The 288,358-nt window shown below is 45.0% G+C and overlaps 2 protein-coding genes across 5 annotated transcripts; one reads left to right on the top strand and one right to left on the bottom strand.

The window, feature by feature from the left end:
• Positions 1 to 65,719: 65,719 nt before the first annotated feature.
• Positions 65,720 to 171,034, top strand: Lrig1 (leucine rich repeats and immunoglobulin like domains 1). The gene is given in 21 exon segments (XM_028855353.2): positions 65,720 to 66,148; positions 105,556 to 105,627; positions 114,837 to 114,911; positions 140,859 to 140,996; positions 143,006 to 143,149; positions 144,664 to 144,807; positions 146,156 to 146,265; positions 146,268 to 146,298; positions 148,593 to 148,736; positions 151,030 to 151,110; positions 154,287 to 154,358; positions 155,177 to 155,248; positions 158,023 to 158,186; positions 164,037 to 164,357; positions 165,731 to 166,012; positions 166,514 to 166,933; positions 167,430 to 167,555; positions 168,131 to 168,277; positions 169,167 to 169,274; positions 169,277 to 169,447; positions 169,537 to 171,034. Coding segments are annotated over 21 exon segments (3,288 nt in total). The 5' UTR covers positions 65,720 to 65,927; the 3' UTR covers positions 169,782 to 171,034.
• Positions 171,035 to 171,653: 619 nt separating this feature from the next.
• Positions 171,654 to 287,382, bottom strand: Slc25a26 (solute carrier family 25 member 26). 4 transcript variants are annotated; one of them, XM_028855359.2, is made up of 10 exons: positions 287,246 to 287,382; positions 273,808 to 273,964; positions 270,294 to 270,403; positions 246,989 to 247,093; positions 245,514 to 245,561; positions 203,386 to 203,430; positions 184,962 to 185,031; positions 178,597 to 178,661; positions 177,751 to 177,824; positions 171,654 to 172,094 (listed from the first exon to the last, which is right to left on the bottom strand). In XM_028855359.2, exons 1-10 carry the CDS (start codon positions 287,276 to 287,278, stop codon positions 171,977 to 171,979), a joined length of 825 nt encoding a protein of 274 aa, XP_028711192.1. In that variant the 5' UTR covers positions 287,279 to 287,382; the 3' UTR covers positions 171,654 to 171,976. The 4 variants fall into 4 exon arrangements, with proteins under 4 accessions (XP_028711192.1, XP_028711199.1, XP_037059831.1 ...); XM_028855366.2 differs by lacking the exon at positions 203,386 to 203,430; XM_037203936.1 differs by lacking the exon at positions 273,808 to 273,964 and having other exon boundaries at positions 287,246 to 287,264.
• Positions 287,383 to 288,358: the final 976 nt, after the last annotated feature.

The following is a 288,358-nucleotide window of genomic DNA, read 5'->3' as shown; positions in this document are numbered from 1 at the left end:
ACGCACAGTGGCGGTTCACTAAGATTCCCCCGGGACCCATGCTAGGGAGTAGCTGTCAAAGCTACAGAAGCTAATGGAGAAATTGTAGTTTTACCAGCAAGAGCTTTCGGGAAAGCCTGAGTTTCATAAACACAGTTCTTTCAGCATCCTGTATCTTGTATCAGGATCCTCAAGATCCAGAAACACTCAGAATATGAAATAACAACCTCCATTTTGAGGGTCATCAGAGGCCAGGCACTATGGAAGTCCTTTGTGCATGTTGCTCTTTGAACACGTACAGTAGTTCTATGGAGTGATCTCTTACACAAGTCAGAACAAGTAAAGCTCGTTCCTCTGTCCATTTGATAAAGTTATTGAGCACTTGTATCTCAGGATCCCTGAACATAGTGATTAAGAATGGAAAGGGTGGACTGAAGAGATGCCCAGCAGTTAAGAGCACCTGGATTCAGCCCCCAGCACCTATATAGCTGTTCACAACTATCTGAAACTCCAGTTCCTGGGGATCCAATGCTCTCTTCTGACCTCCACAAGCATCAGGCGTGTGTGTGCTGCACATACATACATATATGCAGCCAAAATACTCACCCACATAAAAATGAAATCAATAAATCTTGGATGGAAGGAAGGAAGGGAGAAAGGGAGGGAGGGAGGGAGGAGAGAGGAGAGCGAGGGAGCGAGGGATGGAGCAAGGAGGGAGGGAGGGAGGACAGACAAGATGGCAAGATGGCTCAGTGTGTTAGCAGTCACTGCTCAAGCCTGATGACCTGAGCTAAAGACTGGAACCAGTGGTGAAGGGAGAGAATTGACTCTTGAAGAAAGTTGTCCTCTGATCTCCATATGTACCTCATGGCACACCTCCATATGCACTCAATGGCACACCTCCATATTCACTCCATGGCACACGGAGGCCCACACAGTATATAAAGACACACACACACACACACACACACACACACACACACAGAGAGAGAGAGAGAGAGAGAGAGAGAGAGAGAGAGAGAGAGAGAGAGCAAATAAAATTTTAGAAAAGGGTGAAGGAGTTGCAGAGTGATACAAAGCCAGTCTGAGAGGTGGTATCTGTATGATTATAGCTGAGTGACATTCTGATAAAGGGAAAGCTATGAAGACAGGAAACATATAAGTGAGTGTCAAGTGTTTGGGTCAGGGAAGGTGATATGAATAGTTGGACCAAAAGGATTTTTAGGATAGTGAAATGATTCTTCATAAAGCTGTAATGATGGGTCCATCACACTAGGCATTTGTCAGCACCACAAAATGCCCACCAAGATGGTTATTAACATTGTACTAATCAGTTGCAACAAATGTCCCATGTTAATGCAAAATCTTTTTTGTTTTGTTTTTATGTTTAAAGATTTTATTTTTTTTTTTTAGCCAGGCAGTGGTGGTGCATGCTTTTAATCTCAACACTCAGGAGGCAGAGGCAGAGGGATCTCTGTGAGTTTGAGGCCAGCCTGGTCTACAGAGCAAGTTCCAGGGTAGGCTCCAAAAGCTACACAGAGAAACTGTGTCTCAAGAAACAATATATATATATATATATATTATATATATATAATATAATATATATAGTATTAATATATATTAATAATATAATAAATAAATATAATATATATAATATATATATAAATTTATGAGGGTAGAATATGTGCAGGTGCCCTCAGAGGTCAAAGGCAGTGGATGCCACTACAGCTGGAGTTATAGGTGGTCATGAGCCACCCAGCATAGATGCTGGGAACCCAACTCAGGTCATCCAGAAGAGCAAATATGTGCTCTCAACCACTAAGCATAACTCTAGCCCCTGAAGATCTTTATATAGTGAGTTTTTCTTGCTCAAAATGTGTGAAACCAGGAGCATTTCAAACTTCAGAGTTTTTCAGTTTTTGGAATATTTGCATATACATAATGCGATGTCCTGAGGATAGATATCAAGTCTAAACATGAACTTCCTTTCTGTTTCATACACCTTTTATGCATAGCCTGAAGGTCATTTTTAGCACACCTGAGTTTTGACTGTAACCCACTGCATGAGGTCAGATGTGGAATTTTCCACCTGTTGTATCCTGTCAGAACTCAGAAAGTTTCAGACTTCGGAGCATCTGGGATTTGAATTTTCAGACTCAAAAGGTTTGCTCAGCCTTCAGCAGGCTAACTAGAGAGATGGGAACTGGAAAGGTTCTCTACTTTCTACCCAGTTTCCTGCAAACCTAAAGCTGATCCAAATGTGAAGTCCCTCCATTAAAAAAGGGAAGGAGGAAGACCACAACCCCCACCATGTGGAGGGTTTGCAGAGTTTAAGACAGAGTAGAACCAAGAAACCATGTTGGGAAGATAGTTCAGCGATGAAGAGCACTTGCTGCTCTTCTAGAGGACCTGAGTTCAGTTCCCAGAACCCACATCAGACAGCTCACAACTACCTGTGACTTCAATTCCAGAAGATTCAACACCTTCTTCTGGTCTCCACAGGCATATGGCACTTTAGCACAACACACACACACACACACACACACACACACACACACACACACACATGCACACACTAAAATAAACATGGAACCAAATCCCTGACAAGCTAGCGTCACTAAGGAAACAAGGCCACTGACTCTGTCTGCTGATGGAGCGCATAGGTTGACCTCTGAGGAAGTGACATGGCACCAAAGACCTAGAGGAACAGTCCCACGAGATCTGTGTGTGAAGATCCTGGGAAAGATTGAGAGATGCGGTAAAAAGCCACAGAGCTGTCAAAGGGTGGAGTTGGCTGGGCCTCATGATCCCAGCGCCTCGATTCCAAATGGCCACTCTCTTCGATATTGAACCTCACTCTTTTTGACAGTCTGCCTATCCCCTTCCCTGTGGTGTGGTGGATAATGTAAACATTACTTAAAATGGGAATGAATTCTTTCATGTCCCTGGCAAGGAGTAACCACTCCACACTTCAATCAGCAGGGAAAATTCCAGAGTTTTATTTCTCCAACTATCTTTACAATTGAGGGAGAGAGGGAGGCTGTTTTGTCATTTGGGAAAAAAAAAAAAAAAAAAAGTCACCTATTCATTTCTCAAAAACATTTCTTACTCACGTGTGTTCTGAAGCACACCTCTGCACCGGGAGAGTTTCTGTGGTCTTAAATACTCATGATGCACAGCTAACCATGCTCTCTACATTGTGCTAATGCTAGCCGTAGCTTCAAGCCTTTGTGTGGGGGACAACACATGATATCACAGATGTAAGCACAGAAGCGCATCCCAGGCAGGAAACAGCCGTTCCATGTCGGTGTTTTCTAGATCTGCTCAAAGAATTTGCACATTCCTGAATCAAAACTTGAGGTACTCCTTTTCCTGAAGGAAAAAAAAAAAAAAAAAGCTCAATGTGTGTTGTCCATATGAAAAAGCATTTCAGAACTAAAAACACGACATGTAAAGAAGAGAGAGGTGAGTGTGTTCTTTTCAATGGAAAAAACAGCTGCTTGGGGCAGATAGAAACCAGATGGGAAAGAATCCGAAGAGTGGAGCTGAAACACATTCTGGAAAAAGACATCAGAGGCACAATGTGCTCGCAAGGCAGAGGAGCGGTTCCTCCCTGACTCTCTTCCATGGTGCTGGACCCTGTTTCCTTGTCCAGGAACGTGGAAGGGAAACCGACGTGAATGCACCAAGTGATCCAAGGAACCGGTCCCAGAAACAAATCAGTCACACCCCACAGGGCTAGGTGTCTTCATTAGAGCTGCTCAGAGCTTGGCTTGCTCTCTGAGGAGATGGCGAGAAGCCCCAGAAGTAGGGTATGTCTGTGTGTTCTCATTCCACGCCCTGAATGGAGAAATAAACCAGACAGAGATTCAGGCCTTTTAAGCCTGTGTTTAGAGGCTCTCCCTTGTCACAAGCCAATTGTCTCCTGACAGACTTCTCCGTGGCCTGCGTGGAGGTTCACTGAGGCCTTGCCCGCGGCCCAGGGGCCATCTTGCTGGGCAGAAGTGAGGCAGGCGGGCTGTTTCCTGTGGGCTGTTCCCTCCGTGCTGTGTTGTGGCTTTTTCACACTAGTGGAGCATATTATTTGAGTTGCCACATGCTGACCACAGGCTTCCGGCCGCACCACATGCTGACCTCAAACGGAGACTCCCTCACGTTCGGGCTTCCCCACTGAGGCTTGCTGTGGCCGTGAGGAGGCTGCAGCCTAGGCAGCTGGCACAATGTCTGTCCACACAAAGCTGGAGACAAGCCTGCCTCTCCATGTTGAGGGAGTTTCAGTGTGCTCAGACTACAATCCAGATCATCTCTTCATGTGGCCAGGATAATTACTCAGTGGATTATGTGCTTAGCATTATCTCAGCGGCTAATGATGTGTTAATACATCAGGTCAGGAGAATAGTCAGCAAAGACGTTGGCTAGCCCCTCGCTGTGCTAGGAAAGCACGGGGCTGCTGTCTCAAGCCTTCAGGCTCTTGACCTGCGTACCCGGGGCCTCCCTGTACCGCAGAGTTACCTTGCTCTTGGCACAGCCCTCCTCAGAGAGTATCCTGGCTTCAAGTTGCCCAGGGTTCTTATTGGCAAGTAGAGCCAGGCTAAGTAGCTTGGAAGCAAGGTCTGGGATTAGACATTTCTGTTGGACTCCCAGGGGAGGCAGGCCTATTGTTAAGTGTTATAGATGGGGATGGGGACTATAAAGTGTCACACAGCTGGCAGGTGTGGTGGCACATTCTTGTAATCATAGAGAAGCTAAAACAGGAGGATTACAAGTTAGAGTCCATCTTGGGCTACATAACAAGATACTGTCTCAAAAACAAGGTAATAGATGACCTCAAAGACAAACAAAAAAATAAAACAAACAACAACAACGAAGGAATAACAGCTTGTTTTCATAAAACTGGTGATCCTAAGCCAATCACTAAACAGCTCCGAGCCTCACTTTCCACATTTATAAAACAGTGACCATAGTAATCTCTCTCTAGGAGAAGAAAATCAAACGGGATAGTTTAGATTAAAAATGGTACTGAGAACAGCATCTTTACAGTTTAAATATGTAAGAGAATTTCAACTTGAACTTGCTTAAACAGAAAAAATAAAAATAAGGATACTTACTGGCTTCCACAAACTGCAAAGGCTCAAAGTGCATCTGGCTTCAGGCATAGCTGGATCCAGTTACTCAGATTATTTATTCCAGATGTTTACTCTTGCGTTCCCTCTCTCAATCTCTCCATCTCTCTTGCTCAGTCTGCTTCTCTCCTCTCCTCTCCTCCATGCCTTCCTTTTGTCCTTCATTCTGATTTTGGGTTCCGCTCTTCTCTGTGCTCCCTTCAGGCTGCCACACTTTCCCGCCTGCCGTGAGAAAGGTAGCCTCTTGCTCTTCCAGGTAAAATTGTCTACACAGAGAAAGGGAGACTTCCGTGCATCCGATTTGGGAGGGACTCCGATCAGATCTTCCTGGGCACAGAACCCACCCTTGCGTGTATAACACTAATTATTTACAAATATGGGCGTATTTGTATATGCTGTGATTGGTCAGGCTTGGTCACATGCCCTCTCTTGTCCATGGAGGTAATTTGGGAGACTTTGGGCTCTTTGATTTTGTTTTTTGTTTGGTTTGGTTTTGTTTTGTTTTGAGATAAGGTCTCACTGTGTAGCCTGGCTGTCCTGGAACTCACTATGTAGACCAGGCTGGCCTCAGATTCACAGAGATTCACTTATATCTGCTTCCTGAGTGCTGGGATTAAAGGAGTGAGCCACCATGCCACACTGGGTCTTCAGTTTTTCTCTTCATCCCCCTAGGCGTCATTCCCTTTCATTCAGTTGTTACTTTAGAGGAAGAGAAGGTAAACTGGTCTCTAAACTGTGTGATCTGGGAGCCAAAGCTCTGCATTCTACAGTAAGACTTGCCTCTACTTGGTCTTGAGACTGGCCTAGTGAGTTTTATCCCTTTGTGGTTTAGTTTTACCATCTGTAAGAGCACTGCCTTAGTATCTCAAAGGTTCCTTCCAGCTAAAAGCTCCTGTGCTTTTGTCCTTACTCATCACCATTCAGGGGGACAACAGTCCTCCATATCCACAGGTGATACATTCCAAGACCCCCAGTAGATGCTTGAACCCATGAATAGTACCAGACCCTGTATATGCTATGTTTTGTATGGATGCGGTAATGTTTAATGTATAGTAAGAGACTAACAATAATACTAACAAAATAGGGCAAGCTATTAATATAATTATATTAAGTCTATCTAAAATATGTGTTATTAATATAATTAGTTATATGTGTCACATATATAATTAATATAATAATAAATAAATATTAATATAATGATGGCACCCCAGCACTTGAGAGGCTGGTGCAGGAGAATTGCCAGTGAGTTCCAGGCTAGCCTGAGCTACATGGTAAAACCCTGTCTCAAAACATCAAAAACAAAATAAAGTAAAACAATTACAACAACAAACTGTAATGAAAGTTACTTAATGCTTATCAAATGTTTATTTCTGGAGTGTTTCATTTAATATTTTTGGAGCACAGCTGTTGAGGATAGACTATGGAAAGTCTTAGACCAAGGCTAAGAGGAAGAGTAGCTAGCCACATTCACCTTTCAGCAGAGGCATCCTGGGGTGGCAATTACTTGATGCAATGCATAAACTGCCCTCCTATTCTGACAAAAATGTCATAAAGGAATTTGGAACGAGAAAGTGGGATTCCCTCTCCACCCCCAGCATGAGGTCACACCTAAGCCAGGCACTCTGGGTGGGCCCTTCAAGTGCATGTGGTGCCGCGGTGTTAACAGCAGGGCAGGAATACCACCTGGCTTTCCTCTAAGCACACACTGGCTTTCCCCATCCTCTCCTCCCAACATCTGTGCCATTTATTTGACTGGTCCTTCTTCGGTCTCTTACCCAGGAGTCGAATTGACTCCAACCACCAATGCGTCTCTAACTGCCAAGTCTCCACCCAAATTACCCTGCCTGGCTTTCCATCCCTCCAGAGTCCTGAACACTGCTACACGGCAGCCATTCCAGTCAGTGAGCTACACAGAGAAGCGCTCCCCTCCTAAACATGGAGTGTGCCCTTCAAGAGCCTCATCTTAACACAAAAACTAGCACCAATGTTTTGTGTTAAACTAGCAAAAAAAAAAAATCCCGCAGGCCTGAGACAGGCGAAGTAGAAGCTAGGCTAAGAGTCAGGGTTTGTCAGTTCATTCAGATAGGCAGTGGTTGCTTATTTTATTCGTGTGTGTGTGTGTGTGTGTGTGCGTGTGTGTGTGTGTGTGTGTGTGTGTGTGTGTGTGTGTGTGCATGCATGTTCATGTGTGTGGTATCCCCTGGCAGATGCCACACACCTTGTTTTTTTGTTTTTTGTTTTTTGTTTTTGTTTTTTTTTTTTGAGAAAGAATCTCACTTCCCTAGCCTGGCCTGCAGCTTGCCAATTCAACTAAGCTAGCTGGCCAGTGAGCCACAGGGCTTGTCCTGTCTCTGACCCTTGCCATCTCCCCACCCATGGTGGGGGCACAGCTGGTTTTTGTAATGGTTTCTGAGGATCGAACTCAGGAACCATCACTTTACTGACAGAATCATCTCCCCAGCCCCATTTCGTTTTTTTGTTGGTGGTAGAGTTTTTTGTTTGTTTTGGTTTGGGTTTTTTGTTTGTTTGTTTGTTTGCTTTTCAAGACAGAGTTTCTCTGTTTTGTCCTTGCTGTCCTGGATCTCACTTTGTAGGCCAGGTTGGCCTCGAACTCAAAGATACTCCTGCCTCTGCCTCCTGAGTGCTGGGATTAAAGGCGTGTGCTGCTGCTGCTGCCGCCGCCGCCGCCGCCGCCGCCGCCGCCGCCACCACCGCCACCACCCGGCCCCTATTTAATTTTGTATACTCTATTTTATTAAATCAGTCACCTCAGGTCGCTGTACATTTTTAAGGACATCTGTTAAATGATTGAAATTAAATTTAAAGAAGGCAAAATAAATAATTGAAGGCCCTAGGCTAATATTTATTATAAATACAAAAACTCACCCTAGGGGCTAGAGAGATGGCTCCGTGGTTAAGAGCACTTGCTGCTTTCTCGGAGGACTTTGGTTCATCCAGCCCCCACATGAGATGGCTCACAGCTGCCTGCAAGTCCAGTTCTAGGGGGTCTGATACCCTCGTTTGACCTCTGAGGGCATAGCACCCACACGGTACACACACACTCAGGCACAAATACATGTAAAATGAACAAAAGCAAGGAAAGAAGTTCACCCTGAACTTCTCCATGGCCACGGCAAATGTGGAACACAGCAGGTCTATCACTATTAAATACAGTTGACGGGAAAGCCACTGGACCCGAGATGAATCAGCAGAGAGGTTGGTGAGGGATCTTAGAACAGGATAAAGGAGGCAAGTTCCCAGGGCTGCTTGGTGTGTTGATGAAAGTCTTCGAGGGAAGGTGATCAACCTCACAGGGTTGAGCTCTGCCTGGTTTCCTCCTGTTCCACTCAATCTACAGAGCTCAGAGTCGAGTCCAGAGTCACCAGTTCTCGCGGGAGCCAAAGCTCTTCTCTTACGTTGCCTATTTGGATTTGAACAGTGAAGATCTGGGTTTTCGATTAGTCCTACAATTTTACACCTAAATGTTCTCAACACTACTCTTCTCCACAATGACCCCTGACCTCAAGTTGGCCACCAACACCTCTCCTTGGGCCTAGCTGGTCTCTGTTTTCACAGTTCTGCCCAGAGAATACGATCGTTCACAGTTCGAGTCTCATAGTGTGGGAATAGGCCTTTCTCTTACCAAGGAGGAAAGGGGTCCAGCCTGGCCTCCAGACCCTTTGGTGATCTGTCCTTCTGTCTCTCCCCCTCCAGTCCTCCTCTTCCACCCTCCTCCACATGGAGCACTTTTGAGCTCTCCCAAATGTCCCATCTTTTTCTGTCTGTTCCCTGTCGCCTTTCAGATCTTAGCTTAGACTATCTTCCCAAATGCTTCCTCAGCTTCTCACACCTGCACTTCCTCTACTTTGCCTGTTCGCTTCTTGGACCACGTAAGAATTGCCTGTGTCCTCAGCTACTCACTCCACTGATCTCTAAGCTCCACAGTTTAGGAACTCAGCCTGTTCTGCTGTCCCTGTGACTCACTGGTCAGCCACGTGATCCTGGAAAAATCTCTTCATTCTGATGTGCCTCAGTTTCCTCATAAAATAGTGCCTACTTTTTAAATATACAGGCAGCTTTTGTCTTTGGCTTCAACCAATTACAGATGGAAGCTAGGAAAAGGGTCTATCTATAATGCATATATACAGACTTTTCCTTACCATTACTCCCTAAACAATACAGGATTAATAGCTGCTTATATAGAATCGATGTTACTTTTTGGTGTAGCATCGATTTAAAGTATACAGGGATGGGAAAGGATGTGATTCAGTAACAGAGTGCCTAGTGCCACAGAAAAAAAAGAAAACAAGCCATGTTGGCACACATCTGTAAGTAATCCCAGCACTAACAAGGCTGAAGCAGGGGGCTCCAGACCAACTAGAGACCCTGTCTCAAAAAATAATATGGAAAGCAGTATAAGAAAGACACCAGACATGCATCTCAGTCTCCACACACACATGCATACACAAGTGCACATACACTAACACTCACATGCTCGCATGTGCACACACACACAAACAGAAATGTGCACACAACACATACATACACACAAAGTTCTTAGGAACACGAGTCGGTACAAGCAATAACAACATCATGAAAAGCATCCTGGTATTAGGATAGGAGTTTCTCGTCTTGGTCACTGTTTTATACTAATTCCTGCTCTGCTTGAATTCTGATTCAGAAAAAGTGGTCCATCAGCATTTGTTGGGTGAGTGGATGGATACTGAATTATCCAAATGCACTGCACACACCATGCTGTTTGGCCTTTCTTAGGTCTGGGTAGACCGAGAGGACCCATTGTGTGAACACCTCCCAGTCTCCTTGTTCTGGTGTGTTTTCTATTGACTGTGTGAGGAGAAGGATTCCATTTTACGAAGAAAGAGGTGGGTAGGAGGGGAGCCTGCTTCCAAAGGCCTGTTTGTTCTCATTATTAATTTTCCTCCACTCTTCCAAGTGGAATTTGAATGATTTTGAATGTGCACTCATCTGGAACGACACCCTCATTCTCTCCTTTCATGCCTGGCTGCAATTAAAGTCAAAAGCAAAATTTAAAAATACAACTTTATTATAGAGTGAAAGAACTGTTGATTCAGGGACTGGCCTGAAACCTCGTAACAGTTCCAAAAAAAGAAGAAGGGGGAAAAAAGGAGGAAGAAGAGGGGGAAAGACTATCAAGCTGCCAGATCTGGTCCCATCAGGGACTGGAGATTCTAGAATCAATAACTTGCTAACTTTGCTAGTTTCTAATGCAATTATAAGGACTGGAAAAGTGCCCAAATGCTCCGAAAGGAATGAGGAGTCCCCTAAAACACTCCCACCTCTTTTTCTAAAGAAATCAGTTGGGCTTGGGTGATGAAGGCAAAAATAACTGAACAGGGTGAGGCTGGGCAGTTCCCGATGTCCATCAGAGAGCTGTGGAATTTCAGAGCTGGAAGGAGGCATAGAGGTCACCGTGAGGCCATCTTCTAGACAGGTGACAGACCCAGAGAGGGAAGGAGCTTGGAATTCACAGAGTCGGGATGGATCTGAAGGGATCTCCAACTTGACTGGTTCATTGGTGCAAGAAATGTTTCCTGAGCCTTTAGTCGGCCCGGGCACTGTGCTGAGCATGAGAAATTGATTAGCAAACCAAACAGACATGCTGTTTGCCCATGTACAACTTCCGTGCTACTGGGAAGCCAGATCTGGGAGTAAGTCAACCAACAAACAAGTATATAATAAGGGGCCAGAAGGGAGCAGATGGGAGTGGTAAAGGACTATTTACATGGGGCCGTCAGAAGGAGACTCCGAGAAGGTGATATTCTCAGCTGAGATGCGGGAGAAGATAGCCAGAGACCGACTGGGGCGGACTTGGCAAGTACAGGAAAAAAAAAAAAAAGGTAGAGAATGTGGTTGAGCACAGCATGTGGCAGGACCCGCAGATCCCTACGATGGAATGTGATAGCATTTATCCTCCTCCAAACGAGGGTGCTAATAGCCTAGGGCAGAACTAAGAGGGACCAGAACCCCAACTATCACCTTTCCACTCAGACCTACCCGACTCATCTGTGAACATGGTTTCTCCTTCACAAGGGAGTGAGGGATCTGACAGACTTTGAGAGGCAGATTCAGTGGCCAGCGTCTTAACCAGGAGAATGCCATAGCAAGAAGAACATGGCCACGGGGAGGAAGGACAGAAGAAAACATTCCAGAAGCAGAGAAAAACAGTTATAAGTAGAGGCGGCATCAGATAGATACTTTGGGGGAGAGTCCAGGCTTGGCCTTCGTTGAGCTGGGAAAGCTGCCTGGCTGATCTGAGCTGCTGCATTTTTCTCCTCTGTAAAATGGGAGCCTCTTAGTAGAGTTGAGAATAATGGATGAGAACATGTTCTTAGCCCCCGAAGGGCTCTCCCCTAGACACATGGGATACCATTCACTCTCAGAATAGACCGAGAAGGCAACCTCCCTCCCTCCCTCTCTCTCCCCAGCAAGGCCTGGTTCCTCAGTCCCACACCATAACGTCACCTTCAGTGGTGATTCACCAGAGAGCTACCTGAATGAAAAAAAATCGACATTCTGAGGTCCATGAACCTTTGGTATAAGCTTCCCAAGGCTTTCTATCTACTTTCTCCCACCACCCTTCAAATCCACCAGAAGACAGACAGCATCACCAGAATCAATGAGATGAACAGCACCATCTTTGTTCAAATGTCTGCTTTTCTTTAGATATCTTAAGTAAATCAACGCACGCCAGAAACAAGAGCATAAACACAGCCACATAATAAGTATCAGTCTATATACCATTGAGGGATTGGATTGGCCACACTGGAGGACCCAATGGCTACCTAGCTTGCAACTTTAGCTGCAGGAAATCCTAGTAATAAGACATTCTAGAAGTCACAAAATCAGGGTGTCCTTCTGTTTCGCTCCACACCTTCTCCCCACTCCTTCGAAAAAGTCCTTGGTTCCATTGTCCATTGTTCACAAGGTCGTGGTAAGCATTACAATCATAATATTTTGTTGTTGGTTCTCAGACAGGGTCTCATAGATCCCAGGCTGGCCTCAAACTTGCTAGGTAGCTGGGATTATTTTGAACTCTGGTCCTTCTGCCTCTACCTCCCCAGTGTATACTGGGTCTTTCTTTGGATTGCCAGTTCCTGAATAATGACACAGAGATATTTTATTAATTATGAAATCTTGGCCTTAGAGTAGGCTTGTTCCCAACTAGCTCTTAAAACTTAAATTAAGTATTAATCTACTTCCTGCCACATGGCTCTCTCTTTACCTCTCCTCAGTACTGCATCCAACATCCTCTGTGTCCTCCTAGTGAATCTCCTGTGCCTCAGGTTCTCTCCCAGAGTTCCTATCTCTACCTAGAAGTCCCGCCTATCCTCTCCTGCCTAGCTATTGGCCAGTCAGCTCTTTATTAAGCCAGTCAGAGGGTGCCTTAGACAGGTGAGAAAGGACAGAGACACGTCTTCACAGTATACAAAAAGGTCATCCCAACCCAGTGCTGAAATTATAGACATGCACCACCACTCTCTGTTTATGTGGTGCTGGGGATGAAACCCAGGACCTCATGCCTGCCAGGCAAGCCCTCTGGCAACTAAGCCACATGCCAAGCTGACAACTGTAACACTGTAGAGTAACACTCTGTAGAGTACTTCTTATGGTCTAGGACCACTTTGTCCTCCCCTGCAGCCACTAGCCACGTGTGGCCACTGAATGTTGCAGTGTGGCTAATCAAAATAAATGTGTGTTGTCAGAATAAAATATACACTGGATTTCAATGATACAATACAGAATGTGTATAGCATTTCAATCATTTTCTTATGCTGAAATATTGCTTTGCTTATGTTTGAGTCAGTAAAATATATTAAGATCAGTTCTACCTGTTGGTTGAAGGGTGACTACAGTCAAAACTTAACTGTATAAAGTTCTCAAAGAACTATTTTTTTAAAATTAATTCTACCTATTTTTAGCTTTTACAATGTGCCTATTAGAAATTTTGGCGTTTTTAAGCAGAATTTCCACCGTATTCCTAGCTGTCAGTATTTCCCTGGTTAAGGGAAAAGCATACCTTGTGTTTCTTTGCCCTCACAGCCACCTCAAGTAGGAACTATCACCCTGTTACCGCACTTGTACGTGTGATATATGCCCACATGTGTGTGCAGGGGCCCACATGAGTGAGGCTGAGGGAGAGTGTTTGTTGCCCTGCTCTACCTGCCCTATCCCCTTGAGACAGAGTCACTAAACCCAGAGCTAGGCTAGTAGCCAGCAAGCCCCAACAGTCCTCTGTCTCCATCCTCCCCAAGTGCTCATGCCCAGCTTTTTTCATGGCTGCTAGGTTGCGTGCACGTGCACACAAACAGACTTCCTCATGGATGTCTTCTTCCATTTCTCTCTACACCTTTTTTGAGGCAGGACCTTTTCTCTAAACCTGGAACTCACCGATTCAGAGAGGCTGGCTCACCAGCAGGCTCTGGAGATCCACCTGTCTCCATCTCATCATCCCAGCACTCGGGTTCCAGCCGTGCACTGCCACACTAGAGTGCTTTCTAAGTGCTGAGGATTTGAACTCACATCCTCATGCTTGTCCAGCAAGCACTGCACTCACCTTATTCCCCTGCCCCTCCTGCAGGATTTGTCTGTTCTTTCTCTCTTTCTCTCTTTCTCTCTTTCTCTCTCTCTCTCTCTCTCTCTCTCTCTCTCTCTCTCTCTCTCTGTTTTTTGTTTTTTTTTTGTGGTTTTTGTTTTGAGACACAGTTTCTCTGTTTAACAGCCATGGCTGTCCTGGAATTCACTTTGTAGACTAGGCTGGCCTCGAACTCACAGAGCCCCACCTGTTTCTGCCTCCAGAGTGCTGGGATTAAAAGTGTGTGTCACCACATCTGGCCTGTGTTTTTCAAACTATAGGTTATGACCCATTCATTAGTGAGATGTGAAACCTATTTGGTGAGCCATAACGAAAAAATCTTTTTTAAGACATGGTCTCAGCTGGGTGGTGATGGCATATGCCTTTAATCGCAGCACTCTAGAGGCAGAGGCAGGTGAATCTCTGTGAATTCAAGGCCAGCCTGGTCTACAGAATAAGTTCGAAGACAGCCAAGGCTACACAGAGAAACCCTGTCTTGAAAAAATAAAAAATAAAAATAAAGAGAGAGACAGAGACAGAGATGCCCTGGCTTTGAACTTGTAATGTAGCCAAAGATGACTTTGAATGACTCCTGATCTGCCTGTCTAAAAATATGTTTAAATGAAACAGGAGGGCATGAAAGAAAAGAGAATTTTTTAAAAACCAGAGTATATAACACGGCTAATGTTTCTCAACACTGTGAACTTGGCCACAATAAAATTTGTATTTCTGCTCAAGCTCAGTCCATAAATCTACGTAAACCCCATGTTAGTAGCTTAGACTTAGAGCGTGGGTCCTGCAGTTGGTGCTGCTTCTGAAGCCAGGCCTGTTCTTGCCATCCATGGGTGATCTTCTCCTGTGAACATTACCATAGTACCCCTGGGGGTGCTGCAAACTTTAAGCAAGTGTGTTCATGAAAGACTGTACATAGCACAGTGACGGCCATCGTGAGCCGCCAAACTCACTAGTGCTTTTCTCTTTGGAATAATGCATTGTTAGAACTTTGCTCCAAACCCCCATGCATCCTCCCTGTCTACTGAAGTCTTCATATCAAGGCCTCCCTCACTCTGAGCCTAAAGCACCTCCACAGCTTTGTTGCTATCTTGGAAACAGTATTTGTCTTTCCTTCCCCTACTGTATCAGGCCTTGTCCCAAAATGATTCTATTTCAGCATTCTACTAACATCCCAGAATACTTCTACACAAACCTACATGATATATGTCAGTGTCTTGATGTGACCTCTTGATGAATCAGGAGATGCAATGAGATCAAAGAAGGGTTGGCCAGTGGAATGATTTTTATGTGATGCCAGGGCTTAATCCAGGGCTCTGAGCAAGCATTCTGTCAATTGAGCTACATGTCTCTAGCTGAAAGAACTTGCATTTAAAATTAATTTTATTTATGTACGTGCGTCTGTCTGTGTGAATGTATGCACATGTGCATGTGTGTACATCTGTGTAGAAGGCCAGATAAGGGGGTGAATCTCTGGGAGCTTGAGAGTTATAGTTGTTTACAGGTCACCTGGCTTATTACATGGGTATTGGGTACTCAAGTGCTCTTGGCCACTGAGCTCTCTCTCCAGCCTCTGAAATCACATTGTAAACAAGATCTTGGGTGGTGTTCATGCTTCTGGTCAGAAGACCTCATGGGGAAATCCCCTGGAGGAATGCTTAAGAACAGGAACTTAGTTGATTGCACCCAGGCTAAACTCCATGTAATTCTATATAGTACTGCCCGCCCAGATGGTTCCTCCTCTGCTCAGAGTTCAAATCTCACATTTTAATGCTAATGTATAATTCATTTGGATGATATTCTATTTATTCTTTTGAGACCTCTTCACATATACACAACTGGCCAAAAACTGGTACCCTACTGAGACCCACAATTACAGCCCTAAGTCAATACTGCCATGGCTCTTCACTACCAGAAGGGCGCTGTTGAAGACTAGTCCGGCACCACAGCTTGGGGTAGAGCAGTAGAGGATAGACCCCTAGGTTATCTTTACCAGCCTAGGCTCTAGATGAATTTCATTGAGCATCATTTGGGCTTTACTGTCTCAGCCATGCCCACCCCACCCCACCGTCCACTCCCGTTGACGTTCAAACTTTAATTTGCAGTAACACAAATCCACTGCTCCAGGATGGCAGGTGCCTGGGGAGTTCAGATATCTACACCCTGGGCCTAAACCAACTCACTCGTGTGAGTTAAATCATTTCGTCAGGACCCGTATGTATCCTTCGGTGACTTTATTGAGGAACTCTGGTTGCGCGCTGTCTTGCCCTTAGTGGAACCTTAATTTAAAAAAACAAAACAAAACAAAACGCAGATTTCTAAAACTCAGAAGCTTGTAGGTGGGGCCGATGGGGGCAATTTTCGCAGCAGGTTCACCTCTTCCCAGGGATCAGATCTACATAATAAAGGGCAAAGAAGCTTTTAGTAAACCCCTCAAAAGAACAAAAAGATGTCCTTTTCTCTCCCTTCCAAGACAATGGAGCCTATTTACCCCTTCATTTGCATGGTAAAGAAGGCTGTTTCAGGACCTTTTGCTGACCTGGTACTCCAGAGGGGCTACTTGAGTTGAATTTTTGCTTTGTCCACTCTAAACTGGTCTTCCCTTGGAGGTTCAGCCTGCTCCTAAGAACCTAACAGTGAGTCATAAAAATAAGTTAGTGGATTGTAGCCATACTTTTAAAACTGGGAGGGGCTGGAGGCGTGGCACATTGGTGGAGCTCTTGACTAGCAAAAGCAATACCCTGGGCTGCATTGCAAGCACCAAAAAAATTTAAAAAAATTTAAAAAAAGGATAGAAAGTAGAAGGGACAAGCATTTGCACATATTAAAGAACTGATCTACGTATGGCCTAGGGATATAATTCAGTCAGTAGAGTGCATGAGGCTGTAGGTTTGATCCCTGAGATAACATAATCAACTGGGGCGGTGGAGGCAGGAAGATCAAAACTTCAAGATCATCCTCTGCTTTATGTCATAAAAGCCAGCCTAAAATACAGGCATACTTGACATTTTTGTAGATAAGTAAAACAAAAGTTTTAAGAATCATTTTATTGACTTATTTGTTTGTTTTTGAGACAAATAAATAAAATGATTCTTAAAACTTTTGTTTCACTAACCTACAAAAAAGTCAAGTATGCCTCTACTAGATTCACGGTGTTGGGGGTCAAACCTAGGGGCTTTGTGTGCATTAGGCAGGCATTCTAGTGTGGGGTTAATCCCCAGCATCTGGAAACCAATTTTAAATTATGATCTAGAATAAGCATACCTGACACATGATTGTCTACCCTCTTTAGACACGGAACTTCCCGAGGGTAGACTTGTCTTTCCTCTACTGTACCTCCACCACTGTGCACAGAGCAATGGGCACTGCCAACATTTGCCAAGTGTACTCCCTGCCCTTTTACACTTGGCCTTTGACACCTTAGGATGACACCTGCCAGAATGGCTATAAACTTTTCTTCAACCTTGCATCTGATCCCATGTGCCAACTTTTATGGTTCATCTGTTTTGCCTGGAAGAACTTAAGCCTCTTGAAGAAATAGAAAAAAAAAAAAAAAAAAAAAAAAAAAAAAAAAAAAAAAAAAAAAAAAAAAAAAAAACTTGAAGATAGAAACTACGTCTTATCCCTCTTGGTGTCTTGGTTTGCCTTTCAGGCATGGAAATAGGAAACTTGGGACCTCAAGAATCACACTGAACCACTGAACTGCATGCCCAGCCCATTCTCAGACAAAGCCTGGCTGTAAGGGTGGCACTTCCTCCATCCTAGCTAACAGCTGGAAAGGGGCCTTTGCAAGAGGTTAGTCCTGACTCTAATAATATCTCAACCTGATCCAGAAAAGTATTGAAGGGCAGGACACATTGAAAAAGCAAGATGTTCAAAGCTGGTAAGACTTCTAATTTTCACTAAGAGAAAAAAAAAGATCAGTGTATACAGAGAGATTCAGTTACATGGGGCTGGAGAGATGGGGCAGTGGTTAAAAGCACTGATGGTTTTTCCAGAGGACCTAGGGTCAGTTTCCAGCACCCACATGGTAGCTAACAAAGTTCTGTAAGTCCAGTTCCAGAGGATCCAATGCCCTCTTAGGTACCAGGCATGCATGTGGAACACAGACATGCATGCAGGCAAAGCACCCATACATATAAAATAAAAATAAATACATTTGAAAAAAAGATTCAACTACAGGAATGTTTACTATGGCATTTATTTATGAAAGAAAAAACATAGAAACAGCTGGAAAGTCAACAATCTTACCTTGGTTGGATGTATTTTGGGATATCTACAAGCTCAAAGATGCTTAATCACATAGAAAGAGACACACAACGAAAATGGAGGTGATGGGCAGAACCTTACAAAGTGCTATATATGTTAAAATTTTAGAACATGTGCCTATGCAGTGATGGCTTCTTTGAACCCAGAGCCTGATGTATCGAAAGTAAATGTGCTGCCACTGAGTCTCTCTCTCTCTCTCTCTCTCTCTCTCTCTCTCTCTCTCTCTCTCTCTCACACACACACACACACACACACACACACACACACACACACACTTTCTAAAACTGAATGTATTTGCCAGTGCAAAGGCATCCCAGGGTGGAGAAGTTGTTTCAAGTAGGTAGACCACAGGAAGGAAGGAAGAAGAAAAAAGAAGGAAGTAGATAGTGAACGAAAAAATGAACTAAAGGAGGAGAATATGATTACTCCTAGAGTGTGGAGAAGATTCATTTTGTAGATATAAGGGAGAAAGCAGGCAGAGGGAAGAGTCCAGGGTGAACACGGCCAGCAGACTAAACCAGACCATGGGAGGAGAAAGGGGGAGAGAAAGCAAGAAAGTTGCTGCTGACCAAGAGAAGCAGCCTGGGCCCAGCGACCAAGAAAGGCCCAGTGTAGCCAAAATGGCTGAGGTATATAGGGATCAGTCTGGGAGAAGGCCAGCCCCCAGAGGGAGAGGTTTAGGGAGTGGGGGTAAAAGTTCTGGGAGGAGTCACAGGTACAAGTGAGACTTGTCCTTGGTGTCTTTGAGACCTAACAGATAGAACAAAAGAAGGAAGTGAACAGACCAAAAGAAGGAAGCAGGTAGACCAAAGAAAGGAAGTGGGTAGACCAAAGGAAGGAAGTGGGTAGACCAAAGGAAGGAAGTGGGTAGAGCAAAGGAAGGAAGTGGGCAGACCAAAGGAAGGAAGTGTGCAGACCAAAAGAAGGAAGTGGGTAGAGCAAAGGAAGGAAGTGGGCAGACCAAAGGAAGGAAGTGGGTAGAACAAAGGAAGTGGGTAGAACAAAGGAAAGTGTGTAGAACAAAGAAAGGAAGTGGTAGACCAAAGGAAGGAAGTGTGTAGAGCAAAGGAAGGAAGTGGGTAGACCAAAGGAAGGAAGTGGGTAGACCAAAGGAAGGAAGTGGGTAGACCAAAGGAAGGAAGTGGGTAGACCAAAGGAAGGAAGTGGGTAGACCAAAGGAAGGAAGTGGGCAGAACAAAAGAAGGTAGTAGAGAGAGAACTTACATTGAGAATATTCCAAAAACGAATGCCAGAAAATCCTAAGCCAGCGAGTCACAAATTTGACCTGGAACCTTCCAATGGTTGGCACCAGAAGGAAACCAGGTTAAGCTGTGTGACTCACTCTGTCAGGGCAAACGAGGCTCTCCCAGATCCCTCGAATCATTTCCCTTGGAGCCCTCTGAGATGGCAACGATATCCACAGCTGCATCAGCTGGTTTCCTAGAGCCAGCCTGAGCTGGAGCAGTCTCTAAATTACACACCTCCTTCCCAGCCTTATTCTAAGCACAGCTGTAGGCAACCCATTTAATTATTCACTAAGTACCTGCATTTACTAGTGGTGAATTAATTGCTTTATCCCCAGGAATTGGAGACTATTAATAGCTGAAGGGAGCAATTACAGTCTTTCACTGTTCCTTGTGTCCCGCTTCCACTCCCAAACTGCCTACAGCTTCTACGGCTCCTTCTCCCCAGCCTCGTCCAGCTCTCAGGGACTTACCCACCCTTCCTGGATCCTCCACTGGTGCAGATTCAGAAAGTAGCTGACTTGACGGTTTCCATGCTACCTTCTATGTAAAGCCCCAAAGTGCCCAATGAAGTCACATTAACAGGTTTGTTGTTTGTGCGTTTGTGTGTTTCTTTTTTCATTTCAGCCAGAATAGACACATGGAAAGAGGGAGATAAAGGGCAAAAGGGATTTGACCCCCAATAGAGCTCTCCTGGCTGGAATTCCATGCTATTCAACTCTGGCTGACTACTTATGAGATCTATGCTGTATGCTGGAGTGTGAACGGAAAGGTCATGACGGGAGGGAGTGTCCCGACGGAAGACCCAGCTAGCTAAGATCATTTCAGCCCCAGAGGTCATAGCAGGTTAGGGGTGCATCCAGAGACCCTTTGTGAGCTCAGTGGTCAGGCATAGCCTTCTGGAGGAGATGATAGCTGAAATGGGCCATGAAACACAAACACTGAGTGAAAATTAGTAAACTGCATTGTGGTGATATTTTATTTGTGCTCTAATAAATAAAACTTGCCTGGAGATCAGAGGGAAAAGCCAGCCATTATATTAAACAGAAGTTAGGCAATGGTAACACACACCTTTAAACCTATCACTTGGCAGGCAGGGATCTGTCTGGATCTCTGTGAGTTCAAGGTCACACTGGGGAACAGAGCCAGACATGGTGACACATGCTTTTAATCCCAGTATCAACCATAGAGGTCTGGAGGTCTGTACAGACAGACAGGAAGTGACAGAGCTGGGCAGGAAGAGGAAGTGATATAGCTGGGCTGAGAGAGCAAATGAAAGAACAGAACAGAAAGGCATATAGGCATGGGTATACAGGAATAGGTAGGTCCCTTTGGAAGCTGTGGAGTTGGTGAGATGAGGTTAGCTGTGGCTTTCCCTAATTCCCTGATCTCGTGGATTGTCACCCCTATATCTGGCTTTGTGTTTTTTATTTAATAAGACCGTTTAGAAATTCGTCTACAATGCATGATGCACATGTGTGAACATGTCTTAATAATGCCCAACATTTTATACAATGATGATGTCATAATAACTTGTGTATGTATGCAGTATATGCATGGAGTGTTTGCATGCATCTGTGTACAGGTGTGCCTATGTGTGTATGCTGGAGAAGACCAAAGGCCTCTGTGAATTCAATGACCCTTCTGCTCTACACATCAGGTTCGAGACCAGCCAGGGTTTCATACTGAGATCCTGTCTCAGTTTGAAAGAGAGAAAAATTTTGGACTCTTTAAGCCTGACTTTGTATACGTGGATACCAAGACCAGGTAGATATGTAAACTAATGTAATGGTTCAGGGATACTGGAGAATGGTGAAGGCTGTAGCAAATCAAGTGTACTGAATCACAGCTCATACGGCCAGATATTTGTGTTGATCGTGAGAAGCCAAGATCTAGATCCCTACATACCATTTTCTTTCTTTTAAATACTGGTGACTAGTTCAAACTTAAAACACACACAGGAATGCCGGGCGGTGGTGGCGCACGCCTTTAATCCCAGCACTCGGGAGGTAGAGCCAGGTGGATCTCTGTGAGTTCGAGGCCAGCCTGGGCTACCAAGTGAGTTCCAGGAAAGGCACAAAGCTACACAGAGAAACCCTGTCTCGAAAAACCAAAAAAAAAAAAAAAAAACACACACAGGAAAGAAAAGAAAAAAAATGTGAGATTGAGTCTGGTATCTTACGCCTATGACCCAGTGTTAGGAAGGCTGGGCCAGCCTTAGCGCCACAATGGAATCTTGCTTCAGTGAAGCAAAAGAGAAGCATGAGGAGGAAAAATAGTTCAAGCAACACATTTAAATAAACGAAACTTTGACGATCTGTGAAGGAGGGAGGTCCCACACTACACTGGAAAGCCTCATTTAACCTGAGAGGCAGGTGTGGTCTATAGGCTGCCAGGCTAAGGTCTCTGCCTTACAAAGCAGGGATCCTTTGACAGCACTGAGGTCAAGGAGCAGCTTGTGGACTTGCCTTTTCATTGATCTTAAGTGTATAATTATAAGAATTGGTTCTAAAGAGTTCTCTCTTATGACTTCTTGGTTTCACTATTAATATGCATTATCAATATTAATATGCATGTGTCTGGACCCAGCAACCATCTGCAGGGACAAATACCAGGAAATGAATGGCTGGTGGAGAGCATGGGACTCTGTTGCTCTGCAAGGGCCTACTGTGTGCCAAACTGCAGGGAATGGCTGGTGGAAAGCACTGTGGCTCTGCAAGGGCCTACTGTGTGCCAGATCGCAGAAGCAGCCTTAGCCGCCACCTGGGCAGATGCTGGTAGAATCGATGAGCATTTACTAAATGGATGAAGTACTCACGACTTGGTGAACAAAAGCAAAACCTCCAGGTTTGCTCACAAGTGACCTATCTTGGCCATGTGGGACCTGGGTGATGTTCAGAGTTTCCTGTAAGTTGTTGATGATGGAAGTTCCTGCAGTGTAACTCAGTGAGCCCCAAATTCAAATGGAGGATGCCGGGAAGAAAAAACTGCGTAAGAGCCCCAGTGGCTCAGTGGTATGGCACACGAAGAGTACAGAGTGTGCAAGGTCTGGGTTTGAGCCTCGATTCCCTGCCCTCCCTGCACCCCACCACACCCCTGAAAAAGAACTGCCCTGAAGGGCACTCTGAAATGATTACTATTGCTTGTTAAACCTACCTGAAGAACAATAGTCCTGAGGATATAGAGAACACACAGACACACACACACACACACAGAGAGAGAGAGAGAGACAGAGACAGAGACAGAGACAGAGACAGAGAGAATTTGAAAACCTGATACTCAAAAAGGAGGCCTCCCAAACCATGCTGACCCACACCTCTTTAAGAGCTTCAGAACCCATTCTCTTGGCTTTCCTTGTGCCAACGAACAATCCTGAGGTCAAGGACTCCTTCCACAGTCCACTCCCTCACTTTCCTGAGCACCATTGAATACTGGGAGCTAACCGTTGACACACTGCCCCAGTCTGAGTCAGCCTTTCCCGTGCTAGGGGAGGCCAGAGGATAACCTCCGCTGTCCCTCCTCCCGTGCTGTCCACCTCATTGTTTGAGATGAGGTCTCTAAGTGGCATAGACTTCACCAAGTGGGCCTGACTCACTGACCAGTGAGTCCAGGGATCTACTTGTCTCCATTTCTCCTGCACTGGAATTAGGGGCAAGTACTACCACGCCTGGCTATTTTAACACGGTTTCTGGGGATAGGACTCAAATCCATGTGCTTATGATGAACAGTCTTGCCCTGCTGGAAGGGCAGTCTTCCCAAACCTCTCCCCCAAGTTTCTTTTTCTTATACCATTATTTTGTTAGGGAAGGGGTCAGCTCTCCCATCTTCTGGACTTTTCCTGGTTGCCTAGAACTGTCTATCCTGCTCCTTGCTCCCTACACTGGCTCCAGGAACTTAAGGTTCACTTTTTTGATAATAATATGTCGCAGTTGCATTCAACATTTTGTTTATTCCATTGGTAATTATCTAATATGTTAGTTGTACCAAGAAAGACTCGGATTTTTAAATGATTGCTTAGATTATCTGACTTAATCCTTAAGTAAATGAAAAAGTTCTGTTCTAAGAAATCTTTTTTGTTGTTGTTTTTCAAAACAGGATTCCACCATGTAACAGCCCTGGCTGTCCTGGAACTTGCTCTATAAACCAGGTTGGCCTTGAACTCAACAGAGATCTGCCCGCCTCTGCCTCTTGAGTGCTGGGATTAAAGGTGTGTGCCACCACCCCTGGCTAGAATTCATTCTTTTTTTTGCATTAGAAAAAACAAAAGTGCTGAGTGGTACCTACTTTGTCCAAGTTTACATTGCTACTGAGTGATGTGCCCTGGGGACTTTAGATTCCCTAGCAATGGAGGGCTACAGTCTCTCTCTGTAAATCTCCAAGCATCAGCATCCCAGGGCCTCTCCTTTCCCCAGCCTGGAAGCCACTTCCACGCTTGAAGAGGCCACCTGCTCCCAGCTCCTAGCTTCCACACAGAGTTCAGCCCTTCACTTATCTGCAGTAGTAGGGAAAGCCTGTTTTTTGTTGTTTTTTTTTTCTGAACTGTCAAACAGAATGTGTGCATGTGTACACACGTACTTGTTCCCAAATCAGTGCTGTGTCAAAGGAAAAACCTCCCGTCACACAGCGTGCACCTTCTCAGCTGAGGTCAAGCAAAGTCAAGGGGCTGGGCCTTCCTGTTTCAGCTCTCACACTGTAAACAAGTATATTTTCCACGGTCTATTTAGCCCACATTTTTCTCATTTTTACTCTTTTCTTCCATGATTTCGCTGCTGAAAATGGCCCCAACCACAATGCCATTGTCTTGTCTTGTGTTCTTTTGCCTCAGACAGGTTTCATTCAGACAAGGGCTGTGAAGTCATTGGGAATGAATCAGCATATGCAGTGAGTAAGGAGTCTTTAAACAGAAACAAGGCTATGTGTTGTGCGGATCTGTTAGCAATAGTTATGACCTAGACTTGAAAACCTAACCCATCTTTTCCCTAGGATCAGAGATTTGATGTCTGCCAATTCATTTAAATTACAGTTACATGACTATAACTACATCAAATATACCCATGTGTACACAGTCAGACATATGTATGCCTACTGCATGCCCATAGGTCCATGGAGTCAATTAATTAATTATAGATAGAAAATATTTGCAGAAAATTTAGTCTGCACTGAACATGTACAGACTTTTTCTTCCTTGTCACCAGTCCTGAAGTAATGCAGTATAACAGCCATTTAAATAAAATTTTCAGTGTATGAGGTAGTGTAAGCCATCTACAGATGCTCTTGACCATATGAGAGAATGTGCATCAGGAGTACACAAACCCAGCAATTTATGTAAGGGACTTGAATATACACAGGTTTTGGTGTTAGTAGAGATTCCTGGAATCAGCCCCTAGTGGAAAATGGGACACACACACACACACATACACACACATACACACACACTTATACTCTCACATAGTCAGGCGCACACACATTCATACACACATACATGCACACACAGAGACACACACTCACATACATTCACTCACACAAACACATACACATGCTCACACTCACACACACATTTACACACATATGTGCACACACAGAGACACACACACAAATTCACATGCATGCGCACACACCTTAAGATTGTCCTTTTTTTTAATTCTCTGAGATTAATTAGCTCATTTTCAAATTAAATATTTTAAACCAGATCTCTATAAAAAATTTCACTGAGAAAATTGCACCAAGAACATGACGGTGGCATTCAGTGTCCATGTATCAGATTTTGTTTTCTTTATTCCAATCAATTCAGTCTGAGTTCCTCCCCTGACGCACATGGGGTGCCATGGACTCTCCTTGTTGAGCTGGCTTGAGGCATAGGAGCAGATCTGTTCCCACTTTAAAGTTATTTGGAGCTGAAATATTTATAACTTTGTTCTGCTGACTCATTATGAAGTATCTGAGCAGAAGAAAATTAATTTCTGAAGTTGTTATGCACACTAGGTTTGGAGAAGATTAACCAATCTTCCCTTATTATACGTGTTTTTCATTCTGTAGCCCTAATATAAGTAATTTTTATTCTGGGGTTTCCTCTTAATAATGAAAACTAGATTTCCATTTAAAAACTCTGAATATTCTCTTGCCCTTGCAACTAAGGCATAGCATATTTTTTTCTAGAAAGCAATTAAGAAGCATTCCCTTGTACCAGTTAATGGCTCAGGGAACACAAGAGATTGCTGAGCAAGCCTGATGACCCCTGAGTGCAATCCCTAGAACCCACAGTGGAAGGAGAGATCCGACCCTAAGACTGGTTCTTTGATCTCCACAGGCATGCCATGGCACGGACACATTGACTCTCCCAAACACAATCATAATACTGACTAGAATTAAACTTCAAGAAATCTAAGGAGCATCTCCCTTTCCAAGAGACACTGTGCTGGCTTAGCAATCAGTGTTTCTGTAAGGAAGAGCGTCTAAATGCCGCCCTCACTCCAGTGTCTCCACATCCACAGCTATTTCTCACGTTGCTTTTGCTTTTTTGTTTTCTTGCTAAACATGTTTACAAACTGTAGAAGACTTTGATGAGAAGTCTGATCTGAAAGCAGATTTAGAAAGCTGGTGAGGTCACATCCTGTGCCCTTACATCATCTAAGAGCATCCTGAATTCCACCTTATGTTGGATTATGAGAGATTGGAAAAAAATTAAGATTTTCTTTTTAATTTTGTGTATGTGTGTGATTCTGTGTGAGTTACAGGAAGTTGTGAGCTGCCTAATATGGGTGCTAGGAACGAAACTCGAGTCCTCCGGAAGTGTATTAAACATTCTTAGCCATGGAGCCATCTCTCCAGCCCCAGATGTTCTTAAATTTTAAACATGTAAGACTAAAAGACCTTGGCCTCTCCACCTGATGATGTTTACAAAAGGTTCTCAAAAATTAGTTTTTAAGGGTGAGGATTCACACTCTCCGTGGATTCAGAACTCAACCACTTCTTTCTCGGCTGTGAATTTTGTTTCAGACATTGAACCTGTGTGACTCTCTCATTATAAACCAAGTCCTGGCATCTAATTCCTGGCATTCATTAGTGTCCTGCAGTCTTTCAAGGTTTCCAGAGCATGCTACAACACTGACCACATGCTTGATACGTGTCAGCTGCTATTATTAAATAGCACAGAAAAGCCCATTATTAGGCTTCTCACATCAGAAGCCTAATGTGTAAATGCTGGCCTATCTGTAATCCCAGTCATTTGAGGGATTGGGCAGGATTGGGAGTTCAAGGTCAGCCTGATGTACATAGTAAGAAGCCTGCCCCCATCTCAAAACAAACTTTGTATGGGCTGAGGATATGGCTCAGTGGGTAAAACTTCTTTCTGTGCAAGTGTGAGCATTTGAATTTGAACCCACAGCACCCACTTGGAGATGGATGCTATACTGAATGTCTATAATCCCATTGCTCATAAAACAAGACTGGAAATGACACAGGAGGATCCCCCAGAAGTGCACAGGCCAGCTAGTCTGGCATTTGCAGTGGTGAACACAGAAACCCGGTCTTAAGCAAGGTGGAAGGTAGGACCAACATCTAGTGTTATCCTCTGACCGATATATACATACTGTAGCACATGCCTGCCTGTGCTCACACACACACACACACACACACACACACACAAATATTAAAAAAATAAAAACTGTAATGGTCACATTTGTAACCAGATAATTATCCTTAATTAGGGATAAGACAGCCAATTATATTTTGACCAATATATTGCATTTGATCATGTACTTTCAAAAGTCAAGACATGTCATTGAGGAACAAATGCAAGAATTTTCCATTTGAAGTCCTAATTTACCAATGTCCCTGGACAAATATAGATTTGTCTTTTTTAAAGAGGAAGGTAGGATAGGCAGGAGAGAGATAGAGGGAGGGAGAGAGAGAGAGGGAGAGGGAGAGGGAGGGAGGGAGAAGGGAATATCCCAAAAGAAAGGCAATTCATTGTTAATTGTCTAAATAAAAAGTTGGTTACCTTAACTCTCTATCATCTTCCTGTGGCCACGAAAACTGATGACTAGACACAATCAAGACCTGGTCTCTAGAAGCTGATTCTCCTCAGCTTGCCCCACAAACACAGTCTTGGTTGTGAGAAGAGATAAAAGCCCCTCCCCGTGTCCCCACTTGGGCTTCCTGGAAGAGCATTTGTTTGAGCAACACCCAAGCATCATGGGAATGGCTGCCAAGCCCACAGCTGTCCACTCCATTAAGCAGGGATGCCTTCGGACAGCAGCGTGCGGAGCTCCAACGGCTCACAGTCCCAGAGCGTAGTATAGGATTCTCTATGGGAGAGAAGGCACGGCAGCAGGGACTGGAGGCAGATGGTCACCCTGTATCCACAGTCAGGAAACAGGAAGATGGATGCTGGAGCTCCACTCCCTTTCTTCCCTGCATTCAGTCTCAGGCTCATGAGAAACACTAACAACAGTTCTGGTGCTTACTTAGCATTGCTCAATTCATCATCGCTTGTAAATGATACATCCGAACATAGTAGGCATCTATTTGCTGAATCGTTTTAATATCTGGGTCTTACCTGAACACCTGGGCGTTCTTCAAAGGTGAAGCTGACAGCTGAGTAGTCATTTCTGTGATCTACTGTTAACTAAACTAATTGAGAAGACTCCCCTTACCCACTCTTAGCCAATTCCACCGTTCCTCAGAATCATTGCAAGGTGGCACTGGGCAAAGTGGCAATGCACAGGACAGCAGTGACATCATGCCTGAAGAGCCACTGTGGGCGTGATACTGAGGGCACAAGAACCAATTCCATGATAAAAAGTTGCCTCCGTCATTCCAGTATTGATTGCCTCCCATGGTTCTGTGTGAATCCAGAGGGCTGGCCTTGCCTTCTGCATGCTGCCATTTCACACTAGTTCTTATGTCAAATAAGCACAAAGGATGATAGGATAGTGTTCTCAATTGCCACCTGGATGGAATGGCCTTCTCCACAGGCGGCTGTGGGCCTCCTTGCCTCTAAAAATCTGGCTCGTCTAAATATATGCTTAATAGTAAAGCTTTAATTTGACAGATAATAGTTGTGTGTTCGGAGAGAGCATGTTCGGAGGAGGGAAGTGGAGAAAGCAGATGAATAGAATAAACAAACAAATGATTTAATGTGTGTGGGTGTGTGTGTGGGGGTGTATGTGTGGGTGTGTGCATATCATGACCCATTACTTGGTAGGATACTCTAAATTTTTAATAATAAGAAATAATTATGTGTATGGTTCAGGGTGATGTTTTGGTACATTGACATACTGTGTAATGATGAAGTTTGGAGCTCCATCATCTCAAACATTTATCATTTCTTTGTGGCTAAAAACACACACACTTCCCTGTCCTGACTGTTTGAATTCCATGACACAACACAGTTGACCGTCATCACCTTACTGTGCATAGACGAACAGAACTTGTTCCAGAATATAAAGGCACCAGTTACAAATGAGAAGAGAAATGAATAGACCAACATCAAAGAAAAGGATGCCGGTTGAGTAGGTTGACGGAGTGAAAAAAAAAAACAACCACAGAACTGGAACAAATATTCACCATCTGATGAGGAGTTAACCACTATAAGGTAGAAGAGATTCAGATAACATGGTAGGTGATGGTGATAATGGTGGTGGTGATGATGATGGTGATAATGGTGGTGATGGTGGTAATGATATTGGTGGTGGTGATGGTGATGATGATGGTGGTAGTGATGATAATAAAAATGTAACATGAGACATTTTGGATTTAACTCAATTTTGGTGGTCAAGGATCCACAGGACCTCAGGCAGGCTCCGTAACCTCACGTAACCTCATCTTTTCAATGGACTCTCCTTTTATGGTTTCTGATTCTTTTTGGTTCTCTCCAAATCCTGCTCACCTCTTTACTAGCAAAACAAGTGTGCCAGCATGTTTCAGGTTTTGATGCAACTGGGTTGCACTGAACTCTGCTGGACTTCTGCCAAATTTTATGCTCCTTTTTCATAAATACCTGAGTAATATTTCAACCCAAGAAGGCAGAGCAAAAGAAACCAGAGCCCTGAGGAGCGAGCCAAGAACACACATGAGTTGTATATTCAGAATGGCGCTCCCATTGTCCTGGAGCATAAATCTTCAGCTCTGCAGATCTGCTCCGCTTTGTAGGCTCCAAGCACTGTAGTTTGACAAACACCCGGACAGGCCAGGTCTCTCACCAGGCAGAAGCATCCCATGAACATTGTCTGTCTCGTGTAAATGTTCAAGAGCTTGGCACCAACGTGTTTATTTTCGCCATTCCTGGAAGGAACTCTTCTCTTTGTCAGCTCCCCTCTCTGTGACAGGAGACAGGCTTCGGATTTGTCCAGATCTTGAAAATGGTGCAGTCAAGAGCTATGACCTTGGAGCTACCCCTTTCAACCACGCTGTCTCCCTTTCCAGCGTGTCTCTGAGGAACTGATGTAAGTGGTCTCAGAGAACCTGCAGGATCACCCCAGAGAATGCCTTTTCCACAGAAAGTTCCTTTTCTAAACTTTATTATTTCATCTTTGGGGGAGCAGAGTCTCCAGTATCTCAGGCTATCATCAAATTCACCATGTAGCCAAAAATGAGCTGGAACATTGACCCTTCTGCTCTACCTTCCTAGAGCTCTAAGTACAGTTTCCACAGCATGGGGAATTGAACCTAGGACTTCCTACTCATTAGGCAAGCACTCTACCAACTGAGCCACATCTCCAGGCCCTAAATTTTAGATTTTTGCAGGTGAAAAATAAGTTGAGCAATGTGAATGAGTTCTGTCATATTAGATGTTGAAAGAATCAATAGATTGATTGAGCATCTTCATGGGCCAGACGTGGTACTGGTTGCAAGTAAGACACCAAAGATCCCTACATGGAGCATTAGTCTCAGTGCTGTTCTTCCTGGAGCTTATTAAGAAAGAATTCATGGCCTTCGCTCTTATGTTCAGTTTATTTATAGATTCCTGGATGCAGAAGCACAAAATCGAAGTCTGGGCAGGCTGAAGAAATTAGCCAAGCTTGGCAGTGCTGCTTCTGAGGCTTGCAGTGGGGTCCTTCCCTAGTCCCGCCTCCGCCACGGGCCTTCCCTTCTTTCCCCTCCGTGAGTAGCCCCAGCTCCTTTGTATCCCTCTTAGGCTCTCCTACCCCTGGAGGCCTGCATTCAGTTGCTATTTGATATAGGTGAGCACAGACTCTCCTGTGGATACAGCACATTAGTCACCAGATAAACGTTTAATTGTATTTTTACCAGATTTCCTAAGCTGGCGTGTTATCAGAGCTGTCTCGCTCTGCTGCCCCAAGTGCCACTGTTTGGAGGTACTCAGAATGCCTCTTAATCTTTTCTACTTTTGACTTCGAAAAGGACATGACTACATACAAAAAAAAAAAAAAAAAAAGCTGCCTAAGGAGAGAGATGATGACTGAGTGAGCCTAGAAAGCTTGCAGAAGCCTCCTGGCAGAAATGGGTGTGCCATTCAATGTCCCCGGACAACCTCTGTGTCAAGCCTGAGGACCTGACTGGCATCCACATGCCCTGTGGCTCCACAGTAGGTCCCAGAAACGAGTACTTCCCCCCCTTTTTTTTTCCCATACTAATGTATAGAAAAGCAAGAAAGAGTCCCATTCGCTGATTTTTGCAGGTTGTAACAACGACAGAATCCAAACCTTCCCGGTTTTCCCTAGCTCTCAGCTTCTCTGACTTAACAATCCACCCTTGCTGCTTGTCCATGCTGCTGGGGACCTGCGCTTGAGGACTTTTCTGTTTCACTGTTGTATTGTGGTGGTTTTCCTGTGGCCATACTGCAGTTTTAAATCTATCCTAGCCCGGATAATAGACATTTGGGTAGGTTCATTTGCACCAACTATGACTAGTGTTACTGGGAACAGTCTAGAACACGTCGTTTTGTCCTGTTTGGGTTTCGGTTTTGCTTCACTTTTTCTTTTGAGACAGGTTCTTCCTATGTAGCTCAGGTTAGCCCAGGCTGGCCTTAACCTCGCTATGAACAGACCACCATGCCCAACTTTAAGTAACTCTTTCTTGCTCATTTCTTTTAGTGCAGATTGTTGTAAACAACCTGTTGTGTTTTTCCTTTTAACCTCTGTTGATAATAGGGAGAGTTGTGTTTCTCATTTTCTTTCTGAGGAAATTGCACAGTTTCCAGAGAACTGCAGGTTGTGTTCCTCACACTGAACCCTTTGACCGGCAGGTGATGGAAGTTCCTGTGCTGTGGTGTATTTGATAACCCGTCCCACCCAGTTTCTGGGTTTGTCTTAGTTTGGGTGGGTGTGTGAGTAGATGTTGGCAGATCTGTGTGGGGACCTGAAAGCAAACGCTGTTGTATGTTGGAGAGAGTCCAGTCAAGTCCTCATGCTTCCCAGCTTCGCAAAAAAGAAAAAGAAAAAAAAAAAGGCTTCTGCTAGGGGTTGTGCGTGTGTGTGTGTGTGTGTGTGTGTGTGTGTGTGTGTGTGTGTGTGTGTGTTGAATCCCTGGTCATGTGATCTTCTAGCTTTCCTTCCTTTGGTTTCCTACAGGTGAGCCTAAGAAATAGCAAATACAAATCTAACTCAGCTAAGTACCTGTTGATTGCTCCACCATGCACTGGACTTTGTTTCTGAACCTAACTGGAACGTACTGAGCAACAACTTCTGTTGGAATTGTGCTGAGTCCCGGAAACCAAGTGGTGAGCAGGCCAAAGTGTTGACATCCTCAAGGAAAATCTATTTTAGGGCCCCTACCCAAAGGCAACTTAAAATAAATATATAGGAAGCTGGACAGATGGTTTAGCAAGTGGCAGTCTTATGGTTCTTCCAGAGAACCCGATTTAGTTCCTAGTACCTACACTGGGTGGCTCAAACCGCTGGTGACTCCAGATGATCCAATACCCTCCCCTAGGAACCTGTGTGTATGAAAACACAAACACACACACACACACACACACACACACACACACAATACATAAAGGAAATATTTTTTAAAATGTGTGTGTGATTCTAGATTGTAATATGTACCAAATAGAAGAGTAAAGCTGAAGGCCAAGATGATCGTTCAATGGTATAGCATTTGCCTAGTATGTGCAAGGCCCTGGGTTCGATCCCCAGCATATCTATTAGATGAGATGCTCAGGAAAGTGACATTGGAACAGCACTTGGAAAGGGTGAAGAGCAGCCATGAAAGAAGGGGACTAACATTCCAGGCTTTGAACATCCCAAACCAGGGGCACAGTTCTAGCACCAAGGCCCTCAGACCAGGGCAGGCTGCTACCAGAAATGAACTTGAATCATGTTCCTCTCTGCCGCTCCTGAAGAGTTAAAGCTCTGGGCAGATGTAGGGAGAAGCCACTCCTGGCACACAGACTCCCCTCGGGCATTCAGAAGGAGGAAGAGGCGGATCTGTCTCCCGTCTCTGGCTCTATAGGAGAGAAGAAACACGTGCTTTGGTGGTTCCTATATTACACAGGAAGTGAGTGAACTTCTGATTCGATCACAGGGTGCATATGGTGCTCACCACTGGCTTCATCACATGCCCTTCCACACTTTTATATTAAAAAGTCAAAAAAGGTAGAGCCGTGGAGATGGCTCATCAGTTAAGAGCCATGGCTGCTCGTACAAAGGACCCAGATTCTGTTCCCAGCAGTCACATGGGGCACACAACCAACCATGTGTAACTCCAGTTCTAGGAGATCTAACACCCTCTTCTGAGCCTCAAGAGCACCAGGCATGCACACGTGGTGCACATGTATACATGCAGGCAAAACATTCATGTACATAAAATAAAATAAGTCTTTAAATGAAATTTTTAAAAATGTATAAAATTTGAAGTTAAAAAAAAAAAAGGTTCCCATTAACATTTTGCAACTAAGTCACACAGCACCAGAAATGCATTCAATCAGAAGATACCCACTCATTGTGTCCCCAGTTCTACATCCAGCTTACAGTCCCGGATTCCTACACAGTGACCATGGATTCATTTGGATCCCACCTCAATACAATGGAACCCTTGAGCTCAACTATAAAGTCACTTCCATAATACACCCTTTATAAAAATAAAGCAGGGGCTGGAGAGATGGCACTGGCTGCTCGTCCAGAGGTCCTGAGTTCAATTCCCAGCAACCACATGGTGGCTCACAACCATCTGTAATGAGATCTAGTGCCCCCTTCTGGCCTTCAGGAATACATGCAGACAGAACACTGTATTCATAATAAATAAATAAATCTTTAAAAAATTCTTTAAATAAGTAAGTAAATAAAAATTAAGTGGAGGAGAATGGAGAGGAAAATTAACAAATCCAAATGTGTACAAATATACATATATATGGTTAAAAATGTAAAGGAAACAGAAAATACTGAAATAATTTAGTTAGGTCTAGTCTAAGATGTTAAAAATTAACTATTAAATTTAAAATACCAAATAGAAATTAAAATGAACAGCTATCAAAATTATAAATCAAACTTAATTGAATAAAGCTGAGTTTTAAATTTAATTATCTACAGTTTGAGGCATGAACTGTTCCATGCAATAAATAAAAGATTAACAGAAGTTGCAACAACAAAAAGAGATCTATTTCACTTAAAAAAATTTTTTTATATAAAATTTGTTTAAGTCAAAAGAAACAGCATCAGAAATATACAGTGTATACAATTTACAAAATAGCATTTTAACATGCAGTTGGGACAAGGAAACAAAATCGTTTGTTTTTGAACTGTTTTGAAGAAGAACCACTTCTCATTCCCACAGGCAACGTGGAGTTCCAGTTTTCCTACATTCTTGCTAACATTTGCTATTGTCAGTCTTTGGTCTTTTTTTTTTTTTAACTACAGCCACCCATTGTCTGTGAAATGGTACCCCATGTGGTTTGAACTCACATTTCTCTTTCACCTAGTAATGATGGCGTGGTTCTCTGTGCTTATAGCCTGTCAGTGTAACTTCCTTGGTGAAGTGTCTATTTGCAAATTTTTGTCCTTATATAAACTATAATTGTAGAGTTGGAAGGATATCAGGGGTTTTTTGTTTGTTCAGTTTTTGTTTATCTGTTTGTTTTTTGAGGCAGGGTTTCTCTGTGTAGCCCTTGGTGTCCTGGAACTCACTTTGTAGACCGAGCTAGCCTCAAACTCAGAGATCCACCTGCCTCTGCCTCCCAGGTGCCACCACACCCAGCTAGATAACAGTTCTTTATGAGGTAGTTTGCCAAGAGTTTCTTCAGGTGGCTAACCATTTTTGCCTAACAGTGTCATCCATGTGTGTTGGGCGGGCTTGTTTTGTTGAGGGTGGCACTCCTTTGTTTTGGAGTACTGGGGATAAAAACCCAGGGCCCCAGCATTCTAGGCAAACTCTACCACTCACCTCTGTCCTCAGCCTTGATTGACACTGTTGCATAAAGTGGCAACTTTCTGCTTGCAAGTTACAAGTTTTTTCCTCTAATGGATGGTGCTTTGGGTGTCCTAACGGTATTTTCCTTTTCATTCAAGGAAGGCAATGACATTTTGACTTGGAAATATGTAGTAGATACAGTTTTATTATCCACCAATGTTGAGTGAACTTCATAGAGGGGCAATGCTCTCCTCCTCATATTTCTTCCGTGCCAGGTAGAAAATGAATCACCAGAACATTTTACTGTCCATGAAGGTCACCCTCCACAGAGTGCCTGCACCTCCCGTCTGACTTCCCGGGGTGAATTTGTGCTGTTGGCTTGGTCCTAAAGCGCAAGGAAAATACTCCATTTTAAACACAAAGCCACACACACTCTACGTGTTCCTCCTCACCGAGCCACAAGTAAGACATCAGAAATATGAGGCAGTAGAGATTGAGGGAATGAAAAAATGAAGTAAAAAGGGAAAGGAAGGACATGACTGCTCCTAGGTGTGGTGGAGGAGAAAGTTTATTATAGAGATGTGGGAGAACATAGCCAGAGTCAGAGACATCTGGGAGAGCCAAGAGCAGACAGGACCAGACTGAGCTGGGCCATGTGGGGGAGGGGCGAGAAGAGGGGAACCAGGTGCAGTAGCCAGGAGGCCAAAGGTACAAAAGGGGCAGGTAGCCAAAATGTCTGGGTTATATAGGGAAGAGCCTCTGGGGGATGGGCAGCCCAGCCCCTGGCCTGGAGAGTTCAGGGTAAAGAGTGGGGGTGAGAGGCGGGGGTGAGGTTTGCCAGCCATACCCCTTAAAAAGTAGAGGCTGAGGGCTGCTGGTAGAACTTGGAGGCGAGGTCCACTTTGATATGTTAAATAGGCACCTCAGTCATCCAGGGTTTGAAACTTAACATGGAGTATTTGTTATCCGAAATGCTTAGGACCAGAAGTGTTTCAAATTTCAGATAATTTAAAACTTTTTAGTACTTCCATAATGAGATATCTCAGAGGTGGGACCCAAGTCCAAACAAATCTAAGTTCATTTATGTTTCACATGAGCCTTATTCAAATGGCTCCAAGGTAATACGATATAATATTTTCAGTGTGCCTGCACGTTGAACTAACATGAAGTCAGGTATGGAATTTTCCACATGTGGAATCATGTTGGCGCTTAACAAGTTTTAGACGTTGGTGCACTAGAAGTTTGGATTGGAGATGCTTGATCTATGTCTGTTGGAGTTCCAAGTTTGCCACTCACTAGCAAGGAGACCTTAGGCAAGTATTTCGTATGGCTAACTCTTGAGTGGAGTAAGTCAAAGGCCAGCCTGGACAACTGAGTGAGACCTTGTCTCTAAACTAAAATTTGTAATGCTTGCTGTACAAGCATGAGTTTGATCCCCAGAACCTATGTAAAAAGCCAGGCACAGGGCACTCCTGCAATCCCAAAACTGGGGAAGGGGAGGCAGGAGGATCGGGGGACTTGCTGATGAGCCAGTCTAGCTAAAACCAGCCAGCTTCCAGTTCAGGGAAGCAGTCCGCCTCAGGAAGGAAGGAAGAGAGCTGGGAAGAGCTGCACATAGGAAGCCTTCCATTAAGGCCAATTGCATTGTCACGGCCATTATCACTGCTGTCATTAATATTTAACGAGGACCTTCAGGGAAGTGTCAGTGTTCAGAAAGTCCTCTTGAACCTAAGGACTTGCTGCTCAAGAATGTGGCCATCTGGGAGCTTGCTAGAATGCAGACCCACACTGAACTGGATTCTGCATTTTGTAAGGGTGCCATGGGGAGCTTGCGTGTAACAGTGTGAAAGACACTAGAATCTTCTCGAATCAGGTGCAGGAGCTATCATCCTGGCCTGTCACTTTACCTCCTTAAAGTCCATCCCCATTTGACTTGTCACGAGCCTTGTCTTTATTCTACAGGGACGGCAATGAAGCCAGCCCTGGCTGTGGCTCATGGCGTTCTGTGCTCAGGGAGAAGAGGACAGAGAGCCTCTGTCACTAGGGAGACTACTGTGTCCTTTCAAGAGAAAGGAACTGATAACAAACAATTAAGGACAAGGACCAGATAGGGTCAGTGCCTAAAAGTAGGAGGGTTACTCTCTCCTCCCCAGGGGTCCAGCACAAGCTGACAAAATTCACTCCAAAGATCCAAAGTGCCATTAAACCTTCAAATCTTTGAAGTGTACACCTGTTTAAACTGCTTAAGTCCGAACCCTGGCCCCTCAGACAGTTATCTGTGGATGGAGGCTCGTCCCAAAGTCACAGGCTTTTTTTAAACCATTGCTCCCAGGATAAAATAAAGCATGGGAAAGATTGGGTCTCACTCTCGTGTGGAGCTCATCTGTTTCTAAATCCTTGGAGGCGATGGCTTCCAAATGGAAGACAAAGAGCCCCTTCTCTACTTTTTTTTTTTTCTTTAATTTAGAAGCCCCAGGAAAAAGTGTGGGGAAAGTCATACCAGAAATCGCACATCCAGGATCTTGTTTGGCTGCAGCAGAAACCAGGATTTTACCAGGACCTTTCCAGAGCCGGAGTGGCAGACAGAGGGTGGTTGAAGTTAAATGGTAAGATCCTCCCGCAGCAGAGGAAGGTCTCCCACAGTGTTTATTTTCCACTTCCCCTTGGGGCCAGCAAGATGGCTGAATTCAATCCCAGAACCCACAGGTAGAAGGAGAGAGCCGACTCCCAGCGAGTTATGTTCTGACCTCCACAAGTGCATGCTTGTGAAAACATAACCACACACACACACACACACACACACACACACACACACACACACACACAAAACCAACCCATGAATCTTGCAAAGGAAACATGAGTTAAGAGGAGAGAAAGAGTAGAGAGCACAGGTTTTAAACGTTGAGATGGAGGTCTGGGGATGTGACTCAGATGGTGGAGGGTTTGCCTAGTCATAGGAAGCCCTGGTTTCGAACCCCTGCACCATATTAACTGGGTATGGTAGTGCACACCTACACCTGGGAGATGAAGACCGGACCAGATAATCAGCAGTGCATGGTCTACCTCTGGTACATAGTTCAAAGCCAGCCTAGGCTACATAAGACCCTGCCTCAAGAGACAGAGAGAGGGAGCTCAAGTTGTATTTGCCACCGTGTGTCTATATGTCACATGTTCACGCCCAGTGCCCACAGAGAACAGAAAATGGCAGCAGATCCTCTGGAATTCGGGTCACAGGTGCTTGTGAATCACCTCATAGATACTTGGAACCAAACTTGGTCCTTTGCAAGATCAGGAAGTGTTCTTAACCACTAGCCATTATCTCCAGCCCGAGTTCAGTCATTTTTAATCTATTTACAATGCTGAGGAACCATCAACACTATCTGATCCTGTGCCACCACTCACCATCCCCCCACCCCAATCCAAGTGCCCATTACAGACAGACACTCCCCATTCCTCTCATCCCCAGCAACTAACTGTCTTTCTGTGGCAGGACAATTTTATCTCTTTGTTTTTTTAAATGAAGAGCCAGACTGCAGTTGAGGAAGTCGTTCTTAGGAACTAGTAAACAAGATGCCCAAGGGTGGCAGGACCCAAACAAAGATGTGCTCAGCAACCTGCTCCCACTCAGTGAGGCCATCAGGTCAGAATTACCACCAAAAGCCAAAAGCGGGAGACTGGAGAGATGGCTCAGGGGCTAAGAGCACTGACTGCTCTACCAGAGGACCCAGGTTCAAGTCCCAGCACCCACACGGTGGCTCACAATGATCCTTAACTTCAGTTTTAGGGGATCCGATGCCCTCTTCTGACTTCTGTGGGCATCAGGCATGCGTATATGATACACATGCATATATGCAAGCAAGACACCCATATATAATATAAATAAATAAAACTTTAAAAAATATAATAATAATAATAATAATAATAATAATAATAATAATTAAAGCCAGGAGTGCCTCGTGCCTGTCAGCATTTGAGAGACAGGGACAGGAGGGTTGCTGTGAGTTGGAGAGATTATCCTATACCCCTACAATCTGTATTTTGAGGCCAGTCTGGGCTACGCAGGAAGACCACCCCCACCCCAAATAAGGTTGAATAATTTGAGTTCTTTCTTGCATTCTGCTTCCCACTGGTCTTTATGCAGGTCTGACAGCTAGCCCTGAGGTGATCAGGATGCAGGCTAACATCCCAGGCTGATAAGAGTCCAACACAAGAGGATACATATTAAAGCTTTGCTCCAAGGCAGTTGTTGGGCATTTGTGTGAATTACTTAATCCTGAGAGGGAAATCCCTCCCTGGACCTAAGAGACATCCAGATGTCATTGTGTCATAAAAATTTAGAAAATAAAGAAATACCGTTACTAGTCACCGGTCAGCCAGGGTCATCTGCTGGGAGGGATCCACACCTAGGAAACCAGAGCACCGCCCAACCCAAATGCTGCCTGCTCTGCTCCCCTCTCACTCTCATGTTCTCTCCTTTGTCTTCTCAAGACAGGATTTCACTCTATAGCTCCAGGCTTGCCTGAAACTAAGTAGTGCAGGCTAGCCTCAAACTGACACCATTTCTCTGCCTCAGCCTCCAACCATTGCCAGACGGCCCTCTCATAGTCAGTGCGGAACTTAGGTCTTGCACCCTGGAACCTGTGAACACTTCTCTACTGTGACATTGCCCCTGTATCACAGCATGTTGTCCCCGCCCCCCACCCCACCCCCCACACGCAACACTGTGGTATCTCCCTTCCTAGAAGCCCGTTTGCTCTGTGTTAGGATGCACGAGTCCAATTGAAATGCCTTGAAAATATTGAAATGTTCAGATTTAGACCTCTTCCTGGCACAGGTGTTCAACCGGAAACAACTTCAGGGTCATTAACTAGACATAGTTCCAGCGGGCTTGCTCTATCGATCAGCTTCCCTGCTACTTTGCATCTTGGTTTAGTTCTTTTTTCTCTTTCGTATACAATAGGAAGTTTGTTAACAATCATTACAGCATCCCTGGCCTTGTCTCCCTCCACAAAGATTGAATGTGTCATTTTTCTTTCTCTCTCTCTCTCTCTTTGTGTGTGTGTTGGTATGCACATGGGTGTGAGTGCATGTGGAGGCCAGAAGTCACCCTAGGGTGTTCCTCAGGAACTATCCACCATGGGGGCTTTGTTGCTGTTTTGAGACAGGGTCTCTAACTGGAACCTGGGATTCTCTAGACTGGCTGGAGTGAAAACCCCAAGGATCCTCCTGTTTCCACCTCCCCAGCACTGGAATTACACACACACACACACACACACACACACACACACACACACACACACACACTTTTTACATGGGTCCTGGGGATTGAGTTCCGGTCCTCTTGCTTGCAAGGAAAGCACTTTGTTTGTGATCTGAGCCATCTTGCCAGCCTCAAGTGTGTCATTTCTTAATTAGATAATTAGGGAGAGAGGGCTCATGGTACACTGTCGTCCTACTAATGGCTTATTCAGTTTAGCTTTGGGGGTGGCAAGCTTTCCTTAAAGGCTAAGCAAGTGGGGACTTTCCCCCTTATGTTCTTTCTACTTCTCAACTGTAATTTGTCCTCAGTGACTTTAGACCACTTCAGCTCCTAGAGCTGTCCAATTCCAGCCCCGGGAAGCACCTACCAACATCTAGGCCAATCCTTCCAGCTGCCGCACCAACCGGGGACCACTCACGGGTAGGCACTGCCAGGCACTTCCTGACACGCACGCATTCCTTATCGTCTTTCTGCATCTTCTTTGTGAAATAGCATATTCACAGAATTTCCAGAGAATTGCAATCTCGGTACTTAAGCTCACCAAGTTCGGTATTGCCATTCCCACAAAAATATCAATTATTTTCTGAGATTATTTCTTTTCAAAAATGTATTTTTATTACTGTATTTTATGTGCATGTTTTTTTTTTTTTTCTCTATGGATGTCTGTGCACCACATGTGTGCCTGGTGCCTGTGGAGACCAGAACTGAAGTTACAGGTGGTTGTGAACCACCATGTGATGCTGGGAATCAAACCCGGGTCCTCTGGAAGAGCAGTTGGTACTCTTTACCCCTGAGTCATCTCTCTAGCCCGCGCCCCCCCCCCTCCCCGAAAGATGTTTTCTTAATGAGAAGATGTCATCTTTTGAGAAGTCCAGATTTTTTCCAAACTTAGATTATATATATTATAGATATAGATTATATCAGTGTCCAAATGATAGCAACATTCTCTATAAAACATGTCATGGTGGAAAAAAAGTAAAGTGTGTAATGTCCTGGAGGTGAGTGTTCTTACTTACCACCTCCTCACTTAATAGGCAAGAAGCAAGCTCGGAGAGGTTCAATAACTTAGTCAAAGGCGCCTGGCTGGCTGGAGGACTTACCTGGACCTAAAGGCCTGTGTTTCCACGTAAAATGTCATAGAATCTAGCTCCAAAGACAGTGACGCTCATGAAGGGATGTCAAGTGTTGGTATTAATGCTGTTCCCTGGTGCTTCCTGAAGCCATAGACTGGCCGGAGTCTGTGCTGGCTTCATACTGGTGTAACATATGTCTCCAGATTTAACAACACAAATGTTAGAATCCTGGAGTGGAGAGGTCTAACCTGGGCTCTCTGGCCTAATACTCCTAGCCAATTAGTGTAATCACGATAATTGCCCACAGACATGCCCAGAGACCCGTCTCGTAGGTGATTCTAGGTTCTGTCAAGTTGGCAGTCAACACTCACACACCCACTGCCATCTCCTTTCTTTTCTTCTCCCTTCCCGTTAGTCCCTTTGGCTGTCTAGAACTTCATATCTACTTTCATGTTTTATACATGTGTTATTGATGTCCCTATATAAAATCTAGGAACTAAATGTGAAAGAAATATATGATATTTGTATTTCTGAGGCTGACTTCATTAACTTACCACAATTATGTCCAGTTGTAGCCATTTTTTCCTGCAAATAACAGAACTTGGCAGAAAACATTCCATTAAGTAGATACACCACACTTTCCATGTCTGTTGGGGCCATTGTTAGATGCCTACATTGGTTCCATAACTCAGCTATGGTGAACAGTGCTGGGATTCACACTGATGAACAAGTATCTCTGTGGTGTGTTGACTTGGAGTTCAGTGGCTTAATAACCAGGAGTTGAAATAGCTGGGTCACATAGTAGATTCATTTTCAGTGTTTTGAGGAACCTCCAAACTGACTTCCATCGTGGCTAGAATAACATTCCTACAAGCAGTGTATGGGAGTTCCCTTTTGTCCATATTCTCATCAGCATCTGTTGTTATTTATTTTCTCAATGACTGGCATCATCATTTCTCAATGATTGCTGGGGCGAGATGAAACCTTCATGCAGTTTGCATTTCTCTGATGGCTGGTGAAGTTAACCAATCGTTTTCTTTTGCAGAAATAAATGAATCAATCTCCTTCACTTGCATCAGACACTTTCTCTGCTCTGTGCTTTTGGCCTCATTATTTTCTCTGCCTAGTATTTCCTTTTCTGTTCATCTCTGATTTTATAACTCCTGATGATTTACAGATTCAGTTCAAATGTCACTATTGCCTCACATCCTTCTCCAGTTCTTCCCCTACCCATAAGCTGGAAACAATTTTTCTTCTGACTTCTCAGGGCCCTGCCTATTCCTTTCATGCTGAGCACATTCTTGCTGCTTATTGCTACATAGCGAGTGACTCTGAACTTAGTAGTTTAGTAAGATATCTCCGATTTGGTTCGGAGCACAGCAAGGAGGGCTTGATTTGTCCCGGGACCTCTGGAGCCTCAGCTGGGTTATCCTCTGTTTCTCTTACTCCCACTGGGCAGCCCATCCCACACATCTGGCTGTTGCTTTCTGAGAGCATGGTGGCCTCAGGATGGAGATTTTTTTTTTTTTTTTTTTTTTTTTTTTACCATGGTAGGTGAGGACTCCAGAAGGCAATCCCTTAAAAGGCAAGCATTGGCCAGGCAGAGCATCATATGAGCCTGACTCCATTGCCCCCAGTAGGCACATACCAGAGTGAAGGGAAGGAGAAGTAGAGCCCTACCTTCTATAGAGTTAAAGAATTCAAGGCCCTGGGGGTGCTGCAGTCAGCGAAGTACTTGCCGGCAAGCAGGAGGACCTGCATTTGCTCCTGAGTGTCTACGTTAAAAAGCCAGACATGAGATCTACTTCGAGCTTTTTGAGGATTCCCCACACTGATTTCCACAGTGGCTGTACCAGCTTGTGATCCCACCACCAGTGAAAAGAGGCCCCCCTCTGCCCACATCCTCTACTGCATTATCTGATCATTGTTTTGTGGATCTTTGCCGTTCTGACCAAGGCCAAGACGGAATCTCAGAGTTGTTTTGATTTCCCTTTTCCCAATTGCTAGGGACAACAAACATTTTTTTCAATGAACATTTTTTATTTCTTCCTTTGAAATCTCTTTCTCCAGATCCCAAGTCCATTTTTTGAATGGGTCATTTCTTGACTCTTATTTTTTTGAGTTCTTTATATATTCTGGATGTTAATCCTCTGTCAGATGTATAACTTTCATGCTTAGGTCTTTGATCTATTTAGAGTTAGTTTTTGTCCGAGGTGATAGGGAGAGGTCTAATTTCATTCTTCTGCACGTGGACGTCCAGTTTCCCCAGCACCATTTGCTGAAGATGCTGTCTTTTCCCCAGCTTATGATTTTGGCATCTTTGTCAAATATTAAATGGCTGAAGTCACATGTACTCATGTTTGGGTCTTTTATTTTCTTCCATTGGTTTACATGTCTGTTTCTGTGCCAGTACCATATTGTTTTTACTACTACCACATGACCCAGCCATACCACTTCTTGGCATACACCACATGACCCAGCCATACCACTTCTTGGCATACAGCACAGATAACTTGATTGGCCATGTGCATTGTTGCTCTATTCACAATAGCTAGGAAATGGAAACAACCTAAATGCCCTTCAACTGATGAACAGACATTGAAAATGTGGTACATGTACACGATGGAATCCTATTCCTCTGGAAAGAAAAAACGAAATCATGAACTTTGTGGGTAAATAGATGAAACTAGAAAAGATCATTTTGAGTGAGGTAAACCAAACCCAGAAAGACAAACGTCACACGTTCTTTGTCATCGAAGGTTCCTAGGTCTGAATCTTCAGATGTGAGTCCAAAAAAGATGAAGTTACCTGGAGTAACTTCAGAAATCAGGAAAGTAAGAAGGGCCTGTGACGTGAAGGCTGTAGAGAGTGAAATGGCAGGAAACAAGTGGTCCGAAGGGGGAAATGAGAAAAACAGGGGATCCTCAAGAGAGGAGGAGAGAAGTAACCGAAGAGGGGGAAGAATAGTAAAATAACAATAAGGAGGTCTTAAAGTCACAAGGAATCATACTACTAGCTAGCGACTTAGAAATGCTTGTAATACATATTCATCTTTGTATACAGAAACATACATAGTTCTAATGAAAATTTCCCATCTGTCCTAATACTGCTCCCCACAAAGAACCATAGACTATCTAACAACACCCCACCCGATACCAGGTATGAGAAGCCCTCTTGGAGTTGGCCAGTGTTGTCCAAGAGACTCCTAAAGCCTTGTAGGTTATTGCTGCTGACCTTTGTTGTACCCCGGAAGTAGAAGGTAAGTTCCTTTTGCTGAAGAGACCACGTACTTCAGGACCCAGAAGACCCAGGCTGGACCTGACCTGAGCACTCCTCCCTGAGGACTAGTTTTTATGAAACCGGAAGGCACTGTGCAAGCTTCCAAAGGAGGGAAGCAAACAGTGGTCCTGTTCAGCTTTGATGCCTATGAGCTAAACAACAACGACACGATGTTACGATAACCCTGAGGGTGAAAATGGCGGCACATGTACTTTGGTGATAACCAACAGCTCTCTAATTAGACTTAAAGCCTGCTCAAGAACGGGGAAATTGAGGCTGCTGCTGGAAACCTAGCCAGCTACCCAGGGCTAGTGAAGTCGTGGATCTTGGAGGAGAACCTATAACCACGTTACTAAGCCAGCATAATCCCTAATTATGCTCTAAACATTTATCCCTGGACTCCCAGATAAATGTAGTTCTCAGCCGTCATCAAGGAAACTTCTCTTTGCGACATATGGAGATCATTATAGAAAACCACAACTGATCTAAACGCACAGTTGTGGATCCCAGTCCCAACCTATACAACACAACCCATGGACCTAAGGTTTAGGGATCATATTGGAAAAGAGGGCAGAAGGAAGAGCCAGAGGAACAGGGCATTTCCTGTGAGATTGTGTCTCCTAGAAACGTCAGAGTTTACATCCACAAAGTCTCGTCGACGTGGCTGTGGAAGGCCATGAGCAAGGATGGCATCAATAGATATGCTAGTGCGAAAGGGGAAGTGCATGAACCTCAACACTCCGCAAAGAATTACAGGTAACCCAGGAGTGCTGAGGGCGGGAGAAATAGTCTTGCCCAGCGAAGAGCACACCAGTTAGTTATCCAATGCTAAATGGTCAATCCCGGAAAACATACACATACAGGTAGCATTATAAAGACTGAGAAGTTTGCATTTATAAGACACACACAGCAACAACAACAATTTAAGAAAAAGAGTGGGGAGGGGACGTATAAAAAGGGTTGGAGAGAAGAAAGGGAAGGGGGAAATGATGTAATTACAACCTCAAAAAATAAAATAATAATAATAATAATAATAATAATAATAATAATAATAATAATAAAGCCAGATGCTGTGGTATGCATTTGGAATCTCACTTCTGGGGAGGTAGAGACAGGAGGATCCTGGTGTATGCTGGTCAGCCAGCCTAGCAGAATCAGGGACTCCCGGTACAGTGTGAGATTAAAAATCTTGTCTCAAAACATAAGGTAGAAAATGATAGGACTAAGTAAGAAACTGATGCTGCTCTCCAGTCTCCATGTGCATGTGTGCATATGTGCACGGGTACCCACACAAAAAGACAGATATGCCTAAGAATTCAAGGGCATCTTTAAACATCGACAGTAGATGCTTAGGTGCATACCTGATTATTTCCCGAAGGCTGTGAGTTCTAAGGATTCTCCTTCAGAAGTAGAATATCTCCTATGGGTCAGTGTTGTAGAATATTTGGGACCGTGGCTAGGCTAGCAGATGTGGGTCATGTGCGGTGAAGGGGCAGGATATTGGAGGTGATATCCTGGTTCTGGCCCAAGTTCTCTGCTTCCTGATCCAACAAGATGGGGACGGTCCCATAAGGGCTACCACCATGCTTCCCCACAATGAAGGCTCTACACTGTGAGCCAAAATAAGCTACATCTTCCTTGAGTTACTTTTGTTGTAACTGTAAGAGCATGACAGAAGTAACTACCATACGGGGTTTTGTTCACTTAGCAGTCTCCAAAGGGCTGGATAGCAAGCTTTGCTCCAAACAGGCACACCATAATTGTTGTGCTGATAAGCAAATGTGCTGAGGTGATCTTGCCGAAAGCAATCAGGCCTCATTTTATATTCTAAATAGTGGGGGGGGGATAAAAACATGAGGGGGCTAGAATCTTTTTTTGGGAGCCACCATGTGGGTGCTGGGAATCAAACCCAACCCTCTACAGGAAAAATGAGTGTTCTTAACCACTGAGCCATCTCTCAAGCCCCAGTATCTTTTTTAAGGCCACAGGGTAGATTTTGAAGTTCTATGTATTTAAAATAGAGGATCATGGTCTTTAGAGGCTAGACTGTGAACCTGACTTTATAGTACTTATGATGCAAATTTCTGGTAATCAGCTTGGAGATGTGTTGAACCAATGTTTCTGATTGGATAAGCGCCTCTGTCTGTCCGATTCCAGCAACAGCGGGTGGCGTGCTGCACAAAACCTGTTCACGCCACTCTTCAATACAGCATAACAACATGTTGAATTCATCAAAATCCAAGTCTGCAATCCCGGAAATCCAGAGCCTGCCACTAAATTGGTTTTAGTCAGTTCTGCTCTGAAGTTTGCAGCACCAGCCATGAGCTAGGAAGAACTTCTGTCGAGCACATCGTTTTAAATCTGTAGCACGCACTTGGCAGCACCTCCACTGCGTCCACAGAAAAACACTACCTTTTCTTTTTTTTCTTAAGACAAGCATTGAACAGGTTTTACAGAAATTTCAAAAGTACCGAAAAGCATCGCCAAGTCTGTGAGAAGTCACACCCTGATGAGAGAGGATCACCAAGCTGTTTTAATTTTTTTTATATGTCAGCGGAATTAAAGCCCTGATTGCAATGCTGGGGATTGAACCCGGGGCTTCGGGCACGCTCGGCAAGCCCTCTGCCAACTTAGCCACATCCCTAGCCCTGAGGTGAAAAACGTTGTGTGACACACAAAACAGACACAAAATATAACCTTGCAGTGTCTATAAACACAGCCATGACCGCTAGTTTATACACGGTCCATGATTGCTTTTCTCACACGGTGACCACAGCACAGAACTTGTAGTACCTGCCCTTCCAGATACAGAGAAAGGTTACCCAGGCACGGTGGTGTATGCCTGTAATACCAGCAATGACAAATAACAATTTTAATTAAAAAAGGAAGGAGGAAGATCTAGAGTTGGAGGCTAGCCTGCGTTACGCAGAAAGACCATCTCTTAAAAATGGAGGAAAAGGCTAGCAAAGGGGGCCAGCAGTTAAAAGTCACTTGGTGCCAAGCATGACAAACCCAAGTTCGATCCCGAGGACTCACACAGCAGGAGGAGAGAATTCGCACTCGTTGTCCTCCGACCTCCACACAGATGTGTGCCATGAAGGGTGTGTCCTGGCGAGAGTGCCTGCACACACATACACAGACACACACAATAGACAAAATGTAGATATCGTTCTAAAAGATTTGAAGGAGGAAAGCGGGCCCTGAAAAGGAGAGGAATATGTACTAAGTTCTCACATGGGGAGCAGAAGACAGCAGAGAAGCTAGACAGAACTAGAAACTAGCAGAGCAGGACACTCTTGGTTTGATTTTTTTCGGTGTTTGTTTGTTTGAGACAGGGTCTCACTCTGTAGCCCAGGCTGTACTAGAACTCCATATGTAGCCCAGGTTGGCCTCAGACCTACAGTGATTCTCATGCTCCAGCCTCTTGGGTGCTGTGATTCCAGATGTGAGACACCACTCTAGGCAGTATAAATTACATTCTGTTACCCAATGACATGGTGTCACAGGTTATGGTAATAAGCTTTCGTCTGTCTCTGTTGCAGCTGACAGAGTGCCCCGTCCCTAGCCAGAGTGGCTTGGAGAACCACGAATCCGCCCGTTTCCCTGTCGCTTAGGGCAGTGACTTAATAACTCGAACAAGTGATCAAAATCTCAGGCTCTACTTCTGACTGGCTGTGTGGCCTTTGGCAGGTTTCTTCACCTCTCTGGAACACATCTTGCTTCTTTGTGAAGCGGAATGACTACACCATCACTCCATCGTGTCTGCGTTGATATACGAAACGACACACTTTAGAAAGCCATGGTTTGTTGACACCGCTGTTGTGATAACCTCACTGGGCGCGCCAGTGTGGATGCCTGGCCCTGCCTTCAGAAATCCAGGTTCAGTACATGTGGGTGGAGCTCAGGAATCTGCCAGGAGGTGTGTGAACCACAGGTTGAGAAATAATGCCCCAGGAAGACAGGTGTGGGGCCATCTGGCCTGGCAATATGACCCGGCCCAAGGCACCGATGATCGGTAAACGTGTAGCATTCAGTGGGCGGATAGTCTGGAGGTGGGAATGTTTTCCTCTGCAAGCAAGCCCGAGCCTGAGGTTCAGCAAAGCCAGGGAGGTAAAGATAGGTTTGAGACCCACCCACCCCTCTGTGCATTCAGTACCAAACACTCTCCTGTTGGAGGCAGGGGACTGACTGTTCAGATTAATGCATACACTAAATACTGCCTTCCTTAATTCTCTGTGGACCTGCAAAGCTGTGGGTTGGTGGGTTGGTGTCCTGTGAGGACAGTCAGGGAGCCCCAGTACTGCACACCCCTTATCCTTCTCCCATAGTCAGAACTACCTGGTCTGGAAGGCCCATGAGCCAGGCAGGCCTGGCCCCCAAGGGACAAGAAGGAGCTGTGCCAGCTGTGGTGAACCAGACAACACTGGCTGTACTCACTGGGCTGGTGGCTCCCCTCCAGCCTGTTGTTGTTGTAGAAGGAATGCAGACTGAGAGTGGCTAGATAGTCCTGTTTTCCCAAAGAAGCCAGATCCCCAGATTTTTGTGTAGTATATTCCCATTAATGAAGGTTGGCAAGTAAGCCGATTTTTTAAAAACCCCATGCAGGCCAAACAAAACACATCTGCTGGCCGGATCCAGCCTGTGGGTGGGCCTCCAGTTTGCAAACTCTGGTCTAGACTGAACAATTCCAGCCTGAGGAGCTGCATGGAAGCCCCGCACCCTACCTGGTGGAGGGACGGGATTTAACCTAGGGCAGTCCTACTAACCCTCCACACACACTGAACTCATCCATGGACAATATGTCCAGGCTCCGTATCCAGGATCCTGACTAGTCCCTATGGACATCCCTAGGTCCCAGAAGTCAGAGCTCCGCTCCCCTGTGTTTGGTGGCTGGAGGGTCCCCTAGTTTGAAAGCAGTGCCCCAGACTGGAAAAACGTGTCTTTTTCTGTTTTCCCTTATCCATGGAAGAGCGCCACACAGTTTGCAAATGTGGGTGTCTAGTTTCCATCAGCTGCCTGTCATAGGCAGGTGTGTGTGTGTGTCTGTGTCTGTGTGTGTGTGTGTGTGTGTGTGTGTGTGTGTGTGTGTCTGTGTGTCTGTGTGTACATGTGTATCTAGAGGCCCGATGTCAGTCTCAGGAGTGATTCCTCAGGTGCTACTGACCTTGTGTTTCAAGGCAGGATCTTTTCACTGGGACTTGGGACTTGCTGACTAGGATAGGATGGCTAGCCAATGAGCCCCGGAGATCTGCCTATCTCCACCTCCCCAGCATTGGACTCACGAGCACATGCTACCACACATAGGCTTTTTTTTTGTTGTTGTTGTTTTTTTAATATAGATCCTGTGGCTGATGCTCAGGTCCTCCTGCTGGCACCTTACAGAGTGAAGTATCGCCCTATAACCCCAGTTGTCACTAAATTCTTAACAGCCTAATTTAGCATCATTGGATTGAGGTCACAGCCACGGGTCATAGTTTTAGTAAGGGAGGGAAGAAGCAAGGAAAGGTCCTCTGTGCCTTTGACCCCTCCACACAGAAGCAGCATCTCCGGCAGGACAAATGCCTGAGGCGACAGCCAGCAGCCCGCTGGGACAGGTCTGCAGCTCAGAGCTGCAGATATGAGGCAAACCACCCCAGTCTCAAACCCCCTGGAGGAAAAAGGTCCTTGGATTTGGACAGGGAGGTTGATGCATGGCTGATGAGTTATTTTTAAATTTTTGATATTATAAACACATGCTGAAGTAGAAAGAGGGACAGATACGCAGAGGCAGAGAGGGGAGAGAGAGGAAAAGAGTTCAGCTGGTACAGAGCCAGCGTGCACAGAGCCCTGGCTTCAAACCCCAGTACCACATTAACCAGGCTTGGTGACACACACCTGTCATCTCAGCCCTTTGGAGTTGGAGGAAGGAAGATCAGAAGTTCAAGATCATACTCCACTACGTTGGGAGTTCAAGGCTAACGAAACACTGTTTCGAGAAGCCAAGCATGGAAGAAGCTGTTTTTTTATTGGTTTTCTGTCTTTTGAGGCAGTTCTTCCTATTCTGAGTCCCTCCCTGTGAGCAGCTGGGGGTCTGCATGGGAGCTAGGGTCACTCAACTCGACCTCACACTCTGTGCTGAGTTTTTCCAGCGAGTTCCCAAGGTGTCAGGGTGGTTTCATACAATGGTCTCCCTCACAAGCTTTAATTGGCCCTTAACACACAGGAAGACACCAGGGAGGTTTTTATGGTGTGAGCAGGGCTTTTGAACCAGGAACCAGATTCCTTGTCTCCCCGCACCCCCAGCCTGCACACCCTCTTTCCTTTTGAAGTCAACGGGAGCCCTGTTCAGGGTGTCTAGCAGGAACCAAGGATCTGGTCTAAGTGAATTGTTAGGAAAATGTATGAAAGCACTTCAAGGGAGATTAAGTTACGTGAGAAAACACACTGGGGCCAGAAGCAACTGTAGTCAGAGCCACCTGAGGGGGGTCCCCAGGTCTGAGAAGAGAAGTAAACGTCTCCGAAAAATTTAGTGAATGTCTTTCGTGCCTGGGAAGAAATAAGGCTCCATTGTCCTTGATGTGTTTAAAATATGAATTGCCAATTAACAATACGATTGGCAAATTGCTCTACAATTAAAAACATAGAAATGTTGTTAGAGGCAATTAGAATAATTGTCACATGTTAATTATGGGTTGATGGATTTTGCATGCTGCCAGCAATTACCCTTTGAGCCTGAGATTTTTCTGAACAGAATCCAACCCCATAAAGACATTGATATAATATGACCTGTCTTCCTTGCTGGCATGTGTACTGTCTTTTTAGTGTCTTTAAAGGTATATAATTATTTTTAATTAGGCTTCCCGAAGAAAATTTCTGGATATACATTTTGCTAGGTCATCCTTAGAAAAGCTTGGATCCAATCCGAAAGCGGGAGGGAATAGAAGACATCACAGTGGAGAGCCAAGCAAACTTCAGTTTTGATATTTACTGGCTTGCTACAGTGGCTAACACACATAGCCTTTGGTAGCCTCCAAGTGAAATAAGGAAAATATATACTTGACAGGCTTGTTAGATAATGTTGATGCATCCGTCTCTCCCCAGTTACTGTGCATGATGAAGTAATTGACATTTGAACTTACGTGTGCTGTCTACTAGCCCTTCCGTGCTCTCTCTCAACTCTTGGAGAGTATTGTTCTTAGGTTTCTCCGCTTCCTTTCATATATTCTGATTTTGCCCATTCTAGAACCTTCTAATCTCAAATTCGGGGTCCTCCTGCACAGAGTCACGGAGTCAGCTATCTTCACATGGCTACTCTGCTTGCAGACAGGAGCCTAAATTCAAATCCTGCTTATTCTTGGTTCATGTCTTATCTTCTTTACTGGGACTCCAGCAAAGCCTTTTCCTGCAGTATTATCTGTGGCTCAGCTGATTTTCCCCTGCTGTCCTCATTTGGCCTGCAGCTGATCTTTGTAGATAGAAGGGTACCAGAATGTAGTTACAGGCAGTCATTTACATATGATTTGTAGCTGTATTTGAGCTGCAAGGACATAAGCAAGTAGGTTGTGGAGTATTACTTTAATTATGTAAAGATATGTTACGTTTGTTTATGTTGCAGAATATTACTTTACATAAAGGTGTGTTGCTTTTGTTTATGCTGCATTTGTTTAATTGTGTAAAGATGTGTTGCTGTCTCACCTTGCCTGCCTAAGGCCCCTGATTGGTCTAATATAAAGCTGAACAGCCAATAGCTAGGCAGGAGAGCGGTAGGTGGGGCTGGCGGGCAGAGAAAGTAAGTAGGAAAAAGAATCTAGGCTCGAGAAAGAAGAGAGAAGAAAATGAGGGAGGAAGTGAGGGAGGTGGGGGGTAGCCAGCCAGACACAGAGTAGGACATACAGAGTGAAACAAAAGGTAAGAAGCCCTAAGGCAAAAGGTAGATGAAGAGAAACAGGTTCGGTTAAGTTATGAGAGCTAGTGGGACAAGCATACGCTAATGGCCCAGCATTCATAACTAATATCGAGTCTCCGTGTCTTTATTTGGGAGCAGATTGGTGGCCCCAAAGAAAGCCTGCCATACAAGTATTTTCTGTGGAGACACTCTGGCCCACCAAGTTGAAAATATTTACTGCCTGTTCTTTCCCAGAGAAAGTTTGTCTGCCCCTGGTATTGATGCCTGTTTTAACAAGTACCTGCTAATCTTAATTCCAGAGAAAGCTAATACATTTCATGGCCAATCTTTCCTCTCACGCCTTTTATATTAGGGCCAGGGGCTGAGGGGTGTCTTTATTTCTTTTTAAAATAAGGAACTTAGGGGTTGGGGATTTAGCACAATGATAGAGCGCTTGCCTAGCAAGCGCAAGGCCCTGGGTTTGGTCCTAAGATGGGGGGGGGGGGGATTTAAAATAAGGAACTGGAATTACAGGCAGCGTGTGCCTCTTGAGGTGGGTGCTGGGAACTGGTCCTGGGTCCTGTCTGCTAGCCATCACCCTAGCACCACTTCCTAATAGTGCTCCCCTCATGATACTCAATCTCTTTCCTCCATATCGCGTTTTAAATCTTCCTCCTTTATTATTATCATTAGGAGACAGTATTACAGTATCATGGAGCCCAGGCTGGCTTAAACTCACTATGTAACTGAGGATGGCCTCGAGACCCAGATACTTCTGCCTGCATATTGCAAACACCGTGCTACCACACCCAGTTTATGTGGTGTTGGGAATCAAACCTAGGACTTCATGCATGGTAGACAAGCACTCTGCCAAGTGAGCCTCCCTACTACCCCTGTGTGAGGTAGAAAAGCATTCTAGCCACTGAGCCCCACCCCTACCCCAGCCTTCTTCCCATCTTCTTTGTGTAGTGTGTGTGTGTGTGTGTGTGTGTGTGTGTGTGTGTGTGTGTGTAGAAAGACAGAGAAAGAGAGAGAGAGAGAGAGAGAGAGAGAGAGAGAGAGAGAGAGAGAGAGAGAAATAACTTGTAACAATTACTGACCGCGCCATCTTCTTGGCACCCTTTCTTCTTAATTCTCCAATGTTTCTTTTCTTCCTTCCTTTCTTTTTTGTTTTTCTTCACTAGAGGCTCATCAAACTTACAAATGAAAATTATTGCTAAACTGGGTGTGGTGGCTCATGCTTGTAAGGCCAGCGCTCAGGAAGCTGAAGCAGGAGGATCATCAAGAATTTGAGTCAGCTCTGAGCTACCTACATAGTGAGTTCTAGGTCATCAAAGTAAGACCTTGCCTCAGAGAGGGGCTGAGGGGGTAGAGAAACAAGTTTTCACCGGGATGTCCAAAATCATGTCCCACAATTGATTTAAGTCCCATCTAGTTTCTAGAACCTTTATGTTCTCCTGCTGAGGATATTGGGGCTGCACCATGGGGTGAGAACCATGCTAGGGCCCCTGGGATGCATTTGAATTGACTGGATGATGGCAGAAGGGTTCTCCTCTTGGCAGAGACCCCAGCCTGGTCACAAATATGTCGCTGGACACAGAATGACCCCTTTGAATTGACTGGATGATGGCAGAAGGATTCTCCTCTTGGCAGAAACCCCAGCCTGGTCACACATATGTTGCTGGACACAGAATGACCCCTTCATTCTCACAGCACCCCAAGGACTCTACTAGGGGAAACATGGGTATATGAAGAGGGTAAATCCTGAGTAAGTGCTAGTCCTCCATGTATGAGCTGCGACCTTGGCTGGATACCTGTCCCTCCCAAGTTTTAGGTTTTTATTCTTAAGATGAAGTTGCACAGATGAACTGATATTAGAGAATCAGGAACCATAGCTGCAAACTGAAATGTCCTCAAGGTGGGACATGACATATAAATTAAGTAGCAGATGCCCATCTCCTACAGGTAGTCAAATCCAAGTTTTTAAAAATAAGCACAACAGGTTAAGTTAACTCCATTTGAAGTTTAAGCGTGGCCCATCTCTCTTCCTGGGTGGGGTCTGAAACGTAGTCAACTGTTACAGCCAGTCCTTCAGTCAGTCTGCTATGCTTAACGCTTCTGTTTCCTTCCCACACGTCTGTCCTGAGTCTCCTATGCTAGGTGCTGTGTGGGACACACTGGGTCTGAGTGACAGTCCCTGCTTCCATCTCCATCCCCACTGTTAAAGTTTGGGACAAGCAGACTGACTGATTCTAGAAATAATTGCAAACTGTGAGTGGTGTTATGAGGACAAGGGGATGAGATTTTGTAAAAACTAGGGAAGTGGCTGGGCATCACCGGGATAACGGCGATGTATATAGGAACGGAGACTGGGACAGACAGTAGTCTGGGTCCTGGCTGCACGATCTTGAGTGAGTTACTAATGTTCCTGTACTTTAGAGCTCTGCTCTGCAAAATGAAAATACTAGGTCCCTCTGCACCAGCACACAGCATCTCACTCAGGTTAGCCATGTGCCAAGCAAAGGCTTCTAGGTAAGAATTGGGAAACTTGAGCTTTAATAATGATTACCAACTTGTCACAAGTTTTCTAGAAAGTTTTCTGCTTTCCGCATTTTGAGTATCATCCCCTCAAAAGTTCACGCATTAAAAATGTAAGCCCCCTAGTTCATGTGTTCATCTATTGTGGATTAGGAGGTTGGGGTGGTTATTAGTGTTAGATGAGGTCACAGAGTAAGGGGGGGTCGAAGTGTCATTAATAACTTTAAAATATTTAATTTAATTTCTGTGTGCGATGTGTTTGTGTTAGCATGGGTCCACACATACCGCATGTATGTAGAGGTCAGAAAACAGGTTTCTGGGGTTAGTTATTTCTTTCCACTGTGGATCCTGGAGACAGAACTCAGTGTCCAGGGTCTCTTTTACTCACTAAGCCATCTGGCTGGATCATTATAAGATGAGAAGAATCTGATCTGTATTCCTGTGTGATACCTGTGTGACACCACATTGTGATGCAGCAAAAAGGCCACGACCCAGGTGCTGAGCAGACATTAGCACCATACTCTTGGATTCCCAGTCTCTGTAACTGTGGGCCACATAAACCTTCTTTCACTCTAAGTTATCCGGTATCAAGTATTTCGCTATAGCAATACTGTTAGTACTGGGGAGTTTCATGACACAGGCAACTGCATGGTTCTGGGCAAACCTGGGTGGTTTGGCATCCTCATTCTACTGGAAGCTACTATCGATTGTGTGACTTGGATGAATTTAGACTAAATAGGTGGTTCTCTAACTTGATTGTGCCTGAAACACCTACTGTTAAAACAGAATGCTGGCTCCACCTCCAGGGACAGGGGTAGGGCCCGACTCACTCTGCTAGATAATCACAAGGTCATTAGCCATCTAGAAGTCTGCGAGTCTATGGCCAGCTTCCTGTGATCTGCTTAGAGTCTAGCTGGAGAAAATGAGGTTCCCATATAGAAAAACATGTATCGGATGATAAACAATGTTTATTAAATACCTGCTGCCTTTCAAGGCTGAACCAGGGAATTGTGTCTAGAAATTCTCTGATGGCAGGGCTTGGTGAACTCAGCTTTGGACCCTGCCTGGTCTGGTGCTCCCACACTGTGTACAGGAGAGCTCTTAACACAGGAGCCAGAAGAGAGTGGAGTATAGTAACTGCCCAAGGGAGCAGAGGGTCGCTGCTTATGAGGATACGTTGGAGAATCTATCTTTTTCTCTTGTGTCTTTGAGACAGAGTCTCATTTAGATCAGGGTGACCTCAAACCAGCTATGTTGCGGAGGACGACCTTGAACTTCTGATCCTTCTGCCCCCACCTCCCAGTGCTGATTTTAACATCAATGTACCTGGTTTACAGGGTGCTCAAACCCAGGGCTTTGTGCATGCTAAAAGCACTCTACCAACTGAGTTATAGCTCCAGCCCCAAATCCACCTTCTGAGAATAAACTACTGTTTTATGTTTCTTTCAACCTCAAGACCGGAGGAGAGGAGCAATTCTGTGGCCTGCTGAAGAGCCAGCCCATATATTACCCAAGAAGCTGCGTTAGACAGTGTCAGCCAGTTTGCGTGTGGCACTCAATCAAAGATGGTGACAAACATGTCAGGGAGGTCAGTGATAACACTGATCCTTTGATGTTCCTAATGACAGGTGTATTTGATAAGACTTTCTTTCTTACAGTCCACTCATGTTTTATGGCCTGTCTACTTAGGCACACTTGCAGTCTCGGCTAGCTACAGCTATTTAACAAATCACTCCAGACTTGGTGTCTGGGAGCGAGGTCTGTTTTTACTGGTCATGATTCTCCAGTTCCAGGGGCTCTGATGCCTTCTTCTGACCTCTGTGGTCACTAGGGACGTACATACCTACATGCAGGGAAAACATTCTTTCACATAAAGGAGACAGTGATCAGGTATTGATCGGACACCAGCACCATGCTCACAAATACATCTAAAAAAAAAAACACATTTTATTTTAAGCATTGAGGCTTTCCTGTCAGATCTCATTATAGTTTTGACTGTTGGCTGTGCCTCTCCATTCCCTATACTCGGCCTCTCTTTCCTTATGGTCTCTATTCTTCTGGGACAGCCTGGGACTCTTCACATGGCAGCCGGAGTAGGAAATGGGCACAAGGCGCAGCTGCCAGGTTTAGAACTGGTTAGAGAGTGACTTCTATCATAATATATTGGTTAGAGTAAGTCACCATGTCAATCATTATCCAAGGAGGGAGGAAAAATCCATCTCGATGGGAAGAGCTGCTGCTGGCTACCTTCACTGACTACCTGTTTCTCTGATTCTTACCCCTCAACGTACTTCTAATACAAAAGCATGATTATTTTTATTGGGTGATAGTGAGGGTTTCTGGGTGACAAGAAAAAAGTTTTCTTTGATTTCCAGCATCGATATCCAAGGAAGTGTCGGAATTCCCTTGGGGAAACAAGGAAATGTAAATGATTATCTAAGGAATGTGGCTCCTGGGCTAGAATGGCAGTGAACAGCACAGAATGTGTGTCTGTCTGTACATCTGTTTGCTTATTTTGCATATGCATATGTGGTCCACGCAGGCGTGTGTTCGTGGATGTGTGCTTGTGCTAACCTGCGCCGGTGCCTGCAGAGATCAGAGACTGATGTCTCCCTCAATTGCTTTTCTGCCTTCTTTAAAATTTATTTATTTGTTTGTTTGTTCATTCGTTCGTTCGTTCGTTCATTCATTCATTCATTCATTTATTTATTTAGTGTGTGTATGTGTGTTTGCTCATGCCATGGCCCACGTGTGGTGAGGACAAATTGTGGGACTTGGTTCTCTCCTTCTACCACTCGAGTCCCAAGTTCAAACTCAGGTTGTCGGCTTAGGCGCAAGCACCTCTACTCCCTAACCCATCTCAACAGCCACTGCCCCCATCTTATTGTTTTGAGAAAGAGTTTCTTTCTTTCTTAAAATTATATTTAATTATGTGTGTGCCTGAGTATATGTATGTGCACCACATGCATGCAGGAGTCCTTGGAGGTCAGAAAAGGTGTCAGACCCCCTGGAACTAGAGGTACAGATGGTTGTGAACCACTGTATAGATACTGGGACTCAAAGCCAGGTCCTCTACATGAGCACAGCCCTCTCTCCAGCTCTGAGAAAGGTTTCTTGATGTTCACCTAGACTTGTTGGCCAATGAGCTCCTTCTTGTCTCCACTCTGCCCTCAGCATTGGGATTCCAGCTGCACCTTGCCATGCCTGGATTTTTATATGGATGCCGGAGATCTGAACTTAGTTCCTCCTGCTCACATCGCAAGCACTTTGCCCATTGAACTGGCTCCCGGCCCCTCTGTCTATACGTGCAAGATAAATTTGAAGTGTGTAATAAACCCAACTGTCCTTTTGGAAACAAATATAACAGGTCATAAAATTCACAAATGCTTCTTATAAATCTGCATGCGGCTCAAAGAGAAAGAGTTAAACGTGGCACAAGAGAAATTAGTTGTTTTTTGGTTGTTTTTTGTTTTGTTTTGTTTTTTGGTGGTGGTGGTGGTGGTGGTGGTGGTGCTGGTGGTGTGTGTGTGTGTGTGTGTTTGTGTGTTTTTCAGAATCTCATGTGCAGCAGATGTTTTGAATACTCCAGTTTAGGGGCAATAATAGAAACCACATGCTTGCCTTTATTTTTGAAATTGTTTTAGTAAGGGCTTGTGAAAATATGGAAAATGTAAACATGCACCAGCATATACAAATATATAACGTGCAAAGAAGCCAGCCTATCATATAGCAATGAGCGGGCCACGGTGGCATGAGGGATGGGTGTGGTAAACTCAAATGACCTGGTGCATGTCCATCTTTAAATGTGCAAACGAATCGTGACCTAGTTAAAGGCAGATTCTGAGGCTGGGGGTGTTGCTGGGTAGAACATTTGCCTAACAGGCCTAAGGCCCTGGGTTGGATCTCTAGCATCACATAAAACCAGCATGGTGGCCCCCAGCTTGTGAGCCTAGCACTTGGGAGGTGGAGGCAGGAGGAAGAGGAGTTCAAGGCCACCTTCAACTATGTAGCAAGTTCGAGGGCAGTCTGTTCTAAAAAAGGACAGGTTCTGAACTAGTGGGTAGGGGAAGGGGCTGAGGTCACACGTTGAGAGGCTTTATGGACGCTGATGCTGCCCAGGTTTAAACAGTAGTAACTATGTATAAAATGTGGAAAGGAAGGGATTGACAAGTATCTTCCCTTAATGGCTTCAGTGAGCAAATATCCCATGTGTGCCTGGAACTGAGCTAGACATGGAATACCACGAACAGATTAAACTTAGTCTTGGGACTTAGTGAGCCTCCAGGTTGGAAGGAAAGGTTAAAAGAAAAGAGAATGGAAACAGAATGATATGAGGAGATGAAGAATTGCCTAGGATTAGCTATGAGCACAGTTTTGGATTCACTGTTTAAGTATGTGGGTTGAGTGAGTTCAGAGTCTCTGTAATTTCATCCAGAAAGAAATGGTGACCATTGCAGTTCCAACCTTATAGTTTGAAAAAACAATTTTTAATGCTAAGATCAAAACAGTGCCTTTTTGTGTATGCTAGGCAAGTTCTCTGTTACGGAGCTATGTCCCAGCTCTTACGCTGTGGAAGTCCCATGAGACTTAGGGGGAATCCAGCCATAATGTGAAATAATGCTTAGCAGATAGTTAGTACTCACTGATTAACCATTATTACCATACGAGTGTGGGCAACTGAGGGAAATGTCCATGTGTTTTCTTGAAAACAAAATAGCTTATTAATCATAGATAAAATTCTGGAAATCTATTAGTAAGTATAAAAAAAAGAAAATAATTATGGCCATTCTTATGATACTGTCAAGAAAGAGGTATCTTGATATATTTGACGAGATATTTACTGAATATAAATCATAGATTACAAAAGAATTTTAAGATTTTATTGATTCCTGACTTTGTGTGACCACAGCTTTCACATCTATAAAGTGGGAATAGTTACAACTATAATATTCAAAATATTTGCTACCCAGGCATGGTGACATGTCTGTAATCCGAGCATGTGGGAAGCAGAGGGAGAAATGCTACTTAAGTTTAAGAGTTCAAGACCAGTCTGGGCAACATAGTAAGACTCTGTCTCAAATCAAAACAACAACCTCTACTCCCAGCCCAAACTTTAGGAGGCACAACTATCATAAAGCATCTAGTGTCCACAGAACTGGCTTGCAATCCTGATCCTGTCACATATTAGCCCATGTGGCCATGCCCATTTCCCTTGAATCTTCCCCCAATGGAGAAAAATATATAAAGCACTCAGCAATGTCACAGACACAAAACAAATGCCCAGTAAAGGACAACTGTGGCTGCAATATGAAATTGTTTTAAACACACATAGACACACACACACACATACATGCAACAACACACACAGACACACACACACACACACACAACACACACACACACACACACACACACACACACACACACGGTGTATTACTTCATGAGGATGGTTATTCTACTCTGTGATAAATGTGCTGTTTCCGGTATACATTCAACTGTTTCTTTGGAGTTGCTGGCAGTCCTAATTTGTTTCTTGTTCCTCTGCACCCCTAATCTTTCATGTGCCTCTCCAACTAGCCTCTGGTGACGTCATCAGCCCATCACTGGCGGTAAGGGACTGCCTCTTCTGGTGAGCTGTAGGATTTCGAGATGGTCAGAGCTTTTGGTAACTTTTTAAAAATCCTTTCAGTCAGTGAGTTAAAATTGCAGACTCACAGGTAACAACGGACAAGTGTCCCCAGGATGTGGCTTATGTCAGGGAGTGGACCCCACAGTTGTTAGTCGATATTAACAGTTCTCAGAGGAGGGCAGGGACCCGTGCAGGTCACAGCTGAGTCACAGGCATCACACACTCTGGTTGTGGAGGCAGAGCAGCTGCAGTTTGACACTAGCCAGACATTGCACAAGAAACACTTCTTCTCACCTCTCTCAGAGGAAAATGCTGGACCTGGAGGCCGGGAGACATCAAACTGCTCTTCCATCCCATCCGCAGCCTCGTTAGCTCCCTCGCTGGCTTTCTCCCATCCATCTCCTTGACAAGATTATTGGAAAGAAGGAGTTAATGAGCACACAGTTGTGTTTTCCTTGGGAGAGAAGTACAAGTCGGGCTCAGAGCAGGCTGTCATCACTCTTGAGTCCTTAAGGGCTTTACAGGTAATTATTAACTCTTTGTGGCATTCCCGGAAAAGAGAAGTTTGGGGTTGAAAGAACCCCTTAAGATTTTCCATCCGTAGTAAAATCATGGACTTTAGTTGTTTCAGAGTTTAAACTTAGTTAACTTGTAGAAAAGAAGCCTTAGACATATGTGGCCCTAAACTGCCTCTAACACATCTGTGTCCTTTATGAGAATGGTATGCTGTGTGAGAATGTGTGTATTGGTGAACTCTCATGCACACTAAGGGTAGGTCAGAGGAGGACTTGGGTGCCCTACTCTACCACTGTCTGCCTTATGCCCTTGAAGCTGGGTCCCTTACTGAATTTGGAGCTAGGCAGACAGATGGCAGGTCCCAGCCATCCTCTTGTCCGGCTCTGCCTCCCATGGCTCTGGGGCTACAGGCACACAGCCAACTTTTCTGTGGGTGCTGGGGACTTGAACTCTGATCCTCATGCTTCATAGCCAGTGCTCTTACCCATTGAGCCATCTCCCCAGTTCAAAATGGGTCATTTCTAACTCTCACAAGCACAGAAGGAATTATTCTTTGTTGTCATTTGAGAATACTGAAGCTTAAAAAAGAAAAGAAATAACTGTAAAAAGGTTTCTAGTAACAACAAGGCTGACTGGAACCGAGGTCTTCTGAATTCTGTCCAGGGAACTTTTTTTTTTTTTAACTGCAAAACTGGTGACCTGTGCCCACTAGGCAAGGGCTGTACCACTGAGATATACTTCTGAGACTCCAGTGCTTTTTAGTGGACCAGATATAATGTAAATTCTCTTTTAATATCAAGAAGGCATAATTCTGACTCCTTGAAGCTGGATTTTCAATGCCTGTGATCAACCTGCTTTCCTGATTTTTTTTAAAGGGGTATGCATGGTGGGGGATGGGAGTATGCTCATAGCATATCACATGCATGGAGGTCAAAGGACAAACTTGTGGAGTTGATTCTCCCCTTCCACCTTTATGTGGACTCTGGGGTTGGAACTTAAGCCCTCAGACTTGTGCCTCAAGGGCCTTTGCCCACTGAGCCATCTTGCTGCCCCCTTTCTTCTTATGGTGTTGTGTGCTTCTCAGTGCAGTTTGGCAACTGAGGTTTCCTAGCTGCGGGTTTAGCATAATGTACTGCCCAGACTTCTGGATGCAAGAAACCTGGAATGATTCTTAGGGGTGTTGATTCCTTGCTGGTTTGGGGCATCAGTTCCTGCTTGATTAAAACTAACTGGAAAATCTAGAATACTAGGATAAATGGTTCAAGCACTAAGGAGGTAGAGGCAGGAGGATCAGGAGTTCAAAGTCATCCTCAGTCACCTATCAAGTTCCAGGTTAGCCTGGACTACACGAGAGCATTTTTTTGTTTTTTTGTTTTTTTTTTTTTTTAAATTAAAGCAGTAGATTAAAATGGGGATCCAGAATACACTGCTCTGTGCTGAAAGGACCATGTTCTTCTAGTAGGTAGCTTTCCTTCAAAGTCTTCCTTGATGTTATCTTCCTGGTTTTAGGTTGTGGCCACAGATGATTCTTTTCTAAGCTGGATCTCTGCTCTCCAGCTCACATTCTTGCTGCAATCACATGCAGGTTGCTAGTATGTGGGCAGACTTCCATACATGGTGTGAGGAGCAGACATGACTTCATGCTTTGCTGTAGACAAGAAGAACTGCCAAGGCTCAGGCGCCCCGTCCCCCCAAGACTTTCTCTGTTTGGAATCCTCTTCTCTGGTGGTGTGGTAACCAGACCACAGGGGATGCTGTAGCTCTGTGGGCAAATTACCTTGCAGATAACCAAATCCTGTTCTCTAGGACTCTGGAGGTCCCAAACACATCTCATAGCTCCACCTGCAAGCATTTGAAAACACTCAATTGGTACCAACCTAAAGGTAATTTTTAGCCTGTTTCAAGAACTGTGATCAGCTGTATTTATTATGCCGCTTGATGCTGAGATGGGTGGGACAACCTGACAAATTTCTTTAAGGAAACGCTCACAAGCATTCTGAATGAAATTACTCTTTTGTTGAAAAACTGGGGGAGGGAGGCAACTGGAGAGGTGGCTCAATGGTTAGGATCACTTGTTGCTCTTGCAAAGGACTGGGTTTGGTTCCTAAAACCACAACTGTCTGTAATTCCCAATGCCAGAGGATCTGATGCCTCTTCTGACCTCTGTGGGCATGCATGTGCTGCACAGGTATATATGCAGACCACACACACACACACACACACACATTAAAAAATAAATTAAAACTTTTAAATCAAATTTTAAATTGGATTTGTGTGTGTGTGTGTATGTGTGTGTGTGTGTGTGTGTGTGTGCGCGTGCGCGCACACACACGCGTGTGCAGGCCAGAGGATAACCTGCAAAACTCATTTCTCTCCTTCTGACCTGTGGGTCCCAGAGGTCAAATTACTCTCTTGTTCTACCAATCTTACTGGCCTAAATTCCTCTTTTGTCCCCACACTTGGGATGCTGAGGCAGGAGGATTGTTGCAAGTTTGGTGCTGACCTGAACCACATAGTGAGATGTTTCAAAGGAAAGAAAAAGTGTGTGTATGTGTGTGTGTGTGTGGGGGGGGTGGTGGTGCTGGAGAGACGGCTCAGTAGTTAAGTATGCCATACTTCCCCCGCAGAGAATTCAGTTTCCAGCATCCATGTCAGGTGGCTCACAGCTACCTGTATCAGGCTACAGTGGCCTTTGGCCTCCTTGGGCACCCTGCACTCATATGCACATACCCACACAATTAAAAATAAAATAAAAACAAATCTTTAAAATGTGCTCTTTTGTGTTCATTGGTCTTGAAATACTTGAATACCAAGATAGAGGACTCCTTCAATTTGGGGGTCTTTTATATTCCATCCCCCAGCTCATTTTCATTATTATTTCTACCCAAAGGCATGAAAACAAAGAGACCTGTTTCTCCTTATGTAGCTGGAAGGTGTGTGACTTTGTGCACTGCACGTGTAGTCTGTATGTTGCTGCTCACGCATGCACGTGCTCGTGCACACACACCAGTTAAAGCAGTGAGTAGGATGTGTCAGGCACAGTGCTTTCCTGGTAATATTTCTGAGGTCTCAGTTTGGCTTAATTTACACACATTTGAGCACTGCTTCAATATCGCTTGAGAGCTATACAAAAAAAAATTAGAGAGAAATTGGACAGCATTTATCTGATAGTATAAGCAATCAGAAGAAAGGGATGATCAAAGTAAGGATAAAAAGAACAACGGCAAACAAAGTTGGGTGTGGTGTCCACACCGGTCATGACAGTATCCAGGAGGCTGAAACAGGGGGATCACAACTTTGGAGGGAGCGGGCTATATGATGAGACTCAAATAACCGAAAAAGAAGAAAGAAAAAGAGGAAGGCAGGAAGGCAGCTAGGCCAACAATCACTTGACTACTAAATTCAGGTCCAGTTAAAAGACTTGAGGGATAGTCACATTTAGCATCAAAGGATGCTCTTGAATGTGTTGAATGTGGGATAGGAAAAAAAAAGTGTTTTGGTTTTGTTTTCCCGACGAACAGCTCTTCTACTCTATTTTTATAAAATGTAAGTTAGATTTAACGTGCTGGAACAAATGTTTTCCAGCCGACTCTTACGGCTTAGCTGTCTGTTGTGCAGTATGTTAGAAACTTGCATGCTCTTGGGGAGCGATGTATGGGAGACACCAGCAAGTCAAAGCGCCCGGAGTGGCAGGTATGTCTTACAGTGCTAATCTTATCCTTTTTTTCCCCCCCACTGTTTGTGCGCGCCCGCACTGCTTCACAAGGCAGCTACCAACCCGTTCTGAACCGTATAAGCCAAACTTACAGGTTTTGTTTTTTCTTTTTACTGTCTATAAAGAGAATGCCATGGATAGTTTCTTGAAAAATGACTTTTAAAAACTCCGATTTTCAAAAATAAAACACAAGACCACAGCAAACCCTTTATCTAAGTCCGGAGCATTTCCCCAAACTATCCAACTAACTAGGGGCGGGGAAGAGGGCGTGCCTTGGAGATTAAATTTCTGCAGTACACATTCATTTCGGTAGTCAAGGACACATTTCTGAATTTAAGATATCAAGAAGAACGAGTTCGGAGCAGAAATGAGCTCCAGCATGTGCGAAGAAGAAGGGGCCCCACCTCTGAGGAAATAGCTGAGAAACTCGTGAAAGTTTTTTTTTTTTTCCTCCCTCCTGGAAGGCATCTGAAAAAAGGGTGTGCATTTGCCGTAAACCCACCGTGTTGTTTGTAGTCTGGGGGGGGATCGGAACAAACCTAGGGTCCAGATTAGCTTCCAAACCCGTGCGTTACGGTCCCAACTTTTCTCTCCTCCCCTAGGCTCAAGGACCGAACCTTAGGTCACTTCTAGATTCCGGTGCTGGGTAGCCACCGTCATGCAGGGCTCCTTTAAGAGAAGGAAGCACACCCCTCCCTTTCCCCGCCCAGTCCCCGCCCTTCACACCTTGGGTGGGAAAAGCGAGCGGAGGCGGGACCTCGGGGACCTTGCGCTCCTACGGCCTAGGAAACCGAGCGGGGCTCCGGTAGCCAATGAGCAACGGGCGGGGCGGGGCGTAACTCTGGAGCCCAGCAGCCAACGTGGGCCGCTCTCCGCCCGCCCGCCCGCGGGCCCCAGCGGAGGGGTGTGTGAGGGCGAGCAGCCGGGGCGGGGCCTGGGGCCGCGGGGCCGGACCGCGGCGCGGCTAGCCGCTGATTGTTCACCGCGCCGAGGCACGGGTGCGCTCCGGACGCTTCGGGACCGTGAGGCGCGTGGGGTCCACGGCTCGCAAGCCCAGAGCCCTCCGTTAAGATGCTCGCCCGCGCCCCGCGCAGAGGCCGAGCCTAAGCGTCCCTCAGTCGCAGGCGGCGGCGGCGGCGGCTCCCGACGTGCGCCCGGGCTCGGAAGGCGACGCGCAGCAGCGCGGTTCGTAGGACGAGCCGCGGCCGGCCGAGCGCTCTCCGCGGGACTCCGTGGAGTTCGCCGCGCGCAAGGGCTCGGCCCGGATGGGCGCGGGGGTGGCGTTCCCCGCAGGGCGCTGCGAAGCGGCCCGGGCAGAGCGTGCCGGCTGAGCGCCGCGGCCGCGGAGCCGACTGGGACCGGGCGTCCATGCTCGGGTGCGGAGCCTAGCGCCGAGCGCAACCCGCGCCCGCCCGCCCGTCTGCCCGCCCGCCGCCGCTCGCTCGCTCGCTCGCCGCACCTCGCAGCGCTCGCGCCCCGGCTTCGCGGCGCGCTCCAGACAAGATGGCGCGGCCGGGTCCGGGAGTGCTCGGGGCCCCGCGCCTCGCGCCTCGCCTTCTGCTCTGGCTGCTGCTGCTACTGCAAAGGCCGGAGTCGGCGGGCGCCCAGGCCGGCTCGCGGGAGCCCTGCGCGGCCGCCTGCACTTGCGCCGGGGACTCGCTGGACTGCAGTGGGCGCGGGTTGGCGACGCTGCCCCGGGACTTGCCCTCCTGGACGCGGAGCCTGTGAGTATCACCTTCGCTGCTCGCCCGGGCGCTGTCACTGGGACGGGGCTGCGGGTGTGCACGGCCGGGGAGGGTGCGGAGTGCACTCGATGGGGCCGGGAGACTTGTGGGTGGCCTAGTGGAGGTCGCGCGTGGGGGCCCGGGACGGAGGACTGTGTCCCTGCGGTCTGAAGGTGAGCGCGAGTATCTCAGGGGGATCTGGAGGAGAAGCCTGTCTTGCAGTGCGTGTTCTCGTGCGGGTTCAGGACACGAGGGTAGGGGTGACTGAGTGTGTGTGCTTCCTGGAGTCTGCAGGCCAGCGAGTGTGGGGTGTGGAGGCGAGCCGCCGGTTTCTGCCTTGAAGGGGAGTGAGTGTGCCGAGGTGCGTGTGTGGGGGTGTCTGTGAGTGAAGAATGGAGGTGAGCGGATTTGTGTGCATGCGGGACGGAGGATGGCAGTGTTGGAGTCTGTGTCGGGATCGGTGGGTGTATGTTTCTTTTTTCCTCTCCACTAGCCCAGCTCTTGGGTGGTGTCTGAGTTCCCTCAACTTACCCTCCAGTTGGTAATGAATGAAGGTGACTCTTATCTCCAGTGTTCATTCTATTTACATTATTTATTAGTGTGTGTTGCTGTCTCCTGCTCACCAGAGATCATGGTGGCTTGACTTGGCATTGGCCAGGGCAAAAGGAATCCTGCCCTGGAGAACCCAGGAGTTGAAGATCTTTGAGAGTTCTTGGAGATCTCTCTGAGTAGGGCTGTTCGCCCTTTTCCGCCTGGCTGACATGGACAGGAACTGTGTTCCAGATCCCTTCCTGTCTGTTCCCTGGGGCCCCCTTGGGCTTGATGATCCCCAGCGGTGGGTCCCACCCTCGAGTTTCTCCTCCATAAATGGCACAAGTTAGTTGTGGAATAGTGCTGCTTCAGGAGAGGTTGCTGGGGCCTGGCTGGTCCTCTCAGCTTGCTTCACCCCGCAGAGGAGCCTTTCTGTGCTGTTGGGATTGGGGCCTATCAGGGGTTAGTGGGAGATTTCTTACAGGGGGTTTGGCAGAAACAAAAAGACATTAGGTTTCTGTAAACATAGTGCAATAGAGTAGCTTTGTTAGACTTCTAAAAACTTAGACCTCGGTTATCAGTAATTAGCATCTCTAGAACTATTAGTACCTTCCAGAAAAGGCCTAGCATGAGTAGTCTGCTTCTCACTTGAGCAGTTGAATGTCTTTCCTAGGACATAGAAGAGGTACAGCAGTAACTTCAGTCGTGACATTTGTTGTTTTTAAAAAGAGAAAATCGACGACACAGGTTTTAACCCAGCCCTACGGACCTGAGCGTTAGACTGCCGTGAAGGGGAGAAGTTAGCCCCTTTTTAACAAGAAGACCCCGTGTTTTCTCAAAGTGAGGCGCAGGTCTTCACCTCGATCACTTGAGCAACCAGCTGTGTGAGTCCTGAAGCTAGGCTGAGACCCTTTAGCTGTCATTGCTCCCGTTAGGCTTTTTCTCCAGGATTTGCTTCCTCTCCGGAATTGACTGGTGAAAATGCATGGTCTTAGAGTGGAGCTGAACACGGTGGCGCTGTCAGTTCCTGGGAGATGAACACACTGTTGCTCTACGCTAGGATTTCATTTTTTAACAGTTGAGGCCGTCTGGGGATGTCGTGGTTTTTCTTTGCATACTTAAGGTAGTTTTCTTTTCTTTCTTTAAATTAAATAATAGAACCTTGTGGGTAGAATGAGTATAACTTCTTAAGTGTTCACCTGTTGGAAGAGTGACCTGCAAAGCCATGTGTCTGTCGGAAGCATAGTGAGGAAGGCTCTCAGTTTCCAAGCCACAACTTCCTGGAGAGGACAGAGTGTTCTTATTTGCACTTTCCTAGGTCACAAGACCCACCTTGCCTTGCCCTGTTTTGGAGCAGAACTTACTAGTCATTTTTAGGCTTTCGGTTGCCTCCAAGTGACAATTCACACAGCGTAAATACCTTTAAAATTGCAGTCTCTTTTACTCACACAATAAATACCAGACTAGGTATTTTGAGCCTCGGGAGATTTGACTCTACTGAGGATGGCTTTAGTGGATTAGGTTGAAGAATCCAGCAGTGTGGTTTCTGGGTTAGTATGTGGTGATACAGTGCACACACACACACACACACACACACACACACACAAGGGTGTCTTTTGAAAAATACTTATTAGGAGTTTTTTTTTAATTTCTGCTTAAAAATGAAATCAAGTATGAATTATCTTCAGATTTCTCAAAATACCGCCCTCCCACCCCGACATTGAGGGTTGACCCTAAGGTCTGGAGCATGATAGGCAGGCATGCTCTCTCCAACTGTATCTCTAATACCAGCACTTTGATTTTAAACCATTGCTTTTATTCTGGGATCTCCATAAAGATATTTGTATTTCTGGGCCATGATCTGGTAAGACAGAAGTGGAGAAAGTCTCCATCTATAACATAATAAAGTATCTTGTATTTTCACTGACTTTACACCTTCTAAGGCCATTGTGTCTAGCAGTTGCTTGGAGCTAGCCTACACGCCTGTGAAGTAGGTGACTGCTCAGTGTCAGGCTGTGGGTTTGAGATAGCAAGGGACCTGTGGCTTTAACAGGACTCCTCCTGCTCTTGCAAACAGTACATCTACTTCTGGAGTTGCTCTTAGGCCAAGCACAGGGAAACGAAAACTTTTTCATAGTAAATAGTGAGTGAGTACAGGTCGGTGTTTATGGAGGGAAGTAGATTCCTTTCCAGGGCCGAGGATGACTTGGGAGTACTGGAGCATAACTGAGACTCCTAGCTCATGGCATAGGTGACATTGGCATGCTCCAATCAGAACATTCATACATAGCACCAGACCCTGCCAAGCCTTACTGCAACTCCCAGAACCTTAGAAGAGGCTGACTTCTCAGAACTTACGTGTTTGCTTTCCTTGAAACTATTTTTGAGAGCATGATTTCAGAAACTGTTGAAGAGGTATTAAAGAGGATTTACTTTAGAATCTTTCTTACCTGTCTAAATTTGAGCAGAGAGTTCAGTTACCACATACTGTTGGCTTTAACGTCCTGAGAGGTAACTGAAGGCCTATTGGGAATGGAGGGGGTAGGCTGGCAGGCCTTAGGAGGGCAGTCCTTGGATTCTTGTTCTGTGGAGGGAAGTTAACAGGGATTCAAAGCAAGGACATTTAGGAAAGGACACCAGATGTGGTCGTCTTGAGTGCCAGTAGTAAGAGTTTATTGATTTGCTTCTCTCGTATTATGAGTTTGCAGTAAGTATTAAGTTGGGTGGCTCAAATCTAGCTTTGCTGGTTTGAGCACATAAGTGGCGGTTATGATTACATTAGACAATATACATACAATCTGTGCTGTCACTGTATAGCTGGGAAGCAAGGAGAACCTCTGCCTTTCAGAGAGCCTCTCTGTAGCTGTGCTTCAAGGGCCAAATGTGCAAGGTGTTGTGAATTAAAATTCTGTCAATTGCTTCCCATGTTATTTATGCAAATTAGATGACCACATCCTTTTAGGATCCAAACTGGGGTGTGTGTATGTAGATATGTATGTTTGAATGAAGTGCCCAGATGGCCTATAATCCCTCCTTACCGTTTCTTTTCTTTTCTTTCTTTTTTCTTTCTTTTTTTTTGTCTAATATCACTTTAAGAGCTTGGCAAACCTTGAACTTGTTTCGATTTGGGGTTGGAGGTTGCTTGGAATAGAGGTGGATTTATTTATTTTGTGGTGCTATGGATCCGAACTCACTGCCTGGGGCATGCCAACAGCAGTACTTTCCCACCCAGGAGCTCTCCCATCCGGCCCTATGGATCTGGAGGGTACTTGCACCTTTCAAAGTCTTCTCTGTTGTGAGCTCGAGTGGAAAAACATCTGTAAGGCTGGAACCGAACCCAGGACTCGGCATACTCTAAGCGAGCATGCTACCAACTGAGCCCCATCCTCATCACATTGTCCCCCACTCAAGGCACTATTTTAAGAATCAGTGTGCTCATCTCTTTCTATAATTACATATGGTTACTAGATTTCACAAACTTTGGACTTCTGAGTGTATTATAGGCAGTACTTCTTGGCAACATCTTGAGAAGGCTTGGGGACAGTGAAGTATGCTGTGATAAGAGCTTCTTTCTGTCCGATGTCCCTGAGTTCCTGCTCTCCAGCCTCCTCCCTCTTCGGTTAATTACGTCACCTGGGTTCCCTGGGCTGCTTCTCTGACTGGTTGGGTCGCCCTCTGGCTGACCTTTCTCACTGTCAGGCTCCATGCTCACAATGAAAGAGTCTCTTCCCTTCTCTGCAGAAGTAAATGTCTCTGGTGCAGAGCCTTTTCAGCATACTCCCAGGGTGGATAGAAGTGTCCCAGAGCCCGCTAGGGGCTAGTGTGACTTAACACACCTCGCTCTGGAATATGCACCTGCTGTTGCCCGGAAGAGAGTCCGTGAGATGGGAGAGCCAGCTGCTGGCTGTTCAGAGTAGCCTGTGGCTGTTTTAAAAGTGAGTGGGAAATGGAGAGGAGAGGCTCAGGGAATTGAAAGTGGCCGTAAGCAGTAAGAATGGCGGTGGTGGTCGACTCTGCTCTTGTCTGCGTCCTCCTCTTTTCCCTCATTTGTTTTTAAAAGGGATTCTTCTTTACCCCATAGGTTAGAAGACTGAGTTTTGTGGGTAAGCCTAATTTTCAACCTCATTTTTGAATGAGACTGGTGACATTTGCTCACTGGGGACTGTTCCCCCCTCCTTAGCAATTGCAGTTTGAAACCCTGGGGGTCTTTTAGAAGTGAACAGGAAAGCCGGGCGGTGGTGGCGCACGCCTTTAATCCCAGCACTCGGGAGACAGAGCCAGGCGGATCTCTGTGAGTTCGAGGCCAGCCTGGGCTACCAAGTGAGTCCCAGGAAAGGCACAAAGCTACACAGAGAAACCTGTCTCGAAAAACCAAAAAAAAAAAAAAAAAAAAAAAAAAAAAAAAAAAAAAAAAAAAAAAAAAAAAGAAGAAGTGAACAGGACTTGGGGCTGTGTTAATATTCAGAGTTGTTTACAGTGGATGCTCTTTCAAAGGCTGAATGCTTTGTCTTGAGACAGGAGGGAGAAAGGGGGGGGAGGGAAAAGTCCCAGGCAGAGGAGTGGAAATACGGAAAATAAATGTCCAGTGTTGTCTGGCCTGTGGGAGGTTTAGGGACCATTAGTAATATGTTTTTACAGTTTAGGGGGTATTGAACCAATGGGGTTCACTAGGGATGGACCCCATTACTTCCGTTCTTTCTCTGTGCTAGTAACTAGCTGGTTATCTTCTGCTGTTGTGTCTAGTAAAATCGCAGATTTGGTTTTATGGACCTTGAAGACCAGAGGTTAAACTTTGTACAGTGGAAATTGCATTCATTTATTGATTTGGCCCCGATAGTTCTGTGTAGCGGCAGAGATTAGGAGAGTAGTAGTTCAGTCTGACCAGTTAATTGGTCACATACATAACTGGTGCTAACATGGCCGCTGTTACATGGCAAAATGACTAGGTCATCACAGAACGCAATGAAGATTTCAGTTTTTCATCAAACTGCAGACTGCCGATTTGTGCCCAGGCGCCCTTGGGTGGGCGTCCTTTTCCTTACCCCAGAGCCTCATGCGTCTGTGCTGCCATGTTTTGTGTAATTTAGTGCTTCATTGGGGGGGGGTTAAAAAGATTGATTTTCATTATTTTTAATTATGTGTGTGCCTGAGGGTCTTTGTGGGGGTGTATATCCTTGAATGCAGGTGCCCTTAGGTGCCCGAGGTTTTGGATTCTCCTAGAGCTGGAGTTATAGATAGTTGCGAGCTGCCTGACCTGGGTGCTAGGAACTGAACGCAGGTCTTCCGACAGAGTAGAAAGTGTCCTTAAGTGATCGATCAGCTTTCTCTGGCCTTTATCATCTGTTTTTTTGTTTTTTTGTTTTTGGTTTGTTTGTTGTTTGTTTGTTTGAGACAGGGTTTCTTTGTGTAGTTCTGGCTGTCCTGGAGCTCTCTCTGTAGACCTAGACCAGGCTGGCTTCGAACTCACAGAGATCCACCTGCCTCTGACTCCGCCTCCAAGTGCTGGGATTAAAGGTGTGCGTCACCACTGCCCGTCTGTCATCATCTGTTTTTTGACCCAGGCACGTTATGCATAGACATTTAAAACAGAGTTACACAATCTGCTAATAAAGGTTGTTCGAAATTTTCAGCAGTGGTTTCTTCCTTTCCCTGGGTCTTACACTCTTTTGTTTTCCTGCCTTGAGTTCTTTGATTCCTCTCTAAATGGGCATTGGAGACTTGTACCCTGGTTTCTGGTGTGTGATGGGTGGGAATGATGTGGATGGAACTTCCTTTACTTTTACTCTGCTGTCTGTGTTGGTGCCATTCACCTTGCAGGGGTAGGGGCACCCAGAGCCACCCTCTTCAGTCTGAAGTAGTGATGGAAAGATAGAAAGTTATTTTTAGGGTCCATTTCTGGTATCTCCCCTCCCCAGCCCCTGGCCTGTTTCTAACCAAGGGGATCATAGTATCCTGTCTTGTAGCTGCTGTGAGGACAGTTAAACTGTGCATGTGTGCCATTTGCTTCCTCTGTGTGCTCCATCAATTCAAGGTTGAGGTGGCAGTGTGTCCGTTCTCATGACCAATTCCCTCCAAGTTCCATTTCCCAGTGACAGAGGATTTCCTGGGGAAAGTTTACCTTTCTGATATGAAGGGATCTTTTGGTGTGGGAGTATGGCGTGACTCACAAGCTGAGCATCATTCTCCAGCAACAGTTTTGGTAGTACATGAAAACAGCAACAGGTAGACTCCCTGTGTGCCTTGGGAATCTCAGATGAATGGGCAGGAAGCTGTACACAGTTGCAGTAAATTATACAATTAGCAAAAATTGTTGGGGTAGTTTAAAATCTATTCCAGTTGTATAAATACTGCCTGTTTAGCATTATTCTTTAGGGAGGGTGGGTGGGGAAAAAAGCAAGAAAGTGAGAAGTCCTTAAACCAATCGTTTTATCCCCTTGTTTCTCAAGGTTTCCTTGAAATTGAGCCCTACCCAAATGCAGGTAGCTCAGTAGCTTGGAAGAATGCAGGTGCGCTCTTCCAAATGAGATTAGGTTACAGTCTTTAGGGCCCGCTGAGCCTCCTTACATCCCCACCTCCTTTTGGAAAGACTTGAAGGAGAGGAGGTGGGAGGGGAGATAGTTATTGGCTGAAGGCAGATAACAAGTTGCATTTGTTTGGGTCTGTTTACTATGGTACGGTAACTTGCAGGGGGCGCCGACAGCGAACACAGGGCCATCTGAGGAACCTGGCAAGGATGCACCTTGAAAAGCCGTTTGCTATTGCTTCTGGTGCACCTGTCCGTGAGTCTTTCCCCCTTGTGAATGGCCATGATTCACAGCCTTGCCCACATGAACGGCTGCAATTGTTTGCACCCTTATTACTATTTAATCTAACCTAACCGGTAAGGCCCATTGTGCTAACAGCCAATCCGTTCATCTCCGTGAGGCTGGAGTCATCGATGCTTCCTTGTGAACCAGGATGCCGGTTCCAATCACCGCTCCTTGAGTTTGTTTTGGCAAGAGACAAGAAAGGGTGGTTTGTCTTTAAAAGTCTTTGTGATGCATAGGTCTCTCACCTTTTATGATCTGCAAGAATTGGACATGAATGAGTACCATTTCTCTCACAAGCAGCCCCCTCCCATTATTTTAAAAGCTGGTTTAGAAACAAAGCAAACCCCCTTAAAATTCGCCTTCTGTGGCTTCTTTGTGCAGCAGGGAAGAGTTGCTCCCTCCTGCCTGTCCTTTGACCTTTCTACTAATTTATAATTTGTTGTTCAAACCATTCACTGCTCATCTCAGCAGAGCACACATTGCACTGTTGAATTCTTTGTTCTGGGTTACCTACTTGATGATGGCCGTTTGGGGACCATTAGGACTGAGCGCCTGAGCTGGGACGTAGAGCACCTAGGTAGCTCCAGGTCCTGTGGTTCCAGTGCCCTGCCTTTGAAAGCCTTGCATCTGAAGCATTTGCACTGTGGGTTGGATAACAAGAAAGGGCAGTGAAAACTGTCAGCTGACTGGGACAAGCCTGTTGCCAAGAGAACTTTTATTCTTAGGAGACGATTAGAAAGATTGGCCTTCAAACCACTTTGGAGTTAAGGAAATGTTTGCCGTGAACTAGATGCTTTAAATAAACTCACTCTGTCAATGTAGGGGGTTTTCTTCTTAACATTATTTTATGAAGAGAGACAAGTGGACAGTTTATTAATAACGTCATGAATTCTGGGACTGTCAGCTTCAATAATTACCATCTCGTGTCTGTCTCATAGGCTCTATACCCAAATATTACTCCCTTTCTACATTTTTTTTTTTTAAGAAGTAAATCCAAAGCATGCAATTTCATCTGTAAATGTGTAGAATTTTCATTTAACAGTTTTTAGGGGACATATCATTCACATGACAACTATTCACTAAAAGATGACTCTTAAGAAACGTGTAAATGAACAAGTTCTGAAAAAAATTTATGTATTTCCAGAATGTTTACTGAGCACACATTTCATGCACTATGGTTTTTTTTATGTTCTCAAATTACATGTTATTTGTTTCCCTGCCTTTGCTTTTGTGGGGAGTGTTTTAAAAGTCCTTATGTTCGAGCTCCTCGCCAGAATGTGCAATTCTTACGAGTTTTCTTCTTTTGCCATAGATCCCTTAATTGGGAGGTTTCTTCCAAGCTATTAATTGTAGATTAGAATCTATTAGTGAGCAAATATGATTACAATGGGTCATTTAAAAGTGGTATTTCAGATATTATTATTATTAAATGTAGAGATAATTAGCCATTGGTTGTAGCTAAGTCTTGAATCTGAATTGAGTTAACTCTTGTTTACTTTGCAGGGCCTGACCCTCCAGCTGTGTCTACTTGAGTCTGCTTTAAATAGAGTTAGAAGCGCCCTATAAGAAAATCCCCCAAAGCTCAGAGCCAGCTTCCTGGAACCCTTTGGGTTCCTTTTTAGCTTCACACAGATTAGAAAAAAGCTCCCTCCTCCTGGCTACTGAGTGGTTTGTGTTAGAGAAGTCCGTGGCTCTGTTTCTCTATTGTCTCTCTGTGGGTTGGAGGAATTCCTTTAAAATAAATCGATGATATTCATATTCTGTCTGTGAAAATCTAATTTTAGGTAAATTATAGAGCGTTTAGTGGTTTAAAAACCCATCCAGCATGTCATTTTAAGTTCACAGATCTGTTGAGCATAATTAAACTGCTGTCATATTTGATTAGAATGCCATTTACAGGGGATTCTCTCTGTCTAAAAATACACTGAAGAGTTTAAGAGCAACTTATAGGCAGACGAAGCAAGTGTGAGGGTCTGATCGTGAGCTTAAGTTGTTTTGCACATTGGGAGAACTCTCTCTCATCTCCTTTCTGATGTCATATCTTGGTTCAGCCTTGCACTCACGTAACTGATTTTCATTTTATTTTTTACTAAAATAATTTCGTGTGTGTCTGTGACTTCCTTTCTCCACCTGGGACAGTGTGAGTTTCTGGCACATGAGTGCCTAGTGTTTGCAAAACTTTATAAACAGCCAGAAGAGCTCGTAGCTTCCAGGAAGTGGGTTGTTGATGCAACCAAGTGATGGATGCTGAAGCCACTACTCAAGTGGGGACGGATTGTCCCCTCCTCTGCAGAAGAGAGCCAGAAACTAAGCGAAGAAAACAAGTATTTTCTGGCTACCAGGGCTGCCTCACTCCCAATTCAGTGTTTTCTCAGATCCAATGTCTGTGTCTTGTTCACAAGTAATTTTTCCTTGTGGAAGAGGCTGTGCCTTGCCCAAGAGAAACATTAGAAATTCTGATAGGATTTTTATTTTATTTTTGAAGTGGTTTATTGTCTGTGTGTTTGTTGTGTATCCATGTGTTTGTATGCTGTGTGTGTGCGCATGCGCGCGGTGGAGTCCAGAAGAGAGTCAGATACCTTGGAGCTGGTGTCGCGGGTGATTTCGAGTCGCCCATCATGGGCACTGGGATTCCAAGTCCTGTCCTCATGACTGAGCAGCAGTGCTCTAAACCACTGAGCCATCTCTCCAGTCCCTGAGAGGATTTTTAGATTCTTTCACAAGTCTGTTTGAAATAATATTTAGGAACGGTTTGATTATGTTCAGTTCTGGACAGCCCCCAAATAAAAGCTGTTTCACCTCAAGTAGTAATGACTTGGAGTCTGTAGAACTTGGTTGCCTGTTCCTACATTTTCTTGCTGGCTCTTTACTTGCTCAAACAAACAAAACAGTAAGCAAAGAAACAATGAAGCTCTTAAAAAGTTGAAGATACAAATTTGCAGCTTCCATAGCTGTCTTTGGGCCGGAGGGCAACAACAGGAGGCAAGGCTTGAGTCCCCTTCTCAGAAACGCTGGGTACTTAGTGCATCTTTCTGGAGGAGAGGAGCCCAGAGCTTAGACACTTCTTAAAGAAGTTCCTGACTCAACAGGGAGGAACAACTATTGACTGAAAAGAAGAAGGGAATTTTTCTCAAGCTGTGGAGAATAAGAATGTGGTAGAATGGAAATTGCTTGTGGCTGAGTCTCAGGAGACCTGGGGGTTTTGTCCTGGCTGTGCTATAGACTGATAGTGTGACCTTGGGCTGGTCCCCTCCTTTCCTATCTGTAAAGGATGTAAGACCTCATTTTCAGATTCTAGCTAGTGGAGGCAAAGGGGGAGTGAACTTCCTCATTGGATTTGCTGGTGAGAGAGTAAATGGGTCTGTGTATAGGATGCTTACTTGAAAGTACTCCGTGGGATCTGCAGACGGGTACCCAGAAGAGCCAAAGGAGGATGGAGCGTTAGGGAGGGGCGCAGCGAGGGACCCTTTAGTGGGCCTTTGCTATGGGTAAGGAGAAGCAAATGCTGCATCTGAGAGCACAGGTGAACCTTTCCTAGTCTGAAAGTTGTAAATGCTCCAGAATCCGACAGTTTTTGAGTGCTGACATGACACCACAAGTGGAAAATTCCATCCTGGGAACTTCATTTTTCATGTACAAAAGTATTAAAATTAGTGTATAAAATTGCCTTGAGGCTATGTGTGTAAGGTGTATATGAGTCATAAATGAATTCATGTTTAGACTTGGGTACCATCCTTATATAAATAATCCAGAAATTAAAAAAAAAAAAAAAAGAATCGGAGATCTGGAAAACTGTGGCCCCATACATTCTGGTTAAAGGATTTTTAGCTTCCCTTTCCCCCTCCTGGGCCAAAGAAAACTATGGAAGCTGCAAACTTTGACGTAGCTTTTTAGGAACATGGGTTTAGAGAAAAGGCAAACAGGTATGAAATCATTTTATATTTCTTAGGGTTGCTGCTGGCACTCGGTGAGTAGTTGGATGGGTGAAGTTGTCCCTGAGACTGGCAGTCCTTCAGCTCCATGGGCCCAGTGTACAGACTCAGCAGCAACAGCTGCAGGGAAGGACACACCCACAGCAGCTCTGTCCTTTGGAGCAAGCTTGCCTGTGGTTCTATGCAGGGACTGGGCCGATTTCTGAGTAACTTTAAGCCATTTTCCCAAGGAGCCTTCCAGTGTGGAAACTCAACGGCCTAACATTTGTATCGCTCAGTGATGTCCTTCTTCGATTTTTGAAGTCTTTTTTTTTTTAAACATTATTTTATTGAATGTATTGTTGTTGTTCAGTGGACACCAAATTTCCCCATCTGTGGGTTTCCTTTTGATCTAACACTGTTTTTAGAAAATCGTGATTCCCGCCAAATAGAGTGGTTCCTATGAGATTATCCTTATCATGCAGAACCTAGTAGTTTTTGTTTTCTGTGTTCTGTATTTTTAAGTTATTTGGGTGGGGCTGGGGGTGGGGATGGGGGGAGTCTGGAGGCCAGTGTTGGGTGTCTTACTGCTTGCTCCCCACCTTATTTTGAAATGGTATGTCACTGAAACTGCAGCTCATCCTTTTGGCTAGCTTGTGCTGCCGAAGGCTTCAGAAACTGTTGCTGCCGTTCCCATGGTGCTGAGGTTACAGGCACGTGATTCCTCATCCAACTGATTACATGGATGGTGGGGATCTGAACTCAGGTCCTTGTGTTTGCACAGCATGCATTTTACCAACTAAACTATTCCCCAGCCGACCTGTTTTCTGTGTTCTTCATAGCCACCCTCCTTCACGTGGAATTTGTTGTCTTCACTGGAGATTCTCAGACTTATCCTTTTATGCGTTCTTTATTGTGTACATTTTCATGAAATGAGGCCTTAGATGCTTTTCTGTTTTTTTTCTTTAGAGCATGCTCTTGGAAGTTAGAGCTTTGTTCGGGGCTGCAAACCCGAATGGAGAGAAGTCAGAGGCGAGGTTAGTGGTGTTTGGAGCCTCCTAAGTTTAACAGGAATTAGAGACTACATTAGGACTGAATTGTCCAAAAAGCTACTTGAAAATTTTTTTTGCCCGGCATGATGGCGTACACCTTTAGTCCATCTCAGCACTGTGGAGGCAGAGGCAGGTGGATCTCTCTGAGTTTGAGGCCAGCCTGGTCTACAGAGCAAGATCCAGGACAGCCAGGGCTACATAGAGAAACTCTGTCTCGGAAAACAACAACAAACAAACTAACAAACGAACGATTTTTCCTTAGGAGCTGAGGAGATGGCTTAGTTATTAACGCACTGCCTTGCAGGCATGAGGACCCGAGTTCCATCCCCAGAATCCATGTCGTAAAATCCGAGCTAGAGGACTTGAAACCCTAGTTCTGGGAAGGCAGAGACCGGAGGATCCCTCGGGCCCACTGGGCCACCAGCTTAGTGACTACCAGGCCAGGAAGAGTGTCTCCTGTCTCCAAAAGAAAAAGTCATGTGATACTTAATGACACATGAGGCTGTCCTCTGACCTCCACATGTACGTGTGCACCCTCCACACATACGTACCTGTGCTGCCTTAAACCTGAAGTCTCAGCCCTGGGAAAGTGGAGGCAGAAGAATTAGGAGTTCAAGGCCAGATAACACCACTATATATACTGTAGGCTGAAGTGGAGGCTGGTCTGGACTAGATTCGACCTTGTCAAAACAAACAAAAGACCAAAACAAAAACCACCACAACAAAAAACAAATCCAAATGTAAGCCTTTTCTGTTGTGTTAAGATCAACATAGGCAAAATGATTTCCCACCCTTCAGGAGCTTCATGTGCAGTGCCATTTTCTGTTACTCCTGTGACCTTCTGTGAATTTACCCTTCAACCTTCTCCCAAAGGATTCTCAGTCTAATTAGGCCGCTTTTCACCTCACTTAGTCCTGAAAGTCATAGGGACTGTTGAAGTTCATGTCCCTCGGAATCACCAGACACGGTGTGTTGGTTGCCTCTAGACTTTTCTCTTTTGGGGGGTTGGTGCGTTCTTTCCGGGCAGGAAGGATCCTGTCCATGGTTCCTTGTTCCTGCAGGGGCTTCAGGTGAGCTTCCAGGTGTGGCTGTCTCAGGTCAGCCCGTGTAGAGGACTGAGGGGAAGTGGTTCAGGGTTTAGTGGAGAGTGAGGCCCTGCTGTGTGGAGGATCTGGGTGGCCCTCATGAGCTGGTGAGGTAAAGGGGTGGCTGCAGCCTTTCTCAGACGCAGTGCTTTGCATCCTGAGTCAGACTTGTGATTTGTCTGCCTGTATGTGAGAGAGAGAGAACCTTTGGAGAGAATCTCTGACACAAAACAGAAATTGTGGAGAGGCCTTTTCCTCCTTCCTTATTTTCTACTTTCTGCTTGAGAACCAACCACTTCAAAGAGTCAGATGTGTTGGTGCCGCAAGCTGAGCAGTTATTGTTGAAGAATTTGGAAATATAATTGAAAACAAACTGTTGGGCAGAGCAGATTGAGGCAAGTTCTAGCTTTGAGAGAGGAGGGGATTCCAAGTTCTTCCTCTATTTGGAGCTGATGTCTCAGAACACTTGTTCTGTAGATGAATCACCAGTGAGCTCTACATCTGGGAGTTATATCTTGGGAAACTGCATTCTTTTTCAATGTGGAAGAGACATAAAAGCTTAAAGTTACAGTGCAGTTGGAAAATTGTAGTCAGAGCTTAAAAAAACTAGCGTTGAGGTGAAAACAGCCACGAGATTGTGATTCTTAAAATGGAATGTCCATATCAGGAGCAGTGCCATAGCCAGCGTTCTTATGGGACCTCTGTCCTTTGTTCTTGAGGCAGATAACGTTTTAAGAAATGTCCTAAAATCCAGCTCTTCAGAATCCCTAGTGACTGCAAGTGTGACTTGGAGTCTGAGTGATCTAAGCCTTTGTTTTGAACTCCTTAAAAAAGGTGAGCTTCTATTTGCCAGTGAAGGCCCGAGAACAAGTCCATGGCTCAGGGTCTGTGAGGAGAACACGCGCTCTCATCTTCTGTGGGCTCCTTCATGTCACAGGTTGTGGTTAAGGGGTGGGAGATGAAGCGGCCATGTGGTTTCTGTTAAGAGCGGCATCCCTGGAACCTGGCTGCCTTCTGAGTGACTTTGGTTGATGTGCTTGGTTTCTCTCTGTCTTGGTTTCCTCCAGTAAAATGAGGATGACGAAAGTGCCCACCTTATTGAGCTAGTTTAAGACAAAAAAATGACAGTGCCTACCACATGGTTGAAGTACTAACAGTTTATCTTCTTAGAGCAGGATACATGTGTTAACTAATTTGATCATCAGCCTGTTGAAATACATCATGGACGTTTTATGCACCAGGTCTGGGGTTGGTAAAGGACTGACTGGTCGGGCCCTAGCAGTTGCTGGAGTTAGAAGTCTAGTCTGCATGCACATGACCATAGTAGAAAGAATACTCGAAGACCAGTCCTGGCCCTTTTTGCTTTCCTTTCAAGCCCGAGTTCCTTGAGGCCAGTCACTGCCTCCTCTGCTCTTGAGTGGCTGGAGTACCCAGGACAGTTTTGGCATACAGTTGGTACTCTATTAATGGCGTCTGAAATGTGATTTTGCAGCACAGGCCTCTTCCTAGGCTGGCTTGTGCTTTGCAAACTCTGGTTTGGTGAGAAGGGTGGTAGCATGCACATATGCCTTGCCATCTGTTGTTTATTGTTTCTGTTAGGTTGTGGTTTGTGTTCCTGTTGCGTGTTTCTTTGGTTTCTGGAGCAACTGCGAATATTATATGCTTGGGGATCAAAAAAAGTAAACTATTTATAAACAGTAAAGTACCCTTGGGTTTGGAAAGTGTTTTTCTCAAATGCGTGTGTATTTGGTGGCTTTATTATAATCTCACTGATGTATCATTAGACAGTTTGCAGATTGAGGCTCATCTAAAAGATGGGCAGGTCGGCGTCCAGCCTTGTGTAACCAGCACACAAACAGCCTTGGTGATAAGGCCCTGGTGTTAACGCTGACCCGAGCGGTGTATTTTTAACTCAAGAACATATAAACAGTTTAGCCTGCTGATGGAGTTTATTCTTGCCTGAAATCCTTGGCATGCTTTGGTTTGGGTGTTCTGGGGATACATGTGGTCTTAGGAGAATGCTGTGACCACCAGTGACCCATGGCCCCCAACCCTTCATTTTAGAAAAAGGAATGCAGAGTTGGAAGGAATGAAGGGAGATGCTGGTTGCTGATTCCCGTGGTACATTTCACACGGAACTTTAAAAAGTACCTATTCTCTGTGTCGTGGAGACTTGAGGCAGGAGTAGAGAGCTGTTGACTCACATCTGTTTTGTCCCTGCCTTCTCCCCCCCCCCCAATCTGGAGCTACAAGGGGTCTTTGCAGAGTCACAGATTAGAATAGACTTCCTGCTGCTGGCTGTCCACTCACTCTTGAGCGTCATAGTGCCTTCCTACCTGGTTCCATCTGCCCATGCCACCATGCCCAAGCCTGTTCTAGCTTCTGTACTGCCTGTTTGTCCTGTGTATGTCTGGAGGAAGGTTCTTTGGCTTGGAGGCTCCTGTGTGTCCTTCTTAAATGTTTCTTCCCCTGGAAACTGTTGTTTGCATTCCCATCTGGAAGACCCTGTCTTACCTCACACAGGCTTTTCAGGGTGTTCATTTGGTCGATATCTGGTACCCTAAGCTGCCTGACAGCAAAGACCAGCTTCCTTTCTAATGCTTCATTGTTTTCACAGAATCTAGCATGAAGTCTGGAGCACACAAAATGACCGGGCAGTACCAATGCAAATGTAGACAAGGGCATTGACATTTGTTCTCCCCACTCGCCAGGTCCTAGATACGCTAAATAGTAGATCCCAGATATGGCCTCAGATATGCTAAATAGTAGAGAATGACCTTGAACTCCAGATTCTCCTGCTTCTGCCTCCCAAGTGCTGCCATTCTATGTCGGTACCACCTCACCTGCTTTATTCAGGGATAGGGATTGATCCCGGGGCTTCATGCCCCTTAGACATTTAGCCGAATGATTGAGCCAGATTCTTTGTCTCTGCTTTTCTAAGTTCAGTAGAGATAATCGGACAGAATTGCTCAACAGAATAGCTCAGACTTCCCAGGGCTCATGTATCTGTCCATTTCCTACTGACCTATTTGTCTGGTAGTCCCCTTCATCTCCTACCAAGTGCGCATGTTGAAAATTTAGAAGAACAGGAAGGTTTTAGCACCTTGAAAGCGGAATTGAAAAGCTGATGGACAGGCAGTGGAGGCACTACATGGGACCTGTCTCTCACATGGAGTCCCTGGACTCCACTTCCTTGCTGGAGTCTTCCCCATGGCTGTCCTTGGCAGGTGGGCCAGACTGCACAGTTCTCTTCTGAGTTGTGCTTGGCCAGGGCACCCACGGCGTAGTTCCGAACTGTTGACATGGTCTCTCATCTACTCTTTTGCCAGAGCTGCCTTGCCTGGTGGAGTCTGTTTTGGGGAGGGTTGCTTCTCACTTAGACTAAGGCTGTCTAGACACCCTTCCCCTTGTGGTTATTCTGCTCAGTTTATGCTGAGCCCTCGCCAGGCAGCTGGTTTTGGTTGCCTGAGCTCTTGGTTACTCTGCTAAGACCTCCCCTGACAGAAAGCATGACCAGGCCAAGGTCGTTTTTCTTCCTCTGCTCTTGGCAGAGGGAAGGGTTGCTCTCCTTGACGGGATCGAATACATATGCTGCATTCAGGGCAGATTACTGTACCCTCAGGGGACAAAGCCAGCATGGCAACATAGATTTGTAGGGAACATGTACAACAGGAGTCTGGCCCCATGGACTTGTAAATCTGAGCCCTTCCTGTGTAGCCCTCAGGTATGACACTTGAGCCCCTACTCCATCCTCAAATACACAGGCCCTCTCCTCATGGCAGAGGAGTCACTGCTGACTTGGCTCAGTGTGGGTCCTCACTGGGCACTTAGTTTCCAGAGATGCTGCTAACAGAGGTCTTTGGGAAGCGGAGTCTGCCACGAGCTCAGCCTTGTGTGTTAGTTTGGATGATTAGAAGGTAGGTCTTGGACGGGGTTCTGCAGGGAGGCCTTTGTACCTGCCTGGACTAGGTGGGGGAAGTGCTTTGTGAGGAGGCTTTGTTCTGTTGGGCATGTCTTTATTTTTAATTTATATGGTAATAAATGTTAGTAATTATCAAATCAGAGGAAAACTACAAAAGAAGGATAATTGACCTCATTATTCTGTGATAAATATCATTTTCTTGTATAAATTTGCAGTGATGTTTCAATTGACTACCTGCTTCAAATTATGGGTGTTTGTTTTGATATAATGATATGTTGTACAGTCCAGGGTGGCTTTGAACCCCACAACCTCTGCCTCAGCCTCTAAAGTGCCATGCTTGACTCTAACTATGGGTTTTGGGTTTACTTATTTATCTGTTTATTTTTATTGTCTTTTTTATTCTTTGATATTAAACTATAGTTACATAGTTTTTCTTCTTCCCTTTTCTCCCTCCAATTATTCCATTCACCAATCTCTCCCTTGCTCTCTCTCAAATTCATGGCCTCTGTTTCTTTAATTGAGTGTGTGTGTGTGTATTTTAAGTATATGAATACAACCTGCTCAGTCCATATACCATTACTTGTACTTGTCTGTATATAATTGCAGGGCTGGTCACTTGATATTGGACATCAACAATTTCAACTTACACTTTAAAGATTTAGCATTATGAATATTTCTCTGTTGTTAAACTTTATAAAAAGTATGGTTTGAGTCATAATAAAACCTTCCCTGATAATGAGCCTCTAGGCTTTTCAAAACCCTAACTGTTGCCTGTCATCCTTTTGTGCATAATAGTTTATATACTTCTTGGTTCCCTAGGCTGAGTTACCAAGAAGTCTAGATTGCCCTTGATAGGAAAACTCTTAAGACTTGCTGTGACTCCCCCCAAGAAAGCCGCTACCGACCCACAGGGGAAGAAGCTTGTGCTTGCTTTTCTCACACTCTGACACCCTGTTACCATGTACCAGAGAACCACCTTCCGCTCTCTTCATCGTCATTTCTTTGGATGGTAAGGCTGAAAACTTCTCACTGCTCACCACAGACACTTCCTTTTAAAGTTTCCTTTTTTTCTTATGTTCAGTCCAGTAGTTACCTTGGTGTCCTTAACTGTGGACTTGAAACTTAGGCACTGTTGAACTCTCTAGAGCTGGTGTTTCTGAGACGGAGCAGGTCTAGTTCTGGAGAAAGCTGTGCTCCTGGTGGCCCTGGCATAGTTTTGACCCTTAAGCAGGACGTGCTTTTTTTTCCCCCCATTTTCTTCTCCTTTTTTATAGACTCAGTTGCTCTTATGTTCCACAAAGGGGTATTGCAGTGGCTCTGTGGCTCCCAGGCTGCTGTGGCCCCCTGGAGCCAGCTCAGCCCACTCAACCCTGGTACCCTGTCTGTGGCCAGTGTGCCGGGTACCTACAGCTGGTAGGAATCAGAGCAGATTAGCGTGGCCGAGAACCCTTCAGGAACAGCTTCCAGCAAATGGAAATTATTTTAAAACAAATTGATGTGGTTTTTCTGTCAAACCTACTTGGAACATAAACAAGGTTGGACCATAAGCTGCCCCCCTTCTACAGACAAGCCTGTGTTTAGAATGTGGCTTTCAGCAAAGTAAACATGGCCTCTAAAGTGAGTTGTCATTGTGTCTGATTTGAAAAGTAAAAGTGGCAGACTGGGGCAAGGCTGGCAGACAGTTCTAATACTGTGCCTAAGACATCCCTCATCCATTTCTCTTCCTGCCACCAAGATACCACTTCCTGGAGAGGTTTCTGGAGTGAGGAGTCATTCGGTGTTAAAAAGATTAAGGGGAAAAACACTAGGGCAATTTCTGTGGCCAGATAACTGTTTTCATTTTGCCCCTTTGCCACGTGGGAATATCTGAAACATCTTGTGAAATACTTAACCCTTGTGTGCTTGTGAGTATGTACCTTGCACCTTTCTCAGTCTGTGTGTCTTTGAATTCTCTGCCGGGCTCAAGATGGTTCCCCCAACCTAGGAACAGTGTCTTTTTAAATTGGCCACAGTCTTCCTAAAAGTCGAAACAATGCTTTTAATGTTCTGATTATGTATTAATGAACAGCCAGGCCAAGGGGCACTTGCCAAAAAGGTTAGAGTGAGAAGGCCACCAATATCAGAGTGAACTTTGCACTCTGGGAGTGTGAATGATCTTGGGTGAAAGGAGTTTATTGCACAAGGGGAGCAAGTAGAATCCCTTTGATGTTGGCTAGCATCCTGGCCCCATTAGACTCTGGGGCTTCCCGGTTAACCACATCTCTGCTGGCTGCGGTGGTGCTGGAGTGTGCTGTCCAGGGTGGCCAGGACCTTGCTCTTGACTCGGACAGGGCAGGTACTGTGCAAAGGGATCACTGGCCACTCGCATAGAGACTCTTCCTTCAGCCAACTTCAGTAAATGCTAGCCTGACTCCAGAACCAGACAGCTGCACCTCCCAAGTTTTCCTCTGGAGGGAGTTTTCGAGAAACAGCATGCTATTATTCTAAAACCTCCTGCCCCAACCACAGAAAGAGGTTAGATCCTAATCTTAATATGACTAATTTATTTTCTCCCCAATGCACTGACATTTCCTCCTGCCTTCTGGCTTCTTTTTAATTTTTGAATGGCTGGCCATTGGGAGCCCTGCTTCCCATAGCTTTATTAAATAATTACTTAAAAGAAGAAAGAAAGAAAGAAAGAAAGAAAAAAAAAAGCTCTTTCAAAATCTAGGGACTGTGGGAGGGAGGATCAACTCCAGCTCAGATTTTGTGCCTAGAGGATTGGCTGAGCCTGGGAGTGATCGTGTCCTTTAGGAAGCAGAAAAGAGGTAATTTGGTGTGAGGAGGCTGTGATGGAGGTATCCCAGGTTTACCATCATAAATGTGGGTACTTTGACCTCTCCTGTGTCTTCTAGCATGAAAGGAAAAGGTTATTTGTACATTGTTTGTGGTATTGAAGTGAGGTAGCATTTTCAGTCTGGAGTTTTCAGTCCTGAGGTAGTGGGCCTTTTTTTTTTTCTTTCCCTTCCCCTCCCCTCCTTAGCCCCCTCCTTTCTTTCTTTTGTTTGAAACAGGGTCTCACTGTATAGCACTCACTGCCCTAGAGACTCAGAGACCCCCCCTGCCTCTGCCTCCTGAGTGCTGGGATTAAAGGTGAGTGCCACCACACCCAGCAACTTTGTTCTTTTTAATAAATAGCTTAATCGAGATAGAGTGTGAATACCACAGTCATCTTTTAAGTGTTGAGATTCTGAGTTTTTAGTATGTCTAGCATCATGCAGCTGCCACTCCTAATTCTGGGATATTTTTATAATTTGTACTTAATGGTTTTTAATTTATATTTTATATCTTATTTATATTTGTGCTGGGGCACAAAACCTCATGCTGGTTGATGTTTTCATCTCTTCCTCCTTCATCCTCTAGGAATATCTACTTTCTGTGTTGATTTGCCTGTTTTGAATGTTGGCTGTAACTGGAAACATACAGTACCTGGCCTGTCATGCCTGCCATTTTCTTTTGCTTAGCCTGATACTTTCCAAGTTCTTATGCACATATTATTCCTTCTGCTTATTTCTTAAAAGGCTATCTATTTATTGGTGTGCATGCATGTGCACGCACTCTCATATGTGAGTGCTCAGAGAGGACAGAAGAGAGTGTCATCTCCCCTGGAGCCGGAGTTACAGACAGTTGTGAGCAGACTGATGTGAGTGCTGGGAACTAAACGGGTTCTCTGTCAGAGCAACAAATGCTCTTAACTGCTGAGCCATCCATCTGTCTATCATCTTTATCCCTCTCAATAATACATCTGAATAATACTCAGTTGTTTAGATATAACACATATTGTTTATTCATTTATTAGCCAGACATTTGGGCTTTCCCTACCTTTTGGCTAGTAAGAATAATGCAGTTATGATCTTTTCCCCTTCAGACAAGGTCTTGTTCTGTAGCTCTGCTCTGCCTTCTGGACGCTGGGGTGGTGGTAGGCATGCACCACAAAACCTGGCATGAGTGTTGATGCGTAAGTTTTTGTGTGAGGGTTTATGTTTCTTGGATATGTAGATGTGGAATTGCTGGGGCATATGGTAAGTACATGTTGATTTTTGTGGGGAGACATTGCTAGGCTATTTATGAAGAATCTGCGTGTATCATTTTTAAAAGAGAAGGTAAGGTTTGGGTTGTTCCCCAGGGATGTTCCTCTCAGGTTTGTTGTCCTCAGACTTGTAGAACTCTTGGGGTCTGCTGATAGAAGCAAACAGGTGTTATAGATGCTCATTAACTCAGTAAGGTAATATCCCACAACCCATGTTGAGTTGGAAACACCAAGTTGGAAATGTATTTGCCGCCGGTAACTTGTAGCTTAGCAACACAATGAGTGGTGGTATTGGTTGCTGGGAGCTGTGGCTCTCGCTTGCTTCAGGACTAAAGATCAGACCACAGATCACTACTAGCCTGGGAAAAGACCACGTTCAGAATTCCAAGTGTGGCTTCTACTGAATGTGTCTGACTGTTGAACCATCACAAAGTCCAAGAAGAGTAACTGTCCGAGCCTAGTGACCTGCCTCTTGTTTGTAATCCCAAGGAAAGCAGCAAATTGGCAGCAAATGGCAGTGGTTACTGCGGGAACTCTAGGTGCCGGAGTCTCTGCAGGAAGGTTGTCAGTCTGCAGGATGGTTGTCAGCACTGGCCGCTGCCAGAACACGAGGGGACTTGCTTTCTTGCAGCCTGCTGAGCTTTGCTGTGCATCTGCATCTATCTGGGCCTGCTTTTGGGCAAGCCTGCTTTGCCAACTGAGTTTAGCAGCTATAAATTTTGACAGAAATGCTGTATGGAGGCTGCCCAAAGGTAGGCAGGGTAATTGCTCTGGACAGGTTTACAGTAGAGAGGTGTGAAGTGCTTGGTGGAGACCGGAAGCTGGGGGAGGGACTACAGATTGAACTTGAACAGTTTCTGGGTGATGGACTGATGCAAGTAATTGAAAACCATGGCTCTGGTGGCTTTTATTTGGAAAGGAAGCCACAGCTTTCAGTGGTTTCTTTTAAAGCAAGAAAACAGCAAAATCAGCTCCCTGGGTTACTCAGGAGGTTGGTTTGGGATCTTTTAAGGCAGTACAGAACCTTGGGTAGGCAATGATATTCTCTGCTCTTTGCTTTTGTTTTCCCAGGTAGTCAGAACTGAGTGGGACGACGTGGCGGGGGCGGGGACATCCTCATGGTGGCAGTAAGCTTTTTAGGTACACTTTGGAAGCACTGACAGCCCAGCTCTTAGAACCTCATTTTGTTGGGGGTTGGGGATTTAGCTCAGTGGTAGAGTGCTTGCCTAGCAAGCACAAAGCCCTGGGTTCAGTCCTCAGCTCCGACAAAAAAAAAACAAAACAAAACAAAAAACAGGAAAAAAAAAAAAAACCTCATTTTGTGAGGTTAGTCAGTGGGTGCACCTCTCTAAGCAAGACATAGTTAACACAGCAGATATTTGGGTAGCCAGTAGGCTTAAAAAAATTACTAACAAAATATAAACAAATTTTTTTAATGGACCCCAACTCAGAATTATGATGGTATGTGGGCTGGAACCTGCATTTTAAAAGCTTCAGGAAATTTCTTTGGATTCTTAGTATGAGAGTCCAGTGTAGACTCTCCCCTGTAAGTATGCGTGCCTGAGCTCAGCTGACATGTGATCAGTTGCTTAACTTCTTCTCAAGCCAGCTGTGTGTGACCCTTGGCTTTTCTGATGTGTTCTCCTACTCAAAACACTGTCTGTTCCTGTCTTAGTTTATTAAAACCCAAACCAAGAACTGGATTCAGTTTCATCCTCTTCAGAGTCTCTGAAACAACTTGCAGAAAGTCCTTTCAAAAAGGAGATATGAAAGTGTGTGGGGAGTGCCGGGCAGTGGTAGCACATGCCTTCAAACCCAGAGGCAGGTGGATCTCTGTGAGTTTGAGGCCAGCCTGGTCTACAGAGTGAGTTACAGGTCATCTAGGGCTACACAGAGAAACCCTGTTTGAAAAACCAAAAATCAAAACAAAACAAAACAAAAAAAAACCCCAAGCAACAAAAAGGTGTGTGGGAAGTGGAGATGATAGTTTTCCTTGAAGTGCAGCAGTTCTCAATCTGTGGGTCTCAACTCCTTTGGGGGTTGAATGACCCTTTAGCAGGGGTCACAGAGATCCTGCATAACAGATATTTACATTACGATCCATAACAGCAGCAGCAAAATTACAGTTATGAAGCAGCAACGAAAATAATTTTATGGTTGGGGGTCAGCACAGCGTGAGGAACTGGATTAGAGGGTGGCAGCATGGAAGGGTGAGAGCCACTGTTGAAGTGTGTGGTGGTTAACAGTTAATCTTGTTAACAAGGCTCAGGTGGACCTCTGTGTCGCCTTGAAACTAGGATGGAGTCATAAACCCACACAGTGCTGCCAACTCAGACCCCAGTTTCATTTCCTTTGGTTGAAATAACAGCCAGCCGCTGTTTGGTAATCTCCTCGTCTTCAGCATGTCGAAGACACTCAAATAGTGGCTGGAGCCTAAGGCATCATTTGCACACAACTTTAGGTTTCATGTCCTGGCTATAATGTTTCTTTGAAAAATGAAGGAGAGTGATTTTAAGTGAGACTGAGGAAAGAGGGTCAGAGAGGTCAGGGTGTGAGGGTAAAGGTGATGGGGTGATGAGGCACAGAGGATGTCTTCCTCCTGTGATAAGAAAGGTCCTCTGAGGCCCAGGCAGCTTGTCTCTTGAATGGTGGTTATTCTAGCCACACCCTTGCCTCCGTTGGTCCCTGGCACCTTTGGGGATTGTCAGTTTGGAGGGTCCAGCTTAGAAAGAGGAAAGCATGATTGCAGTAATGTCTCCACAGCAAAGAGCATCCTTGTGGTGTATTATTACATTACTGTAACTGTCTACCTGTTCTGAGAGGCAGATGCAGGGCAGATGTTGCACACTGTGGAACCCAGGGGCCGAGGAACCTGGGTAGTGGTATGTCTGGCTTCACAAACAACACTTTGAAGTGCTACCCGCTCCTAATGGCAACAGAGCCAACAGTTAAATATGCAGCTGTTAAGAACAGGAGTGTTTGCACAAGCAACCTTCAAATTTTCTGATCCTTGATGAAAGCTAGTTGGTTGTGAATTATTAACTTCAACATGCATGAGGAAATACTATCCACTTAAGTGTCAGGTGTATTTTTATGCAAGAAAAAAATAAAACCGACCACACCCTCAGCTGTTACCATTTGGGGTTTCAAATCTGTGTGCTCATCCCGCAAGTGCACCGGGCAGCATATTTAAAGCAGGGTGAGGAATGTTGGTGCATGGTGTGTGGTAGCTCTTCACTGGCCATCCCATTCTGCTGGGAACAGGACGAAGGGAATGGGCTCTGTAAGCCACTGGGATGTGTAAATGCATTGGGTATCTAGAGTCACAGAGAGGTGTTTGGTAAGGGTACTCCCCCAGTTGGGAAACACATTGCACGTCTAACATCAAAAGAGTATGGGTAAAAGGGTTGGCTTGAGAAATCGGCCCCAGTGTCATTGGCTAGCAGTTTTTACAAGAGTACTTGAGGCAGGTCTTTAATCTGTCACTGGGGAGCTGTCCTTCCTAAGTTCTTGGATTCTGGTGCAGTCAGTGCTGGGAGAGCTGACAGACAGAAGGAGCTACAGTGTGGCGTCCACTGGGGACTCTGGGTTACAAGAAGAGACTGGGAGATAGCCGTTGTGAGTCGGAAGTCCTTAGGACCTCTTGAAGCTGATATTGACGAGGCAGTTATCACTTCTACCATTTACCTGGGAAGAAAAATTGTGGTTAGGCTTTCATTTGGAGTAAGAGTGGAGTAAAGTGGGGGGAAAGGGTGAGAGAGGAAGGAGTTTGGGGAAACCAAAGCTGAGGAGAAGGGGCCATTTCATAGCCCAGGTCTTCCTGGGAGCTTCACATGGCTTTGAGTAGTGGTGGCTGAAATGGTGCTGTGGTGTGGGTAATGCTTGGAGGTGCTAGACATGATTCTTGGGGTTCAGTGACTTCACTGCAAGCCCAAAGCTTTGCTCATTTCCAGGACATAAAGCATGCATGCCGTGGGAGGGGAGAAAGCAGGTGCTTTGCCTTCCTCCCCTGCCTCTTTATTGTCCTCAGGTGCAGTGCCATTTGATATTGGCAGTTCTGAAATACATTGAGCGCATTGTTCCCAGGCTGCTGGGATTAGTGCTGACATAAACGGTGGGTCCTGCCGCCAGCCTCCTGTATGGCGATGGAAGAGAAGAAACTCAAGCTGTAAATGAATCTCTGTTTTGGGGCTTTGTAGTGGTAAATTACACGAATGTCTGAATTGAAAAGGTGCCTGGTTTTAAACCATCATGAATACCCAGGCCTTAGATAAATATTGACACCAGTAGTGTGACAGGTCTACCATTTGTCTCATGCCCCTAGGAATAAAAGCTCTTTTCTCAGGTGCTCATGACCTTATAAACCACCCTGACGAGTTTGTGCAGGTGCTCTTCTGCACTCGTTCTGGAGCTTTGAGAGTTGGTTTTTCTCTTTGTGCGTGTGCAGGTATAGGCTGGCCTGATCTCAACTGGCTCTGGCTTATTGACCATGGCCGAGTTTGCTGCAAATGAGGGTAGTCACCAGCACAGTTTTGCAGCCATTGGGCTGACCTGGGATCAGAATGCCTTTTAATGACGGTCGTTGGATTTGAAGACAGAGTGTGGGATCATAATAAGAGAGGGAAACTTGTATAGACCCATCTGCTGTATAGATGTGGAGCTCAGAGCTGAATGCCTTCTGATTAAACTGCCCGAATCCCAGACCATACTTTGATCCCTCTTATGGAAAAGAACTAGCCTGACACTTCTGAAGATAATGCTGATTTTGTTAGTGGGAACTGTGCAGCAAACCACCTCCCTATCCTCCAATGCTTATGGGCCAGGGAAGTCCTGATAGAGTCATGATGTAGGATGGGGTGATGAGCAGGTTCATCAGCTTTGGTTTGGTAGCGTATTTGAAAAGGTGTGATTGGTGGGACTGGGGATTGTTTTTACACGAAAAGTTACAGGTGGAAGTTCTAGTTGTTCATGGGGCAGGGTCTCAGGGGACCAACCTCATGGGATCCTGGGCTTTGATTTCCTGCTCAGATAGGAAGAAGCTCTGTGGGGTGACAATTCTGCTTTTCCTTGCACACACAGGATACAGAGATCTAGATCTGTGGAATGACTAGTCTTTGCACACACAGGGTACAGAGATCTAGATCTGTGGAATGACTAGTCTTTGCACACACAGGATACAGAAGATCTAGGTATGCATGTTGTATTTCTTGGGATTTTGCCTTTAAGTAGAATTCCAAAAGAGGTCATTTATGTGTGACTTTTGCTAGGACTTCTAATCAACTTGGCTGGCCCCTTCCCATAGATACAGTAGTGTATCATTCATTTCTTGTTTAGCTAATAGAGTTGGATGCTCTTATCAACTCTCTAAGACCTGTCTTTTGGGAGCAAATGACCTAGAACTGTTGAGTTTTGCATGGGGAAGGCATGACATTCTACTGTGAGCCTCACTGACGAATGAGTAAAAAACAAAGAGATTTTTTTTTTGTTCTGTTTTCTTTAGCATTCACTTTCTTCCTACTTAACTAAAATGGAGGGTGGGAAATGCTACTGCTTTGAAAATACAGATTCTGAGCCCTGTGAATTAAACTGCCTCAGTCTGCTATTTTTCAACCTTAACTTGTACCTAGCCTGATATACAGTGCACTACCTCAGACAAAAAAAGTACCAACAGTTCTGTCATCATAATCATCCGCAGTACACGCCCTGCTAGAGTCGCAGGAGATTCCTTAATAACCAGATATAAACTACTAGAAGTCTAGGTGGAATTATTTGGCAAAATGTGCCATATCTTGTGGGAATGTGTTCCTATGAAAACTGGATTTGGATCAGATGCTTATTGCATGGTTATTCCAAAAAGTGAAAACTGGGGACAGTTTAAACGCCAAACAAAAGGCCAAGACAATTAGGCAGTGTCAACAGTGAGACAGTATTACCTTGTTATTCTTGTAATATGGACGAATCAAAGTAGAATTAAAGAATATTTAACAAATATATACCAACTGCCTACTGTGTGCTATGTGTCTGCATTGTCTTATAGCGTCTAGGTACATGTGGCTTTGAGATATTGAAATGTGAGCGTTTTTTGATGTGCTGAAGTAAATTCCATAGTATATTTTAAAGAGTTAATATTGAAAAAAAGAATGTAAAGTATCTAGTTGTTGTTGACACAATCTCACTTTTAGTTGGCTTGAAACTCACCATGTAAGCCCAGGCTGGCTTGAACTCACAAGAGGTTCACCTGCCCCTTCTGTGCTGGGATTAAAGGCATGTATCACCAAGTCTGGCTTAACTATTTCAAATTTTAAGCAATCTTTTCTACCAGGCAGTGGTATAGGTCAACTGACAGAATGTTTGCCTAGCATGCCTGATGCCCTGGATTATACCCCTAGTGTAGCTTAAAACTGACCATGGCGACACACCTGTAATCCCAGAATTCTGGAGATGGAGAAAAGGTTGTCTTTGGCTACACAGTGAATCTGAGGCCAGCCACATGAAGCTCTGTTCCAGGGAAAAAATCCTTGCCCTAGGGAAGGAGAAAAACAAAAACAAAACAAAACAAAAAAAACAAAAAACAAAGATAGAAATATTTGCTATATAGCCAGCTTTCCATTAGATGTGGTAGGATTTTGATATATTTGAGGAGAGAGGTCTCAGCATACGTCATCTGATTCTCTGCACTTGTAATCCAGTAAAAAGGAAGGTCCCTGTTGTAACAGCAGAAAGCCACCTATGAATGGTATGCACGGAAATATTGCTGTTCAGACTCTGACTGTGGATCTTGTCAGGAGCTTCCACACCAGAAGCAGGGTGATTTCCACTGCCCTCCTAATGCTGTTGACAGTCTTTCATGTTCAAACTATTTCATGTTCATAGTGTTTCATGGGTCTACTATTGCAGAAAGAAAACTGGCTATTGTCTTTAGCTAGGCATTTCATAATACACATAAATTTTAACAAGTTCCCTGGAAAACTGGACAGAATGAAATCGCATGTCTATCAGCTAGTTAATAAAGTTGTTAACTGCTAGCCATGCAGCTGACCTCTCAGAACTGTGTCTTCATTAAAATATTCAGCTAGATACTCCCGTGCCTCCTGAGATGCAGAAGATGGGTGCTTGCGGAGTTTTGAGTCTCTTCAGTTTCCTCATTTGGTTGATTTACTTCTGGGTTTCTGCTTTCTGCATTTGAGTATCTTCATTTTAAGTTTGGGATCAGCAAGAAAGAGGCTGTTGATCTAGGAAATAATGTTTGCAGGTACATTACACTTAAGTCCATGTATAATGCAGTACATCATGGTAAATTCTAGTAAATGTGGGCTTTTATATTTGGATTAAAGATTCTGGATGCTTGGACTTCATAAAGACTCATAGTGACATCAAATAAAAATAATAGCAAGCAGTGGGTGTGATTTTAGTTGAAAATTCAAGGACACATGTATGCAATGGAAGCTGATCGTCCACTCGGCAAAAAAAAAATTTTTTTTTTTTAATGAGAAGTTGCAGCATGGTAAAGTTGTTGCACTCACTTATGTCATTTGCCTAGTAAAGCTTTTTATATGGTAGTGAGAGGAAAGAGGACTGATAACACTAAGGTGAGCTGCTGTTTGTACAATTGTATTTGTTTTAAACAAACCACTTTCATTTCCTTCTTCCTCCCTTTTAGTGGAGGAAGATAGGCAGCATATTATACACTGTTCCTTTGTAAACCAGAACATATTTGCCTAGGATTATCCCTCTAACTACTTCAAACATGAGAAGAGGCTGAAGAGATGGCTCAATGGTTAAGAGTACTGGGCTCTTCCAGAGGACCTAGACTTAATTCCCAGTACCCACATGGTAGCTTACAGCTGTCTGTAACAACAGTTCTATGGCATCTAACATCCTCTTTTTACATCTGTGGGAACATATGTACATGTAGTCAAAACATGCATCAAATAAAATAAAACAAAATAGTTGGGCAGTGGTGGTGCACATCTTTAATCCCAACACTTGGGAGGCAGAGACAGGGGGAATCTCTGAGTTAGAGGCCAGCCTGGTCTACAGAGTGAGTTCAGGACAACCAGGGCTACACACAGAAACCCTGACCTGAAAGAAAACCAATGAATGAATGAATAAATAAATACCAATAACTCCTGATCATTACGTGTCAAGAAGTGAGTCAGTATTGAATTTTTTTCCCATTCATTTCTGTGATAGGAAGTTTTGTACTAATATTTTCCCCGATTGGTTTATGTTAGGAGGTAGAGTTAGACTTGTGTGTGTGTGTGGAGAGCATACAAAATATCTGTCATTTCCTGGTTCTAGAAAACTGGAAATTAGGATGGTGTGTGATGGGTGGCCCAGATTGAGAAGTTTTGTTTGTTTTGATGTATGCCTGTTGTACTCAGAGGAAGTAATGAATCATGGAGCCTTGATTCTTAATGTATGTTTATACCTTCTGCCAGAAAGACAGGCGTGGGACGTGGCCACCCTGTGCAGGAGTACTCCTTCTGGAGCTGTGCTGAGATGGTATTCTTAAGCAGTTGTCCTCTCACGGCTCTTACCGTAAACACACAGATGTGAGTCTCTGGGCACCAGTAGAGAATCATTTCAGGTGCTGGAGCAGGAGCTTGGTCACAGTGCTGCTGTGGACAGTGGTTCTGCCAGACTTGACAACTAGATTCTGTGACCCATTTGAAGTGTCCATAGGGGAGCCAGCTTCCATCTTCCAGTGCACACCCCACCTGAGGGAATTTTACAGCTGTCTTGTGAGCAGCACAGGAAACACACTCTTACAGTGGATGGCTCTGTAGGAAACCGGTCTCCCAAGAGTGCACATTTGGTGAACTTACCAAAGCACTTAGAGAACACAGGATTCCAAATTAATTTAATAGATGAATACTTTTTTTTTTTATTTCTCAGTCTCACCCATTCCTCATTTCCTGTCCCTTTTGCCCACCTGATTTTTGTTGCTCCGGAGGCAAAAGTTCCATTTCCTGCTTCAGTAGAGCATTTGGAAGACTCCTCCTCCACGCTCTCCCCAGGAGCATTACTGACTTCAGAGTAAGTAGCCAGAAGTGGACACTCTGTCCTCAGGTCTGGTGGCCATCTTGAGCTGATAAAGTGCCTAGCTCTGAGGTAGATCCACACTTTATACTACACCAGGCAGGCTGGGGCCCAAGGGTGGCTGTAGTGCAAGTGATGACGTTTCAAAGCCCTGTAGAACTTAGACTCTGGAAGTGTGAGTATGTGGCTCTTCCACAGAGCCGACAGGAGAGGGAAAGGGCAATTCGGAGGGGCTAGGCTTGTGACCCTGCTTCCCTCTCACTCCCATTTCTAAGTCTTTGTGAAGCCCGTCTCTAATGGTAAAGTCAAAAGGGTGGCCCTCAGTACCTCATCCCACTTTGGTGGTCATGGTGATGCTCCTCTGGTGGTAGCTTTGTGGGATGGTCAGGCCTGTGGCAGGCAACCATTCCCTGCTCAAATGAATGCCTTTTGCTTAGAAAGTATCCACCAACCACAGCAATCATGGGCTGGCATGCACCTTCATCATTGAATTAATTCTCTGCAGGGGTTAATGGTGTACGGACTATGTTAACAAATGACTATTATAGGAAAACTGTGGGCTTCTTCTCAATGTCAGCCTCCACCAAGGATGCTTAAATAATAAAATAAATGTACCTACTTCTTCTCTTTGTCCAAGCAAAGATTTTGTAAGGAAAACAGATCCTAGAATCTCCTGTTGTAAAGTATGATGCCGAAAGCAGATGCTGACGGTCTGTAGTGATGGCAGGAACACATGTCAGGTGTCATGATGCTTTAGGTTAAAGTGTTTCCTGGAGGAACAAGGAGCTAATTCTGTTTTTGTGGAAAGGACCTCAATGGTCCAGTGATTGACATTCTGAGACCAGTATAACCATTGACTCACCTGCTTGTTGAGTGGACCAGGAAGCTCCGGGCTCCCCCTTCGCCACTTTGCCCTTTCCTTACCAGGTCCTGATTGTTTGGCCATTTTACGGTTGCTTTACTTTTTACTCCGTGGTATCTTTGCTCCTCTAGTCCCCTTCCCCAGAAACCAACTTCCTCTCAACTCCTCTTTCTGGCTTAGCTTTCCCACCATAGCAGATCTACCTTGTCCTGGGTGCTTCTGGGCTTTATGTACCCATCATAAGGGTGCTAGATTCAAGAAGGGGCCAAGCAGATGGAGTGTAGAGGGTGTCAGCAAGAGTGGTGAGGTCTGTGGTCAGTAAACTGTTATAAAATACACGTAGCCTGTTGGTACAGAAACGTCCAAGAGAAGCTGCAGCACACTCATTGGTAAAAACTTTAGGGTTGTTGTTTTTGTTCGTGTGTGTGTGTGTGTGTGTGTGTGTGTGTGTGTGTGTGTGTACGTGTGTGTACATTTATTTATTTCTATTTATGAGTTCAGGTATTTTTCTTACACCTGTGTACCCCATGCAGTGCCAATGGAGGCCAGAAGAGGGTGTCAGATCCCTCTGGAACCTTTACAAATGGTTATGAGCTACCATGTGGGTGCTTGGAATCATTTTTCCAAACATTGTTCAATCAGAAATAGGCACGTTTCTCTGCAGCCCAACTTTGGTTCAAGGTCTACCAGCATGCAACTTTCAGTCTGCTACTGTGAGATACTTTCTGAGAGCCATTTGGTTGGGAATATTTGGTTAGGAGTCCTACCTAACCAGTAAGTTGTAATCTTCAGGCAACAGAGAACATCTTATCCTAATTTTATCAGGATTTGTTTGTTTGTTTAAAAGTTACCTTATGTGTACAGATGTTTTGTCTGCATGTATGTCAGTGTGCCCCATGTGTGTGTGATGTCCCCCAAGGCGGGAGAAAGAGCCACATTCTTAGAGCTTGAGTTACAAATGGTTGTGACCTGCTATGTGAGTTCTGGAAATTGAACCCAGATCATCTGGAAGAACAGTCAGTGGTCTTAACTGCTAAGTCATCTCTGCAGTCCCATGTATATGTATATTTATGTATATGTACATGTGTAATTAGAATATATTGCAGAAAGTCTTATGATAGGCATATGCTCAAACATTTGTTGAATTTGACTATTATTGGGTACTAGAGGAAAAGGACGTATGTCTCTATCAGTAACCGTGGGGATGATGTGTATACTTTTAGGACAGAGTACATACAGAGGCAGCATGAGTTGGCATTGGAATTCAGAGGCTCCCGCCTGTAGATGCTGCTTGGTAGAGTGCTTGCCTAGCAAGCATTGAGCCGTGGGTTTGATCCATAGCACTACATAAAACAGGTGTGGTGACACATGCCTGTCATCCCAGGTCTTGGGAGGGAGAGACAGGAAGTTCAAGGTTGTCTTTGGATATAGCACTCTCAGGGCCAGTTTGGGCCACATGAAACACTGTCTTTAAAAAACAAAACAAAACAAAACCCAGAGGCTCACACTAATGAATTGAATTGATTTACAGAGGAATGGGTGAGCTTTATCCTTATATGGCTGTGCTGTTATGGCTGTGTTCACTTCTCTTTTGAGTCACCTCTTAGACCTCCCTTATTCTCAGGGAGGATGGTCTGAGTAGTATTTTTAGAATTGGAAATAATCGCAACCCATGACTGCCTTTCTGAAATCGAATTAACCAGAAACACAAAATGAGCTACATGTATTTTGTTGGGACAGTATTCACTTCCTATTTTTTAATTCACAGAAGGTATTCCATTGCTAAACCTCCACTTGGGAGTATGTGACTGTGGCTTATTTAAAAGCAAGGATGTTCTGTGTGAGAGCCCTTGGGTGTGGACTCCAGACCGATCGTTCTAGCTTAATTGCAATTGTATTGTTAACACTTAATATAATGTGTATTAACAGGCCCTTCAGTGTGGGTTTGGGAAAGTATCTACATTGGAAAAAGAGATAAAGGACATGTGATGTCTTGGATTTAAAGCATTTCCTACGTTCACAATCCTGGCAAATTGATGTAGGAGCCACAACAGTGATTTCATTGGAGATTGCTGTGTGACATGTGATTCCCCAGAAGGTACAAACACAGAAGAAACAGCGTAAATGCTTGGGCCTCAAAGGGCTGGAATAGTTCTTGTACTTTAGAGTTCTTGAAAGGACCAATCCTGCTTTCCTGGCTCCCAGCAGGCAATTTCCTCTTTAATGGGTGACAAACATTGCAAGTTCTGAGGTTGAAGACGAGATGAATGGCCAGAGCATGAAGTATCGTGAAAAATGATTTTCCCACACTAGCCCTGGGGACTGGCTGGTGCTCCGAAGCTGGCCGTTGGGTTGCCTATAACCTTCGCACCCTCTGCCCCCTCTTGCTCTGTTACTCAGTTTAGCAAACATCTGAAAGCTTAAACTACGAAAAATTCAGTGCTGTCCAGGAGCCTAGCCAGGGCTGAGTAATGGGCAGTAGATTCACTTGGAAGCCAAACTGCGGAGGGAAACCTCACTCTGTGGGGAATGCTTGTCACAGATTTAGGACCAGTTCCTTCTGCTTGGAATTCCGGGCTGTTCACGTTGAGAACCGGAAACGCCGTTTGCTGTGCTTCACTGTGAGTTTGCCTGCAGAGGCTTGTGTGGGGGATGAACTCTCCCCGCTGTGTTGTCTAGTAAAGTGGGGTAACCTCCTCACCACAGCTTACTCAAAATGTAAGTGGCACTTTTTGTCACTCAGCTTCCCAGAAGTCAATGGATTATTGTTCGCCAATGGGGAGGAATGCTTGCCAAGTCTGTAACATGTGGTTCAGGCTATAATCCAGGAAGGTGCTACTCAGATTATGTAAATACCGATTAAGCCTATAGCATTACACTGGAGCAGTTTTTATTAGAATCACCTTCCTTCCAAGGGACTTGAGCTTTCCACTGTTCCTTTCCTGCTGAGATAGTTAAGAACTTGCTGGGGAAGAACTTGGGAGCCAGGCTGGTGGTGCATAACCCAAAACCTGACACTTAAGAAAGAGGTGCAGGAAGATCAGGAGTTCAAGGTCATTCTCAGCTGTTCAGTGCACTGAGGCCTGCCTGAATTACATTACCTAAGACCCTGTCTCAAGAAAAGGAAAAAGAAAGACTTGGATTCATGCGTTCATATCCCTGTACATTTTAAACAAAGCTCTTGTGTTATTAGGGAACAGATTTGTAGTGCTGGGGATCAAGCCCAGGATCTTCCGAGTACTAGGCAAGCACTCTCCCACCGAGTACCCCCACAGCCCTGAATTGATATCAGTATCATACTGCTTGGTGTTGGGGATCAAACCCAGGGCCTCACACATGCCAGGCAAGCACTCCCCCTGAGCCCCTGAGATTAACTTTGAGCATCCATCTTTCTTTTGTAGCTGCCTTTTCACGGAGACTGTTCACTGATTGGCTAATGATTTAGAAGCATTGCTTGCTTATGGTTCATTCCCATGCAGTGCAACAGAAATTTCAGCAGCAACTGAAGTGCCCCTCCTCCACCCAGTGCACATGTGTCTGTTGAGTGCTGGGAATACAGTTAATGTGATAAGGAGCTGAGCTCATACTTTCTGATATATTAAGTAGTTTCAATACAAGGCCACACGGTTAGTTTGGGTGTACATGGTGGTAGCGATTTCTCAGCTATTGAAGTTGTCTGGCTCAGGGAGGGGAGCTTGTTGGGAAACATGCTTAGTGAGCACAGCGTTGTCGTGTCCTGTTAAACAGTGTGCTTTTCAGACACGCCTGAATAAAACCTGAGCTGCTCCCTGCAGCCCTGCCTCCTGTGTGTTGTGCCAACGGTGGGCCGCACGGCCATCTTTCAGCAGATTAGCTGAAAAAGTATCTATGGCCGGGCTCAATTGTTCGAAGATCTGCATGCTCTTTGTGCAAGAACAGGGGCGATTTGTGTTGTGACAATGGCTGATGATGCTCAGTGAAAGCTGCAGTTGGCAGAGACTAAATTCCCAGAGGTTTCTTTCCTTGCGAGGGCTCTTTGCTCCCTAAAGGTCCAGAAATACTTTTGACAGTGTGTGTCCTGCTGACAGATGGATTGTTTTGACAGGAAAATCTGAACCCTCCACTGAAGACCCATTCACATGTCAGGCAGGAAGGGGCAGCCGTGCTCCCTGAAATAAGTGGGATGCTTTAGATGTGTGTGCACATCAGCTGCCACCTGGAGGATTGGTTTTCAGTAGTTAACCCTTTCACTGTTCTTGGGGTGGAAATAAAAATTCATACTTTTTTCTGCTGGCTTCTTGGGCTAAGTTTATTTCCTTTAATGTTGAAAAATGAGTGTTAGTAAGTATAGAAGGCAAAGGGTTAAAAAGACTTTAATTTTTTTAAGTCGATTAAAAAAAATACCTGGTGCTCATAATTGCTTTATTTATAGCAGCCAAAACTAGAAACAAGCTAAATGTCTGTCTGCAGTCAGTAGATGAGCAAAATGTAGGCTGTTCATACCAAGTATTATTCAGCCATCAAAAGCAGTGACAACTTTGGCATCTGTGATGAGATTCATTTATAGCCTTGAAAGCATTGTGTCCATTGAAGTAAGCCAGAAACAGAAGGTCTTACGATTCCACTGACACGTGGTACCTAGAGAAGAGTTTATAGGACAGAGTGATGGTTGGCATATCCAGGGCAGATCGGAATTGGGGATCTTATGGTGAAAAAGTTGATACTGGTGGTGGTGATGGATGTGTCTGAGTGTATGTGTATTCACTGAGCAGCAACTTACAGATGGTTAAATGTTAAATTTTATGTTACATACATTTTACAACAGTCAACAAGTAGTGTTGGGAATTTGTATTTGGCTGATGTCTATTATTATTTTATTCCTTGTTATATTTTCACAGAGGAATTATGCTGTCTCCCCCTTTTCCTGGTAATGCATTTGAGGTCGCACAGTTTCTTCAGGGATTCAGGACCATTTTCAAACTTAAACGCTAGGACAGCTCTGCCTAGGGACAGTGGCTGAGAGCTGTAGCACCTTCGCTGTGTGCTGCCCATGGTGCCATGGGAGAGTGGCCCTTTCTAGGCAGTCCCTGGGCACGTGTGTTGCTCTGTGGCTTTTCCGGTTCAGTGGCTACCCAGGCTGACCCAGTGAGGGCTAACACACTTGGTGTCTTGTCCTTGGAGTTGCTTGCTGTCACCTTGGTATCAAGTCCCAAAATGCTCCCCAGCTCTGGATTACAGTGTGTCTGGAAAAGTTGTTTTCTCAGTCTCCTCTAGGCAGACCTGACTAGCATTTCTGAAAGCAGTGGGTGTATGGCTTTAAATGGACATGTGAGGGGTGGGAAAGGAGAGACATGGTTTTTATCATAGAATGTTCAAAACAAAGCCATCAGGGAGCTGTAGCAAGCCTGCTGAGCCCAGCCCCTCCCCTGGGGGTTGCCTTCTGAACCTGTAGCTTCAGGAGCCAGGAGTCCGGGTCCCAGCAGAAACCTGTGCTCCTCAGGCCAGGGGTGGCTAGCAGAGATTTTGTTTTATGCGTCCTTGGTAACTTTTTTGTTTTTGTTTTTGGAACTGAAAAGGTTTTCTCCTAAGAATTCAGATTTTGAGCTTTTTTGGAAAGCCTAGCCTGGTGTTAGCACTGGCCCTTGTTTCTGGTGCCTGCATGGGTAGGTGGGCAGGCTTCCATGTTAGTCTCGGTCCATCAGCCACCTAGTCTGCTTGCTCGTCTACCTGCTCTGGCTTCTGAGAGCTTTTATTAAATTCTCTTCAGTATGCCCATGCCAGTTCCCTGTGATGATGTAAGCTTTGTGTTATCTTTCCCCCCTAAGACAGTATCCCCATGCCATTTTGGATAATCTCATCAAAGCAGAAAACGATAGTCCAGTCAGCCCTTTTACTATGTAGGGAATTCTCTCAAACTGGATTTCCTTTCCCAGGTCTAAGCGGTTAATGTCTCCATACTCATTAATAAATACCTCCCAAGCATAGTCAAGCTCATACTTGACTTCAGTGTGTGGTTTAAAAATTACCACCTTCAATCTTTATGGTAACTTAATCTCTGGACAAATTGCTTTTAATTCAGACTGTGCCATGAGCACAGATGGGCTATTAGTTTCAAGTGCAGTTTGACTTTTATTTAGATGAATGTCTCTGAGTTCACAGTGAAATGGCTATCAGCTCTAGGGTAGTATTGATTGAAATGTCTCTGGAGTAAGTTTAAAAGATAGTTGCCATTTATGATTGGTAGTCTTGTTAATTGGCATTAATGTCGATGGAACTAATAGCCAAGATGAAACGTATCACCCTCTCCCCACACGCGGGCCCGCGTGGACTTGAGGCAGGGAAACTCATCTTGATCCCTCCCGTGGCTTCTGTCCGTGATGGATCAGGCTGGCTGTGCTCAGCCTGTGCTTAAAGAAGCTTAGCTGAGTGATCATTGCCAAACCTGCTCTGTCTGCCACGAAGGCTATATAGCTTGGCAGTGCCAGGGAGAGAGGCCCAGTTCTGAACAGGATGGGTGCTGTTATCTGAATACAGTACCTCTGTGGCTTCCCTGATGGGGTTATCCCCAGCATACATCCCTACCAGTTGGCTCCCCTCTCTTGTGATTGTCATTCCTAATTTTATTCATTGGTGGTAGGCATCCTGTGTTCATACACAGCCTTACTATTCTGAATCCTGTAGTGTTCATTTTCTAAACGCCACTTGAACTTTGTCTATTCTCCCGAACTTTTAAAGTTAATCTTAAATTCTTGTTTAGACCAAGTACTGACCCTGAGGTGCTGGATGCCTGGCTGTGGGACACCGGCTGCTTGGTGTGGCAGGATGTTTGAGCGTATACGCAGCTCTAAACCACAAGGTCTTAGTGCCGCCTTCCACCAGTGCTGAGCATATCTCTAGACATTGCCGTGCGCGTGCGTGTGTGTGTGTGTGCGTGTGTGTGTGTTGTGTGTGTGCGTGTGTGTGTGTGTGTGTGCATGTGTGTGTGTGCGTGTGTGTGTGTGTGTGTGTGCATGTGTGTGTGTGTGTGTGTGTATGTGTGTGTGTGAAATCACTCTTGGTGGAGAACTGCTGCCTTAGAATGTGAAGTGCTGACAACCTGATCTCTTTTTTCTGTAACTAGTTCTTGATGTTGATACTTTAGTTAAACATTAATTTTTAAAAAGTCATTAAGGCCAGGCTTGATGGTACGTTCCCTAGCAGAGGCAGGCAGGCTGATCTCTTGAGTTATTGGGCCAGCCTGGTCTACATAGCAATTTCCGGACCAGCAAGGGCAACATAGGGAAACCCTCTCTCAAAATAACAATAGGAATGTGTGGCTTAGAGCAGCAGTGGGTCACAATGCGGGGGATGGCGAGTGACCCTTTCTCAGGGGTCATCTAGACAGTCTGAAAACACAGATGTTTACATTATGATTCATAACAATAGCAAAATTACAATTATGAAGTAGCAACAAAAATAATTTTATGGTTGGGGGCCACCACAGCATGAGGAACTGTGTTAAAGGTTGGCAGTGTTAAAGGTGCACACGGTTGGCTCTGACCTACACACACACAAATAATAAATGTAATTAAAAATATTTATTTTATATGTGTGTGTACCTGAGTATATGTATATGCATTGTGTGTGTGTATGAGCCTGCAAATATCAGAAGAGAGTGTCAGGTCCTCTGGAACTGAGTTACAGTTGTAAGCCTTGTAGGTACTGGCTACTGAACTCAGGTCCTCTGCAAGAGCAGTAAGTACTCTTAACTGCTGAGCCACCCCTCTAGTCCCAGTAAATGTAATTTGAAAAACTAGATGGCCCTGGACTTGACACAGTGCAAAGCATTTGGACTAGGACTGGCCCACCTTAGTTTTTCAAGTGTTAGGTAGCCAGTTGGGCCTGTTGAAGTCTGCATGAGTCCACTCAGCAGTGTGGGTTTCCAGCTGTGCTCTGTGCATTTCTTCTGTGTGCACTGAAGCAGGTGAGGAGGAGAGGTGTGTTTACAAAGCTCAGTGTGTGTTACCAAACAGTGAACAGGACGGGAGGTCACTAGGCAGAGGGAATGGGTTTCTTTTGAGGGACTTGGTGAGTGAGGAAAGGTTTCTTAGTCTCTGATGCAATGTCAACTATTAATTTATTGTTTTTCACTTTCTCTTTTATCAGAAACCTGAGTTATAACAGACTCTCCGAGATTGACTCTGACGGTTTTAAGGACTTGACGAATCTGCAGGAAGTGTGAGTGTTCCCCTAAACCTATAGGGATGGAGGGCAGAAAGATCTGGGGGAATCCTTGAATATTGTACTGTTCTCACTCTCCTGGGTGGGTGGTCTCAGCTTATAGGAAGGGACATTTGCATATGGGTCTTTACTGACAAATGGCACTAGGATGATCCCTCTTCTTAGTTGTTAAAAGTTTAGTTACCCATGGTTTTAGTTACCCACAGTCAACCAAAAATTCAAAGTAGAAAATTCCAGAAGTAAGCAGTGGACAGCTGGAGTTGCACTCATTATGAGCAGTGCAGTGGAGTCTTGCGGGTTTTTTTGCCCAGGTCACAAATCATCCATTTGTCCAGACTGTGTACACTGTCCATGCCACTGGCCCAGTTATCAGATTGTCAGCCATGGCATTGTGGTGCTTATGTTAAGTTATGCCAGTTTTCCCTAGTAATGGCCCAAATCACAGAATTGGTGTTACTGACAATGGGGCAGGCCAAAAAGAAGCTCTGAAGTAGGTCCTTTAAGTGAAAAGATGAAAATACAGTAAGATTTGGTGTAAGAGGTTGAATTCACATACATTTTATTTTGTAAGTATTCTTTTAATTATTGTCGTTCTCTTACTACAACTTACATATGGAAAAAGACTATATGTGAGGTTCCAGGTATCCTGGCGGGCCGAGGAGTGTAGCCCTTGTAGATAAAGTGGTGCCATATTAAATTTCTTTGCCTTTGCCACAGCCCCTGTGTTTTTTTCCTTTCCTTTCTTTTCTTTTTTTTAAAGTTTTTCGAGACAGGGTTTCTTTGTGTAATTTTGGTGCCTGTCCTGGATCTCGCTCTGTAGACCAGGCTGGCCTTGAACTCACAGAGATCTGCCTGGCTCTGCCTCTCGAGTGTGGGATTAAAGGCATGCGCCACCACTGCCCGACTAACAGCAGCCCCTGTTTTCTATGAAGGGCATGCTGTAGTGCCAACAGGCATACTGAAAATCATGGTTACCTGATGGTTGTGTAAGAGAGTGCCCTTCGATGGAAAGCCCTGTTGACTGATTGGTACTTAATTGGTACTAATGTTGTCCTGGTACTTCCTCACAGGTCCCACAGAGATGGAATAGTTTAGTCAGTGGTGACACCTGGTGCCAGCCCACCGTCTGTGTTTCCCATGAATCTGACATAAAAGCATGGGCAATAGAGGCTCACCTTCCCTGTACCTCCTAGCGAGCCAAGCATCGCTGCCATTGAACATCAGGCTGGCTACCTCTTGGAGCATCCTTTAATACAGTCCCCAGTCATTCTTGTTTTTTGTTTTTGTTTTTTTTTCAAGACAGAGTTTCTTTGTGTAGCTCTGACTATCCAGGAACTAGCTCTGTAGACCTTGAACTCATGGAGATCTGCCTGCCTCTGCCTCCCTAATGCTGGGATTAAATGTGTTGCCACCACTGCTTGGCTAGTCATTTTTTTTTTATTGTAATGAGTTCTGCTTTGATACATGCACTGGGATTATCGGGAATTTTAGCTCTGTAGCAACTTTACAGAAATTTCATGTTAGTTGCACAGAGCAAGCCACTGTGATTATTTTCTGCAAACTACATACATATATGCACATAGTTTTAGAATCAAAATGTATATTTCAGTTTTTCTGTGGGTTTTTTGTTTGTTTGTTTGTTGTTTTGTTTTTTGAGACAAGTTCTTGCTGTGTAACCTAGGCAGGTCTCAAAGTCACAATCCTCCTGCCTCAGCCTCCTGAGTGCTTAGAGTTACAGGTGTTTATAGTTTTATAACTGGCTTACCTACTAATCCACACATTTAAAAATACGTAATTTAAATTTTCCCCTCATTATTTGGAGACTTTATTAGGCTCACTTTCATATGTTTTAGGATGTTTCCACTGCACTAGGTTCCCATACTTCCCCTCGAATGTCCCTTAATCGTAGCTGTCTCTCCCTACATTCTCTCCCTCAACCCCATCTCCCCCTACTACCTGATCCTCCCATTCTAGTCCCATCCCATCATGTCTCTGCCCCCCCAAATCCCCAGCCCACTCATAGTCTGTGCTCTATATGAATATTTATATAAAACTACTATAAAATTATTATCAAGTTCTACTGTTAGAGATATTTCATCGGGTTATTAAGTTCTTTGTATTTTTACTACAGGCGATTGATAAAAGTCCTTGTGGTTTACTCTTCTGTTCCATCATAGCATCTTATGTAATGAAACCTTAGCTTCATTCACTGATACAGTTTGCAGAATAGCTACACTCCCTATCCTCATGTTCAGACTATATGGTTTTTATGTCTTTTTTCAAAGCATAGATTTCTAGAGTTAAACATCAGAGTTGGAAGGAGTTTGGAAATACCTTGTGTTGGCCCTTCATTTGCCCATGAGGTCAGTTAGTTAGGGGTGGGAGGATGAAATGTGAAGAGGGCCAAGACCGCAGTAACAAATCCCACAGGCTGCTGGCTTCAACAGCACAGACTGATCCCAAGCCTGTAGGACCGGCTTCTACTGTGCTCTTTTTCCTTTGTTTGCAGATGGTTGCCTCTTGCTAAGTCTTCACATGGTCTAAGTCTTCACATGGTCTTTCCTTTGTGCACATGGATCCTTGGTTTCTCGTGATGTATCCTGATTTCCTCTTATAAAGACACCAGTCCCATCACTTAGGATCCACTCATATGACATCAATGATATTCTCCTATAATTGTGCTGGAGATTGAACACAGAGCCTTGACCATGCTAGCCCAACACTCTACCACTGAGCTGCAGCCTCAGTCTCCTTAACACTGTGTTTAAAAGCCTTCTTTGTAAATATATCTATATTCTGATGTCCTAGAGGTTTGTGCTTCAACACACTAATTTGAGGAAGAGGACACAGTTCAGCCAGTCCTAGTTATCCAGGTTGATAAGCTTAGTCTATCATGAGCCAGTTGGCTTTATAACTCAGTGCTTTGCTTTGGTCTGGGATGTTGTTGACTCTTGAGGTTATTATATGTTCAAATTCTGTGTCAGTCTCAGATATTATTATTGGGAGAGATTAAAATGATGGCATTTCCTGTGACATCACAGGCTTTCATTTGTACTAATTTACATGTCTGCTTTATGTTAGATGCTGTTCTGGGTCAAATGAAATATGGAATTAGGTCTGTGACTGGGGTGAGGCAAGTAAGGGTCTGTCCTTAGGCACTGATGTCACAAGGGCACCAAAACTTACCAGCCAAGAGGATGGATATTTTGATGTTGTACTTTCAAAGGCAAGGTGAATGTTTTCGGAAGTTCACATGAACAAAATCATTAAAAGTCTAAATCAAGACAGAATCGATGTTTCTGGTGCTTTTCCTTTTGCCTCAGTACCAGAATGGCTTGGTCGTGCTGCTTTTAATCCATCTTGTCTTAAACTTTTAAATTTGTTCATTGTGGACTGTGTTTTGCATTCATTTTGACACATATTTTTCAATTCTGTTAATGTATTCTGTGTTCTGTCATTCATGCATGTGGTAAGTGCTCCGAAGAGCACTTCCTGTGTTTATCTCCCTCCGTCCCTGTTCCTTGCTCATAGAGGCTTCCTTCTTTCTTGTTTTACTTCTCTGACCCCCAGCTGTGACCTCCATCAACCCCAGGTTCCTTAAGAGTTGATGCTCATAGCTAGTACAGGCGGCCTGCACCACAGCCCACTCAGTGCTCTGTAGCCACCAGGCCTCCTGGTGGGGTAGCAAGAGAGCTGGGCTTGCGGCTCTGGTTCTGGATCTGTTCCTGCACAAATGACGTGGCTCTTCGGTTTCCCTTTCCCTTTCTATGGCCTTGATGTAGTGACCATGGTCAGTCCTGTTGTAGTTCCTGACTTAGGTGAATGGTGATTCCTTCCTGCTTTTGGAACTCTGCAGTCCCATGCTGAGTGAGTTGTTTAGTGACACATCCTTGAGGCTGACAGGTTGGACTTCTTGCCACGGACGGCCTCCTACCTCTGCAGATGGTGGCTTGAATTCATCATGCCCAGAGCAGCAACACTAACTTCTCACTGGTGGAGACCCAGGGCTTTCCCTAAGAGAATTGTATAAAATCCTGGTGACTCCAAGAGGTACCAGCAGTGAGTGGTGGGAGCTAAGTAAGAATATGGAAGGAAAAAGCCCAAACCAAAAGAACACAACCTGCCGTCAACACACCAGCACTTCCAGATGAACTTGGCTCAGGTCAGTTCTCCCAGGCCTTGCAGTCTTCGGAGCCAAAGGCGGGCGCAGTAGTTGTGGCTTAGCGGTGGTTTAATTTTGGAGGCTCTAGAACCACATAATGTTGTGGGTTGGGTAGAGAGAGAAAGCAAGCCCTTTGGAGGCCCCTGGAGGACATGGCCTTGTGCAGCTGCTTTCAAGTCACAGTCTTCACTGCCTACAACCCCGAGGAAAGCCCACCAGGGCGTGCCTCCACCAGAGTGCTGGACACCGAGTCCTCTAATAAGAGGGCTATTTATACAGTCCTCTGTGAAAAGGCCCTTGGATCACATTACCACGGGTGGCTTGGGAGTGCTTGCTACTCTGCTGCTGTGCCCTAAATGCTTCCTGGAGAGGGCAAGGAAGCCCTGCCTTCGGGTATTTATGGCTCAACTCTGCTCTGTCCCAGGCTGCTGCTCCCCCCCTCGCCCTGCTGGTGTGCATGTACAGGCACCCGCGTGGAGGGTTACAATGGTTGTATATGTAAAGGAAGGTTGGAGTACTGAGGGATGTTTGGATGGACTGCTTTTTTGCTCTTAGTACTGACTGCTAAGTATTTCCCACTTTTAGATTTATTTCTTCTGGCTCCTGCCCAAACCCTGTGACTCTGGTACTTGTATTATTTACACTTCTTAAAGGAGGAAACTACGGTCTAGCAAGGTTACATGGCACGCTGCAGGTCATTTGATTGGGGAGGAACAGAAGAACCAAGTCCTCTGTAATGTAACAATCCATGCTGTCTGACTTCATGCCCCAATCTCCCTGCTCAGCTGCTTGCTGACTGCCTTTGTCTCTTTGTTAGAGGTGGATTTGTAGTAGAGTGTACTCCTGAGAGGCTGGTGTGTTATTCAGGTTTTGAGCAGAGCTGGGCACACACTAAGCATTGGCCCTTCTTGTCATATGTGATTATTAACTTGAAGCAACTAGTTCTCCATATCCATGGATTTATCATCTGTAGATTCAGCTAACCTCGGTTTGACAGTTGAAGAATGCATCTGTTTGGGACACCTACAGATGTACTTGGTTTCTTGTCCTTATGTCCTATGTAGTATAATAATCCAATGGTTTACCGAGCGTTTACATTGTCTTAGGTGTGCTAAGTAATCTAGAGATGATTGAGGGTTCCCAGGACACATTCAGGTTACAGATGGTCACTGAATATATTTCTATAAGGTTCTTGAGCAGATTCTGCTATTTGCAGGGAATTCTAGATCAAACCTTCCTGGAAATCTTGTGTCAGTATTATTCTCCATTACCTGAGGACCTGATTTAAAACCTGTGTTTGCTCTGCTAATGGATTTTTCCTTGTAAAAACAACCAACCAAACTCTCAACCTGACTCCTATGAACTGCAGCTCCATCTCTGTTAGGAGATAGCCCACAGCAGTCACTCTGTCTACAAAGAGCCAGTTGGCTAAATCAGTTAGTAAGTAAACTCTGCTGGTGGTCAAAAGAAGGTCTTCGTGATATATCCCTGAGGGGAAAGAGTGTGTGTCGTATGTAAGTGTCTGTGTGAAAGAGAAACATGCAGCTTTCTCATAACTGTCCCAGAAACTTCCTCTTGGGCAGAGCAGGGGCCTGGAGTGTAAGGAAGCTTTCTTTTCACTGAATACTCCTTATATTCTTCATTGGAGTGTTTGGAACTCTGTTATGTGTCCATTTCAGCCATTCAGTAAATAAATACGGCACTAACCCACCCCACCCCCATAGCCTCCAATTACTCATTTGGTGGGTTTTAAATTGTTTATTAAAGCCAAATTTGATCACGTTAATAAATGATGATGCTGTACTGCAAACTGCCCTTTATGATACTGCACATCTTGCAGCGTGTAATACTCCTTTAATAAGCTACTTATAAGTAGAACCGTTGAGAGAAAGCTGCAGGATCAGAGTGTCCCAGCTGATCTTAAGGGTCAGTGGGAAAGCGTCCCACCTCCAGGTTCTGTCCTGGGGTCAGGCAGTCTGTGTATCTCATTGACCCTACGTACACCTCCACCAACTCAGGGTTGGGCCATGATTCATGCTCTGGTCCTGAATCATCAGGAAAAAGTTTTATAAAAGCTAGGCATTTCAGGAAGATTTGTAGTGCTTTGAGTGGAAGTAAAGTTTTGGGTGTGGGGGTAGGTGGGTGGAGTCAGCAGGGAGCTGCTAGAGCACAGGGCATGAGGAATGGAAGAGTGTGGAACCCTAGATAGTGAAAGTATTTCATCACACACTTTCCTTAACCTCTAAAATGCCTGTATTCGTGGAGACTGTTAACCATCCAGAGCACCTCCTTTCCTTCAGTGCGCCAGCAGTGCTATTTTTGATCAGTCTCTATTTCAGTCTGGCAAACAGCTCTTCATGTCTCAGAGTGAGATTGACAATTTTGCCTTCTGAGGATTGCATTCTCTTTCCTTCAGTACGAACTGGGGAGCCAGTAGCGATGGAGCCAGCAGCTTACATTGAACTATCATTTAGAAATGTTCTAAAAGTTAGCTAGCTGTTCGGGTAGTTCTTCTTCTTTGGGCTCCAATTGTCCTCTCCATAAATCAGGCAGCCCTGTTGAAATTAGAGCCTGCTATTTCTGACTGAGCCTGTTGCTCCGAGACTGCTCATCAAGACATACAATTCCCTGTTAATCTTTAGCCCCAACCTACTGTTCCTGCATAATCCACTTCCAGCAGGCTCATGGAGATGTGAAGAGCTAGCCTCACTCATTTAGTTCTGTGGTATGTATTAAGTGAAGTGATATGTCATATACATAGCAGGGCTGGCCTGAGACCAGGTTCCTCACCTGAAGTTTACCTGCATTGAATCTCATACTCTTTGTTTCAAGTTCAAAATCAAGTTATGATAAGCAGTAAGGAAAACAACCGTGGTGTTACCCGAGGGATTGTGAGTGTTCAAGCCTGTCCCATGCTTCCTAGCCTGTGAGCATGTTCTTTTTTGATTTGTCCATCTTTGTTCATTTCCTGGCTGTGTCGTACATGTGAAGTGCTAGTGTGGGGTCATAAGACCCCAGGCTAGGTATATAAATGGACTTAAACTTACTATAATGTAGGGAACAACAGTTGCTGGTATCTGACTCAAAGTTGCTGCCAGGACGAAATTATCTAATGCACATGGAATTTGGGTTGAATTACAAAGAAGCAATGGGTAGTTATTAGGAACCTAGATCTTAAGGCTTGACTCCCTAAGCCGTTATCATGTATTGTGGTGACCTTGGTCCAGTTACTTTACATTTCAGTGTTTTGGCTGCTTCATTGTTGTACTGGGATGTTCCTGGGACCTACATCTAGGAATCTAAAGATGAGGTGTAATGCATGGGAATGCTAGAATGGTACCCACCTCAGTAAGTCTCTAGCAAAGCACTACTGTTGTTTTTACTACTACCTCCACCCTCTGATTGCCAGTAATCCTTAGAAATGACTTCTTACGCAGGATGACTTGTTGGCAACAGGCTCTCGGCAGTTTTTCTCGCTCTGATAAGATGTGAGGGTCCTTTCTAGTAATCAGCATACTGGTGGGTACTACGAAGATTTATGGCTTGAGATTAGGACTGATGAGAGTTTTCAGTACTTCCACACTGTGATGGGAAATGGCAGGGCAGGAAGAGATAAGGAGAAGCAGAAACTGTGTGATTTAAGGGGCAGTCAGATAAGAGACTGTTAAAGTAATTAATTGTCTATTTCCACAAACAAGGGCTCTTTAAGTGGAGAAAGGATTGGCCACATGATACAGACCTGCCTTCTCCCTGCCAGATGCTTCAGCCATGGAGCTAGTGAAAAAGGCATTCTGTGTCCCACAGTCAGTAATTGCCAAGCTTCATCCCTAACTGACTTCGGCACTGAAGAAAGCAGATGAGATAATTCAAGCCCCGACCTTCTATTCATTTCGGAAAAGATGGCAGACAGCCATATTCTGCACACAAGTATCCAAGCTGTGTACTTGTTTGAATACAGCTGTCATCTCTGTGGTCTTGTCCTCAAATGGAATAAGATGCTTTTTGCAAGATACACCTCCCTTAAGAAATGGGGAACAAGAAAGCCCATTTTTATCCCCTCAATTCCTCTTGTTAAAGCTTATGTCTTTCTAGCCTATCCTCCCCAGAAGCTTGACTTTGTGCCCTGGGTTTCTTAGGGCATTTTGGGCTTACATTGGAAATCTGACTTGGGATTCTCTTCCCAGATTTAGAAATGCATGCCCATGTAAAGAGGCCAGATTGAACAGCTTTTGTAGACAGGCAGGCTGTGCTTTGGTTTGTGGGCTTTCCCTTCTGTTAAAAGATATTAACTGTGGAAATCTGGATTTAGAATATTGTAATGGGAGGGGATCCTGTAGAGTGAATCCCGTCTTCAGAGGAGTTTCAAAATGTCAGTTTGCAGAAGCGCGTACATTTGTTTTTGTTTGTTTTCTTCAAACATCACTGAGAGGCTTCATCAAAGTCCAACTAAGCTGGAACCTCAAATAGATGAGGGTGTGAGTCCAGCCCCCTTGATACGTCAGAGGAGGCACACTGAATGCCCCTGGAATGCCGTAGCCGGGAGTGAGAGGCTCCAGCCCTCATTCTCATGTTGCCCCGTGCCTGGGACATAGAACCAGAATAACTAGGAGGACTCCCTTCTTCCTACCCCCCAAATCCTTTGTGACTATTTTAGTTCATCAAGACCATTTCTGTTGATGGTCATGGGAACACATTTGACTAGGACCCTCACCATGGCCAGTTTTTACTATTCCTGTTTGTCTGATCTCTGAGCTTGATAGGAAGCCAGAACATAGTTCCTCTTGGTGTTTATTTCTTACCAGGGGTATGATAAGTGGTTAGGGTTTTTTGTTTTTGTTTTTGTTTTTTTTTTTGTTTTGTTTTTTTAAACTTTATATGGCTTGTCTCTCTTTAAAAACTGATTCTAAATTCCATATCTTTTATCTCACATCTCATTGTAGCCTTACTCTAGTTAACTACAGCACTGATTTGTTATTTTTCTTGTATGTGATTTTTTTAACTAATTTAAATGCTCCAAGTGATGAATTGCTTCTTGTTCTTACAGGTACCTCAATAACAATGAGCTGACAGCCATACCATCCTTGGGCGCTGCCTCCACGAGTGTTGTCTCTCTCTTTCTGTAAGTGGTGCCACCTGGAGACCCTGGGCTGTGTGTGTGGAGGGGCCATGGTGCTTGCTGGCACTTGCTAGCAAGAGCATGTGTGGTCCTGTGTTTTCTGGTTAACAGTAGCCTTTCTTAATGGTGCCTAGTAATGGTCATAGCAAACACTTTGTTTTGCTGTTTGGAAGCTTATAGTGTTAGGTTGGACTTTTTGCTTCATTTCTAACTTGGGGAAAATTAGTCCGTCCCCCTGCCACACCCGCTAGAGGTACATAGAACTAGATCTCTTGCTTTTAGTAGTTAAGTCCCAGCTTGGGTTAATAAAGTAGATTCAAAGAATGAACTCTGTCAGTCTCATCTTTGTACAGTAGATTTTGGTAAACCCATAGAGCTCTGGAGTCATCTTACCATCAAGGAGTTGTCTGTCACTGCCAGGTGTTAGCTGAGACAAACCTGTGTATGGTAGCCGCCTGTGCATCTCTGTCACGGAGCACCTGGGGGAAGAACCTGTACAAGGAAAGATTGATTCGGGACCGAGGCTTCAGAGGGTTGACCCTTCAGAGGCGGGGATGCAGGTAGGGTAGGGAATTAGCGGGTTGCAGTCGGAGCTTGTGGCTGTCCACATGGTGCTATACCAGAAAGCAAGGAGGCTAGAAGCAGGGTCCTGGTAACCCCCACAAGCCTGCTCCTGGTGGTATGCTTCTGCTGCATGGCCCTTGCTTCTGTGAGTTTGCAGCCTCCCCAACAGTACCGTCAGCCAGGGAACAAACATGCAAAACCTGAGTGTGTGGGGGACATTCAAACTCCAATCCGAGCGCCGTGGGTTACTGTAGACAAAACATTGACAATGAGAAAAGGCACACAGGGGCTTAACCAGAAAGGAAGAGGAGGGAGCTTTGGGGGTGTTCTCATTTAAGCTGCTCCTAGCCTTTTCTGGGGATTATGCACCTGGCTCCACCCCATTCCTGTGGCATCAGGTGAAGTGCCACTGGTTTAAGCTCACTCAGTGGTCTTTCCACATATGCCCTGAGTCATGAATGATTGCTACCAGGTCTTATTGGCAGCTTCCCCAGCAGAATACTTTGTTATACTGAATTTCCCATCTCCACTTGCTCCCTGCATACCTTTAATTTGTTGGTTTTAGGATTCATTGTCCCACCTGTATACATCGTGTTCTCAACACAGGCTCAGCCGGCTGAGCAGAGGGACTTAGCAGGAAGTTAATAAGATTGCTGGTGTAGCTTGCAGATCTGATTCTGGCTGGCCACAGGCACTGTGTTCGGGGGTGCTGTGTCCTGTGAACTTTGCCCTGGAGCTTAACCCTTTATCAGGCCTGGTAGCGTGCAGGAGAGCCTGGGGAGTAGAATTATGACTCACTCTCTGTGTTCTGGAAAAATGACTTGCCCTCTCAGAACCTCTTTCCCCTCATTTACAAAATGTGTTCCTTATCCTTTACACATTCCCCATGAGCAAGGCCAGGACTAACGGGGAGTGGAACGAACATAAAGCATTTGTTATCCCATGAGACATGATACATGGCCACTGCTTCTGACTGGTGGTTAGTCACAGCTCTGTGGACCTTGGTGAACTCTCACTTTTAGGACCATAAGATACGTGAATCAGCCCTTGTTCTGCGAGGTGCTTTTGGGAAAGCTGTATCCGTTTTAGACAGGCCAAGCCTGGTTTTCCTTTGTATCTACTTGGCCTTTGTGCACAGCATCTGGAGAGTGTTTAATTGCTGGTAAATTAGGTCAGTTAGCCTTATGTGAAGCTAATTAGGGATGTGATAATCCCTGTGTGTCCATGAAGCACAGCACTCGAAGATGCTTGTAACTTGTAGCTTCTGGAAGCCCAGGTTGCAGACTAGCAGTTCCTGTCAGCTCTAGGCATGCTGGAGTGCAGAGCAGCCGGCCACGCCCATCACGGTCCTTATTTAACAAGGCCATGTGCCCACTCACTGGAGCGCAGGTGCTGGTCTCATTCCGCCTGCTTCTGACTGAGGAGGCCAGCGGGGAGCAGCTCTCCACAAGTCGTCTTAGTTGCAAGACAGTGGTAGAACCGAGGCTGGACGAAATGCCCTTACAGATGATCTGAGCCACCTCCACCTGTGGCAGGAGTGCCCCTGACGTAGTCTCTGGGCCTGTGGCTCTTTGAACTTCCCTTGCTCTACTAACGAGAAATCTATTTCTATTCTTTGGCACCAGTGCCAGGGAGCAGTTGGGCTGCTTGGCCCTGTTCCTCTTCTTCCATTAGACTATGGTGAAATATGTAAAGGAAAAAAAAAGCCTCCCTTTCTGTTGTGATTCGGTGTGGAGAATGCAGGTTCATGCTGGCAGCCACCTCATTGGTTTACTCTCGTCCCCATCTGACTTGGGCAGAAGTTCGAGATCACCGGGCGGTGGTGGTGCACACCTTTAATCCCAGCACTTGGGAGGCAGAGCCAGGCGGATCTCTGAGTTCGAGGCCAGCCTGGGCTACCAAGTGAGCTCCAGGAAAGGCGCAAAGCTACACAGAGAAACCCTGTCTCGAAAAACCAAAAAAAAAAAAAAAAAAAAAAAAAAAGGTGTCAGCATTCTGTAAGGACGTTGTGGGTGCCTCCTTGGCTGCTCCTCTCTTGGGTCTAGAGCTTTCCCCAGATGCTGTGCGTGAAGGTATGGCAGTTCATAGACACTTCTTGTCCTTACCTCGCCATTCTTTGTTTAAGCGACGTAATTTTTGTAGTACTGGAGATTAAATTCAGAACCTTAGATCTGCTAGGCAAATGTCTGTCCAGGTATACCCCTAGCATCTTTAAAATATTTGTGTGTGTGTTTGTGTGTTTGCACAGATGTGCATGTGGAGGCCAAAGGCTAAGTGCCATTTTCAGAAATACCATCTACCTTCTTTGAGACAGAGTCTCTCGTAGACCTGAAGCTTACTAATTAGACTAGACTGTCTGGCAAGTGAGTCCACGGATCCTCCTGTCTCCACTTCTCCCAGCACTGGGATCACAGATGTGCACTGCTGTGCCCAATATTGTTATATGGCTTCGGAGGGTCGAAATTAAGTCATTGTGCTTGTAAGGAAAGCATATTACTAACACAACTCCAGTTCTGCCTAATACCAGGACTTTTAAGACATATTTAATTGAGACAGGGTCTTACTGTGTTGTCTGGGCTGTTCTTGAATTTGAATTCTCCTGCCTCAGGATTTGGAGTAGTACTACTGTATCCAACCCTTTTTTGAATAGATGAAGGATCTGTGGAATAGAATATATGTCTGCTGGAGCCATGTGAGTTAGGGAAGCTTGGGCAGCATTCTTGGGGTAAATTGTCAATAAACATCTCAGGAAAGCAGGGACCAGTTGTCTGCCTGTCTCCCATTGTCACTGGTACAAGTGTGGCTTGGGACAGGTTGCTTCCCCTCCCCCACTTACACGTTGACTGTGGGAACTGAAACATGGTAAAGTATCCTCTCAGCTTTTCACTCTGCTCCTGTGACTGGAACTTGAGAAGAGGGCAATGTTACAAAAAACACATTTACCCCTCTGCTTGGACTCCTATTGGTACTTGAGACTTAAGTAGTGAGTTTGTGACTTTCAGGGCAGACATCTGCCATTCTGGATGCCAGCCTTAAAGTGTCCTCCTTGTCACTTTCTTACTCAGGACTAGGTTTTCAGCTCATAATTCCCTGCCCTTCCTTGGGAAGGCCTCGTGGAGGAGACTCAGTTTTGTGCCTTTATTGAATATCAGGGCATCAAAAAGAGTTTGAGAGTTTGGGGAACTGGGACCATCCAGCACACTTTCAATTGGTTAATGCTTTCTGATTGAAGGAATCTGATTCAATTAAAGTATTTGCCAAAGAACAGGTTTATTTGCATTAGTGTTGAGAATCATGCTGAGGCCATTTGTCCTTAATAACAGAAAGCATGAAAACCCAAGGAAAGCTTTTAATAGGATTGGGTTGGAGTGAGGGAGCTTATTTCATAAAAAATAGATCTCAGCAAAAGAAACAGACTTTAAAAAGGAATAGAATCTGCCAGCAGATTTTTATGTTCAAGATTTAAAAAAAATTTTTTTTTGGAAGTACAGGAAACTCAACTTCTGATTCTCATGGCAACAGTCCTTTTGTCTGACAAACCGCCATCATTTCTGCTGAGGAAGGGCTTGTGTTTTTCCTCCGCATTGCTATATCGAGACCGCTGAACAGTGGCAGTGGTTCTTTCTCTCTCAGAGCAGGGAGCCTTGCTGCCGTGAGGTGGGCTCTGACTGAGCTGCAGCCGACTTCCCACGTGACCCTTGTAGGGGCCGCCTTACTCCTCCAGGGGAGGAACACTTCAGACCTTATTTGTCACCATGCCGCGCTCTTTGCTCTTCTCGACCTGTGTCCTAGCTAGACAAGACACCTGAGCAGCAGTTAGTCACACACACTTGTTTGCCACTGTAATACCGCTGTTTGAAGTTTTCATTGTTGCTTAGAAATACTTCTCTTACATTTTTAAATTATTTTAGTTCATGTGTGTGGTTGTTATGTCTCTGCACAGTGTACATGCCTGGTGCCCACAAAGGCCAGAAGATGACATCCCTTCACTTGGAACTGGAGTTACAGGTGGTTGTGAGCTGCCATGTGGGTACTGGGAGTCAAATCTAGATCCTCTGGGAGAGCAGCCCATGCAGAAATCAGTTAATAATGAAAGTGTAATTGAGAAGCAAACCTTAAAGGGGAGAGAGCTGTGATCTACAGATGCCTTCCTTCCCTACCCTCCATGAGCATGTGCCTGGAAGCCAGGAATACAGGGATTTCACTCAACTTTGCAAATTATTCCTGGCTTCAGAACCTGAGCTATGACCATTGGAAATTAGGCTTGAAACACAGGTGAATGTATACTGAGTGATAATTAGCTGCTAATATCCTTTTTCTTTTTTTCCCTGTGTATTGTATTTTTAGAGACAGATCATAGTTCAAGGTTACAGGTGTAATTTTGCTGGATGTAGAACTCCATTGCTAATAGTCTTGAAGTGGTGTGTGTGTGTTGGGGCAGGAGTGCTTACCTCTCATCTGAGATGCAAGAGTAGGTGAGACTCTTACCTTTGTTTTTCCTTAGCTTTCTTTCAAACTTTGTGTGAGTGCATCCCCTGAAAGGCCAGTATTAGGCTAGTCATCAAGAGAAGAAAGACAATTGGTGTTGAAGCTGGTCCCCGTCTTCCGATTCAACAGTTCTGTATGGGACAAGACAATTAGCTTATGTCTTCCTACATGCTGTTGTCCTGCCATGGAGGACCACTGCCTAAGTTTATATGAGATATGGGAGAGAAGCCCCAGGGCTCAGGTGTCCTTCCCAAGCTTACTGGATTTTGGAAGAGACTAAATCAGGCATTTCCTGATGTCACCTGTGTGGTGACAGGCACCTGCCTGGAGTATTGGGCTCCAAGCAGTCACTGCTCAGAGTTGAGTGGCAGTAGACAATAAGCATAGTACCACGGATATACTGAGCATGCTTGAGACCCGTGGCTATTACCAGTGTGTGGCTGCTCAGTTTGTTGTTCGTTGGTGACCTACTTGGGGCTCTCCAGCTGACTTTCCAAGTTACTAGAGAGGGAAGGAGACAAGGAGCGCTCTGCATAGCTTCATCTGGTGTGAGCCTTCACCTGACGGGAGACAAACTGCTATCTGAACACTGGTGGCTGTTGAAGATTGTGCCTCCGGGCAAGAGTCAGCTTTAATACCACTTATCCTTCTGCTGACTATCAGTTACCAGTGTCTGTTAAATCCTGTCCTTACCTGAGTCTTGAGAGCACTTCTTTGTTCCATGTGGTGGTTAACAAGGGGTGTTGGGGAGGAATGCAATTCTCTCCTTGCTCTAATGGGTCCCTCTTTTGTCTGTTCCCAGCCTGGCATTGTGCATAACTGTTTCTTCCCGCTTCCACAACCTCTGCCCTGGAGAGGCTGTAGTCCTGATCATCAGTAAGCAAAAGAGATAATGAAGAACCAGCCTGCCTCCATCTTAGGCTTAAAAGCAAATTTATAGTGAAGACAAACTAGGTTCATTCCTGTTTGATTAAACCTTTGTTTCTCAGAGATTGCGCCATGCCCCACCTGTAACCGTAACTACAAATGGTTCTGTACTGCCTGTTCCAGGAATGGCAATCATGTCTTTGTTTCAAAAAGTTAATAACCATCTTGCAATCCTACCTTTGTTTCTAAAGGGTTGTTATGGCCATCTTGTTAGGACTACCTGTTGTTACGACCACCTTGCAATCATGTCCTTGTTTCAGGAGGTTGTTGTGACTAACTTGTTATACTTATGACCCTGCCTATTTTGCCTACCAAAACCCCATTTGGAACCCCCCTGCCCAGAGCTATAAAAAGCCTTGTCTTCCTCACACCCAGGGCTGCTCTAAAATCCCAACTTAGGCTGGACAGCCAGCTGGCCAGTCCCAGGTGCACCTCTAAAATAAAGCTTGCTTTAATTAGGCACTCATGGATATGGTCTTTCTCCTTGCAATTTTCAGGCTTAACAATAAAAGAAAAGCAGTAGGGTACAGACTGGTTTGTAATGGACTCCAGAGTTGTACATTAAGGCTGCCATGCTTCCTGTGAGGCTTCTAGGAGGGGTCCAGGAGAAACTCAGTAACAACTGGTCTAGGTCATCTTCTCCTAAGCAACTCCATCTAGCTGCAGAGAAAGGTGGACAGATAATCATCATACCAGGGCTGAGCACTGTCTGAGGTCCCTTCATGTTGCTGATAGACACATGACAGGAAAGGTTTCAGATAAAGCGTCATTTTACCAAGGTTGTGGCAGTAGTGTATGGCATAGAGAAGCAGGCATCAGAGATTAATGCAAGGGAAGAAGCCAGTTGGCAGACTGGAAACTCTTCCCTGCCTGGCTATATGAAACAAAAGTTCAAGCAAAGCCCATACAGTCTTCAAGAGAAGATAGGTGTGATGGCAATGACCTGCAGAGGGTCACCAGGCTTAGGGCAGGAGGCTTTGACAAAAGTCTCAGTCCTGCCCCACTGTCTAGCCCATTCCCATTCTTGGGAATGCCTTTCTCTTCCCTAATACACGCTCCCTATTTCTATCACTGTCTGTGTGTTTTTGTTGTAATTCTTTGTTCTAGGACTCAGGAATTTGGAAATCTCAGTTGGTACCCTGTGGACTCTGATCCACATCTCTAATATTAGACTTCCGTTCTTCCTCCTCCCCAAAGTGGGTGTAATTTACCACTGTTCAGCCGGCACAGGGAGACCCTGGGGCATTCACGGGTGCTAGCAGGACTAACAGACATGGCTAGCTCCATTTGGGGGACAGTTTGCCTTTCTGTCTTTTTTCTTTGTCATCAAACAGGCAGTTAGGCAAGCCAGCAAGTTTCTGCTGAAAGGCTGAGGAGGACCTGTGGTCTCAGAATTGCAGCCTCATTGGATGCTGGGTACCACCACCACTGAGCCTCAAAATAGAAAATTCCCACTTTACAAAGAGAGCAGCCCTGTGTTCCGGCAGCTTCCTGGGGATTCTGCAGCGCAGACGTCCTTTTGCCCCCAGTTGAAGTGAGCCCTTCTCTGGGAAAGGAGCCGATGTGGCCTCCTAGAGAGTCTGCCAAATCACACACAGTCATGACGGGTCCTTTTCCTTCTCTCTCCCCTCCTCGGTCTTTGAGAGTGGGGGTGGTAAGCCGGGGAGATGAGAGGTACATCTGCAAGTTATTTGCCGAGAAAGTGAAGGAACACCAGCTGCAGAGCTGGGGGAGCCGAGGCAGGGGAGCACTTGTGGAATACCAACTTGGTCATGGAAGTTCCTGCCTTTTTGGGAACCCGGCAGCTGAAGTTGTACTGCTGAGTGTTGGCTTTTGTTAGATGTTTGGGTGGTGTTCATCCCCCCTTCCTCCCTCCCTCTCTCTTTCTCCCTCTCTCTCAATATAGTACAGGATCCAGTGGGAATACAGGCTGCGCCTGATGCTTGAGAAACCAGGAAAGACTTGGAGGGAGGAGCCACTCTTCCAGCCGCGGGCTCTGAACACCCTCCAGGGCTCCGTGAGCTGCAGCTTGGAAGCAGAGCTGCTCTGGTTGCACAACCTCCCGTGTGAAAGGGGCTGGCTCCTGCCCATATCAACAGCCTCATTCCAACTGGGCCATTTCCTTCTCCCCTCCTCCCCCTCCCCACTTCCTGCAGGTGGCTTCTGTAATCCAGTTAGCACTTGGGGAAGCCTCTTGTGCACATGCACCTAATCCGAAAATGGCTGGCTTGACTTTGACCTGCGGGATGACCTTGCAAAGAAGGCAGAGCCTATTGTGCCTGCTCACACCTGGGGGCCATTTTCAGCTGTTCCAGCCCAAGTGGAAGAAATGTGTGTGTGTTTATGCCAGGCCTTTCTTTCACAAGGCCTGCCATTGTTGGGCAGTATATCGGGAATACAGATTCAACCCATTTGTGCAAAGGTTAACAGTTTTCAAGAGAGGCTAGCTAATTACTATATTGACAGGCATATGAAACGGACATTTCTGTAAATAAAGAGGATCAGAAGTTATCTTAGTGTCCACCCTTTTAGATATCTAAAACAGTGTCTGTAGATTTGGTGTATGTAGTAGGCATTGTCCTGTGTGCCCTCTGAGGGGCAGTTCTGTAGTGTCAGATGCGAAGGCACAGAGACTGCAGGTGTATTCCTTGAGGTCACAGAGAGACAGAGACCTCAGAGTGTGGGCCAAGATGCTTCTGCCCAGCTTATTCCCGAATGGGTTTGCTTTACAAGCATCTTGTTGGCCTCAGGTGAGCTCATTTGGAGCAGCTGGTGGTATCATTCTCATTAAGGGTTGCAGATCCAGGGAAAGGCTTCCCCGTGCGTGCCTGCAGTTCGGGCTGATCCTCCCGATCCTCTTTGTAGCTGGTCATTCTGAGGGGTTATGGCTGTCTACCTCTAAGAGGATGACGCATCCGGGAACGTGATCTTGCTGCCAGGCCTCTGCAGAGCCCCAGCCTCCTTTGTGGTAATGCCAGCAGAGTTGCCCATAATGGGGACCTACCTGCCCTTGAAGACATCACTCTAGGGCAGATTCCTATGCCATTTCCTCACTTCTTGGATGCATTTCAAACCCAAACAACTGAGGCAGAGTTGCCAGCTTGTGGTTTCTCTTCCCACCTTCTTCACTGGGCGCTGAACGTGAGTGTGGGGAGGCTGCAGCACAGTGGCAGTCAGGGCCTGTTCTCTCCAGAGCCACCGGCGTCTGCCCAGCGGTGTCGTCTGCCCAGCAGTGTCGCTACAGAGCCTTGGGAAGATAAAAAGATACCGTCTTTGGGAGGGCTGCTGGGAAGTTACTCCTGAACCACAGACTCCGTGATGGAGGAAAGTTGGATCTCTCTCCTTGCTTCATATTGTCACCTGTAGCCTCAGGGTTGGGGTGACATGGCTTTTGCCTTGCTGTCGTGCTCTGGGGGTGTTGGTTTCTCAGGTGTCCTGGTGTCAGATAGTCAGTCTGCCTGCCTGCCCTAAAGTTGATCTCGTTTGCAGATATTTCTTCTGGATGACCTCTCAAAAACCTGTTGGGGGCGTGTGTGTGTGTGTGTGTGTGCATGTGCGCGCGCATCCTTGGCTTTCTGGTATATTAGTTCCTTTTTGGGGAGCTGTGACTGCCTAGTGTTTTGTTCTTGTTATACTTTTTACTTTGGGGTACTTGTTGATTGACAAGTGGCTGTAAGAAATAGAAATTCCCTTAATATCTTTACCTCAGTGTCCTCAGTGGCTCTGTCTTGTAAAACTTCACAACCAGGATGTTGATATTGATGCAGGCGAGACCCAGAACATCCCCATCCCCACTAGAGTCCCTGCTGTGTGGGCATACCTACTTCCTTCCTGCTCCATACCCAGACTGCTAGTCTTCTCCACATTTATACTTTTTCTTTTTTCATTTAAAGTGTTATGGAAATGGAACTGTACAGCACGCTGTTGGGACTGGTCATTGTGCTGAGTGTAACTCTCTGGAGGTTGGTGCAGCTGTGTGTTGGTACTTTGTATTCCATGGTGTGGATATATCATACTTCGTTTAACCTTTCGCCCACTGAAGGGCTCCTGTGGATCTTCCAGTTCTTGATTGCTCTGGACAAAGCTGCTGTGCCCATTCATGTGCCGGTTTTTGTGTGAATATACATCTTCATTTCCCTGGGCTAAACGTCTCAAAGTGCAGTGGACAGGTTGCATGGCACCTCATGTTTTGTTCTTTAAGAAGCTGCTGGGCTCTTCCAGAATGGCTGTACCGTTTTATATTTCCATCAGCAATGTATGAATAACCTAGTCGTTTTTTTCCTGTCAGTATTTGGTTGTATATTTTCATCTTTTAGTTCTTTGGCCATTCTGGTAAGTACTTATTAGATATATAGATATAGCTCATTGTGATTTACATTTGCATTTTTCTGGTGGTCATTGATGTTGAACCTTTTCTCCTACTTTATTTGTTACCCGTGGGTTATTTTATTTCTGCTGGTTTTGACACAGGATCTTGCTGTGCAGCCCAGGCTGACTGGGAGATCTCATTTCTCAGAGATGTGCACCCCAGTGTCCAGCTAGTCTGTGAGTCTTTTTGCTGAAATGTTGTCAGACTTCTTGCTTATTGTCAAATTTTCAAACTAGGTATTTTATTTTACTTCTTGGTATTTGTGTTTTGTAAGGTCTTTATATATTCTAGATACTTTTTTTTTTCCTTTTTGGATGTGTGATTTGAAAATATTTTACCTAAATAAAATCTGGTATTTTATTTAACAAACTTGTTCGCATTATAATTACCTTAAACTTGGGAATAAAGTCCAGTGCATTCATTTCTTATCTTATGGATTGTGCTTTTAGGGTCAGGTCTAAGAATTTGCCTAGCTCTAAGTTGAAAGATTTTCTCCTGTTTTTTCCTATATGTTTTGCAGTCTTACTTTTTGCATTTAAGTCCAGAATGACATGCTTTAACAGCATGTGTTTCCAGGAAGAGAGAGAGCAAGTGCTTGCTCTTGTGGGAATGCAGAGCAGACTAGATGGCAGACTGGTGGCTTGGGGATGTGGAACAGCGGTGCTGACTGGTGCCACTTTGATGGTGTGGCAGTCTTGTCATCTATGGGGTGGATAAGGAGGACACCATTAAAGGGCCAACTCTTAATCCCATCCTTGATTCACCAAGTGCACTTAGTTCATATGCTGAAAGGCTTGGGAAATTGCGTGGTAAGAGATAGTCTAAATCATATGATCAGATCAAAAGTCTTCCAGATGAGGCAGGAAATAGGCCTGACTTTATTTTTAAAGGCACATCATGGTATAACTCCCCAGAGGGGAAGGACTGTCTTAGAGGCTGCAGCCAAATGCTGAAACAGCTTTCTCCTCTGCCTGGAACCGTAGGGCTATTTCGAAGCTGGCATGTGGATCTAGGGGAATGTTCCGGTGGCAGGTGAAGACAGGCGGCCCTTTGGTGGCCCCTGAAGACATTTCCAGGACATCCTGGCTCCCTCAATCCCCTCTCTGTTCTCTTAGCCACTGGCTGAGTGATCCAGCTTCCTGTGCTGCTTCTGCTCACAGGACAGCACAGCTAGGAGTCTGAGAACCTGAGAACACCTGGGCTTGCACCCTAACTGGCTGGATGACTCCCAGCCAGGGTGTAACCCCTGAGTTAGGATCTGGATAGACCTTGCTTGGCATGGTGGGGAGCAGAGGGTGGAAGGGTTCTCCTTGGAGAATGCTTCTGTGCCGTCATACTTCCTGCCTAGGAAATGAGAGGCACGCTCCTCATGTGTGTAGACATGGGGAAGCTGACCACCTCAGTCATGTTCAGTGTATAGAAGGGAGGTCTGGTGCCCTAGAGCAACAGTGTGTTAGAGCTTGTAGGCTAAGGGCCTGGGAAGATCCTTGCAGGTGTGTGGGCCATCATTAGGAGACTGGGGTGGGGGCGGGGATATATAATGTCTCCTAACTTCACTTGCTTCCTCAACATCTGTACAGACAGGTCCTACCACTGTTCTGATCATATGGTGGCCCAGCACAGGGGATGCTTCTCCCTGGTGGGAGTTCTAGGTTCTCTCCAGTGATGATCGATGATCTCTTCCCTAGGAGTCCGACTACTACCCACCTCCATCCTGAGGCCATTCCACATCACTGAGATTGAGATTCACCTGTAAAGGCAAAATGGGGAGGTGAGCCTGACTGTGGGCAGGCCCCAGTGAGTTTGACCCAGGTTCCAGCTACAATGGCCCCTTAAAGTGTCTGCCACTTGGAATAGGCTCACATGCCGTGAGACTGTTAGGGTACAGGGCTCTGGGAGACTCCAGACCTCAGTACCCCAAATCTTGGTCTGTGCCTGGTACACAGGTAGTAAAGCCGTGAACACCATGCCCTGTACATACACGTTACCTCGGCATTTCCAGTTAAAGATTGGGTCCTGTGAGACCTGGAGGGATGGCTTAGGCTTAAGAGCACTATCTGCTTTTCCAGAGGACCAAGGTTACCCACATGACAGCTAAAAACTGTAACTCTGGTCCCAGGAGCTCCGATGTCCTCTTCTGTCCTTCACAGGCACTGCACATACTTAGACATATATTCAGGAAAAATACTTATATATATAAAAATAAAATCTCAGAAAAAAAAACTCCCACAGTTCATCTAAATTCACATTGTTTTGTTTTTTTTTAAATAAGCTTATTTACCTAATTGGCAAGCGCATTGATATTGTGCAAAATAGTAAGTGTGATGATTCAGTTACTTTCAGGCTCTGGGTGAGAGCTATACCCTATTTTGCTCTGTCTAGGACTTTGAGAATAGAAGTCATGCACATTGATAACCCATACATCCTGCCTTTTGGCTCATCACATCGGATGGACCTTCTGGGTATACTAGATACACAGGGATGGCATGAAGTATGGCCATGTGAAGGAGGCTGTGTTCTGTTAGGGAATGTGGAATGAGAAATGTTGTTTCTCATCCTGGATGGTAAGGTCACTAGGAAGAAGGATCACAAGAGTTGTTGACAGGGCCCGTGGGTTTTTGGACTCCTGGTACTCCCCCCACAAGCCAGCATTTGTAGGTGGTCTCTTCATGGGAACCCTTGCTGGGTAGAGCCCTTAGTGGAGAGAGACTGCTCCTTACAGCTGCTTGCTCAGAGTAGCTGGGGTGTGTTGCTGACCTCAGTGGGTCCCCTTCCCACCTTGTTTTAGCAACTGCCATCTCCTACAGTTTCTTCTTCCTCCTTCTCTCCCTCCCTCCTCCCTCCCTCCTCCCTCCTCCCCCCCCCCTCCCCCCCCCCCCCCCCCCCCCCCCCCCCCCTCCCTCCCTCTCCTCCCTCCCTCTCTTCCTCTCTCCTCCCTCCTCTCTCTCCCTCCTTCCTCCCTCCCCTCTTTTCCCTCTCTATCCTCCTAACAGGAAGAAAAATCTATTTAGTACTCTGCTAGGGGCAAGGGGCCGGGTAGTAACATGAGTGCTGTCTGGCTTTGTCTGATTTTGTTGTCCAGAGACAGCTGCCCAGGCCCTGGGGGCTGGGAGATCTGTTGTTCCTCATTGTTCTGTGTAGGAGCTTTCTTTCCTACAGGCATGGACCATGGCCTGGACTGTGTAAGAGACTGGCCTTAGGCTTGTTATTCTAAGTCAGGAAAGGCCAGGCCAGCCTTGCAGTAGCCCTAGCTGTTTGTGATTGAGCAAGGGCTAGAAGAGGCTTGACAGTCTGGTGCTCTGCTGACTCACAGGAACATGAGGGCTAGGGTCTAGTGGAGGGGAATGATGTAGTGCACAGAAGCATCATGGGTGTGCTGGGGTCTGTGAGGTAGCAGGTGTATGTGACTGGGGTCTGAAACAAGGAAAATAATTTGGGGGAAGATAAAGCTAAGAGAGTATCTGGTGGTCAGGGTGGCCTTGACCAGGAATAATCAACACTTGTGGCTTTTCCATTTAAGATGTCTGTATGTAGATGGAAATTCTGATGGAAGTGGCTGATCTTGCCTTGATTTCTGTCTCCTGACTCCAATTGATACCATGTTGCCCTGCCAAGATGCCAGGACAAATTCCATTCCTGCAGGCATGGAAGGAAGTCCAGGCCCTCAGAAATCTCTGCTCAGTGTTGGGAGGCTCAGCCTGTGTCCTCAGGGATGGAGGCAGATATCAGTGGCAGTGGCATCTGATAGGCACTCTCCTGAGGGAGTGGAGAGACATTGTTTAGGTGACACTCAGATGACTTGCTGTCCCAGAGGCAGGCAAAGAGAAACATTAGGCAGCCTTTCTTGATCGAGCAATGTCTCGCCCTTGCTAACTTGGACTCATCCGTGAAGCTCAGTGTCTGGGGCTAAGTGAACACTGGAAAGGTGTAAGGACCTCAGAAACTCACTTCTCCTACTGTTTAAAATTGCCTGTAGGTTCCTTACTGAAAAAGACAGTTCATTCTCTGCTTTACTTTTAACTCCTTTTCCTTGTAAAAATGTTGGGTTGGGTAGTTTGACCTCTGTTTTCCTCTCTGTAGTTGTCAGGAGGTTGAGCTGGAGTTGTAATTCACTTGTTTGCTCAACAAACTCTGGTGGAGAAATTTCTATATTCTAAGCGTTTTTCTGCATACTGAGGATATAGCAGTAAAGAAAGAAGTGAAAACTCACGGCCATACATCTGCTGTGACCTCAGGACTGCAAACTACTCCAGGAGACTTTTTGAGGTGGGGGCAGAGATTGAAGACAGGGTCTCACTTTGCAGACCAGGCTGACTTTGGACTCATTAGGCTGCTTCAAGCTCAGTCCCCCTGGCATTCTCTCCGGAGTGCTGGGATTATAGGCATGAGCCACCCACACCTGGCTGAGATTCTACTTTTAATTAATACACTTTCAGAGCAGTTGCAGGTTTGTAGAATAACTAAAGTACAGCGCATTCCTGTCCCCCACCCCACCACAGCCTTTGTTTCCCTTGTCTTCCTGTGGTTCATTGTTCAGACCTGATGAACCAACATTGATTGAAACACGACCCCTAACGAAAGTGTGGAATCTATGTTAGGATTCACTCTTGTCATTGGGTATTCTGCTGGTTTGGAAAATGTGCAGGGACTATGCTGAGGCTCCGGTGTGACCTGTCCCACCCGCCTCCCTGTCTATCCCTTCTTGACAACTACTGTTACCTTGCTGTCTCGGTGTTTTTAATTTACTCAGAATGTTCTCCCTCAGAAGTATGTATTAGGAAGCCTTTCACCCAGCAATGACATTTTCCTCAGGCCGTTTCTTGTTACTGTTTTATTTGTGCATCTTTATATGGAATGCAGCTTGAACAGCCCGACAGTTTGGACTGTGTCTTCATGGACCAGTTCTCCCCGGGCTGGTCACTCTAGCCTTAGTGTTGGCTGCCACTTGATCGCCCTTGGGGTCTTCATTGCAAACTTGAAGCTTCTAGCTCAATGTTTGGAGGCCGATGGCCGCAGAACCAAGTGGGATCTGCTGCAGCAGTGTCCTGGAACCTGCATTTACATGGGCTTGAGGCATCAGGTTGTTTTTTTTTTTTTTTTTTTCAAAGAGTTAATGAAACTGTCTGTTGAAGACCCCCAAGGGGGTCATTGGTCCTGAAGGAAGTGAGCCGCCTGAGAGATTGGTTGACACAGCCCAGTCCTGCCTTAGGAGAGTTGACCCTGCCTGGCGGAGGCCGTTTATCCTGCCACTGGGCTGCTCTTGTTTTTTATCCAGTCTCCACCTGAATAAACAGATCCAGAATGTCATCTGCAGCCAGACAGAATCTGCCAAAATTCCCCAGGGAACGGGTGATTCACCAGAGCAGGGGAAGGAGAGAGGCAGTGAGCAAGAGACCTGCTTACGCTGCTTCTCACTTCCTGTCCACCAGATCATCTGAACTGGGCTGTCTCTTTCAAGACACCAGTGTCTTCAAGCAGGTGGTCAGTTTGTACAATGGGGCAGATGGTTATGAACCAGGCTAGTGGGGGCAATGATACTTGTGATTGTCATGTTGAACTTTTCTTTAGGTTGGCCTTTCAAAGGTCTTCTGTGCTCACTTGGTTTAAGACTCTCTTGGGCCCTGCGTTCAGGATGCATATGGGCATTTATCTTGATATTATTCTTGCCAATGTATACCTTACACTTGTTATCATCATTTTATGTTCATTAGGTCCTCATCTAACAGCTAAACAAGATGATTAAATTGAACTTGGCCATATTCTGTGGCCCTGAGCTATATTCCTAATACTTAATTTTTTTTACACTTACTCAGAGATAGATAGATAGATTGATTGATTGATTGATTGATTGATTGATTGTCTTTCTTTCAGGAGCCAGTGTTCAGTAGTCACTTTCCACCCTGTGGGTCCCAAGGATTGAACTTAGGTGGTTAGACTTGGCTGCTAGTGTCCTTATCCACTGAACCGTATCACTGGCCCTTGTAGTATATTTTATTGAGAGGTGTGGAGGTGGGGGTGAGTGGGCAAGGTGTGACTTCTGAAAATGGTTAAATGAAGCAGCATGAAATGGGCACTTGGAACAAACCGTTTCTCAGGCTCATTTCAGCCTTGGAGAATTTAGTCTAAAAGAAAGCTACTAGTGTCCGTGTGAGGCTAGAGATGTGCATGCCTGCCAGAGAACACACAGATACGCACCAACAACCATGTTCAGAAGACTCATCTGTGTTCATGGTTATGATTTTCACACTAGTCCCAGCTGGAAATACCCCAGTGCTGCTTAAAAAATGCAACAAGAAAACAAATTTCTGTGTATTTCTTCAATAGAAATAGCATGGTGAAGTTGGGATGGAGGCATGTGCCTATGATCCCAGGAGGACGGATGGAGGCTCAAGCTTTAGGAGAGAATAGTGCCAGCCTGGGCTACACACCCAGACTCTGACACAACACACACACACACACACACACACACACATAGACACACACACACACACACACCCTCTGTCAAACACACAAAGACATGCATGCACACACACTCAGTAGGAAAGAACAGTCTGGGTGGATCTCAAAATGTGAGTGAAAGTAGTCAGATACAGAAGAATTTGTGTGGAATAATTTTGTGTATATAAAGCATTAAAATAGGCACAATTATTCATGATTGGAAGAAATAGGTTTGGTTTGAGAAGAATAACAGCTAAGAGATCGGAAGGTGGCAGTTTTCTGTTGTGATCTGAATGATGCTCTTGTGGGTTGTATGTGCACCTTTTATAAAAATACATTGAACTCTGCATGTATAATTTATGCATCAAGTCTGTGTGGCTTTTATAGCGTAAAAATGTTTATAAATAAATAGCTGCTAGTATCATGTGGCCCGCCCTGTTTGAACTCATCTGCATTCTGTCTTTGGTGTGGTTTACATCATGAGGTATTTGAATGCAAATACCTCCCTAAGTAGCATGAGGGCCACTCAGCACTGCACTAAGTTTTACCCTCAGTGCCGATCTCAGGATACTCACATTGCTCCAGTTACAGGTACAATGTGTTAAGCTGTACTGTAGTTTCCCATGGCACCTAGGGATGGGTGGGTGCCTTCAGTTGTTCTGACCAGACTTGGAGTGCCTGCTACATGTGCGTAGTGAGCTGTGTGCTACCTGGCAGTCCCAGAATCCCAGAGCACCACCATGATATACAAAGTGCTCTAAGCTGTCAGAGCTGCCCTGGTGGAGAATTTGATTAACTGTCTCCCAGGATCCTGTGGTGATGACGGGCTGGAGGTGAGAGAGCTGGAGGTATGCTAGGTGTGTTACAGTTTTTTCTCTTCAGGTCTAGATTGTGTAAAAACTATGTTTCCTTTGGAAGGTCAAGCAAAGAGCTGTGATTTGGATTTTGCTAACTTCAGTGATTTAAACTTATAGAAGAGTTTGTATTTCTTGTTAGAGTCCACAGTCGAGGAATGGACTTCACCATAATGGTTTGGAAGAACTAAAGGTCATCCATGTGCAGACTGGTGAGTTGGCCAGCTTTGGTCTGCTTCAGAATAGCTAGGAGAGTTATAGAGGAGAGACCCTCAGGGTGGCTCTCTGTATTCTCCACAGCAGCCTCGTTGGTTCGTCTCTTTCCACTGGCTCCAGGATGTAACCTGGGTCATCTTTGAGGAACATACGAAGCTGGTAATTTAGGTTTCATTTTACTTTCTGAAGATCTAGAAAAGACATAGGCAGTAAAGAGTGCAGTAGTGACGCCATCATAGTGACGTGGGCAGAGGAAGAAAGGGAGGGTGTCTCCATAGAGGGATGTTCAGCCCAGGTTTGCAGGTAGCCAAACCAGGTTGAGAAAGCAGATTGACACAGTTACAAACTGTATCAGACCTAGAATTAGAGTCTCTCCTAGAAACAAAAACTGATTGCCCTGCTATCAAGAAGGTGGCAGATAATAGTGTGTGGCCAGTCCTGGTCTACCGATTATTTCTGTAAGTCAAGTTTCAGTGGAACACAACCCTCTGATTGTGTATTGTCTATGCTGCTTGGACACTATAGCAGCAGAATTTGAGTAGTTGTGACAAAGACCACATGGCCCACAAGACTTAAGTTATTCACCACCTGGCCTATTATAGAGTAAGTTCGCTGGTATAGACAATAGGTGCATGATTTCAGGAACCAGCAATTTCCACTCAACATGCCCTGTGCCTTTGATCCGCTCACCCTTTCCTCCTGGCTATGATCTGTGACATAAGATCTTTTCCACTACTAAGGGGACCTTGTGAACTAGGCTTTCACAGGGTGTAGTGGAACAAATGCTCATGATAAAAAGTTTTCAGTGTTGGTTTTGCATGCCTCCATCTGTTTTACTGTCTAATATCAGCTCTGAAAATGTAGCCAAGTGGAGGGAGCTTAGCATGCCTACCCTCCTCCTTTGAAGACTGATATTATTTTTGAAGCCTTTAACAGGTGTTGCTTTAATAGACTTCTGCTGTATTAAGTTTTCCTTACCCCAGAGGGCAGCCCCGGGGGTAAACTGACACTGGTTGGAAGTGAGTGCCATGTGACCAGGCTGCCACCCGCTACCCGAAATTCCTGGCTGCAGAATCACTAGCTTTGTGTTCCTTTGATGAGGCCATTGACATTATTCCTAGCACAGTGCTGTCCCCTGTCCTTGCCTTTTGTAAAACTGAAGTGTGTCCTTTTGCAGCTTCACCCACCCCATGAGGAGATGGATGTAGTCCTCTGACAGCAGCTGGGAGAAGGTGTTCTCTGGGGAGCCACACTTCCTCCCTCCATTGTGGGGCCTTGCTTCCATCTGCCATGCTTGCTGAGGCTTAGTCCCACAGGTCCTGTACCACATGCTATTCATGTAGAACCCTGGCAAGTTGGGGCAGAGCTGGGCCACCTGGTGAAGGCTAGTTTACACAGACCCACCAGAGTTGCTCAAGAAATAGAACATACTAGGAGAACCTCTTGAGTGGGCCAAGCCAAGAGGCAAGTTCTTCTGGGTTGGCCTCTCAGCTCCTCCTGCATCTCAGCCGTGACCTCATTCAATTAAATTCCAACAGAGCTCTGAGTTCATTGCTTTGAACCATCTAAGAAGAAATGGTAGCCATAGTTACCTGATTAGGTTGCTGTTTGGTTTCACTGTTTTGCCTAGGGCCGGCTATATGACATGCAGCAATTGATCAGCTACGGTTAAGAACTTGGAGATGAGTATGGACCTACTAGGGAAGTGAGCACTCAGGTTAACAAGTGATATAAAATGACTTGTTTGGATATTCATTAAGAACAGTGTGTTTTCTGACCTGGGCTCTAAGACTGTCTTAAGCAAAGAAGCAAACAAAAAGAATAGGGAGTTTTGTGAAGTAGTATGCTGTCCTGAGTTGGGGTAGCAGATAGGCTCTCCAGGGCCTCTGCTTTCAGCGGGGAGGTGGGATGGCTTTCCTGTGTGATCTGAATGCTGGTTATTTTCTCTAGACTTAAGGATGGAGAGCTAGAAGTGAGAGCCAGCAACTAAGAAGAAATGGGTTTGGGGGTGTTGGCACTCATGGGTCAAGGATATGAGAGCTTGCTGTGGAAATGAGAAGGTGATCTACCCCAGCTGGTTGAATTTGCTTTGAAGTCTGGCTCCCTGAGTCAGCTTGGTTGTTGCAGGGGCTGGCGGTGGCATTCTGCAGCCGAAGCAGGCCTGGTTCCTAAGTGGAGCTGAGAGCTCTGACTCAGCCCTTTGTTCATGAGGGGGAGCCAGGCTTGCCTGTGCATTGAAATGTTGCAAAAGAGTTGAAGGGAACCAGTCATCTGTTCATTGTTCTCACTCACTTTTTCTTTTCAAAGCACTTCCTGTGGACCAGATCCATAGCTTGCTTCTGAGGATACATGACTCATAAAACAAGGACCTTTTTACTTAAGCAACTGCTGATACATGTCAGGTCATATCAGCCCATGGTTATAGGATCTTCATACTCCACTTTACAGATGGGACTCTGGAAGATTCACACCTAGTGGCACCACTCGGTTGTGATCTTGGGTGACAATACTCACAGCACATCTTCAATAGGGCTGTGCCGTGTTTCAGAGCAAGGGTGCCCATTCTTGGGTGGAGATGCCAGGATTGTCAGATCTCATGCACGCAGATTGTCCTTGAAGAAGTGTGCAGAGTTCTGCAGGATCAGAGCTTCACATCCACATTCTGAACTTGGACAGGTGTTCAGGAAGGGTTGCTTGGGGCCCAGACCATCCTTAATAGCAGCAATGAAGAGAATATGGTGTGTGTTCTCAGCAGCTGGGCTGCCTTGGACATGATACAGGTGTTTGCAGCTGGGCAGGGCTGTCACAAGATCTGTGCCATGGCCAACTCCTTTCTGTGCCTGTTGATTCTGCCTGGAGTTCTTTGCTTGGACAGTTTCTGCTGCAAGAATACTGGTGAATCCATTTGTATGCTCACCCTTAGCCCTTCTGAAAGTAGGCGCATTCACTCTTGGGACCTGTATTGAGCACCTATCCTGCAACTCATCCCTTCTAATGCCTGGAAGCAGTTGGGCGTAGAGGTGTCTTTCTTCATGTCTCCATGCCATGGTGGGAAAGAAGATGGTGAACTAGATAAGCAAGTCCCCAGTTTATCAGATAACAATTAGAGCATAGAGAAGGACAGGGCAGGTGATGGGAGGCAGTGCATGCAGGTGTGTGATTCTAGAACGAGTAGCCAGGAAAGGCCTCACCAGGAGATGATACTTGAATAAAGGCAGGGAGTAAGGGATGAGCCAAGTGGGTCCCTGGAGAAGCAGCATTCCAGGCGATAGGAGCAGGAAGTACAAGGGTCCTGTGGCCTGCCCAGTGTTAGGACAGACATGGGGCAGAGCATATGAAGTGGAGGAGTAGGTTAGGCAGGCCTGTGGCAGATACTGTGCCTTGGAGGCCCTACGTGAGAAATCACAGTCATTTGTTTTCAACAGGGTCTCATGAACCAAGAATCATTTTGTTTTGCTTTAAAATTGTGATAAAATATATATTAAAAAAATTAAGCAGAAAATGTAGTATTTTTTTTTGTTTGTTTTTGTGCAGCCTATCTTGAACCATTTCCTGTCTTGCAGTACTAAGACTCCATGTCCATTACCAACCAATCTTCATTGTCTTTTTTAAAAAGCCCCTGACTTTGGAACCATCTTTTTATTTTAGTTTTTGGTGCCTGCCTGCCCTTCCTTTTTGAAACATGGTCTCATCATGTAGCCCAGGGTACCTAGAACTCTCTAGAACTGCTATGTAGTTGAAGCTGGCCTCAAACTTGCAGTCCTTAGGGTTAGGGTTAGGGCTAGAACTTGGATCCTAGTACCCATGTAATGCTCGGCATTCTGCAGACACCTGTAGCTCCAGCTCTGAGAGATCCAGTGCTCTTCTGGTCTGCACACATGCATAGGCTTGCATACCTCCACCACACATACACATGTGCATACACGTGCGGACACACATAAATAATCTTTTTTAAAATTTATAATTGGGGGCTGGAGTAATGATGGCTCAGTGGTTAAGAGCACTGGCTGCTTTTCCAAAGGACCCCATTTTGATTCCCAGAACCCACATGGTGGCTCACAACAGTCTGTAACTCTAGTAACAGAAGACCCCACACCCTCTTCTGGCCTCTGAGGGTACCACAAATACCTGTACAAAGACATGTATACAACTAAAACACGCATACACATAAGATAATAATAAAGTGAAATCTTTTAAAAAATTATAATTATTAGTGTTAAGAATGCCATTTTGTATATGTTGTACAAAATGGTAAACGTATGTTTAGGTCCATGCTCAAATGGTTGGAAATTCTATCTTAATTTAAACCAAAATTCACTGAACATTTTTTTTGTGTGTATGAAACCAAAGTCAGCAACTGAAACAACAATTTTAAAAAAATGTAACATTTGAATATAACTCAGAGATACACTAATTTGATACATGCTCAGTAGTGACAGGAAATTTAAGTCTTTGTTTTTAGAATCAAATGATTATGTGTCTATAATAACAGAAAACTTATACAATGGTGGGCATTAAATGCTTATTTTGTGTACTGGGAATATAAAATAGGCACACAAATTAAACATTTACCGACAATAAGTAATACATTATTTTGAAACATTTCTTTGGTATATCTATAAACAGTACAGTAAAAACACAAGTTTGCAACAGATAGTGTTTCAGATGTGAGCTGTTGTGTTTCCTTGGCATGTCAACATACGCAGCACAGGCTTTTGTGTGTTCAGAACCTCGGCTTCAGTGAAGCCCCGTGAAACACCGTGGGCCAGTGTCATCAGAAACAGTGTGGATCCATTACACATTCAGTTTTGAATTAGTATTTTGTCATTGTGCATTCAGAAATCTACTACCAAATGTTTGCAACCTCCATACATCGTTATGTGACCCCATGTGAGGTGATATGCATAGTTTAGGAAGCTGTAGTTTATATTCCGTTTTCTTTATCTACTCATCTGCCACTGGACATTTGGGTTGTTTCATCTTTTGAATATTCTGAATAATACGTATTTCTGTGAACACGTGAAAGCATCCATGAGATCTGAGTTCTGATTTGGGGGTGTGCTAATGTTTTAGATAGTTAACTGTTTTCTAAGGCACCCTCACTCCCCCACTGCTTGCGTGGTCTAATTTCTCTACACTCTCATGTACATGTGTTCCTTTGATAGTAGCTATCATAACTGACCTGTGTTTCCATACAAACACTGATACCTGCTCACCATTTGTGTATTTTCTTTGGAGAATGTCTATGTAAGTCCTCTGCTGATTAAAAACATTATTTTTCTTTGGTGTGTGTGTTTGTGTGACTGTATGTTCATGTCCCAGGGTGGCTGTAGAGGCCAGAAGGTGATATTAGATCCCCCTGAGCTGCTGTTACAGGCTGTTGTGAGCAACTAACATGGGTGCTGGGATCTGAACTCAGGTTTTCTAGAGGAGATCTGAGTCATCTCTCCAGCCCCCTTTGTTGATATTTTAATCAAAATGCTCTGTTGTTGAAATGTAGGGGTTCTTTACAGATACCTTAACCCTGAATGCTTCAGTTCTGTATGTAAAAGAATGCTATATTTTCATGGACCTGTGTACAGTTCTTGAAGTCATCTCTGCATTATGTTTAATAGTCAATAAAGTGCAAGTACTTCCTAACCTGTTGTCTGTCTTTGTGGTTTCGGGGATGATGAAAAGAAAGTTCGTGCGTGTGCGGTGCAGGTCTGATTATTTTTTTCTCCTAAGTATCTTGTGTGAATGCATTTGCTTAAATCTGAGGTGTGAGATCCGCAGGATCTGAAAGTTGACCCTCTTCTGAGCCTTCACCCTGGCTCCCAAACTTGGTCTGCAGGTGTCTTCCCTGTTCCTACCCGACTGGCTTGCTACACTGCTGGCCTGGGAACTGACTGCAGGTGGCACTGCTCACCTGGAGGTCTTCGCTGACCAGCCATGCTTCTCTCTCGGGGTGGTGCAGGTTCCCGAGGCCCTCTTCTAATTCCCTTGTCCCTGTTTCTCTCACTTGGCCCACTGTGTGCCTCCTGGTTTGGTTCAGCCCGACAAGCCAGCCCTTCAGTCTGACCCAGCTCCTGATCTCCCCGCCTGGCTTCCTGCCTCGGTCCTTCTCTCAGGCCTTCCTGGATACTTCTTCCTGGCTCATCCTCCCAGAGCTCATGCCTCACTCCCACAGTCTCTCCATCTCCATGGCTGCCTTCTCTGCTCAGTGGGGAACTTTTCCACTGTGTGAAAATGTCTTGTCCTCTTCACAATGGCATTTATCCAGAATGGGGGCCTAGAATGCGGTTCAGTGGATAAATAGACTGCCGAGAAAGAAGAAAAAAGTGTAAGACAAAAGACAGAGACAGAGGCGGCAGAGAGGAGGTGTGGGGAGAGGAGAGGGCGAGACTGTCCCGGGCTTGCTTGTGTCCGGCCTCGGGTGCCAGCCGCTTTGTGTGGAGCCTGTGCTTTCTCCGCCCAGGTCCTCTGTTCCTGGCTCCCTGGTACTGTATTTAGAGTTCCCGGATGAGGCCCAGCGCTGTGTCCTTTATTTCTTGTTCTTTTTCTTCCCATACTTTACATAATAAAGCTTCTATTTTCCTTTTGGAGTCAGCAAACTGAGGAGACCGCCTTATTAAAGACATTAATGAAGAACTCAGGAAGTAGCTTGGGGAGGGGCACCAGAGGTAAAGTTTGTCTCTCCCTCAGCACAGTTGTGCAAATGCATTTTGAGTTTCAGGGCCTGGGAGACTTGTGAGGAGAACAAAGGAGCCTGAGAGTCCCAGAGCTTCTGGGAAAGAGGTCCTTGTTTATGCCTGTTGGAACCGATTTGGTCAAGTGTTTGTTTAAAGGAGATGCCACTTGGTAAGCAACACCAGGCTCTTTGGGGTTTTGTTCCAAAAGGCCTTTGATTGGTTGGAGAGCTGCCCCTGTTTACTCATAGCTGGCAGAGTGTGTGGCTGGGATCGGCAGTCCCAGCACTACCTAACACCCAGCGAACTTCACTGTGACCCCTCCAGGCAGGGCCAAGCCCACATCAGCGCCCAGCCCTCATCCCCCTTGCCCGCTGTTGCTAATGCTGGCTGGTTAGGTTTTGGTTTTTGCAGAAAGAGGATTAAAGGTGCAAATAAGTCATGGCAGGAAGTTAAGCACCACAGTGCCCTCCAGGTGCTTTAGTGTGGTTTCAGGGAGCAGGCTGTAGCCTCATCTCTCAGATGAGAAAACTAAGGCCCAAAGTCCCCAAGGGTGGGGATTCAGGGATTTGGTTCCAGCTGGTCCCAGCAGTGAGCTTCTGTCTCACTTCAGAGTCGGGTTTGGCCATCATCATCTCTGTATTCTTTGGAGTCCCTTCTGTCTTCATGCCTGGGCTACAGTACATGACGGGAGACTGAACTTGTGTTGTGACGTATTCAATAGGATTAAACTGAGCTCTTGGGGGAGGAGTGGGGGGGTGCTGGAAAGATGGCTCAGAGGCAGAGCCAGCCTGGTCTACAGAAAGATGGCTCAGCAGTTAAGAGCACCAACTGCTCTTCCACAGGACCTGGGTTCAGTTCCCAGCACCTACATGACAGCTCACAACTGTCTGTAACTCCAGTTCCAGGAGACTTGACACCCTCACACAGACACACATGCAGGCAAAACACTAATGCTCATAAAATAAAAATAAATAAGTTAAAAATCAAACAAACAACTGAGCTCTGGACTCTGGAGTCAGCAGTCTTTAGTCATAATGCTAGACTAGGCACCAGAGATCAGAGATGGGGTTGGGTTGGAGCGGCTTGGTGCACTTGCATGTCATCTGTCGCTGGGCACTGGGCATGTCAGCGCCCTGTGTTCTTCTCTTGGGTGGAACAGCTGAGGCAAAGAGCTTATTCTGCACAGAAGAGCCTATATATAACACTGAGCCAGCAGATGATAATGCAATAGATAGAGGAATAGACCACGTATTGAATGTCCCTGAATTGTAATTTTAGGTCAAAGTAAAATCACAAAAACAAACGGTGGGGAATACGAGCTTGTTGCCTCACCCTCCCTGCTCCTGTCTCAGGCAGCCCAGGATCCACAGGATCCACAGTGTGGGAGGCGGGGGCTGAAGTCTCACCCCCTGCTCTCTCTCAGGCAGCACAACAAGATCCTCAGTGTGGATGGAGGCCAGCTGAAGTCGTACCTGTCCTTGGAAGTTCTGGATCTGAGCTTGAACAACATCACGGAAATCCGGAGCTCTTGTTTCCCGAATGGCCTGCGTGTAAGGGAGCTGTAAGTGTCTCTGCCATCCATGTACCCCAGCTTCCAGGCCTTGTAATGACTGCCCTGGCGCTCAGTCCTAGACACAGGATGGGTGCTTGCTTCACTCTGGCCCTGGCTGGGCTAAGTTCGTGGGGTTGTGCAGACCTTTGGCAGGCCAAGAGTGGGGTCTACCCATGGTCCCTTGGGCATCCATTTTAGAGCATTTCCAAACCTTGTAGTGTCACAGTGGAGGGCAGCACTGAAGTAGGAAAGGTTAATTGGCTGTCTGAGGAACTTGCCTCTCACAGTGCAGAGCCCAGAAGTCAGGCCCGCCCGGTCTCTCTGCTCACAAGTCTAGTTTGGCTCTCATGCTCTGAGCTGTCTCCCAGAGAAACTTGGAGGGAGTGGTTGGGTGGTGAGTGGGTGCGCATCCCAGGGAGACAGGTTCAAAGGCAGTGTATCATCAGAGACCTTTCGAATAAGCCATGTTGTGGCTGGCTCCTTTGGAGAGGGCAGTTACTCAGCTTTGTAGTTGTGTAGATGACTTTGTTTTTAAACATGTCTCAGTACCTGCCTCACCCTGAGTGGACGGCAGACAGGAATGAAGAAGGTAACCCTGTGTAATCCACTCGCTGCAGGTAGGAACACACTGCTTTGGGGAGGAATTGAAGACCAAAGCTAAAGAGACAGTTCCTAGTTAGGAGTGCATTTCATCTCCTGTCTTGCTGCTGCTTCTGAGTTATCTGCAGCTCATTTGCAAGGCTGCTTTAGGGCTCACTGTGACCCATCTTCTCAGGAAGGATGACACTTGGTACAAAATAACTTTTCCAAGTCATTCTGAGACTCCAGGAAGAGAAGTGATTGCTTTCAAAGTTCATCAAGGCACAAGAATTGGGAACGAGAGGCCCTGACGTCTATAAAGCCCTGGGAGGGGGCTTTCAAAAGGTGTCCAGCTGCCACCTGGTGCTTCTTAGGTGGCACAGAGAAGCCACTGACTGCTACCCTGGGTTGCACTGTCCTTTCCCCGCACAGATGCAGAGGGCACTTTGTGTTGGCGGCCGTTGCCTGCCATGTCGTCATCACAGCGATTGCTCTGTAATCTGGAGTGCTGAGAACAAACAGTCCAGCCCCATCTACAGAGTCCTTACGTGCCCTGCTCTGGGCTGCTGCCTGATGGCGGGATCCGAAGCGCCTCACCCCCTCTTGGCACACAACCATTGCGGTTGAGAGTCTCTGTCTCTCTCATTTTCACTCCGGCTTTTGTCTGGGGATGGCAGGAAGAGAGGGTGCAGTGGAGTGGCCTCTCGGGAGGAGACTGTATCGCTGGCAATGTCTTGTCTTCTTACTTCTTGATAGAGTTTGTTCTGGGAGCTGCTTGTCTCTGAGCACACTGCCGTGTATTTTGAGAGAGAGTCCCCTCCTCTGTGGTCACAGGAGGCTCCCCTGACACGTAGAACATGTAGCCCTGTGAAGATGTATGTCTTCTTTTCTAAAGGACGCACAGAGGTCTCTTAAATGCTTCTTGAAGGTGTTAGAATTATTTAAATGAATGGTTTGCACATTTTCATTATGTAAATCGTACAGTCAGACCCACTTCAGGATTAAGTAAGGGCTGTTTCTCCAAAGTGTAAAACCCACTGACCTTAGCTCCTAACTGACTTTTGCTTTTAGGGCTTTTCTGTCCAGTGTGAACTAGTTGGTGGTGAAGAAGGAAGCCACAGGTTCTCTTGAGGCAGGCCTTGTGCTGTGCTGCAGGGGTGGGGAAAGGTTCATGTGGCCCCCACCAGCAGAAGCACAGTGTGCTGAAGCACGGCCTGCCTCGGTGTCTTCTCCTCACTAGACAGTCTGCTAGCAGCATGCCCAGGCTCCCTGTCTTCGAAGTCAGGATGGGCTTGGCAGCCTGGAGATAAGGGACTCAGTGGAGATGTGTCCCTCTGGGTGTCTTCGAGGGTTCCTAGCAGCCCCTGCTGGGTCTGGGGCCGTAAGGAGTGAGGAAGGCCTCCAACTGCCACTACATTTTCTCTCCTGAATCGTTCCAGCAACTTGGCAAGCAATCGCATCAGCAGCCTGGAGTCTGGAGCATTTGATGGTCTGTCACGGTCGCTGCTGACTCTTCGTCTGAGCAAAAACAGGATCACCCAGCTTCCTGTGAAAGCATTCAAGCTACCCAGGCTGATACAACTGTGAGTACAGAAACCTGCACTTTAATTAAGGTTAGCCAAACTTTATGGGGGCCAAATTTCCCCAAGGACCCTGTACCAATCGCCACCCCTCCCTCACCCCCCTTGGTAAAGCTCTGCATAAACTATCATTTATGACCCTACTGCAACACCTAATAAAAGCAAATTAGGAGTTGGGTCTGGTGTCAGCAGACTCCCTCAGATGGCCTCGGATGGAAAAGACCCACACGCTTGCACGCATGCTTTTCCTCGCTGACACTGAGCTTCTGAAGTGCAGTCCCTGACTCCTGCTGATGGCTTTCCCTCTCTGAACTCCAGATCCTCCTGCCTCAGCCTCCCGAGTGCTGGGGTTACAGGCATGCACCACCATTCCCACCTCAGTTTCATTCTTAGCTCAGGTTTTAGTGAGGGTTAGGGTACTGAGGCAGTCTGTACCTTGGACATAAAGTTATCTGTACCTCCTTGAATTGTTTGGTATGAAGCTAGCCTGATCAAGGCAGCCACCTCTTCATTTCCTAAGTTTCAGAAGGTAACTGGTTTGTTTTTGTATAAAAGCATGTATTTGTGTGTCTCTACATACCATAAATAGCAAAAAGTTGCTAGAAAGCTTACACTAACCAAAACTTCCCAGCCAGTGAAAGATTTTTCAGCTTTGTTTTTCTGTATCTTCCTTTTAGCAGAAGAGTGTAATGAAAATGAGCCAAAATTCAAAATGAGGTTTAAACAGAATGGAGCAGGTGCAGGTCAGGCTGGCAGGAGGTGGAGCGTGTCCTGACGGCACGCTTCTGGGCCCCACCCCATGGGTGCCGGAGCTTCGCTTTGCTCCTTTCCGTCTAAGAAGCTGGAGACGCTGTGTGTGGAGCGGGGTCATGAGCCACTGCAGAAACATCTGGGGGACCAAGGGCTTCCCAGTTAGTGCTGTGTTCTCTCACCTTCCCAGAGTTGCTGCTGGGGTCCAGCTGACCTAGAGCCCTGCTCTCTCGCGTCAGCTAAGACTGTTTTCTAGGGCTAGGGGCCAAGTGTGTGTGCTCCCGTCCCCCACGTCTCCATGAGCGGTCACTTCTTTGCACGGTCGGGCAGTCTGTCAGATGCCCGAGTGGAAGGTTTGCTGCTGTGTGATAGCCAGTGGTTAGGGTTTTCTTGGGTTGAAGCATCTGGTGTGGATTTCTGTAGCTGAGCACCTCAGCTAAGGAATGTGCCTCCTGAGTCATGCCGAGGGCCTGCTGTAAAATCATGCATGATGACTGTTTTCAGGGAAGAGATGTGGGTGCTTGGGCCCCCACGGTACCAGGGCCAGCATGGAGCTGGCTATACAGTGCTCACTGTACTTCCTGTACTGCGTCACCCATGCTGTTTGACAGTGTCAGTGTGCCGCTGAGGTGTGCCCTGGGTTCCCTCCCCTAAGACTCCTCCTCCATAGTTTCCACGGTGACTCAAAAACCCGCTTGAACTTCTTGGAATGGTGCCGGCCAGATGTGCACATGGGAGGTTCTGACCTGATGGCTTTGTCTCCATAGGGACCTGAATCGGAATCGGATTCGGCTGATTGAGGGTCTCACGTTCCAGGGGCTCGATAGCTTGGAGGTGCTGAAGCTTCAACGGAACAACATCAGCAAGCTGACAGATGGTGCCTTCTGGGGGCTGTCTAAGATGCATGTGCTGTAAGTGCGGGCATCCCTCCTGGGCATGGGCTCTTCAGAGCATGTATGCACTCACACATTCGTTCAGCTGGGTGTGGTGGCTACCTGGACCTAGTCCCCTGCTCTTTGGACCTTTTTCTGCACGATGGACTAAACCCCAGGTTGTTTTCCCTGCAGGGTAGGGAGGAGGTTCTAGTAGACACATGGTCATCTAAGGAAGTGGAAGGAGATGGACTGCTCCAGGCTGCTGGGCCTACTCTCCACCCCCTACTTCTGCCACAAACCTAAGACTCCAGAGTGATTCCCTCCCCACATCCTCTCCACTCACACACTTATAGGAAGTCCCTTCTTCCTCACGCTGGGTCAGTGGTCTTTCTTGATGTGCAGGTGGGCCAAAATGTATAGTTCATCTTGGGAGATTTATTCCTGTCTTGTGAGCTAATCAAGACATGGAGTGCAGATGTGCAGCTTTTATCAGGGGAGTTTCCAGCCAGATGTGTGTAGCGGCAGAGCTGTCTGCTGCCAGAATAATGAAAGAGAATAGCAGAGAAGCAGTACTGATCTTCTGATTTGAAGCCTGTACAGTTGACTCGGCACAGCCAGGCAGTAACGGTGCCGTCGTGTCCCGAAGGCGGTCACTTCTTACCCTCTCTGCCTTTGGTTGTCTGGTTTTCAGTTTGCCAGTGGCTCCTTCCAGATGAACACAACTGTGCCACTGTCTTTACCTGTGCCTGTCAGTGGTTCAGCTGGCCGACTCCCTTCCTCCTCCCTGCTTCCCATGCAGATGACATCACAGCCCGTACATCTGCTATTATCTTTGTAGCTGAAACCGAGGCCGGAAGCCTGGGCCCCCGGCCACCAGTGTGCTGCCCGTTCTCATCCTCAGAAGCCTCTTCCACTGCCTGCCCCTTCCCCACACTCACTTCGTACGGCACGGACGGGAGGAGCCTGCTGCTCCGCTTCCTGCTGTTGACACTTTCCACTTCGGACTAACTGAATGTCACTTTCCTGTGTCATTTCGGAATCGAAATCTAAATGGTCACTTGCTGAGATCAGAGTTCTCAGAAGAAAACTGGTTACCCACCACTTGGTTTTTATATTAAATCTGCAAATAAGGAGTGGTATGTTTCTTCGGATTTTTTTTTTTAAATACACTAAGCACTCATGATTTGAAAGTGGGAGAAAGTCAGATGGACCAAAGCAAGTGCCAGTTGCTTAAACTTCCTAACACCGAACAAAATGTTCATACTTCTCTGTTCTGTTACCTTCTCTGTGCTGATGACCGCATCTGATACGGACTGGCCTCCTGCTTGCCGTCTGTGTGGCGAGCGGATGGCAGTCTCTTCATCCCGTGTATCCCTCTCTGCAGGCACTTGGAGTACAACAGCCTGGTGGAAGTGAACAGCGGCTCCCTCTACGGCCTCACGGCCCTGCATCAGCTGCACCTCAGCAACAACTCCATCTCTCGCATTCAGCGCGACGGTGGAGCTTCTGTCAGAAGCTGCATGAGCTGTAAGTCTAGGGCAGCGGTCACTCCCAGTACCCGGAGAAGCATCTGGGAGCCACCGGCCCGCCTCACCCCGCAGGGGCCTGATGAGGGCCACCCAGAGGCAGGGAGCCTGGTGATCTGTCAAGAAGAAAGACCCATGCGGAGCCACTGCCCCCGGGTCTTAGGCTTGGAGTCAGCAGTGAAGGAGAGGACGTGCCGGAGGAACAGAGGTCCAGGTGTCATCCCAGCACTTTGGAGTGACAATAGTTCATGTGCATTTCTTGAGTGACAAAGTCCCATTAGAGTAGGACAGCGACACGGAAAGACGGTGACATGCTGACAGTGGGGGGACCTCCACCATCCTTTCCTCAGACGGTTTCTCAGGACGCCGGGCTCATTCCTGCCCCGTCTGTGTCCCAGTGCCTGATGGTGGATGGATGGAGATGCAGCGTCCCGTAGGTCCTTTGGGGAGTTCCGGGACAGGGTCCCCAGGTTGTACCCTTGCTCCTGAGAATAGTAGTGACAGACCCCCCGATGGGGGCGGCATGTGGCCTAGGCATCCCTTCACAGAAGACACACTGCAGTGCCAGAGCCCAGGACTCGGCAGGCATCGTGTGCCCCTTTGTTCCTGCCCTCTGTCTAGTCATTCTTCCCGTTTAATAGATGCCTTGTAGTCCAGTAGGCTTATTCTGGGAGGTCCGGAGGTTGGTTTCCTCCCTCCCTCCCTCCCATCTTTCTTTCTTTTTTTATTTTATTTGGCTAGGCTTGGCTACAGGAAAAGATGGATCCACCAAAGCAAGTGATTGGTAGGAATGCCACACCTTGCTCAGCCTCTCTTGTGTGTTTTGACTTCACCAGGTGGCATCTTTAGAGACACTTCAGCCTGATGCTGACTCTCGCAGCCTGTGTTTTCCTCTGGTCGTCTCTACTCTGGGTGCTATCTGTGGCCCTCAGTGTACATGTCTCTCCGTACCCCACACTTACACAGAGTTCAGGGTTTAGCTAGCCCCTGTCTTTTGTCAAAGGCCATAGTCCCTCCCTGTACTCTGTATTCATTGCACTTAGAGCTAGTGTTCATTCTTTGGGTTTGGCTTCCTGCTGCCTCGAGAAGCTGCTGTTGACCACTGCCCATGGTACTGAGTGCCATTGACCAGCCCTTGATTTGTGGATTTGTGGTTTTCTGTTGGCAGCTAGGAGTCGTAGGGAAGGGAGGGGCCTTATAGGTGTTCAGTCTAGTTCCCAAGCAAGGACAGTCCTCTGGAATACACCAGAAAGTGTTTGAGCCCCTGGAGTTGGGGCCGCATGGAAAGGTAAACTAGGCAGACCCTTGAGTCCCCTCCTCCTGTTTCTGCCTGGCAATATGACACTCTCTTGTGCCCTTTAGAGAAAGGGAAGTATCTCTCGAGTATACTGGACTAGTCCTAGTAATTTGCTCCATATTAGAAAGCCTCAGCCAGATGAAGGATTGCTTTCCAGCAAGTTCTTGCCCTTCCTTTAAGCTAAAGCTTTAATTGCAGGCAAGGATGTAATTTGGGTCTCCTGTCAATCTTAGCAACTGATAGACACTATGACTTAGTTCTGTAAGAGGGACAGAATAGCATTCACTGCCACCTTTAAAACCACATTAACCTTCAGTTAATTCAGTTTGCTTCTTTTTGTACCAGTCCAGGCTTAACTTTCTGACTGTAGATAAACTAATACGTCACATAATCAACCCAGTGTTGTGCAGTAGTGCTGGGAAGAGCTGGATTCTGACAGAGAGGCAAAGTGCATGCTTTGGGGCCTGATCCCTGTTGACTGCTGTAGTCTTTACAACCAAGGCCTTCTGTGTCACGATCTTCTTATCCTGCTAAGATGGGAGGTCCTGGTTTGGCTGTCCCAGGCAGTGGCTCGTGGTGCCCTCTGCTGGCCGATACAGGGAGTGTAGCTGTGGCTTCCTTACACAGTGTAGAGCCCTTCCAGATTCTGTTTACTGTGTCAGTCTCTGCCGAGAGGGGTCTTTCATTGCCTGAACCAAGACCAGCAATGGAGGGGCCTGGAGTCTTGAGGTCTGGGTTGTATGACAGGTGTCTACAGAGTGTGTAAGCAGTAGTCCTCAGTTTCGTGGCACTGGTTTCATGATTTGCACAATCATATTGTTATCAGACTAGATGAATGTTGACAAGATGGGTTTCTTTCTGTATGGCCACTTTTACTCAGGGTTCCTGAAAACAGTATCCCCTTCCTGGTGAGGTCAGGCCAGTCGTGGCGTGACTGCTTGAGAGAAGAGGGCATCCATTTAGCTCAGTGGTGACATTTGTCTTCTTCTCTTCCTCAGGATTCTGTCCTTCAACAACCTCACTAGGCTGGATGAGGAGAGCCTGGCCGAGTTGAGCAGCCTCAGTATCCTGCGCCTCAGCCACAACGCCATCAGCCACATCGCTGAAGGAGCCTTCAAGGGACTCAAGAGTCTGCGGGTCTTGTAAGGATTTTGCTTTTGAGGGTGACAGAATGAAGGGTACCCAGGTGGGAGAGCAGACCACAAAGTGCCTGCTTTGTTCAGATTCCCCTCTTGCTGGCTGCTAGTCAGAACTGGACCCAAAGCTGGCATACTGTGGGAACATGGACTTGAACTTTCATTATCACTCACAAAAAAATAACCATTGAGCAGAAAAATCTTTTCTTCCCAGGATTGTGCCGATAGAGGGATGAGAACTCTTTAAAAACTGTTATTATCAGAAATTCTCAGCACATGAGGCAGGACGGGGTGGGGGGTCTGGAAAAGCATGTCTACACAGGGTGCCTGCAGCAGCATCCAGACAGTGCTTCGGTTTCTTTTCCAGTCTTCTGGCTGGAACTTCTTATGATTTTTCTTTCTGAACAGGGAGGGTGGTGGTTTTGTTCATTGGCTTTTTAAGGCAGGATCTCTGTAGCCCAGGCTAGTCTCAAGCTCCTATAACTGAGGCTGGACTTGAACTTATGGCTATCTTCCCATCTCAAGCACTAGGATTACAGGTGTGTGAGCCTCTGGGCCTGGCTGTAAATTTGGAGGATATTTTTTCTCATGTTGCTGTAGCTCAAACCCCGAGGCCTTGAGAATGATAAGTGTGCTCTCTTCCACTAAAAGCCACATCCCCAGCCCTGACTTCTGCTGTTTAGATCCTATGTGTTTTTTTTTTTTTTTTTTTTTCTCCAAGTCAGTGCTGTGGTCACTTTCCTGCTACTTGAAGCTCTTAGTGGATCTGGTATCCACGAGAGAGGGAAATGAGGTCTGGTGTCCTTGTGTGAGCCTCATTAGGGAGTGGTATAACCCAGAGGAAGTGAGAATGTCATGTCCTTTAAAGTGTCCAGTTGGGTGAGGGCTGCTAGAAGTTGCTGAGGATGCTTTTCTGGGACGTTTCATAGAACTTTTCAGTGATAAACATTAGGCAGATTCCTAGCAGCCCTGAGCCTAAAACTCCCAGAAGGGTATAGGGTTCTCAACAGACAGAAGGAGCAGCTTCGGCTGCCGCCTTCTCCAACATGGTCTTCTACTGGGAGAGCGCGCCTGTCATGGGCCTGGAGCAAGGCCTCTACGCTCACACCTGGCAGAGTGGGCTTTAGGAGTGAGTCACTGCTGGCCCCGAGTGTGCAAGAGCCAGTGCCAAGCCATTCGAGCCGAGGTCAGTCTGCGAGCCCTTGAGAGGCCTGAACAGAAAGGCCAGGAACATTCAGGCTGAGCCGGCCAGAAAGAAGAGGGAGACTTTGGTAGGCAAGGCCCAGAGCAGGAAGACAGGCACACAAAGCCACAGCCTGGACCCCTGCTGTACTCGGTCTAAAGATGACCAGGAGAAGGGAGGTCCCTTCCAGCAGCATGTTCTCTTAGCTTCGTGCTGGAAAGTGAAGGTCAGAGCAAGGTCTTGCACTTACATCCCAGCTCCACTCCCCACTGGTGGTGACTTTCCAGCTTTTTCCCAGAGCCAAGAGCTGCATCCCTCTCTGTTCTTAGCCATATCTGCAGGGATTCTGGAAAAGGATGTGCAGAGACCATGGCCCTGTGAAGGTCTGGAAAGAACAAAATGTGAGGAGAGTAGGGTCTGGCTGCCAGGTGTGGTATGCTGCTGGGCACTGTGGCCCGTTCTTGGAAGCTCAGGGAGGAAGCTGAAATACTAACCTTGTCCAGGCAGTCTGGGGCTGAGGAGGTGGCTTTATTTTTCCTGTCCTGGCAAGTGGGTCACAAGACTGACTCAGCACCCAGATGTCTGCTCTGGCTCAGAGTCTGGGCCTGCATAGGCCTCTTGAGGAGCAGGGTGCCGGCCCCGGACTTAGAGCCAGCCTGAAGGACACCAGGGCCGAGCCCCATCCGTTGGCATCCCTTTCATCCACATACCTTTCAGTGTCCTGCTTGAGCCCCGAGAGAGAACTGTGGTTAATACAAGAGTAGACAGAAACCACAGGAGTCATTTGGGCCAAAGGTCCACTTTGTGGAAGTGGGGTACACCCTGGGCTTCTTCTGGTGCAGTCTCTACTGTTTCCCTCCCTGGAGCCAGCCAGAGTAGTTGATGGGTGTGCTGGCTTCACTGGAGGCAGAAGCAAGGTCACACTGCAGAGTGTGCAAAGGGGTTTTCTCCAGCCACACTTCTCGTGGCAGTACATAATGCTGGGCCCTCTGGGGTACACTCGATGCTTTAGGCCTCCCAGTGAAGGCCTCAGTGTGGGGCTGGTCTCCCTCCATGGTGAAGAACGAAGCCAGAGCTCAAGAGGGAGGGTGAACTTGTCCTCTGTCTTCTTCTCAGGGACCTGGACCATAATGAGATCTCGGGTACAATCGAAGATACCAGTGGTGCCTTCCTGGGGCTTGACAACCTCAGCAAACTGTGAGTATTTCTGAGTGTGCAGTTCTGCAAGCTCTGGGGTGCATTCCTGCAGCTCCCTTGGGTCTCCGTGGGCCCACAAAGGCCAGCAGGAGGCCTTCTGCTGTGTGCCGAGAAGAGGCCGAGGACTGACGTGAGGGCTCCATAGTGCTCACAGGCTGCTCTCGGGCTTTGTGCTGTCCTGTGTGGTGTCCTTCCTTAGGCTGCTGGGCTTGGTCCTGTTCACAGCCTGTCCGAAAACACTGGATGTTTTGTCCTTTGCACAGAAGGGTGTGGCTGCCTTCCTCAATTTCTAGAAAATGTGTGAAATATCTCTGGGTAACTTGATAGTTTCGAGGCTCTTGTTGGTATTTTGCTGTTAATTATGATCTCCAGTAAAGCAGCCGTTATTTGAATTTGAATTCAACCTTGGGAGTCTTTGCCCTGCCCTCCTAGAATTTGCTAGTTGCTGCAGGAGGCTCATGTCTGTGTGGGAGGACAGGCTCTGTGATGCAACCCTTAGAGGTCAGATGAGTCAGGTGAAGGGACTGACCCCAGACCTTGCAGGTGGCAGGTTCAGGTTTGTGCACCTGCCTGTGGAACTGGTATACCCACTCTCTTGCCTAAGCTTCAGAGTGGCTCTGGAGTTCTGCTGCTTGTGAGGGAGCGAGCGTTTCTGGACCTCATAGAAGAAGTACTTAATTAGAACCCGAGTGATGGGTAGGAGAAGCAGCAGAGCACCACACCGTCACCTCCAGTTCCACCCTGGCACTGCTCAGGAGGGAAGGGGGTTCTATGGAGGTGCACATGAAGGGAAATATGTGGGGTGTAGAGAAGTGGGACCTTGGCCTCCTCTGGATGGGCACTCCATATTAGGAGGAAGGTTTGTCCATGCCATGGCTTCTTCCAAGAACATGAGTACAAGGCCTACCTTGACATGTTCCTCCACCCTGCACACACTAAGGTGCCTTTGTGGTTGCTTTAGCAAGCAGTGAACTGGCCTTTGGGAGCCTTTGGCTGGGCTGGCCGGATGTGTAAGAGGGTTTAAGAAGTGACATCTGAGGTCACTGTCTGATCTAAGTCCTGACTAGGGGGTTCAGGCTAACCACCCCTTCCCTGGAGCACCTTCCAGCCCAGGGAGCCATCACTAACTGCTAGCTTGAGAGCCACACCCACATCACCCCCAGGTATCTGCTAAGAGAGGTCAGGGCCTGATTCAGCCTATCAGCAGAGTGACTGGCACTGTGTAATCGAGAATTTGTTTTATTGCTGTTGCCACCATTAGAACTAGCAGCTGCCCTCACTGTAAAAGAGGTCAGTGTGACTAATATTTAATGGATGAAATAAGGCACAGCTTTTCCCTAGATCTAGTTTATGGGAGATTCCACTAAACAGCTCAGTTTGTTTTTACTGGGACCCGGAGCACATGGTGCCCTGGCTTGTGGGGATCTGAGTAAGTGCAGGAATTGGCAGTCTCGCAGACACACTTGGGGTTCAGTGTCCCATGAGCTGTTAATTGCTGCTAGTTTTGTGGCTAAGGAGCCAAAGTGAACATGGCCACTGGGTTTCTGGGTATTTGGTTTATTTAAAGTAAGACTTTCAGATTTTGAGTTGTGGAAGAGTTTTCGGGATGAGATTGTGTTTGTGTCTACACAGACTGCCCATGAGAGAAGGAGAAGGTGGAGAGGTCATTGGCCTGTTTGCCCTTCACCTTACAAAGGCTGAAAACAGTAGGCTTTGCCTAAAGGCTGAACTGACTGCAGGCCCCCAGGGCAAGAATCTGTTTCTAAAGAAGCCTCTTGGTGTGGTTTGGATGCCCTTGGGAGCATGTGAACTGGCACCTCTGTCTGTGTTCCTTGCACTGTTTGGGCCTGTTCTGGGATGTAAGCCTCATGGTGGGTGATGGCTAGGCCATGGTGCAAGTTGGGCTTTCCAGGCATCACGTCATCTTTCATTAGCTTCCAGCAGCAGGCTGGTACTTGTCCTCCCTGTGGCCTCTGTCTTCCATAGGTGAAGGATGGCCAGCCTCTAGTCCAGATCATATCCCTGGTTCTTGCTGGAATCCTCACCAAGAAATACCTCTCTCTTGGGAAGAGTTGAGCCAGACTAGTTTTGTCCAGGAGCTTTCTCCTCTGTCCACTTAATCACTGCTGCTTAGCCTTGTGGATTTTGACACTTCCCAGGCATCTGGCCTGCTAAAGATGACTGTTAGAAAATTCTGGAAGACATTAAGATTGAGGGCAGAGCTGATTACAAGCATCACTTTGGGCTGTCCTAAGAGATGCCTCTCATCAGAGTCCTCAATAATAAAGGAGGGAACTCTGTATGTAATTGTCTGGTGCACTCTAGGGTCTCCCTCAGGTGGGAGCTCTGAGCTCAGTACCCAGAACAGGAACACTCTGTGTATATGAAACTGAATATTCACTGCTGAGGCCAGGATTAGAACTGCCAAAGTCCTGTCCCATGCTCAAAAGCCTAAGGGTACAGACTTTAGTTACCTGGAAAGCTGACTGTGACACCTCAACTACCTGGGATTTAATGAACTTCTGGTCTACTTCATATAAATTCTGGGCTCTTGCTCAAGAAGCCGGAGTACAGGCCCTCTTCTCCAGGCCCTAAGGGTCAGGGTAAAGATCATGACAGCTGCATCCTGGCCACTATAGTGCATGACAAATACAAAGAGCCATGAGGCCATCTGGATGGATGCCCACCTTCCTGTTCTCTTCTGGTCGTTGTGACCCTTTATGCCCACAATGCAGTTCATGGAGGTGGATGGCAGACTTTAGTACCAGTTACACTGCCTTCTGACTCACTTCTCACTAAAACAGTAACCAGCCTGTTTTTCCTGCAAGGCTACCACCCTGACAAACTTCCTACCTCCCTGGGTGGTCCTAGGACAGACAGCATGGCATGGCTATGGCGATTTTCACTTGACACTATAAGGGGTCTCCTGAGACTGAGTGGAATATGCAATTCCAGCCTGTCGTCAGCATGAAATTGTAATAAAGCTAGAGGTATTTCATTTCGGAGTGGGGTGGCCTGTGTACTGCAGCCCTGTAACCCCCACACAGGTCAGCACTGCATCCGCCTCTCTAGACACTTGTCAGGTAGCACTGCCCTAATGGTGTGTTTTCTTTGTCCTAATGCTCCTCGGTCCCCTACTCCTGTCTACCCTGGGCCTGGATGTTTGAAAACTACAGAACTCTGTTTGGAAACAAGATCAAATCTGTGGCTAAGAGAGCATTCTCAGGGCTGGAAGGCCTGGAACACCTGTAAGTATCCTGCCAGACCCTGCCTGCCTACCTGCCCCACAGGCCTGCTAAACATGGCTGCTGAAGTCTGCTGGCAATTTAATCACTTCTTTGTAAGCCGAGAAACAGGCTGTTTGGAAACACCATCTGCTTCCTTCTTGTTAGAAGTTGGCTTCACTTCGGCCTTTATTTTGCCCATGCCAGGAACACTCACAGAGCGTATAGGCTGCTGGTGTGCTCCTAATTAACTCAGTTGGTATTTGAACCTTCCTCCCACCTGCTGGACTACATCACCCTCTATCAGACTCCTTGAAGAGTCCCTGAGCTATTGCTCCTTACATAACGATACTTTTTCTTGGCAAAGCCAGGCAACCACCCCCCCGCCCCCCCCCTTTAGCAGCTAAGCCATTCCTAGCACGTGCTAGGAGCTTTTCTACTGGGATGCTTGCCTCAGGGACCTTGGAACGAAGTAGGCAGCACTAGTCCTGAGAGGTTTATACTGTTGTTGGGGGTGGATGCCTCTAGTGCCTGGCTCTTAGTTTTATTCTTCTTTGAATCAAGGTTAGCCTTTGTTCTGTGGGGTAAATTTTTTTTCTCTCAGATTTCTACCTAGCTTCAAGCCAGCTCTTATGGTTGGCTTGGTCCCCAAGTCATTCTGTGTGCTTGCATTAACAAGAGAACTGAGAGCCGTTCCCAATGGATCTGGCACATAGGTGTGGGTAGCTCCTGTGGGTCATCTGTAAACCAGGGCTGGCCTGGCAGATCCCTGAGTGTCCTCACTCAGCCACAGTTGAGAGGTACCACAGTTCCTGTGCACCAATTATTGTGTTCTCTTTCAGGAACCTTGGAGAGAATGCAATCAGGTCTGTCCAGTTTGATGCCTTTGCAAAGATGAAGAATCTTAAAGAGCTGTGAGTACCCGGGAATCCATGGCCTGATTGACATGAGTGGAGACTTTGAGACTAAGCAAGGCTTGTAATTGTATTGTGCTCACTTTACGTGATAGCTCTGATCATTTATAGATTAGATGGAAGTTATCTTTAAAAGAAAAGTGCCTCATGGGGCTTAGCTCTGGATAGGGGTGGCAAGTTTTTTTTCTGAAATGCTGACATAGTAAACATTTGGGACTTTGGGGGTCATAGGGGCTGAATCATGACTCTCAGATAGTTATGACAGCAGACACAGTAATACCACACAGACACATGGGTGCAGCTCTGTGCCACTAGATCCATACCAACAGAAACATCAGGCCTGCAGGCCAGTCTACTAAGCGCTGTTCTGATACGTAATAGAATCTCTTCTCTAAATGGATCCTCACTTTTTTGAGTAGACCAGTTTCAATCTTTCAGGTTTGATTTTGTACTTGAGAGGGGTTCCTGAAGGAGTTTGTTGGACTGTGAGCAAGGTGTCTATGGCCTAATTCTGGAGGCTCAGCCTTGCTCTCTTGCCTGGTTTCCCATCAACTGCTACATGTTCTCAAGCTATGGCTGGCCCTGGGCCTAGTCCTCTGATTGGAGGAGGAGGTTCACTTTGCTTGGTCATTTTCTTCTCCATCAGATCACAGCAAGTTATTCTGTGCCCTTAGTCAGCCTTTGGGTAAATTTCCACAAGTCAAGATTAGAAACACACTCTGAGTTGGAATCATGAAAATGCACAGTGTAAGCCAGTGAAGAACTGGGCTGGTTGGAGCCATGGAAAATACTGCCTATTAGTGGTGGCAGAGGAGTTTTGCCTGAGTGAAGAGAAGACTGGACTATCTCTATAGGGCCCGGGGCAGCTCATGGTCCTACCACCCAACCAGCCCAGCCTTCGCCTCTAACTATGGGATGCCATGGTTGGTGTCTGGCTCCAGTCACTCCCTGTGTTCTCTGAGCTTCAAACTCATCATTTAGGAAGACCTTCCCATTTCTAGTGCCCATGCTTTGCTGGGTCTAGCCTGGCCTCTTTCCTGGGGTGGGCTTCACTAATGACCTTAGTGCTGAACCCAGTAGATATACTGAATGAATGTGGTACAAAGCCTGATTCTTTCTACATACATCTGATCAAAGGTTGAAGTGAGATTTATTTTCCCCAATTTGTTCTTATGACTAAACTTTAAATAAATTGAAATACGTCCCTGTCCCGTCTCGAGCAGTGGACTGGCCCTATTCTCTAGGCCTCTTCCTGTCTGTTGTGCTCCACCACACAGAAGTATCTTTTGATGAGCCGTGATCCTGACAGTGGGAAGTTCCTTCTGGTCCTTCACCTGGCCTCCCACAGCCAGCCCACCACTACCCAGGGCTCATTCTGACACTTGCCTCCTTGTGTGGTGTATGAATTAGTCACTCTCTCGTGGGTAGTGCTGCTGGCCTTCTGCTATCACAGTAGCTCCATAACAGGACAGCCCTTAGAGATCTCGCAGAACACAGCCTGCCCATCAAATGAAAATGTAAAACTTCATACTGATACTGTGGTGTGAGAGGGGCAAGCATCCCTGTTTGAATGCTTTGAGAGAAATCAGTTGCGTCTTTGGAAAACTACTTCCTAAAGTGATTTGGAGAGGCTGAAGGTGGGAATCTGAAAACAGGAGGAAGGAGGAGGCTTTACTCTGTGGTCAACATGGGCTGTGTTCATCCCTCTGTGCTGTTGACAAGCTCCACACTATTATAAATACAGAATGTCACTGTTGATTAGATCGGGGTGTGGGGGGGAGAGAAAACAGAAAGCTGCTGGTGTGAGACTAGGATGTGTTTGAAATCGCCTGTTTCTCACCATGTACCACGGGCAGTTCATGATGGGCAGTCCACACATGTACTTTCTTCTTGTCCTTGGCTGTGGGCAAGTGCCATTCAAACTCAAGACTCCAGGTCTCTCAGGATGCAGGCAGCTAGACTCTGGGTGACTTATCTGAGTGACTCTTGGAGAAGGAACGTCTGCTCAGATGGCCATTCTGATTTCTGTTTGGAAGTATAACCTCAGGTGCTGAAAAATGAAAATGTTCTCTGTTTTGGTTGGAGCCTCACAAAGCCAAAGTTGAGCATTCTCACGCCTGCTGGGCTGCAGCAGTTAACTCGAAAGCACTGCCCTCCACTGTAGTGCTGGTGTGATGGTAAACACAGGCAAGAGGAAGGTGTGCTGGTGAGGCTTGGGCTTGTTAATCAAACATTTACAGTTTTGCCAAATAAGAAGATAACAGCCATATAGGAAAGGATTTCTTAGGATTTGTTGCAGAATTTAAAGTCTGCTTCAGTTCGGAAGTTCCATACAGTTTATCAGAAATGTGGAGAGCCAGTGATGGGCAGTGCTGTTCCCATGTGGAATGCATTCATGATCACAACAAATTAGAAGGCATCCCCAGGGTGACAGGAGCTTTGACCCCTTAGGGCTTGGGTAAACTCACAAGGTGCTGCTGTTCCAAGTGTGGTCTTTGGACAGACATTCTGAGTATCTCTTGGGGGCTTGTTAGACACACAGCATCTTGGGTTCTGCCCTTCCGACTCTATCAGAAGCTGTACTCCATTTGAATCTGACCACATTGCATGAGCTGGTCCTCATCACTGGAGAAAGCCATGAGGAAAAGCATTCCCTTTATAGCTAGATGTCCTGACTTCTAAGCTGATTGGTTGCAGTGTTTTGCTCTTTGTATAAGGGAGCCCCCTCCCTTAATGGACACATGTTAAGTGTCTACCTCTTGTTTCTCTTTCAGCCACATCAGCAGTGAGAGCTTCCTGTGTGACTGCCAGCTCAAGTGGCTACCCCCATGGCTCGTGGGCAGGATGCTACAGGCCTTTGTGACAGCCACCTGCGCCCATCCAGAGTCTCTGAAGGGCCAGAGCATTTTCTCAGTGCTGCCTGACAGTTTTGTGTGTGGTAAGATTATCTTTGAGATTTGATTTTGTTTGTTTGTTTGGTAGATAAAGGGCAGAGAGGCCAGAAGGAACTTCTCATTGTGAGACTCAGTCCTATGACACAAGTTAATGTAGTCCATGGTTACAGATTAGCTGCTGGGTGCAATTTATTTCCCACGGAAACCACATGTATTTACTGTACGGTGCCTCATTATGTGGTTCTTGGAGTACATGTATTTAATTAGAAGGGAGTAAGTTCAGCTACAAATCTAAATCATTGGTTGCGGGGAGATAGTTGTAGTCTTTTCAGAAGGGTCCTGGTGCCTGGGTTTGGCTGTGAGTTCACACAGTGCATGAGGATGGGGTTTCAATGTGGATTTCTTTCCTGCCCTAAGAACTCGAGGTTAAACACAGGAAGGACGGGTCTCAGGAGAACAGCCACTGTAGTAAAAATAATTCCTCGATGTTGACTTGCACTCTTGCTGTGTGTCCAGACCACTGAAATGTGCACTGGTGAGAGGCTTTCTTCCTCCAGACTGCTGGAACATGGCTGTCGCCATCTTTTTGACCAGGGTGGTCAGGATCCAAGTTGAATTACAAAGAACACAGAAACACAGAACGGCTGAAACAGACATATAGGCTAGCCAACGAAATGGACTCCAAGAAGGTGAAGTCTTTTCAGGTCTGAGCAGGAGTGGGGTGTACAGGCCTCTTGTCAGTGGTTCCCTCTGGCCTCACGGAGCTTCAGGATCTCTTCCTGGACAGTGCTCATTATGACCCTGTCTAGCAGCATGGGTGTCCCAGGGCCACTTGCTCAACCCCTTTTCTTTTTAATTATGCCTGCTGGAGGCGAGACACGTGTCCTCTTATCTACTCATCCTCTACTTCCCACCACGTTAGTTCACAAAACAGGTTTGCTGACTTCTCGGTGCTTTGACTCCCTGGGTAGAATCCAGGGTTGTGCAGAGGCCCCCTAGTCACAGAAAAGCAGGCCCACTTACAAGGCCAGTGCTAATCGAGCCAACCACCATTAACTTGTTTGGGCTTCCTGAAGTTAAGTAGTCTGTGGCTTCCTCCATCTGTCCTACCGGAGGGCAGTCTTTGTTTGCATGCACCCACGGGACTTAGGACAGGCGATACCTGATCCCTCGCTGCTGGCCTTGCCGCACGTGGTATCACAGCAAGCCCCTCGTAACCACCCATGAGAATTTGAGAGTCACTAGAATCCTTGGTAGGAAATCAGAGGTTCAAACTCTTCTTGGTATCTCCCACTTGTGTGTTCTTTCTAAGAAACAGAAACAGACACCTTACCCATGCAAGGAAGTTATCATGAAGTTAGGTGAGTGCCAGTAGAGATGGCGATGGAGAGGTCCAGTCCTTCAGTGCTGCACAGGGAACGTCACTATGTAAACAGTACACTGTGAGCTACGGGGCCCACCCTTGCAATACATGTAAAAGGATGGGAGCAGCTCTGACCAAGTGCTGGCCGAGTCTTCCCTATAACAGCGCAGGCTGGAGCTACCCAGACACCCATGAGTAGACAGTAGGCAGGGTAGCTGTCCAGGGGGACATCAGGTCAGTCAGTCCGTCCCACAGCATGGATAGGCTTTGACAGTGATCAGCCAAGTGAATGAAGTCACATGGAATGCCTAGAATAAGGGACCTCTGTGGAGGTAGGAAGAGCATGTTACCAGTTACTTTGGGCTGGGGAGCAGTGGAGATAGAAGGGGAAGAGCTAAAAAGGTCAGAGTCTTCTCTGTTTGAGGTGATAAAAATGTTTCAGATTGATTATGGTGGTGATGACAACTATTTGTGGAGATACTAAAAAAACCACTGAATTGTATAGTTTACATGGGTGAACTATATAGCTAAATAAAACCTTTTAAGAGGAAATACACTTTGCATACTGTAAAACTTTACCTTCTACATTCTACATTTTTATTGTCTCTAAAAGAACCCCATCCCCATGCTATTAAGCTGCCCATGTCCCAAGTCTATTCCCAGATCCTTTGAAGGCACCAGTCCAGCTGTATCTCAGATCAGTCTCTTATGGGCAGCTGACATAAATAGGACCATACAAAAGTTTAGCTTGCTCCTTCTGGCAAGTTGTAACTGAGTTCTCAGTTCTTCTGTTTTGATAGTGCTGGGGTTTGACTTCAGGACCTGAGGCATGCTAGGCAAGCATTCCAGCACTGAGCTATGCCCCAGTGTAGAATTCCTTAACATGTACTCACTTAATGGCATTATGGCCTCCTGTTGTACAGATACACAATTTAGGTATTCATCCATCAGAAGTTGGGCATTAGGTTGTGAGTACTCTTTGGATCTTTTGAATAATGTGCTGCACACAGTCAGGTTTTTATGTATGTTTTCTTGGGTATACCTAGAATAGAATTGCTGAATCTGTTTTTCCAAAGGGACTTCATGATTCTACATACCCATGGACAATGTATGGGGATTCTAATTGGACATTTGTTTTCACTACGGCTTAGTTACAGTGGGAGCGAACTGTCATGTGCTTACTGGATAAATATGTCTCTTCTTTGGAAAGCTGGCCATTAAAATCATTTGCCCATGTCTTGTCTTTCTGTTCCTTAGCTGGAAATGCTTTTTTGTATCCCAGACTCTGATGACATATAGGGTTTGCTAACATGTTCTGCTCTGTGAGGTTTTTTGTTTTTGTTTTGTTTTTTAAATCAATTTTGTTGACAGCCGAAGAGCAAAAGAGTCTTACAATTTCCTAGTCTCAAGTTCTCCACACTCTGTTGTTTGTGCTGAGTGTCATTTTTAAGAACTAGTGAGTCACACAGGTCATGATACCTTACTTCTTTGCTTTTTCCTAAGAATTATAGAACTTCAGCAACTCCATATTTTGTTCTTTGTCAAGATTATTTTGACATCATGGGTCCCTTACCATTTCTCTACAAGATATTAATTTGGACATTTCTTTAATAAAAGAAACTAGGATTTTGGCATTTTACTGATTCTAGATTAATGTGGGAGCATGGCCATCCTAACTGTGTTGTCTTCCTGATGCATAAACATGGTGTTCCCACTTCTCAGCCTGCCATTTATTGACTATATTTTTTCTGTTATTCTTTCAGTCTTGCTTTTATAGCTTGTAGTGTAAAAATGTTACTCTTACATGGAAACAGATGCAGTTGAATGTGATAGAAACTGGAATGCTGTATATGGAAATGCAACTGGTTTGGATAATGATTTTGTATCCCATGACCATGCTAATATAATATATTCTGGTTGGTTTTTGTTTTGTTTGTAGGCTTTTCTGTTGTGTGCATGTGTGTGGAGGCCTGAGGTCAACCTCAGATGTCAACCTCAGGACCTCTCCACCTTGTGTTTTTGAGACAGATCTCTCACTGGGAACTAGGGCTTCAATTACCAGTTGTGCTGGGCTAACTGGCCTGTGTTGATTTTATACCGGTGTAATTTCCTTTACAGTGTTTGGATTTGTTTTGTTTGTTTTTTGGTGTTTGAATCTAGTCTGAAAGACACACTCAGAATATATGCAGCAAAGGTCTAGAAGCAAGAAATTCCCTACTTCATATTGCCCTTTAAAAAAAAAAATCTGGAAACGTTTAAATTACTCCTTCAACTTTGGAGGTGTTTTTGATGGTTATGGGGATTTAGTTGATAATTTTTATGTAAGCACTTTGGATATGTCTTTGTACTGTCTTCAGCCTCCCTGATTTCTGATGAGACGTCTGCTACTGGTGTTTTGGAGGCCCTTTCTAATGTGATGAGTTGACCTGGGCTGTTCTGGCATTTGGCAGGTTGACTGTGGTGCATCTTTTTCATGGTACATCTGGATGTAGCTCTCCAATATACCCTACTTGTAGTTCACTGAACCTGGGATGCATCTTTCTGTAGCTTGAGTTTTCCTGCTTTGCTCACAGTCAGGACAAATCTTTGTCACCTGCAGTCCACAGACTCAAAACAAGTAAAACAGAGACTTATATTGCATACAAACTGTATGGCCGTGCAGCTTCTTGCTAACTGTTCTTATAGCTTAAATTAGTCATTTCCATAAATCTATACTTGCACGTGCTGGTGCTTACGGCATCTTCACATGCTGCTGTCATGCGGCGCTGCAGTGTCTCTCCGCGTCAGCTTCCACTTCAGAATTCTCTCTCTCCTTGTCCACCTACTCTGCTGGCACTAGCCACCAGTGTTTTATTTATTGACCATCAGAGCAATTTGACATACAGACCGTCCCACAGCATCTTTCCCATCAGATTGAGTGTGCTTGGGCCTGTTTCTCTGAAACCTTTCTTTCTTTGTCCTGGTAGTGTCTGGTTAATCTTCATGTTGCTGTGCCTCTAGATGTTGTGGCATAGGCCTCTGCCATCTATTCAGTTTTCTTTTCTTCCTTTTTTCTATTGGTTTCATGGAGTAGATAATCTCCATTGATCTGTCTCAAGTTCATATTCTTCTGCCAACTCAGTTTATCAAGCCCCTCTTAAGTGATTTTTTTTAAATTCACTTATTCTACTTTAAAACTATATTTGGTTCCTTTTTATAATGTCTTTGTTAAGGTATTTATGGTCTTAATTATATATGGTTCCCTTAGTTCTTTGATTATCTTTATAGTAAGATACAAATCTAGGACTCCTCAGATAGTTTCTCCTGACTGCCATTTTCTTATTTGTGTATTTGCTACCTTTGTTGTTGAAAAGTGGGCAACAAAAATCACACCATATGAGCAGTGTGAGGATCAGGTTCCCGGCTTGCTGTCCTTCTGGGCTGGTTGCTGCCATTTATTACCTGTTTGTTTAGGGCTGTCTCCTGGGCCTAGGCCGTAAAGCGTGCTCTACACAGCTCCCTTGGGTTTCTGCTTGGTTATTTTAGTGATTAGCTGACAACTAGACACAAACATCCTTCCTGTCACCCGTCCCCTCCCTAGGATCCCTGTAGGTGTTGGGGTTTGCCATCATTTTCTGTTTGTGTGGATCCCCCAGCCCAGTCACAGGAAAGAAATGAGAAACCCTTCAAGCCTTCCCTGGGTGTTTGCATAGCTTGAGAGACCCATGTGGCCTTCTAAATTCCCAGGACTCTGTTGGAGGTTTTCATTGTCCATTACTGGTGTCTTCTTCATCTGATTCCCTTTGAGAGTTGCTTCACCAGCTGCCCGAGTGCTAGGGTGGTCCCCTGAACAGCTGTGGCTTAAACAGTGGTGCTTGACCAGTTCATCAGTTGCTCAGCAATAGGGTTTCCTCTGCCCTGGGTGCTCCTGCAAGGTCAGAGTTCCCAGTTGCTCCAGATGTGATGGTTCTCGTGGAGCCGTTGAGGGAGCTGGCCCTTGCTGGTTGCTAGCTTCTGGGTTTCAAGTTTGTCACAGACCTGGGGACATGGAATGAGACCTGGATATATGAAAACACTGCACTCTCACTGTCCTTACTGAGGTGTGGCCTTTTTCTAGAATCAAAAAGCCATGGGTTGTTATTAAACACATGGTTTTCCACAAATTGGAAAAAATTATTTTTGCCATTTTTGTGGTATTTTACCTGTATGAACAGTAGTATGTGTTTGAGTCCTGACACTCCAAGTGCATTGAACCCCAGTTCTTTGGGAACTAGTCTGCAAGTATGACTGACAGTGCCTGGAGATGTAAAGCGGGCCAAGTGTGCAGAGTTGCCGAAAGGAAACGCTAGGCTGGTTTGATGAGCTGAGGAATCATGGGCTTATTTCTAGCCGCAGAGGCAGGGAGGCCTGAGAGCATGGCCCAGCGCTCACCGCGTCTGGCGGAACTAACTGTGCTGGCCCTGTGACCAGAACTGACGCAGTTCCTGCTTAGCTCGACTGGCAGCTGGCATACACAGAGAGCAGGGTGCCTTACGATTGGTTCTCTCCCCAGATGACTTTCCAAAGCCACAGATCATCACCCAGCCTGAGACGACCATGGCTGTGGTGGGCAAGGACATCCGTTTCACGTGCTCAGCAGCCAGCAGCAGCAGCTCCCCAATGACCTTCGCCTGGAAGAAGGACAATGAGGTCCTGGCCAACGCAGACATGGAGAACTTTGCACATGTCCGCGCACAGGATGGCGAAGTGATGGAGTACACCACTATCCTGCACCTCCGTCATGTCACATTCGGACACGAGGGCCGCTACCAGTGTGTCATCACCAACCACTTCGGCTCCACGTACTCACACAAGGCCAGGCTCACCGTGAACGGTAGGGAAGTGGCAGCTTGTGCTTCTCGGGCAGAGTCCCTCAAGCGACACTCTTGATGGTCTGTCTGTCTGTCACTGGTGTAGGAGATACAAGCTGCTGTGGTGTCCAGATTGAATCGTTCTTTCTGGTTTGGGGTGGGTGATTTTTAAAGTCCAGTTATGTAAAGTGACATTGCGGAGTTAAGCCTTGTGTTTTTTCTGTTCATTTTCTTCTACAAACCAAGACATGTGGTTTCCAGACCCCAAGCATCCCTAGATCCGGAGGAAGCTTCTGCCCTTAGAGTAGATGGTATATCTGGGAGCAAGGCAGCTTGGGACAAGTGGCGGTCCCCATCCCTCTAGACAAGTGTGACCCTTTAATTCAGTTCTTCATGTTGGGGTGACCCCAACCATAAAATTATTTTCATTGCTACTTTATAACTGTAATTTTGCTACTGTTATGAATCATAATGTAAATATTTTTTGGAGATAGAGGTTTGCAAAAGGGTTCGAGACCCACAGGTTGAGAACCAGTGCCCTAGAGGCTCTGGAGATTAGGTGTGGGTTGAGCCCCTAGCTCCATGATCCAGTGTGCAGGGAGGCTGTGACACAGCCCATTGGGTGCCTTTCTTTTGGACCACTGTTGATGTGGTATGTTGGGAGGTGAGGACAGCATGACTAGGTGAGCCTTCCACACCAGGCTGATGAAGAATTGGCTTGAGGGTGGCCTGAAGCACTGCCTCCGTCCTCTTAAAAGTCTTTACCACAGTTGGCAGATTGATTGCCTGGGCCTGCCTCAGGAGGCCTGGGTGTTTCCTGGACACTGAGGCGGCTGTTAGACTCTCCACCACAGTGGCTTGGGCATCAAGTCTGGATACTGCCCACTGTGTCCGCATTGATACTAAAGCTACAGAAGCTAGTAAACTGTGTATCTTGGCCTAGGTGTGGCTGATAATGTGTTGGGGCCTATAGGCCCCAATCACAGTGGGTTTCCTCTAGAGAGGCGAGCCAGCCCATTGGTTCCTCCATGGTGAAGGCATTTGGCTTTCCGTAATAGCGGATGTCTTGTTGCCCAGCTCTCTCCAGACAGCTAATTAAAGCAGGTCAGCCCCAGACCCTGACTTCTGGAGGACCCTGTATAGTGACTATCGTGGAGGCTTAGGCAGACTGTTGCATCAGAAGCCTTACCTTCGAGTGGTTAACGCCAGCCTACAGCAATAGGAAGGCTTTAAGTGTAGTGGGTGCAGTGCTGCGCCTGGGATGGGGAGAAGCTGGGTACCCCTGGAAAGGCTGGAGTAGCAATGAGCTGAGGCCTGGACATAGGTGGGGATATTTGTCAGGAGTCTGCTTTTTTACGCAGCCAGCCCATATAGTTTTACCTGATTTTTTTTCCAGTGTTGCCGTCATTCACCAAAACTCCCTATGACATTGCCATCCGGACTGGCACCACAGCCCGCCTCGAGTGTGCTGCCACGGGCCACCCTAACCCCCAGATTGCGTGGCAAAAGGATGGAGGCACTGATTTCCCTGCAGCTCGTGAGCGACGGATGCATGTCATGCCAGATGATGATGTGTTCTTCATCACGGATGTGAAAGTCGACGACATGGGGGTGTATAGCTGTACTGCCCAGAACTCGGCTGGCTCTGTTTCAGCAAACGCTACCCTGACCGTCCTAGGTTCGCTATGGACGGTGGGGTGGGCTGGGGTGGGGAGGGGGTAAAACTCAAGTATTACAGGTATCTGCTTTCTGGAATAAGTGTGGTAGACTCTACTTAGTTTGAAATTTGGGGCTGCTTTTAAGCAAGCGGTTCTGGCTCATAAAAGACAGTGAGCAAGGAATTCAGTCTGGACAGTACTCAGCTGTCTGTCTGTCTTAGTAAGAATTCCCTCTGTTCAAGGGGGATGGGTGGGTGTGGTCTTGGTCAGGAGTAGTCACACAGGTCTACACTAGGACAGTTTGGTGTAAGGCTTTAGGTCTTTGCTCTGTTGAGGTTGTTCCTAGAATGGCAAGGATTTAGTCACGTTTGGCCTTCCGAAAAGCTTGGAGCACCAATAAAAGATCTCAGATGGCATTTCATTACTATATGGGATTGTCTCTTATCTGGAAAACAAGTAGACCTCCAGCAAGGAAGACCCATAGAATGAATACCCGTGCAATCTCCATTGCCTCCCTGCAGAAACTCCGTCCTTGGCAGTGCCTCTGGAAGACCGTGTGGTAACTGTGGGGGAAACGGTGGCCCTCCAGTGCAAAGCAACTGGGAGTCCCACACCGCGCATCACCTGGCTGAAGGGAGGTCGCCCACTGAGCCTCACCGAGCGGCACCATTTCACTCCAGGCAACCAGCTGCTGGTTGTCCAGAATGTGGTAGTGGAGGATGCAGGCCGGTATACCTGTGAGATGTCTAATCCCCTGGGCACCGAGCGAGCACATAGCCAGCTGAGCATTTTGCCCACCCCCGGCTGCCGGAAGGACGGGACCACCATAGGCATCTTCACGATTGCTGTGGTCTGCAGCATCGTCCTTACCTCACTGGTGTGGGTGTGCATCATCTACCAGACCAGGAAGAAGAGCGAGGAGTACAGCGTCACTAACACAGGTCAGCAGTGTGCAGGCTGTTCAGGGGCAGTGGATGTAGTGAGGGCTGCAGTCCGGCATGGTGACACCAGGCTTGAGCTTTTGACTGGAACTTAGGTTTCTAGAATCTTTAGGAATAGGATTCTGCCTGTAGAATTGAGGCCTTGAGCCCCCGACAACATGTTAATGCTGAAGGACATAATAGGAAATGGGAACACTCTCAAATTCAAGCACCTGCTGGGCCCTGCAGTTTCTAGTCTCCATGGTGATTCAGAGGCACCGAGCCCTGCCTGTTGTCATGAATCAGATTGTTCCCAAGCTCTCAGTCTTGTGATTTTGTTAGGTCCCCCATCTTTGTGGACTCAGGTGTCTGACTGCCGTGATTTTTACAACAGGATGGAAAGGAGGTTAAATGAGCAGAGCTTTCAGACCACTGTTGTGTGGCCTCATGACTGCGAATACGTAGCTATATTATTGTTGTGGCAGCCCTGTTATTTCATCATTGTGTTTCCTTGCAGATGAAACCATCGTGCCTCCAGATGTTCCGAGCTACCTCTCCTCTCAGGGAACCCTTTCTGACAGACAGGAAACTGTGGTCAGGGCTGAGGGTGGTCATCAGGCCAGTGGGCACATGGAAGGCAATGGTAAGCTCCAGAACAGTGAAACAGTCTGATCCAGCTGTGTCGGGGACACAGCTTTACCTCCTCCCTGGGGTAAACCTGGGGCGAGCATGTGGTGAACCAGGTCTTTGACTGACAAATGTTTTGCTTTGGATCTGGTGTGTACAAGTTCTGCAGTTTTACCATCTGGTTTGCCAGAAGCCCCTGCACAGGGCTTAGCGCTGTCTCATAGTCAAGGTGGGACTGCCAGGAAGAATAGATGCAAAGGACGTTCCAGATCCCAGACCAGCTTTCCAGTACTGTTGGTGCTTTACATGTGCTGGTTTAGTCAACCACAGATTGGAAATATTCGGGAAAGGAAGGTTGTGTCTGCACTGACTATGTATGGAGGTTTTCATTGTTACTGGGTACCAGGGGTAGAGACGACTTAAGGTCTATCCGAGAAGGTGTAGAGTTTATGTGCAAACAGCATCATTCCCAGAAAGGACTTGGCCATCCTTGGATTTGGATGCTAAGAGATGGGTGCTGCGAAAGAGCTGCAGCCTGTCCCTTAGGCTGAGACCTAAGAGGTTTCTAAGTTGTAAGGGGCTCTATTTCAGGTGTGTGTCTGAGAGACTCGAGCCTCTTCCCAGAGGTCGACATGCACAGCATTACATGCCGGCAGCCCAAGCTGTGTGTTGGATACACTAGAGAGCCATGGAAAGTGATAGAGAAAGCCGACAGGACAGCTGCTCTGTATACAACAGGTAGGAGTCACTTGGATCAGGGAAAGCCATTGCTTTTGACACTGAAATCGGGGTTGACTTTAATAAATTAGAGGAGCAGCACGTCCCTGACTCATACACTCTCTGAATTGTATTCAGAAGACAAATTGGAAGCTCTGGCTTCCTTCGATTTCAGCCTCCTGTGTGTGTGTTAGGTAAGCCTGTGATTTGGTGAGCACTTACAGGCAAGGCCCACAAACCATGGAGGGAGCATCCTTGCACCCGGACAGTCTTGTCTTGTTCAGATAAGGTTTCACTTTGTAGCCCAGGCTGTCCTCAGCCTTCTGAAATGCTAGGATAACAGGCATGGGCTACCATGCCCCACCACTGGCCAGAGGTTGATGTCTATCCCTCAGTCACTCTCCACCTTATGTATTGAGCAGGGCCTCTCATTGAAGCCCAGGGTTCGCAGATCAGTTATTCTAGCTAGCCAGCTTGCTCCAGGATTTCCAGCCTCTGCTTCCCAAGCCCCAGATGACAGGTGGGCCACCACACTGTCCTGGGGACCTGAACTCTGGTCCTTATGCTCATCAAGCACTTTACCTGCTGAGCCACCTCCCCAGTCCAGCTACCAGGAGTCTTTGAGGCTTAATGTCTAATTGTTCCCAAGATCTGCCACTGTGTGATGCCTAATGCAAATCTTCCCTTTTACCTTCCCCTGCGTCAAAGGAAAATTTGAAATTCTAAATCAATTTCATGTGGACATTAAGCACAAAAGACCAGGACTCTGCATATGTACATTCCAGGGAGGGAGAGGGTGGTTACAGAGGCAGTGGAAAACAGGACTCAGCTTCCAGTTGGGCCTCTGAGCGGGGCTGGAGACTTGAGTGGCTCTGGGTCCAGTTGACCTTTGGCTCTGCTCTTCATTCAGCACACGGTGGCTCCGCTGTATGCAGTGACTGTAACACCGACACGGACATTCAGCCCAAGGAACAAGCCCTCCATCCCCAGCCTGTGTCCAGAGAGAGTGGACAGCCAGGACACCAAGCAGCCAAGAGCTCAGGCAGCAAGATGGAGACTGTTCTCCACACCATCCTTACACTGGGACTGCTGATGGGCCTCCCACCCACTCTGGGGGAACACTCTATCCGAGTAACCATGACAGAATAGTGCGGTCTTTGAAGAACAGGGCGGCACCCCCAGGTGGGAAAGGTAAGTGTTGTGTTAGAGGCGTGCCTGGGTGGGTGGGAGCCCTGAGGGGTGAGTGTGTCCAGGCTGACGTACCCTCTTGTTTTTCACAGGAGATTCCAATTGGACTTTAGCAAAGTTACATGAACCAGACTCCATAGACTTACAGCCTTCTCCTACGTTAACGTCAGGCAGCCCAGAGCTCACAGAAGATGCCGTATCTACTGAAGCCCAGCACTTGCTTGTTTCCAATGGCCACCTCCCCCAGGCCTGTGACTCTAGTCCTGAGTCTGTGCCACTGACGGGACAGCTCACTGGGAAACGGAGAGGACCACTGCTCTTGGCCCCGAAAAGCTAGGCTTCATCTACCTCAGCTCTGTTAAAGCAATTGCTGCAGGAAAGAGGTAGGAGAGGCTGTGGGAAGTTGGTGTCCAAACGTCACTCTGGACACGGTTTTAACTTCCGTGTGGAGTATCACTTGACTAAAGGACTTGGCATCTGGAGCACAGAAATGCAAGAGACTATTTGTGTACAAAAGGCAGGAAGAGTATTTGATACCACTGTACATAAGAGTTTTCAGAGATTTCATATATATTCTATATCTTTTACAGAGACTATTTTAATCCTAGCGCATGGGCCCCGCTTTCAGAGATATTTTCACATTAGGTTGCTATCTAATTTTGGAGAGGGTCAGGAATAGTTTTGGTGCCTTAACGCACAGCTGAAATTCAGGTAAAACCACATTAGCTGTTGCTCGTGGTTGGAAAGGAGGGCATTTTGGCTATGTGCTCACTTAGTCAGGTTCAGGTGCATTGTTCTGGCGGCCTCACTGTAGAGCTGGGGTGCATGCGTCACTTGCCTTTCTTCTGGGTTCAGGGTCTGTTTCTGAAGAAGAGGTTGAGGGTTGTTAACCCACCAAAAGCAGTGGTTCAGAACAATGGAGCACGCACGGCCTTTTGTCTTTCTCTGTAACTCACTCGGTAAAAGCAAATGTCTTGTCTGTCTCCTTCAATGGGTCTTTGACGCTTATTAAGGCAGAGGCTGCCAGTGTTGGTACATCTGTGGCCTTTCAATAGTGAGGGAAAGTTCTGCCAGCACCGCATTGCAGTGGGGGATAAAAGGAAGAGTCACTTCTAGGCCTGTCCACCATGTTCTCTCACACAGTGAAACTGGGCTTGGACTGTACAAGACTGAGTCCCAGGCCTGGGTCTATTTGCACTTTGGGGCCCTGTTGCTAACCATCTTGTGAGTGCCAATGTATAACTCAGTAAAAACTACATGGAAACAAACTCGGTCCTTACAGTCCCTGAGAGCTGGAGGGCAGTGATGGCCAGGGTCACAGCGTACTGTCAAGTCACAGGTCATCACTGCGCTCCAGGACAAAGCACAGTCAGACGTTTCTTCTCCACAGTTGGCTGATTAATGTTACTTCCACAAAATATGTGAATTTGCTGCTTCTGAGAGGCAATGTGAAAGAGGAAGTATTACTTTTTATGTACAGAGTTATTTATTTATAGAAATTTTGGTACAGTGTACATTGAAAACATGTAAGATATGAAGTGTCTAACAAATGGCATTAAAGTGTCTTTAATAAAGGTTCATTTATAAGTACCAAGTGTTTGCTGTGGTCATTGTTCTAAGTACACTTACTCTGCTTTTAATAATATTTTCCCCACAAGGAGAATACTTAAGACAGAGCATCACAGACTACACACTGTTGCCCCAGAAGACATGGTGGTGCTACATTCCTCAGATAGCTCACTGATTTTTTGCCACCTGGAGCTGGTTAGTTCAGCCTTATGCTCCCCAAATATGCTGACCCTCCCACCTCCTGCAGCCAGTCTTGCTTGCACACCCTGAGGGGAAGGAGCAGCTCTAGACGGTCCTGGAGGACAGTGGTGGTCGTGGGCCTTGCTTCCTTCCCTCAGCCATGCTCCTGACTGAAGTCACTGGGGCCCACCCACTCGCTGGGACTGCAGCTGTCCGCTGTCTCACACACTAGGCATTTGGGGGCACTGTGCTGTAAAATAATATAATCATGTGTTTTTATAGGAGAAATACAAGGGTAATTAAAAACAGCAGGCTCCTTACCAGAAAGAATGCATGCTATGCACCTGCAGTGCATGCTTTTTAAACAAAGCTATAATCTTACAATAGGAATTAGCCCAGGAGAGAAACACCCACGCATACAATTTCTGCCCCAGCCTCCTTCCTTTCCCCAGTCTACTCGTTCAGTTGCAGGCAGCTTGATTTTTAGTGACTAAATAGAGAGCAGGAAGCAGAGGACAATGACCAAACAAGAATGCTGAAGGGCCTGGCCTAAGCTCACCAAGAGGATTTATTGAGGGGTCTGAGATGCTGATCTGAAGGCCCACCCAGGACAGTTTCCTCAGGGGCAGCCTGTGCTTCGGACGACACTCAGGGCTGCACTATGCAGCACTCCTCAAGGCACCACGCTGCAGCGTCAACTTCCTTGCTTGGATGACCGAGCCAGTCACGGGAGGACAGGGATTGCACAGCAGTCCTCTTCTCCAAGGACACACAGTGTCCACTTCACGGGCTCTTCCTGCCCACTTCTAACAGCAAGCTGCGGGTCTGGTCATAGGCACCCAGAAAGATGAAGCCTCCCAGACTGATTGCTGCCATTCGTGGGAAGACACCTGCAAATAACCTAGGGACAGAAGCCATGGTTTGCTCACTTCAATACACTACTTGTCAAACCCCATAGAAGACCACGAAGTAACGTTCCCAAGTATGAGTGAGAAACTAGAGCCCAGTCTAGCATGGCCAAATGCTGCACTGTCTACCTGGAAACACTCATGTTAAGACAGTAACCACTGAGTCAAGGGATGAATCTGAGGTAAGGCTGGTAAGGGTATATCCCAATGGGACACCCGAGGGGCCTGTGGGTCTCATTTCAAGGAGGAAAGGAAGTTCTTAAACAATTCTGCTACTTTCTTGTCCTGGTGACTCAGCTGCATTTTGTTGGAGTTTCACAAATGTGATTCTACAAGAAGGAAATGAATCTTTGTGGATTCTTTTTCCTTGTTCAGTCTACATGAGGACACCAGAGGCACATGACTGTGATGGAGGGGGAGCACCTCACACATGTCAGTCCTGGACACTCAGGTACCCCATTCCAGTCCAGTCAGAACCACAGTGGTGATAGCGAACCATCCTCTAGATCAGTGGTTCTCAACCTTCCTGATGCTGTGACCCTTTAATACAATAACTCATGTTATGGTGATCCCAACCATAAGATTATCTTCCTTGCTACTTCTTAACTGTAATTTTGCTATTAGGAATGAATCATGATTTAAGTATCTGTTTTCTGATGGTCTTAGGAAACCCCTGTTAAAGAGTTGTTCATCCCCCAAAATAGGTCAGGACTCACAGGTTGAGAAACACTGCTCTAGAGCTCAGGTATTCTTCAAATATCCATTGGATACTGTATGGTATTGTGTTGTCTTTGAGTTTTTTGACTGCTGAGGAAGGAGCAACAGCTGCTAAGAGACAGATTATAAATGCTGCTTGATTAAACCAACCTATGTATTTTGAATATGTCTTGACTTCAAAATGAAAGTCAAAAGATGCATTACTTTGGAAAAGAGGTTCTGCTTTTATTTCCATAGAAAATAAAAGACTATGAATTCATTCAAAGTTAGCTGAAGATGATCAGGTTTGATTGAGGAAGACCCCCTGAAATCCTGACTACAAATAAAGAAATAAACCTGTAAGAACTACAAGAACCTATAAGACACGTGATGTATATTTTGCCTGCTCAAACATAAAACAAAAATCATCTTTGGCTGACTTGTGTAGAGTGCACAATTTGTACTTGTATTAATGCACATATGTATGTTACCTTTAAAAGTTTATGTATTTTCAGAATATGGAGACCAAACACCAATGAAAACAAATGACCCAGACGATCCAGCATCTCAAAATGCCTCTGCTGAAGTTTCCTTGGAGTTCCTCATCCTGAACAGCTTCAAGGCTGCTGGCTCAAATGGTCCACAAACTACTCAAGCCAAGACTTAACCATAATTCTAAATTTTCTCAGGGTCTAAAATTTCCCAGTGATTACCAGACCCTCAATCAACAGAAAGTAGTCTAGAGAACTATGCCCACATTCCCAAAAGATGGGTTATGGATATTTATTAGCATTTAAGGGGGGTTGGTTACAAGATGTTATTAGTAAACAAGAAAAAAGCTGAACAAAGGAGATTAGATTCAAGGATCTCATTCTCAAAAGAAAAGAGGGGATATAGAAATGATGGGATAAAAAGGTAGATTACTGAATCTAATCAAAAAACAATCTTAAATATTTTACATTGATATGGATTTTGATTTATTGTTAAAAATTTGAAGTTAATTTTGTTTACTGTATGTATATCTCTACTCTTGTTTAAGGGATTGCGTTTATGCAGCTCACTTAAAAATGTAATGTGTCATTAAATACAGATTAATAGTCATCTATAATAATCAACTTTAGTCATGTTAGATATGTTTTCAAGTTCATATATTTAGATTGATAGATGGTCTTCAAACACTTCAAAGACCTACAGAATATGACATTTAATATGTTTAATAGCCTAAGGCTTTTAATGATAGTGACATGTGTCTGCTCCTGGCAACACCAATCTACTTCAAAGAAGATGATGGGCATCAAAGAAACTCCATGTGGAGTTTGTTGTCTTTATGGCAAAAGCTAGCCATGTGGGCAAAGAAACTGCCCTTGCCTCAATTGCTGATAATATACTGTCCAAACTGGACCAGTAGGATGCAAGAAAGGTGACTGCCAAACTTTGCCAAGAAAAGGTAGGACAGTCCTTCAAAAATCCTGCTTCTCAAAAAAGTGTCAGATATTCTAGGCCTGTAAGCCAGAGTTGGATGCATCACTGTTACAGTGGAACTGTGGGTCCAGATAGCCTGTGGTCCCTGTCATTAGGTAATATTTCACCCTTCTGGGGTATTTGATGGTGTTAAAGACTAAATAGTTAGATAATAGAGTATTTTCTCTAATTTTGCCAAATACAAATAGACTGGATACTGTAACTGTAATTCTTACTTTATAACTGTTTTTGTTGTATATAATTTTACTATGTTAAAGTTAAAACCTTCCTTTTAATTAGACAAAAAGGGAGAAATGCTGTGGAATAATCCTTCTGTGTGACTATATGTTGTTAGGATTGGTTTAACAAACAAGCTGACTGGCCAATAGCTGAACAGGATAAAGTTAGGTGAGAATGATGGGATAAAGAAGGACAGAGTCAGAGGATTCACCAGACAGCCAGAGAATGAGTGGAACACACAAAATGGGATAGAGGTAAAAGCCACAAGCTTCGGGGCAGCACAAAGACTAATAGAAATGGGTTAAGTTTTAAGAACTAGTCAGTAATAAGCCTGAGCTATTGGCTAAACATTTATAATTTATATTAAGCCTCTGAGTGATTATTTGAGGGCAGCTGCAGGACACAGAAACTCCTGCCTACAGCTTTTGCATATGAGAACTAAAAGCAAGATCTGCCTCCAATCTACTCTGAGAGCATCAGGTTCTCTGATGGTAGGGGCTGCTGGGATATGTTCAGACTTGGTCAGCTTAGTGCAGAGCAGGGACAGACAGTGGTGGTTGTATCTGGAGCTGCAAGAGGAGGTGGACTGAGCCACCTGTTCAGGAAGGGGGCAGTTGTTTTCATTTGTTTCTTTGTCCCATCATTTATTGTCTCTGAGTAGAAGGGCTGGAGCTGGTGTATGTTCACTCACAGGCATTGTTGCCTGGAACATGCTGTTCAGTGATGCCCTGTACAAGGTGACCAGAGTCCAAGAGTGGAGACTCAGAAGATGAGCCAAAAATCTAAATTAACTTTCAGTATTAAGGCTGGGTCAGAACAAACACACACCCTTGACCTGTTCTGCTTTCTCTCTTCTGCTTGTGGTTCTGGCATTGCTTAGTTTTAGTCAAGTGTGTGTCGTGACCTGGACAGGGAAAGCTGGTCTTGCATCATCTACAAAGCAGTGGCCATGGTGGGCACTGCCCCATCCATCCTGCCATCTCTTGTCACCACTTTCTCAACACGGGAAAATGGGCTGCAGTTCTACAACACTGGTCAGAGGCTCGGCTAAGTCACCACAGAAGCTAATATGTGGAAACGACTGAAATCTGGCAGGTGGCCCTCATGGTGTCGAAAGCCACTGTCACCAGCTGCTGCTTCTGTGGGCCAGCCACCGCTTACCTAAGAGGCTTCCCAAATAATGCATATGGTGCTCACAGCCCATTTCTCCTCCTCACTCCATTTCTTTGTTCAATGTTGAATTAGTACCCAAATGAATGACTAATGTGCTCTTATTTCCTCAGGTGTCAGCTATGAACAACAGATTTCACTGTAAAGGCTACCACCATGCCTTCCCTGTGCTCTGAGACATCATGAGTGCTGTCAGTCAGTCCCGTCCACTAGATCCAACCTGTATCTCAGACCACTGGAGCTGACCTTCAGTAAAGACACTAGCTGCCACTTTCAGCTGGAAAACTCAAACAAGACAATAGGGCTTGCTATCTGGCAAAAGCCATTTTGCTTGTGATCTAACAAATAAAGCTTGCCTGGAGATCAGTGTGTGGGGCTAGCCACTAGTTAACCACAGAGGCCAGGCAGTGGTGGCACACACCTTTAATCCCAGCACTTGAGAGGTGGAGACAGGAAGTGATATGACTGGAAAAAAAGGAATATAAGGTGGGAGGAGACAGGAGCTCAGCCCCTTCAGGCTAAGGAGTTGGTGTGGTAAGAGGTGGCTGTGGCTGGCTTGCTCCTTTGTCTCTCTGATCTTTCAGCATTTGCCCTGATACCTGGCTCTAGGTTTTTATTATTAGACAATTAAGTGAAGATGCTCAGAGGTTAGAGCACTGACTGTTCTTCCAGAGGACCTGAGTTCAATTCCCAGCAAACACATGGTGGCTCACAACCATCTGTAATGAGATCTGGTGCCCTCTTCTGGTGTGCAGTTATACATGCTGTATACATAAAAAAAAAAAAAAAAAAAAAAGTCTAAAAAAAAAAAAAAAGACCAATTAGGATTCATGCTACATCCCCCAGACCATCAGACAGCTGAAAATGCCCAAGTTACACAAAAATGGCAATCAGTGATCTACTTTGGCATGGGGATAAGACGGGCAGCAGTGCCCAGTGAAGAGGCTTCAAGCAGACAGGGCTCAGCTGTGCACGCAGTGCTGGCTCCTACCCAGCCATCCCAGTGCCCGCTCACCCTCCTCCCCCCAAAGGGAGGCTGCTTGAGTACTCTGCACAGCATATCAAGAAGGTCCCACATAGGAAATCCTACTGTGCTAACATCTTAGCATTTACAGAGCTTCAGAACAACTGTATGGGAAGTCAACATGGAGAAACAGCTGTTTAGGACATGAAGCAAAACATTTTGAGGCACATGGGCTGGAAAGATGGTTCAGTAATGTGCTTGCTATGCAAGCTTGAGGAGCCAAGCTCAGATTCTCAGCACCCACATAAAAGCCAGGTACAGTGACACTACACCTGTAACCCACACAGGGAAGGAACAGGCAGATCTGGGGCTCACTGGACGGCTACTGTAGCCAAAATGGTGAGCTCTAAGTTCAGTAACAAACTCTCAGAAACATAAGATGGACCATGATGAAGAAGCCATCCAACCCCAACCTCTGGCCTCTACAGGCATACACGTGTGTAAATATACCTGTTTGCACATCATATGCAAAAAAAAAAAAAATCCAGGACAATAATGCCCAATTGAGGCCAACCACTGTGGAACAGACAGTACACTTATGAGCTAGGTAACGCTTCAGAGAAAACCAGACTGCATATACCAGACTGGTCCTGTAGGATGATGGCGTGGCGGGAAACTCCCCCCCCCCCCCCCCATAGCTCTTTTTCTATTTTTATCTCCAGATACACAAGTATTTACTACTGCTACAACTGTCCACAATCTCCAGGGTGGTCACATGCACTAGCAGCTAGACGCCGCATTCCCTGAGTGTTTCTGCGCAATGACAAAATTATCCATCAATAAAATAACACCTAGAGATGCACAGCACATGCCCATCATAAGGCCTGGCCACCAATGGCTCTTAAAAGTGGTTACAAACACCCAAGTCCCAAACGCTTTCTTCTACCTCACTTGCCTGTCTACACTGGATAAGTAGGGACTTGTTTGTATCAATGCTGCAGCCCCAATACTGCTGAGAGTCACACATTTGCATGTCATCCATGGCAGGCACAATGACTTGAGGAAGAGCCAGTGGAGAAGAGGCAAGGAAGGCAGCTGAGGGCTGGCTTTGTCCTTACCCTGCTAGTCCCTGTGAGCGCCACACCCCGTGCATGGCAGAGAGCACATTCCCATCAGCAGTGCTGGAGCCCGCCTGCAGAGGACAGGGAAGGAATAAGGCTGTTAGCTCCTAGTGCTCTGAGAAGGCTCCCCTCACCCTCGTTCAAGGCACGCTCTGAGGTTGACTTGGACATCTTGCCTACATTCAGTCAAGCAGGCAGGCAGCTCAGGGAAGCCCTTTCTCAGAGCTCACCTAGGAACTAATGGCAACTGTTCAACAGGAAGCTGATGGGAAGCAGTAGGCCTGGCCTGGTGGGGGTGAGGGTTCCACGTATAAATGGGTCTAACTATAAAAGCCTGACAGGGATGAAGATTGCCGCTCTCAGTTTTAAAAGGACCCCATCCTCAGGGCTACGGACTAGAATTCTGCTCACACTGCTCTGCTTTCTACAGAACTGGACCTGAGAGAATGCATGTTCAGATATGTTATTGGAATTCCTTAAAGCTCAGCCCGGAGTTTGCTTTCTTGTTTTTCCTTTTAACAATTCTGACAATTGCCTTAACTGGTCATAGCCAATCATGACCGAGGAACATGGAACTAGTCAAGCTCTCGAGTCTTAGATCTGAAAACAGCACCAGGCAGGAGCCCTCAGATCTTATTAGCACAGCTATGAGAATGCTTGTGCAGTGGAAGTGTGCTACACACAGACCCATCACACCGACGGCTACAGATGTGCAGCAGTCATGACAACGCTACTCTTCTCGTGTCTGTAGTACTGATGGCCCGGCAGGTCCAGGGGTCGCTGTATCCCTCAGCTCTGCCTGCTGGCAGCCATGGCATCAGATCCGCACTAGCTGATACCTACCTTTGCCAGCATGATCCTTGTCTTGGCCACATCCAGAGGGGTAGTAACTGCAGCTGCAAAACCACCTGTGTGCGAGACCCAACAGTCAGTCATGAGCTGTACGGACTAGACAGCATCCTTGTCGTTTCTACATCTGGGTTCAGAGAATGTTAAAATCATTTCTTCGTCATCACGTCTACTTGACTGTGTTGAGAACAGGATGCATACATGACAAATTTCAATCTACCCAGTTCATGTCTTTTGCAGTGATACAGCAAGGAGGTGGAGGGTACTCCTGTTCCACTTGGGTTAAGAAGTGAGGCCCTACAACTCACCTTGCTCTCTCACAGCCTGGTACACTAATCCGAACACATAGGACATGTGAACGGCCAGATGTGGATCTCCAGTGTGAGAAACACACGGCTCCCAGTGGCTTTGGGGAACATACCTTTCTAAGGCTACCTGTCTTACAGCCTCCATAGGCTTCGGTTGTTTCTGTTCTGCATGGGCAGGCTCATGTGTGTCTCAGGAGGACTTCTGCATAAACAAACAGCCAGACTCTTCTGATAACAGACAATGCTTTCTCTATTCCCAGGCTCGAATGACAGTCCAGGGAACAGTTCCGTTTCTACCCTTTGCATCACCTTAGAGTTCCTCTTGCTCTGGCATGCATTCTGCCTCAAGGCTTCCTTTCCATATTCTCCCCATGTTTTCTTCATCTAAGGACTATGATGGCCAAACTGTCCATAGCTTTTAACAGTGTTCCTATTTGTGGACACAGAAACCAAAACTTTACTGCTAATATAAACCATAGTTTATGGTCTCAAAAGGTTTTGTTTGTTTCCTTAAGACAAGGTCTCATTGTGCTCCCAGAGCTAGCCTGGAAACTGCTATGTAGATCAGGCTGGCCCCATACCCACAGAGCTTGCTTCCATCTCCTTGTCCTGGGGTTAAAGGCATGTGACACCACCACACCAGACCTGATGTCAGTATTTTATTCACTTGGTGCAGATGCAGATGAACCCCTGAAAGGCCAGAAGGACAGAGAAACAAAAACCCCTAAAAGGCTTTTGGGAGGTTCAGCTCCCAGGAGCTGGGGATGAGCAGCAGATTATGGGGGTTTGCAAAGGAGGCTCCAGAAATAGCTCCAGGCTCCCTCTGCTGTGGCATGTGGACAAAAGGGCATTTGATGTCTGACAAACATCTTTCTAAATACGGGGCTGAAATAAGGTCGTCACAGTGACCCTGGGCTGCACAGGGACATCTGTTCAGACACTTGTGGGAAGGCACACCCACTCCCCGTTTACGTTCTATTTTTGGTCACCACAACTGCCACACACCTTAGGCCTGTCAGCACCCCCTTTGTTTAGAACCCTTCCTTTTCCTCCTTTGAGATCATGAGTTTGTGGGCCAACATGGTGGCGCAGCAAGTCAAGAGCGTCTGTCACGAGTCCAATGCCCAGAGTGAGAGGCCGGGAGACACATGGCGGAAAGACAGAACTGACCCACGAGTGCCTTGACTCCCCAGGCACAGGGCATGCACATGCCTTCACCCACCACCACACACTACAGTGAAAGAAATGTAAAGCACTTTAAAAGGCTCTGCTCAGTGCAGAGCTGAGATCTGTTCTTAAGCTTGACCAACTCCAGCACTTGGCCCTGGTCCCTGCTGCCTCAGATGCTCATCTGTGAAGTGCAGGCAGCCGGGTGGCAGATTTTTTTGTTAAAGGGCCCATGCCAAGTGTCTAAAGTGGCATGACCCACACACAGGAGCACTATGTAGGAATCTGTTCCAGTCCAGGCGGGCACTGTGTTGGTTAGGTTTTTGCTAACACAAGATGGAGTCGTCTAGAAAGAGGGAACGACATTAACTGAGGAACTACCTCCACAATAATTGGCTTGGAGGCAAGTCTGATTTTCTTGATTAAGGACTGATGTGGGGAGTACCACCCTTGGATAGGTGGTTGGTCCTAGGTTGTATGGAAAAGCAGGCCGAGCAAGCCTGTAAGGAGCATCCCTCCAGCGCCTCTGATTTAGTTCCTGCTTTGAGTTCCCATTATGACTTTTCTTCAGGATACACTATAAGCTGAAATAAACCCTTTCTTCCCCAAGTTGCTCTTTGGTGTTTATCACAATAGAAAATAAACTAAGACATGGGTAGAGAGACTGGGTGATTTTCCTTCCAATCTCAATCTAGCGCACACAGTAGGCACTCAATATGCTTAGTGGGTGCCCCACACAAGTCTATGGTTTTAACAAACTAAACATGTAAGCTCATCCTGTAAAAGGGCAGGGAAAGGTTGGCACGAACGCCACCCCTTGCTAACTTGCCAGGCTCTCAAGAACTACGCCTGTACCATCACTAGCATCCACCCATGGCCACAAAGCAGCTAGCAATGAGCTAGGAATGAGATCACATGTATCCTGACCCTTAAAATGATCTTCTTATCACACCTAAGGACTGATACCACAACTCATTAAATAAAATAAGCCTGAGCATTAAACTTCATCCTCCTATGTAAAAATATTCACAAGCTGCCCTAAATAATTTATAAAGCTGACAACACATAATAAATTTGGATAGCTAAGTCAAACTTGCCCTGGCCACCAGTGGAGGTTAACCATCCTTTCCTGTGGACACCTGCATATCCTCCAGAGATCTGTGCTCCATAAAAGAGTCCAAAAGAAAGATGAACTCAAAACACACAGGCCCTTATTGTATTTCCATGCTGAGATCAGTATTTTATGTAAGGCATTAGTAAATCAATTTGAAGACCCTCAAATATCGGACTACTTATTTTGTATAGTCTACTTACAGGGCAACCATAAGGAACACACTAACACATCACAGGAAACAGCCATGGGGCACACACAGCAGACACGGGCTGCTCTCGTGTGTACCGTTCTCCTCAGGGGGCTTCACGGACTGCTCAGCTACAGCTTTTGGGGCCACATTCATGGAACTGATTTTCACAGGAAAACTACTTGCTGCCTTGGGGTACAAACACAATAATAACCCTCTAATGGGTGAAGGAACCCCCTTCTTTCTGACAGCCTGGAGCGGCTCCCTCAGAGCAGAAGCTAGGAACGTTGAGGAGGGCACTGAGGAGGCGGCCCCAAGCCCACCTCCGGCAGCTCCGCTCCTCTCTGCTCCTGGAGCCTCAGACCTGATGCATTCAAGAGCAAGGGCTCCTTCCTGTCCTCCTCCCCCTCAGGCTCCAAGCAAGGCTCCAGTGAGAGACAGTGCCGGCGGTTCTCACCTTTGTCTCACACACAATCCTCATCCTCTTCTACAGTTCAGGGGTGAGAGCCTCTTCTCGCCCCATACTTTCTCTCTTAGGAGAATATAAGGATGTTTGTAAGTATAAGAAATTGGCTGGGCAGTGGTGGCGCACGCCTTTAATCCCAGCACTCGAGAGGCAGAGCCAGGTGGATCTCTGTGAGTTCGAGGCCAGCCTGGTCTACAGAGCGAGATCCAGGAAAGGTGCAAAGCTACACAGAGAAACCCTGTCTCAAAAAACCAAAAAAAAAGAAATTGATCCAAAGATACCAGAAGACCAAAATAGTAGTAAACATTAATACTCAACATCGTTAGATTTAAGATCAAGGCCTGGAGTGAGAAAGCTGGCAAAGTCCTTCTTTTTCCTTACTTTAATCCTGACCAGAAGCCAGGGGAATTTCTAAGCATGACAAGCCATCAACACCTCCAATCTCAAGAGACATTTGTGGGTATTTGTGCCAAGTAGCTTATGAAACAAGCATGGGCACAGAAGAACGCGCCGAGGATGGCACAGCACAGTCCTTGGCAATACCCAGGCCAATTGAAACTTGGAAAAGCACATGTGGATGAACTCTGATCTCTGACGTGAGGGCAAGTTTGATCATGAAGAGCAGGGAGTTGGTAAGGCGGTGTGTGGATGTCTGGACAGGGCTGTGGGTAGGAGGCCATTCTTCATCTCCCCGACTGTGCAAGACAGGGCTGCAATCTGCTCTTGCAGAACACCGATTTACTCAATTTGGACTGTTTTCAAATTATGTTTACCCTACAGCAATGTTTTCAAAATATTCATCTTGTTTTTCTAACGTTAGTATCAAACAAAATTCCCAAAGAAAAAGAATCTAAACAAGAAATATATTTCTTTTCTGCTAATGTATAAAGATCTATTAACAATGCCCCCCCCCCAACAGGCCTTAAACTCTTTCATTAACAGAATCTCACCTGAAAACAGTAAGATGACTGGACAGAATCTACAGGCTCAAATAAGAAACTATGCTGTACAATGCCTTCAGATCATGACATCTTCTGGTGCTGTCCCAGAGATGAGTTATTATGGGGACAGCTTTCCGTTTTGGGGCGTTGCTTTTTCTTCTGGAAAAGTAACAACTCCTTACAGCTGCTCAGTTTTACAGGTCACGAGGGCCAACGCACGTATCCTGGGCTCCCTCGAGGGAGGAGTGATTATTTCTATGCTACAGGTCAGGAAACTGGTGCTCAGAAAGCCCAGGTCTCCTCCAGGAACTGGCCTGAAGCAGAGACTCACCCACTCATCTCATCTGTCGGACAGAAAGCCCAGCTAGGCTCTGAGCACGGTCTTCCCAGCTCAGCGTCACAGCATCCTCCGTGATTCACTGCCTTCCTGAAGGGCCCGGACCGCGGGTTCCTACCTCATCCCACAGGTGACAGAAACTGTCCTCTCCCCTTTGACAAATGTCAGTGCCATGCAGAGCATTCCTCAGCAAAGAGGACGGATAGAAAACAAACTCCCAAATAGATAGTATCCATGTTTCTGCATGTAAATCTCTGGAATCATGATTTGAGGGATGTCTTAGGGTTTCTATTGCTGTGAAGAGACACCATGACCATGGCAACTCTTACAAAGGAAAACATTTAATTGGGGCTGGATTACGGTTTCAGAGGTTTTGTCCATTGTCATCATGACAGGAAACATGGCAGCATGCAGGCAGATGTGGTGCTGGAGAAGGAGCTGAGAGTTCTACATCTTGACCCACAGGCAGAAGGAGACTGGGCATAGCTTGAGCATAGGAGACCTCAAAGCCAGCCTCCACAGTGACACACTTCCTCCAACAAGGCCACACCTACTCCAACAAGGCCACACCTAATAGTGCCACCCCCTATGGGCCAAGCATTCATACACATGGGTCTATGGAGGTGCATTCCTATTCAAACTACCACAGGGGATATACCAGAACATGCTTATTTCTTACTTGAAGGCAGAGAAGTTTTAGAGTATCCTACTCTAAGAAGTGGATTTTCTTGTCCAGGGTGAATAAATTTCCATGTTTATTCAGTGTTCCACCCCCAACACCTCTGCCCCAGCCAAGAAGACAGTCAACAAAAATGTACACTTCTCCAAAGGGTGGGGCAGCAAAGAATCCTGACCTCTGAAAGATGAATCAAGACCCCTTCATTAACCCCGCCACCTACGATGCAGGTGTGGAAGCTATTACCCTCCCTGATCTGCAGGAAAGTTCTTATTTCTGATAGTTCTACAACTTACATGGGTTTAAATTATTAACAAATGAGCCAATAAAATGTATGATTTCTGTTTTCCTAATCACTACATGAAAACAAACAAAATCCACCAACTGTTCCAGATATTTGGAAGAGAATCATTTTCCCCAAAGCTGCTGACCTCCAACCTACCTGGCCATCTGTTCACCAGCACTGCATCTAAACACTTTGCAATTCTCTGGCCAAGTTCTGCTTTTACTGCAACTATACTTACCTGTATTTGTAATGACAAAACAGACCTTTCTCTTCAGCTTCTGAACATGCCTACCATTTACTACGTTCTTTAAAGCATCTGTGTCCTCAGCACTTAGTGACGGACAGCGCGGTCCTGCGTGCTGACACACTGCTCCTGCTGTAAGGTCTCGAAAATGCCCAGATGTTCACAGGCCATACTTCTCGCCCAGTGCAGTTCAGGCTGCAGTCAGCTGGGAGTGGCCCCTGCTCTCCTGATACTAATTAATCTCCTGCACTGTCAAACATGTCACACGGGCTGTGAATCTTGGATTGCCCGCAGCACTGCGCCCACCAGACAGCTGCACAGTGCCCCCCCCCCACCACACACAGAGGACTTTATAAATCATGCTTAAAATAAGCCAAGGGCCCGAGTGAGGCTTTAATAAAGATAAAAAGAAAAAGGGAAATTTGTCGAAAACAAATTGGTTGTCATTCAACCAGACACCTCTTTAGCAGGTTTTCCCCCTCTAAGATAATTTCTTTTTGCAAATAGCTACTGAGGCTCTGTCCATCTAAACAATCCGGAATTCCTGAAGAATGCTGTTCTGCACAGCTAGCGTTTTCACAGGTCCCTCCCCCCACCCTTCGGTTTTTCCCAGTATAATATAATCCCTCGCACCTGCAAAAGCTCCGCAGACTGCCGACTGCCAAGAATCCACCACATGACCCCGCCGCCACGACCAGAGGGCCTGTGGAAAGAAAAAGAAAAATACAAGTTATTCCATCTTTGAGTTTATCAGAACCTGCTGTGGGTTTAGCTTGGGATGGGAACTTAAGTGAGAAGCTATTTTGGTAGAATTCTTCAATGATGATGTAAGTGATTTTCCCAAGGACTTAACTGCATTCTAAAATTAGTCAAAGAAGTAAGGGTGACAGCCACATTATGATTCTCAAAGGAAATATTTTCAAGGAGGATTTCATACACACAAATTAAAATAAATATAATAAATTTATGACAATGAAATATTTTATGTATTTCTCATATAATTCTAAGCATATAAATACTATAATTCATAATTATTCCAGAACAGTATATGCCAAATCCTTAGTTCTTTGAAAAATTCTCATCCATACCTAACCTTTGAGAGATACTAGCTGTTACCTGAGCGGTACTTTAATAGAAGGGGGGCACACTTTGAGACAGAGTCTAATGATAATCCAGGCTATCCTTGAACTCAGGATCATCCTTTCCCAGTCTCCTTAGTGCTAGGACTACAGGTGTGTGCCCCCATGCCTAGCATGAATTTAGAATTAGTGAAAACCTGATTGTGCTGTTCACATAATAAGCCAGGATCATACAAACACCCACACCAGGCGTAAGCTGGGAACGTAGCAGACAAGGTGCTTGGCTCCCTGGACACTTACTGCCTTGTGGAAGAGATGACTGCATCTGCACAATGCTTAGTCTCTCATCTCTTCTCAACAATTCTAGGAGTTGGATCCTATTCTATCTAGGCTTCTGAGGCACAGCCTTCCATAATACTCTTTTCCTTCGCTTTACTGAGTTACCATCTAATAAGCAACATATATTTAAAGTATACAATTTGATAAATTTGGTGGACACATACACACACAATCACTGCTACAGCTGAGACCACAGACTTACTTATGAGCCAAAAGTTCTGCATCCCTTTGGGAGCATCTCTCCTGAGCGCCATCTCACTGTCCTCTAAGCAACCTGATACTCCTGTCACTGCGAACTGGTTTGCCTATTCTAGAATTTTACATAAATACAATACATTCATTTTCTTTTCTATGGCTTCTCTTGTAACTATTCTGTGTTTCATCCACATTACAGACATCAAGACTTCATTCCCTTCTTGCTGACGAGCAATGATCTAGCACATAGGTACATCATCCTTTGTTTTTCTAGTTTGGGGATGTTGCTGATAAACCCATGTGAATATCTGCAAGCAGACCTTTAGATGGAAAATGTCTTCCCTTCTGCTCAGGAAATAACTAAGAAGGAAGTTGCTAGGTCAGAGGTAGGGGTATGTTTAACTTTATAAAGCTGCCAAGCTGTTTTCCAAAAATGGCTGTACATTTCACATTCCCACCAGTCCTGATTTGTCCACATCCTTCCCAAGCTTGGTTGCCAGCATTTTTAAGTGTTCATATCCTAGTAAGTGTGCACTATGCTTCTGTTTTGTTTTTAGATTTTAAGTTCTCTCTCTCTCTCTCTCTCTCTCTCTCTCTCTGTGTCCCTTAAAGGGGATGGTATGAGCACAGGCGTATAGGTGCCCAGAGGTCAGATGATGTCAGATGCCCTGGAACTGGAGTTTACAGGTAGCTGTAAGCCACTCACGTGGGTGCCAGGAACCAAGCCTAGGTCTGCAACAGCAGTACACACTCTTAACCACCAAGTCACCTCTCTGGTTCCTTTACCATGGTTTTAATGATGGTGATCTTCTCTTTACATACTTATTTGCTATCCATGAATTTTCAAATATTTGTGTATTTTTATTGGGTTGTCTATTATCTAAATAAAAGATATTTCAAAGTTCTTGATATATTCCGAGTACAAGTTATTTGCAGATACTTTTCCCTAACCTGTGATTTATCTCTTCATTCTCTGGAAAATGTTTTTCAAATAAGCATTAAATTTTGATTAAGTCTAAATTATTTTTAAGATAATACACTATTCATATGTTAATATTCATATTACAGATGGAGGAGATTTGTTTGATTTTGCTTGAGACAGAGTCTCACTCTGTAGTTCAAGCTGACCTGGAACTTACTACATAGATCAAGGTGGTCTTGAACCGGTTTTAATCCTCCTGGCGCTGCCTGCTCAGTGCTGAGATCACTGGTGTGTGCCATGATGCCTGGATTATGAATCTTGCTTTCTGGTGTCATTTGTTTTTTTTTTTTTTGTTTTTCGAGACAGGGTTTCTCTGTGTAGCTTTGCGCCTTTTCCTGGAACTCACTTGGTAGCCCAGGCTGGCCTCGAACTCAGAGATCCGCCTGGCTCTGCCTCCCGAGTGCTGGGATTAAAGGCGTGCGCCACCACCGCCCGGCATTTTTTTTTTTAAGAATTATTTATTTATTATCTATACAGAGGAGGGCGCCAGATCTCATTACAGATGGTTGTGAGCCACCCATGTGGGTGCTGGGAATTGAACTCAGGACCTCTGGAAGAGCAGTCAGTCCTCTTACCCTTTGAACCATCTCTCCAGCCCCTTCTGGTGTCATTTGTAAGAAAACTTTGCCTATTTCAATATGTTCAGAAATCTTAAGTTTCTTTAAAGGTTTTACAGCTTTACCTTTGAGTTAATTTGTTACGGTAGAAGGCTGGGCCGGTGTTCTTTCATTCTGTTTGATGTATGAAAAACACCCACTAATATCTAGTGTTTGAAAAATATAGTTCTTTCTCCAGTGAAATCCCTTCTCCAAAAATCTACTCTCTACTTGGTCCTCACCTATAGATGCTAATTCTTTACTTTCTTATCACAGGTTTTAATCAAGTTTGAAATTAAGTAGTTTCAGTTTTCCAGATTGTTTCTTTTTTAAGTTATTCTGACTATTCTAGGCTCTTCACATTTCCATATGAATTTTTATATCAGAATACCAATTTCCATAAAACACCCTACTGAGAGCTCATTCAGCTTACATGAATCCATGGATTGTTTTTGGGTGAAATGGACACATTAACAATATTGATTTTTTTTTTCTGACTATTTCATCATAAGCATTTACTTACTTTCCTATTGCTGTGAAGAGATACTCTGACTAAAACAACTCATAAAAGATAATGTTTACCGTGGCTCACAGTTGCAGAGGGTTACAGTCCCTGACCATCGTGGCGGGGAGCATGGCAGCAGGCAGGCATGGCAGTGGGACAAGAACTTAGAGCTTCTATCTGATTCACAAGCAGGAAACAGAGAAGAGAGAACTAAAAGGGAATGGCATGGCCTTTCTGAAAGCTCAAAGCCCACCCCTACTGTCAAACTTCCCCCAACAAGGCCACACCTCCTAGTCCTTCCCCAACAGTTCCACCTGGGGAGGAAGTGTTCTAACACATGACCCTGTGTGGGCCATTCTCATTCAAGCCACCACAGTGAGCATCTCTCCCCTCACTTAGCCTTCCTATAATTCCTCTCAGCCCTGAGCTAGAGCTTCATAGGCTTTGACACTGGTTTTGTCAGATGCATTTTTAAGTACTCCACATGTCGTGGAGCTATGTGAAGGGTAAATTTTAATATGTAAATTTAATAGGAACTGATTATCAATACAAATGATTTTAGATATTTGTGTTCTGCATCACTGGCCACTCAGTGGTTCAGCTCTGCTCCAGTGGAGACACCATCAACTTTCGTCAACTACAGTCAGACCTGCTTCTTCCTTTGTAACCAGAACATCTTACTGCTTTCTCTTGTCCCACAACAGTGGCCACACATGATATCAAAAGAGCTCCTGACTGTCTTATCGTGAATGTTTACAATAGTATACTGACATGGAAGTAGTGTTGCTCTGGGGAAATACCCAAACAGCCCACATGAAATAGGAACAGCTGACCTGCACCCATCTCCCATCATGGGTATTTATTTCCCCACTGACAACTTCCTCTGGGAGGGTTACAGGACTGCTAAAGATCTGATGATGTCATAAAAATAAATCAAGATGCACATGGCCCTGTTTACCTTGTCAAGTATAGGCTGCCAACACGGAATAACAGGTAAGATACATGCTGTTCTGTGATGGCTCCCTTCTTCCCAGCCCTCCGAGGAAGAGGAATTATCTGAAAGTGTATTTACTAAATCTACTGTGCTAAAACTCGACCTATCAAACAGGCTCTTTAACCCTGCTTATAAAAACAAATAGGCTTTAAGAATCTTTGATGCAAATTTGTTTCTAAAGTCTGTAGCTCTACAGAACAGAATTTGGTAGATTTTGAGGAAATGCTTTAATGTTTGAAAATGAATGTGTACCTTTGTGGAAAGCATTATTGTCTCCACTTCTCTATAAGCATTAGAGACCCAATGGGGCACAGTAAAGAGGAACAACTTTTATCTTTTATAACAATTTTTATGTGTTTAGTCACACATTTGATAAAAATGTCACAAAGCATTCATGTTATATGCCCCCTCCCGTGTGTGTGTGTGTGTGTGTGTGTGTGTGTGTGTGTGTGTGTGTGTGTCGGACTTGCTCATGCTAAGCACATGTTCTACTACTGAGCCACACCCCCATTCCTTAACGACATCACTCACTTTACAGGCTGACTGGAGAAACGCAGACATGATCCACGTTTCTTAGTGAGGAGAGGTCATCTTCTATTCTTAGTCTTCTGACATCTAAAGAGGACATTATTCCAAACACTTGATTTACAGCAACCGTAAAGAACAAACAGGGAAAAGGACGGCGCAGAAGGAGAGGTCAAAGACACTATGGAGTTCATGAATGCAGCAAATGTTCAGGGACTGCCTCCCAGGGCTTCTTGCAAGCTCAAGGGAAAAACAAAACCAAGAACAATCTGTGAGGGAGGTATATACGGTAAGTAGTAAGTCGGGAGGAGGAGGGTTATGAAATGGGAGTGGGATTGTTGGTGCAGAAGCTTCACACAGGCGCCTGCTGTGTTCTGGGAAGAAAGGAAACCTGGTCCAAGGAAGGGAAGGAAACAAGCAAAAGAGACTCCGATGTCTGAAGACTGTTTGAATATAGAATCTCTAGAGATAGGCCCAAATTGCCACTTCACCTGACCAGAATTAGCCTAAGAAGATATTTAAAAAAAAATCATTTTGTAGTAAAGTGAATACTACCAAAAATCTTAGGAAAAACAGTCCCCAAATCCCCCGAGAAATTTAAAAAAAGTCAGGGGCCAATGCCAGTGGCAAACTCAGGACACACTGTAAATCAGACTGATAGCAACAGGCACAACAGACTCCTCCAGCCACTGCACGCTCCCACAGTAGGACCCTCACCAGTCTCCTAAAGTGTGGGCAAATGGCAGCAGCATTCTGCCATCCTTTGGACAAGGACACTCAAGCTTGAGGACTTTCAATCACTAGTGAGCCTAGCAGTGGAACCGGATCTGAATGGGACCACATGGTGTGGCCGATACAACAACTGGATATAGATCTACAGATTGCCTCTGTCTTCAAAGGGGAGAGGTATATTCCACAGGGACCACAGCTGCCACTGCTACGATACTGAAATACCCACGTGAGGTGGCTTATGTCTGTAATCCCAGCACTTAGGAGATTGCTATGAGTTTGAGGCCAGCCTGGGCTACACAATGAGTTCCAGGACAGGCTGGAATGAGATGACTCTCACTTTAAAAAACAATAACAACAACAAAAACAGGCTGGCTGACTGACTAGGTAAATAAAGCACCCATACTATGCCATATTCAAAGCAATTTGCTTAAGTTTGAGGTTTTTTTTTTTTTTTTTTTTAAGTTAGTAACTGAATATAAAGTCTTGGGAAATTAATATTGAGAGCGACCAATCTAAACAGATGAGAGCAATTTACAAATGCTGCATTGTGGAGTTAAGAAAACAATAAGAATTGTGCTGATAAAAAGTATTACATATAAATTAGAAAAATACTTGAAATTGTATCTTAGCCCATGTGTTTGCAAGGACAAGAGGATGGGTACTCACTGGAAAAGCTAGGGAAAGTCACTCACAGAAAGACTAAATAGTGCTTTTATTTAAGTAAGTTCAGAGCACACTGGAAATACAATAAAAATCAACACAGCACCGGCAATGGGTCACATGATTCCTGCTGATGCTGTTGGTAGCTCACTAAGTAACTAGCGCATCCCAAGTGGGACATTCAAGATTTGACCAGACCATCTTCTTGAATTGTGGAAAGTCTGTATAACCACCACAACAGGTGGGTGCAGGGGCTAGGAGTGTTGAACAAGATGTCACATGGCGGATCCAGCTGGCTGGTCCTGCTCCGCACAAGGCCACACCTTGTGACAGACAGAATGGCCTGTGTGTGCTTCTCCAGGCTAGGCTCCAGGCTCAGCACAACCTCCAGGGGAGGCACAGTGCAGCAGGCAAGCTGTCCAGAAAAACAGCTTCCTCCCAACAACATCTGTTCAATTACTGGAGGTTTGTAACAGAGCTTTTTCTGGTGTTCTGTTTTCTCGCCTGAAGGGCCTTTCTGAACACACATACACACAATTCAAGCTTCTGTAACATTCTCCACCTGAGGAAGTATCTCCACTGTCACATAAGTGTGACTGTCACTCCCACCAAGGCAGAAGAATGGCTGGAGAGGTGAGGGGGGACAGAAAGGGGTCCCAAATGGAGAGACAATGTTGGAGTCTCCACTTTTAAGTTAAGTAAGCATTTAAACAGAGGATCACATATCCCCAGGTACCCGAATCCTGATCTCAGTTCCATGTTATCTCCTTTTTCTCAAATAAAAATGAAATTTTATAATGACTCTACAGACATTTATTTATATCAAAGAGAAATTCAAGTTTGAGGGTTAAGACTGGCCATCAGAACGTGCTTAACTTCTTCGGTTTTCCTTAGGTAAACGTCTCTTAATACAGTGTGATAGGGAAGGAAAGATTTCTAATAGCGTATGCAAACAAATTTATTCTAAAATAATCTTAGGTTTACAGAAGAGCTACAGAAACAGCATGGTTCCTATGTCCTCTCCCGCCAGCATCCATAGTTCAAGGCTCAAAGGTGACTACAGAAATCAGAACAAGCCTACTAATCTCACGTCTTAACTAAATTTGACAAGAACTGCTACTGTGTAAAAGTATGCAACTTCAGACATTCGCCTAGCTCCTACCCACTCGTGCTAACTCAGGGGCATTGCTACACAAATAACCAAGTTGTTTTCATCCTCCAAGTGATTCTTCACTATTTTTTCTTTTGAGATAATGTTTCACCTTATACATTAACTGTCTAGAACTCCATATGTAGACGAGGCTGGTCTTGAACTAAAGGCATGCACCACCATCTGGTTTCAGCCATTGCTGAAGGCTTATTTGAGGAAGAAGAACATGAGAAACTCTGGTTCTCCCATCCCAGCACGGCACACCCCAGTACCAGTATTCACAAAGAGGTACAAACAGGCACTACCAGGAATGGCTTGGAGTACTAGGGCGGGCAGCTATCTTCCATTAAACCATACCATGAAGAGCTCGTGTTTTGACTTCTAAAGACCTACCCAGATGAACACTACTGTCCACTGAAGATAAGTGGAAAGCAGTGACCCGGCTCCAGCCTGGAAAAAACTCAACGTGGGACTTGTTCATTTGTCTCTTCATATGGCTTCTAATCTCATGAGATTATAAAATTTCACTATGTGGTTTTCATGGGTACATGGTAGGGTATTTCAAAGCCATCCAGTCAATTCCAAATTAATTATGACTAAGACAACATGAAGGTTTCCTAATCTCCACAGCACTTGGGATCAGCTCTCGGAGACTGACAGTTGTGAATCCACCAACAGGTTCTGCCACGCAGCAGAGCCAGCTCATGCCCACTTCCTGGAAATGCTCTCTTCCGGAAGCTGACCAAGCTACTGTGTAGCCTTGCACAAGCATTCCTAAAGCTGTTCAGACAGCTGCCCATGACTCCTGTTCAAACAGATGAGCCATCATCCTGTGAAGTGCTCATATACTAATGTGTAAGGTGAAGATTTCAAAATGAGCTTTGGAAACCAAAAGGAACAGGAAACACAACAGGGAGACTGCAGTATCACCAGGTGGCTAGAGCTAACAGGGACTCTCAGTCAGAGTGCGCATAATGAAAACTGGACGCACCCAACTGCTAATTAGGAACCATTCGGAGCACAGAGGCTGACTTCGGCTGCAGCGGCAGCTGGACCATGCTGTGGGTGGGATGTACAAGCAGCCGTCTCCTTCAAGTTGATCCACTTTGGGTAATACTGAATTTAGGCCGGCTGAGGCTTTTAGATGTACTTTTCCAGGGAGTGAAGAAAGTTACCAATAAGAATTTCTAGGAGCCCTGAACAGAGAAGGTGCTGTTCTGGGGAAAGTGTAGAAGGGGCTATGATATCACACTTGCTTCACAAGGTTCGGGACTACTGTTTCCATAGTCATATTTTTGGATTGGTCTTTGGGGGGATATTTATTCTAACTGGGAGGTTCTCTGAGTTTTCTGTATCTGTCATTTCATTTTGTATTGGTTTTGTTTTAGGTATTTTATTTTATTTTATTTTATTTTATTTTATTTTATTTTGGCAGAAGGGAGAAGAGGCCTCTATTGCAGTCCGGGAGGCCAGCTCTCAGAGCTGCTCCGGGGCAGTGAATAGAAGACCTCAGAGTAGCGGGATGTTAGGAAACTTCTTTATCTGAGGGTATTTAGAAGTAAGTTTCTATCTATTTGACAGGTATAAGGAAACGCACACACTTTCTGATGGCAACTTTGTCTTTTACTTTTTCTTAAAAAATCTCTTTCTCTGAAAATCTCTGTCTCCACACATTTCTTTACATACGGCTGTATATCTCTCTTTACATACATACACCTCAGAATCTTTCTGAAAATCTCTCTTGCTCTCTCTCCTGTCTAGCTACTCATTTTCTCTCCTCAGCTCCCTCTGCACACCCCCATACACAATTCCTTCACATCGCTCCTCTTTGATACCTCTCTCTCTCTCTCTCTCTCTCTCTCTCTCTCTCTCTCTCTCTCTCTCACACACACACACACACACACACACACACACACACACACACACTCACACTCACACACTTCTACATCATTCACCCACTCTTTACTCACTCATTGTCTCACTTGACTCTCTCACAGCCAGACTCTGGACAACTACATGTTACATTTTCAGGGTCCAACCCATTCTCATAACACATGATAAGTCACACCGTTTTTCTCAGGCTAGGAAGGTCTCGCTGACTGGCCAGTGAGTAATGCTTGGACAAGCATGTAGCCTGAGTGGTTAGCATTCCCAGACAGAGCATAACACTGAAGTTCAGGACTTAACAAGAACAGTTAGTTGGCTGAACCTTGAGTGGTTGGGGTACATGCACAAAGAATTACTGCAGGGAGTTACATCTACCAAAGTTGCTTCAAGTCTGACCTTGACTCAGCAACAAACACCTGGAACTTAGGTTCGTGTATTCTCTGCAGGGGCAGCTAGTCTGTTTTGAATTTGTTCTGAAATCTAAAATTAGTTGTCTTTGTGACTGAGAATACTGTTACTTTCCTCTGTCAGTTATGAAAAATATTCTAGGATTATTTCTATTCATCAGAATTATACAGTTTAAGTAGAAATAAATCATCTTCCTGACTACCCACAGCTAAATGTGTGCCCAAAGATGTAAAACACACACCAATGGGCTGTGGAAAGAACCCTACAGCTGCTCTTTTTAGGGAGGTAAGTGGTGGCACCTGAGAAAGTTACAACCAGAAAACAACTGGTTTCCACAGCCAGTGACCCCACAGCCTTCGTCTAGTCTGGCTCCCCAACAGAGTTATCTGTCTGGTGGGTCGAGCTGTTAAATACTAGTTGTCACCTGCTGTATACTCCCACGGCCTCCTACAGAGGTCCTATTCACTGAACGGTACTTCAGTATCTGTCCGAGTAATCATCAGAATAAAACAAATCATAATTGAGGCTCACGATCCTTCAACAACTGGCACAACTGTTTTAATACTCCCGCCTTCAGAAGAACACCTGCCCTTCTGTTTCAGGATGGACCCATCTCTTTAAAAAGACCGTTTACAAGATGGGTTCTGTACCAAATGCCACACTAACCCCTATACATACAAAACCATTAGGTGACAATTAAAACTAAAGTTTCATAAAAGATACATATCAAGTTAACAAGGGGAAGCTGAAGGACAAGCCCAGATCTCTCACAGCACTAGAAAAACACAAAGCAGTCACTTGTGAGCACCAGCCTTCAGAAGCTCTCAGTGCCCTGTGCAGCCTGACTAAAGCTGTGGAATACATAAGCAGCACCAACTACAAAAGGGACCATTGCCTTCATCTCGGGGGTGCCATAAGCCTAGCAGGCTGTCTTTTTGTTCGTGTTTGTTTTTGTTTTGTTTTGTTTTTCGAGACAGGGTTTCTCTGTGTAGTTTTGGTGCCTGTCCTGGATCTCACTCTGTAAATGAGGCTGGCCTCAAACTCACAGAGATCTGCCAGGCTCTGCCTCCCAAATGCTGGAATTAAAGGCGTGTGCCACCACCACTGCCCGGCTCACAGGCCGCCATTTTTAAGAAGCAGACAAATACTTGATGCCTACATGAATACCTGAAGGGCAAGTGCTTGATGATTTTACCTTGTGTAAATATGAGGGAACATGTGAATTAGGAATCAAAATTCCTAATTCTTAAGTTTGGCTGAGAACACTGTAAAACAGGAACAGAATGTAAGCCTCACATCATGGACTATATGGTACGGCATTCTGGTGAGCTTCCCAAGAGTATGAGTTTGATGAAATGTGGGCTGTGTGATCAACTAGTGATGCCTGCCAAGATATAGCATACACATAGTGCACTGCATATCTAACACCTGAATGTATCCCCAATAAAACTCATTGGTTCACCAAGGTGGACTCTGGTGGTATTCACACTCTGGCCTGTCATTGATTCTGTATCTTGGGTGAATAGACGTCTGCTCACATCTCCCAGGAATACTGAGACAAGTCTCTGTTTCAGGCCTCTGTCCCTGCCTTGAGCTCTTGCCCTGACTTCTCTCAATGATGGGACACCACTCTCTCCCAGTCTCACAAAACAGCACCTATGGAAATGAATGATATTATTACTCAATACATAAAAGGCATTGCTGTGGATGTGATGTGGCAGATATTTAGCAATCACTACATCAGAATCAAGAGCAAAAAGTTACTGCTCTTTAACTTGAAATCATAGTTTTTATACAGTACTGCTCCTGCATGGTACTTATAACACACAAGAGAAATACCCAAGTAACTACTGTACATAATGCCTCTAAGGGAAATGAGGGTGTACTAGCCCCAGTTTCCTATTTCAAGGCTTCAATTCCATCCTAAGAAGCAGAGAATGACGTCACAGGCTCATCCACGTAAGCTTATTTATTTTTGCTTGGCTTCAAACTTCATGTTTTCATTTCTTAGTTACTACTATGTAATTCTGCAACACCTTGTAGCTGATGTAAACTATGTAAATCTGGAAGTAATTAGCAATTCCCCTCCTGCACTGTGAACTGCTGTTTCCTGGTTTTTTGTTGTTGTTTTTAAGCTTGACCTTCCTACAGGACATTCAACATACCTTTTAATAATATAGTTACTCTTCATCTAAACTCAGCAAGAGAAAACCTATATGTTTAAAAAAAGAAAATGTATTTTTATGGCTGTGAATACAGTTCCAAAGGAACCTATAAATAAAACAGCCAATACAACAGTTCTACAAGTCTGTGTGGAACTCAATCAAGAATGTTAACCTTCAACAATTAGCAAATCTCTATCAACACCTAGTGCAAAAGGCAGAACCATGAAGAATATAAACATAAACAGGCAAATAACAATATTCCTTCATCTTTACAGCAACGTGCTGTAGGGAATGTGACACAAATGTGTACAAAAGGTGGCTCTGGGGTGACCTCTGCATACACCCCCTGGTCCGGAAGAACGACCTTCAAGGGGTTGCAGAGACAGGATACAACTAACTGTTATTAGCTGTGGGGCATATGAGAGGGAAAGTCACAGTGAAGACACTGCACTTCCTAAACAAGCTCATGTGTGAAAGGACTGAGAACATAGGAGCTAGGGTCAGACATGGGTTCAAATCTCAGTCATACTCCTTAGCACTCCTGTGATTGGGAGAAAGATTTGCTGGCTGGCATGCTCTGTCTGTCTGTCTCAGGCTCTCCCTTCGCTCTTTCCTCAGCCACAAAGTGAAAACAAATAACACCTGTTCCAGTCACTGCTGTTGCACAGTAAAAAGTGCTACAAGCAAATATAAACCCAAGAGACTTGATGACAGAGGTCTCCTGCATACCCAGCTTTCCTAGCTAAGCCTAATGAAAGGCTCAGCTCTGAGTTCTGCATGGTGGGAATAAGATGTTAATGGAACCTAAGCCTGCCATGGTATCTACTCATCCTACAACTGATGTTTTGGTAAGTGTGTTTAGGGAGGGCAAGTGCCTAACTAAAGAAGCACTTGAAATGCCACCAAGGACTACACAGGTGTCATGATTCCTGAGGAGGAAGCCATGAAAGATTCCACCTTGAAGAGGGGGGATGGGAAGCATCTCATTAGGGTGACACTTGGTCTAAGACCTAGTAATGACGACTAAAAGGTATGAGGGCATGCCATGTATATACGAACATCTGTTGAAGCCAGAATAGGGCATCAAACTCACAATGCTCCTGCCTCAGCCCCCTAAGGACTGGAATTACAGGTATACACCACAATCTGGCCCAAGGCATGCATAAACCATGCAACAATCCACCCCTTCATTCGTCCTCCTCAAGATGCACTGTCTTTTTTCATTGAAAAGTAGTTTGAAGAAACAATCTATTATGGGGACAGACCTTGGGGACACAGGAGATTGGCTCCTCGATTAGCTTGACCATTTCAGTACTCTGTATGCTATGTGCCTCCACCCACCGCACTCATCTGCAATCCTGCTGGACCAAACAAGGTCTGACCCAGGTGAAGATGCAGCGCTGGCTTAAACCACACTATAGATGTAATTCTGAACGGTTTTATTAAATAAGAAACACAGAGCCCAATGCAAAGTTAAAAGCCCCAGAGGTCAGAAAGCAGTAGCTAAGAGCTGAGACCAAGACTGCCTTCTTATCACCTGCTGCTGCTGCTGTCCTTCCCCTAAGAAAGAGACCTACTTCCTGTGTGTCTGTCTTTTTATTGACTTTCTCTTTTGCCTTCTCATCGGTTGTAAACCCAACCTCATGACCTCCTCGTCACTGCCTGTCTATACAGACCTCCAGGTCTCTATGGTTGGTATTGGGATTAAAGGCTTGTGTCTCCAAGCTGGCTATGTCCTTGAACACACAGACTCTGCCTGCCATGTGATCGGATTAAGGGTGTGTGCTACCACTGCCAGACTTCTACTATGGCTTGCTATTAGCTCTGACCCCCAGGCAACTTTATTTATTAACATACAAATAAAATCACATTTCAGCACAAATAAAATATCACCATACCACAATGGCTGCCTATGCCGTTTGTCTGCCAATGGAAGGGTCCTTGGCCTACCTGAATGCTCCCACTTGTTCTGCGACATCTTCAACACAACACAGCAAGTACAAAGCAACTGGAGACACAAGCATCAGGTAGGGGACGGTGAGTCTGCACAGCCCAGAGCAGACAGCTTCGAGCAGATCAAAACCTGACTAAACTTTGAAAGGTGCAGCCCATCTAGATCCATGAAAGTACATTCTGGTGGTCATTCTAGAAAAAGAGATACAACCTCACATTTACAAAGTCCTGTCACTGCCTGGGGGACCAGCCTCCAGCAGCACAGGGCTCAAAGGGAAAGCCACAGCGTAGGTGTGAACTCGACTTTTTTATCTGAGGGGTTTGGGGAAAAAAGACACTCAAATGCCCTCTTGATGATTTCCTTCTTTATTATCCGTTTTCTGTTCTTCTCTCTCTCTCTATAGTTTATATGCCCCAATAAACTCTTTCAGGCAATAGAGGAGTCACAAAGAGGTTACATTCCATTTTTAAGTGAATGATTATAGGTAAAAATGTGGGTTTTTTTTTTTTTTTAAATCTCACATGATTAAAAACAGTCATCCTGACAACCCACATACAATATATCTAAGTAATCTGTCACGGATTAATAGACCATGAGTAAGCAAGGAGCATATTTTCTCAGCCAACCCTTTTGTTAACAGGCTGCAAATTGCAGTTACAAAGAATCAATCACTTTATTATCTATCTTGAGAGGTAATCTTATAGGAAATTTTAAAGGAGTCACAAACCTAAACTTTCATACATAAAACATAATCAGTCAGCTAAAACTTTAACTCTTCAGGGTGCATACCCATATCAGAAAATTGAGGTCAGGAATGGGTGCAAGGAATTAACAATCTGGATGTTTTGTATTTACAACTCTAGCCTAATGAATCAGACAGCTCAGCTATATGTCCTTGTGGGCTTTAGAATGTTTTTCTGGGGTTATTTATCTTAAAAAACATTAGCCAGGCATCTGTCTAACCTGAAGTTATTTTGAAAATTTGTTTCAGCTAATGGTGCACACTGAAACCCATGACTGCATCTTTTCAGTATTAAGAGAATTAAAGTCAGCCTAGCTCCTAGGGAAATTCAATTGTTTTCCTTAATCATGAACCTGAGCTGTGATCTAAAGCAACTCCTAAGTGTAACTCATAGGCCTTAGTTATGAAACATAACCTTGCATTTACTTTTATTCATCAAAATTCTGTATAGGCTATCATTATTTTTATCAGTTAGATAGTACAGCTTAGGGAGGAATCATCTTGACAATCCACAGAGGTCCAGTAGATCGAGATGCTTTCATGAGATAAACATACTACATTACAGGCAGTGGGGATCTCCCCACATCCACTCACACCATGCCAGATGCCAAAGAAAGACTGTAGCAGCAAACATAAAGGCACAGCGGAAGCAAAAGACATTCTGGAGTCTGGAGTCCCGGGGCCTTGCCTAAATGAGAGTCACCCATCAGAGAGTTTCCTCCTGGTGGGCTGACACCTTGAACTTCAATTGCCACCTGCTGTTCCTCTGACATGGCCACTGGCAAAGTCCTAAGTTTATAAGGTCACAAATGCTACATTTATACATTCGATAAAGTGGAGAGTAATTGAGGGAAAAAAACCAATGTCAGCTTTGGGCCTCCACATGTATGAACACATGTGTGCATATGTACTGAGATACATGCCAACCCACACACGTAAGCACACATACCACACACACACACCCAAACACACACTACTTTCACACACACACACACACACCATACTCATATAGACCACACACTAACACCACACACACACACACACACACACACAAACACACACTCACTCATTCACACTCACATACCGTATAAGTCAGTCAATAAGGGGGCTGGAGAAATGGTTCAGCAATTAAGAGCACCGACTGCTCTTCCAGAGGTCCTGAGTTCAATTCCCAGTACCCACATGGTGGCTCACAGCCATCTATAATAGGATCTGATTCCCCTTTATGGCCTGCAGGTATACATGTAGAGTGCTCATACATAAAATATAAATAATTTTTTTTAAAAAGTCAGTCAATAAAACAGAGTAAAAAATGTGGCTGCAAAGAGAAACAGAACAGTCATACTTTGTAATGGGTCCAGAGACCAGGTGGATAGAAGCAACCATGGTTAACAGAAGTGGAGGGCAGAGAGAGGAAGTCAGTTTAGAAGAAAGGTGACCACTGTAATGTGGACAAAGAACAGTTAGGATAGTGGTGCTTACCCACCACCTCCAGACACTCACTGCTTACTACATACTATGAACTGCTTGGGTCCTGGCTGAGAAAGTCACATCCCTACATGAACACAACAGAGAAATCTCTCCAAACGACACAATCCCCCAGCATAACTGTAAAAGCAACTTAAGTGGATAAAACCATAAACAAAAAAAAAAAAATAAGTGTTCCAAGGTTTCTGCTTCTACAGAGAACCTGTGATCTCACATTCAGATATTATATAAAACCATAGAATACTTGAAAATATGCACAACATCTTTAACTATTATTTAACTTTGAGGGAAATGCAAACCAAAACTATGACAAGACACTGGTCTACAACTAATAAAATGGTTGTTTTCTTTAAATCAACTAACATGTAATAGCAAGGACACAAAACAGGAATCTCTCACACATGCTGCTGAGAATACAGAATGCATTGGAAAACACCCTTATGGATTCTTATACAATTAAGCACATACCCTCCTTCCAGCCCAGGGACACCACTCCTGAGCAGCCAGCGAGTGTGTGTGGGGGGTGGGGGGTGGGGTTTCCCTTCCAAACACTACACATAGATATTTACGAAGCTCAATGAATAACCACTGAAACCTGGGAATAGCTCAAATGTGTATCAGTACTGAACAGAGACACACATTCTGAACTGCCAGTGACAAGAAGCAATACAAAGACCCAACAGCCTGACAGAAGAGAAGAAAGCAGAGCATGGAATGCTGCACAGCACATGCTACCTGCTACGTGACACCAAAAAGCAGTAACTGGAGTTTAGGGTAGAAAGGGCACTCGTGATAAAGTTGTATGAGTGAACCGGGCTGAAACACTGTCAGAACTAATGTATCCTTTTAAAGGGTGACATTTACTGTGTGCACAGTATTCCCAGAGGAATGAAACAATACATAGCACTTCACACATGCTTTTAACAGGGCCGGAGAGATGACCCAGCAGTCAGGAGCACTGGTTGCTCTTTCAGAAGACTTGAGTTCAATTCCCAGCAACTACATGGATGCTTACAACCATCTGTAAAAATAGTTCAGGGGGTCCAATCCCCTCTTCCGGCCTCTGCAGGAAGCAGACACACATTTTTAGTGCAGAGACATGCATGAAGGCAACACATTAAAACTAAAATTAAAAAAAAAAAATTAAGCATGCTACTGTCATCTGTGATTACTACAAAATCCACAGTGATTTCTTAACTAGTCAGAATTCTACAAATGCCCTTATATTTTGGAAAGAAATGAACTAACCCATGCTTTTTCCCTCTCTGGACCCCCAAACATTCCTCCGTGGACTCGGAGTGCCAGGACATCAGAATGTGTAGAATCTGTGTGAATTGGTTATTGAGGCACTTAGACAGGGGCTCTTGTTTGCTGGACAGCTGTTGGCCTCATTGTTCTTTTGTCACACGCTAAAAAGGGGAACTGGTATGCTGAGGGAATGTGACCTTCTCACTGGATAGCTGTTACATCACGTCTTGAAACACTGGCCAAGGAATCTGTTTTTACCCTGCACCATGAAGGAAATGGTGAAACATTAACAACCAAAGATCCCAAAACCCCAGTAAATGGCTGGTACTAGCTTTTAAAATCAGACCTCATGTAAGAAATGTTGCATGGCCTAGTTTACATTTTTAAAAAGTTACGTGTGTGTGTGTGTGTGTGTGTGTGTGTGTGTGTGTGTGTGTGTGTGTGTGTTTGCACACATGCATGCATGCATGGGGGAGTGGTTACAAATGCATGCCAAGGCATGAGATCGGAGGTCAGAAACAATTTCTAGGAGCTGGCTCTTTCCTTCTACCATGTGGGTCCCGGGGCTAAAACTTGGGCCATCCGGCTTGCAGGTAAGTGCCTTTGCCTTCTGAGAATCTTGCTGGCTCCAAGTCTCCAGTTTACTCTCTAAAAGAACTATGTTTTGACTTCATTTATTATTCTTGGGATGCAATTTTAGTAAGATTAATTTGGGAGTCCAAACTAACTCTTAAGATACTTTTTAAGTGTTTACTATAGGTATGACATGCATAGAAACCCCGTAAAATTATGGCGGCATCAGCTTGGATTGTGTCTGTTCCCTTTTCCTGCAGGACCAGGGTACTGGGGACTTAAGCATGCGAGGCAAGCACGGTGTTGCTGAACTGTCCCCAGCCCGGCTCCTACCTTGATACGTTGCCATTTTCCTGCTTGGTTATTTATAAACCTTTCTTACTTGAACAAGAACTTTCGATCTTTCTTGACCATTATCCTCCTAGGACATATGTCTTCCTAGGTCTACATTACAATTCAGTACAGCTCTCTATGTACCTGTGCACAGTGCAACACTGAAGCTGGACATGACGATGCCGACCTGTACCATGCAGTATTCATTTTATTAAGTCCTTTACAATGCTGGCAAAGACCCATGTAATTCATACCATTCTTACTGCCTCAATGATGAAAAACAAAAGCAATGTCTATGCATGTGTAAGTCATTTAATTAATCAATTTCTGTGTGTGTGCATGTGTGAGCATGCACATACACCCCAGCCTGTGTGTGGAGAAACACTTTCAGGTGCCGGTAATTTGGAATTTTTAAACTTCCACTCACTATTATCTCCTTCCATTGCTTACCCACACTTTTGGGCACTAGCAAGAAATCTTCAAATGATGATTAAAAACTTACTTTCAGGGATTCCCACAAAGGAAACTGGACCAAGGAGAAAGGAATCTGGAGAGAGAGGAAAATAATGCAAATTAGGTAAAAAATATATCAGTGCTTGACCTGGCATTATTGTAAGAACCCACAGGGCTTCACTTCATGTCATGGCTGTAACATGGCCATTACTAAGCAAATACACAGGTGTAGTACATGTTTGAAAAACTGATAAACTCTGGTCATAGACCCTCTGCTTTTTCAAGTGTAAGGAACATCAAGACCACTGTGAAGCCTCGGGAACTGAAGGGAAAGCAGGGCCAAGGCTGACACAGAAACGGTAGATACACTACACATCTACAACAACCACAACAGGAAGACCCAACCAGGTTCTATGTGAGAGCTATGGCCGGGTACTCTCAGCAAGCAGGGTGAGAGTTCCGAAGAGCCTTTGAGCAGAAGAGAGCAGGTGAGAGAGCGGAAAGGGAAAGAGGTGCAAGATGGAGACAATATAAAGAAAGACGAAGGAGAGGACAAGAAGGAAGTAAAACAAGGAGAGTGAGGGTGGAAAAAAGAAGTGCGGGGGAGAACAGTAAGGAGTGGAGGGAGGACAGCCAGGGAGGACAGTAAGGAGTGGGGGGAGGACAGTAAGAGTGGGGGAGGACAGCAGGGGAGAACAGTAAGGAGTGGGGGAGGACAGTAAGGAGTGGAGGGAGGACAGCAGGGAGGACAGTGAGGGGTGGGGGAGGACAGTAAGGAGTGGAGGGAGGACAGCAGGGAGGACAGTGAGGGGTGGGGGAGGACAGTAAGGAGTGGAGGGAGGACAGCAGGGAGGACAGTGAGGGGTGGGGGAGGACAGCAGGGGAGGACAGTGAGGGGTGGGGGAGGACAGCAGGGGAGGACAGCAGGGGAAGAGGGAGGAAGAAACAGGTAGGATGAAGGAAAGAAAGTGGAAGAAGATAGACAACAGGAAAGGGAGGAGACAAGAGGAGAAGTGGAAGAGGAGGGAAGTGTGTGTGTGTGTGTGTGTGTGTGTGTGTGTGTGTGTGTGTGTGTGTGTGCGCGCGCCTGCCAACTACTTGGGAGTGGAATGGCTGCACCCTAGAGAAAGAAAAGCTCTTTACAGATTATGTTCCATGCAGACTTCAAAGTAAACCCGGCCCGGGCCAAGGGGAAAGTCCCCTGTAGTCCTCAGGAGAGGGCAAGGTCATAACACTTAGAAAGTGTTTACAGTGAGCACTGGAACTATGGGTCAGAATCACCCAAAAGCCAATCAGTGCTGTCCTCACTCTGCTGATAGATGAAGAGGCTGGGGTCCAAAGAAACTGTGTAACTTGCCAAAAGACACAGTCAAGAACTTGAGTCAGACCACCTGACTTCAGAACCCTAACTACTATTTCACCTGCAAAGATAGATGTTTAACCATGTTTATCTGCTTATAAATTCACTCAGTACAATTTCTTCGCTTTTAATTGAACTTTTAAAATTCTGAAAAAAAAGAAACAACACCCACATTTCCAAAATAAGAATGAACTCTGGTGGACTCCAGCACACTCAGTGCCAGCAGAGGTGACACTCGGGGGTCCCAGAGGCCCCAGTGTTGCCGTCTCTGTAGAGGGATCGATTGTCTAGACTGTGCCCGTGTGGACTGTCAGCAATGTTGACTAGTGAGCACCCCCACATCTTTTGGAGGAATTAACACGAACTCAGGGTGGAAAGTTATTGCTGTATTTACTCAGAAACTCCAAGTCTAGCAGCATCTGTCTAAAGTAGATAGTGCCCCTGAGCGGGAATGGCAGTGGCCACAGAGACAGAATCTGTCCTATTCAGAAAGAAAATGGTAGTGAACGCATGTGTGCTTGTGTGTAAATGTCAATATCACTAGTTTGGATTAAGTTGACAAATGAAAATCTCAGAGAAGCTTATTTATGTCATAAGTAAACAGCCACCCACCCTACATGTCACAGTCCCACAAGATGTTAAATCTAGTGTTTTGATTCAAAAACAAATCTGGCATTGTCCATCCTGAAACTCAAGAACTGCATTTTCAATGAAATAAATACCAAAATCAGTAAAACTGGCTTCTAAAAACTTTTCTAAAATCTTGAGAAGGTATACTGTGCAGAGAGATACCCCCAAGAGGAGTAAAGGCAGGACTTGGAGTTTCTAATTTTAAGTTTCTTTGGACTTTTCCTTCCTAAATGTGAAGACATCACATTCTATGACAAAGTTAAAGGTCTCACCTGCAAATTTTAAAAAAGGCTTAAATTATTGTAAAAATCATTGCTCATTCTTTGATTAAAATAACTCCTAGGACTGCACTGAATGTTACCAGAACTTATCTGGCTTTTAAGACTATTCAATTTTCATTCTAAGGATAAATATTTTGTCCATTTGCCTCTATTGCAAATTATTTATGAAATTCTTCCTTCGGCTTACAGAAGCAACTTACATATCATACAATGGTGTGGCCCTCGTTCAGCTATTCCTTGGGGCATTGCTTAGACAAGAAAGCCCACAGTGAACCCCAGCTTGGCTCCCTAAAACAAGATTAACTGACAGACTAAGGCAATTAAACATGCTGTAAATGCTTGAATATAATTTTATTTTGAGCTCTTAGTACTGAAAGGTCCCTCATAAGATAAACTCCTGCTGTGTGGAAACTTCTCGAATGTGAAGTCAAAACTGGGGGCTGCTTGCTGTCGTTCCCAGTAAGAGGAAACCACTATGGCGATGTGCCACACACTTGTGAGGCGCACACCGCTCCACGCTGCTCCTAACTTGGGCAGAACATAACAACACCAATGTTTCTTCACAATGTGAGATTTTATACCCCAAACAGATGTAAGCTGTTATTCTAAAATGCTTTATAAATAAAGAAAATGAATAGCTATGCTCAGAGGCCTTCTATTCCAAAATATAACATACCCATTTTATGGCACTGAAAGCTACAAAATGGGTCACTGTAGTGACCTGTTTAATGCCTCCAATTAAGATGTTTTGTTTGAGTGAGGTTGTTAAGACCCAGGGCACTAATAAGTAAGCAGCAATAAACCCAGCTACCATCAAAGAGGCAGAAGCAGGGGACCCTGCTACAATTCAACATGGATCCCACTCGGCAACAAGCAGAGAAGCAATTCTATCCTAGAGTGTATGTGAGGATCCTGGGTGAAATAGAGAAAATGAAACTCGCATGTCCCTACAAGATGTGCTGCCATCACTGACGACACGAACAATGGACATGGTTATATCCTAAGCAGGACTTACCCATCCCCAAGTATTGGACTGCAATTATGCTTGAATTCAATCAATGCTTCCTTCTAACCTTATGATTGAAGATAAATAACCGTATAGTACTTTAATAAACAGCCAAGTGATTTATAACTGAGGGGCCATAAAGTATCGTTTCTAAGGTATCATTTACCTCTTTAATTTGACTATTCGGTAGAACAATCACATAACAAGATACTTTTTTTTTTAAATAAATAAGGGTAGATTGCAAGCTACAATGAATACATTGTAAATGACCAGAGAACCTAAGGAACAAGAAATTATACTTTAAGAGTGAATGTTATTACACTTGGCAAAATGACCAACAACTCTGTTTATAAGCTCAAGGAAATGTTGAAATTCCAAGTTGTAATGGTTAGTCCTGTCTGTTAGCTTGGTCAGATTTAAACTCATCATGGGAACACATTTCTTGCTTGTCTGTGCGGGATTATATAGACTAGGCTAGCTGCAGTAGGAAGACGCACCCTTAATGCAGGTGGTATCATCCCACAGGCTAGAGTCTTACACTCACTAAGAACGGGAAACTGAACTCTGGGCAGGTATCCTTGCTCTCTGCTGCCTGACTGGATACAATGATGGGCTGTGTCCGCTCACACTGTGACCATCCTTACATCAAGTATTTCATTGTGGAAACAAGACAAATACTAACACCTAAGATTTAAAAGTAGCATGAAGTGGTCAGCTTGCCACCAGCACAGGAATGAGTCCAAAGCTGCCCAGTCCCCTTTCCAAGAATCCTACAAGGGAGATCTCTCTTCTGATGCATTGCACTTTCCAAATTAATGTGCGTCACTTCAGGTTTCCCATTCTAGTATCCCACAAATGACAGCCATTCTCCTCTTGAATCGCCAGCCTTTTCTGTTCTAGCCCAGTGGAAACCAGGGGCAAATGATGAGGAGATAGAACCCCTTGCTTCAAAGTGATTATCATTAACAACAACAAAAGATTAACTGAGAGCCATTCAAAGCCTGCTAGCAACTGCCTATCAGAACAGAATTTCAACAATAAACACCTTGTGGTTTTTTTTTTTTAACTTAACAGTTCAATCCACATACCAGCATTTTACATGAGAAAATATATCTCTCATAAAAGAAATAAAACTAAATGGGGAAATACTGCAGGGTGGGGTGGCACACCTCTTTAATTACAGAACCTAGAAGTGAGGGTAGAGGACCCTGTCTCAAAAAGGGAAATACTGAAGTGAATTCCTCTTAGGTTATTAAGGCACTCTAAGACATCTTTGCAAATTAAGCACACAATATGACATGAGAGGAAAAAAAAAATCTAACAGAGAGAGAAGTAAGAGTGAGCATGTGAAGCTCAATTCAATCTTACGGACTACAGAGGAGGGACACAAAGATACTGCTAGTCACTCACTCCATCACTAATGGCGCATCAGACACAAAGGATGCCTAGTAACCATTATCAGGGGAAGTCGTGGGGCTCCCTCTGTACAGTCTATAGGGTCATCACAAGTCTTCTATCTGGGCAAGGTGACTTTCTGCATATCGAGTTACATGTTTGCGTGTCAGTCATGTGACATTGTCATGTAATGAAGAGTGATAAGAGAAACAGGCTGTCCCTGTTTAAGTTGCTTCTGTCAAGTATTTAATTGCGGCTACAAGAAAAGCAAGGAACACAAAGTGGCCAGCTTGCCACAGACAGGAAATGTCATTAGTCTCTAATTCACTATTTTTCTGATCTATCCCCAAACACACACTAGGGTTGGAGGGCCTGGATCTTTAGTTCAAAAAGACGTTTATCAAAATTCAGTTGTACTGTGGGGTTCTCTTTTTCCTAACTGGCCCCAGCAATACCACAGAGGAGAAGACAGGTAAGCCAGCAAGCTGCAGGCTGTCCACCACACAAGCCTCAGAGAAGCCACCTGAATGTGGCAACAGGGTAGGGCACTCTGATGGATCAGCACACTGCCTGTCCACAGACTGCAGAATTCTCACAGCCAACCGGGGAGGGGAGGGTTAGTCAAGGTAACCCAATCCCCAGAAGCAAATTTTCAAAAGAACATAAAATGTAAAGTTTTATACATAAAGCTACTCCAGACTTCTCTAGCACTGACTGACAGAAAGTACACGGAGGTGACCCTTTAGAGAATGCAGCTTCAGAAGGGTGATGAGATGAATTTCAGCTAGGATTTTACAGCCATTTTTCTGATAATGGTGGCTTCCCAAGCCCCCCCCCCCCCCCCCCTTTTTTTTTTTGAGACAGAATCTCACTATGCAGCTCTGGCTAACCTATTACTCACATTACTCACAATGTAGACCAGGTTGGCCTCAAACTTACAGAGATCTACCTGCCTCTGCCTCCTGAGTGTAGGGAATAAAGGAGAGTGACATCATGCCTTGCTGGTTTCTAAATTATTTTTTTGTTTGTTTGTTTGTTTGTTTTTTCGAGACAGGGTTTCTCTGTGTAGCTTTGTGCCTTTCCTGGAACTCACTTGGTAGCCCAGGCTGGCCTCGAATTCACAGAGATCCGCCTGGCTTTGCCTCCCGAGTGCTGGGATTAAAGGTGTGCACCACCACCGCCCGGCTCTAAATTCTTAAAGAATAAGTAAATGCAGAGTTTCAAGCTTACCAAACATAGCAAAGACTCTCAGTTAACAGTGACATCACTTATATGAATGTACTCTTTATCTTTACACTAAATCCTCACTTGCTTCCTTGCTGAGGCCACCACTAACCTCTCCGAGCAGCTCAGAGGAATGAAAAGCACTGTTGGTAGTGGTGCTATTAAAATAAACCTGCAACAGGGAGCTAAGCAGTAACAGATCCTTGAGCAATTTCAAGCAAGATCGAGCAGCTGGGGGAGCAGACACAAAGCCAGCAACCTTGAGAGGAGCAGACAGGGTACCCATTGGCTCACTATCAGTCCCTCCAGAGCCCTGGGCAAAGGTGCTCATAAATTCCACACACATGAGTAGAACCAAGGAGCGGGAAGAAGAGATGAGAGGAGAGATGGCTAGTTCAGGGTTCAGGTAGACTAGAACCCACAACCTCTGGCTGACAGTTCAGGGAAGGACGATTCACCAATTATGTTCTTTTGTTTTGGTTTGTTTTATTTTCTGAGACAGGGTTTCTGCTGTGGGATGTTCTGTATGTCCTGTGGGAGCCTGTTCTCGGGTTCCTCGTGGCTTTACCCAGCAGGTCCACATAGAGGATGATTAGGACCACGGGCCTGAGTGCAGGTGTCTGAGATGGTCTGCACTTGGCTGTGCTGGGGGATGGTCTGTATGTCAAATTGCTCTGATTGGTCAATAAATAAAACACTGACTGGCCAGTGGCTAGGCAGGAAGTATAGGTGGGACTAACAGAGAGGAGAAAAGAAAGAACAGGAAGGCAGAAGGAGTCACTGCCACCCGCCAGGACAAGCAGCATGTGAAAATGCCGGTAAACCACGAACCACGTGGCAAGGTATAGATTTATGAAAATGGATTAATTTAAGCTATAAGAACAGTTAGCAAGAAGCCTGCCATGGCCATACAGTTTGTAAACAATATAAGTCTCTGTGTTTACTTGGTTGGGTCTGAGCGGCTGTGGGACTGGCGGGTGACAAAGATTTGTCCAGACTGTGGGCAAGGCAAAAAAACTCTAGCTACAGGTTTCTCTGTGTAGCTTTGGAACCTGTCCTAGAATTCACTCTGTAGACCAGGCTGGCCTTGAACTCACAGAGATTGCTGGGATTAAAAGTAATTATGGTTTTACTTGTGAGGACAGTATTTGGAAAGCAGAATGTGAAAGATAAGTCAGTATCAGTTTCATGCAAAAGAGAAAATATAAAATAAGAGACCTCAGTCACTGTATTTGCTAGTTAAGCCTACAGGTCAGTAATAAACCCATTCACACATCTCAGGAAACCTCTATCACCAGACACAACACCTTTTGGCCACAGGTTGGCCAGGAGCACCCTCATTTAAGTTCTCGACTACTACAGGGCTGTGGAGAAGATTCAAGTACCCCTACAGCCATTCAGGGTGTGGGAGGGGCACAGGAACCTGAGCTCACAACAAACACAGTTCTGCATAGGAGCACAGGGAAAGAAAAAGCAATTCCAAAGAAGTAAGAATATTCAATATAACAAAGAACCAAAACCAACCTGATCACATCAGCAAACCTAAGGGTCAGAAACTACAGCTGAAAATATGTAGCACATGGTATCAAGGTATAGTGGGTACACATTGTAATCCTGGCACTTGGGAAGTTGAGGCTGATCACAAGTTTCCATCAGCCCTGGCTATTTAGTGAGTTGTAGGCTACCCTAGGCTATGAGTGAGAGCATGTCTCAAAGAACAACAAAGCAAACAATAAAACAAAATATTAGCAACAGAAGCAAGCTAAAGAAAACAATTGTTACATTAAAATAACTAGCAGAATTTTGTTTATAAGAAAAATATGAAGTGACTTTTAAATGGTAAAAATAAAAAAGGTAAGCATAGAAAATAAGCTAAAAAATGAATAAAGGTGATCTTTAAGAAAGATATTAAGTAGGCTACCATGATGGCTCAGTAGGTACCAGGCTGCCAAGTCTAACTGGTCAACCCTTCAGAATCCATGGTGCTAGAAGAGAACCAATCCTGCAAGTTATTCTCTGACCCTCATGGACATGCTGTAGCATTCATGAACACAGGCACATACAATAAATAAGCTTAAATATTTAATAAAAAATATTTAAGTAACAATAAAGTCATGATTTATAAAGAAGTTATGTTAGAAACTCATACTCCCCTGAAAGTACAACAGTTAAATAATTCAGACAAGGAAACAAAAGAGCCTGCACATTCAGGAGATTCCCAATGGGGAGTGCTGAAGAGGACAGCATGCAATCACCTGATGAAAGGTGGGAAGGCAGTCCTTCCCAACGCTCACCCGCTCTGCCTCAGGAAACACAAGGGCTTTGGCTAACACTTCTCCATCCACTTAGGAAACCTGGGGGGGGGGGGGGCTGGAGAGACTAGGGATACAAGGGACATATCTCAATATAATAAAGGCAGTTTACAGAAAACCCATAGCTAACATCTACTTAAATGGAGAGAAACTCAAAGCAATTCCATTAAAATCAGAAACAAGACAAGGTTGTCCACTCTCTCCATATCTATTCAATATAATGCTTGATGTCTTAGCTAAAGCAATGAGATGATTGAAGGAGATCAGGGAATACAAATTGGAAAGGAAGAAATCAAAGTATCTTTATTTGCAACTCATACCTAAGTGACCCTAAGAATTCTGCTGGGAAATTTCTACAGCTGATAAATACTTTCAGCAAAGTAGCTGGATACAATATTAACTCACAAAAATCAGTAGCCCTCCTATATACAAATGACAAATAAACTAAGAAAGAAATCAGGAAAATAATACCCCTCACAATAGCCTCAAAAAATATAAAATATCTTGGAATAACTATAACCAAGAAAGACTTAAATAATAAAAACAAAACAAAACTAAACTAAAACACTGAAGGAAGAAATTGAAGAAGATATCAGAAAATGCAATGATCTTCTACACTAGTGGATTAGTAGGATTAATATAATAAAAATGGCCATTCTACAAAAAGCAATCTATAGATTCAATGCAATCCTCATTAAAATCCAACACAACTATTCACAGATTTTGAAAGGTCAATTTTCAGCTTCATATGGAGAAACACACATGTACCCCACAAACAAACAAATGAACAAAGAACAGGCCAGCTAAAACAATCCTGAATAATATAAAACTGATGGAGTTATCACCATCCCCAATCTCAGACTGCACTACAGAGCTATAGTGATAAGAACAGCAATAGTGTAGTACTGGACAAAACAGACACACTGAACAACAGATCCAAATGAAGACCCAGATAGAGTTCCACAAACCTATGAAAACCTGATTTTTTTTTTTTTTTTTTAAATAAAGAAGCCAGAAATGTACACTGGGGAGAAAAAAAAAAAAAAAAAAAAGATAGCATCTTCAACAAATGGTGCTGGTCAAATTAGATGGCTGCATGCATGTAGAAGAATTGAAATAGATTCATGTTTATCACCCTGAACAAAACTCAACTCCAAATGTATCAAAGACCTCAACAATTAAAGTAGAGCCACTGAATCTGATGGAAATGAAAGTGAGGAATAGCCTTGAACTCACTGGCACAGGAAAAGACTTTCTGAACAGAACACCATTAATAGCACAGGCACTAAGATCAACAATTAATAAATGGGACCTCATGAAACAGAAAAGCTTCTGCATGCATGGTAAAGGACACCACCATTCAGACAAGGTGACAGCCTACAGTATGGGAAAAGACTTTTGTAGCAGGAATCTTAAAACTTCTTATTAATAAAATCAAACCTGAGGCCAGTTATTGGGGTGAACACTGGAAGATCAGAGAGACAGAACAAGCCACAGCTAACCTCACTGGCCAACTTCTCAGCTGGTCTTGTTTCCTCAGACTGGAAGCTTCTGTGTCCTCTCAGCTGTGTCCTCTCAGCTGAACTGCTGCTTGAAAGCCTGAAGCTTAACCAGCCAAATGCTTAACCAGCCAAACGCTTCTAGTTTCTGGTCCTCACGCCTTATATACCTTTCTGCTTTCTACCATCACTCCCTGGGAGTAAAGGCTTGCTTTCTGGGATTAAAGGCGTGAGTCACCATGCTTGGCTGTATCCTTGAACAGATGGATTTCTGCCTATGGAATGCTAGGATTAAAGGTATGTGCTATCACTGCCTATCTTAAGTATCTAGTAGCTTTTCTGTTCTCTGACCCCAGATAAGTTTATTAGAGTACACAATATTTTGGGGAACACAATACCACCACAGACTTTACCAACTATACATCCAAAAGAGGGCTAATATACAAATATATATAAAAAAAAAACCCTCAAAAAACTAGATATCAAGAAAACAACCCAATTTAAAAATGGTGTAGAGATCTAAACAGAATTCTCAATAGAGGAAACTCAAATGGCTGAAATAAACTTGAAAGAAATGTTCAACATCCTCAGTCATCAGGGAAATACAAATAAAAATAACTCTGAGATTTCAATGTACACCTGTCAGAATGGCTAAGATCGTTAAAACAAGTGACAGTTCATGCTGGTGAGGATGTGGAGTAAGGGGAACACTCCTCCATTGCTGGTAGGAGTGCAAACTGTACAGCCACTATGGAAATCAGTGTGTCAGTTCCTCATGAAGATAGAAATTAATCTACCTCAAAATCCAGCTATACCACTCTTGGGAATATACCCAAAGGGTGCTTCAGCCTACCCCAGAGACACTTGATGGGTCATGTTCACTGCTGCTCTATTCATAATAGCCAGAAACTGGAAACAACCTAGATGTCCCTCAACAAATGAACATTTTTTTAAAAATGGGGTACATTTACACAATGGATATGTTAAAAAATGAAATCATGAAATTCACAGGTAAATAGAAGGAATTAAGAAAAACATCATCCTGAGTGAGGTAACCCAGACAAAGACAGACAAATACTGTATATTAAATTAAAGATAACCAAGCTACAATTCATAGAACCACAGAAGTTGGGTATAAATAAGGGAAGAAGGGGGACAGATATATCTCTCTAGGAAGAAGAAATAGAATAGGTAGCTATGTATGAACAATTATAAATGCTTAGTCGATAGCTCAGGCTTATTACTAACTTGTACATATAAGTTAACCCATATTTCTTATCTATGTTTTGCCATGTAGCTCATGGCTTGTTACCGCATTTTCTACACCTCCTGCTTCCTTGGCAGCTGATTAGCATCTCTGACTCTGCCCTTCTTCTTTCCAGAGTCCTCTGTATCTAGCTGTCCTGCCTATAATTATTGCCTGGCTACCAGCCTGTCAGCTTTTAATTAAGCAGTGAGAGTAATACATATTTACAGTATACAGAAGGATTATTCTACAGCATTGGTCATGGTCAGGAAAAAAGCTAAACAAAGAAGTTAAATTCAAAGATCTCTTTCTAAAGGAAAAAAGAGGGATATGCTATAGAAACAATAGGATAAGAGGGTAGGTTATAGGTTCTACTTTAATCCAAAAAAACAACCATTAATCTTAAGTATTTTACATTGGTATGGTTTTGGTACTTGATACAAATTTACAAGTTACTTTTGTTATACTGTATGTATATTTCTACTCTTGTGTAAGGTATTATGTTTATATAGTTCACTTAAAAATGTAATGTATAATTAAGAAATACAGATTAATAGTCATCTATAATAATCAAACTTATAGTCATGTTAGACACATTTTCAAGGCTATAAAAGAAATATTTAGATAGACAAAGAGTCTTCAAACACTTCAAAGACATACAGACTATGGCACTTAATATATTTAATAACCTAAGGATTTTCATGAAAGTGAGGCACATCTGCTCCTGACAGCACCAATCTACCTCAGAGAAGATGATGGGCATCAAAGAAATTCCATATGGAGTTTGCTCTCTTTGTGGCAAATGCTAGCCAGGTGGACAAAGAAACTGCCCTTGCCTCAATTACTGACAGCATACTGTTCAAACTGAACCAGCAGGACACAAAAGAAAGTGACTACCAAACTTTGCCAAGACAAGGTAGGACAATCCTTCAAAATTCCCTGCTTCTCAGAAAGGTGTGTCAGATAGTCTAGGCCTATGGGCCAAAGATAGATGCCCCAACATTACAGTAGAACTATGGGAGAGTGTCCAGGAAGAAAGATGTTCCTGTTAACATTTCAGCCTTCTGGGATCTTTGATGGCATTGAAGACTAGATAGTTATAGTTTTCCTTAGTTATGATAGAAGGTAAATTAGATACAAAACTTTGAACTCACTAAGATAGATGATAGAGTATTTTCTTATTTTTGCCAAATACAAATAAACTAGATATTATAACTGCAATTCTTACTTAATAACTGTTTTGTTATATATAGTTTTACTACATTAAGGTTAAAACCTTCCTTTTTAATTGGACAAAAAGGGGAAAATGCTGTGGAATAATCCTTCTGTATACTGTAAATATGTATTAATCTCACTGGCTAATAAAAAGCTGAAAGGCTGGTAGACAGTCAAGAGGTATAGGTAGGATAGCCAGACACTGAGGACTCTGGGAAGAAGAAGGGCGGAGTCAGGGAGATGCCAATCAGCTGCCGAGGAAGCAGGATATGTAGAAAATGAAGTAACAAGCCATGAGCTACGTGGAAAAGCATAGATAAGAAACATGGATTAATTTATATGTAAGAATTAGGTAGTAATAAGCCTGAGCTATCGACTAAGCATTTATAATTTATATTAAGTCTCTGAGTCAGTTATTTGGGAAGCGGCTGCCAGTTATTTGGGAACAGGTGGTCGGCACAGGAAAACTCTGCATACAGCTTAAAACTTCCATATACTTCTCTTACATAGTCATGTTTAGGATACCTGTCTTCCACACATAACCCTACAGAGTGACTTGTACATACTGAGGCTTGAAAACAACTGAGATAATGTTGAGTATCAAATAAAGCAACTGTAGAGCTGTGCATATTCAAACCATTATCTTTTAAGATGCTAACAAATTCAACCTGGAGGGCTGATGGGACAGGGATTCAAAGAGAACACCTCGCTTGACCTGTGGAGACCCAACTGTATTACTCCTTAGCAGTACTATGTGCGTACAGGTCTACACTTTGCTGTAAGCAGTGTAGCTTACATACATGGGGCTGTACATAGTGCCAGCTCACAGCAGGTGTGTACGGCTGAAGGCTGGCTCACTAACTCAGAAACCACATGCTATGTTCTGAAAGCTGCAGAAAGGGCCAGTCAAGTGCTTCCTTTATTTCCAGACTGTTCTTTATTGCTGTGGCCTTCCAAAGGCCCAAGCCCCAGGGACCCCTGTAGAGTTCCACTTTATAAAGCGCTAGACACCTAAGGGTCTTGGGTAAATTAGAAACCACATAATGTTACTCTATTAAAACATGGCTGAGGCAACTAAAGATGGAAGACAATAAGCTTGGCCTCTCTGTCAGGAATGAATCAGATGCCATTGGGTTTTGGGCCAGAGGGCTGTAGGGATCTTGAGCATGGAAAGGACATTGCTCTTCTTGCTGTTCCTGTCACCTCAGCTGACCCAGGGTACACAGTCAAAAATCAGAGTCCACATGCAAACCAGGAGGAAATGCGGCAATAGCCATCTATGAGCTCAGGGAAAAGCATAGAAGACACTGAGCAAAATGAAAGAATGGGGACTGGTCCCCTCGTAGAGCTCACAGCCATCTGAGTCAGCGTGATTAACCCCACGTCAGAAGCTAACGGAAACAACATGGTGCATTCAGAATCCCATGCTCCTTGTGACACTTGGTTTGGAGACTGCCTGCTCACTGACTGTTTTGTGGGTAATAATACCCACACCTCGTTCCTGTGGCACACACACACACAGAGAGAGAGAGAGAGAGAGAGAGAGAGAGAGAGAGAGAGAGAGAGAGAGAGAGAGAGAGAATCCAAGTCGTTACTGATAAATTGTTTAACAGACTGAGTGCTGAGAGACAAACTGGCTTAGAGGTTGGTCATGGCAAAGTATAAAACTTTAAATTCCAAGTCAGCATTCATTTGCCAACCCTGATTTGTTATTAAAACCACATGTTGGCACTGAGTCATTTTATGGTTAGTTTGAAATAAACATGCAGAAAATTATGGGAAACAAATAGAACCCCAGAAAGTCTGTTAAAGCGAGACACTCATTCACACACACCCTCCGTCACCAGGCTTCAGGATGCCTTCACTAAAAAGTGCGTTTGTGGGGGGGAGGGCTTGTCCTGAAGAGGAAGCTGCACTGTAGTGATGAGACAAGAACTATGGCCAATGTTTATTTTTATTCTAGAATCGGAAAACCTGGATTGCATTACTTGTCCAATGAGAAAATGTATTACAACATTTTAAATATCTTCAACTGCTAATATCAAATTTTACAAGGTAAGTGTCCCATTTAACAAAACTAAAATGTACCTTAAAGTAGTGACTTAATATTAATGAAGAAGACTCCTTTCTTAAAGGATTCTTTGCTATATCCTCACTGCAGGCCAGGGTCATCTCAAAATGCCGGTCCGTGTCGTTCCCCCCCCCTCCCCGTGTGACAACAAAGCAAACACTCTAAGGGAAGTGTGCCCTGGTTTATCTGGTCTGGGGTTTTTGAGACAAGGTCACATGTAGCTTATGCAGGCCTTGAGCTGCGTACCCAAGTCACCTTGGGGTGACTGAGGAAGAAGACCCTTCTAGCTCTTTAACACTGGACCGCCAGCCTTTACAGTAAGAAATAAGTGCCTCAGCCAGAGCCCTGCTGCTCAAGTGTTTGCCTAGCATGCCCAAAGCCCTGGGTTCGAGCATCAACAGCACATCAAACTGGAGATACTGAGCCAGGAAGAGCAGAAGTTCCAAGTCATCCTTTGTATCCAGAAGACCCTGCCTCAAAAAAAGGGAGGGAGGGAGGGATAGAGGGAAGGAAGGAGGGGGGGGGAATGTAAAAAATAGGTTTCTCTTCGCTGCAAATGATCCAGCAGCACAAAATGCAAGAAGCTGTAGTTCTCCCTGCTAGTTCCAAACTCTAAACGGCAGGCCACCACTGAATATAACACCACCAAAAAACTGGTCAGGAGCATGGAACCGACAGAATTTCACAGAGAAAACCTTTTAACCAAGAGTGAACTTTTGCTGCTCATCCCACCAGCCTGTAAATCAAGCAATCCCCAGCTTGTGTTCTCTCTTCTTATTGCCCTCTGTGCCTCAGCCCCCACCTATTCCACTGGCACGTGATTTAAATCAGCAATACTTAAAGAGCTGCTACTGACTGCTAAGTATTTTGATCTTTAAACCAGTGAAGAGCTGTAAACCTGTCTGCTGAGGGGATTCTCAGACCACATACCCAGCAAACTAGCAGCACTCTAGGTGGGGGCTAGAGTGGGAGAGTGCCTTCCAACAAGGGACAGCATCCAAATGAACCAAGATCTACAGCTTCTCAGGATGCTACAAGGACCAGCAAAGCACTCCAAACGGAGAGAAGGAACATGCCTCATAACCACACGCAAGCCTGGTGCCAACACAGGCGCAGGATCCTAGCCCTCATGTCTCCACTCGGTAGGGCCCGAGAACTTGCCTTCATTTTCAGTGCCAGCTGATGCTATGCTTTGACCAGAGACCACATGTGCAGAATCTCTGTGACAGGCAGAGACTCATGGCCTACTTGGAAAATCCTCGTAAGGTTGAAGCATATGCAGGCGTTCATTTAAAGTAAGTTAGATGTGGTGCAGGTTGGTAACGGTAGGACTTGGGGAGGGAGGGAGGGAGGGAGGGAGGGGGGGGGAGGGAGGGAGGGAGGAGGGTCAGGAGCCCCAGGTCACCTCACCACAAAGAGAATTTGAGATCAGCCTGGACTACATGAGATCCTGTCTTCTTTTCAATAAATACAAAAAGTGTTGTTCTTCCTTACAAAGGTTTCCATCACACTGCTTTTTTTTAAACGTGTGTTTTCTTTTCTTTTTTTATTTTTTTTAAGTGATCTTAAAATCATGGCTACTGAGATAAAAGTGACATTATTGCACACAAATCCCTACAGCACAGCACAGAAGCGAGGACAACCGGGGTCACAGCAGACTACAGCGCTACACAGCAGACTACACAGCAACACAGCAGCGACTATTAGTAAAGAACTATGCCGACAGCTGGAGTCCACACATCTGACAGGAGGTTAGTATGGGAGTCAAACCCAGGACTCTGTGTGCCAGACCACTGAGCCACAGTGCCGGCGCTGGTTTGTCACCGGCGTTGTCACTGTTGGGAGGAGGGGTAGGTCTGCTTTGTTCATTGTTTTCTGTCCTCTGGAGATGCCCTGTCACTATGTAGCCTGGACTGGCTGGAAGTCTCCATCCCTGCCTCTGTCTCCTGATGCTCAGCTTCGCCTGGGTCACCATGCCCCGTGCTAATTCTCCTATTTTAAAAGGGCAGACAAAGGAAGGGCTGGAGAGATGCCTTAGAGGTTAAGAGCACTTGTTACTCTTGCAGAGAACTAGAGATTGGTTCTTGGCACTCAAATCCCACTAGTTCACAACTACCTCTGACTCCAGCTCCAGGAGACACAACACCCTCTTCTGGCCTCCACAAGCACCCACACACATATACACATTAATAAAATGAAAATATTTTAAAAGATTTCTTTATGTTATTTTATGTGCCTGGTGCCTGCGGTGGCCAGAAGAGAGTACCAGATCCCCAGGAATTGGAGTTACAGACAGTTGTGGGCCACCATGTGGGTGCTGGGGATCGAACTCTGGTCTTCTGCAAGAGCATCAAGTGCTTTTAACTGCTGAGCCACCTCTTCAGTCCCTCAATCCTCCAAAAAATAATCTATGCAAAAGGGCAAATGATCCAAAAAACATTTCTCTCTCAAAAGATATACACACAGAAAACAAGCATTTAAGAAAGAAAAGGTTCAACATCATCTATGAGGGAAATGCAACTCAAAAAACACCACCTAACCTGTGGTATGTCTGAATGTGAAATATACCCGGAAGATGGAAGATAAGACAGATGAATCAGAGCATTCAGACACTGAAAAAAGGATAAAAGAAGGATATATGAACAGAGCATGCAAGTTCATGGGACACCATTAAAAGACCAAACTTATGAATCACATGTGGGAAAAAGAAGAACTTCAGCCTAAAGGGATAAACAATATGTTCAGGAAAATCATAGTGGAAAACATCTCAAATCTAGAAAAAGAGATGAACATCCAGACTCAAGAGGCATTCAGAACAGACAGACAAGACCAGAAAAGAACCATCCCACATCATATTATGGTTAAAACACTAGAGAGAACTAAGAAAATATATTGAAACTGCAAGAGAAAAGTGTCAAGGCATATATAAAGTAAAAAACCATAAGAATTACAGTATACTCCTCAACAGAAAGCCAAAACCAAGGAGAACAGTAACGATGCCTTTCTAAGCACTGAACACAGTAATTGACAATTGAGATTATTATACCCGGTAAAACTGTCCGTCATGATTGAAGAAAAAAGACCTTTCATGATAAAAACAAGCTGGAGGTGTCTTGACCTTCACTAAACCAGTTCTACAAACGATCCTTGAAGAAACTGAAGGCTTCCCGCAACGCTACATGAAAGAAGACACAATGCAGGAATAAGAAAAAGAAACAGGAAGACACGAAACATTACAAAAATCAACAAAATGACAGGAGGCATATCTTTTAATAACAACTTTGACTATTAATAGATTAACCTCCCCAATTAAAAGACACAGACTAGCAAATTGGAATATTTGTGATCTGAAAGAAATACACCTTATCATCGAAAGCAAATACAATCTCAGAGTGACAGGATGGAAAAGGCATTCCAAATGGAACCAGAAAGCAAGTGGGGATTACTATTCTGATATCCAACAAAATAAAAGTCCAAACCTAAATCAGTCAGAAAAGATAAAGACAATCACATCACACTGAGATCTTTATCATCTATCAAGACAGCATTATACATCTAAACATGTAAGTGCCAAACACAGGTGTTGACCAAATCCTAATTGGTCTTATAATAAAAACCCAGAGCCTGATATCAGAGTAAAAGCTGAATGATCAGAGAGGCAGAGCAAGCCACAGCCACCACCCTTTACCTCACCAACTCCTCAGCCTGACAGAGCCAGAGTTCCAGTCTCCTCCAGCCTTATATTCCTTTCTCTGCCCAGCCATATCACTTCCTGTCTCAATCTTCCTAGTGCTGGGATTAAAGGTGTGTGATCCCAAGTGCTGGAGTCAAAGGTGTGTGCCACCACTGTCTGGCTGTTTCTCTTTTAGACTGGATTAATCTCGTGTAGCCCAGTGTGGCCTTGAACTCACAGAAATACAGATGGATCTCTACCTTTACCTCCCGAGTACTAGAATTAAAGGTGTGTGCCGCCACTGCTTAGCCTCTATGTTTAATCTAGTGGCTTGTTCTGTCCTCTGATCTTCAGGTAAATAATGTTTGTTCAAAATACCACCACATTTCCCCTTTTCTGTCTAAAATAATAAATGAGGGTTTAAAACTGAAGGAAGAAATCAGAGAAATTGTCAGAAGACAGACAGATCAGAGAGATCCTGTGTTCATGGATTAGAGAATTAATATTTTGAAAGCAGCCATTTTACCAAAAACATTCTATTGATTAAAATCTCCATCAGAATTCAAAAATCATGCTTCATAGAAAAGAAGAAAAAAATCTTAAAATTTATATGGAAGCACAGAAGATCTTGGGTAGTCAGAGCAATCCCAAGTAAGGAGAACAATGCTGGAGGTTCCACCATCCCAGACCTCAAGTTAGACTCCAGGCATGGTAATAAAAACAGCATGGTGCTGGCATAAAAGAGACATGTAAGTCAACGGAACAGAACTAAACACCCGATAGAAACCCAGAGAGCTACAATGACCTGATTTTCACATTGAAGAAAAGACCACCTCCTCAACAAATAATAGTGTTAGCAAAACTGAATGTCCACATGTAGAAGACTGAAAGGAGATCCCTGTCTCTCACCCTTGCAAGAAGGGTGTTCCCAGAGGGAACAAAGACCTTAATATAAGATTGGGAGCTCTGAAACTGACAGAAGACAAAGTAGGGAGACATTTTCCCATCAGGATAATAAAACTGAGCCCAGTGGCTCACACCCATGATACTAGAACTCAGGGAGTAGAGGCAGGAGGATCAGAAAGTGAAAGACATCCTTGGCTACATGGTGAATTAGAGGCAGCCTGGGCTATGAGAGAACCTATCTTGAAAAAAATAAATAAAAGTTATGGTCATAGACAGCACTTTAGAAATAAGATCTAGTCACTATAATAAGAGTGATATGACAATTGGCACTGGGACTTCAGGAAATTAAAAGGCTTCTGCACAGCAAAGGACATAAAGACAGCCTACAGAATGGGAGAAATCTTTGTCAGCTACACATTAGATGCAGAATTAATGTCTATACAAGGAACTCAAAAGATAAAACAGGAAACAACCCTAACCCACAAAAGGGCTAATGAAATGAGAAACAGTTCTCAAAGGAAGAGGCCTTCACATATGAGACAACACACCCTCACCTGCCTTGTGAGCAGTGCAGACAGGAAGCCAGGCCACCGGGGTCCACCCAGCTCCTTCCAGTTTCTTTCTCTCTGTGGCTGCCATCAGGTAAGCAGCACGCTCACGGTGTGCACCCTACCATGAAATTTTACCTCACCACAGGCCCCAAAGCAAACTGACCAACCAACCATGGCCCAAAACTGTGAGTCAAGATCGTTTCCTCTCTGTTTGGTTTCTGATGGCAAGCATCTTGTTACTGTAACTCAAAACTGACTGACAGAGGGATTTCCTGACACCAGCATCAGCACAAACAGGTCATGCACCACACTTGCCACTTGTGAGTGGCTGCTCTGACAGCAGGCATCCATTACAGTCTCATGAGACCACATCGTCGGCCAGCTCCACTGTCAACCGAGATTTCCCTGTGTGCTGCACAGCTATGTCAGAAAGGAGGCGACGACTGAAGCAGCACTGGAGACAGTCACGTCACTAACACGTGAAGCCACTCTATTGTAGTTGTCACTTCCTATGTCCAACCCAAGGACAGTTCCGCCAGGGCCCTTCCAGCCACCCAGAATCTGAGTTTCCCTGCTCAGGGAGACATCCAGCATCCAGAGGGTAAAGGCCAGGGTGCTTCTAAACATCTCCCACTACATGGGAGAGTGAGCAGGTTCTGAAGCCCTGCTCAAGAGACACAGGTGTCCTTCTGTATCCTTGCTGGCCCTTTATCCCTGTGACTGGAAATGCTACTCAACAGTGCTCTCAAATTCAGAGGCAAAGTTTGCCCACACCCCAGATTTTGTGGCTTGAGTTTTCATCATTTCGGGGTTAAGGCTTGAACTTAAACTTGAGCTGCATTTTGTTCGCCTTTTCTTCCTAGCAAGCAACATCACACACCGTGCTGTAACAGACAGGGCCCCACACTGCATTTCATCTGTCTACTCTTAGCACATACACACCGGTTAGCGGTTAGCGCTGGATGAGTTGGTGGTGAGGGGCTAAGGGAAGGTGTACAGAGCACAGCAGGTGAGAGTCAGGGCTGAGCAAAAGGCTTCAGCCAGGAGGGGATCAAAACAACAGGCAGGTCCTGGAGCAGTTCCCTAACAAGTGCCTCCCTGCAGGGACATGGGTCCTACCCCCAAACCTGGACAAGTACAGCTGGGTACACAAGGCCAGCTGAAGAGACCCGGGAGGAGCTGAGTAGTGAGGACAGGAAGCTTTGGGACTGCCAGCACCATCCCCATCACCATGATAAATGGCTCACACAGCCAGATCACTGTCCTGGGCACTCTCCAAAACCCCTCATGTGTATGAACCCAGATCTGTGTCTCTGGCACTCTCCCGAGCCCCACCCCCCCACACACACACACATGCGTGAACACATAACATTCTCAGGGCGGCATTGTTTTGTACTCATCTCAAAACGAAAGAAAATGAGAGAGGACGGTTGAAATAACTTGCCTAAGGCCACACAGGTGTCAGGTGCTGGAGCTGAAGTGCACCCAGACGGCGACCTCACAGCCTGTGCGGCTAACTACCACCTCCACAGTCTCACACCAGCATTTCTAGGCACTTCTAGGCATTTGGCTCCATAGCTCTCAGCATCTGTACCTGTGGCCAACACGTTTTATCAACTCAAGTTTTAATGACAAAAAAAAGACAGAAGGTGAGCTCAGGGTCCTCTGTCAAGAAAGCAGATAGGACTGTTGTAAAGCGCTAGCCACTGCTCTTGGGAAATGCTCTTCACCCAGCATGGTTCGGTCCTTTGAATCCAAGTTTGCTTTCTCCAGTCGCAGCTCCAGCTTACGTATGAACCCTGATGAACATGCAGCTGTCACTCACTCTCCCTGGAGCTCGGGTCAAAGGGGCACACACTCCTGTGTCCTCTGACACAGCCTGCTCCAGCCAGAGCGGGAGGTGCAGCAGCAACTCTGGAGCACAGAAAAAGATCCGCATCTACCCCAACACTGAACAAAATTCAGCTTCCAAGTGACCGGTATACAAACTAACTTCACATTTCACTTCATTTAGAACAAAAGCCCATGCAGGAAGTGACACAGGGGAATGGTAACCTTGAGTTCAAATTTCAAAGTAAGTCAGGACCCACCTTACTAGGAGCACTGCTTTCTGCTCTTTTAAACAAACTCTACTTTCCATCTTTAACATCCTGAGCAAAGAATAAATCTGCCGTTTGATTCTCAAAGCTCAAAACAGATCCAATACTAAAGCTGTATAGGCTTTTATTTATGGGTGAGAAGAATCTTGGAGTATTTATTTCTAAATGCCATTATTTCCAAATCTGCTTAGAAACCGAGCTGAATTGTAAAATAAAATCTGCACTGTGCTGGGGAAAGCCGTCAACACCTACAGAGGCAGAGGTGCAGACCAGCAAGACACTACAGGACAAGGCACGGGCACCAGCAATCACAGCAGCACTGGTGAGTCAGTACTAGTCCGTCTCCGTGAGCACACGCGGTGGTGAGCACACGCGGTGGTGAGCACACGCAGCGGTGAGCACACGCGGCGGTGAAAACACGCGGTGGTGAGCACACAAGGTGGTGAGCACACGCGGTGGTATCAGACTTCCTCCTACTTTCTCTCCAGTAAATGCTACTGTTCCGGGTAGGTTTTTAATGAATCAAAACGAGAAAGGCAATCTTCTTCAGAGCAAGGGAAAACTGCACAATGGTGGTATCCTCCAGGAGACAGATGGAAACACTTACTCAATTTTAGATCTTAAGAAGAATAAAAATAAGCATGAGCAACAACAAAGCCAATGCTTTCTCTACGAAAGTCACTTCCCTCCTCCAGTGAGGCCACACCTCCTGGTCCTTCCCAAACAATTCCACCAACTGGAGAACTCATTCAAACCACCACACTGAGCATGGTTGAAGTTCCTCAGGATCATATACCAAATGTCTAAAGACAGCTGGAAAATGGAAAGAAAGCAGAGTAGAGAGTCTCAGAACTCCCAACACAGTAGTCAGTTGTCTGGTTTTGTTTTTGTCTTAGGTTATAGGGCAGATAATGGAGGAAGTCAGCAACTCAGAACTGCCAAACCAAAAACATAAAATAAAAGTTTTTAAAAAAGGAAATAGTTTTCAGATTTTAATTCTGGATGTTACTTGTTGAAACCACTAAATATGATATGAAAAGATTACATAAGAATTATGCAAACAAAAAAATTTGCTTATGACTAATTCATGATTTCCTTTAGAAAGGAGAACGTTCAAATCATATTACCATGTCAATTTAACAAAAACCTGGCCACTGCAAAGAGTCTCCCACACTGTGGTCAATGGCCTGCTCGCTTAATGTAATATTGGTAATGGCTGAATTCCAGTGTAACAAAGAGGAAATAAAGAAAAAAACCAGCCTGGAAGTCTACTGGAGTTCACTGTAACAGGATTTGAGCTATAATTAAATTTGATTAGTTTGGTTCAAGCCTCAAGTTCAAAAGAATTATCAGCATGAATGGATGAAAAGCCCTTTTACACGGGCATTCTGAAAATATGAAAAGGCCGCCACAGCATGCATCAAAGACTTTCGAAGCAACTGACCCTTCCCAGAGCGAAGGAGAAAGGCTAACAGCTGAAACTCAGATGCTGTGTGCAAACAGAGCAAAGTTCCAGATGGCTCCAAAGCTGGCCAGTTTATTAAATATTAAATACTATCATTTTTAACTGGAGCTGGCCCAGGGATAGACAAGTGAGTCATCGATAAAATGTGAAAAAGTCGGATACCACCCTCTGGAAAACTGAAGCAAATAAACAGTCCCTTTTCCAAAACCTACCAGCATGAGGAAACTTCTCAAGGACTTCCACAAACAGCTATGATGAAATTTAAATAATTTAATATTGACACTTTATTGGCGTCCAATAAAAATTAAAGCGCAAACACCTCCAGTCTAAAAATCCAAACTAGTTTCTTCGAAAAAAGCAGCTCACGGAATCTGACAAACATCAGGAGATGCTTCCCCCTCACTCCCTACAGGAGCCTAGGCCACCACACAATGTGTACCGCCCGTCACACTGGATGTTCAAAGAGAAGACTCAACACAACTCGTATACAAACACGGCCTATGGCAGCCAGCTAGTGACTGGCGGGTCACAGGTCTTAGAGGTACTTCAAAAGAACTAGTATAGCATGGCATGTATGAAAGTGTGCTGGGGACCTACGCATGCGCATGCACACACAAGGCACCAGGGCAAACACTTCCACACAGCTGTCAGATTAGCTGTATGCGTTCAAGTGTAAGCATACAGCCACCATATAATGAAATAAGCATGTGTTTACGTGTAGTCGTGTACACACACACATACACACACACACACACACACACACACACACACACGGACCTGTTTTCAAGAAAATAAAGTGGACTAACAGTTCGCGTACCCTGGATTTTTCGGTAGCACTTGCACATTTTGATGTTGAGTGTGTTCCGTGTTACTGTGACCACAGGTGGGGGGGCGGGCTGTTTGCTGAGCGTTGGGAATACTGTGCCAAATGAAGCAGGTGTGAGAGATCTCAGAGATGAAAGCAATTCTCCAAATAACAACGTCATCCCATGATGCTTTCCTGGCATGTGCGATTCTCTTCCTCTCTGTGAGGAGCATCTGAGGGGTGAACATTTCTCCTGGTTTTTAGCACTGAGGAAAGAGTCAATCCAACAGCGACCTCACTCAAAATAGAAAGAAATCAAGTTGGCAGGCTGGCTAAATGTTTTTTTTTTTTTTTTTTCCCCTCAAAGTGTTTTCAGAATAAACACAATAAGTCTTCCTATAATTCTTTTATCTTGAAAACTATGTTAAATCATTTAGCTTTAAAATAATTCAAAGTAGCCTAGTATCAAGAATGGGAGAAAAAAAGAAAAACCCATGAAGAAATCAGTCATGCTGTTTATTGTCCATTAACAGCAACACAATGACAAGAGAGGGTAGGTGTGAGTGAGCAAAGTATGTGACACACAGACATGAAACTAATCAAAATAATCCACTGTGTTGTGTGTGGATGAAAAAATACGTGGAAGATAACACAGGCATCAGGAATTTGTCATCAATTTTACAGAAACCTTACTAGAGATGAAAAACCACTTTATCTCACCAGTTCCTGCAATACTGACTACCATTTCTTTACTTCACAACAGAACAGGAACCTCTTTTTTGTTTCGGGCTTGTTTGGGACTTGTCTTGGTTGCTGCGTGTTCTGCTGTGCTGGGGACTGGACGGCACAGAGCCCTGCGTACACTAGGTAAGCTTCTGCCCCACAAGGAAATCCCTTCACTGAACCTGGTATATCACACAGTCCAGCTGTCACATTTCAGCAGGCTCAGAATCATCTGGAGGGAATAAAATGCAAACTTGTGGTCCCATCACCAGAGTCACAGAGTCAAAGGTCTGGGCAGAACCTGAGGACTTACATGTCTACCAAGCACCCAGGTAATGTGGATGCTGCTGGCCCGGGCACCACACCTGAAGAACCAGACGGGAACATCCCCATCTCTGGATGGTCAGCCGAGCTGGCAATCAGAAAAGGACCACTGGCCCTGGAACTAACGAGGAGTTCTACAAAAAGGAATCCCACCGCAGGCAGAGAACGTACTTTGGAGATTAGAGAGTCCAGGACTCAGCAAACTTCTTCTAACTGAGCCAGCTAACATGGAGTTTAGGCTCTGCAGGCTGTACAGCATCCCCCACAGCACTGCACACTACATGCATGCAATGTGAAGGCTGACAGTCCAGGAGAGTGGCTATGTGCCTACGAGCATTATTACAAAGACAAGTTAGAGTGCAGCACTGTAAAACTGACATGGCCAATGCCATGATGATTAAACATCTCCAGAAGCCACAGACAGCAGATTTTATCACTGCAACTGGGACTTGGCTCCCTGGTATCTGATACAGTGAAGAGTAAAGTTAAGAGAACAGTAAAGCCACAAACAGAAGACACTGTAAATTTTGTGTAGTTTGTAATGAACAAAAGGCTTTACTAAAGGGAGATCTCACTTCTAGAGTTAACATAAGACATGACAATTTCTATATTTTTAAAGATTTTTTTTTTAATTACGTATTAATCATGGGTATGCAGGTGCCTGCAGAGGGTGTTATAGCCCTAGAGTTAGAGTTACAGGAAGTTCTGTGCTCACAGGTGTTGGTGCTGGGAACTGAATACCCGTCCTCAGCAAGAGGAGTCCACTCTCCGGAGCGCTGTACTATTTCCGAAGCCCCTGTTATCTCTAACATCATCTGTAAACAGAAGGATGCAGAGGACACTAACTGGGTCTCAATGACACAGCTCTGCTGCACCCCACACCAGGCCAGAGTGAGCCTACAGCTCAACCTCCTGATCAGGGTGTGGAAGACAAAGAAAGTCGGGTTCTTATCGTCTTGGCTTTAAAGGTTTCTCTCCTCATCCACTATTCCCTTTCTGCCCTTCCTTAAAACAATTCCCCAATACTAGAACCTTCTCACAGAGGACCAAAAGAGGGATAAATTATGATACGTGAGTAAAACACAGTGTTTGTGCACTGAAGGAACATAGTCTAGGTTTGATCTTAATTCTAATTATCAAGTATATTTAGATATCAAGTGCTTAAATTTAAATAAATAGTTAGCAAGCAATGCAAGCATGTTTATCTTTACAAAGACATCTATAACGTAACTATATGTATATACATATATACATGTGAATAACTTTCTATGTGTTTATAAAATTAGAAACATGTACACATACAGATATCGTCATATGTGTTCACAGCTGTCTCAGCTGTTATAATTAAAAGTGATATTTAAATAAGTCAATATACTTTAGTAATTAGTGAGTAAACTTTATATAGTACCTTATAACTATGCTATACTAGCTTATTTAAAGTGAAGAAAAATAAAGTCTGTTCACTTCTGTTCACAAATTCAAGCTGGCATTTCTAAAGGAGCTGCAGTTAATGTGTGCATGTCCAGTTCAGGATCCTAAGGATGAGTACCAAGTCTGAGACACAGTTTGGAACATGTTTCATGTATCCTGAACCATGCATGAAGAAACAGCTGTTATTTACAGATCAAAGCAACCCCTAGGACCCTAAAACAACTAGAGTGAAAAAGCCTAAATCTAATTTCATCCCTGTCCACACACTCCTTTGAACTAATAATTCAGAGAATTGGTCAGTATGTTGAACTAATTAGCATGCTTAACGCTTGCCAATTTTGATGGCTCCAATTCTTTATTTTAAGAAATGGAATATAAATAACAGGCTTTTTCAGACATTGTGTGAGAAAATACAGGGGCCACTTCAACTTGACAAAGTCATATATATTGAGCAGTGCCTAAAAAGTCTCACCATGAGACTATTTATTTACTATTTTAATACCTATTTACCATTCTCTAAATGGTGAAATGGGAAATCAACTATTTGGGATGTTGTTTTACATGAGATTAATTCAGTAAGTTTTGGTGTGAGTATCCACTCATTGTTTGCAGCCCACCTCTAGCTCCATGTCAGCATGAGGAACTGCAGTAGGTGCTGCTGGGTGATGTCTTTCTGTATACTGTGAATATGTGTTGCTCCTATTGGCTAATAAATAAGCTGCATTGGCCTATGGCAGGGCAGAATGGAGCCAGGTGGGAAAATCCAAGAGAGAGAGAGAGAGAAGAAAGGCAGAGTGGAGAGACACCAGCACACTGTCCGAGGTGTTATATAGATTAATAGTAGTGGGTTGAGTTCAGTTATACGAGCTAGCTAGGAAGAAGCCTGAGCCACAGGCCATACAGTTTGTAATTAATATAAGCCTCTGAGTGCTTATTTTATAAGCGGATGCGAACCGTGGGGCCAGGTGGGACCAGAGAAACTTCCAGCTACAAGGTGCCCCGCTAAAAGATCGGGGCTGTTTTTACTTGCAATGAGAGTAAGTAGAGTTTCACAATCTTCTAAGTGAAACCCCACACTTTGAGCCAAGAACAAAAGGACACACCTTTATAGCCACACATTTCAGCCTCAGGGCACAATTGCTACAGTCATTCTTGTAACCTCTAGAGCTCAGAAAACAAAAACAAACAAAAAACACAGCAAACAGGTTAGTGGGTGTTATACAGTGTCACCAGAGCCAGTGAAGAATGTGATTATTGGGTGGGTTTTTTTTTTTTAAAGATTTTATTTATTTATTACGTATACAGTGTTCTGCCTGCATGTGTCCCTGCAGGCCAGAGGAGGGCACCAGATCTCATTACAGATGGTTGTGAGCCACCATGTCGGTGTTGGGAATTGAACTCAGGACCTCTGGAAGAGCAGCCAGTGCTCTTAACCTCCAAGCCATCTCTCCAGCCCCTATTGGGTGGGTTTTTAAAATAATTTTTAAATTATGATAACATAATTTCCCCCTTTCCAATCCCTCCCATGTAACCTTCCTTGCTCGCTCTCAAATTCATGCCCTTTTTTTTAACTGTTATTGGTGGTGGTGGTGGTGGTGGTGGTGGTAGTGAACATATGTGTGTGTGCATATGTGCAGCCATGTGTGTTTAATTTTTTCTACCCAACACTGATTGTTTTACTCACATGTGATCAATGGACCTTTCCAACAAACAAACAAGCCCTACTTGCGCTTCAGCTCTGCTTGCCCCTCGAACTTAAGCCTTGAGTTAGACATGGGGTGGAGGGAGTGCCAGATCCAAGGGGTCTGCGCATGTGATTCCAGGCAGGGACTTCGAGTGCAGCATTTAGTACCCACTTGATAAAAACATTCCAGTTACAAAAGATTCTGAAGGCAATTAAGTACATGCTTATTAGGATGCTTCCCAATATCGGCCTGTCCATCTCACTCTTCTTCCTCCTGCTAGGAACTCCTGTAAAGGCATTAGTCCAAGTTCAACTCACTTGGAGAGAAGGCTACTCCAGGGCCAGTGACTGCTTATTCCTACTTTACATGTTCACCTACCAAGGAACTAACTCTGTGCCCCACTCACTCTATAAACAAATCCAAGTGAACTAATATTATGCAGCAACCAGGTCACTGATGTTAACTGTTCTTGCAGCACGGTTGGCACCTCAGCTGTAAGATACAAAGAGAACAGCTACAGTCTAGCTCTTGCATGAAAAGCCTCCCGATAATCCAGTCTGCACCCTGCTCCTTCCGATAGGTAGATGTCAAGATCTTGACAAGTTTTACTACACGGTGACCTAACAAGAACATGAAAACACTAGTGTGGTTCAATCTCTACAAGGAGAAAAAGAACTGTCCTGGCTCACTGATGTACACACCTTAACAGGACAGCAATTCAAGAAAACGCAGGCATTCTCATGAATAAGAACATATGAAATATAGTAAGGTTTTTGAATGGTTTTAGTCAGCCTTTCTATCCATTAAAAAAGATCGGGGAGGGGGGATCCAGAAGACATAATATTTGAAGGGTTGTTTGGTTTTTTTTTTAAATCAGCAGCCTACTCTACCAGTTAAAAAAGGAAAATTCCCTAGACAATCAAAGCAGCATCTTTCCACATAGATGTTGAGAGATGGGCAAACAAATTCCTGAGCATGACAAGAAACCAAAGCCACTGCCTGGCACAGAGTGAAGAACAAGCCCACGCCTGTTCACACACAGAAGCACAAACATCACCAAGTGGGGCTCAGGAGCACTTCCCTAGATCAGCGGGAGCATTTCAGCAAATCATGTCACAACTGCATACCCATGTGCTAAAGACAAACAAACAAAACCTTACACCTAAACCTCACCCCCTAAATAAAAATCACCCCCAAATAAAAAAAACAAAACATGAGACTTTTAGAAGAAAATACGAACTGAATGTTGCAAACAATGGCCTACCACTCAGCAATAAATAACAACTGACAGCCACGGGGAAGACCTGAAAGCATTCTGCTTGCCCAGGCCAGGACTTTCTAGACCTCTTGTGTATATACCAGAAGAGTCTTGGAAACAGGTAAAAGCACTAGCATGCAACTTTGATGGCCCAAGTTCAGATCCCCAGAACCCATGAAAAACAGACGCGTGGCAAGGTGGGAAGCGGAGACAGGAGAATCTCTGTAAAGCTGGCTAGCTGGAGTGCACAGCACAGCACAGCTGCAAACAAATGTGTCTACAAGGGGGAAGGCTAGGGCGAGCCCCAGGTTATCCCAGGAGACCCAACTCAGACAACAGGAAAGCTAGGCCAGAGTCGAGGTTATCCCCTGACCTCCACACAGGGCCGCAGCAAGCACTTCTCTCACACAGACATTTGAAAACATAGAAACCAGGAACTAGGAAGGCACTGTAGAAGGGCAGATCTTAAGAAGGACAGGGAAGGCTGGCCGGTGGTGGCACACGCCTTTAATCCCAGCACTGGAGAGCAGAGCAGTGGATCTTGTGAGTTCGAGCAGCCGGGTACAAGTGAGCTAGGAAAGCGCAAACACAAGAAAACTGTCTAAAAAAAAAAAAAAAAAAAAAAAAAAAAAAAAAAAAAAAAAAGGACAGGGAGAGAGCAAAACATAAGTGATATGGAGAGGGAAAGGGGATACGTGATGAGAAGTTTAAATAGGGAGGGGGAGGGGAGGAGGGTAACTAAGAATAAGGATGTTTGAAAAAGCTCCTCTCTCACTCTCTCTCCCCTGTGAGTGAGTGAGTGTGTGTGTGGTGTGTGTGTGTGTGTGTGTTTGTGTGTGTGTGTGGAGACAGAGAGAGAGGAGAAGAGAGAGAGAGAGAGAGAGAGAGAGAGAGAGAGAGAGAGAGAGAGAGGAGAATTAAGTGAAGTTACACTACACAGTGGATAATGCTCCTTATCAAATAAAAGGCCAGGTGTCAGGTGTGGGGTCTCCCTCCTCAAGCTCTTCATCAGGGCCTCTGAGACCCCAAACAACACAGGTTGTTGTCACTGCTCTGGAATGAAGGTGAGGGAGCGGGAGCAGATCCAGAAAGTCAGGGGAAAGAGCAGAGGAAGAATATGGTTCACATACACTGGATGCAAATCTAAAGTTCTCAAAACACTAATCTCTTTTAATTAAGAATTTTGGTTTTAAAAACAAAAATCCGTTTTGAGATGATAGAAGATATGATGGTATTTAAATGACACTCTTTAATTACAGTATTGGAGAATAGATCAATGGTTGCTAGCAATCAAAAGCAGGAGACAGCTATGGCTACAGAGACGGCACAGATGTTTGGGGGCTGACAGAGTGTCCACCGTGCACACGTTAGACCCACGGCACGATATATCAGGAAGAAACCCGCCTGCAGGCCAGTGCTCAGTTCTCAGTTACTATGACCTGAGCTCTTCTCCCACCACTTCCAGGGCTGGGGATGGAGCCGGGGCCTCTATGGTGCTGGACGGGTCCTCTGCCACTGAACCACACTGCCAGCACCTACACACTGTTGTCTGCGACACATATGTGGAAATGGAAGGAATCAATGACTTACTTAACTCTCTTTTCTGCTCCAAATATCAGCTTAGATGCAGTGATGCACCCACCACCCAGACATTAGCTTCTAATACACTGTCCACCAACACTGACCAAGGCCCAGTAAGGGGAGGGGGTTCTCAGGCACAATACAGACTTAGCAGGCCTGGAAAGGCTCCCACTGGCCAAACTTAGGGAGTCACACACCGAACAATGTAAATACATCATGATTATTGAACAAGGATCCCTGACTGGGTGATGAGGAGTACATACCCGTGGCTACATGCCCGTGGCTACATAAGACTCACTAAACTGTCACTTTAAACGAGTGGATTTGATGGTATGTGAATTAGATCTCAAAAAAGCTGTTACCTAAAAAGAAGAAAAAAATAAATAAACCCATGAGTCCACAGTTAAGATTTAAAAAAAAAAAAATCTGAGGGCAAAAGAGGAAAACTCTTCTTCAAAAATGAATGCCAATTATTAAGACCCAAAGGAAAAAGACAGTATTAGGAAAATCATCGTTTTGCAATACCAATGTAATAAATGTTTCAAGCAAGAACATTTACAGATGGTAAAGCTATTAGGTGAAAGATGATTGGGGAACAAGAGAGTCACAGAGCCTCAAAATGTCACCCATGGTCTGCTTCACAACAAGGAACTGGATCATCCTTGTATAAACCAGAGAACACCTACCCAGGCCATCACCAGGGCATTGCCTGCTGCCGCCCGCAACCAGCGTTTATGTAGTGCTTGTGTAAAAACAGTCTAACCAAAGTAACCCAGATCCAGTCACAGGAAATCTGACAACCTCCATGTGTGGTTCCATAGTCAACATGTCGAAGGTGTGAGGAAGTGAACAGCCATGTACGGGGTGCGGCTTCCACCTTCGGAGGACATACTACGGCCTCCACAGGTGAGACGCCCTGTGTGCACTACACTTTCTAGACTCAGACGTCCGCAGGGATGATGACAACAGAAACTACACACCTGTAACCGTCGCGGACCTGTCCATCCGTCTGTCGGTATGAGGCACACCCCACTCACCAGAGAAGGCAATGGCAGAGCAGAGAGGAGGGAGAGGAGGAGAAAGGACACAAATATAAAGCAATTAAATTCATTTATCTAGAAGGCTAGGATGTTTCCCTGCTGGGGAGGGACACAGAGCAAACCACACCCCACCTTCCACCCCCAAACTTCACAGTCTGATGTCTAAACACAGTATCCAAAAGTACAGGCCTAATCCAAACACCTCAGCAAAAAGCAGTTCCAAGGCCACCTCTAGAGAGTGAGGAAGGAAACAGGGTGGGCAGGGCTGCCCACTATGCCTTCTGTTAACTCCTTACACTTAATTCTTCGACAAAACAGTAAGAGTTTAAGAATTAAGTTTTAAATTTAACTTGCCATTTTTAGATTATTTCAAATTCTTTCACACAATGCCTAACCCTGGGCCTTTTGTAGCTCTTAATAATAAAATCATTGTCTTATTCTTTGTCACGAGTCTCTTGCCTGCCATGTATGTTCATGCAGCTCATGCATAGCTGCTACCCACAGAGGTCAGAAGAGGGGCCGGGGCCCTAGAACTGGAGTTACCATGTGGGGTGCTAGGAATCGAACCTGGGTCCTCTGGAAGAGCAGCCAGTGCTCTTAACCACCGAATCCTCTTTCCAGCCCCCATTTTTTCTTTTTGTTTTTGAAATAATTTATAGATTTCTATCAAAGTCACTATATGGTAGAGAGTCCACACATATTCTGCTGCTGATTCTAGAATAGTCCTTGAAGCCAGTGTCCACGGGGCTGAAAAGGTAGCCCAGGGGCAGAGCAGGCAGTGGGCAGGGCCGCGGGCTTGCTCCTAGCACATGGAAAACCAACAGCAACAACCGCTCAGAACTAACTAACCCAGCAGCACTGCACACGAGTCAGACACAGAACTAACTAACCCAGCGGCGCTGCACACGGAGGTCGCTCCGCACAACTACCCCGCGCGCCACCAGTCGACCACAGAACAACTCCAGCGCGCTGCACCGGAGCCGTCCGCACAGAACTAACTAACCCAGCGGCGCTGCACACCGAGGTCAGTACCGCACAGAACTAACTAACCCAGCGGCGCTGCACACGGAGGCCGGTCCCGCAAACCCTAGGAGCTAGACTGTCGCTCTCACCTGAACACCAAGTACCTAAGTACCCTTAGACACCTGCTTCCCGCCCCGGGCCGGAAGCCACCTCCACCAGACTCTTGAGTCTCCTCTGAGCTCCTATCTCAGGCAGGCTTTCATCACGACTTTTATCATCTGACAAGTTCGCACATCTCTCCGCTGGGCCTGTATGAAGTTGCCTCATGAGCATACTGAAATTTGTTGTATGTTTGTTTTGTTTGGGTTGGGGAGGCTGAGCCAAGGGGACTGAGTCTGAGGTCAGCATGCTCTAGATAAGGAATCACTGCCTTCATTTGTTTTTGCTTTGGGTTTTTGACTTTTTTTAATTAAGAGTTCCATGTATCCAACTCAACTCTAAAGAGAGGCAAAGATGACCTTGAACTCCTGATCCTCCTGTCTCTGCCTCCAGTTTGGTCATTACAGTTTGGTAATTACAGGCATGCACTACTACATGCATTTTTATGCCATGCTGGGGAACAAACACAGACTCCAACCATGCTAAGCAAGCACTCTACTAGCTGACACTGTCTTTAAATTTAAAAAAAAAAAAAAAAAAAAAAAAAAAATTAAATTCTGGGCATGTATGTACCAAAGCTAAAAACAAATTATGCTTTCAAGTACTTTGGATCAGGATCATAAAAAAATGTTATCATACTCCAATCTGACCCACTTTTATTGATGACAGCAACACCGAGCTTCCAGGTTCCTCCCGCCTGTTCAGAGTTCCGCTCTCAACTTTTAAAACACAGGCCTTGGGCGCCCTCTAGTGTCTCATTGTATACCACAAGCTTCACGTCAACTTAAGTAACCAAATGCAGCATTTTCAGAGAGAAGAAATAAACTTTTCTTACTGGTTTCTTCTTTTCCACCATTATACCTCAATGCCTGAGCATCAACTTTCCCACCTACCACTCATGCTGAAGCCCAGAAAAGGAAAGAGGATAGATGTCCAAGAAGTCAAAACAGTTTTAAACAAGTTTAATGAAGAATATAGGAAAGAAGATAAAATCACCATTGATGCCTAATGTTTACCCTTTAGAATTCTTTAAAATTCAGAAATTGCGCTCAAAGGGCTAGAGAGATAGATGGCTCCTAGGTCCCTAGCACTTGTGTACAAAAAAAAAAAAAAATCAATGCATAATCACTCGTGTTAAAAAAAAAATCAATGTATAATCACTCATGTTTAAAAAAAATCAAGGCATAGCCACATGCCTGCCGATAAGCCCAGAGCCACGGAGGGCAGAGGCAGAGACTCAGCAGGGCTTGCTGGCTGCCAGAATAGCTCTAGGGGGAGTGAGAGATCCTGCCTCAAGGGGATGAGCCAGACGGTGGTAGAACACTCGGTGTCCTCTTCTGGCCTCCGTGCACAGGCATGAGCATGAGCACCTGTACCTGCGTGCCCATGCACACAAACACACACCCCCTCCACACACCCACATACACACAGACGCACACACAGGACACTGGTGTTTTCTACTTCCGTTCTCCATCCAAGCTTTACACATCTGTAGTCATTTTCCTGGAATTTACTGAACGGGAGTGATCAGGGGGCTTGTCTGTGAGGTGTGAGCAACGGCATCCTGTGACCAGGAATGCACACTCTGGGGCTTCACACACTTGACCGCAAATTCCAGTCCACCACTTCCTAGCTCTGTTGAATCTTTCAAGCTTCAGCTCACTGATCTGGAAAAAAAGCTAATGTTTTATAGTTTAAAATTTTAAAACTATATTAAGTATGCTACCATTATTCATTTCAAACTATAACTTTTTATTATATGACCCATGGTAGTCTGCGCCAGACTATCAAATCTCACCCATACAACTTTTCAAGCTCCTTCAAATAACCTTCAATCTAGAATTGCTCATAAAAGTTCTGTATTTTAACTTCAAATTTAATTTTCTTAATATATAAATGTAGTTTCTCTCTTAATCCTTCTAGTAAGATGGAATTTGTGCAGACAGTAAGATTACACCAGTAATAGGACTCAAGATTTTTCAAGCTCTGGTGTTCATGGCCACACTTGGCAAACATCTGATGAAGGATTTTCTTTGCAAAACAATAGGTTGTTTACTATTTTTATATAATTTCAGAAAATAGTTGTTCATGGGTGTGTGTGTGTGTGTGTGTGTGTGTGTATGTGTGTGTGTCCATCCTCTCCACAGGAGCAACCTTTTATAGAAATTAAGATAATGTTATTTGTAGAAAACACAAGAATACCAGAAAGTATATTGAGAAAAATCGGACAAAAACTGGCTGCACTGGATAAGTAGAAGAGTTGGCTGGTGGAAACTACAATGTGCCAGAGAAGTATGTGAGGACTCCCTAATTCTTTTTTATCGCATTTTATTTATTGTGTCTATGTGACTGTGTGTGCATTAGAGTACCACAGCAGAAGTGTGGAGGTCAGAGGACAACTTATGGGAGCCAATTCTCCTTCCATCATGGGGGTCCAGGAATCAAACTCGGGGTGCCAGGCCTTTATCAGCTGGGCCATCTGGCAAGCCAAGGCATTTCTGAAACTTTACAGTGAGAACAGAATTGTCCAAAGAATTAGAAAAGTAAACAGCAGCTGGCTTCTGTAAACAGAACCTAACAATGAATCCAGTAAAGGACTAAAGTTATTTTTTTCTACATTAAGTTAACTTTACTAAATTGTTCTGCTTAAAAATGTTTATTGAAGAGATTGTGAAAACTGTAGGCTAAATTTCAAGCTGAAGCACAGTGACGTCAAGATCTTACACTAAAGGATTAACTGAATGAATTACCCGTCATTCTTCACAGGTCTCTCCAGTAGTTACAATAATGCAAATGCAATTAAGTGACTCATCCTATAAACCTCTGCAATTAAAGGGGAAATTTCATTTTCATTTGTTTAATATTCCCATTAATAAGAATGTCTTAGTACACGTTTACTGAATGAGAAGGCAATGGACAAATTCCAAAGGCAAACAGGGATTTTCTTTTCTTTTCCCATGAAGCCAACATTATGGAATTTAAACAGATGTTCTATTTAGTCATAGTTAATAAAATGAATTCTAGAGGATTAGAATTGGGCTCAGTGTGTTTGCACTCGATTATAACTGAAAGACAACTTCGCATTAAAACTTTGCAAAGGCTGCTGGTCATTCTGCATTTGACTATCACTGAGATGTAGATCGGTGTATACCTACAGCACTCCTCCTCCAACAAAGCCAGACTTACAAAAATAATTTTTCCAAGGGTTAAGAAAATTGAAATCTTGGAAAAGTATGTCCAACTTGGAATTTCACTGCCTAGCAAGTGTGCAGATCCTAACAAGCAGCGTATCATCAGAAGAGCCACTGCTTGACTGTTTCCAGCCCCAATTAGAGCTGCCTCGCCCTTCAGAGAGGAACTGGTGTCTGGTAGCATGGGAACAAAACAGAGCGGAGCTTACCGGAATGAGGAAACCAACACATTTATTGAGAGCCCACTGTGTAGACTCTGTAGGCTAGAGAACCAGCATGCGAAGGGAGAGAAAAGACAACAGTTTCGAGAGAAATGCAGACTATCTGAAAAAAAAAAAAAGGGAAAAACAAAACGAAACAAAAAACCCCGCACACTGGAAACAGGAAGGAGAAACCAAAGGTGAAGCAATGAGGCAAACCAAAGAAACACTGTCAAAGACACAAGCTGGGACACACAGCTAGAAAGCCTCTCTGATCAGACAGTAAAGAGTACAACCAAGAACGTGGGAAGCAGGGGACGGACCTAACGGCCGCAAGTGGTCAAGTTCTAGGCAGCTGCTTCACATCATTCTTCCAAAGAGGACATGGAAAGGCAGGACCCATTCAGAAAGTCCCTCAGGCTGAAGATGTACCTCGAGGGTAGACAGTGTGCTTGCCTACCAAGCCCTCGGAACAATCCTAGCAAAGCAAAAGGCTTTCTTTGAATGGATCATTGTGCTGGGTAATATTTTGGCAACAATGATACAAGCTAGAGAGTCACCTGAGAAGAGGAACCTCAACTGAGAAAATGCCTCCACCAGATGGGCTACAGTCAAACCTTGGGGCACTTTCCTTATTAATAATTGTTGTGGGAGGGCCTAGCTCACTGTGAGTAGTGCCACCCCTTGGCAGGTGGTCCCAGGTTGTATAAGAAAGCAGGCTGAGCAAGCTGTGAGGAGCATGCCCATCAACAAAATTCCTTCATGGGTTCTGCTTCTGTTCTTGCTTGAGTGACTTCCCTCAATGATGGACTGACATGGAAAATAAACCCTTCCTCTCCAAGTTGCTCTTGGTCAGAATGTTTTTATCATAGCAATAGAAAACAAACCAAGACGGTGCTCTTATTTGAAACATGCAAATTAGCCTTTTCTAGTAAATTAGCAACGAAACACAAGTTTTCCTGACCTGCTCATATTAATGATTTTGAAAGGTCAACCATTAGAGTAACGATGCCCACACTATATTTACAATGATAAAAGTCCTGTCTCCCAGGCATCTGGATGAAGCATCTGGACGCCTGGCTGAGCAGCTGCATCAGCAACAGCAGTCCTGGGCCCCTCTTTCCGACACCTGCTATCATGAACCACAGGTACACATTCAAATGTAGACAGAACCAAGGGGCTTCCGGAGACAAGAACTTAACTTCAAGTCAGTGTTAGTCTGGGTGTCCTGGTCGGCTGTCCTACTGTGTGACATCTTTCCTAGCTACCTAGAGCTCAGTAAGACAGAGTATGCGAAGTTCCTAGCAAAGTGGGGGAAATGGGGATCAGAAACGGGTATGTGCCCCTGCACACAGTTGGGGGCAGAGTTATATCCTACAGGTAGGTAGGTGTCTTTTTACTGTTAAGGGCTTTTTTCTGGCTTTGGTTTTTTTTTTTTTTTTTTTTTTTTGAAGACAGGATCTTGCTATATCCCTCATACAGGCCTTGAACTAGTCATCCCCCTGCCTCCAACTTTAAAGACTCTTGATGACCAAGAATACAAACTTAGTTCATGTTTCTTGAGTTCCTATTAGGTAAGAGGCATGACAAAAGAGATTTACATATATTCCCTGGATTAATTCTCCAAAGATTGGTGGATAATTCAAATAACCTAATAAACAAGAGTTCTAACACACATATTAATACATTAAGTCTTACTTAAAATTAAAACTACAATGGCATCATTTTCAGCTCGTAGACTGCTAGCACCACCAGTAAGCCACAGGACAAGGGAGCATCTGAATTCTCAGCAAAAATACAGACTGGAACTTCCCCAAACTTAACTTTCTATCATCTGTCAAAATTACACATTTATTTGTTTAGCCAAATCATTATATGTCTTGCCACGTAATCTACCAAGAACCCAACCCATGTGTACAAGATGGTACACAAATGGTATTACACATTGGGGTGCATCTGTAATGGCCACCAATGGGGGACTGGCTAAGTAAACAAAGGCTCATTTGTATAATCATAAAGAAGAATCAAATGATCCAAAAATATATTTGGTTAGCAAACATCATCACCATAAAACGGAGCCCGAAGGATCAAATGAATGGCCCTAGTAGGCACTCAGGAGACATAACAACATGAAGAGTTTGGGGGAGACACCGAGGAAAGCAGACAACAGAATCAGAAAAGAAATTTTAAGGACAACCCACAGACATCCCTAAAGGGAACGCTTATTGCCTGACAGGGATCATGAGAGTGACGAGACTGCAAAGCGAGGGTAGGCATCTCCTTTGGAGTGAGCTACTTATTCAATGACTTGTGCATCTCAATGTGGGGCCTCCAATTTACAGAACTCATGGACAATCCATTCCGCCTGCATGTAAGTCAGGGGAGGGGGTATCTTTATTTACCTCCAAACTACTGAGTGGCTGCACTGCTGTACAAGCCAGGAGTTACTCACTGTTAATATGGCAACATCTACAACCCAAATGGCACCAATAGTGCCATCCCTTCAGGTCCAAGCAGCAAAAGCACAAACTGGAAACTCTTGCTCTAGGACATAAAGGCAGGCTTTCTGGGGCATCTCTCGTGTCTTCCCCTCCAGCCTTCCAGCAAACATGCAGCTGAGGTGAGAAGTTCATTTTCCTCCTTGCAAGCACCCCACCTTATTGGTGCTCTCTGAAAGCATCCTTCCTTAGCTTGTGGGTCATCTGGGAAACCTAGGAACTCCTGGATTCTACTGAGACATGCACCACACACTCACACTCCTTCCCTGTCTTTGTTCAGGCCAGTACAGCTACTTATCTCTTTGACTACTTCTAACTGCAAGCCTCCAAGAATCATGGCTCCTTTTGTGTCTGTCTGTGTGTACATGTGCGTACCCTCACATGCGCATGTATGCAAGTATGCATGCATACATGTGTGAGCATGTGGAGGTCAGAGGTCAACATCAGGTGTCTTCCTCAATCACTTTCCCACTCATTTTTGGAACACAGTCTCTCTCCAAACCTGGAACTCATCAGTTCTGCTAGGCTGGGTGACTGGTGAGTGCCAGGGATCTGGCTACCTCTGCTTCTCCAATCCTGGGATGATAGGCAAATGCCAATACAGCCCTCTTTTGATGTGGGTTCTGGGGGATTCAAACTCAGGTCCTCACTCTTGTGTGGCAGGTACTTTACCAGCTGACCCTCCTCCCAGCCCTAAGGCTTACTTTTATTAGTGTGACAAATGCTGAGTGCACCCAGGTGCATCCCACAAGCCCTTAAATGCATGGTAAGGAAGACTCCCCTCTGCGTCCCCATCAGGGCAGAGCTGTTCTGCATAACCCTAAGTAGAATTTGTAGATAACAGCATCAGCTGAACTCAATTCACTCCAAGTTCTTTTGAAACAGATTCTTTTCTCTGCTTTCTTTCCCTACCCAAGTCCTTCTAATTCACATTCAACAGCACAAGGCTAATTTGCACAGAACTTTCAGGTCAATGAACCTGAAATCATCTTGACTACACCCACAAATATGACTGTGCGCCCCACTTCCATCTTACTGCAATAACCCCAATGTACCAAGATGCTCAGCCATATCTAATTTGGTCAAGTCCATGAGAAAGATGAACAGAGAAAAGGGAGGTAAATAGTCTTGTTCAGACTCAGTGCAAAATTCACAGAAACCGGACTAGTTCAGGAGAACGATGGCTAAGTAGACAACCTCTACAGACATCAAACACAGCGCCATGTGTGACAGTGCTCACAGGGCCCAGAAAACACACATCTTGCTTCTAACTCACGGAGCCAAACTTCAGTCCCCTCCCAAAGGCTACTGCTAGTGAGATAAAACCATCTGAAAGAAAAAATTGCACACTGAACAAATCGTATCCATTTCCTGGTGGTTCTCACTAAAGCTTCTGTGTATTTCTTATTGAAACAATCAAATGGGCTCTAGACAAAAAGATCTGATATTACTGTCAGGATAATGCAGGGCTTGAGACTGCTCATAATACAGCACTGTTGTTTAAAGCAGGCACATCACTTCTCATTTGTCTCACTTGGAGAAGAAGCTGCATTTCATTCGGCGGTAATTCCCTCCATCCCAGCTGAGACGATGCACGGAGCAACACCTCAACTGAAATCAGCTCTGAAGGCTCCTTTATGAGCACGCAGAATGCACAAGACCCCAATTAAATTGCCTACAAAGCTCTGCATTTTGAGTAAACAAAGTCATCTCGGTAAGGTCATACAATTCACAAGGATTGCAGCCAAAAAATTAATTACTAGCACGACATATGTCAAAACAAATTTTTGAAAGGATGGAACAACAGTTGTGAGCATGTGTTTTATCTCTTTGTATGCAAAACTAGCACTCTCTGGAATGGAAATATATTCATTTATTCAGCCCTTTTCAGAAAAATAAAAAATGTTGATTACTTTCTCCTCCACTTTTTCCTGCATCCAGGTGTAAGGTGAGCAAATACCACAGGTACAGTGAGTCAGAAAGAAAGGGCAGAAGGAGGCTCACACAGGTGGCATTTCTGACAGACAATGGCAAAGAATGTAGAACATTTGGTTTGCAAAAAAAACAAGGAGCTGTCAGGCCCCACAGTAAGGCAGGCAGCCCTTCAGGGTTACCTCCCGAAAGCCAAAGCTCTAGGCCACACCACACACTGTCTGTGTGCCCTCAGGAGGCCTGCAAGCCACGGAGAGTGCCAACAAGAGCTTTCAAAGAATTTTAATACTCTACTAACTCCCAGATTACTTACACTGGAAATACTTTTACAAGTTAAAATGTTTTAGTCCCAGAACTCCAAGAAGAGGAGGAAACATCATCAAGTTCTTCCTTCTGTCATGGAAAACTGTGTCCTGGACCAAAACCACTTCTCACATCTCACTATGTAAAACTCCAAACAGTCTCCCTGCTGGAAGGCAAAGTTTAAAGCATGCTGTCTACAGTAACTAGTGACGTCATTACTGAGGGCCAAGTCTTGCTTTCCGCTCCCTCTCCCGCCCCACCCCACTCCAAAACACCAGTACAGCATGTTAGTTAGAAGGCCAAGAGGAAAGCGCCAGGTTTCTCTCCACAGAGTCCCCAGGCCACTGCCTTTCACATCGGGGAACCAAAAGCTACCTCCCTGTGGTGGCTTCTTGCTGTGTTCTTCCTTACTATTCCAGCTACCAGACACTTAGTCACCTACAGTAATAATGACAGCAGCCCACCGAGCGACCCATGGCATTCTTCTAAACGGAAGAACCAAGGTGCAACTAAACAGTTTCTGAGTGATGGCATTCTCCTTTTGCTTTCTAAAGACAGTTCTCCAACTCTACTTCTGATTCTTAAGAAACATAGGGTCACCAATCAAAGGCCACCCTGCTTCGGGACTTGAGGAGGAGTAACTGGGTTACCTTGTAGATGAATTTCTAAATGATCTTATTAAATAAAAAACACAGAGCCAGAAATTGGGGTTAAAGCCTGAGAGAGATCAGAGGAATAGGAACAGCCACAAGCTAACCTTACCTCACAGATACCTCAGCTTCCAAATGTGAGATACTTCCTGTCTACCCACACCTATATGCCTTGCTGTTCTGTCATCTGATTTGCTCTTTCTGTCCAGCTACCTCACTTCCTCTTCCTGCCCAGCTCTGTCACTTCCTGTCTGTCTGTACAGACCTCCATGGTTAACTAGTGTTGGAATTTAAGGCATGTGCCACCACACCTGGCGGTTTCCAGTGTGGCCTTGAACTCACAGAGATCCAGACAAATCTCTGCCTGTGTGCTAACACTGCATGACATTTGTGTTTACTTATAATGACTTGGTTTTTCCTCTGATCTCTAGGCAAGCTTTATTTATTAAAGCACAAATAAAATACCACCACATTTCAGCACAAATAAAATATCCACATTACCTCTCTCAACACTGTGCTTCTGTAGCCTCGGTACAGTCCTTGGATGCCCTGAAACAAACAAGAGCCAAGCAATCAGAAAGTTGGAACAACAAAGATTTGTGAGGAACATTCTAGAAAGAGACTGGCCTGCTCTAAAATTTGAGTTCTAAGACATTCCTTGGTCACAGTTTTCTAAAGTTAAACATTCTAAACCAGCTTAAGGCACACAAGCTCGGGGTTAGCTCCCTTAAAGTTGACATCTCTAATAAAGAAACAAGATACATGGTATTAAGTAACAGCATTTTATCTTTTGATAACATTTACATTATATACATTTCCAAAAGCCAGTCCATCCTCCTTTAATGTAAAAAGAGGACTTATTTCAGAACTGGGTCAATAATCTCTCAATAAAGTATATATTAAAGGTAAGCCTAGCGTTAGTTATATGCTTAAGCACACACATAGTCCAATGAGCAGCCCATAGGACTGACCTCATTCCTGCAACCGGTAACAGCCCAGAAAAATGAGGGATGTGGTGGCACAGACCTGTCATCCCAGCACTCAGGAGGATGAGGATAGAGACTGAATACCAGCCAGGACCACATAGGAAGTCCTCACCTCCAAAACAAATAACTTTTTCTTTAAATCTAAACTAAGATTGGCTCACATTATTTAAGGGGGAAAAAAAAGAAAAGACACTACATGATGGCAGAAGCCACAGCCACTCAGGAGCCCAGGCAGCAAGAATGAATAACCCCAGAAGTTCAAGGCCAACCTGAGGCAACACAGCAAGACTTTGACTCGTATATCAAAGAAAAACAGAACAACAGAGGCTTCCACTAAACTGATAAAAAGAAATCAGCAGCATTCCTAACAGCCGTGTATCTAAAAGGGCAGATTTGATCATAGCCAACACTGATCAGAAAGAGAAAGAACATTTTCTTACTTGTTTGTTTTTTGTTTGTTTGTTTAAGGATCTCACTATGTAGCCCTGGTTAGCCTAGAACTCACTGTGTAAACCACGCTGGCTTCAAAACTTAAAAAGCCCACCTGCCTCTGCCTCCAGAGTTCTGGGATTAAAGGCCTGTGGCCCCATGCCAGAGGAGAAAATGACAATTTCATATAACATTATGATGCTGGTGATAATTACCAGCCCACTGTTATATTTTCATATTAAATACTGCTTCTTTCCCATGGGCCCTCAAATTCTGCAGCAATGTTCTAAAGGAGTATCTTAGTTCCGTCTCACAATGAGTTTGATTCTGATGCCTAAGACAGATTACATTCAGGGGATATGCTGCAGTGGTACTCAATACATGATTGCTTCAAAATTTAAAAAAAAAAAAAAAGGAAAATAAAAATCCACAAAGAAAAGGTAGTCCCAGCAAACAAGTTACTGTAGTTAGACATTAAAGCCACCCTAGTTTCCCGAGGTCCTGCAATAAGCCCAGTGTTCTCACTAAAATCTCCCTCAACAGAGAAGGAAGTAGTCTTACCTCTTCCTTTAAGATAGTAGAAAAAATCTGCAAGGTTTTTGAAGAAGCAGACACCTGTGCCCTCTGCTTAACCACTTCAGAAGGAACTCGAATCAAGCAGGCAACCTAAAATATAAACATTTAATTATATCTGAAAAGGAAGTTGCTGTTGCAAAAACTGACATCTTTTCATAAGCAAAACTAATAATGCAAACATAATCTTAAGGTTTAATGTGAGGTGTCAAAGTCTTTTATTAACCTAAAATTCTTGAACCTTCGAGAACACACAGTGTCATCAGTGCCAAAACTCTCCTCTGAATGAGATCTACTCACCTCTGGACACCACACTGCACGCATATGTACACACCACTCAGTGGTAGGAAGAAAATTCTCATGAATCCCCCACTCACACAATAATCAACTTTTCAACCCTGTTTCACCAAGGAATCTACCAGAACAACCTTTGCTTGACCAGAAATAACACACCAGGAGAGGCAAGGCTGGCTGGAAGCTGGCACCCCTATTCTTCCCCACCTGACACCAGTCTCCACCAACTCTCAAGCAAGCCTGGCACCTAGGCCTTGCTTCCTCCCACACAACCGAGGAGTCATCCAGCACCACCACTCCAGCTGACACTGGTCCTGATGAGCCAACTTCACACCTAGCTAAGTCAACAAGCAATTCTTAGACTGTCCTCAGGGAAGTGAAGAGGGTTCAGAAACAGAAGACTGAGCAACTGTTCAGACCGGAAGGCGGAGTGGGGACAGGTACCCAGTCATGGGGGAGAAGACACAGAGGGATCGTTGAACTGTTTAAAGGGAAGACATGAGCTGAAGCCTCAGCACAGTGATATTCCTGATGGACAAATGCTTTCTACATCTTGGTGTCCAATATCTTACATACACTTGACGGCACTAAATTTCAGCTTTTAGAATATGAATATATATTTATATGTAAGAGATGACAAGAAATGCAAATAATCTTTCTTTAAGTAATGTGGGGGACCACCCCCCACCCCACCCCCCAGGGTACTCTTGAGGAGTGAGGGATAAGAGATTTAGATAGAAATATAGAGGGGAGAAAGACAGATAGAAACACAGGATAGCCTCAGGAGGGCCTGGATCCTAATCCACGGGCCCCTTCTGTCTCTTCTACAGGGCTTTTTAAAGGAATGCCAAGGGGTGGAGCGAAAGGCTTCCCCCTAGCACAGCAAGTGCAGACTCTTCCAACACCTGGTGACGTGCACGTGGTCAAGCCATCCCTTATGCAGCCTGCTGGTAAAGCAAGCTCAGTTTCCTGTGAGCAGGAACCCCGTGGGTTCCACACAGTGACACATACAGTGAGGCTTGGTGGCACAGGTCTATAATGCCAGTTTCTGGGTGGCTGGGAGAGGAGGATCCAAGAGTTTAAGCCTCCTGGACAACTTAGCAAGACCGTGCATCAAAACTAAAGTAAGAGGGTTGAAGTTGTACAGCATTACCTAGCAAGCATGCCTAGGTTCAATCTCTAGTACCACAAGATAAACTATGTTGCAAAATAGAATTGCTCTCATTATGTGGCTAGGCTAGTCTTTAGTCATAATCTCTTACCTCAACTCCAAAATGCTAGGATTATAGCACACGTGTACTAACATGCTGGCCAAGCTTATTTTTTTCCTTTAAAATATAGTATTTTTATCTATTCTTTAAGAATTTCATACATGTATACAATGAAATATAATTATCTACCTCCGGCATAATCCCTTCCCAACCTTACGTCCTGTCCTTTTTGTTTTTTTTAAATAACCCATGAATCTAGTAGTGCTGCCTACATGTGTATAGGTGTGGCACTATCTACTGGCGCATGGTTGACCTACCAGGGCCATGCTCCTAACAAAACTAACTCTCCCTCCTCTCCCTCCTCTCTCTCCCTCCCTCCCTCCCTCCCTCCCTCCCTCAGGGGCCATCAACTCTCTAAAGTTTCTCAGCTAGGAGTAGGGGTTGGCGAGCCCCCTCCACTCCATGCTAGAATGTTGATCTTGTGTAGGTCTTGTGCAGGCAACCACAGCTTCTGTGAGTCTTGTCTAAAAGATACTGCTTGCCCCAGTCCTTCTTGATCTCTTAAAATCTTCCTGCCCCTTCTTCCATGACATTTCTTGAGTCCTGGGAGGAGGGGATGTGGTATAGATGTACCATTTCTAGCTGAGCACGCCACAGCATTCTGATCAGGTGTGAGTTTTTGTTAACTGCTATCCTCTGAACAGAGAAATATCTTTGATGCTATGCTACATTAGTCTATGAGTATAGAGATATGACTTTAGAGGGCAGTTCCACACTTTGTCCATTTATCAAAATAATAGTAGGTTTACCCTTGGGGCCTATGGGTTCTTGGCCATGATTATATGTGTTTCCTCCTGTTGAAAAGGCTTTAAATCTAAACAAGAAACAACTGGTTACTCCCATAACATGCATGCCCATTATTACACAGATGTATTATCTTGTCAGGTCAATTAAGATTCCTAAATACACATACATACACATACACACACACACACTCCCTCTCCCTCTCTCACTCTCATATAAAAAATGTTTCCTTGGAGTTACCCAAGGACATACTGCTTCTCCAAAAGCCATAGCTTGCCCAAATAAAAGCCCAGTGTCAGGTATGGGATACCTCCGCTTGAGTAGTTCATGAGAATATCCTGGAGACCCCCAAGACAACAGGCTTTTGCCACTGTTCTTGGTTGCCCACCAGAACTTTTGAAGACAATACATACTTGGGTCACAGGACAGGGAGATACCAAGCTGGTGCTAACAGGGTGGATTCTTCCCAGTTGGCTACACTTCAGAGCTATAAAGGCTGCTGGAGGAAAACTGCTATCAACAGCTTCATGCAGCTGAGGCTTACTTCTTTCAATGCAGATCCTTCTAATTTCTAATCACAGATTCTAATCTAATTGGATATAGCAAATGAGGTTTTGTTCTTTCCAAAATTAAATGGCTCTAAGAGTTAAAAACTTTTGATGTCAAAAACATCAGTGGCAAACATTTTAGACTCTGCAAGCTTCATGGCCTCTGTTACAATGGTTCAACCACACTGTTTTTAGTACAAAGAAGCCAGAGACAATGACATGTGAATAACAGTTTGTGCTTGTTCTAATAAAACTTTATTTATAAAAGCAAACAGTAGTTTGTTTTTATAAGTGACAAATTCTTCTTTGGCACTATCCTTAGCACAGAACAGATGTATGCCTCAGCACTTCAAGATGCAAGGACAAAAAGGTGACATGATGTATCTGTATGTGCTATGGACCCAGCTGGCATGGATACAGTCTCTGAAAGCTTAAAGCACTGATGCCTTTTGTTGACATACAACAGATATGGTTCTAATGAAGAAATCATTACCTCAAATTACATCTCTCCCAAAATAGACATTTATAAAACAATAAAATTTAATTTCCATTTCTTCACTCACCAAGTATTTGAATCCCACAATATCCCCCCCCCAAAAAAATGTCTGCAGTGGAGTCCAACATCTTTCCACCCAATCTCCCCTCAAAATTAACTCATTTCCAAAAATTATATTGGGGCAGACACTGCACATGACCTCCACTGTAATAAGGTTTGCCCTCTTAGCCAGTATATTGGTGCTGTGACCAGTGTGTTGATGCATGCCTGTAATACCAGAATTTGGAATCACAAGATTCAAGGTCATCCTCAACTATGTAAGGAGTTCAAGGTCAGCCTGGGCACTGTCCTGTCAAAGAAGAAATAGAAGAAGGGAGAAGAGGAGGAGAAAAGAAACAATGCCCTGTCTTTAATAAATGGGGGGAGGGGAGATAGACAAGGATTTCAGAATCATGGAAAGAGAAGGGAGGTATTGGGTCTACGGCAGCAGGGTATTGGGTGGAGCCTCCAGACCTAGGGAAACTGTTAGAGATTATTCAGTTGAAGAACCTTCCAAATGAGCCAGAAGGAGCTGGCAAGAAAGGTGCAAGGGAAGGTGGGGAGAGGAAATGAAAGGGGAAAAGTACATGAGCACAAGGCAGAGTGCTTAAGGGGATCAGCCTGTGTCAACACAGCCTCCCTCAGCTGGCAGCCACCCAAGCCATAACCTATTATCAAAGCATCAGGTCATGGTCAGGAGCTCCAGGCAATCAGATGAAGAGGCTCCAGCCACCATCACACACAGCTTGAGCTTCATGCCACAGACTAAGAAAGTCAGAGTTTAAGCAGAGACTCGATGACCTATGCCAAGACTGTGGTGCAGCGTGAGAGAGGAGAAAAGCAAGATTCAACTATCAGCTGCAAGGCAGGAGACAAGCTAAAAGACCGCCACGAAAGATGATGAAAGATGCCAGGAAATAAATACGGCTTAGAGAAGAGGGGTCAAATTCAAAGGAATAAACTCTCATATTTGGTTTGTTAAAACCATTCAGACCACAGTCTGTTAAGCTGATCTAATAAATCCCTTACTAATATGTAGGTATACATTAGTTCATTCTATCATTTCTGCTCCTTGGAGAACCCTGACTAATACAGCTAGCAAACAAGAAAAATATCATGGCTCGAACTACGGAAGCCCTGAAAGGTCAGATGGGGGCTGGCACCAGAAGAAGGACAGATTGCCCAGGATGGAGCCCTGAGGAGCACCAGCTCTTGAAGGACAGGCAAGACAAGAAGTGGTCAGTAAAGCAGAAGGGCAGGCAGGCAGCTGCAGGGCGCAGCGCGCTGTCTAGGCTGCGCTGTGACAGGCTGCCCAGAGGCTAAACACAGACAGCCAGTCTGAGTTTAAAGTGGCACTGGCCAGTCCACGAGGCAGAGGCTACCCAGGCCACTGGGAACCAACAAAGGAGCTGAGACAACTGAGACACACCGAAAGTGTCATATACACCCGATCTGGAAAAGGCAGTGTAAAGAAGTACCATACTATCCCATTATGTATTCGACCCTGGTTACACACCCAAATGTTATTATGGATGTGTGTGGATGCAGTATGTCAAATTACATCTGCATTCCGGACTGCGTTTCCGACCGGTCTGCTAAAACAGCTTCATCCTCATTCCCAGGAGCCGCATCAGCACCACAGATGAGGTGTCAAAGTTCAGTGTCAGTGTAGTGGGGCAGACCAGTGGTAGCATCTCAGCCATGCTCCTCCTGCAAACACTCAGATCACCCGGAGACACGGGCCCAGTGCTCCTGAGATCACCCGGAGACACAGGCCCAGTGCTCCTGAGATCACCCAGATCACCCAGAGACACAAGCCCAGTGCTCCTGAGATCACCCAAATCACCTGGAGACACAGGCCCCGTTGAGGTTCTTTTTGTGGCCTTCCTTCATGTGCATTTCCAGACCCGCATACTCCAGACTTCCATGTATTCTAAGTGTAAATCAGAGACAGTAGTAACAGCGATCCTAAGTCATAACTATGTCTATAAACTCGTTTGGTGATAGGCAGTTCAACACTTAATATAGACCGGGCTCTCTAACCTTAAGTCCCTCCCACACTGCCTCAAGCAGAAAAGAAGGGCTGATCTCCAGCATCTCTCATTGACCAACATACTTGGTCATGAAAACATGCTCCTCTTCTGGGGAGGGAGGGGGTGTCCTCCCAGCAGACATCCCCTTGCACTGTTGGCTACACCAGTGTGATATGGCCACCTCCTTTGTTAGGGAGGCTCAAGACACATATGTCTAGCAAAGGTCAGGACCATTATATCCAAGTCAGTATTCTGTTACCATGGTAACAGCAAGACAGAAGTTGGCAACTCGGGGGGAAAAGTGGGATTGTATATGAAGACATAGAGGCTATGAAAGGGTAGGCAGGAGCCCTGGCCAGTTCTATCCTTCATGGAACCATTCCTGTACCAAATGACCCTAAGCCAATGACGTGAACAGAGGGGCTTCAGACCACTCCTGGGATACTCTGAGTGACCTCTTAAGCATTCTGCTGACCCCCTTCAACTTCACTCTGCTCCTAACTGTTGCACTTTTATTTCCTGACTAATAAATAAACATATATATTTATAAAATTGTATGTATATATGTGTGATTCTCCTTAATCGATTTTTTATGGTATCCACTAGATACTATTTTTTATGTGTTGTATGTGTTATAATACATATGTAGTATGTGTGTACACTTGGGCAAGCTCATGCGCCTATGGGTGTACATGAAGAGGCCAGAGAGGACACTAGATATCTTTTCTATTGTTTCACTTAAAACTTTTATTGTTTTTCTTGTCAAGACAGAGTCTGTCTGTCTGTCTCTGTCTCTGTCTCCCCACCCCTCTCTCTCTCCCTGAACCTAAAGCTCACTGATCCAGCTAAGCTTCCAGACAGGAATGCTACCACCCTCCAACATTAGGGTTACTGGCGCATACGGCTATCTATGGCTTTTCCATGGGTATTGGGATTTGAGCACACTTCCACTTCCCTTCACAGAATGATTCTTGCCCACTGAGCAATCCCTCCTGGCCCCTTAGTCTATAATTTGTTTCTATAGTTTCCCCTTACTATACCTTGTCTATCACAAAAAAAAAGTTCCTTCATTATTCTTAATTCCTAAATAAACTCTTACCTGACATTTTGCACTTATTCACTTTGTGTGTGTGTTTGTATAAGTACACAAGCACTTGTGTGTAGCAGGCTTTCTTGGACCTCTAGCCCCCAAATCATGATATGGAGACTTATTATTAATTGTGAACGCTCGGCCTTACCTTAGGCTTGTCCTACTAGCTCTTAGAACTTCACTGAACCTGTTTCTCTTCATCTACATTTTGCCTCAGGGTTTTTAGCCTTTCTTTCATTCTGTATGTCTTACTCAGTGTCTGGCTGGCCCCAGGCATCTCTCTCTTTTTCACCCTCATTCTCTCTTCTCGTTCTCTTGAGCCTAGATTCCTCCTTCTACTTATTCTCTCTGCCCATCAGCCCCACCTATCCCTCTACTGCATAGCTATTGGCCATTCAGATTTTTATTAGACCAATCAGGTGCCTTAGGCAGGCAAGCGGCACATCTTTACACAAAGGCAGCATAAACAAATGTAACCCACCTTTACATCGTTAAAGTAATACTCCACAATACTTGTGTGCATGTGCATCTGAGGCCTGAGGTCAACACCTGGTCCCTTCCTCAAATGCTTGTTACCTTTATATGTTGAGACAGAGTCTCCCCTGGAACCTGAAGCTTGCCATTTCAGCTAGGCTGGCTGGCCGGCCAGTGAACCCCAGTAAACTTCACAGCACTGCCTCCCAATAATGGGGTTATAGGCACATGTAGCTATGTCTGGCTCTTACATGGGTGCTGGGGATTTGAACTCAGATCCTCTTGTTTTCACAGCAAGCACTCTTACCCATAAGCCAACTCCCCAGTCCTACTTACTAACTTATAATTTAAAAAAAAAAATTTTCTACTGAGCCATAAGTACCTTGAGAGTGAGAAAAATATCTACCAACCTCACCAACCAACTGAAGAAAAGGAAAACTGTTATGTTATAGATAATATTTTTGTATTGTTGTACTTAAAAAGGAAATTAAAATACCAAGAAGGAAAAAAATACCAAAAAGTTATGCATTTCCACACAAGTATCTTTACCAATATTCCCTTATTTTTCAACCATCTTTCTATGAAATGCCCACTGTGGTGGTATTGTGTTCCCCAAAATATTGTGCACCCTAATAAACTTATCTGGGGCCAGAAAAGAGAACAGCCACTAGATATAGAGGCCAGAAAATAGTGGCACACACACCTTTAATCCTAGCATTCCAGAGGCAGAGATCCGCCTGGATCTCTGAGTTTAAGGCCACACTGGAAACAGCCAGGCATGGTGACTCACGCCTTTAATCCCAGGAATTGATGGCAGAAAGCAGAAAGGTATTTAAGGCATGAGGATGAGGAACTGGTTAAGCTTTTAGGCTTTTGAGCAACAGTTTAGTTGAGATCTATTTGGATGAGAACTCAGAGACTTCCAGTCGGAGGAAACAGGATCAGCTGAGGAATTGGCGAGGTGATGTGGCTGTGGCTTGTTCTGCCTCTCTGATCTTCCAGCATTCACCCCAATACCTGGCTTCAGGTTTGATTTTTATTAATAAGACTTTTTAAGATTCCTGCTACAGCCCATACATATTTTGATTTAAAAAAAAAAAAAACTAGAAAAAAATACAGTAGGATTACAGGTATTTTTTTTCCTGCTTATCCATATTTTCTAAATTCTTTGCAATTACCACGTATAAGTTCCGTGGACCAGAGACTTTATGTGAGGGAGAACATAAAATGAAGGGGCCAAATTAAAATGTACTTGTAAGATGCAAGACGAACACTGCCTGACAGCCATGTCTGTGTTTAAGTTAGCAATGATCTACGGCAGGGCCGCTCGGACAGCTCCCCAGAGGCTGGAAACTACATATGAACTGCTTCTTTGGGTAAAAGTGTGAACTTTCCGAAACCCACGGAAAACTGAGATGCAAAATTGAGTCCACTGACACCGACAGAACCTAAAGGCAAGCTCCCAACATCTACAACTCAGCACAGAATGAAAACACATAAATAAATGAAAGAGAAGAGAAAGAAAAGGGCACACTAATGCCTTGTGCTTTCCAATTCCGGAGGTCAACAATGAAATATGACCCCAATACGGCAGGAAAATAGGAGCTGTCCACTTTTGAGGTTCAGCATAAATATTTATGGAACTTCACGCTTCATAACCCTTCATCCTCTTAGATTACATTTTTATTTCTTAAAAATACAGAAACAGAGAAAAACTTGGGAAAGGTTCTCAGATGAAAAAAAGTCTCGGTCATCGTCTGGTACAAAGGCCCCAGCATGGCGTCGAACTTCTGAACATGGCAATTCGGGCCCAAGACAGTCTACAAAGAAATGTCTTGTCTCCCTCCTCCAGCTTCCCCCACCCACTCACCCCACGCCTTCTATTTGGTTTTTTGATTTTTCTTCAATTTGAGTGTGAGGAACAACAGAGCACTGCACAAGAACAAAGCATGTCTGGGTGCTGCAGGTCTGTGACAGGAAATGCAAGAAACTCTGTCCCCAAGTCTCCTGGAACATCTGCTCTGTGGCACACTCTCTCCTCACACACTTGGGATAAAACCAGGACACAGGGATGGTGGCATCTTCATCAAACTCGAGAATGTTTCACGTGGTAAAGTTCTATCAAAATGGCTTTACATAAAGAAAATATGCACAAAGCTGTGCATGATGATTCATACCTATAATTCTAAAACTCAGGAGGAGAGACAGGGGAGTCAAGAGTGAAGGCCAGTATAGCCTAATGAGAGGAGACACAGAGATATATATAGAGACAGACAGACAGAGAGAGAGACAGGCAGAGACAGACACAGAGAAACAGAGACAGACAAAGAGAAATACATGTGCACCCATCTTTCATCGACTTAAAAAGAAAACAGAATGCTGGGCTCATTAGAATTAATACCAGGAATATGACAAAAAAAATAGAATTAATGACCAGGTTAAATGTTGGTTGAATACTGATGCAGCTACCAAGAGTTTTCTTTCTTGGAAATAAACTTCTCTGAAAGTTAGCTTACTGTTCCAGGGGGCAACCCGACCATCTATTAAATACAATAGGAAACTGATCAGCCGTAAATGTACGGAAGTGGACAATTCTAGTGACCTTAGCATCACAGTAAGGAAACGAGTGAGGACTGGGGAGATGGCTCAGCAGGGGAAGGAGCTTGCTGCCAAGCCTGCGTCCTGAGATCCACCACACTGTGGAGGACAGAATGGAACCTCTAAGCTGTCTTCTGACCTCCACGTGCACACCACGGCATGTGTTTGAGTATGCATACACACACACAACACACACACACACACACACACACACACACACACACACACACACACACACACACACAAGAGGGTGGGGGATGATAGGACAGAGACAAGATGGTGGGGAATGATGCTAAAATCTCTGGTTCTGCCTTGCCACAGCCAGGTTCCATAACTTCAACCCATGTCTGCCAGGGTTTCACAATTTCCTTCTGCTCTCTCATTGTGGGCACACTCAAAGTTTCACACAGGGAAGCTGTTATCTTCATTAAAAGTGTGCCATGCTTACAAGCATTCGAGGCACTCGGCTAATTTTAAATTAGTAAATTCCTCATACTTCAAACGGCAACTCTGTAACACAGTCAACAGAAACCTAAGACAATGTCAAATAGAGCCAACCAGAGATCAATTATAGCTGAAGAAAAATCAATGTTGGGCTTTCTAGAACAAACTTATAGCAGATTGCTACAAAGAGCATCAGAGAAACAGTATAACAATAGAGATTTTGAAAAGCAGTTTACTTCCATTTTATGCTACTTTCTTTCCCTAGCTCCCCAAATTCTCTTTAGAAAGCAGGCTTCAATTAATAGCTAACATATCTTTTCATGCCACCATTTAAAATTAAGAAAACCTCTACAACTCCATGGTTCATTTGTGCATCAAGCCTGCCATCTTCTGGTTATATACAGAACTGTACCTGTTGGTAAATAGCAATTTGGAAATCCTACCTATATCTCTTGTATTGAGACAGTTTCCAAACCTTTCTTCCTTAAATGGCTCCTCTCACTTACACAACCACCCTATAAGAACATAAGAAAAATTTCAACCTCTGCAGGTACTGGGCTCTCTTGAGAAACCAACACTGTCCCCAGTAACCCAGACTGCAGCTAAGTGAACAGTCTTCTCAACAGAAATCATTATATTATTGACCTGTAGGCCCTGGTAGTAAACATTTAAGAATCATTATACAAACCAAAGTCCTCCCACTTCTGTACTTCTTCATCACAGCAGTGAGTCATGATTCAAAGGAGAATGGAAGCCCGAATCATCAATCTGTAGATTCCTCTTAACAGATAAACCTGAAGGCAGGCACGCTATTACAGTTGCTGCCGTTTCTATGACACACCATCACACACTTAATGGTAAATGTACCTTGGCAAGAGTTATAGGAAGGGACCTCCTGGGCTACAGCGAAAGATGCCCAGCAGCATGCTCTCTGCAGCACACTGTCACTTGCATCAGCTGGCTTGCGGCTTCTCTTTCAGCTTGGAGTCTTCAGGTCTCCTGGGTCCAGCCGCTTTCCTTCCCTCTTGGTGTAAGGATGCTTGGGATTAGACTGAGTCCACCTGATGATCCAAGAAAGCCTAGCTCTTAAGATCCCTTATCCTATCTGCCCAGCCTCTTTTGCAAAGTAACATTCTCAGGTTTCAGGAATCAGAGGAGGGGGCATGATGTTCTCTAAAATAGAAACAGTAAGTTCTAGAACCTGGTTTTCTTATTTTAAGAAACAAAATGATCTGTATTTTTTGCTTCAAATGACTTTTTAATTTGGGGAGCTTGTTGGTTTGTTTTGGGGTGTGTATGTTGAGAACTAACTTATTAGGAGACTCATCCCTTAAAAACACTAATTCTCCCTCTCTAGAGTCACTGATTGCCTGTAGTTCTTTGTCTCGGAGTGGGCTACATGAGATTTCCCCAGTCACATTAGCATGTCAACTGGTGGTTTCACTGTTTAGGAAGCCATATTGTTGGGATTTTTACGGATGGAGCTTCCCTTCACGTCTAGAAGACACAACTTTACTGCAGATTTTCTGGTCCATTGGCTCTTACAATCCTTCCACCCCATCTTCCGCTGTGTCCCCTGAGCCTTGGACGTCACCGATGTGTCGTGGGTTATCCACAGGGCTGGGCATTCACTGTCAGCTGTCCTCCACATTTTGACCAGTTGTCTGGTTCTGCTTTTTTAAAAAAAAAGCAGCAGCTTCTTTGATGAGGGGGTGAAAGCCACATTACTCAGGGGTATGAGGGTAAGAAGTTCCAGCACAGACAGGAGTTAAATGGGTCGGGAGTGGCAGCAGGAGGTTCTCCTCTAAGGTCCGTGGCCTCACTAGCCTTGGGTAGCTGGCTGTGTTTCCAGAACCAGGTTAGATTTCCCTCCTGTTAACTGGGCCTTAAGTCCATTAGACCACTGCTGGTTACTACCACGATTGGAAATAGCTTGCCATGCTGGTTACTGCTGCAGGTCATAGGCATCACAACTGTGTAAGACTATTACTTTCTTCCCTTGGTAGCTTGCACATCACCTTCTGGTACTATGGTATTCAGAGAGGCGGCTCTGGGGTGAGATCCAGTTCAATTCCTCTAAGTCCTGGGTCCGAAGTGCATGGTGTCTTTAGCAACTGTCTTACCTTCACCCTCTGGGAGGCAAAGAAGGGCAAGAGCAATAGCCTACACTGTTGGGGAGTCCTCTCCTGACCAACAACTCAAAAGAGGGTTTCTCATGAACTGTACTAGAGTTTTTGTTAGACAGTCTATGGCTCTTGTCACCCAAATGGCATAACTTCACTTAAGCCCCCCCACACACACACACACACACACACACACATGTATAATTTTAGGTAAATATAAAATAATATGATTCCCTGTGGCCTTTTCAAAGATCCTTAGTGTTATTTTCCCCTCCTTCCTAGGGTTCATCTAGGTCATTCTCATTGGAGAACATTTCTATAGGACTGGTGGATTGGGGTGAGGTGCTGTCTTGACCTCTTATACTGTTTATTTTTAATGAAACCTGGGCATATGGATGTCTTTGGTTGTACGTCTGATGTGGACACAGTAGACTGGGCCCCGGCTCTAGCTGTGGATATTGGGCTAGGTATGGGGACTGGGTCAAGTGCAGGTGGGCTAGGGTCGGGCACACTCACCAGGCTGAGCCCAGGTACAGGCGGCACAGGCTGTCTGGCCCTGGAGGTCCAACAGGGCACAAGCAGGCTAAGGTCAGATGGACACCTGACCTGAATGCTTATTACCCAAGTCCTGTACTTTCTCATTTCCACTTCTGTCATTTTTATACATACCATAAAAAAGCAGAAACCTCTACAGAGGTGCTCCTGGCAACACACAGAAACACTGGCCTCATTAATCATCCTCCATGGTGTGCTATTGTCCACACATGGCCAAGAAATCTTCAGCAAGGCACTCAACTTTTTTGAGTTTAATTTTTCTGTATTCTTGTATCAAAACTGTAAAACTGTGTCACAGAGAAATTTATGTGGCATGGAACCAGGAATAACATTTACTGTGCTCTGTGTGAGAGGCAAGGCTGAGCGCTGCCTAATGCTGCATCATTTCATCCCAGTAAGAACTGGGAGCGAGGCAGCATGCACGCCTGTTTGTCCAGGTGGGAAGAACAGCGGCTCCAGGAAAGAAACAGTGCACGGGTGGGTGCACATGCATGCACGCATGCATGCACACACACATGCACACACACACACACACACACACACACACACACACACACACACGAGCATACACACCTGCACATGCACACACACATAAGGAGGGGGTGTGACTATGTGGAGAAGTCCCAGTTGTGACTCCCATCTATAATCTGAAAATATATGATCCACACCGCAAGCCCTCAAATCAGTCCCTGGCCATTCAGTGAATGAATCCACCCATTTATTTTATATGCTCCCCAGAAACAGGATTAACAGTTCTTATTCTGCTTCCCAGCACCTGGCATGGTACCAGCTATATGGAGAACACACAAATACTGGAAATCACACAGCCACAGACCAAGGCAAATTAGTGACCAAGTCATTTAATTCATTACCTTCCCAAGAACTGTATTCTAACCAACCAGGAGGCTAGCAGAGGCCAAGTCTTGGTAGGCATTAGGGGGAAAAGTCACCTTCACAAGCCAGTGTTGTCTTAAAAATGAGTTTGCCTCTGACAAACCTCAGGCTCACACAAAAGTAGCTCAACCTAACCTATTTTAATGCTGCTGCCCTTAGAAAGAAGGACTCGATTTGCCTATACACAGCATAAGGGCAGTGACTGGCCACATTACACTCTCACAGCTCCAAACAGTTCCTTCAATTTCATCATAAAGTGTGAACATCATGTTGTTATATAAAGTTCAACTTAATTGTCTTCCAGGAACCGAAACTGTTCCAAAGTCAGCACAGCTTCCCTTCCTTCTTGTATTCTAACTAACAGCTAAGCAACGAACAATGGCCATTGGGATCACAAACCAACGCCGTCTGAACTAAAGGTGCACACTGTGTTAGAAAAGTGAGAATCTACAAGATGCAAAACCTGTAAGGTCAGAGGACAGGAGCAAGACCCTTCATCAGATCCCCCAGGGTCCTTAGCACATTCATGTCCCCTAAGTGAGTCACCACAGGTTACTGGGCCTGAGGTGCCTGGGACAGCTGAAGAGATTGGGATGGTGTAGACTGCACTAAATCAGTAAGCTCTGCTGGAGTTCTCCAGCAGCACTTAACACACATCAGTCAACAAACACACTGAAGAAGTACTGTTTAGAAGCCCTTCTAGAAAACATTCCTTTCTCTGCTGATTCTCTTTAGCCTCTCTGGAGTTCACTGTCTTCCTCCGTAGCCCCCGCTCTGGCCCTGGTGACCTCTGCTTTACCATGTTCTCCTCACCCAGACAGCTGCCAGACAATGATCTGGAAGGTACAACTGGGACCACTGTCGCTCCTCTGTGCGGAACATGGAAGAATGCAATCCAAGCTCCTGACCAGACCTGGCAGACGCTCTAGCCTGAAGTCCCTCGTCACCTAGATGGCCCCTCACACTACAGTCCAACCATCAGGACCTTGAAAGTGCACGGCAAGAGCTCTCCAAGACTGTCCTGTTTCTACTCAACAAACTATCACATCGTATAATGCAAGGTAGTAAAACTGTATGGCAGTTGGCATTCCTGTTAAATGAGATTTTAGCTGCTCTTGCCACAAAAATGGTAACTAAGTAAGGTGACAGCTATGTTAACTTGTTTCACTACAGTGACCTTTTACTGTCTATGCCTATTCCATACCATCAATGTACATATCTTAAATACATACAATAAAATCTACTTTATAAACAAGTTAGGAGCAGGGCTGGAGAGATGGCTTAGTGGTTAAGAACACTGACTGCTCTTCCAGAGGACCTGGGTTCAATTCCTGGCAACCACACGGCATCACAACTGTCTGTAGCTCCAGTTCCAGGGGACCCAACACCCATGGCAAAACACAAACACACACAAAATTTAAAAAAAATAAATAAAAGAAGTTAGGAGCAGGGGGGATGGCTCGGTGGATAAGGCGCTTGCTGTGCAAGGGTAAGGACCAGAGTTCAGATCCCCAGAACCCACATAAAATCTGAGTAGGCATGGTGGCTGCCTATAATGTCAACATTCAGGAATCAGAGACAGGGGATCCCTGGGGCAAGCTGGCTAGCTGAACTAGTTGAATCAGTGAGGTCCGTGCTCAGCAAGAAGCCCCCCTCAGTAAATAATGTGGAGGGCTATAGAGAAGGCACTCAGTGTCAACTTCAGGCCTCCACATGCAAGCACACACACGGGCTCACATGTGTGCCCTCAAACATGCATACATATATACATGCAGACCACATGCACACAAAGTAAATTAGTTAAATCCATCAGACTCAAAGATTAAACATTCTACGAGTCACTTTCTAAATCAACATCCATCACTCAGTCCAATCCAGACAAAATCAACTACATCTTCCTTCCCTGGTGCTCTCAGTCTACCATGAACTGCCTTTTCTTAAAACTTCTGGACCAGCCAGGCAGGAGTGGTGCAGGCCTTTAATCCCAGCACTCAGGAGGCAGAGGCAGGCGGATCTCTATGAGTTCGAGGCCAGCCTGGGCTACAGAGCAAATTCCAGGACAGGCACCAAAGCCACACAGGGGAAACCCTGTCTAAAAAAAAAAAAAAAAGAAAGAAAGAAAGAAAGGAAGGAAGGAAGGAAGGAAGGAAGGAAGGAAGGAAGGAAGGAAGGAAGGAAGGAAGGAAGGAAGGAAGGAAGAAAGGAAGAAAGAAAGAAAGAAAGAAAGAAAGAAAGAAAGAAAGAAAGAAAGAAAGAAAGAAAGAAAGAAAGAAAGAAAGAAAGAAAGAAAGAAAACTTCTGGACCACTTGAGGGCATTCATTGCGTGTCTCCTGCCTGTTTTCTGTCCCTCTACTTCACCCTAGACATGGGAGACTCAGCTCTACATCCAAAAAGTTTGGCAAGGACAGCAAAGGTGGAGGGGACTAAGAGGGATGTCACAACAGTCGACAAATGAACACATGGTCTAAGAAAGGGCAGAGAGCCCTCTTACAAGACACAAAAGGTAACAGGCATGGGCTACTTTGACTGAACAGCTTTTTATATAATTCTATGGTTGAGAGTTGCTAAAAGTCACATGCCCAGCACTCAGGAGGCAGAGGTAGGCAGATCTCTTTGAGTTCGAGGCCAGTCTGGTCTACAGAGCAAGTTCTAGAACCACCAAGGCTACACAGCGAAACCCTGTCTCAGACAAACAATTTTTAAAAAGGAGGGGCTGGAGAGATGGTGCAGTGGTTAAGAGCATTTGCTGTTCATGCAGAAGACACAGGTTCAATTCCCAGCACTCACATGGTGGTTCACAACCATCCATAACTCCAGTTCCAGGGGATCCAACATCTTCTGGCCCCCAAGGCATTGCACGAATGTGGTACACAGCCATACATGCACATAAAACACCCACACACAAGATAATAAAATTAAATAATTTTAAAAAATAGAATTGCTAAGAAGAAATAAAAGTCTGCCTACTTCATATATGTAATGCATTGTGTGAAAAAATGGGTTCCCAGGCACACAGAAAGCAGGGTAAAGGTGTCCTTGAGCATAGACATATGCTCACATTCTTCAAAGAGAAAAAAAAACTTGTTTGATTTCAGAGAGGTCAGGCAGGTAGCAGTTGTTTTAGCTTCTAATTGCATAAATCTGCAGGTAGAATTCACATTCCTATCTGGTCCTGTTCAACTATAAGCAGCTTCCCCCCGCAGCATCATGGTGAGTTCCCTCTGAACCAATCATACACTGCCTGGGGCCCAGGAGAGCAGATCCTGCTGTTCACTCCCCTCTGCCCTGTGACTCAGTTACACAGCTGAGCAAGGGGTTAGAAAATACTACAACTGCAGGAAGCTGGCTTGGTGGTGCATGCCCGGAATCCAGCACTCAGGAGACTGGGACAGGAGAAGCAGTCTAACACAGCCTGGGCTACATAGTGAGATTCAAACTCAAAAAAAAAAAAAAAAAGTTTAAATGTAAAATGATGGTTCACATATATTTATGACTACTTCAACATCTATCATGAATAATCTAAATATAAAATTCTTTTCAAAAGTTTTTAACTTGGTACTTGCTCCTCCTGCAGAGGACCTGGGTTCTGCTCTCAATATCCACCTGGTGGCTCACAGCCATATCTAAGTACAGTTCCAGACTATCCAACACCCACTTCTAAGCTCTGTATCAGATATGCACAGACACACATGCAGGCAAAACACTCTTACACATAAAATAAAATAATTTTTTTAATTTTAAGTTTTTAACTTTTCTCCTATTGTCTTGCTCAATGTTTCTTCTTGCTGTTTTATTTTTCTATTTATTTATTTACTTAATTATTTTTTGAGGCAGGTCTCCCTATAAACCTGGCTGGCCTCCAGCTCACATAGAGATCCACCTCCCTCTGCCTCCCAAGTGCTGGGATTAAAGGTGTGTGTCACCACAATGAGTGGTTCTTAAAGGTCATAATGAACATCAAATATTCATTTTATTTTTATTTATGTGCTCACTCAGTCCCTTTGAGGGACTCAGGTTCCCTCAAAGGCCAGAGAAGAGTACCAGATTCCCTGACGCTGGAGTTACAGATGGTTAGAGCAGCTTAATATAGATGCTAGGAATGAAATACAAGTCCTCTACAAGAACAGCACATGCTTATAACAGCTAAACCATCTCCTATTCATTTCTGATACTTACAGAACTAACAGAATAGCTTACATCCATCCCCACTAGGGAAAACACAGCAAATACCAGCATGTGCTCCAAGCTTTGTGTCTGAGAAACATCCTTCAAGTTCTTAGCCAAGCAGATCATCTAGTGGAAGCTTAACTATACCATATCCAATAAGAGCCTGAGATACTGGTACTCAGCATGTCCAGCAGCCTTTCAGCTACTAGAGAAGGGAAGCCTTGACAGAAAGTGTCTTTATCTACAAGACTACACAACAGCATGGGCCTTAAAAAAAAAAAACAAAACTCTGGAGCCGGCTGCAACACTCACACAACATCCTTTTACAGAAAAGCCAAGTCTATGCATATGAGTATTGTTCCACCCTCAAAAATAACCAGTCTGGGTATGTGGCCGTGAGTGCCAGCACCATCTGGGGTTCTCGATTACCTTGCAGAGTCCCCACGACAGTCTCCAGACCTTCGTTTGTCCCCTGCCACACAGGCAGCTGCGTCCATGCAGGCGCTCCTTAGGTCACATTTGGAGAAGTGCTGTTAGAAGGGGACAGAATGGCATGTATAAAACAGGATCTAATGTGTCTCCTAGGTGTTTCAGTCTTAAGCGGAAATGGGCCTGAAAAGGACAATCAACCAGCATCCATGTGGGGGACCTCTATGTCATTGTGCATACATTTAATTCACATGGGCCTCCTTTTGGATATAAAGAACTTTCAATGTCCTTCCATTTCTAAAAGTAACAGGAACCAAGCTCCAAGAAGCAGAAGATTCAAGAAAAGTAAAATCTGAAAACCACTGAAGAGCATCACCACTGCTAGATTACGGTGCCCACACCATTAAGGGAAAGCTGCCGTGCCTTGGACCTCATTATGGATTCTGCTTCTCACAGGGCTTGTTCTGTGTGTGATGAAAACTGGGCTGGAAAAAATTGAGGTAGGGATTTAGAGGTTTGGTACAGCAAACTTCCTAATAAAAAGGGCACAAACGGGACTCTTCTTGCTGTGGTTACATATTAAATCTTATTTGATCGATTTCTCTGTATTCCAAACTGGAAGCAGAAGGCAGAAGGTTGTGATTAAAGTCATATTGATTCATCATTAACATTTAATCGAGTGGCCGCTATAGCTACAGGGAATGCTTATTACTGTGGCAGTGTTCTTTTCTTTCCAAGTTGCCTTATTGTCGCTACAACAAAGAAACTGTGGATATATTCAATAGCAACAAAACACGGCATTGTTTCTAAGGGTCTGTCTGTCTGCGGCATACATAACAAGCCGGGATCAACACGAAGGTGCTGCCCAGTACTGCCGCACCGAGCTGTTCCTTATGAGCCAGGCTGCTGCAGCTCTGAGCAGTGACTGCTAAGGATCTTCTGTTCCTTTTATTTTACATATGAAATTGTATTTTCCCCTACGTCCACTTGTTTCTTTCTCTTACTTTTAGCACATTTATATGAAACTGAACCCCAGAGTTTGTGTTCTATGAAATGGAAACAAGATACTAAAACAGGAAGGAAGTAATATGTATACTTGTTAAACAATTTGACAGAACTGATTCTGAACTTCAGGGAGGTTTTCCAGTTAAGTTCCAAGACTATTAGCACTTCAGAATAGTACTTCCATAAACTTGAGAAATCTGGCAAACTTTTTTAAATTTGTATTTTTCATGAGAAATTCAGACATGTAGGAAATAAGATCGTATCTGTCCCTAAGCTCCATTTGTTCCTTTAACAGGTCTTTTTAATAAGCCACTAAGTCGAGTCATATGCCCACATGTGTACAAATGTGGCACCACCCACCAGAACAAGGGAAACATACTGGTGTCACATTCTCAAAAGAGGGTGGTCCTCACTCCCCAGTAACTAGCAGATAGCCCCTCAGGAAGGGCAGGCCTGGAGATCATCTATGCCATCGAAAATATAGCAAACTTTTTAACAAAATAAATGAGTTTTACTGTCACATACTTTTTACTATTTCTAATTACGTGTCATGTGTGGGTATTTGCAGGAGAGGGAAGGTGCCACAGTGGGCAAAGGTGTCAGGTCCCTACAACTGGAGTTACATCTGACTGTGAGGTGCCTGATGTGGGTGCTGGGAACGGAACTCAGGTCCTTGGAAGAGTAGTACATGCATTTGACCACTGAGCTCTCTCCAGCCACACTCCCAATAAAGGAGCTTTAAATCAACTACAAGTCCACATAGGGAGACGTCTCAGGCCCCAAGGCCTCAGTTCATGCACCTGAGGGTCAGTTCTCCTCCTACGCCCCTCTGGGAGTCATGGAGGGACCCCTAAGAGAATACTAACTGTGCATGTCCTAATGCTGTGTACTCACTCTTACGGCTGCATGCTTCCTAATTCTAAGGAATCAGGAACGTCCCACCATGTCCAACAGTCTGCACAAGAAAATTCTACTGAAAAGCTGCAATAAATAAAAAGAGTAACCACAGCTCTCAGAAGCATCAGTCCCTCCAACAGCTTCCACAGATGTGGGCTTTGAAGGCTGCCTCTGCTCTCGGTCCTTCTTGCCTCGCTCTCTGTACCTAGTTGCCAGAGGTTCCTGTCACCACCAACTGAGCTGTCCTGCCATTCCTTCACCACCATGACGGCCTGAAACTTTCTAAGACCATGGGCCAAAATAAACTCTTCCTCCTTTCGGATGAATTAGATTACTATGGTGGCCACAGCAGACAGCAGCAACCAAGACATACCTCTATAAAATCTTTCCGTAAGCTCAAAGGAGTGCGGCAACTGAATAAAGTTTAGCAACAAGGTCTCAGGCAACAAGGTCAAGGTGAAATGAAGTGAATGGCTAAGTCCTATTGTGCTTCTTGCTTTCAACAACATATTGGGAAATACAGGTCAAATGCACAACTTATGAAACTATATTTGAAGCCAAACAATACAGCATACTTCATATGGAGTTCCAGGCTAACCAGAGCTACATAGTGAGACCCTGCTTCAAAAATAATAATAATAAATTAAATTAAAGAGAGAGAGAGAGAAAGAAAAAGGACGGAAGAAAGAGAAAAGGGAGGCCAGAACAATACTGAAAAAGAAAGCATTTGGAGAAGTCTCAGGATTTCCAGACTTAACTCAAGGCTATAGTACTCCAACCATGTAGTACTAGTGCAAGGACACACACAGATAGGCCAGAGCTCAGAATCCAGAAACAAATCTCACCTTGATGGCCAATAAGCTGTTGACAAGAACTCAGTGTACAGCAAGAGTCTTTCCAGTAAAGGTATTAGAAAACTCAATACTTGCATCCCAAAGAATAATACCAGATTAGGTAACAGTTTCTTAACAATGATGCCAAACAGAACACACACACTTGACCCTAGCACCCTCACCACAGAGTCACACACACTTGTACCTAGAGCCTTCACCCAGAACCACACACATACTCGACCCTAGAACCCTGTGGTGGTTTGAAAGAAAATGGCCCTCAAAGGGAGTGGCACTATTGGGAGGTATAGCTTTGCTGGAGTAAGTATGGTCTTGTTGGAGGAAGAGTGTCCCTGTGGAGGTGGGCTATGAGGTCTCATATACGCTCAAGCTTCACTCAGTGTGATACAATCCACTTCTGTTGCCTGCAAGATGCAGGACTCTCAGCTCCTTCTCCAGCACCATGTCTGCCTGCACACTGCCATGCTCCCCACCATGACGACAATGGACTGAACCTCTGAACTGTAAACTGCCACCACTTTGATTAAATGTTTTCCTTTATAAGAGTTGCCGTGGTCATGGTGTCTCTTCACACCCTACCCAAGATAAGCCCGCACCACAGAGACACACAACTTGACTCAGACTCTAGAGAAGCTAGAGGGAAGGATGGGAGCAAGCCAACAGGCAGTGACACCGGGGCCAGAATGTGCCACCGTGCCTGCCCCTGCACCACACTTCTGTTCACAACCACAGCTGCTACTCCCCGCTCTACCTTAGTTTCCATGTGACTGACTGACTACCCGAAACCATCCTGTAGAAGCCATTCTGGGAAAAGCAGCTCCAACTCAGCTACGTTAATACAAACACCACCAACCAAACTTACACAGACATCTTCTTCCATCTCTTTAATTCTATCTGTAGAATGACATTTTATGGCTGCCTCTTACAATAATATACAATGGATTTTTCTTGCATCATGGACTATCTTTTAACTGTCATGTGTAATCCATTCATATTTGTACCCAGAGTTTTCCTGCCTTGCCCACAGTCAGGACAAATCTCTGTCACCCGCCAGTCCCACAGCCGCTCAGACCTAACCAAGTAAACACAGAGACTTATATTGCTTCAAACTGTATGGCCGTGGCAGGCTTCTTGCTAACTGTTCTTATAGCTTAAATTAATCCATTTCTACAAATCTATATCATGCCACATGGCTCGTGGCTTACCGGCATTTTCACATGCTGCTTGCCCTGGCGGGCGGCTGGCAGTGACTCCTTCCACCTTCCTGTTCTTTCTTTTCTCCTCTCTGTTAGTCCCGCCTATACTTCCTGCCTAGCCACGGCCAATCAACTTTTATTTATTGACCAATCAGAGCAACACATTTGCCATACAGACCATCCCCTATCACAGCCAAGTGCAGATCATCTCAAACACCTGCACTCAGGCCCGTGGTCCTAATCATCCTCTATGCAGACCTGCTGGGTAAAGCCACGAGGAACCTGAGAACGGGCTCCCACAGGACATACAGAACATCCCACAGCAGATATTCATTGGGATTTTGCCACTTTCATAATTAAAACAAACAAACCCCAAACAGTGGAGGCTAGGGAGATGACTCAAGCTGAGGGTCTAGCATCAACCTAAAAAGCTGGATGTGACACATGCGCTGTGAGCCCAGAACTGTTGGAGATGAAGACAGGATGATGGCTGGGGCTTGCTAGCCACAAGCCTAGCTCCAGCTTCAGTGGGAGACCCTGACTCAAGGGAATAAAACAGAGAGAGAGAGCAGGGCACCCAACATTGTCCTCTCCTGGTGCTGCATACAGGAGTGTGCACAGGTCCACAGGCACACTTGTGTATACACAGCGCACACACACCTAAATGCACACATACCCACAAAAAGAACTGTTAAAGCCTGGTGTGGTGTCACATATCTGTAATTTTTGTGCTCAGGAGGCTGAGGCAGAAGGATTACAAGCTCAAGACCAACTTGGGTCTTGAACACAGTAATACCACCTGACTCAAAGGGGAGGGCTTTAAAAATAAAATTCACCTAAATACATTTCCAGGAGATAAATATGTGTACTCTGATATAGGCATTACATGATAGAATCTGATACTGTGATACAGTTTGTCTAGCATTTTAAAAGCTTTGAATTTGATCCTCAGCACCAAAATAAATAAATAATGTACATAACATTATACAATATATACATTTTAAAACATTGCATTAAAAGATACGATTTTTAATTTTTATCTATCAGTTAAATCTAAATTTTAAAATGAAACAGTTACCTGCACCAACAAACCCAGACATCACTCACATTTCTGCAATATTTTCTCACGTCGCCCATTGCTTACCACTTCTCCCGCGGAGGCGGCCAGCATGTGCTTCATGGGCCTGACGTGTGGAGCCGAGTCAGCGTGCAGCAAACATTTCACATATTCATAGGTGAGAAAAAACATAGCAGCTGAAATACAAAAGTATCTTTTCAATGTCAATAAATATCTCACCTACTTAGGAATGTCTCTCAAAAGCTGTGACAATAATAATTAAAGTATGAGATAAGGACTGGCAAATACACGCCTTTTTCCACCATCTTGCAGAACTTATCCAACCTGAACTACATTTTTGGCCTTGGACTTGGAGAAATACAGAAGACATGATCCCTATCTGAGGTGCACTCAACTGGCACTGCCCTGCTTCATTTCCTAGCAAACTTCTTAAAAAGGACTGTGGGCCTCACAGACCCAAAATAGCATTACATATAGTCATAAACACAAGCAGCTGCTGAGTCATGCATAGGTTAAAACCATAAACACATGCCTTAAGTAAAATGTCGATGCTACAATGTTTACTACAGATTATGGAAAATAACTATGCTACTTTTCCCTACTTGAAATCATCTTTATAAAACACAGAAACAATCAACAATTTCATTAAAAACGGAAGTCAGGAGCCGGGCGGTGGTGGCGCACGCCTTTATTCCCAGCACTCAGGAGGCAGAGCCAGGCGGATCTCTGTGAGTTCGAGGCCAGCCTGGGCTACCAAGTGAGTTCCAGGAGAGGCGGCAAAGCTACACAGAGAAACCCTGTCTCGAAAAACCAAAAAAAAAAAAACGGAAGTCAGTGCCAGGCGTGGCAGTGCACACCTGGAATCCCAGCACACTGGAGGCAGGGGCAGGCAGATCTCTGTGAGTCTGAGGCCAGTCTAGTCTACACAGCAAGCTCCGGGACAGCCACATTACAGTGAGACTGTACCTAAGAAACAGAAGAAAAGGGGGAAATCAGCGGAACGCTGCCTCTACTGCTGTAATCAGGGCTGCACAGGAGGCTTTAAAACTTCCTGTGTACTATCAATCAAGAGATGTCTTTACCTCTTCCAGAAGAGACAAGGCACAGAGGATAAGCGGACAACAAACTCATCTTCTGAAGGACATGAGATCACTAAACACTCAGGAAAACAACCCAACAGTGGAAAGCTTTCCCCAAAGTCATCCAGTGTGTGAACGGCCCACAGGCCGCTCACATGCCTAACTACAAACACAACAGCCGTACATATGCAGCTGCGTCTGGTCTATTCCCGCATGTGGTTCCTCACACGCTTCCCCAATTTTGGCCCATTGACTCCATGTCCAGGTAAAAGGACTCTGCTGCACTCAGCTGTATATTCTGCGGGTGCATATACCCAAGCCCTGCCCCACCCCAGGAGAAAGGAGGAAGCTAAAGGTTCCCAGGTCCCATCAACAAGTACCTTAAGATTGTCACTTACAGCTACTTTGGTGAAAGGTCAGTTCCAGCCCCTGCCAAACAGGTAGCACCCAAAAAGGCTCTAGAGTTGGAAATGATGACAGGGTGCAGCTCTAACAGAAGCTCTGTGTGAAGAAGGGAAGAGGAGGTAGGCTAGCCACAGCCCACACCCCCACAAGAACAAAAGCCAGACAGGGCCTTCCTCTGTTATGTTCTTGTCTAAAAAGGAATGGGCCTCTTTAAAAGGCTCCCTCTCCCTCTCAATCCCTCACCTGTGCTGGCTTCATTCTCAGCAAAGTCCATAGCCATCTATGGTTACAAGGGATTCTGTACTCAGACTACACAGTCTTAACCCATACAAAAGGCAATACACGTGGCAATACAAAGATTAATAGAAATGGGTTAATTTAAGATGAAGGAGCCAGTTAATAATAAGCCTGAGCCATAGACCAGGCAGTTTGTAATTAATATTAAGCCTCTGAGTTATTATTTTATAAAAACGGCTGCTGCCAGGCAGGACCAAGAAACTTCAGGCTATAAAACCCCATTTCTAGAAGGCTTTGCTTTGACTTTGTTTCCTGCACTTTATGGGATAAAAGGAAAAGATTTTCAACATAGCCTTCCCAGAGACAGATACACAAACACATGTGTACATGCTTGTGCATATATGTGTGTGCACATACACACACAAAAATTCAAAATCACGTTCTATATGTAAATGCCTTGGAGAAGAATGTAAAACAGTCTTGTGAGCTTAACCGCAGCATCATGTACCACATACATCACCGGTGATGTCACACCTGCCTGAGCCCTTACTGCAATACATGAGGATGAGCCACAAAAGCCACAAAAACTGGTCACCAAAAGCTATGAGCACAGAGCATATTCCTTTGTAGATTGCCTGCTCAAAGATCCTCAAACTATCTACAGAGGAGGATCGCCTTGGGGTTTTAAACCACCAGTGTCCTGGACACACCCCAATCCCTACAGGTGGGCCACTGGCATCCGTGTGGCTTCAAGCTCCTTGTGGATCAGGCCATTCTACTTGGGACAACCCTGTACCTTTGTCCATGCGTTACACAATGGGGGTTCAACAACAGCTCATTAGCTAATACTCAAAGAATTAAGACAGACTAGCAGTCAAAGGTAACCCAGGGTGACTCCTAGGGGATGGAGAAGAAAGTGAAGTTGACAACAGAAAGATGGAAAGACTACTTTTTCTCTGCACTACAAATCTTCATGTGAAGGCTATGTTTAAAGACCGGGCACGTGAGCATCAGGTTAACATATTCATTCATTATCCTGGAAAAAGAGAGAAAACGAACCCCAAGATTTAAGAAGCCCCTAGAGCCATGATTTTGTGGATGCAGGCAGTACATCATTTTTGCTAGTTAGCTAAGTTTACTTGTGAGCATTACAGGCATCCATGAAGAACTGGGAGATGTAAAGTGGACACACCTGAGGAGAACACTGTCTGCTTAGTATGTGCAAGGTCCTGAATACAATCCAAAAGAAAAATAAAGCACCCATTGGTAAACAATTAAAATCAGGTAAGTGACTGAAAACAGATATACTCAGAAGTAGATTAAATAAAAACACATCATCCTAATTATCAAATGAAAATACCAAAAGTCACAACAAGACTTTAAAACCCAAACAACAGGCATTGGCAGGAGAGTCTCCAGGACAACACAGTGAAGCACCTTCCTCATCTAAGAGCAATTTAAGAAGAGCAATATCTCTCTGTCTCACCTGTTCACTGGGGTCACCTAGGACAACACACCTGTATAAAGCCTCCTGAGAACTCTGGTGTGCAGGCAAGGTTAAAACCACTGCTCTAGAGGATTATGATAAAAAAAAAAAAAGCAACATTTTAAAGATTCTAAACTGAGGATTTAAACAGCAAAACCATTTTTAAAAGTTTATCCTTTTTTTTGTATAAACCTCCTACAATGAAATCTACAACACTCTCTGCATTCTGTTTACATACAATCAAAGAACAAAACATAAATCCGGAAGATCAGCTGTAATATATAAGGAACTTTCTGCATGTAACATCTTAAATTAGTCTGACTATGAATCCATTATCTTGGCTTCTGAGCAGTGTGAGGATCAACACCCTTACCATTAGGAAAGGAGCCAACAGCGATCGAAGGGACGCCAGCATAGATTCCACGAAAACCACCAGCCTTGTTGAATCCTTGGGGACTCTGCAGCCTTGTCTTAATAGTATCCAGAGGAAATAAGATCAAGTCAACAGAGGCACCTGCTACTCCTCCAGCCTGTGCAAACAGATGGGGAAGAGAGAACAGTGAGCCCTCAGCCACGGAGGGACAGGGAAGCAGCCTTTCTCCTTCCTCCTTTCTCCCACGCAGGATCAGGGCTGTGAGCATCTGCCCATGCTGGGCAAGTGCTCTACTCCTGAGCTACATCCCCAACCCTGAGGAAGACTCTACACAGCTGCTCACATCTTTCAGTCCACAAATTTCTCTGCAATACTCAAAGGACTTACATTTTTTAATAAGAAAATGATACACTTATCAATTGTGCTATACTTCCAACTTATACATATTTTTACTTTTTAGATGAATTTTAATGAATTTAATTTATTCTTAAAACAAAATTAAAGCTCATTCTTAATTTATTCATATAATTCAATAACTGTTTAAAGCCATTTAAAAAAGAAAAAGGTAAAGAACAAAAAGTATCCTAATTACTCCAGAAGCTACTTTTATTAGTTTCTTCTTGTGACTTTCCAAAGTTACCATAGACATAGTCAAGCAAGCATGGGTACGTACTCTTTTCTTATTTATTGTGATTTCTTTTTTTAATTTTGTATGTGGTATATGTACTGTTCCTGTGGGTGTGTGGAGAGCAGAGGTAGACATCAGGCATCTTTCCCTGACTGCTCTTCATCTTAATTTTTTTGAGATAGTATCTCACTAAACCTGAAGCTTATGAACTCTGCTATGGTAACTTGCTGTGGGATGTTCTGTATGTCCTGTGGGAGCCCGTTCTTGGGTTCCTTGTGGCGTTACCCAGCAGGTCCGTATAGAGGATGATTAGGACCATGGGCCTGAGTGCAGGTGTTTGAGATGGTCTGCACTTGGCTGTGCTGGGGGATGGTCTGTATGTCAAGTTGTTCTGATTGATCAATAAATAAAACCTGATCGGCTGTGGCTAGGCAGGAAGGATAGGCGGGACTAACAGAGAGGAGAAATAAAAGGACAGGAAGGCAGAAGGACTGGCTGCAGCCGCCGCCATGACCAGAGACACTGCAGCCGCCGCCATGACCAGCAACATGTGAAGACGCTGATAAGCCACCAGCCACGTGGCGAGGTATAGATTTCTAGAAATGGGTTACTTTAAGATATAAGAATAGTTAACAAGAAGCCTGCCACGGCCATACAGTTTGTAAGCAATATAAGTCTCTGTGTTTACTTGGTTGGGTCTGAGCGGCTGTGGGACTGGCGGGTGACAGAGATTTGTCCTGACTGTGGGCAAGGCAGAAAAACTCAAGCTACAGTAACTGACCAGTGAGCCCCACCCCACCCTTTGGGGACAAGGTTTCATGTAGACCAAATTAGCTTTGAACTTGTTATACAACCAAGGATGACCCTGAACTCCTAAACCTTCTGCCTCCACCTTTCAAGTGTGATGGTACAAATATACACAATGGAATACTACTCAGCTGTTAAAAAAATAGTTAAATTAATTTGTAGGTAAATGGAACTAGGAAGATTATAATGAATGAAGTGACCCAAACTCAGAAAGACAAATGCCACATGTTCTCTCAACTGCAGTTCCTAACTCAGAATCTGAAGTAGAGTATAACCAGGAGTTACTTCAGAAACCAGGAAGTAAAAGGGAACTATGGGCGGGGGCTAGAGGAAGGAAGAGCAGGATCCGGGTGATATGACAGGGAGAAATGGGAGAAAGGGGGGGGCTCTGTTTTTATGGGAGGGGAGGAACATCAATACAGAATGCAAGGGAGAGAGGAGGGGCAAATAACACCAAGGATATTTGATGAAGCATTGAAGAATCATATTATTTTACATTCGCGTAAAATCATACACACAACACATGTAAGCGTGTGTGTGTGTGTGTGTGTGTGTGTGTGTGTGTGTGTGTGTGTACCTTAAATGAAGATATGCCACTTGAGCTTACAATACTCCCCACACATGCAGTACTAGGCATGAGAAACCTCCATTTGAGTTGTTGGTCAGGGTAGTCAAAGTGACTCCCAAAACAATACAGGCCATTGCTATTGCCCTTGGTTGCCTCTCAGAGGTTGAAGATAGTCCCTATTGCTGAAGACACCATACGCTTTACACACAGGACTCTGAAGATGTGAACTGGAAATAACCTGCAAGCCTCCTTCCAGTGGTCCCAAGCTTTCATAGTATCAGAAAGTACAACCCAAGCTGCTGAGGGAGGAAAGCAACCACAAGTCCATCCGGCTGTGACAACAGTGAATTCTAACAATGACCACCACAGCAAGCTATCCCTGAGGGTGCAGGAGCAGCACTCCTATCTTGGTGGTGACTAACTGCTGTCTAATTGTACTTAAGGCCCACTCAACGAGAGGAACATCATGCCTGGTGCTAGAAACCTAAGCAACTGCCTCGAGCTAGTGAGGTCATGATCTTGTGAGAGAATCTACTACCATCACTTTATTAGACCAGCATGACTCCTACCTTCATTCTGAAATGTACCCTGACATTCACAGGTAAGTGGAGCTCTTATCTCTCATCAAAGAAGTTTCTCTTTACAGCAAATGGAGATCACTATTGAAAACCACAACAGGTCATGTGCAGAAATCAATGGATTGTGGGAAGCCTGGTCCCAACTAATACATCTACATAAGGACTCCTGCATCTAAGGCTGGGGGAACACTGTGGAGGAGGAGACAGAAAGAGGGTAAGAGCTCGAAGACTAGGAAGTCTGCTATGAGACTGTGTCCTAGAAATGACAGGGAAGCTTCACCCATGATACCACAACAATATGGCTGCCTAAACAAGGCCTGCACAGTGATAATGTAATATACATGATGACACAGAACAAAGAACTCTCAAGGGGCCCCACTCATAAATAAAAAACTATAGGCAACTAACAACTGCTGAGAGAGGGAGAATTAGCCCTCCTAGGGTTGAGCCCCTACCTGGTTATCCAATACGAAGTGGTCAGCCCGGAAATCATCCACACACAAGTCACACACCAAAGGGACTCAGCAAGTTGTATTTATCTATTTATACACTTTCCTATGTAACAACAATAATCAAAAGAGGACATCAATTTGCGAGGGATTTGGGGGGCATGGGAAGGCCTGGCAGAAGCAACATGGGGCAGGAGGGAAAGAGGGCAAAGGAGGAAGGAAGTGCTATATTTTAGTTTTCTAAGGTCATAATGAAAAGTGAAAGTAAATAAAAGCAAAGGAGAGCACCCAGATGTAATGGCATATACCTGTAACCCCAGCACTGAGGAGGCTGAGTCAGAAAGACCTGGAGTTCAAGACCAGCCTGGACTACAGAGGAAGACTGTCTCAAAATTAAGTAAATAGAAATAGATGGCATACAATATATAGACTGTTCTACAGTGCTTTTATGCCGCTCAACAATTTATCCTATGCTCGAATCAGACCTAATGTTCTATTTTTGTCTTCTGAACTACTGAGTACTAAATCTGCATAACGACTTTTTAGGGGACTTAAATTTTCAGACAGATAATAGTTCTTATCCACCTAGATCTGCATTAAGATAAGCACACATCCAAGGATTCATATAGTATTTTCTATGTTTATTATATTTGCTAATCCCTTGACAACGTTTAATTGACTAAATTGTTTTTAAAAGAACTGGTACTCATTCCCAAGGAACTGAGTTTGTTTAAAAAGTAGAACATTCAAAACTGTACCTCACACCTATAGTGACACACAGGCAGAATATTTTAATGCTAATTATATTTTAGTAAAAGAAGGATGAAATTTTGAAAAACACAAACCCAAAAACAGTGCCCTGAAAGGGCTAAGGCAACATTCACAAGTGGGCAAGTGGGCAGACTATATCACTGCAGATGAGAGTCCTCACAGTATGTTGTAAGCGGTTTGCTAAGCATTTCTGTCTTTTTAATATTGAACCACATGAACATAATCTCTTTAAAATATAGAAATGTACAACTAAAAAGTGTGTCCATGGCAAAAAAAAGGAGAGGAGAAAGGGGGAGAAAAGAGTGGGCACTATTCACACTTATGGGCAAATATGGTGGTATTCTATTTGTACTGAAATGTGATTTTAATTGTATGTTAATAAATAAAGTTGCCCGGGGGTCAGAGCTATTAGAGCCATAGCAAGAGCATGGCAGTGGTGGCACACGCCTTTAATCTCAGCACTTGGTAGAAGAGCTAGGTAGATCTCTGTGTGTTCAGGGATACAGCCAGCATTGGAGACACACACCTTTAAGACCTGGAGGGTGGTACTTAACAGGAGTGACAAGGCAGTCATGTGTTTGGGTTTAGAACCAATGAGAAGGCAGAACAGAAAGACTATATTAAAGACAAACACACAGGAAGTAGGTCTCTTTCGGAGAGGTAGGAGCAATGCAAAAGTAAGGGTAAGGTTTTAGCTCTGAGCTCTGACCTCTTGGCTTTCTCTTTTACATTGGTTCTGTGTTTCTTATTTAATAAGACAGTTGGTTACATCTACAGGCAAAGTTCAAATTTAGTCTAACTTTTGAGTTTTCAAAATTTCCAGTTTGTGCAATGCTTAGTGTGTGGTAGGTCAACTTGCTCTACCCACCTTTCAGCACAAAACTACTGCAAGAGGTAAGTGCAAAAACAAAACACTGGTGAGAATCAGTGCAATGACTATTTTTTAATTAAATAATACAAGTGAATTAGTAAACACTGAAGTACATTGGCAAATGTGTTAAGACTATAATACTACATGATCAGCCTGAAAGTTATAAATTAACCTTAAAGACTATGAAATGAATGACCTAAAAAGATGTCACCAAAGAGCTCTGAGATGTGTCAGGACAGGTCTGCAAACCAGACTAAAATGAGTGGTCAGGGGCAGTGGCATGCACCTGCAGTAGCCCAGGGCAGTCGGTGGGAGGATCACTGGAGATGAAGCCACTAAGGAAGAAGAAAAAGAATAGATAGGAACGTGTGGTTCTCTGTGGAGACAGGATGGACTTTAAGAGCCCTATAGGAGGCTCGCTGCCATGCTGGACCTGAGCAACGCTGGGCACCCTTGTCACTTTTTCAAAAGGATTTTTATTCAGTTCAGCCTTTTCTCAGAACATAGAACAAAATCTGATGAGGACATGTGATATACGTCAACTCTTTAAAAACAAGCTGCATTGTAAGTAATTTTCTCTTTGATCTTCAGCAAGTTCAGGGAAACAATGGCTATCTGGTGCTAAGCTTTAATCAATGAATTATTCTCCTAATGTGTGGCTACTGCGCACAAGTTGATTCTCTAACTTTGTTCATCAGCGTTCTTACCTTCTGAGGATAAAATGGCCCAATGCAATCTACTCATCTAGTAAAACAGGAATCGAAAGTTACTAACTGCAAGTGTGAATTCCAAGCTTCTATAACCAAAATATCGTTTAATTTATGAGATTGAAAAATAGAGAATCTAAGAGTCTGTTCAGCCACAGAATATATTTAACATTTAAGCAAAACCTTTTCGGAATGTGTGCAATTTCACAGGAACTTTGTGCATAACCACAAGCCAATGCCAGCTGGATTATAAGAGACACCATCAGATTCTCTTGTTCTTTAAATTTGTCAAAATGTTATCAGGCAACTGACTAAGCTCGAGATTTAGAATACCTTATGCTGAAAAGTGGCTTTATGCTGTAAGTTCAAATCAAGACAAAATGGGATGGGGGTAGAAAACTCACAAACTGTGCACAAACAAACAACTAACCACGACCTCAAATGCTAAGTGTAAACAAAACACATGCTCTGCCTCAAGTCGGCAGCTGTAAGAAGTCCTGGCATGCCATAGGGAAGTGATTGGTGTTTTGAAATTATGCAACTATTGCTTGGAAATTGCCCTAGGAACTGAAAAGACCAACACTGTATGCTACCAAGCCTTCTTCTTCAAAGGAAGCTGGCTACACAGCAATATGAAAATGATCACCTAAAACATCTATGTGACATAAGCAAACCCAAAACTGGCCACCAGCCCAAAGGACAACTAAGGCAGCTAGAACACCAACATGGCTTCTCAGGGAAGCCATTTTTCCTGAAGTGTTCAGTTGACTGCACATTCTAGGGACCACCAACGATCTGCCAGCTATCTTCCACATCTCCAAACTGCTGTCCCTGCTTCCTATGACCCTGGTCTCCTCCTACAATGGCCACTCATTCTCCCTGAGGACTCCAGCCCCCTATACTAAAGACAGGTATCAGACCATTTGTTCAATATCTATCCCACTAGATTATAAAATCTGTACCAATTTGTACCAATACATTCCTAGCATCAGCACATGAATGCACTCAACAACTACAATGAAAAGATGTTATTCATATTTTAGAAGATACTGCACATCAACCTGTAAAAAAAATATACTAGATTTAAAAAATAGCAAAAGGCAAAACCAATCAACACCCTTCCTCTGAGGAAAAACAAAACTCAAATAAGCCAGGCCAGTGGTCCATTCCAGCTACTTGAGGGAGCCCATTTCAGTTTAAGAGTCAGAGGTCACTTGGAAATACTGTAAGACCCCCATCTCTAAAATAAGAAGGAAAAAAAAAGGAGTAAAATTACAAATGAGAAAACACTTCCTTATCACTAAATAAAAATAACTTTGAAATTAGAAAAAACTTAAATATGGACACTATTAATAAAAACAATCTACTGGGAGACAATTTGGCAAAATAAAAATTTTTAATTATTATACCTTTGACCCAGTTACTTTATTCCTCAATATTTCTTGCATAGATATAAATTCTCAAATATTCAAGAATGTTTTATTGCAGCAATATCTGTAGCAAAAATCAGGCAGGTCTCTGTGAGTTCAAGGCCAACTGGGGCTACATATCGAGACCCTGTCTCAAACTGGGGGAGAGGAGTGCACACACACACACAAGGTCTGGGGGGACAGCTGAGTTGGTAAAGGGCCTAGAAACAAGCCTGAGGACCTGAACTGCAATCTCCAGCCGCCAGGTGAAAAGCTGGGTGTGGTGGGGACAACGAGGCAACGCCTACCCTCCCCCATTCTAAGCTCTGAATGATAACCAAAGTTCAATTCCTCTGAAGTTCTCCCTAGGAAATCAATGTGCTGATCAGGTTTACTTACAGAACACAGGTGAGTTCATGGGTGAGGTCACCAGAGGAGCCTGGGTGACCTCAAAGCAGAAGCACTGAAAAGTCTGTACTCTGCATGGATGATGACTTTCCCACGGCCCCATAGATGGAGTGCCCTCTTCCCCAGACAATATCCTCTAGTCCTCCCTGGAAGCCATGAGCAATTAGGGCAGCTTGTACACAACCGACTTGGAGGGGTGGCTAGATTCTCAGATGAGGAGCCTAAGACTTCCCACCCTGTTCCTCCTAGGAAGGAATGTCAAGAATCAAGAAGCCCAGCTGTGATGATCCTCTGCAAGCAGGCAGGACTGAACTCATGAAGATGGCTGCAGTCTGTACAACACATGCACTTGTAACTCAGGCACTGGGGAGGCAGAGACAGGACCCCTGGGACTTGCTGGCTGCAAGCCTACCTACAACATCCCAGTAAGAGATTCTGTCTCGTTAGGTGGGTGTTCCGGTTTACTTCCTATTGCTGTGATCAATCAACACCATGACCAAAAGCTACTCAGGGAGGATGGATCTGGCTTACAGGTTATAGTCTATTATTGAGGAAAGTTAGGGCAGCATCTCAAGCAGGAATCTGCAGGCAGGAGCAGAGGCAGAAACCATGGAGAAGTGCTGCTTACTGGCTCGCTCTCCATGACTCACTCGGCTTGCTCTTTTGTACAACCCAAGAACATGTGCCCAGGAGTGGTGCCACCCACAGCGGGCTGGGCCATCTCACATCAATCATTAACTAAGAAAATGCCCCCCACCAAGACCTGCCTACAGACCAGTCTGGTGGGACATTTTCTTTTTCCTTTTGATTTGTTTGTTTTGTTTTGAGACAACGTTTTTTTGTTTCACTATGCAGGAATTCACAGAGGTCCGTCTGTCTCTGTCATCAATCAGTTCTGGCCTGGAGGCATTACCTCAGTGGAGGTTCCCTTTTCCCAGATGACCCTAGTTTATGTCAAGTTGACAAAATCTAGCAAGTATGGTAGGCAACTCTTAAAGAACAACATTGGAGGTTGACCTCTGGCCTAAACACACACACACACACACACACACACACACACACACACACACACACACTAGGAATATGAGGCTCTGGGTTCAAGCACCAGCACCAAAAAAAAAAACACAAACAAACAAACAAACAAAACAAAAACAAAAACAAACTTATGCCTCTACTAGTTTTTTGTTTTGTTTTGTTTTTGTTTTTCGAGACGGTTTCTTTGTGTAACTTTGGAGCCTGTCCTGGAACTCACTCTGTAGACCAGGCTCGAACTCACAGAGATCCGCCTGGCTCTGCCTCCCAGGTGCTGGGATTAAAGGCGTGTGCCACCAACCACTCGGCTCCTCTCCTGGCTCTTAAATTTGTCAAGTGATACTATAATACACGCTGTCCATTCTCACCTCTGAGTGTGTGTAACTGTGTAAACCCAAGTCTGGAAGCAAACGCACAGGTGGTTAGAAGTTAAATACCTCCATGGAATGGGGTTTGTGGGAAGTATTATTATTTGTTTTAATTGCTCACAGTTTATAAGGAATATTACAAGCCTACGTAAGAGCCATTCCACACGAATATGCCTAGTCCTTCCAAACCTCTTCAATCCACTGGCTGCACTTGATAGGCACTAGGCAAAGAACAAGTGAGAGCATTCACTCATGGACCCAGGCTCCCTCCTCTCCATTGTACACCCCCACAAAACCTGGACCACCATCCACTCCAGCTACTATGGCTCCCAAACATGTCCAGAACTTTCTCCTGCCTCTGCTTCAGTTTAGGTTTTTCTCTCAGTCTGAAATGCCCTTTTTACCCAACGTATTCCCAGAAGGCCAGCTTCCCCACTGCTCCTCACCCCCCCCCCCACAGACACACATATCCCTGCCAAAAATCCTCTCTAGTCACTTGGCAGCAACCAAATGCTACATTCCTCATAAAGCCATGCCCGATCTCCCATTTAGAGTTAAAAGCTACCTCCTCTATCTTTCTCATAATTGTGTTCACGTTTTCCTTTGTACTAACCGTGAGTGATAATGCCAGATTGTTCAGAGTACCAGCCAGGTCAGTGACCTGCAGCTTGCTGGACAGCTAAGCCAGCACCTCTGACAGCGCGGGACTTCCCCAACACAACTCTAAGCTGGTAACACTCCTTAGCATTCCCCAGTCACACGGGTACTTGTATTCTGGGTCACTTCTCCAGAAACCTTCCATTCATCATCCCCCTGACAGCAGGCCTGCAGGGCTCAATCTGTTCAATGAGGCTGTTCTTAAGAATGCAAAAGTAGCTGCAGAATTGGGCTTGACGATTCTTCCATTTCCTCAGAAATTCTCTCCGATTCAATTAGTGCCTAGGAACACGGGTTTGTTATCAGACAGAGCTGGCTGGAGCTCCACCTCTTGGGAGAGCCTCTTCTTAGGGGCCTAGTTTATTTCTATTTCTTTATGTACAAAATGGGGGTAAGAGTACCTATGCTTCAAGAGTTTTGGAGAAGTAAATAACAGTAAATGGAAATTAAACACAGTTCGGTTCGGTAGCTAGATGTTATGCCAATTGTCTAGCATGTAGAAAGGCTTGAGTTCCACCCTGAGCCACAAAAGAAGTTGGGGGAGAAAAGGAAGGGAAGAAGGGTGGGCAGGAGAAATTAAACGAGGGAGAAAACAGCCGGAGGCAGTGGAGTGCTTGCCCAGCACGCATGCAGCCCTGGGCCAACCTCCAGTACTGCAACAATACGTGAAGAAAGTGTACAGTTCAAGCCGGGCAAAAATAAATAAAGTGTACAGTTCACGCCGGGTGTGTTCAATCCCAGCACTGGAGGCAGAGGCAGGTGGATCTCTGAGTTTGGTGCCAACCTGGTCTACAAAGTGAGTTCCAAGACAGCCAGGGCTATGCAGAGAAACCATATCTTGAAAACCCAAAAGTGTACAACTCAGTCGTTTTTTTAAAAAATACAATTAAAATGAACCTGTTTTAGTAATATTTGTGTGTAGTGTGCATTTGCACTTGCATGTGTTGAGTGGTGTGTGTGTGTGTTTGGGGAGGTGGTTTACAGGTCTATGAAAGCCCAACCTTGAGTCAGAAGTCTTCCTCATTGTCTCTCCACTTTATTCACTGAGGCGGGGTCCCTCAGCTGAACCCGGAGATCAGAAGGCCAGTCTAGCTAGCCAGCTTGCTGCAGGGATCCCTTGTCTCCACCTGACCCCTGGAATTACAGATGAGCCACCACACCCACCCAGCATTTCCGAAGGTTCTGGAAGCTGAACTCAGGTCCTCACACACTGCAGGTGCTTTAACTGCTGAGCTATCACCCCAACCCTAAATGAAGCCCATATATTTAGAATGCCTGGCCCAGAACCCGTTATCAATACAAGTGGGCTATTACTTTTACAGTTGGGTCTATCAATATATATGAGCAATTATTTTGGAATTGTGTTGTTACTGATATCATTCATAGTTTACCAAAGCCAATACCGCCATGTCAATATTAAAAATCATGCATAAACTAAGGAGTCCTCTGCCAAAGACTGAAGATTACATTCAAATATTAAACTCAATTAATAAAATCACATATTAAAATCTCTAAATTCAAGTCCTACATTATTAATAGTGACCTCAAAGATCTCCTCGGTCTTCACTCAGCTCTCCACAGCCTTATTTTTAATTTACTGTCTGCCTCCTCCTAGACCATTAGTCTCTGAGGGGAGGGACAATACTGCTCTGACAGAAGAGACCTGGCTTGTGAAGGTGGGACAGCTACTAAGTGTAACTTTTTCCTCTTATCTGACATTTCATCTTTTTACTCAAATTTTGTCTGTGTAATCAAAACTTAAAGTAGCAATTGGCAAGTAGGGTTAAGAGTTTGGAAGTGGAAACAAAACTCATAACAAATTATCCACAGCTAAATTTCCAAACACTAAAACTTTCCAAGCACCCCTCTCTCACCTAAAATAAAAACATAAGGAAGGAAAGACAGTCTTGGTGGTCTCATAAACTACGTTAAGAGAGGGAAAAACTGTTCTTCAGCTGGAATGAATGAGATCCAACACATACCCCACTTTGAACCTCTACCAAACAATAAAAAGGGCTATACTTTTCTATATGTTCAGTTTATTACGATTTTTTATTTACCTGTGTGTATGGCTGTTTTGCCTGTGTCTATATATGTCTGTGCACCAACATTCATGCCTGGTGCCCAGAGGCCAGAAGAAAGCGTAAGATCTGCTGGAACTGCCGTTCCAGATGGTTGTGGTCCCCACGTGGGTGCTGGGGACCAAACCCAGCAAGTGCTCTTAACTGCAAAGCTACCTCTAGTTCCTCTGTATGTTCATTTTTAAATCATCCTTCTTTTGATAACTCTAGCACTCACCTGTTTTGAAAACCACTGCTGTTATTGATCTGAGGTTTCAGGAAGCAGCTAAGAACATAAACTCCACCACAGAACAAACTAGACTGGAGCCTGAGCAACAAGCTAGAGTCGTCTGGGAAAGGGGAACCTCACTTGAGAAAATGCCTCCCTCAAGCTGGCCTGTGGGCAAGTCTGTGGGGCAATTTTTTTTTTTTATTAATGGTTAAAATGAAAGAGCCCAGCCCACTGAAGACGGTGCCACCCTAGGCAGGTGGCCCTGGGTGGTATAAGAAAGTAGGGCAACCATTACCTATGGTTGAGGCTTTGCTCACCCTTGATGCAGCGGGGAAAGGCTGGGTCCTGCCTCAACTGAATGTACCAGGCTTTGTTGACTCCCCATGGGAGGTCTTACCCTTTTGGAGGAGGGAAGGGGGTGGGTCAGGGGTAAGGGGAGTGAGGCTGGGGGGAAGTGGGAGGAGGGATGAGAGGAGGATCTGTGGTTGGTATGTAGAGTGAATAAAATTTTTTTAAAATATTAAAAAAAAAAAAAGAAAGAAAGTAGGTCAACAAGTCTGTAAGCATCCTTCCTCCACAGCCTCTGTTTCAGTTCCTGTCTTTGCTTCCTGCAAAGAAGTCCAGACTGTGATCAGGGCATGTACGCCATATTAAACCCTTCCGAAGTTGGTTTTGGTCAGTGTTTATCACAACACAAAGCAAACTAGAACACTGGGGTAATTCTTCAGTTGTGACAACTAAACTGAGTCACACGTCAAGTACATATACCATTTCCAAGAACCATAATGTTCACTAGCAAGACTACCACTGTTGCCTCACCCACTGAACGAGAAAGCTCCCTGACATGATATATCCCTTTATGGCTCAGTCGCCTGGCTTACACAAGTTTCAGCAAACCCAAACTTAAAACCATGACCCCCTAAATCTGGCTAAGCCACCCCTCTTTTTCACCTACTCCCGTAGCAGCCTGAACCCTGCCCACCTGTCATTTACCCCGACACGCACTTCAGCACCTGACCCCTCGTGGGGTGGTTCCTCTTGTTCAACACTGTGTCTCCAAGCCCTCCATCCAGAACAGTAGCTAATTCTGTGAACAATGCCGCTGGGCTTCTATTTGCTCATTGCAGGAGCGTTTTAAAAATTAAGGCATTCCGTGTCTGCACCTGTACACTTCTCCACAACGAAATCAAAATCGACCCATCTTCTGTCTTGCATCTGGTGAGTCTATTATCCCCAGCCTGACATGCTGTGTAACAGGTTCCTCAAACACTGGTTCTTATAATTACACGGAATTAAACAATAAACATTCTATCGACTCCACAACTATTTATGCTCAGTACTTTCTCAAAGCCTAAACTTGGAGGAAAATAAGCAGATTACTATTAACTAAATACATGTGTAGATACAATAAAAAGACAAGTTAGTGTCTTGGACGGAAGGGTCATGAGTGTTTTCCTTAATAGTGTTTCTTTCCATGTTTCTTTAATTCCCAAGTTCAGAGTAAATGTGAAGTATAACGGAAGCTGTTTTGCCTTGAGTAAAGACAATGAAAGGCCTGGCAGGCAGAGGCAGGCAGATCTCTGAGTTCGAGGCCAGCCTGGTCTATGGAGCGAGTTCCAGGACAGCCAGGTTAACAGAGGAACTCTGTCTCAAAAAACCAAAAGAAGAAGACAATTAAGTCAAGCATTCCTATATTCTCTGAAATCCCCGTTGGATCCACTTGGCCTTGAAAAGCATGCTCCCAGCACGCCCCCAAGACTTGCTCCAAGACCTAGCTGCTCGTGACCTGAGGACAGACCACTGCGCAAACCCGGAAGAAGGCGCGCGTGCAGAGAAGCTGCCATGGCTCCCGTGCAGCCTGCACCCAGCAGCCCACCCCTGCCCCGCACTCACCACCAGCGACGCCATGAAGCCCGGCGCGTCCATGGTCCCGCCGACCCCGGCAAGGCTAAGATTAGTGGTGGAGCAGAAGCAGGTGGTGAACCAAAGAGCTGGGCGCCGCCATGGTTGGGGCGGGATATGGAGCAACTACTTCCGGGGCAGGTCTCGCAACGTCACGCCATAACAACCGCACGTGCATCACACGGTACTTGGCAACGAGCCCTTTCCGGGAGGCGGGGAGCAGGGCGTCTGGGGTGTCCCAGGCGCCTGCACGCTGCTCTCCGCAGCCTGGATGGACATGGTGCTTGTAAGGACTCGCACAAGCCGGTGACGCCGGCTGCCATCTACGGGAAGAGCCCGGAGGAGAGCCCAGGGAAGTGTGTGCCTCGCTGGAGGAACGACTGCGACCCGCCCGGCCGCACTGCCTGTACCTGAAGGCTAGCCTTGTTTCCCTACTCTAAATCCAAATCGGTTATTCCTTCGCTTTCTTTAGCTGTGCAAGTCTCTGTCTGGATTTCTGTTCATCCATTATCAGAAAAATTACTTAACAAAAATACGTTTCCTTTACCAAAAAAAGTCGCATACTCCATTTCTACTGGCATGTATTGCCCTTTAAGTTAATTTACTTATTCAAAAGAGTAGGAGAGTGTTTACTGGAGGCGAGAAAGGGAAGAAGGGTGGAGGTAGCTACTATCAAAATATAATTAGATAGGGCCAATGAGATCGCTTAGAAAGGTGTCTTAGGGTTGTTTTTGTTTTTGTTTTTGTTTTTTTGTTTGTTTTGTTTTGTTTTTGTTTTGTTTTTTTGCTGTAAAGAGAGAGACCATGACCACGGAATCGCTTATAAGGAAAGCATTTAATTGGGTGGCTCGCTTTCAGTTCAGAGATTCAGAACATTGTCATCTTGGTGGAGAACTTGGTGGCATGTAGGCAAGAGGTGATGCATCTTGGCTTTCAGGGAACAGGAAGTCGACTGCCACTCACACCTGAGTGAAGCTTGAGTAAAAGAGACCTCAAAGCCCACTCCCACAGTGACAAAACAACTCATGTACTGTCTTGCTGAACTTACTTTAATATTATACAACTGCTACAAAGTACAATTGTCACCCTAAAAGACTACATAGT

Source organism: Peromyscus leucopus, chromosome 3 (assembly GCF_004664715.2).
Source record: "Peromyscus leucopus breed LL Stock chromosome 3, UCI_PerLeu_2.1, whole genome shotgun sequence".
Lineage (NCBI taxonomy): Eukaryota > Metazoa > Chordata > Mammalia > Rodentia > Cricetidae > Peromyscus > Peromyscus leucopus.
The sequence above is the reverse complement of the archived record's forward strand: the minus strand, read 5'-3'. Positions and strand labels throughout refer to the sequence as shown.

Excerpts from the sequence above, each read along its gene's own strand:
- Slc25a26 (XM_028855359.2), bottom strand. The coding sequence starts at position 287,278 with ATGGACGCGCCGGGCTTCATGGCGTCGCTGGTG. Across the intron at positions 247,094-270,293 it reads CCGCCTCCGCGGGAGAAGTG|GTTGCCTGCTTGATTCGAGT; the intron begins GTAAGCAATGGG and ends TTTATATTTTAG. Across the intron at positions 185,032-203,385 it reads CTTTGTGGGAATCCCTGAAA|GCCCTCTGGTCGTGGCGGCG; the intron begins GTAAGTTTTTAA and ends TTCTTTCCACAG.